The sequence below is a fragment of the Carassius auratus genome, chromosome 39 (assembly GCF_003368295.1).
Source record: "Carassius auratus strain Wakin chromosome 39, ASM336829v1, whole genome shotgun sequence".
Lineage (NCBI taxonomy): Eukaryota > Metazoa > Chordata > Actinopteri > Cypriniformes > Cyprinidae > Carassius > Carassius auratus.
In genome coordinates this window covers 7,306,956-7,540,766 of record NC_039281.1, presented here as the reverse complement: position 1 = coordinate 7,540,766, position 233,811 = coordinate 7,306,956, and the positions used below count along the sequence as shown (strand labels likewise).

The 233,811-nt window shown below is 39.5% G+C and overlaps 3 protein-coding genes and 1 long non-coding RNA gene across 4 annotated transcripts; 2 read left to right on the top strand and 2 right to left on the bottom strand.

Moving 5' to 3' along the window:
* The first annotated feature begins 21,812 nt into the window (after nt 1-21,812).
* Nucleotides 21,813-25,115, top strand: LOC113057830 (uncharacterized). Its single transcript, XM_026225365.1, has 2 exons — nt 21,813-22,049; nt 22,131-25,115. The coding sequence occupies exon 2, from the start codon at nt 23,156-23,158 to the stop codon at nt 24,278-24,280; it is 1,125 nt and encodes a 374-aa protein (XP_026081150.1). The 5' UTR covers nt 21,813-22,049; nt 22,131-23,155; the 3' UTR covers nt 24,281-25,115.
* LOC113058025 (uncharacterized) lies at nt 24,877-36,296 on the top strand. Its single transcript, XM_026225691.1, has 4 exons — nt 24,877-24,993; nt 25,073-28,458; nt 30,033-30,195; nt 31,834-36,296. The coding sequence occupies exons 1-4, from the start codon at nt 24,877-24,879 to the stop codon at nt 35,218-35,220; spliced, it is 7,053 nt and encodes a 2,350-aa protein (XP_026081476.1). The 3' UTR covers nt 35,221-36,296.
* Nucleotides 36,297-48,797: 12,501 nt separating this feature from the next.
* On the bottom strand, nt 48,798-203,332 carry LOC113057829 (slit homolog 3 protein-like). The gene is made up of 37 exons (XM_026225363.1): nt 203,314-203,332; nt 202,656-202,838; nt 192,360-192,431; nt 189,633-189,704; nt 186,608-186,679; nt 117,441-117,512; nt 110,767-110,838; nt 101,418-101,489; nt 99,332-99,495; nt 98,298-98,442; nt 95,152-95,223; nt 94,007-94,078; nt 93,067-93,138; nt 90,138-90,281; nt 89,678-89,841; nt 85,342-85,492; nt 83,566-83,640; nt 82,892-83,035; nt 80,929-81,072; nt 77,932-78,095; nt 75,825-75,960; nt 74,114-74,182; nt 72,961-73,032; nt 72,734-72,805; nt 71,312-71,383; nt 70,622-70,785; nt 69,485-69,609; nt 67,912-68,009; nt 65,313-65,452; nt 62,757-62,850; nt 62,319-62,456; nt 60,878-61,112; nt 59,388-59,518; nt 52,110-52,264; nt 51,668-51,956; nt 51,382-51,587; nt 48,798-50,205 (listed from the first exon to the last, which is right to left on the bottom strand). The coding sequence occupies exons 2-37, from the start codon at nt 202,823-202,825 to the stop codon at nt 49,970-49,972; spliced, it is 4,545 nt and encodes a 1,514-aa protein (XP_026081148.1). The 5' UTR covers nt 202,826-202,838; nt 203,314-203,332; the 3' UTR covers nt 48,798-49,969.
* A 23,033-nt stretch (nt 203,333-226,365) lies between these two features.
* Nucleotides 226,366-227,200, bottom strand: LOC113058147 (uncharacterized). The gene is made up of 3 exons (XR_003277928.1): nt 227,146-227,200; nt 226,503-226,630; nt 226,366-226,386 (listed from the first exon to the last, which is right to left on the bottom strand). It is a non-coding gene; the product is annotated as an uncharacterized LOC113058147 (long non-coding RNA).
* Between the last annotated feature and the right edge of the window lie 6,611 nt (nt 227,201-233,811).

The following is a 233,811-nucleotide window of genomic DNA, read 5'->3' as shown; positions in this document are numbered from 1 at the left end:
AATGAAATTAAAAATCACATAATTGCTAGAGGCATCAGCAGTAATCAAAAGGTTAACATTTATAAATAAGCAATTTAAAAAAAAAAAAAATTATTTAATCAACTTATTAATACATGTTTATTTACTTAACATATTAATAGATGTTAATTTACAACTTATTTTGTGTACACTTTCAGCAAAAAATACACTAGCATTTTCTTTTTAAATTGAATAACAAAAACAAAACAACAGGCCTAGTTGCAAGGGCACATTCATTCACAACATCGACAATATTCCATGTTGAAGATATTTTATTTCTTACGTGACAACAAATTTATGAGGTCTTCTACATTTGTAAGGTTTAAAAGACATAAGTCAGCAATTCTGAAACATTTTTGTAGATGCACATTTTTATTTGAATATTGCACTTTAGAAACATGCAAAGGAATTTCAGTCAATAAGCAACACTGTCTAAGCTGTTTGCATGTACTGATCTATGCTATTTACATTATATATATATTATAATATAATTTTGCATTTGAATTTGTGTTTTTTTTTAAATGTATTTGTCACTTTGACAAATAAAACTAGCTGTTGTTGTCTGCACTGGCACCTAACAGTGTTTGGCTCTGTAAATGATACCCCTGAGAAGACTAGTTTCCTCCTCGTTCATGGATGATTGCAGTGTATGAAGCAAATCATCTGAGTATCTGTGTCTGCGGACAAGAGCCTCATCCCAGCTGTCATCAGCCATGCCTCAGTCCATTTCATGTCTGTCTGTGGCCCATCCAAAGGTCCAGGTGAACTGAAAAGCATGAAAATCAAATGTGAAGTTGCCCTTCATTCTGCCTGACTAGATATAAAAGACACTTAATGGTAACAGACAATGCCAATGCCCCTCTTTAACCCAAATCAGCTAGCACTGTGAAGGGAATTAACCAAAAACACAGACTGCTATACTGTATATCTATTTTTCATTGTTAATGTCATAATGCTGAGACTGTCCACTGACAGTTTAGGCAGTTTAGGCATCAAAGGAAAATAAATATTGCATATTTTAACTATTGCATATTTCACTATTGTGAAGAGAAAAATACAAACAAAAAAAATTTGTAGTTGTAAATGAAGATTATCAAGTATGTTGTAGAAGGAAACACTGCATTTAAAATGTCAAATCAATTTGCTATTTGTTGCTTCTTTGATTAATTGTGGAATCTATCGAGTTAAAAATATTCTACAATTTCATCACATAAACGATGAAGATGATCCACTAATGTTTGCCAACCACAAAGTTTCACAATACATTTTATCTTTATTTTATATTTATCTTTATCAATCAAACCCTAAAAAATCTTTCTGGAATGCTTTGCTTAAAGAGTCTATTTTTGATTTAAAATACAACCTGCTTTATATTTTAGCAATGACACTCAGTTTTAAGCGTGCTCACCAATTCAACATTTTAATTGGTGAATGCCTCTGTATGTAGAAGACAGAAGACTCAGCAAAAAGCAGGTTAGATAAACAAGGAGGCAGCATGCACATGGTGTAATAAATCTAAAATAAACACCCAATTCGAAAGATGGCTTTAATTAATCAAATCTGCTGCTTTAAGCCACCTGTTGGCAACAATGCGAAACACGCTTCATTGATCACTGCGTCACCTTCCTCCAGGTCTGTGGAAGGACCCGAATGACCCTCCACAATATGTAACTCATTCCAGTCAAGCGTATAGGAGCAATTACTCTCAGTATGTCTATAAGACCCGTCTAACCCAAAAAGCCATTTTTGACATACAGTCCTTCCTCCATCATATTTGTTTGGAAAAGTGATCAGAGGATTAAGATAGATTGCTTATATTAATCCCAGTTTATAATAAATAGAATATTATCTCAGACGTATAATTATTTAGGAAAAGGGGATGCATAGATCTCTGGTTCTGGTTTATTGTGAGTGTTCTGAAAGGGTTGTAGACGGCAGGAAAAAATGCAATTGCTAAATGCACAAAAACATGAACATACTAATGTTTGCATGACAGCAAAGTTAACAGCCTTAACAACTGTTCATCGCTTCCCATATCAATCACTGGCATCAAGGGCTGAGCGTCCAATCAAACTCTACAGTATTTTGGCACATATTCATCTGTCACTGAATAGAAGCCAGCCAAATTAGGCAGACTTGACAAGGTGCGTGATATGCTCTCGTCCAGGAAATCCGTTTACAAAAGGTGAAAGAATATCGACACCAAATATGATTCACTTGCAACAAGCATAAATTACGTGAGTTCTTTGTAAATTTAATTATTGGCTGTCGGAAGCATTAAAAGAACCTGAATTCAAGAGACATTTAAGACATGATCACACAGGTAGGTTTGGTTTGTTTAAAACGATCGCTCTGTTAGTGTGGTTCATTTGAATAAGCGTGAATGCTGCCATCTGAATGGGCCTCGGTCCACTTCCAAATGAACCCTGGTGGGGTTCGACTGAAATAAGAATGCAGTGTGGGCCAGAGATTTCTAATGAAACATAAACAGGATGTGATGACACAAATGGACAGAATGTCTTAGAAGCTACAATATGTTGTCTACTACAGTCGGCACTGGTGTCTCTTTAAAGCAGATCTCTCTCTGCAATGGAGGAATTTGATAAGGGCTTTGTCAGTTATCAGCTGGTAAAAATACCACCATATGCAATTCCATTTAAGCCCAGCATACAGCAGTTTTGGATGTTCGGTAAGTTTGCAAAATATACATAATAAAAGCTGTCCAACAAGGTTGCAAATGCATTCTTATGCCTTTAGTTTTGTATCGTTAGATTTGATGTTAAAAATGAGAGTGTGAACACTAAGCAAACAGGACTACATGTATCACTTTCTTTTTTGATCCGGACCAAAAGAACCAAGAGAGTTATATATACATATATATATATATATTTTTCATATTAACCTATAAATGCATTTACATTTCTGTGTTGTGCATTTTACTTTTTGTTCTGTGTTGGGCCATCACTCGATGTATAACCAAACTTCTGCTTAAAGGAAAGCACGTAACATGACATCGCAAAAATCTGCACGTCAACAAGCATCAAAGCGGCTCCTTGTTTCTTGATCAGGCATGTCTGTGCAAACCTCTGCTGCAGAAGGGTGGTGTTTGTAATTGCACGTAATGATTTTAGGTCAGGTTAGCCTCTGGCCTGCAGGCTCCCGGATTCTTCACGTTTACATGCTCCATGAGAGAACATGCTGGATAATTGCTGTGTAGAATTCGACTATACAGTACTATTATGCTAAATGTCCTGGAAGAATCATAGGAATTTCTGCTTAAATAACATGCAAAGGGAAGCCTACGTATAATGCACGAGAATACCTAAACAGGAAACACAGATATATTTCACTTGCAGCGTCACAAATAATTGAAAGCCATAACAGTATATTTTAGAGAGAATTATTTACACTTTTGTTTATTGTCCCCACACTGACATGCAGTATAAACAAAAACAGCTTCAGTACATACAAGAATCCCGTAGAGTCACTGGCACAAGCTGAGAGGACGGACACATCCAGTCCAGTTTCTGTATACCTCTATCAATATCTGTATTTTTCTCACAGAGCCTCGTTATGGCTGGGTTTGAGAAAGTAAATAAATGTGATGAAAACACTAATCGCTAATAATGTTATATAACACCGTCTTTGGAGCTGCTGTGCTATTCATCACACATCTGTGGTGGATTTGACATCTTCTTATTATTCAGGACAGGTTTGTTGTTGTGCTTATGTAAGGTTCTTCATTATAGACCAAATCTAAAAATGGATCTGCATGATGATTAGAGACAGGATAAACAGTGTTTGAGATCCCTTTAATGTCATTTGTTGTTCATAAAGCCAACCTTTTATAAATTTTCTAAATTCCAATAGTCATTTGACAATAACACACAATATATTATAATACAAGCGTGTACATTTTCATTAATAATGCAATATTTCTTGATGCCACACACTAGTCAAGTCATATTTATTTATAAGGATTATTTACGTGTACCGCACATTGAAATAAATCAACTCAAAATATACAATTGTAATTGCACTACACATATAATCTCAAACAATTACAAAAAAGAAAAAACAATTTACACTGACTCGAAATTCTATATAGGAAGTAAGGATTTTAATATATAATATTACAGAAGTATCAAATGTTATTGCCTTTGGGAAGCAACAAAAAAAATCATAATCACCAAGTAATTGCTTTGAAGATTTATGACAACCAGGGAGTAGTGAAGGAAAAGGTTGTAAATAAAGTGCCACCGAAACTTTTAGAGCTTCAAAGCAATAAATAAATAAATTCTATAATGAACTGATATTAGTAAATATAGGCCAGTTTTTGGGAAATAGTTTTCCTGTTATTGGCGTCAGAAATGAGTCTAGCGACTGCATGTTGTTTTTTCTGCCTCCGAAATTGAGTTGCATGACAGATTCTTATCTACTGTACAGACATTATCAAATGAAAGGTTTTAATTTAACATTAGCCCTGAGGTAGAAATTGATTTCACAACAACATTTATTAGTTACATTTTAAAACCTAGAGAGCACAAATACAGTTTGTCTTCCTCTCATTTAGCTGTAGAAAGTTTTTAGCCATGCAATGTTTAATTGTAAAAAATAAATCTTTTTTTAAACAATTTAGGCATTCAAAATAAATAAAAAAAATGAATAAATACTATATAAATTAACATATTTACAAAAATAAAAAAGTGTCCAATGCAGAACCTTGGGGAACCCCAAAGGTGAAACACTTAGATACCAAAGCACTTTTTTTTTTTTAGTCCTAACAGAAAATGTCGATGTTTAAAGGGGAAGTATTACAAAGATTAAACATATTTTAACTTTTAATCAGTGCTTGCTTGAGGTGACTGAAAATGTAACTTAAATATTTGAAATGTTACAACAGTACTTTTGGAGTCAAGATAAAATCACTGGCCAGCTTGGGTCGATTTTATGATGTTCTTTGACTGGCAGTCAAAATTATTTTCTACAAAATTTGTTTTCTTTCTTTTTCATTAATGGACCTCTCCAACACCATAATCCATTAGACAGAGCACATAACAGGCGGATGGTGTAACGTAGAGAGAAATGTGTTTTGTCCAAATCTGGCTCAAAAGTGAAGCCAACTGCTCTCCTCAATACCTTCTGATGTTTTTCCATGTGTGATTGCTATGCTGGAGCTAGGAGGGTAACTTGACTGGGTGCGATTGATGTAATACACCAGCACCCTGTGATAAACTCATGCCTTTAAAAACCTTCCGTCCAAACATCACATGCCATACTCCTCAAACCTGCCAAAGCAGAGAACATCTCTGAAGGCTCTGGCCAGAAGCAGGAGTACCAGTGCAAGGCTGGTGTTTAATCCAGATTGCATGTGTCATACACTTAGTATAGTTCCTGGGAAAATAACATCTGGCTGATTTTAGCTGTCAGAGTGTGGTCCAGAACTTCATCCAACTACAGTGTCAATAAACAGCAGTTAAATAACCTGATTAATCCCACAAGGCCTAGCACTCCCTTTCTCTCTCTCTCTCTCTCTCTCTCTCTCAAACACACACACACACACAAACACACACACACGCACGCACGCACACACACACACTAAATGGGAACATTGGATGTATCCAGGGGCGGATCCCCAGTTGGCAGCAAAGAAGTAAAGGTTATGGTCAATTTGAAAATTTACTAGCGCGAATCTTTCGTGATTCGTGATCCCGCTCGGAACTCTCGAACTGATTCAAATGATTTGCGATCACCAAACTGACTCAAATGATTCAGCGAACCCGCTTTAACTCCCGAATTGACTCAAATAATTCGCGAACCTGCTACGAACTCCCGAACTGATTCAAATGTTTTGCGATCCCAAAACTGACTCAAATGATTCGCGAACCCGCTTTGAATTCCCGAACTGACTCAAATGATTCGCGAGCCCGCTACGAACTCCCGAATTGATTCAAATGATCCGCGAAGCCGCTCCGAACTCCCGAACTGATTCAAATGATTTGCGATCCCCAAACTGACTCGCGAACCCGCTCCTAACTCCCGAACCGACTCAAATGATTCGCGATCCCGCTCCAAACTCCCAAACTGACTCAAATGATTCGCGATCCCGCTACGAACTCCCGAAGATTGAAATTATTTGCGATCCCCAAACTGACTCAAATGATTCACGATCCCGCTCCTAACTCCCGAACTGACTCAATCTGCCTAGGGCACCAACTCCCGCAATTTTCGCTATTTTAACATCTTTTTTCTTTCTCTCTACTCGTCTCTTCTCCTGTATGTTTACATTCCTGAGGCTAGCACCAGGGCCGCCACGCCCCAGAATGCAACTCGGCGCCCAAGCCCTATGCTCCAAAAAAAAAAAAACTTCCTCAATTCTCCCATCCGCGCTCGCGACCGCTCGCACCTCATGTTTGCGGCTGAATGTTCATAATTGATGGATGAATCCAATCCAGCGAAGAGAAAAGAAAACTAAAAGTTAATAAAACAAACAAACAAAAAAAAAATACAGACATAAAGTTGGCTTGAGGTTGGACGTTGGACGAATATCAAATTTAGGGACCGTCTCTAAAGTTACATGCGATATTGGTATACACTTTTCTAACGTCAGTAGCATTTGAGGAGAATGACTTATATTCATAAAAACAACTGTAATTGTTCATGTAGGTGTCAGCTATAATGCACAATTGAATTAAATGTTTGATATTTATTAAAATAATCTGTAAATCATATGTAAATTATGCTACTCTTTCACATTCATCTATAATTTCATGGCACATTTCATTTAGTTTTTTATTTGATTAAAGTTCTTTTTTCACCCCTATAGTAGGTGTTTTTTTTTATCATCATATTTGCTTATGGGCTTCCTTAAGGTGTTGTTATACACGTCTCTGGGAATATGTGCTCTACTACACACACACACACACACACACACACTGAAGCACGCGTGGTGTTTTCAGCTCTTCACTATATTGATGCATGATGTAGTCTACACATGTGCACTCCAGCGCGCTATTTCACCATTTCATTTAATAAAACTATCCTCATTTATTCGTTTCGTATACACAGACAGAAACGGCAACGTCTATACGACAACCTGTCAAAATAAAATTTTGGTATAAATTTGAAGAAATTCAAAAAGAAATATATACTATTGCACAGTAGAGTATGCTATACTTCAAGTAGGCCTATTAGCTAATAATAATAGTTAATTAAAAAACACAGAAACTCTGGTTACAACCCACCAAAATAAAAGTTTGGTCTAACTCAAAGAAATTATGTAAGAAATTGCTTAGTAAAATATACTTAAAAGAAATACTAAAACATTATTTTAAAGGAATATCACACAAGGTTTCATAGATGTTTTAATTTAAGCTTGCCAAAACAATAGCACCATATTTTTCAAAAACAATTTCTAAAAGTACATTTGTATTTGTACCTATAATGCTTATTTATTTATTATTATTGTCAGCTAATAAAACCTATGCTTCAGGGATCATATTCATATAACATCTAAGGCTAAATGTAGCTCTTGACTGGTTGAGTTAGATGGTGATTTACACTAAACAGTAGAAAATCAGTTGAGTCTCCCCAGCTGGAAATGTCATTGGCTGTTAAAATCTTGTGTTTCTTTTGATAAATTGACATATTGATAACACTGAACCTTTTATAATGCTCTTAATTACATGTTGATGCACACTGTATGCATTAGTGAGTGTGGTGGTGCTTATGGGGTATGATCACTTATTCCTTATATGAACTGTTTCAAATGCAAGACATTGATTGCATGAGATTAAGTTTGTAAATGATAGCCTGTGTCATTTTGTAGTGTGCACATATATTTATCATCAAACTGTGATAACTGTGACTAAATTCAGTATATATACGTCTGCCATATGTTGCCACCCCTCAAAAATTCCTGACGAGAGCAGCAGCAGCAACGACTCGCTCCGAGCGAGGCTCGAACCCGGGTCTCCGGCATGGGAGGGGACGCACTAACAAGAAGGCAGAGATATTTGAAGCAGTTTTACTCACCGCCTGCGGTTCCAACACACGATCGTGACCCTTAAAATAAACTCCATCCACTGGTCCCTTAATGCTGTTTCTCTTTTGGTAATCTGTGCAGGGTTGTCTTGCCCTGGCAACCAAAAACGCACTTCTGTGACATTTCGTGACGCTCTCGCTCTGATCAGTGAAGTCTGTTGTGCTCTCAGTGCTCTGCTATACGGGAGCGCGCGCTCTTCCGGCAGAAGTGCCTCAGGACCCATATAAGGAAATTCAGCTCCATCTAACGTCACACAGAGTCATACTCGAAAAAAACTTTCCGAAACTTGTGACAAACCGGAAGGAGTATTTTTGGAACAGAAATACTCCTTCAAACGTACAACTTAATTTTTGAAACTTTGTCCATGTTTAGCATGAGAATCCAACTCTTTAACAGTGTAAAAAACTCAGTATGCATGAAATAGCATTTCACCCCCCCTTTAAATTAAAATAGTTATTAGTTGTTTTATTAACTATAAGTTTTTTTTAATTTGTAGTTAATAAAGATTTTTTTTTATTCAAGCTGTAGTGTGTGGGATCCTTTTTCTTATTTTTTCTACTAAATTAAAATAGTTGTAAATTAAATAATGCATATGTAATTAACACCAACTATGGGGGTTTTCATATCATTTTAAAATTACGGAAACACACACACACACACACACACACACATATACATATACATACATCGCGAAAATATCTGCATGTCGTGACCTCAGTATCTGTGTTTTCCAGACAAATATACACACACTTACACACATATTCACATTAATGTTTGGAAAACAAAGAAACTGTACAAGCTGTAAGCTGTAAATAGAATATGGGTCACTCTGACATTTAGTTTTAAAGCCAGTATAAGACAACAAAAGAGTAACGTGACTAAAGTGCTAAATAGTTAAAATGTCATGTAAATGGATATCTAACACAGTCTGAAGATCACCTATGTAAGGTATACAACCCAAAGAGAATGTGCTGCCATCCAAATAAATTGCTTTTGGCTGTGCACCAATTCATTTCTATGAGGTATCGACGTGTACGGTAAATATTTAAAATCTTCCACTCGTCTCGGTCCTCGCTCAAGAAGTTTCTGAGAACACAGTGCTCTGTTCAGAAAGACAATAATATTTATTGGTTTTCCAATGTGTCTCAATGTGTTTAATCTGTTCTGTAGATGAGCACTCCATAGTCATAGTCATAGGACAGAAAAAGAAAAAAATCTCCAAGTATGAGGACCCAGAGGAGTGCATTTTGCTCGGGCAGAAGAAGCAGGCACCTTCCTTTAAGCTCAGGGCTCAACCTTGGCTGGAAGTTGAACTGGTAATAGACAGCCAACCCAGCATCTTAGCAACTGCCATTGACCTGCTGCGGAAACTATTTGTGAATGAGGCACAAGTCCTGAGACAGGTTTGCACCCTGGGTATAGGGCCATTTTTTCATGGGCCATAATAGTGGCTTTGTGAACACATTATCTGGAGGCTTGGAGGACCCTACTTGGGATGAGAAGCACGAGAGACAAAGCAGATGCCCGCTGGTGTAATTGGCATACCGTGGTGCACCAGAACTGTTGTGTAATGGAGGAAGAGAGCCATATTCCTCTGCATAAAAACAAAGCAAAACAAAAGGACAGTTTAAAAAGTTAACCCTACTTTGCACTGGTTATGAATGGCACCCATCATGGACATCTGACTGACAAATTGACCCCTTTCTTGGTGCGATTATGAGTGAAAAGTTGATAAAAGCAAGACAATGGTCTTATTGTTGTGTTGGGGAAGGAGGCGGAGGCATACTGTGAGTCACAATAACAGTGGCACATGACATGCTTACAATATGAATAATAATAACACATTTGAAAAGTGACGTTGGAGACTCAAACTCCTGAAAGAGCTCACTGTGGCAAGCATTTATTATTTATTTTTCAACAAATTATGAGTTCTGCTAAATACAGCATGCTCCAAAAGCTGTCAAATAAGCAGCTAATTATTGAAACCTAAAAAAAATCGTCTTAGTGATTTCATCAGGACCCGTGTGCTGAGAATTATGGGAAATGTGCAGAGGTTGTTATGCTTTGGATCAAGAATGACAAATAAGCAAATAGGACTCAACACAGCTGGGAGACTGAAATGCAAAACTGTGAGGGGGAGAGATCACAGACAAGCCGCACAATAGATAGACTGTAGAGATTTCTTCTGGTTTGGAAGATCTGGTGCTAATCTCTATGTCTCCAGGGAGAACAATGTGAAACAGAGATATTTCATGAGTCACTTTAAACTTTATTGTTCTACAGAGAAATGCGTCATCGCCGGAAACATTTAACCACGCCAACCCACATATTTTATATATACTGATTGCAATTTGAATGCAAAAATATTCTTTATTCTGTCATGAGTCACTGAAAGTCTACTGATTTCGGTTTCAAGTAAAGTAGTTAAGAAAAAGTCCAAAGAAAGAGCATAAATTAGGCAAAAGTGAAAAATGCTACTGAATGTGCACTTGTAGTGAACATTAAACCTTAAAAGTGTATGTAAAAATTGTATGTGCATATATTAATAAACTATAAAAAGACTTCCATTAATGTTAATGCACATAAGTCCACTTTAAAAGCATATTTTAAATCATGTTTTAAATCAAATCCTGTTTTAAAGCATTTATGATGCTTTAAAGAATTACTCCTATTTTGATGCGTTGATTATCAAATTAAAACACATGTAAAGTACTTGATTAACTGTAGCAATTGACATTTTAAATGTACTAAATTTCACAAATATATTTAAATACACGACTCAAATTTCAACAGAAATGCTGTTTCTGAACACTGGAGTATGTTTTAGTTTTAATCATATTTCAAAGACAGCAAACATTCAACTAACTGCATTTTTAAAACTATTGTAAATTTTAATTCAGTTGCAATTACTATGCAATTAAGTGTCTGACAACATTGCATTCAGTTCACACTTATGTGTATTATTGTAAATCATAATATATTGTTTTTACATGAGTACTCTCTTTGAAAGTTTGCTAAAGTGTGCATTCATACTAAAAATGCTAAAACCCCACCACACCTGTAATGCACAGGAAAGGCTCATTCAAAGCCACACAAATAATGCTTTCTTTCCAAAACAAGCCACGTTTCCACACACCATCAAAATGCAAACGGCAGACCACATCTCTCCCTCATGGAGATTATATTACAGTAGCAGGGAAGGGCATTGTTCCCTGTTTCTTTGGCAAATAACGCAAACATTTCCATCAGCAGGTACGAAAAGAACAGGTGGAAGAGTCACAGATGACAAGGCAAGTTTTTAAACGCTAAAAGCTTCCCCATCCCTCTGCCAGAGAGAGGCCTTGTGCATCGGTGTCCTTTTACTGATGAATCATACATGATAATGCTCAAAAGAGACTCCCAGGACAATAAGTGTCGTCAGGAATCCTCTGGAATGTTATGTAACCGAGCCCTTTGGATTAGCAACGCTATTACACGCTGGAACAATGTAACGCTTTTGCCTCTCGAAACAGGATGTTTTGTTTCCTCTTCAATGGAATTACTACTGTAAATGCAGGGTAATGTGGTCCCATGGTGCAGTTTATTTATCTGACCACGTGTGTCGGGTGAGGGTGTCTATACCCTCTCGCACACAGCAGGAGGGTCCCGCTCAAATCTGCCAAACTCAGCAGGAAGCTAATTACTGTCTCTTTGCCCTGCGTGGCAGGGGGTGTGAAAACATGGGGCGAGACCCCAAAGACGCTGTGCAAAGTTAAGGGGACATGCATTGGTCTCGCTTCAATCTGGAGGTCCTGTGGAGGTCTGTTGTTCACAACCACACGCAGCCTCTTACACCTCTTCATATCACTCCTCTCACTGCACCCTTGTGCAACATCTCAGCTGGTGGTAGCTTTTCCTCTGTATTCTGGATGCGGTCTGCTAGCCTGGAATTTTAAAGCAAGTATGATACGTCAAATCAGTGCAATAATCACTTGGGTCTTCTGACATTCTTCTAAACCTTTTTTTCCCACCAGTGTTGAAATTTTTTTTTTTACCATGCACCGCCAGCACTTTTTGATTGTCATTATATTTTCTTGGCTCCCATTATATTTTGTTGTATGAATATTTAAACATGCAATATGTCAAAAGAAAGAACAGAGCCTCTGCCTTTAAAGAAACAAACAAAAACCTCTTTACTCTTTTTATTTTCTTAACACTTGAATGTGGCTAAGTTTCAAAGAAGCAAATAATTAATAATAATAATAATAATATATATATATATATATATATATATATATATATATATTATTACTATTAAGTCTATGTTCGGATGGAAATTAGATCAAAATCCATCAAAATCCCCAAAGCTTCATGGTCCTAAACTACTTCTTAACTTAATCTCTTATTAGTCAGTTTTGATTTATTTGTTGTTTAATTTTTGACGATCACATTATAGTACAGGCACAATCACTTGTTTCCGCTTCTTCCTCACCATTTTTTGGATTCAGGAGTTCAGTACTCTTTTGTTCAGTACTATCCCATCCTCGTCGCTCCTTGCTGTTAGCTGTGGTTGTTAATCTGCTCTGCTTATTTGGTGCACTTTCCTGGGGCAGCTGTGGCCTAATGGTTAGAGGCTTGGACTAGTTACCCGAAAGTCGCCGGTTCGAGTCTTGGTGCTGGAGGGAGGGAGTGAATGAACAGCACTCTCTTCCACCCTCAATGCCCATTTTTGAGGTGCCCTTGAGCAAGGCACTGAACCCCCAGTTGCTCCCCGGGTGCTGGATCTATAGCTGCTCCGGATGTGTGTTCACTTCTCACTGCTGTGTGTGTGTGCACTTGGATGGGTTAAATGCAGAGCAACAATTCTGAGTATGAGGATAGCATACTTGGTAAATGTCATGACTTTCACTTTCTACCATTTAACAGTGAAAACAGAGAAAGACAGAAATCTCTGTCAATGGTAGTAGAAGAGCTAAAGTGAGCATCTCTTATTCTGTACAGTAGGTGAACATGAACAGGTGAGTAAATCTGTATACAGTCAGGTTTTCATAACACACCTGAAATATGATTCATAGTAAGTTGCAGCGCACATAGGGTTTTCTTGATGGTTGTTACATCATTGCTTGCTATGTGGTTGCTAGGTAGATGCTTTTCTAGCCAATATACATGTGAAAAAAAAACTTTTTTGTCTTCAGTTAAGGACAGTTCTCTCCAAAATCCAGTCAAAGTTTTCCCAATGCAAATTGTTCAAGTTGAACAGTTGAATTCATCGTGCTGGCCAACAGAAAGCCGTTCGGTTCTGTAAGAGCCGCGCTTCATCGCTACACTATAATACACTATATATGCACTATAATACACAATAAATCATTTTGACCATCAAATTTGTGACCGCACCATAAAGATTCATTAAGCGATTTCTGAGACATGCTGCTGATATCTGAAATCATCAAAACAAACATGCCCTTAACCAAAAGGATCACACCACTATCTTGATATCCCAGCCCCCAAATGAACATGCTATGCAACCCAGGCCACTCCCCCTCTCATGTGTGGACACGCCCCTTACTGGTGATTGGCTACAAGTGTGTTTTGTTGTTCGGTTCAATCCACTTTCAACATTCTCTCTCAGAACTCTCTGCACCTTTAATGGATAAACATTTATGCAAATGAGTTTACCATAGTGTTTACTTTCAAGATTAAAGTACTAACTTTCTATAAGTGCATGAAAAATACCTGAATATGAGACCTATGTCTCAATGTTTGGCTATTTATTGAAAGTCAGGTGAAGTCCAATCACTTAGAAAACGAATACAGCCCACTCTCTTCAACATCATTCATGTCTGTATCTCATAGGTCGAGCCACATATAACAAAAAGTTGGTGTCACTGCTGTTGCCATGTGATTTGAAAGTGTTGTGCAGTGAAATGGACATTGCACAATATATCGTGCAAAAGAGACTGAGTCAGAATGGTGTTCCAGAGAGTGTTTGCGCCAGCTGTCAATGAGAACGGTGTTCTGTGAATGGTGTTTTTAATGCTGTATGATAAAAACTGGTTAGGGCTGTTGTGTACCCTGAGACAACGCCCCCACCAACTGTAGCTCATCAACACAGCATCCAGCGAGTCACTCCACGTCTGCTTTCAGCGGCTGTAAATGCAGGTATTCGTTAACAGGAGACAATATTTAGCAACCACTATAACTATTGCTCAGGGTTAGCAATCTGAACAAACCTCTAATCCTAGGTTTAAACTTAGAAACTCGTCCCACACCATTTGCTCTGTAGACATAAATGATAGCTCAACCCATGCAGCTCATTCAGGAGAGGCGTGCTATTACTGTTGCTATAAGCATTTAGACTAATGACGTTTAAATGGCAAATGAGCTAAAAAAAAAATTGCACTCAAAACAGGACCTTACTCATAACTAGGGACCAGATTTTGGATTGGGCTCAGTGTCACTTACAGTCAGGTAACCACATAGCAATTTCCTAACAACTGCCCAAAACATGTAAGCAACTGCATAACAACACTGTAATACAGTGTCAGCAGCTTCTGACTGGAAGCAATAACAAATAACGTTTTGAAAATGTACTAAAATAGATAAAAATATTTCAAAATGTTATTGTTGCATTTTTAATCAAATAAATGCAGCCTTGGTGAGCATAAATAGCCATTCACACAGCACATTCTTCCATTCCAATGCTCTTATTTTCCATTGGTTTTCTATATAAATATGCACTAGATGGACATGAGCATGGTTAGTTTAAGTTGTTGTGTCAAGTTGTGTCAAAAATTACATCTTTTACATGCAGTGAGTGGACCAATCAGAAGATCACGGAGGCGGGGCAAACTATGTGAGCTTTTGTTTACAGTAGCAAGTTGACGGAGTGCTGGACCCCTAAAAGACACTTTTTTGAATATAAATAAAAACATATCACATCTTGATCACTTTAAAGGTAAATAGTGATACATTTCAATAATATGCAAGGTCAACTATATGTGGTGGGTGGAGTTAGAGAAAAAAAAATTGCCAGGAAGTTGGTTATTTTCCAATTATTGTCAAAAGACACTGCCCTGATTTTCTCTTTATAAAATGCAAATCTGCCTTTTATTACTTTTGGTGACATAATATGTGTTTGAACCTAAATGATCTGCATGAGCATCACTACACAGCATGTTAGAGCATGTGCACTAACCAACAGGTCACGTCTCCAACATGTCAACCATTCCATCTAAATGTGTCATTTAACTCCATTTCTCTCTTAATTAAACCCTTGATATGTTATTGTTTACTGTAGGAGTATAGCGAAGCCTCACATTAGAGAGGAAATCCTACAAATGCAATGGTGTAGGTTAAAATAATACCTCAGGATTATAAAACCGCTTGAGTGTGACTGGATAATTACTGCTTTGCTCTCATAACCTCTGCTTGCGTCTCTCGGGTGGGTGTAATGAGAAAACGGTTAGCATGTCTGCCCTACCCATGAACTGAGATTTGTTCCGCATTATTAGCGTCGGAGGCCAGTCTCTCACAGGAAAGAGTGACATTTACTGCAGCACCTTGTCATGGCTGCAATACTCCCTCAACATACAGTACGTGTGGGTTAGGGATTGTCCATTTAAATGGATCAAGGACAAGGTTTCAAGCATCCATACAAACCGGCTTCATTGAAAAGTGTAGGCAAGCATGAGAGTGCTATCTGATGAAAGCTTGGATGGGAGTGGAACGTTCCGCAGGTGATCTACTGACTGAAAAAGAAGCAGCTAAACTGTTTCCATAATGACCAACACAATCACAGCCAAAATGGGTTAGGACTTGCTTTTTGGGTGTTAAATAAACACACAAATACCAGACGAGCCTGAGTGAATCAGGTTGTGCCACTGATGATTTATTTAAATACTCTCCTCACATAAATAAAGCATTTTAGAAGGGGAACCCCTACAAATGCATATGCAATAAGGTCAGCCACAAAAATAATTGTGTCCATGCCTTTTCATGCATGCTTTACACTCTTAAAAATAGGTTGTTCATTGGTTCAATGAAGAACCTTTAAGAACCTTTCAATTGCACAAAAGCAGGTAGTGCAGTGGAAAAAGGTTCTTCAGATTTTTTTTAATGTTTTTCACATATAAAAAAGGTATTGGTTAATTTAAGAACTGTTCATTGAAAGGTTTTTCTTTTCTGAGGGAAACCCCCAACCACCCCCCCAAAAAAAGCATTGGCTTCGCTGCAAAAAAACCATTTTGGAAGATTAAATTTAAGACTTTAGAATAACCATTTTTGCAAAAGAGACTTTGATGATGTAAGCTGTTAGTAAACTAGATTTTAACGGAAGTAGCAACAGATATTTTCATCCATATTGTGATGTTCATCTGAAGGTATCAGATTATTGAAAACTGAATCAAAATGTAGGGTGGACTTGGTTCTTTGTCACTCTTCCTGGAGGCAGACCAGCAGCACACATTTCGCATCTCTCCCTCATCTGACCCATCCATTTTAGGCCTTGGAGTTTCTACTAACAAGCTGATGAGTGAAATCAGGTGTGTTTGATTGGGAAACGTTAGATAAATATGCAGTGCTGGTGTGCCTCAAGGAACAGGGTTGGGAAACATGCATCAGCTGCTGATTTGATTTTGAGATGTGGGTGTTTTCCTCAGAAGTGGAGACTGATGTACTTGAGATTGCAGAGGCGGGTTTAAGAGGACCAAACAAGTGGACAAATCCAGAGAAGTCTGAATTTACACCAGAAGGTCATGTTATGACATTATGATTAAAGATTAAAGAAAACAAAAAAACAAGCATGGATGAATTGTTCGCAATAAGATGCATTTACAGAACAGACAGGGTGAACTTGTGAGAAACATCTCTGCATGCAAGCATCGGTCATTCTTCAGGTTTCTGGTGTACTCTTAAATATTTCTCACTTGAAAACATGCAGTGCCTTATTTTAGCAATGTAAAACATTGATACTGAAGCGCATAGGAGAGCATGAATGTGGCAGTGCATTCCAAGACAAACATGTCAGCCATTAAAGAGTTATCATGTCTTATTTTATCTGGAATATCCAGTATCAAAGACCACCCAGAAGCAAACACAGCCTAATGTTGGCTACATTTCCCAGGAATGTTTTGATCCCGTCTCCCATCTCCTCTCCTTCATGTGTTCTCCTCAGACTGCACACGGCTGTCACTGCAGATTCACCCGGGACTATGATCCGCATCCGCTTCTCCTCGAGGCTGTTGTGGAGAAATGCTTTGGTGCTGTATGTTAATGAAATTAGCAGTAATCTGTCACACCACCTGACTATTTTCAGTGCTTTAGCATCAAATGTCTGGCAGGTTCGCTGGACAAGGATTATACAAAATAACATGATTTGTAGTCTTAAAAAATAAATAATAAAAGATCTGGGGGAATGTAGGGCAAACGAGGAGATCAGAGAGTTATGCAATCTGACTCTGTGATGATAAAAGCATGGAAAATATCCAAACCAGCTGTTATACTCGCCCAAAGTGTCCTCAAGCCCAGCAGCACAAACATAACTGACAGCTTCATGGTGATAAAAATGACCAGGGAATCTGAACCACGATCATTTGCAAGTAAATTAGTACTTGTGTAAGGTCACAATTCACATTCAATATACAATAAAAATACTGCCTAGAGCATACGGAGCAGAGAAATGCTTTTAAGCAGTTCACATTCTTGTGCTGGGCTTTTGTTGGCTGCATTAACTTCACCTTTCACTCTTATTCATTTAACTCATTTACTTCAAAATAATGCAGTGTTTTTCTAAAGAATTTCATGATGACAATTTATATTCCTTTCAGACATTTACGCATTAGCATTTAGTTCAAATTAAAAAAGAAAATCATGCAAATTTCCCACAGTACAAAGTATTACAGTCTCTAAGAGATGTATCAAAAGTTAGTGTTTTTTTTCTTAAAACAAGAAATAAATATCCGAAAATGGAGGAAAAATTGACAGCATCATATTATCTTTTGCATATTTTGCTTCTCAAACACAGGCATGTATTGCTGGAAAACAACACAATGGTGATTTATTTCTCCAATGTAAATGGAATGCACTTTACATTTTCTGTCGAGCTAGACGTTGCTCAGATGTTGAAGTTACATGAAACCCAGCTTCTTTTATTTCCTGAATTTGTCATTTGTTGCATGCATGTCATTTTGATTTCATGTTGCTCACAGGTTATTTTTGCCTTCTTTGAATCAGTTTAGATTTCAAAGAGTAAGTATGGACAGCTGATGTTAATCTTAAAAAGCCACTTTTATCAGCGATCCCTCATAAGATGAATCTCCAAACCACACCATAACTTTCCAGAGGATAGAAAGAGACCACAAGAGCCACGGTGTCAATAAAGATACAAGTGACCCGTGTTGGAAAAAAAATGGGAATGTGCACAGAATAATTTTGAGTTTATAGGCGAAAATGATTTTAGTCAATTTTGAGGTTTTCACAAGAAATAGTTCATTAAGCCCTCGTCTAGTGATCCCAATACTCCAAATAATAATTGTAGATATTTAATGACCTTTATTTGTACATTTTCTGAGAGGAGTACCTTTTCTCCGTTCGCTTCTCATGCTGACTGTCATCCGAAGATCCCGATAAATATTAAGTATTTATGGATTCACGCAAACATAATCTGGAAATCACTTGCTGCTCTTGATTGAACTGCTTTTGTAGTTTTAATAAGCAATTTATTTGTAAAGACTAAAGGGATTTTTACATTTGATTATTTGTTTTTCTTACATGAATGCTTTTGTATAAGTGTAAAATTAATAAGGTTATGCACTATTTGTTCTGTTGTTTTTTTCCTCTAACATCTGTTCTTATTTATAATGACAAAGATAAAATAAAAAATAGCAATATTGTGATGAATAATTTAGTAATTATTATTAAGAAATGCAATGTTGCAGGTGATTTTGCTTCGCAACCTTCAGAAAACTTTAACTAGATTTTTCTCAAAACTGACTTTGCTGACTCAATCAAACGTCATTTTTTCTTCAGATTTCAACAAATCATACATCATTCTGAGGTATTTTATTGGAACATGTGAGTGTAGAGATAACATTTGCACATTGTGAACTCATTTTGCCAGCACAGGTCACATGAAATAATGTGTCGCAAGACCAAAGCATGGCTCTCTTTTGTAAGGATAAGGCAACTCATCAATGCCTGAAGCGAAGGACATGGAAAACTCATTAATACATTTACCCCCTAAATAAATGCCATCTGCTGGGAGAGAAAGAGGTCAGGGTAAAGAACGGATGGAGGGAAAAAGATAGTTTTGTACTCCTTGAGTTTCAATGGAGTAAACAAGGATGATTCTGATGGAAATCCATGCAGATATGACAATAAAGAAGAAGACAGATGGCATCTATCATCACAGACAGCACTCAGAATACGTCTGGACCTGTATGCTGATGTGAAAACGTATATACGTCAAAACTAACAAACCCCTGCCTGCTATAGCCTCCACATGCTCTGCCTTCCTCCATTCCAGCAGCATTGTCTCTACCACCAATGGAAGTTCATTCACATTCATCTGCTCTCGTTTAGAGTTCTTGCTTGGCTAATTATCCCACAGTATAGGGTTTATTAGGTGCTTTGTGCTTCCCTGGTTTCAGTGGCAGGGCCAGATGGCTATGCCTAGAAGGCAATGTGGGATCACGGTGCCCCTCCAAATCCAGCAAACACATGCACATAACCTCGTTCCTTTCAACACCTGTTGTGAAACCAGGACTCTCTTTCTTTCAAGCCTATCATTGTGAGGATTTTAATGAATGCTTGGAACGCTGCTGCAGATTTATTGGCATGTGATACGCGTGAGAGCATCGGAGGACATTGAGCATGTCTGGAAATGTTTCATATCAAAACAGATGCAAAAAGAGTGGAGAAAGACCCGAAAAATGGACCGGTGGTCTGTAAAAACAACACTTTTATACATCCATATTCAAAATATGAATACAATAAAAATAATACAAATATATTTACAATTAAAGACAAATGTATTGTTGATGCACTGTCCGATAATGATAATGAAACAGAAAGTGAATGGTTGGTGTGTATTTATATGTTACTCTGTTCAGGTGTGAACTTGGTGCCAAGTTAAATACATGCTTTTACATCTTATAATTAACATTTGTGGTTGCTTAGTTGTTATTAGACCAAATCTACTTGGCATAAATAATTAAATTCCTTGAACCAACAATGATACTCCACCCATACGCCTACAAACATCAAGAAAATTATTCATGAGGAAAAACACTCAGGTGTGAATAGAGGTCATAAACAACTTGCCAGAAATCCAGTGAACATAACGAGAAATTAAAGGAGAGTTCACTCAGACATAAATCCATCATTTACTGTACTCTCTATCATGTTACACGTTGTTTGACTCTCGCTGTATGGATATAAATAATTAAAGAAATTCTTCAAAATATGTTCTACAGAAGAAAGAAAGTCATACCGAGTAAATGATGAATATGCATTTTTGTTTGAACTATCCCTTTAAAGGACTTTAAAGGTGGGGCAGTAAATCACATTTCATGTTTGCATCATGTAAAGGTTACATAAATCAGGGTGGGATTTTCCATTGACACCTCCAAAAGAAACAATCTCGGAAAGCTGGTTTGATGCAGGGATCCTGAGGGCAGAACGACAAGCCTTGTTTTGTCAGTTATATATGTCAGATCTGCTTTAGAAGTCTTTTGAGGTTTTGAGGTTAACATGTTTCATATATAACTTTTCCACACAAGTGCATGACATTTAAAACTGTATTGTAGCTCTGACTGGAAACCAGGCCACCATCCTGTTAGACATGACAGCTTAGTCCTTATAATGTGAGGTTATATGTCATTTAGGAGACACTATTCACTATGACTTATACTGTAATCCAACGGCCGTGTGTCAGGGCCATTAGAAGTAAATGCATGTAAAACAATATCACTTGTTTGTTCACCTGCTCGAATCTGAACAGGTACAGAGTGCAAATTATGTTCCTGTTAATCTATTCTTTATACTTCATAATTTTAATGGAGTTTTAAAACAGGTATCCTCTCTGTGCCAAGTCCCTGGGAGAAAAAGTCATTCATAACTAGCACGAAATGCACAGTGAAGAACATGACTGTACATGTAGCAGTGTTTGAATAATATCCTCTACATTTATCCAATTGCAAATAAACAATATTATCATTGAAATAGATATTTTTAATTCTTGATTTAATCTTTATTGAATATTTGGGGTGTACTAGAATAGTTTTTCATGCTTGATAGATCCAAAAGCTCATTATTTTTCACATGTTTTACATTATTGAAGCACCTCTCTTCCCAGTCTGTTTGTTTCCTAATAGCATCGTTAGCTAACTAAGGTCATTAATTCCACTGGACTCTATTGTTAATGGTGTAAACGCATGCCTGATTTGTTGTGCTCTGATTGGTTAGCTTTCCCAGTGCATTGTGATTGGCTAACTGCTTAGAGCATGTTCCGGAAATGACACGCCCCTTAACGCCAGTTTCATCTGCTCATATTAATGATGGCGTCAATTTTGCCATACCAAATTTAGCCTGATTATGACCCTGAGAATATTTAAGAACAACAGCATCGTGCTGCTGCAAGCACAGATTTTATAGTTTCAGAGTGGAGAAGAAAAAAAGGTGATAAAGCATAATGTCTGTGCCCCTTTAATGAATGTAGCAGGGTGAAGTGTTACCGGTGTTGATTATTGGCTAGTGTCATGTGAAAACGTTGAGCCTATCAGCAGTCTGCTGTCCCGATATAAAAAGAGGACGTTTTTGTCACTTGGGATGCGTTGTCACCCGTACCGCCCCTTTACGGAAGTTGGCACTTATGAATGGGAGAGTATCTGGAGTGCCGCCTCTGCGTTCTGCTGCTGTGTAGGCTGCCCCTGGCTTTGAGCTCGTCAATGAACAAACTACTGCATGTTATCGTTAGCGACTGTGCATAGTACCGTGTTATGAACATCTTCCGGTATGTATGAGGGCTATTTGTATGGTTTGCCTCTTTCTTTTTGTTGTTTTATTAGTAATTGTTCTGTTTCATGTTCGACAGATTGAGTGACAGGATCAAGGGTTTCACCTTTATATTATGAGACAAGATGCGCGTCTATTGATGTAACGCACTGCTGCCTTGCCTGGGCTGATTCCGGTCGTCTTTTTGTTGGAGTGAACTTTTTTTCTTTTTTTGGCGAGCCTGGACGATTCCTCGCCAAAGAGTGAAAGTAAAAGCGTGGCTGTTTCTCGTTTGCCCTGTGAGTGTGCGGGCGATCGTGGCCTCACTTATTTTTGTGAACTGACTGTGTACTTTTTTTGTTCTCTTTTTATTTTACTTTTTTTTTATTTCTGTCCTAAGGAAGGTGTATAGAGGAGGGGTTAGCCGCTGTTTAACGGGGTTCACGTTGAGTGTTGTGCTTATTGTGTGACCTTACTTCACCAGAGTGTGTGTGTGGGTATTAAGCGTGTTGTGTGTGTGTGTGTGTGAATTGAGGGTCACAGCAGGCCATCTCCCTCCCTTAAGCTTTCTTGTGTATTTGTATTATGTTGTATCCATTTTTTTTATTTATTGAAGTGTTGTAAAGTGTTTATTTTTTTCTTTTGTTGACACGTGAATATTTAGCCCTTGATGGTAATGTATTGATGATTTTAAATTTTGTATTGAATAAAGCTGCTTCCTTTTTTTGTACTCCCAGGCCTATGTCTCTCTGCTCACCCATTTTTCGGTAACGAACCTGTGCGCCCCCCCCCTGTCTTGGGGCTGGCAGTTCCCGGTATATATACCGGGTGGCGTAGTTGAATGTTATATAATTGTTGTTGCTTTATACAGTTCCTTCCAGTACCTGACGCCACTGGCCACATTTGGCGTAGTCGGCAGGGTCTCCATATTTTGGGTGAGCTTGTATTTTGAGAAGTGAGTCTGGGAGTGCTTTTGAGGCAGTATATTTTTTGTTGGTATTGTATGGTTGAAAAATATACATGTACATTTCTCCCCCCCCTTTTTTTCTTTTCTCTTTCTTTCCTAAAGGCAAGGCAGCGGTGTGTTATTTGTGTAAAATCTCCTCGGTGTTGTGGTGAGTAGTGATGGAAGGGGAGTTACAAGAATTAAGGGAATTGGTAGCACAGCTAAAGGCTGATAATGAGAAATTGCGCCAAGAACGTGTATGTGCTCCAATGTTGTCAAATAATGGTGTTTCTAGTGTTGCAGAGGCTCCCGCCACCGTGTCCCAACCCGTGAGTGCTGGTGCCACCTCAGCTGAGAGGTTTGTGTTTGTACCTCGTGATCGGCGATGTCCAAAATTTAACGGCCGGGCTGGCATCAGCATTGACGAATGGGTTGAGGAAGTTCAGGCGTGTATGCAGGTGCGCCATCTTTCTATTGCTGATCGAGCGTTTTTTGTATTTGACCATTTGGAGGGGGAAGCACGGGAGGAGATTAGGCATCGACCTAGTGTTGAACGAGGGGATTGCGATAAAATTATTTCCGCATTGAGGGAATTGTATGGCTGTTCTCAGTCATATGTGGCTCTGCAGGAGGCATTTTTTTCTCGTAAACAACGTGAGGGGGAGACCCTATTAGAGTTTTCTTTAGCTTTGATGGGCCTTTGGAAGTCTGTTGAAGAAAAGTCCCCTTATGCTATGCCAAATTCAGAAACCCTTGTGCGTGACCAATTTGTAGAACATGTGATAGATAGCGCCTTACGTCGTGAGTTGAAACAATTGGTACGTCGCTTACCCTCCTCCAGTTTGTTAGAGGTCCGTAGTGAGGCTCTTAGGTGGGAGAGAGAGGGGTTGCCGGGGGGTGATCGCCGTCGAAGCCAGTCGGTTCCTTTGGTTCCCGTTATGCAGTATGGGGTACAGGGGGGATCATCGTTAGATGCCCGTGGTGCCTCAATGGTTGAGCTAAGTGAGTTAAGGGATCTGTTGAAATCACAGCAAGCCCAATTAAATCAGCTCTCTAAAAGTGTGACTCGGCTCCAGATGGTGGCTGAGTGTAGTCAAGCCCCTCGTGCACGTAGTCAATCTCCACACCCACGGAATCACTCTTCTCGTGGCAATACCATAATTTGTCGACGGTGTCAGCGACCTGGCCATTTTGCCAGGGAGTGTGACGGGGAACGTGTTCCTCCTCACCCTCCATCTTCTCGTATGGTCCCTCCTGTGGCTGGAGGTGGGCAGCCTTTTGCACAGCAGTTGTCGGAAAACTAGCACCCGCCGGGCTGCAGAGTCACAGCTCGGTTGGGGTAGATGGTGGCTCAAAGATTCTTCAGGGTTCTCGTTCAGTATCATCTTTAATGTCGTCATGTCCCCATTTGGTAGTTTGCATTGGTGGGGTTCAGGTGCCCTGCCTTATAGACACTGGCTCCATGGTTTCTACAATAACGGAGAGTTGTTTCTTACAAAATTTTGAACCGTGGGGTCAGGATCGTCTTCGGTCATGCCAGTGGTTGCAACTTCGTGCTGCCAACGGGTTGGACATCCCCTACATTGGTTATATGGAGTTGGATGTCGAACTCTGTGGCAGGTTAGTGCCAGGATGCGGGGTGCTGGTTGTCCGAGATCCTCCTGGGGGCTTGTGTTCCCAGGCACCGGGAGTTCTGGGAATGAATGTTCTCAGCCGATGTTACCAGGAGCTCTTTGGGCAGCATGGCTCTTCTCTTTTTGAATCTCCCTCATTGGTTAAGGTACCCAGTATTGTAACAGAGGCATTTCAATATTGTCATAAGGTATGCTCCCAGTCTTATTCTACTCGTGCGGGGTCAGTTAGGGTACGCGGTCGTAGGGTACAACGCATCCCAGGTGGCATGTTACAACTAGTTACGGCAACTTGTTCAGAGCAGTTCTTGCATGACACTGTGCTTTTTGAGCCCCCTGAATCTGGCCTGCCAGCTGGATTGTTGGCCTCACCATCGTTGGTGCAGGTAAATCGAGGTATTGTTTCGGTGCCAGTGGTGAATGTGGGAACCACTGACATTGTGCTTTACCCACGCACTCATTTAGGAACTTTGTGTTTATGTTGTCAGTTTACCATCAGGGGTTACGGAGGTTAAAACTATCTCTGCTACCGTTAACGTGCAGGTCTCTCATGAGTTGCCTACGGTTGAAGAGCAGATAAAGGCTACTGATTTGTCTGTGTTGTCACTGGAGGATCAAGAACGTGTTCAGGCTCTGCTCTGGCAGTACCAGTCGGTGTTTTCTGTACATGAGGGGGATTTGGGGTGTACTACCCTGTTGTCGCATGAGATCCCACTGATGGATGATACCCCAGTTCGGCAGCGGTACCGTCGAATACCCCCATCGGAGTATGAGGTGGTAAAGGCCCATATCAATATGTTGTTGGAGGCTAAGGTGATACGCGAGAGTTGTAGCCCTTACGCATCCCCTATAGTTCTTGTCAAGAAAAAGGACGGTAGTCTGCGGATGTGCGTAGACTACCGTCAGTTGAATGCGAGAACTAGAAAGGATGCGTTTCCTCTTCCTCGTATTGAGGAGTCATTAGATTCACTGACAGGGGCCCGTTGGTTTTCCACCATGGATTTAGCTAGCGGATACAATCAGGTCCCTGTCAGTGAACAAGATCGGCTTAAGACTGCATTTTGTACGCCATTCGGCTTATTTGAATGGAATCGCATGCCTTTTGGCCTTTGCAACGCACCTAGTACGTTTCAGCGTTTAATGCAGCGTTTATTCGGTGATCAACAGTGTCAGTCATTGTTACTGTATCTGGATGATATTGTAATTTTTTCATCTTCAGTCAAACAACATCTGGAACGACTGGAGCTTGTTTTGAGTAGGTTGCAGTGCGAAGGTCTTAAGGCAAAGTTAGAGAAATGCGCTTTCTTTCGTTCGGAAGTCACATATTTGGGTCATGTGATTTCAGCCGATGGTGTTTCCACCGACCCCAAGAAGATTGAGGCTGTGGCCCAGTGGCCACAACCTACTAGTGTGTCAGAACTTCGCTCCTTCTTGGGCTTTGCGAGTTATTACCGCCGTTTTGTGGAGGGGTTTGCTAAATTGGCAGCCCCTCTACATCGGCTGGTTGCAGAGTTTGGTGGCACAAAGTCTCGGAAGAGAGCAGAGCCAGGTTTTGCAAGTGGCTGGACTACCCACTGTCAGAGAAGTTTTGAGAGTTTGAAGGGTAAGCTCATTTCTGCTCCGGTGCTCTGTTATGCAGATTTTTCCCTCCCTTTTATTTTGGAGGTGGACGCTAGCCTGGGTGGGTTAGGTGCAGTCCTTTCCCAGGAGCAGGGTGGCAAAGTAAGACCTGTGGCATATGCAAGCCGTGGCCTAAGACCCACAGAACGTAATATGTCAAACTATAGTTCTATGAAACTAGAGTTTCTGGCATTAAAGTGGGCCATGGCTGAGAAATTTAGAGAATATCTATTAGGCCATAAATGTGTGGTGTATACTGATAACAATCCTCTCAGCCATCTGACCTCAGCTAAATTGGGGGCTACAGAGCAGCGCTGGGCATCACAGCTTGCTTGTTTTGATTTTGAAGTTAAGTATCGGCCTGGGAGGTGTAATAAGAATGCAGACGCCTTGTCTCGTCAGAATCCACCCGTACTGGAAGTGGCAGGTAGCCTGTTCCCAGGTACAGGGGTTCCCGCTTCGGTACGTCAGGCTGTCGCTGTACCATTGGCTCCTGTTGCTTGTCAGGCCATGGTGACTGCCTTACCGGGTCATTCACTTGATCATATCGGGGGCTTACAAGAGGCTGACCCAGTAATCGGTGAGATTCTGGGGTTTTGGAGAAAGCAAGAGTTCCCTGGGCCTCTTGAGCGGCGGCAGCTTTCACAGGCTGCTCTAATTCTTCTTCGGCAGTGGGACCGCCTGGTGGAAAAGCAGGGAGTGATTTATCGTCGAATTTTTCGTCCTGATGGTGGGGATGAGATTTTGCAAGTAGTTCTACCTTCTGTACTGCAGCGTGACGTGTTGCAAGGGTTGCATCAAGAACACGGGCACCAGGGCATTGAACGCACTACTGAGTTAGTGCGTCAGCGGTGTTATTGGCCTGGTATGACAGCCAAGGTGGCACGATGGGTTCAGGAGTGTGAACGATGTCAAGTGGCCAAAGACACTGAACCGGCTGCCCGTAGTTTTATGGGACATTTGCTAGCGTCCCGGCCAAATGAAATCTTGGCCATCGATTTCACGTTGCTTGAAGCCTCTCGTTCAGGCTTGGAGAATGTTCTTGTAATGACGGATGTGTTTACGAAGTTCACTCTTGCTGTCCCTACTAGGGATCAACGGGCCGAGACTGTAGCACAAGTGCTGGTGTGTGAATGGTTCTATAAGTTTGGGGTACCTGTACGAATTCATTCTGACCAGGGCCGAAACTTTGAGTCCCTTCTGATCCAGCAATTGTGTAAGCTTTATGGGGTTGAGAAGTCTCGCACTACACCATACCACCCAGCTGGTAATGGTCAGTGTGAGCGCTTCAATAGAACATTGCATAACTTATTGCGCACCTTACCAGTTTCAAGGAAAAGAGACTGGGTGTCATGCCTCCCTCAGGTGCTCTTTTCATATAATACCACTCCACACCAGGCCACAGGTGAGTCCCCACACTTCCTTATGTTTGGTCAGGAGCCGCGGCTCCCCATCGATTTCCTGTTGGGCAGAGTGTCTGAGCCAGTGGCAGGTGAGGTGCATGAGTGGATTATGGAGCACCAGACACGGTTACAAGTAGCCTTTGATGGGGCAAGAGATCGTTTAAAGGTAGCCGCTGATCGTCGGAAAACATCTTTTGATCTGCGGGTCCATGACGCACCACTTGAGCAAGGGCAGCTGGTTTATCTCCGGGAATGTGGAAGGCAGGGCCGACACAAGATTCAGGACTTGTGGAGCTCTGTGGTGTATAGGGTGATAGAAGCGCCTAGGGTAGGTGGCTCGGTTTATACTATTGCACCGGTGGATGACGGGGGTAAGATCAAGCGGGTTCACCGGTCATTGTTAAAAGTTCAGGTTCAAGGGAGCCCTGTTCAAATACCCCGTGTCGCTCATGTGGTTGAACCAGAACAGAGTTTACAGGATAGTTTGGATGAGGTGGACTTGTGGGTAGCCTTGCCAGAGTCATCTCAGGCAACTTGCGTTCCTGTCCCTTTTGAAGGGTCAGTTGTGTGTGAGGGAGCTGTGGCTATAAATGGGCCAGGTCCTCCTTGCGAGGTGGAAATAAGTCAAGGTTCATCACTAGACTTGTCAGTTCTGAGTCAGCCGCGAGAGGCTGAGGTTTTGCCTCGTAAGTCAAGGAGGCCAACAGCTGGCCAACATTCAAATGTTCATCATTTGCCCAGAGCAGTTGGAGAAGCTGCAGAATGCATTAGGGTGCCCTCTGGTGCAATGTCTAGTGCAGTTTTAGCTGTTTTTAGGCCATGGGATTGACTCCAGGTTTGGGATTTATCGTCGGGGCGACGATTTATAATGTGGGGGTGGAATGTAGCAGGGTGAAGTGTTACCGGTGTTGATTATTGGCTAGTGTCATGTGAAAACGTTGAGCCTATCAGCAGTCTGCTGTCCCGATATAAAAAGAGGACGTTTTTGTCACTTGGGATGCGTTGTCACCCGTACCGCCCCTTTACGGAAGTTGGCACTTATGAATGGGAGAGTATCTGGAGTGCCGCCTCTGCGTTCTGCTGCTGTGTAGGCTGCCCCTGGCTTTGAGCTCGTCAATGAACAAACTACTGCATGTTATCGTTAGCGACTGTGCATAGTACCGTGTTATGAACATCTTCCGGTATGTATGAGGGCTATTTGTATGGTTTGCCTCTTTCTTTTTGTTGTTTTATTAGTAATTGTTCTGTTTCATGTTCGACAGATTGAGTGACAGGATCAAGGGTTTCACCTTTATATTATGAGACAAGATGCGCGTCTATTGATGTAACGCACTGCTGCCTTGCCTGGGCTGATTCCGGTCGTCTTTTTGTTGGAGTGAACTTTTTTTCTTTTTTTGGCGAGCCTGGACGATTCCTCGCCAAAGAGTGAAAGTAAAAGCGTGGCTGTTTCTCGTTTGCCCTGTGAGTGTGCGGGCGATCGTGGCCTCACTTATTTTTGTGAACTGACTGTGTACTTTTTTTGTTCTCTTTTTATTTTACTTTTTTTTTATTTCTGTCCTAAGGAAGGTGTATAGAGGAGGGGTTAGCCGCTGTTTAACGGGGTTCACGTTGAGTGTTGTGCTTATTGTGTGACCTTACTTCACCAGAGTGTGTGTGTGGGTATTAAGCGTGTTGTGTGTGTGTGTGTGTGAATTGAGGGTCACAGCAGGCCATCTCCCTCCCTTAAGCTTTCTTGTGTATTTGTATTATGTTGTATCCATTTTTTTTATTTATTGAAGTGTTGTAAAGTGTTTATTTTTTTCTTTTGTTGACACGTGAATATTTAGCCCTTGATGGTAATGTATTGATGATTTTAAATTTTGTATTGAATAAAGCTGCTTCCTTTTTTTGTACTCCCAGGCCTATGTCTCTCTGCTCACCCATTTTTCGGTAACGAACCTGTGCGCCCCCCCCCTGTCTTGGGGCTGGCAGTTCCCGGTATATATACCGGGTGGCGTAGTTGAATGTTATATAATTGTTGTTGCTTTATACAGTTCCTTCCAGTACCTGACGCCACTGGCCACATTTGGCGTAGTCGGCAGGGTCTCCATATTTTGGGTGAGCTTGTATTTTGAGAAGTGAGTCTGGGAGTGCTTTTGAGGCAGTATATTTTTTGTTGGTATTGTATGGTTGAAAAATATACATGTACATTTCTCCCCCCCTTTTTTTCTTTTCTCTTTCTTTCCTAAAGGCAAGGCAGCGGTGTGTTATTTGTGTAAAATCTCCTCGGTGTTGTGGTGAGTAGTGATGGAAGGGGAGTTACAAGAATTAAGGGAATTGGTAGCACAGCTAAAGGCTGATAATGAGAAATTGCGCCAAGAACGTGTATGTGCTCCAATGTTGTCAAATAATGGTGTTTCTAGTGTTGCAGAGGCTCCCGCCACCGTGTCCCAACCCGTGAGTGCTGGTGCCACCTCAGCTGAGAGGTTTGTGTTTGTACCTCGTGATCGGCGATGTCCAAAATTTAACGGCCGGGCTGGCATCAGCATTGACGAATGGGTTGAGGAAGTTCAGGCGTGTATGCAGGTGCGCCATCTTTCTATTGCTGATCGAGCGTTTTTTGTATTTGACCATTTGGAGGGGGAAGCACGGGAGGAGATTAGGCATCGACCTAGTGTTGAACGAGGGGATTGCGATAAAATTATTTCCGCATTGAGGGAATTGTATGGCTGTTCTCAGTCATATGTGGCTCTGCAGGAGGCATTTTTTTCTCGTAAACAACGTGAGGGGGAGACCCTATTAGAGTTTTCTTTAGCTTTGATGGGCCTTTGGAAGTCTGTTGAAGAAAAGTCCCCTTATGCTATGCCAAATTCAGAAACCCTTGTGCGTGACCAATTTGTAGAACATGTGATAGATAGCGCCTTACGTCGTGAGTTGAAACAATTGGTACGTCGCTTACCCTCCTCCAGTTTGTTAGAGGTCCGTAGTGAGGCTCTTAGGTGGGAGAGAGAGGGGTTGCCGGGGGGTGATCGCCGTCGAAGCCAGTCGGTTCCTTTGGTTCCCGTTATGCAGTATGGGGTACAGGGGGGATCATCGTTAGATGCCCGTGGTGCCTCAATGGTTGAGCTAAGTGAGTTAAGGGATCTGTTGAAATCACAGCAAGCCCAATTAAATCAGCTCTCTAAAAGTGTGACTCGGCTCCAGATGGTGGCTGAGTGTAGTCAAGCCCCTCGTGCACGTAGTCAATCTCCACACCCACGGAATCACTCTTCTCGTGGCAATACCATAATTTGTCGACGGTGTCAGCGACCTGGCCATTTTGCCAGGGAGTGTGACGGGGAACGTGTTCCTCCTCACCCTCCATCTTCTCGTATGGTCCCTCCTGTGGCTGGAGGTGGGCAGCCTTTTGCACAGCAGTTGTCGGAAAACTAGCACCCGCCGGGCTGCAGAGTCACAGCTCGGTTGGGGTAGATGGTGGCTCAAAGATTCTTCAGGGTTCTCGTTCAGTATCATCTTTAATGTCGTCATGTCCCCATTTGGTAGTTTGCATTGGTGGGGTTCAGGTGCCCTGCCTTATAGACACTGGCTCCATGGTTTCTACAATAACGGAGAGTTGTTTCTTACAAAATTTTGAACCGTGGGGTCAGGATCGTCTTCGGTCATGCCAGTGGTTGCAACTTCGTGCTGCCAACGGGTTGGACATCCCCTACATTGGTTATATGGAGTTGGATGTCGAACTCTGTGGCAGGTTAGTGCCAGGATGCGGGGTGCTGGTTGTCCGAGATCCTCCTGGGGGCTTGTGTTCCCAGGCACCGGGAGTTCTGGGAATGAATGTTCTCAGCCGATGTTACCAGGAGCTCTTTGGGCAGCATGGCTCTTCTCTTTTTGAATCTCCCTCATTGGTTAAGGTACCCAGTATTGTAACAGAGGCATTTCAATATTGTCATAAGGTATGCTCCCAGTCTTATTCTACTCGTGCGGGGTCAGTTAGGGTACGCGGTCGTAGGGTACAACGCATCCCAGGTGGCATGTTACAACTAGTTACGGCAACTTGTTCAGAGCAGTTCTTGCATGACACTGTGCTTTTTGAGCCCCCTGAATCTGGCCTGCCAGCTGGATTGTTGGCCTCACCATCGTTGGTGCAGGTAAATCGAGGTATTGTTTCGGTGCCAGTGGTGAATGTGGGAACCACTGACATTGTGCTTTACCCACGCACTCATTTAGGAACTTTGTGTTTATGTTGTCAGTTTACCATCAGGGGTTACGGAGGTTAAAACTATCTCTGCTACCGTTAACGTGCAGGTCTCTCATGAGTTGCCTACGGTTGAAGAGCAGATAAAGGCTACTGATTTGTCTGTGTTGTCACTGGAGGATCAAGAACGTGTTCAGGCTCTGCTCTGGCAGTACCAGTCGGTGTTTTCTGTACATGAGGGGGATTTGGGGTGTACTACCCTGTTGTCGCATGAGATCCCACTGATGGATGATACCCCAGTTCGGCAGCGGTACCGTCGAATACCCCCATCGGAGTATGAGGTGGTAAAGGCCCATATCAATATGTTGTTGGAGGCTAAGGTGATACGCGAGAGTTGTAGCCCTTACGCATCCCCTATAGTTCTTGTCAAGAAAAAGGACGGTAGTCTGCGGATGTGCGTAGACTACCGTCAGTTGAATGCGAGAACTAGAAAGGATGCGTTTCCTCTTCCTCGTATTGAGGAGTCATTAGATTCACTGACAGGGGCCCGTTGGTTTTCCACCATGGATTTAGCTAGCGGATACAATCAGGTCCCTGTCAGTGAACAAGATCGGCTTAAGACTGCATTTTGTACGCCATTCGGCTTATTTGAATGGAATCGCATGCCTTTTGGCCTTTGCAACGCACCTAGTACGTTTCAGCGTTTAATGCAGCGTTTATTCGGTGATCAACAGTGTCAGTCATTGTTACTGTATCTGGATGATATTGTAATTTTTTCATCTTCAGTCAAACAACATCTGGAACGACTGGAGCTTGTTTTGAGTAGGTTGCAGTGCGAAGGTCTTAAGGCAAAGTTAGAGAAATGCGCTTTCTTTCGTTCGGAAGTCACATATTTGGGTCATGTGATTTCAGCCGATGGTGTTTCCACCGACCCCAAGAAGATTGAGGCTGTGGCCCAGTGGCCACAACCTACTAGTGTGTCAGAACTTCGCTCCTTCTTGGGCTTTGCGAGTTATTACCGCCGTTTTGTGGAGGGGTTTGCTAAATTGGCAGCCCCTCTACATCGGCTGGTTGCAGAGTTTGGTGGCACAAAGTCTCGGAAGAGAGCAGAGCCAGGTTTTGCAAGTGGCTGGACTACCCACTGTCAGAGAAGTTTTGAGAGTTTGAAGGGTAAGCTCATTTCTGCTCCGGTGCTCTGTTATGCAGATTTTTCCCTCCCTTTTATTTTGGAGGTGGACGCTAGCCTGGGTGGGTTAGGTGCAGTCCTTTCCCAGGAGCAGGGTGGCAAAGTAAGACCTGTGGCATATGCAAGCCGTGGCCTAAGACCCACAGAACGTAATATGTCAAACTATAGTTCTATGAAACTAGAGTTTCTGGCATTAAAGTGGGCCATGGCTGAGAAATTTAGAGAATATCTATTAGGCCATAAATGTGTGGTGTATACTGATAACAATCCTCTCAGCCATCTGACCTCAGCTAAATTGGGGGCTACAGAGCAGCGCTGGGCATCACAGCTTGCTTGTTTTGATTTTGAAGTTAAGTATCGGCCTGGGAGGTGTAATAAGAATGCAGACGCCTTGTCTCGTCAGAATCCACCCGTACTGGAAGTGGCAGGTAGCCTGTTCCCAGGTACAGGGGTTCCCGCTTCGGTACGTCAGGCTGTCGCTGTACCATTGGCTCCTGTTGCTTGTCAGGCCATGGTGACTGCCTTACCGGGTCATTCACTTGATCATATCGGGGGCTTACAAGAGGCTGACCCAGTAATCGGTGAGATTCTGGGGTTTTGGAGAAAGCAAGAGTTCCCTGGGCCTCTTGAGCGGCGGCAGCTTTCACAGGCTGCTCTAATTCTTCTTCGGCAGTGGGACCGCCTGGTGGAAAAGCAGGGAGTGATTTATCGTCGAATTTTTCGTCCTGATGGTGGGGATGAGATTTTGCAAGTAGTTCTACCTTCTGTACTGCAGCGTGACGTGTTGCAAGGGTTGCATCAAGAACACGGGCACCAGGGCATTGAACGCACTACTGAGTTAGTGCGTCAGCGGTGTTATTGGCCTGGTATGACAGCCAAGGTGGCACGATGGGTTCAGGAGTGTGAACGATGTCAAGTGGCCAAAGACACTGAACCGGCTGCCCGTAGTTTTATGGGACATTTGCTAGCGTCCCGGCCAAATGAAATCTTGGCCATCGATTTCACGTTGCTTGAAGCCTCTCGTTCAGGCTTGGAGAATGTTCTTGTAATGACGGATGTGTTTACGAAGTTCACTCTTGCTGTCCCTACTAGGGATCAACGGGCCGAGACTGTAGCACAAGTGCTGGTGTGTGAATGGTTCTATAAGTTTGGGGTACCTGTACGAATTCATTCTGACCAGGGCCGAAACTTTGAGTCCCTTCTGATCCAGCAATTGTGTAAGCTTTATGGGGTTGAGAAGTCTCGCACTACACCATACCACCCAGCTGGTAATGGTCAGTGTGAGCGCTTCAATAGAACATTGCATAACTTATTGCGCACCTTACCAGTTTCAAGGAAAAGAGACTGGGTGTCATGCCTCCCTCAGGTGCTCTTTTCATATAATACCACTCCACACCAGGCCACAGGTGAGTCCCCACACTTCCTTATGTTTGGTCAGGAGCCGCGGCTCCCCATCGATTTCCTGTTGGGCAGAGTGTCTGAGCCAGTGGCAGGTGAGGTGCATGAGTGGATTATGGAGCACCAGACACGGTTACAAGTAGCCTTTGATGGGGCAAGAGATCGTTTAAAGGTAGCCGCTGATCGTCGGAAAACATCTTTTGATCTGCGGGTCCATGACGCACCACTTGAGCAAGGGCAGCTGGTTTATCTCCGGGAATGTGGAAGGCAGGGCCGACACAAGATTCAGGACTTGTGGAGCTCTGTGGTGTATAGGGTGATAGAAGCGCCTAGGGTAGGTGGCTCGGTTTATACTATTGCACCGGTGGATGACGGGGGTAAGATCAAGCGGGTTCACCGGTCATTGTTAAAAGTTCAGGTTCAAGGGAGCCCTGTTCAAATACCCCGTGTCGCTCATGTGGTTGAACCAGAACAGAGTTTACAGGATAGTTTGGATGAGGTGGACTTGTGGGTAGCCTTGCCAGAGTCATCTCAGGCAACTTGCGTTCCTGTCCCTTTTGAAGGGTCAGTTGTGTGTGAGGGAGCTGTGGCTATAAATGGGCCAGGTCCTCCTTGCGAGGTGGAAATAAGTCAAGGTTCATCACTAGACTTGTCAGTTCTGAGTCAGCCGCGAGAGGCTGAGGTTTTGCCTCGTAAGTCAAGGAGGCCAACAGCTGGCCAACATTCAAATGTTCATCATTTGCCCAGAGCAGTTGGAGAAGCTGCAGAATGCATTAGGGTGCCCTCTGGTGCAATGTCTAGTGCAGTTTTAGCTGTTTTTAGGCCATGGGATTGACTCCAGGTTTGGGATTTATCGTCGGGGCGACGATTTATAATGTGGGGGTGGAATGTAGCAGGGTGAAGTGTTACCGGTGTTGATTATTGGCTAGTGTCATGTGAAAACGTTGAGCCTATCAGCAGTCTGCTGTCACGATATAAAAAGAGGACGTTTTTGTCACTTGGGATGCGTTGTCACCCGTACCGCCCCTTTACGGAAGTTGGCACTTATGAATGGGAGAGTATCTGGAGTGCCGCCTCTGCGTTCTGCTGCTGTGTAGGCTGCCCCTGGCTTTGAGCTCGTCAATGAACAAACTACTGCATGTTATCGTTAGCGACTGTGCATAGTACCGTGTTATGAACATCTTCCGGTATGTATGAGGGCTATTTGTATGGTTTGCCTCTTTCTTTTTGTTGTTTTATTAGTAATTGTTCTGTTTCATGTTCGACAGATTGAGTGACAGGATCAAGGGTTTCACCTTTATATTATGAGACAAGATGCGCGTCTATTGATGTAACGCACTGCTGCCTTGCCTGGGCTGATTCCGGTCGTCTTTTTGTTGGAGTGAACTTTTTTTCTTTTTTTGGCGAGCCTGGACGATTCCTCGCCAAAGAGTGAAAGTAAAAGCGTGGCTGTTTCTCGTTTGCCCTGTGAGTGTGCGGGCGATCGTGGCCTCACTTATTTTTGTGAACTGACTGTGTACTTTTTTTGTTCTCTTTTTATTTTACTTTTTTTTTATTTCTGTCCTAAGGAAGGTGTATAGAGGAGGGGTTAGCCGCTGTTTAACGGGGTTCACGTTGAGTGTTGTGCTTATTGTGTGACCTTACTTCACCAGAGTGTGTGTGTGGGTATTAAGCGTGTTGTGTGTGTGTGTGTGTGTGTGTGAATTGAGGGTCACAGCAGGCCATCTCCCTCCCTTAAGCTTTCTTGTGTATTTGTATTATGTTGTATCCATTTTTTTTATTTATTGAAGTGTTGTAAAGTGTTTATTTTTTTCTTTTGTTGACACGTGAATATTTAGCCCTTGATGGTAATGTATTGATGATTTTAAATTTTGTATTGAATAAAGCTGCTTCCTTTTTTTGTACTCCCAGGCCTATGTCTCTCTGCTCACCCATTTTTCGGTAACGAACCTGTGCGCCCCCCCCTGTCTTGGGGCTGGCAGTTCCCGGTATATATACCGGGTGGCGTAGTTGAATGTTATATAATTGTTGTTGCTTTATACAGTTCCTTCCAGTACCTGACGCCACTGGCCACATTTATAAATACAAAAATTTCTCCACCAAGAAAAATGTCTTTTATTTCCCAACAATGAGCCGTGAAAGCCTCTTTCCTCGCCCTGTGAGAGCAGCTGGACGGAAGGCAGACGGCCAGCTGAAGGATTAGAGGATCAATCATCGAGATGAACAGGTGATCAGTGAAGGGGCATGTACCTAGAGGTCATGCACAAGGAGAGGGCATTGTGTCCTTGAGGAAGGGTCGTACCTGTTGCCCGACTCTCACACAAAGCATCTGACAGCTAGCACCCCTCAGCTCAGTTGATGAATATGTCAGTAAAAGGTCACAAAGGGTTGAAGAACTTTCCTTAGAGGAAACGAGACAAAAAAAAAAGGGTTCTCACAATGTTCTGCACAACATGTCCAAGACTAAAGACCGAGGCGAAATCCTTTAGACGAGCCAGTTGGAAAAAACAATGCGTGATGAATGAAAAGAGACAGAGAAGAGGGTGATGACAGAGAGAGGTATGACGGGGAGGGACCGTGGGAGAAATATTAGAACTTCAATTAAAGTCAAAATGCTCTAGAATCGCCTGCTGATGCCCATGAGTGGTGAACTGTGGAGTTATTGATGGGAATGGGACGGATCTCCACCGTGCAGTTGTCATTAAGACATATAATCGAGAACCTGAACTCCTGTAATTACGCCTGCACGCTTTATGTCATAAGTCATGTGACACCACGTCACCACGTCTCCATGGTGTTAAAATCATCACCTGTGTGGCATATAAAGAATATTAATATTTACAATTAAAGGTGCAGTATATGATATTGACCGCTAGTGGCTGAAATGGGTACTGCAGTCCAAATTCAAAATATTGGAAAGAGTTGTTTCTCCCGCCCCTTCTCCTCCAGACTCACACGGGTTGCCAGATTAAGGACAGAATGAGCGCAATTAAAAGGAAAGCGATGAAGCTGATGACATGGTTTACTGGTATTTTAATATTCAGCAGGTCATACAGCTTTTTATATGGATTCGGTAGAAGAACTGAACTGTGGCATTGTTTTTCAGAGAAACAAATATTAGCTTCCTAAATATCTGCAAACCTATGGTTTGGTACAGTCAAAAAAGTACAGCCCTTTTAAGCATGTAATTTCTGCCTGTCTTTTTACTCAGAACTAGACAATTAATAGATCTAATGAAAGACAAGGGAGACGTTTTTCTATCCGCAAGGTGTAGTATGAGGATCTGATGTTGATAGATGGGTTTGCTTGGCATTGTTTGAATGAGTTTCTACATTTGGACATAGATTTTAAAGTCTCACAGGTACACGCTGCCTTGAAATATGTCTGTTTTGAGTTTGTAAGGCAAGCTGTAGGTCAAGCGACAAACAAATTAGAAAAAGGAGTACAAGGTGGCAGCTCTTGCTTTGGAAAGTAATCTCTAACTCTGAGCTTAACCCTATAGCACCACATTATTTAATAATTTCATGTTACGTCTGGTAGTCAATAAATAGCTGATTAATTAATTAATCATATTTTGCATAAATAAATTCAATATAAAACATTAGAAACTAAAATCAGACATTTTAAATGCTACACTGTGTGCTGTGTATTTAGGGAAAACATTATAATGTACAGTATTAATATTCATATTAAATGATTACAATATTGTTATTAAAGTATCAATGTTTTAAATAAGGTCATTTAAATATAAAATGTAAAAAAATATTTATTCGTGCACAATAAAATATCATTAAAAATTGGCATTTTATCGTGCATCAATGTGAATTTCTAAATGCATTTGATTTGATTTCAGTTTGACTAAATAATGTAACAGTCGAATCTCATAAAATGTCATTAAGTTTATGTGTCCCTTGAGTAAAAAACACATAAAATAAAATTCACAAAAATATGAATAACTCATGACATTTCCGTTTAAAGGCATGCTTTGGGCTAATTTATTAGATTAAGTATGTTTCAGAAGTGATTTTTTTAAAGGGCTTTGTATATGCAAAAACTTCTAGCAGCTAGAAAAGCATTGCACAAACAGAGTCAGTTTTCTTAGGCTTAGTTTTTTGCAAAACTAAAGGATCGCTAGGATTTTACCTCATAACAGTTTATCTACTGAGCTTTAGAATAGAAATACATAGGCAAGTGATAAAGACTGTTATTTGTAACTGCATTATGCACTAAACAGGTTTAAATCTAAACAGTGACTAATTTCATCATCCCAGTATATATATATAGTATATATATAATCAGTTAATTAAATCATGAGCAACACACATTGTTAACAATTGAAAACGTTTCCTGAGAATAATGCATCCATCTGTGAATGATCAAGCTCTTTGGACAAAAATATAAACAACAACAACAACAACAACGAAATTGCCCAGACAGTTCATTACAGGTTGTGAGAAGGATTGGCTGTTAGCAGTAGCATAAAAAAAGACCCCATAGACCACATGCTCAAATTATATCACTGTGGGATTTCCTCCTTTAACAAAGCATTCTCCCCATGACCTCTCAGTGCCTTTGAACACCAACTCAAGTGTTTCATCTCTGACAGGGAGCTGTGAATGAATGATGAATTGAACTAGTGACAAAGTGCTGTCGTCCAGTACAATCAGACTGTTGAAAGTACTTTCTGCCGACATTTTTACTTTACAGTCAAGGACGTTGCCTCTTCCCAGACCCAAATCTGCAGATAAATGAAGCTTGCATGGCACGAGATGCCCAGGCGTTGTGTGCTGGACTGTGAGATGGACGGGCAGCAGGTGGGTGGGTGACTGAAGAGCAGAAATGGGCAGATGGTGGTCTGCTGGGACGTGATTAGGTGGCTTCACAGAAAACTGTCTGCAGGCAGGTGAGGTTAACCCCGCTGGGAAGACTCAGTCTCACTCGGCTGTTACAATTAGAAAACTTTGAGGCCACTTTATATCCATGTTCATCAGAGCCACTCCGTCACTTCAGTGCAAAACTCCTAAAGCCGTTTTAAGGTTGTCTATAACAGAGGTCTTCAAACTTTTTGAGGCAAAGGACCCCCTTGATGGATAGAAAGAGCAATAAATAAAAAATTATATATATGTATATATGTATATGTGTCCTGATATACACACACACACACACACACACACATACAAACATATTGACTTTATAATGGGAGTAATATAGTTAAGGCATTAAGTGCATATATGTTCTTCCAACATTTTGGATTATTTTCAGAAAGCATTTAATGCTTCAAGAATATTTTATTGCATGAATATCTAAACATGCAATGTCTCAAAAGAAAGAGCCTCTGCTTAAAAAATATATATGTTATAGCTTCATGCATTCTTTTTTTTTTTTATAAACACTTATGTAAGTAAGCTTCACACACACTCACACACACACGTTTGTTTTTGTGAAAAGTGGGTGTAATGGTTTTTATACTGTACAAACTGTATATTCTATCGCCCTACACCAACCCTACACCTAACCCTAACCCTCACAGGAAACTTTGTGCATTTTTACTTTCTCAAAAAAAAAAAAAAAACCTGTATGATTTATAAGTGTTTTGAAAAATGTAATACTGGTGTCATACCCATGTCATTATACAGAGTTGTGTCCTGATATGTCACAAAAACTCGCCCCCCCCCCCCCCCCCCCAACACACACGCATTCGAATAAAAAGCTGAGAAAATCAAGTTTTTGTCAAAGTCTACATCTGTATCAGTTTCAAAATGATGATCAAAACAAAGATGGAATAGATCGAGTCCAAACCCCAAAGCTTCACAGTCCCAAACTACTTCCTGATTCAACATTTCGTTCATTAACTTTATGCAGTTTTGATCTGATTTGAGTACACTGTTTTACAATGCTTCTGCTTATCTGCGATCACTCTTTTGTTCTTCTTCTTGGCCTGTGTTTGATCTGGACATTCAGTTCTCTTGCAGAATATGTATAATAGCGCCTCCTACCATGAAAACATGGGAAGTCGGAAAATTCCTTCAATTTTAGGGAAGCGTTGTCTCATAAATAATTGACTCGTTTTTCTCTGTGATAGTCCAACTAAACTTGCAGACAGCATGTTTTAGATGCTGATGGGGAAAGAGGGTAGCTCGGCCCACATTAGCCACTCAAATACCTACCAAACATCTCAGATGACCACTGAAAAACCAGATGTGTCTGATCCAAAGAGTCTTCTGTCCTGGTTTTGTTGTTCTGCATTAACCAGTTCAGCATTTTCCAACATCCTCAAAATATTTTCCATTTTATTTTTCAGGTCAAAAAGACCCAGTAAAGTGTGTTTATCAAAACAGATTACACTTGTTCTGAGGCTTTGCGGCTTGCTTTATAGTTTGCTCATTAACCCAGTAATGTCCTTAGCGGTGGTCTTAAATAAAACCACAAACAACCTGAAAAAATGCAAGTCATGCAGTCAAGCCGTTGCAGGACCTTGAGGTGTGGACATTTTTTCCACAACAACATTCTTCTTAGAAACAGACATTCGTAAACACTACATTTGCTGTTCAATTGATTAAACTGATTTTAAATGAGGTCTTCAACAACATGTTTTACCAAAAGAAACAAATAGTAAAAGAGAAACCAGATTTAGACTTTTTCTAAAGAAATAATATGAGTGCGTACCTGGAAAACTCTGGATCTGGGCTGCATTTCCTCGAGACCGTAGTGAGTCAAAACATCCTCCTTAACAAAAATCCCCGACCCTAAATTTGTGCAATAGTAGTAACACAATTCTGTGTCAACTAAACCAAATTTCAGAAACTTCAAATTTCATAAATGTTCTATATTTTTTTGTAAAGAAACATAAACATGTGTATTGTTGAAAGGCAAAATATTAGTGGCCAAGGCCAAAAATAAAATGCAATAAATAACAATTCCTTGTATATTATTAGAAATAGAAAGGCAAAAATTATAATATATTCTCGTTTACCATCAGCATTCAAAACATACGCATTTATACCATTTAAACTAAATTTTGAACGTCCAATAAACATTTAATTTCACTTACTCAGTCGAATTCAGCTGTGAGATTCTGTGAAGAGTGCATTTGTATCCTGCATTATCACGTGTACTCTGTGTGACGGTTACAGTCTTAACTTCCTTTTGATTTATTTTTTTATCTTTATTTGTGAAAATTACTGTAACAGGATTACATAATCAAGTTATCATCTAAAGTATAAGCATACGGCTATTTTACACATTTATTTTCTTATTCATTTTCAAATTATTTCACATTTCTTAAATATTATAAAACATATATATATATATATATATATATATATATATATATATATATATATATATATATATATATATATATATATATATATATATATATATATATATATATATATATATTCATGCATTTTACTAACAGACTGACCAATCCTTGCGCAAAAATAACAATGATTCAGCATCTTTCTGAAGTCATTTTCCCTCCCTGAAATTTTCCTCTGAATCTCAGGTGAAAATTGTCATTTTGATCCCCCTCTACAAAATAGTGGATTATTCAGTATACACAGTACATCAATGACATTTAATATTTGGCTTTCTTCTTAATTTAGGTATTTTCTTTCACTAGAAGAAGCTATTATAACAAAATATAAATTTTGAGCCAGGGACCTCTGCTTGAGTTGACACGGAAGGATCCAATATTCATGTACAAGAATGACATATTCAAGATGCACAAAGTTCCTGTCAAAATAAAGCAATAGAAACAAAACTAATTGTGTCCCAAATATGTTCTTTTTGACATGTTACACAAGGTTCTGGTGAGTGCCATCTGTTTGCTATCTCAGTCTGATTATAACCAGCTGTGTGGTGGGAACTTTCTCTCATACCAGTGTCACGCTTTCCGTTCAAATCACATCCAATACTGTCAAGATACCATCTCCTTATGAATCATAATCCTCATGAATGACATCTCGGAAAACTGCTGGAGACGTCATTGATTTGAAATGTATCTCAAATATCCAACTTGTGAATGGAGTACATAAAATAAAAAAATATAAATAACAAAAACTCTCACTCTCATGCCACTGTAAACCTTTATGGCCCACTTTATCCAGTGGAAAATACAAAAGGAGAAAGTAATGAATATACCGATCACTCTTAAGATTTTAAAAGGTCAAAAAAACATATCACTGCAAAAAAAAAAAAAAAAAAAAAAAAAAAAAAAATTGTATTGTTTTCTAGTACAAATATCTAAACATTCCCAAATCAAGATACATTTACTTTAGTGGAAAAAATATTGTACTTAAGTTTTTTAAAAAAAACAAGAGATATATAAAAAATGCTTAGTTTTTGTTAAAAAAAAAAGAAGAATATTTGCCGATGTATCAAGAAAAATTATCTTAATTCAAAGGGAAAAAAATGAAGATATTTTTGTATTTTAAGAAAAGAAATACCCTCTTACTTTTGACATATTATTTCCTCTTCATTCATTCATTTTTCTTCTCAAGTAAATATGTCTTGATTTAAGACTGTTTAGATGTTTATAATGCAAAACAAGTCAAAAATCCTGAGTAAGAAAAACATTTTTTTTTTTTTTTTTTTTTGCAGTGCAGAAGTATCAGAAATGTAGTCCATTTGATTGTGCACTATATTTCAAGGCTATACAACAGTTTTATGTGAAACACAAACCCAAATGTAATCATTTTTTGACATCATTCCTAGCTATATTATGCAAGGTCATAGAGTTAAACAATAAACTGCTATCTGATTCATGAGTGACTCATTCATGCAAGTGGGATCTTTTCAATGAATGTATACCACAGAAAAGAGAAAGTCATACAGGTTTGAAAAGATATGAGAGTGAATAAATGATGACAGGATTGTCATTTTTGGCTGAACTATTCCTTTAACTATTTCAATTAATTTCCAGCATCTGTTTTTGAACTGTGGTAATTTCCTCCCATCTTCTTCCTTTCTCTCAAGACGATGTGTGGCTAATACTGAGGAATCGCAAGTATTACTGCCTCAGTAACTTGACATGCCCCAGCAGTTTTACCTCTCCATCTTCTCTTGTAGGAGGAAGAGACACATGTTAGGGAACCGTGGTTAAGAGGCAAGCTACTGAACATCAGTGGTGGACAGTAACGGAGTAGTTTTACTTTGTTACTGTACTTAAGTACATTTTTCAAGTATCTGTACTTTACTGGAGTAGTTTTATTTTGAGTAACTTTTACTTTTACTTCACTACATTCCAAAGCATAAGATCGTACTTTTAACTTCACTACATTTCATAAAACATATCGTTACTCCCTATAACATATATCACGTGCTCCGACACGCAGAAGTGGTGTCTTATTCATGAACGAACTGAGTCTTTTCAAAATAAACTTTTAAATCGGATCGCGAATCGCAATGATCCGATTGCAGCTGTTCTGGAGTCGACCACTCACTGATTCAAATGAACCGTTTAGTGTGAGTCTACAGAAGTAAGAACCGGGAGATCTTATGAGTGCGTGCGTCTGATGTTGCTAAAAGTAAGTTATTAATGTCGGAATTTAGGATTAATTATTGTACTAACTGAAAATCATATTTTTTATTATTTATTTTATATATTTTATTTTGATAATTTAGAATTATAACTCAAATACAACCTTTTTTGTTTCAAACAGTTCATTGAACAATAATAAATGAAGTACCTGAAGCTGACAATCAAGTAAATGTATAATAATTAGCAAAGATGAATAATTTTAGCTCTGTAAACGCGCGTGTGAGGGGCGGAGACGCGCCACGAAGCATCAGATGCGCCTGAGGACCAAACACAGCAGAGCGGTAGGAAACTTCACTCCTCTTATTATTTCTCTTTTACTATAGCGATTTATTTTTTAGATACGTGATCTGAGTCTTTCATAGAGTTGTAGAGTTAGAGTTATTAGAGAAATAGAATTATTTTTTACATTCTTTGGTCGAAGTTTTCAGATCGACAATTCGGAGCCTGTTCGCGACTCCGTTGATTCAGATCGGGACTTCGGAGCATGTTCGCGACTCGGTTGATTCAGATCGGGACTTCGGAGCCTGTTCGCGACTCGGTTGATTCAGATCGGGACTTCGGATCATGTTCGCGACTCGGTTGATTCAGATCGGGACTTCGGAGCCTGTTCACGACTCGGTTGACTCAGATCGGGACTTCAGAGCCTGTTCGCGACTCGGTTGATTCAGATCGGGACTTCTGGACTTCGGAGCATGTTCGCGACTCCGTTGATTCAGATCGGCACTTCGGAGCATGTTCGCGACTCGGTTGATTCAGATCGGGACTTCGGAGCCTGTTCGCGACTCGGTTGACTCAGATCGGGACTTCAGAGCCTGTTCGCGACTCGGTTGATTCAGATCGGGACTTCTGGACTTCGGAGCATGTTCGCGACTCGGTTGATACCGATCGGCACTTCGGAGCCTGTTCGCGACTCGGTTGATTAAGATTGGGACTACGGAGCATGTTTGAGATTTTTTTAAAATTCAGATCTCGAAGCAGGAAGTGTTTGTCAAACAGTTAATTGGTGATAAATGAATATTTGGACTTGAGGCTTTTTTTTTTTAGATGAGTAACGTTAGACAGACATGAATGTTTATTCAGAATGGCACTGAAAATAAGTAAATATTGTAGCTGATGCTAAACTTGAGGTAATTTTTATAAATAATGTCCAAATATTTTTATTCAACCACCTATATATATATATATATATATATATATATATAGATTACATCTGGGGAGAAAAGAAAGGATGTGATGTTCAGAACATGGTAACTACAGTAATTATCAAAGAATTATCGTTTGGCCAGGGGTGTTTTTACACCACAGACAAGGTTTGAGAAGGAAAAAAATCATTAAGAATATATAATTATATTTTCCTTAAGATGTTCTTCCTAACTTCAGGCCTTATTATCTTGTCATATATAACTGTGGTGTTCTGTAAAACCACAGACTTTAAAACACTTTGTTCTTACTGGTGAAGATCAGATGGTCATCTCTGTTTTGTCTCAGGTACATCACAGTGTAAGCTTCACAGTGAACATTACTCTCATCAGCGTAGTCCATATCAACAACAAAAATATAACTTTACTCCATATAGTGGTTATTTTGGAAAAAATCCCAGGTATTTTGAGCAGTATGATTATAAAAAAAATGTGTTAATATAAAATTAAATTAGCCTATATAAAATTGCAAACATCTATGTTTCAGTACTTTTTTACTTAAGTACATACAAAATTTAGTACTTTTGTACTTTCACTTGAGTAAAATTGAAAAAGGAGTACTTTTACTTTTACTGGAGTAATATTTTATTATTCGTATCTGTACTTTTACTCAAGTACTTGATTTGTGTACTTCGTCCACCACTGCTGAACATAATGACTGAGCACTTGAGAGGATTTGAATGGGATGAAAGAGGCACAGATCCGTCCTTTTGTAAACAGATTCTCACGGGGACTAGACTTATGGAGAGATTAGCCCCTTCAATAAACAAGTGGATGTATCACGCTGCAAACCCGGTGCAGCTGGGCATTACTGCACCATTGTCCCGAGTAATCTGGGATGCTTGCCATTTAATCTGAATGCTATTAAAATCTCTCTTTTCCTTTGGATTACTAAAAGAGATAAGAGAGTTAGCAGGTCGTCCTGACCTTCACATTAACTGTGAATCCCTGTGAAGTCACTTCCTTCAGAGGCTAGGCGAGACTCCTCTTTAGCATTCGGAGAACACGTAAATGGAACAGGCTAGCAAGTGCACGTAATTGCGTCATTACGTCAGTGAAAAGGTCCGTTAGAATAACGCTGTGAATTGTATCGTTAAATTACTTTGGACAACTTAACTAGTTATTTATAAAATAAATGCAGATGATGCAACCAAGTTAACAATTGTAAAATGACAGGTCCGGTTCAGTTAACCAATCGTATTTGTATAATTTACAATATCACGTAGTAGTAATATGTACTGGAATTTAAACGTTAGACTTTACTTATATTTACTACAGTTATAACAAATGTTTGTCAACATATATACATAAAAAATAGTCAACGCTCCGACTCTCCGACTGAATTTTTGAACAAGATAGCAAAGCTGCGCGCATAGCATTGTGGGTAATTTGAGAGCGCGAAGAGCGCGAAGGATACATGCATTCTTCCTGTGTATGGCATATTTTTTCCGAACGAAGGATTAAGTCCTTGGTTGAAATTCCGAGGATCCTCGACATTGGAACAGTCCTTCGACGGATGTCGATGAAGTAGCATCCTCGAAATACTGGCTTCCGAGGATCCTTCCTTGACATTGAGAAACACCTCGAGTGTCTTCAAGTCTTCACACTTTCAGAAGTCTGCGCAAGTCCGGAAAGCGCCGGAAGTGATCTCTCGCGCGTGTACATCACTCATTGTTTACTCTGTGTGGTTTTATTAACAAAGTTCGGGAGGAGCACGATCAGATAATCATCCAATTTGGCACAGGTGCATCTCATTTAGCTAATCATCTTAACTAGCACACAAGCGTATATATATCCAGTCTTCCTACCTCCTCTCCCACGGGGGTGTTTTTCGGCATCCCTCCTAATCTATTCTAATCTATTTATCCCAAACTAGGGATAGGGGGAGTTATTTGGGTTCGGGCTATGCTCCGGGCCCGGACCCCTCCCCCAGGACAACACGCCAAAATATGCCTACTATTCGCCTTCAGATTAGATGTAAGGGTGAACTCGTGAATTACCACACGATACACCACCAATCTGCACTGTCTGAAATATAATGCAGTAATTGTAATTAATTAATTGGTTTATAATGCACCCTATAATCGTTGCGATAATAATAAAAATACAACATGTTACTCACTCTATTGACAGCATGGCATTGGGTCCCTCTGGCATTGGACGTCGCCTCCAGTTTATACGTGGCAAAGTAAACACAACAGGCAAAGCGCTGCGGCTCAGCAGCGGAGAAAACTCAGGATCTTGAGTCAGGCAGGTGTGTGATGTGATACTATCAATGTCCTCGTAGTCCTGTAGCTAGTTGTGGCATTACCATTCGTGACAACATATGCTCTTCACTTCTGTTGGCATCTCACAACACTTGCTACAAGAACACCACCAATTTTGAAGAGATCTCCGTCAGCGGATGCTTCGTCCATCGCTCTGAATACTTGATCTGTGTATTCTGTTTATTTAAAATAAATATGTTTAGATCTCTACAGTGAAAGGTAACACTTCCGAAATCTGTGTAAACAATGAGTGACGTACATGCGCGAGAGATCACTTCTGGCGCTTGCGCCCTCAGATCAGTTGGATGTGGTTGTGTACAAGACATAAAAAAACTATATAAATACCGCTCGTTTCGTGTCTTAGACCATTAAAGTTTACTAAAGACGGGGAACTGGACTTCTCTGTGCATGCTCTTTGAGGTGGTGACCATAGACCTGCATTATTTGAGTCACAGACAAGAACGGTTTGAGCTAAAAATATCAAAATGGAAACTACTGTGGAAACAAAGACACCTACATCTTGGATGCCCTTGAGGTAAGCTAAAACATACCAAAATTTAATTTCAAAGTGAACTATCCCTTTAATTGCAGAAATAATCGTATTATGGCTGCTCAGACCAGATACAAGAAATGGTAGGCTACTAACGGTTGCATAATAACGGAGTATGGGATCTGAAACCTAATGTATCCATATAATCATTATAATATAAAGTGCAAGACCACTGGGAAAAAGAAGAGTGAGCATAAACAAAAACCTACTGAGTGCACCCTTGAGGGAAAAGGGATCAGCATCCAGTTATTCAAAGACAACAGGTCACACGGGTTTTGTGATCAACACACTATGGGAAAAACATATCCAAAAATAAAACTAAAAAATAAATCAGAGTTCACTACGGAACAAGATGCCTATTGTGGGTGAAGAACAAGCCTGTAGTAAGAGTTTTCCTCAGTGTCCTAATTAGGGAAGGAGAAATCAACCAAAATGATCAACTCTATCCAGACACTGGCTCTCTCCATGCCAGACATTCAGACTGGTGTTTACCTCCATCTAGTGGACAAAACCACCTTAATACACCTCTTCACACTGGATATAGGAACAAATATACAGTATACACATAATTATTGTTCATAATTAGTGATCTGAAATATATAATTGAATGACATATTTTGAAAGAGCCACAGCATTACATTACATTATAATGCAATACATTACATACATCATAAATAAGCATTACGTCTGATACAGAACAGGAAAAAAGTCATTTTAACAGAAAAAAGATTGAGTTGCATATTATATGTTTGGCAAATTTACAAAAACCAAATGGCCTTATAAAATAAGCTTACACACACACACACACACACATAAACACACACACACAAAAGAATCACACAAAAATCCAACTGTTTTTCATTACAAGTTTAATTCACCATTCACTGTAAGTTAATCATCACTCTCTAATTCATATTTAACAAAACATTAGAAAATGCACCGTATAACAGCCAGTCTTCTGAATAAAGGTGCACACATGACACTTCCTGCACATGCTCAGTTACATCGCTCACTGACGATTCCTACATCCGCAACAGTCTGTGATGAACAGGGGAGAGACAGAACCAGGAGGAATGTTCATTAACACTGATTAGCTTTTCCTTGGGGATATCTATAGTCCTCGTGATTTCTTTGAGTAAGACACTGTGTGTTACAGCTGAAAAATGAAACAATAAGGGTACACATGAAACAATACAGTAGTAATGGGTGTAATATATTTGCATTTAATATTTTAGTAAAGGACGGTTATGACGGAATACTACGTCAGTATGAAGTGCTTTGCTCCTGTATCGCCTGCGACGATTGCATTTGGATTTCAACAGCACAAGGTAAAACAGGTAGAGAGCATTTAACTATCATAGTTACTACAACAGCTTTACCTCCTGACCACAGCATGTTACAAGTTCACATTAACTCTTCCATGCAGTCATGCAAAAAATTCACTCCGATGAGTTGCAGCTTGTAAACCAGAGCCTCTCTGAAAAAAACAAAAAAACAACTACATCCAGAGTACAAAACACCAGCCCATCCCTCTCGAAGCTCTGCAGGTGAGCTCTCTGAGGTCCGTTAGGAAGCAGTTCACCAGAGCACAGGAAGTTGGCTCACCACTTCCTGTGTTAGAGAGTCTAGAGAGTCCTTGCCTGATCGGCTTCACTGGCACATTTCAGCTCCTCCGTTAAAATGTCTCTCCGCTCTCACTCTTCACAACAGCCATGCAATGCACAGACCAAATTAATTTGTATGTTAGGTTGCACACTTATATAGATTTAAACATAATTCATATATTTTTAGGAATGTTAATCTGCGTGTGTGTTTTTGTTCGACGATAAAAAATTACTTTTCATATGACACATATAAGCAACATCATAAAAACAGTCTCTTTCTTTAAAAAACAACAACAACAACAACAACATCCCTTAATAAAAATAAGTTCTATTTGTGTTTTGTTTATTTTACAATATATTTTCTTTTCCGCTCCATCATCTTTCTCCAGGTTTGGGACGAGGGGGGAAGGTTGGCTAATATTACAAAGGGCACTTTGTGCAGCCGCACTCCACGGCGGTCTCCATCTCCTCGGAAAAGGAGGATCCGTCGGAGCACTTGAAGCTGAGCTTCCGTCTCCGGCTCTTGGTGGCGGCGCAGCACAGACCCGAGCGGCAGGCGCTTGGACACCGAGCGATTTTACTGGTGGAGGTGCATGTTTTATGACCCATATTACGCTTGAGCAGCTCACGGACCATCTCTCCTTGACACGTCAGCTCTGTGTGGAGGAAGAGACCGAGGACAGGCAATCAGATATAGCACTTATATAACAGAGTAATAAATAGATATGTACGGCAAGTTATAGACTACATGAAGCAGCATATGTAATGCATTTAACTGCTGTAATGCAACATATTTTTGAGTGGAACCAGAAAATGCTGTATGAGGAGATTTTATTCCATCATCAAATAACGTTAAGCAGTCCCATTCGTTTTCGACATGAAGAAATTGATTTTTATTAATAGATCTGCTATGAGCTCTGAGGTTATTAAGCAAAGGTATACAACTGACAAAATTATGTTTTACAAAGAAGTCTCTTATGCTTACAGAGATTGAATTTATTTGATCAGAATACAGTAAATATTCATAATATAGTGATAATGTTTTTTTAGATAACTGTTTTGTTTTAATATATTTTAAAATGTAATTTATTCCTGTGATCAAAGCTGTATTTTCAGCATCATTATTCTGTCTTCAGTGTCACATGATCCTTCAGAAATCATTTTTATATTCTAATATGCAATATATTTTCTGCTCTAGAAACTTTTCTTCTTGTTGTCATTAACTGTGTTTTTTTTGTGAAACTTTTAAGGATTGTTTAATGAATATAACTTTTTTAAATAATAAAAATGCATGCTAATGCATTCTTGCTGAATAAAAGTATTAATTTATTTTTTACAAATAAATACATTATGAATAGTATTGTACATGCAATGCGTATTTATTTATTTTGGAATAAAATACACGACAGTGTTTGTATTTTTTGAAATCTTAGATCTTATGGCGAAAATTAAAGACAGCTGAAAAAGTGACTGGTAATAATTGTTGCACACTTTTGAAACGAGATATTATTGTTAGTATCAAAATATTATGGCGATACTATTAAAATATTGTTTTTCCCCACCCACTAAAGTCTGGTTACATAAGCAGAAGAAAAAAGTCATTTAAAAAGCAAATTAATTATATTTTGATTAAAGATTATTAAACAACAATAAAATATTTGAATGCGGATCATCCTTTAATTCAGCAAGGGGTAAAAGCAACCTCGCTAGCAAATATCAGTTTTTTTTATATAGGTTTAATTACATATAGAACATAAAAACCAGATCTATGTTATGCTATATGTAATGAAACACCATGAATAATGCATGTCTTCTGCAGGGCTGAGTCGCACCTGTTTCACAGGACGGCCCGCTGTATCCAGACACGCAGTGACAAAACGGCTCTCCGCTCTCCGTCACCCTGCAGTCTCCGTGCATGCAGTGCAGCCGCTTGCAGACGGAGGACTCTTCCCGTCTGTCACAGAACGGTCCAGAGTATCCATCTGCACACGAGCAGCTGTACGAGGAGCCCTTCGGCACGCACACACCGTGCCCACACCTGCACAGGAAGAGAGGGAGGAGATTACCACCGGATTCAAGCTCAACTGTGAGTGTCTGAGTACGTGCAGGTTTATGTACCTGTTGTTCTGACAGGGGTTCTGGGAGGTGGTCTCTTCACACAGTGGGCCGCTGTGGCCGGTGGGACACTCGCAGGTCACGCCTGCCTCTCCTCTCTGTCTGCAGGACCCGTGAGCACAAACGCCGCAGGAGTGACAGCCCTGTAGGATGCCCTCGACCCCTGACACTCCACCGCCGAGGTCCTGGAGCTCCCCGTTGAGCCGTACGTCATGGATGCAGCCGTTAAAGGACTGGAATGGACGGTCGGGACCCGGTCGCAGGCCTGCTGTGTCAATCAGAGAGGGCACACCTGAAATACGAACAACAGGCAAATATTAGCACACGTTGACTCCTAAGGCTAAGGCTAAGGCACTTTGAAAGCATGTCAAAACCAGCCATATTTAATACTTTGAAACCTTTGAAATATGGCTGTGGTGAACAATTAGGTGTTTTTGACTCTTACCGCCAACGTAGAGCTGTGTGTTGTGGTCCACAGCAGGAGGACGGGGGAGTTTGCCCAGGCTTTTCGGTGCACCCTTATCTACGACCAAACTTAGGGTCTGATTCTGGATCAGGACCTCCACCGTGTGGAAAAGACCATCATTCACTGACTCCACACTGAAAGAAAGCAGAAGAAGATAGCTAAATATATACATTTGCTTTTTTTTTTTTTAAATATTATTATCTGAACTGAGTTTGAAATAAATCATTTCAGTATGTATTATGTGAAATTTATTTATTTATTTATTTTCCCCAATGGAGGCTTGTGTCAGTCAAGAGCACACTTGAGATTAAATATGAGACGAATGAATGAATGAAAGAATGCATAAATAAAATAAAAAAGACAAATCAAGCTTGGGGAGAAGTGCCTTTAATGAAAAAAGTCTCTTGTGCTCATTTATCTGATCTAAATACAGTATATTTACTTAAATATTATTACAATTTAAAATAACAGTTTTCTGTTTGAATAGATTTTAAAGTGTAATTTATTCCTGTGAAGCAAAGCTGAATTTTCAGTGTCACGAAAAACCCTTTAACAAACATTTCTTATAATGTTTCTTACAATAACTTACTGACTCTAAACTTTGAATGGTAGTGTAAATATGACTTGTGAACTAAATGCTCTTTTTTTTTTTGTCATTTCCAATCAAGCTTTTATTTAGTCAAATTTCGCAGTGTGAAAATATTATTTAAATGTGTGTATTTTGGAGACACAAAATGCTTGCTATGAAATGGCCTAAACTGTTTTAGGTTTAATGACAGTCATATCATGACCACTGAATGATCAATCACCACTGAAGTAATTTAACTTTTGAAAGTAACATTTTAAGTCCAGATGAAAAGCCTGAATGTGCAATTCAGAATATCTCCCCACTGTCTGAAAATGCCATGATTTCCTCGTTAGGCTCCGTCAGGTGTATTTCCAGTGAATTTGGCACTGACACGGCGAGAGCTTATGTTGTGGGAAAAGGAGAGCTTGTGTTGGCCATGAGTTCACTCTTTCTTCGAGTTAGCACGCTCGAATCACATCCTGCTGAGTTTGGCACTGTGACTGCGTGAACTCCTGAGAGTGATTTTGTTTCACACGGTCATTTTTTAACCATTGAAGAGTGCCGTTTGTTCCCCGGTTCCACTAAACCTACATGAATCTTCACATAGACTATGAGAGTGTGCTCTGACCAGCACAGCTGGATTTTCACCTGTTTCCTCCTTAGTTTCTTACAATGCAGTGCATGTAGCAAGCTGTTTGGCCCAGATTCTGCTGACTTCTAGGACTGTATAATTTGTTTAAAGGTGAGATTTAGGGTTATGAACTTATCAGTAGCCTCTGAACCATGAAAAAAAGCAGTCTGCTCAGGCTACAGAAACCTAAGTTTTGCATTGTAGTAGTTATTGCTGGATGGAGCACAAGCAGTTACAGACAGCTAGAGACAGTGGTTTGGCAAAGAAGCCCGGAGACCAACAGAGAGAGGAGAAGGGGTGCGAGAAATGATCAGTTAAAAACAAGGTTTTCCTATTTTTGTGTGTTTGGCAAAAAAACAAAAACAAAAAAATTATATATATATATATATATATATATATATATATTTTTATACATATATATTAAAAATATTAATCACATGTACTGAAAAATAAAAACAACAACAACAAAAGAGCATTATCAGCAAATACATGTTGTTGCAAACAAACAGGCTCGCACCGCAATGAACTCGTTTTTGCGGGCAGGCTGCTAGTATTTGTGCTGGCTTGCAATGCTATTTTCCATTGCTGAAATGCTGAGGCCATAGGTGTGGATAGAGATCAGTGTCCCCAGATATAGGGGGGTACGGTTCACGGAGGTCTTGGCTGAACAAAGACCCAACACAGGCGCACGTGTGGTTTGCATTACAGGCCCATAATTCAATTCCTGTTTCAAAATAGGCTTTTGCAACAAACACAACAGTCCGCGGGCTGAGACCCCCCAAACATCTCAAGCCCTTCCATTTGATACATCAGTACCACCATAGATTAACTTTATTATAACATAAGGACATTTTCTTCCACTGTCTCTGGTTTTGACAGCCGTCTTTCATTAAGTCGGTCTGAGGGCCTACATGCCGGCTGGGAAGGAAATGGGAAGAGTATTTAGTGGAAAAGGTGGTGAGAGTGGGAATGTGATGGAACAAAGAGGAAGATTCTATTATGAGAACGAAAACATACTTAATCAGAACATAAATCTCACCATGGGGGACAGAAAACATCATTTGGGACTGACAATTATGTTCTTGAACGTATGCAGAGAAGGTCTACCACCACTAGGGGGCACCAGAGATCAACTCCTCAAGATGTAGCCTAGCGCTTGCAACTATTGGCCTTTTGTTCATATTCTGACAGACAGAAAATATCCTGAGGCTGTAATATTTTTAGAACGGGGGGTTGAGAAGGTGGAGTGTCTTTGATGTGCGGCTAGCCTGCATATTAGCTTCAAGCAGCCCATTATGAAGCTCAATAAAAACAAACAGAAACCCGTGGAAGATTTCAGCAACCTCATGTCACCCCTCGCGCACGAGGGGAAGTCAATTTCCTGTCAGCTGAAAATAAAATACTCTGTTTTTCCTCAAGCGAAACCGCATTATAAATGACACATACACAAAGTTAGGAACTATTACCGGCGCCTTCATCTTGGAGAGTTATCTAGATCAGCAAACCTGTAGACATATTTACATTTTCCAGATTCAATTACGCGGCACTATCATTTCCTTGCACTGGCTAAGAGTAACGGACCGCAGCTGTGAAGTCAATTATGCCCTTCTGGAACATGAATTGCTAAAGAGGTTCGAGATATCATGGTGTGTAACCAAGTAGCTGTGCTCCACAGATGGACTAGAGTTAACAGCTAGCATCAAAACACTTGTAAGTAGCAAAGGACAAGGTCTCATCCTTGGGATGTGAATATGTTGCCTTCCTGAAGCGCAAACATTAAAGCACAGTCGTAGCAAAGTTAAGGTTATGGGTTTGATTCTTGAGGAAAGCAAGTACATGATTTGGGTAAAAGTGTAAATGTCAAATGTGTAAATGTAAATAATGGTGTATGCTAATGCTATAGCTAACAGGTAAATATAAGAAGAACACAAAATCTTTGTTAGTGGACAGTTAGCATTAGCACCCCTTAGCCCTGACCATTCTTTCTGCTGTTGTAGCATTAGCGCCGTCCCACTTATCCAAGCCGTTCTTAGAACACCACAACCATTCGGTCGTCTCCAACCCAAGGAACTTCAGGTCCAGTCACGGTTCAGACTGAATTACCACTACTTTCCCCCATTCAGATATTTTGCTTAGTCTCAAACTTAGTGCTAATCTCGGGCGAAATGAAAACAGGCCGTAAAAACCTGACCCTTCCTTGTTCACCCCAGCGCTGCTCAGTGTTAAACCCAGTTGACATGCCGAACATTAGCTGCATTTGGAGAGCTGTGGTTAGGCGTGGTGCAGGATGGCGAGCCCACGCTGAGCAGCTGGGGGCAGGGAACACTGTAATTCTAACATTCTCATTCAATTTCCTGCAATGGTTTCCACAAACCGCCGCTTCTGCTGACGAACTGGCCACACCGCTGCTTAAACTAATACTCAGATTAGCGTGACATTTAGTAAAGGGCAGCGCATTAGCACGCTGCATGGGCCCAAGCATTCATCTCATGGTAATGAGGCATAGTTAACAGCCTTCGTCGCTCTCGTCCCTAGTGCATATATCAGTCTCTCTATCCCTCGCCCACACCTTCTGTCAAGGCAGGATCACATTACAGAGATAAGTGTCCTTCACTCTTCGTCGGGTTCATCTCTCTGGGGTCCGATCTGTCTTCTTTCCCAGCCTCCCATTTCCTCTCACCATTTCAATTTTCTTCATCATCATTCCTTGTTTTTCCTGTTAGGGATCTCGTCTCTTGCTGAAGTTCAGCAGGGACGAGGTGTAAGAAGAGCTGAAGGGAATCTGTAGATGGTGTGGGAATCTTGCAAGTATCCTCCTCTGATCTTCGCCCCACAGAGTCTTTATGACCCAGTTCCACATTTGAAGTCAAGCACCCGCAGAGAGCCACTGAACCAGACTCGGCTCAGGAATGCTCCAACCACAGCCTCAAACCTCTTGCTTCCATGGTGGGAAAACCAAAGCAAGGGAGCTGCCCGAACGCTGCACCCATGTCCAAGCATTGCGGCGTAGGATGGGTTGGAAATTGAGCAGCTGGATCTCTTGGCTCTGGTTACACATTGTTAGGACTATGACATGAAGAACTTGAGAGCACGTTCGCCAGACAGGGGTGTGTTCCATGCAGTACCATGTCAAAAATAAGCTAAATTGAGACGGAAGGAACTTGCAGTTCCTCTCTTCACATGTGATCCTCATTCTTTACCTCATGACAATGGGGTGCAGATATGCCAAAGCCAAACGGCACATTGTCGATTGGGAAAAAACAAGATAATTAGAGCCTGAGCATGGATCTATGATTAATTGTGGGAGCCATGATGCATCTTGGACTTGGCAGTAGGGACCTGCCAACAAATTTACTTCAACACCACTGCATATTAATTTAACTGTTCAAGTACACAACCAATTCCTCTCTCTCTCTCTCTCTCTCTCTATATATATATGCATGTTCTGCATCACAGTAAGCTCTTAGCAGGGTTTAGCTAAATTAATGATACCATTGGAGATTTTAGTCTTTCCCCATTTATGTAGATAGAAGCAGTACTTATATCTCTTTCCCTACTTAAAAAGACCCTGCCTGGGATATTTTAAGGCCCTGTCCACACGGAGACGGAGCATACCCCAATCCGATCTTTTTTTTCTCGTCTCAAGAAATATCCGCGTCTACACGAAACCGCAAAATGATGTAGTATACATGCCAGACCAGTATGTGGCGCTGTAATTCTGCCACAGACATACACTAAAAACGGAGAAGAAGACTTGGACTATGCTCATAAACCTTGCGCGTGGTACACAAACGAACATGGAACAATACATTTTTTAATCAGTGTTAATGTTAGTTAATAAAAAGACAATCGTTCAGTGTTTGTTCATGTTTTTGTTACTGTTACGGGATGTAGAGGTGTCTGACTAGGGGGGAGACGTGGGCTGATGACTTCATCGTTTCAGAAAATAAACGGATTAGCCGTCCAGACGAAACCCGTTTTCAAATTTATCCACTCTGGGACCCGGTTTCAAAAAATAGCGGTTTCACCTTACGAAAACGCCGGATCCGTGTGGACGAAACGCCTATTAGATAAAAAAATTGTGCGTATTCACAGAAACGCGTCTCCGTGTGGACGGGGCCTAAGATGACTGCCAAGTAAACCATCTTTCCTTGAAACAACAGTCTATTCCTTCTCTTATCTTCTCCTTGCACGCTCTTAATGCATGTTTGCAACTAATACTAGAAGCACCTGAATTAAGTGCATGTATTCTCTGACCGCAAAGACAAGGGATCTGGTTGAAATGTTATTTTTCATGCTGAGGCTCAATCGATTCAGCCCTTGCTGTGGGCGGAAGGGAAGAGTAGCCCTCTGCAGCAGCAAAGGGAGGCACTGGATCAATACAAAGTCATCAAGCAGGCAGGCAAGGCCTGAGCACCCAGATCACTACGGTTCACGTCTACTGCCTGCTAAAACAGCTGCCGGTCACAAACGTTCATGCCCTACTCCTGCAGACGTAGATGAAAAAGATTCCAGCGACACTGATTGACGCCGCATACCCATTCTTAACAGACACAGCCAGACAAGGACACAGATTTCTATCTCGAAATGCTTTGAAACTATACGCTTGTCATTAGGTTTGTGTGCAGACTGGATTTAAAAGCTTGAATCTTGGCTCTTGGAAAGCATTACAGAGCCTGTGCTAGCTTAATGACATCCACAATGACCCACCAGACCGGAGTCAGGCACCATCTGCGCCAGACTCAACAAGTCTGTTGTCTGCTGAAAGGGCAGGAGGTGAGGGCTGAGAGCTCTGTGTTTACGGGGGTTCAAGTGAGCATAGAAACCATGGCGCTGTAGCACAGAAGCTTTCACATGGGAACCGAGCGAGAGGAGCAAGCTCTCGCCTGAGGCAGATTCAAACAGGTCATGTAAATCCGGGCTCCTATATGGTTTTATGATGTGCCACAAGCTTATAGGGATTGAAACTCCCTGAGAACGGAGAGAATTTGTACCCGCAAACATGCCTTTTTCACCCCAAACTATTCTGGATGAGAGCAGGGGGCCTCCTTTGAAACACAGTCCCTTTTTTATGGAAGATGATGAATGAGTGTTTTAAATAATTTAGGGCGGTATATGTCTATTTATATTATGGTGCAGCAGAAACGTCTGGCTGTATGGGTTTGTTTACTGTGTAGAACAGAAGTGTGATTGTGTTTGTGGGTCTGGTACAAAACCTAGTGAGCTGAAGAGGCAGCTGGCTTCTAAGAGCATCATGACTAAAATTGAACCTCTTAAGTGACTAATTTGTAGGGTTCTACATAAGCAGCAACAAATAACATTCCTCATGTGAGATGCACTGGAGACCTGTGGCTGATTCTGGTGTTAACATGTTACTAAGATAACAATGCAATCCTCTATTAAACATAAATATCCATAGCATGCACAAATAAAAGTTAAATGCCAATTTTAAAAGTATGCTAAACTATTTTTATCCATACATTTCAGCATTTTATTAAAGCCAATTTTAATCAACTTCCCCCCCAAGGCATCCACCATCTTGGAGTTTGGAATAGTGCATTCTGGGACATACATACAGTGCTGCTATGAAGTACCTTGCCTTTGTATTTTTACTGTTTTGGTATATATAAATTAACAATGTGTACTCTTAATCCATGTTACCTGCATTGAGATATACTGTTTACATTTATTTGTAAACAAAAAGCCATTGGCTGGCGGTAAATATGAAATCTGACAGCTCCAGAGTTTCTGTGAAAACAGATTCAACAGCTTCATTTTTTAATTCTCACTAATGGACAGTCAGATCGAGCCAAGTGCATTATGGGCATTTCCCTACCTTTTTGGCAAAAGGGAACACCACAGCCCCTTTTCGCTGACATTATAGAGTATGTATGAGTACATGCAAAAAAAAGCCCAAAAAGCATTCACTGTGTGTATTGGAATGCAGTTAAAATGCCTCTATAATTCATGTTATGAAAGCAAAAAATATCCCAGTATGGGTTTTGTTCCCTTAAAATACAACATGCAGAGTATGTGTGTGTATGCTGTCTATCCTCACCTGTACACTGTGGTCGGGGGGTACTTGGCAACATCGTAGATCAAACGTATGTGTCCCTGGTACAGCTCTAGGGCGAGTGGGTCATGGTCCTCCTTATACAACAGGATGCCATTGTCTTTATCTGTGGCTACCTACAAAGATAGAGAGGGGGGTAATGGGAAAGAAACAGAAAAAGATCAGTGAAGGAGGATGAAATACAACATGCACACCGAGACCATAGGACTGACGCTTAACTCCATGTTTAGTCGAGGGCATCAAACTGAACGCCTGCGAGCAAGCTGTGATGGAAAACAGCTCACGTTTATATATAAGCACTAGGACGAGAGAAAAGAAACTGCTTACATTCATATCCTGGAGGCATGTGAGCCGTTAATGTGTCCCTGTATTCAGTTTATGTCAGTGGATGTGTCACAGGAGGACCAAGTCATTAACGCTGTTTAGCACAGTTTTACTAACACTGGAAATAAAAAAAGCAACCTATTTTAATTGCTTTTCTATATTTGCAGTTCCCAAGCGTGTTGCCTTTTAGGGCCAGCAAAAAAAGTTAAATATTCAGAAATACTAGTGCAAGGATGAAATGTCATTCTCTAAAATTTGACTCAATGTTAAAAGTAAATATCTAAAATATTTAACAATTACATTTTACTGGACAAAAACGGATATCTGTACTAATTTAACATTTTTACAATTATTTTTAATGCTAAAAAGAGTAGACTTTTTTGGATTTTGGTATTTGGATTCCTTCACACATTTTGCATCCTTAATGTAAATGTATTTATTTATTCATTTTTAAACATTCCTGAAATTTAACATCACTTATCTTAAAGGCCTGTGGATTTTAGACATCTAATGAATGAAAAAAAAAAAAATCCAGTTTTTGAATAAACAAACATGCAACATTGCAGTTTTAAACTTCACTGATCATGCACGGTTTAAAAACCTAAATGTCCATGTTTTCTTCTTGCCAAAAATTCTGACTTGGATTAGTAAGCACCATTACTTAACTCACAAAGCCCTCTCGATCTGCAGATGTGCTAACAGAACCTGAAACGTAGAGATGCTGACGTCTGCAAGGAGATAAACTGCTACGGAGCTCTTTTTAATTTCTCCTACTTTAATTAACATCAGTGTGCCCTCTCAACGGTGAGAAGATAGGATCATTTGTAGCAGATCTAGCAAGGTCCCTGATTGCAACGGATAACAGCCGGCTCAACCTCTATTACCATAATATATGTCCTCAGGAGAAGAATTATTCACGCAGGTGGACAAGAGGTGACATTATCATAATGTCAGAGAGGCTAAAACTGGCTTAGACCATGCACTACAGATGAAAAACACCTAGACAGAGAGACAGATGGCTTCTCATGGCTGCAGATGTGAGTTCAGCTGATACGCAGACTGTCCTGAGGCCAGTGATATGTGAAGTCTATATTACAGAAACTGATCTGGGACTCTCTGTTAAGCATTACAGGAAGTGGTTAGAGGCATACCTGGAGGGATATGTGCATGGGTGGTCGGATCTTGGCGCCTGAGAGCTCCAGATAGGTATCTTTGCCGAGGAAGTGCACTGTGACCAGCTTATGACACTTGGAGCCAGGTGGACACCGGCACACAGGCTCTCCCTCCACGATCAGACACTGCGCTCCATTCTGACAGTAAGATTGATCACATGGACTCGTCTTCTGGAGTAATATCATTGGTGGAGGAGTCTCACAGAACAGCCCACTAAGGAAAGAGAGAATAAGGCATTTACACTACCGGTCAAAAGTTTGGAAGAATTAGGATTTTATTTTTTTATGTTTTGAAAGATGTATTTTATGCACACTCTGGCTGCATTTATTTGATCAATAACACTGTAAAATAATATTGTGAAATATTATAATTGTCTATTTGAATACATTTTTAAATGTAATTTATTCCTGTGATCAAAGCTGAATTTTCAGCATCGTTACTCCAGTCTTCAGTGTCACATGATCCTTCAGAAATCATTCTTGAATATTAAGCATTTTATAGACATGTACAGTATACAGTAATATGATATATCACAATAATTAACATGCATGATATTATTATCGTGGGAACTTCAAACACTGTAAATAATCATTAATTATTCCGATTTTTTGAATGCATTTTAAGAATACTAAGAAAGTTCAGTTTTTCTGTAACATTCTGTAACATTAACAGATAACCTCTGTAACAAATGTAGCTGTTTCTTATTATTAATGCTAGTCAATGCATTAGACCATATAGTAAACCTATTGTACTTTATAATTTTTTTGCACTTTGAAATATTTGTTTACTTTGAAAATGTCTATACAATAAAGCAATGCACAACAATTAAACTTATTTTTATTAAAAGAAAAAAAGTTATTATACCTGTAATAGTATTTTTGCAACTTATTTCAATACCGTGAAAATATACCACGATAAAAGCTTCAGCAATTATCACAACATGCACATTTTAAACCATCACATGCCTAGTATATTATTTCAAGCACTTTTAACTTTCTTTCTTAAATCTAATTCACACAAGAGATGAAGACAGTGTTTGAATATTGATAGAGTGTCAGGATGGGTGGTAAGCCAGATTAATGCAGGGCTCAAGACACCATCAGGTTCTTAATTAGCAGCCGTAGTGGAGTGAGGGATGCTGAGGAGAGAGCTATTGTTCTTCTGTACAATGCCACACACGCACACACACACCCTAATGTTATAATTAGCCATATGGATATTCATCGTCTGTGCATGTCAGATTGAACTAGACACTATCATATAACAAAGGTGTGTAAGCGTGTATATGTTTGCATCATAATCATAATGAACACAGGTGTGCAAGTATCCCAGTTTTAAGAAAAGTATGTGCATGCTTTTTGAGTGATTTCTAACCTCCCTTTACTCTTGCAGACATAATCGTGGAGGTAAAAGTCTCACCTGAACCCCTCCTTGCACACACACGTGTATCCGTTGATGGCGTCATTACACTCAGCTCCGTGCTGGCATTTGTTCTCCAGACAGTCGTTGTAATCCTGCTCACAGTGCTGGCCAACATAACCCGGCAAACATTCACACCTGAAAACACAACGGTTAAGATGCTAAAAAATGACTAGCAAAATGGGATCTTTACAAATTCTGCTATTAAACAATTCATTTAAAAGTAAGTTGAATTAATGCAAACAGTTGGGTTGAAGTAAATCATACATCCTCAGAGCTCACATCAGATCTGTCTTGACTGTTTTATCAGCTTTTGTTAAAAATCACTTTACTTATTGAGAAAATGAATGTTTTGACTTTTTACTTCTGGAAGGCTATAACAGGCAGGTCACGCAGTCTTTCCTGTGAAGTTCTGGGCTGAGATGCTCACACACTCACCTGTAGCCCTTACTGAGGGGAACACACTTGGAGTCGTGTTGGCAGAGGTCAAACCCGGGCAGACAGGGGTCAATCACCTCCTCACACAGATCACCTTAGAGACACACAAAGAGAAGGAACAGATGACTCTAACAGTTGCATTCAGAGTTTTATCACATGCTGAAACACTCAGGACCTCTGCTGTCTACGGGTGAAGCTCACAGTTATGTGGCTAAAGGAACTCTTTGACTGAACATACGGCATGTGTGTCTCGACCCTCCTCGAGGTGTTTTCACCCCTCACACCATCTGCCAGCATTTAGACTATGTGAGGCCTTTCTCCTCCAGGCTCAACTGAAAACATCTTTGTGTGATGGCAAAGTCTGTCTAGAGCACACAGCTCAGCAGGGTCCACTCGGAGGCACTAAATCACTGCCAAACAGGACCTTCAATACATTCTCTGTTCCCGTCCACCTGCTGTAGGATGTCCGGCCCTGCAACAGGCCGTAGTGGGTCTAATCCGACCTCCACATCCCTGCACTCATTCACCCAGATTCCTAGCACTTCCTGTCCAGCACACTTGCGCTGGTGTTGCTAGTTGCATGGCACAGCAGCAGCCCAGAAACAGATGTACCCTCTCCATGCTCAGGCCCTTGAGACGGGTTTAGGTGGTCTGCTGCCAGGCCAATTTCCTCTAGACCCTTTCTGCAGCAACTGTGTGTGTTCTTGAGGGAATCAGTGCAGTCGGTGTCTACAGATGATGTTTCCTGCATGCACCTCACAGGCTGGAGTAGGCTCAGAGAGATCAAGATGGGGGTTTTAAATCAAATCTGGATGTTGGTGATAAGATTTGTACTGACTGATGTTAATACAGAACAATCCTCAGTTGTTAAAATACAAACTGAGATACAGAAATATAATGACAATGGAGAAGGAATGAATCTTATTAAGAGTTGACCTTTGGCAAAGTGTTATTCACAAGGATTCAACGTTAAACAAGGAGTGAAACACATTGCCTTCCTTGTTTGGGGCATAATGGCATTCTGGCATCTCTATCGATATGCTAACTAGCACTACCAAGTTTGGGGTTTTATATAATTTTTTAAATGCTTTCAAATGAAGACTGCATGTATTTGTAAATATGTAAATAATGCAGTAAAACGGCAAAATATGGATATTTGGATGTATATTAAAATGTCATTTATTTCTGTGATGGCAAAGCTGAAATTTTCAGCAGCCATGTCTTCAGTTTTCAGTGTCAAATGATCCTTCAGAAATCTTTCTAATATGCTGAAAAGGAACAGTATTTATTGGAAACATAAATGTTTTGTAACATAAAAAATTTCCTCAGTCACTTTTTATCAATTTCCTGCGGAATAAAAGTATCAATTTCTATTACAAAAAAAAAAAAAAAATATATATATATATATATATATATATATACTGTATATATAAAATAAAAAAATAACAAATAATAAACTTTTGAATGGTAGTGTATTAATTTATTTCAAAAAGAAAAAGAAAAAAGAAGGAAAAACTTATCAACCCCAAATTTTTGAATGGTAGTATAAGTCCCACTGTAAATGTAAAATATAAAAAGTCCCACAGTGACCATGGGCACAATGTTAAAACAGGAGAGAAAACATCATCAGTATATTACATCTTCAACCATCCTTCTCTCCCCTTTCATTTCACCCGCATAATTACATACTTTTATTTGAACTAATGAAAAAATATATTCTCTGTAGAGAGTCTGATCTTTAGCCAGTCTGGTACAGATGACAGTGAAATGGAGAGAATAAGATCCTGTATGCAAGACAAATCACAAACAAGATATTTGTGAAATATCAGAGCAAACAGAGACTCTATCTTTGAAAGACTTCAGTCAGAAAGCATCTCCCCTAACTCCTATTCCTATTTTAATTCCTCGTTTAGGGGAAACCCCTGAGCCAAAGTTGATACTTTCATGAAACCTAATAGAGAAATCTATTAACCTCCCAGCAACAACATTTCTCTCTTGCTTGGTTTAAAACTCAGTTTTTAAGACTGCGCTCTTTAACCTGGCAGCTGTGTGAGCCCTACGAGCTTAAGGATGTGGCCAGGCTTATACCGCAGCATGTACACACTCTCTGCACCAGCTGCACCCGCTCCAAGGGAGGTGGCAAAGAGGAACGCCGTTATAATGACAGGGCCCGCTAGGAGCAGCTGCACTTCCTATTTTGAGAAGAAGAAGAGAGAACAAGGGCATTGGTGCCACTGGACGGCATTTGGCAGATCTGAAGTGGAAATGAACAGACACCACTTGAACTTTTAAATCTGCTTAGTCAGGACTTCTGTCAAAAGCTGGTTTGTTTAGTAAAAGTGCCCACTACCAGTCTTAACATGTATATTATTTTGGTTTCTTCATGTTTTCTTAGCCACCTCAGTTGTGGCTGGAGGATATAAATGCGATTGGCACTGTCTTGCGAGTGAAATGGCCTCATTGTGGTAAGACTGAGACAGACAGATAGGACAATATGACTAAGACAATGGTAACAGAGAGTCTGAAATGGCTGGTTTAATGAGGTTTAACTGGTACCTCTGTAGTTCGGAGGGCAGACGCAGGTGTAGTTGTTGATGCCGTCCACACAGGTGGAGTTATTCTCACAGTCGTTGTCTTCACAGTCATCAGGATTCAGCTCACACTGCTGGCCCTCGTACCCAGGCGGACACACACAGCTAGAGGAATGGGAAGGTAAAGGACAATGATCGATACTTCAAATGTTACAACAAAAGGAAATGCATGGGTTTCAGTGATTTAGCTCTGTTGGGTGACACCCTGATACTGCCAGACTGATCTGTTTCAGGTCTGGAGCCAGAACTGTGTCGTTTGTTGCCATTCATGTCTCATTGTTTGGTCTTTAAATGTCAACCCAACATCCTTCATTAGTGCACTGCTCACAGCCAACAGGAACACTGAGTTCTGGATTTAACATGTACTCAACACATTACAGGGATAGTTCAGCCACAAATGATAATGGTGGAATGACACAAAACAAGATATTTATTTATAACATTATAAGTCCTTGTTTATTAAGAATATCAAGATTTTGGAAGATCTTCAATGAGTAAATAAACTCACTTTTCCACTTTTCCAAATTTACTTTCTTTTTGAGGAAAATAACTGACTGAACATTATGTTAAACATCTAATTTTGCTCCACCAAAAACAAGCAATATGATTGTGAGTAGATGATGAGAGTCAAAAAATTCCCAATGAGTCAATGACTGTCTTGGTTCTTTAGTCAAAGCCCATATTGTCAAGGTCTTGGTCCCCGAGTATGAGTCTAAGATCATATTTTGATAGTCCAAAAAAAAAAAATTAATTAGCATTGGTCCTCGACTCTGAGTTCAAAACCATATTTTCACTGCAATGGTCTTCTCTTTTCGGGAGCATGAAGACTCTGTCTTGACTCAGATTCAACCCTTTTCTGGTCTCGATCTTAAATTTTCTCAACCCTCTTCTGGTCTCTGTTTTGATTCAGACTCGACTCTCTTCTTATCTCAGGTCTTACTTGAACTTTTGTTCTTGACTCAGACTCTTCTGTTTACTTCTCGTCTCACTCTTGACTCAGACTTGACTCTTTTCTTGTCGCTGAATTAAATCAGACTCTTCTAAGTCTTACCTTGAACTTCTAGTCTCAGTCTTGACTCAGACTCTATGTCTTCTGGTCTTGGTCTTGACTCAGACTTGTCTTTCTTCCTATCTCAGTCTTGACTTGAACCTCTTCTGGTCTCAGTCTTGACTCAGACTTGGCCGTCTTCTGGTTTTGCTCTCTGGCTCAGACTCAACCCTTTTTTATCTCTGTTTTGATTCAGACTCAACTCTGTTCTGGTCTCATTATTGACTCAGACTCGACTTTTTTCTGGTCGCTGAATTAAATCAGACTCTTTTAAGTCTTAACTTGAACTTCTAGTCTCAGTCTTGACTCAGACTCTATATCTTCTGGTCTTGACTCAGACTTTTCTTTTTTCCTATCTCAGTCTTGACTTGAACCTCTTCTGGTCTCGGACTTGACTCAGACTCAACTCTCTTTTGATCTCAGTCTTGACTCAAACTTGAACCTCTTCTGGTCTCAGTCTTGACCCAGACTTGGCCCTCTTCTTGTTTCGCTCTCTAACTCAGACTCAACCCTCTTTTGACCTATGTCTTGCCCCTTTTCTGGTCTTGGTTTTAAATCAGACTCGAACCTTTTTTCTGATCTCAGTCTTGACTCAAACTCAATGTCTTCTGGTCTTGGTCTTGATTTAGACTCATTATCTTCTGGTTTCTCTCTTGACCCAAACTCGACTCTGTTCTGGTCTCAGTTTTCACTGGGACTCAAACAAGCAGGTCTCAATTGTATCACTGCAAATTACTTGCTGAAATTCCAAGCAGACCCCAATATCTGTGGGTTTTTTTTCTGTTGTTTTGCCTTTCTGGCTTTTTTGTTGCTATCTGTAAGTCTTGTAGGTCAGATCCATCAGTGACTGAGGCTCAGTGTTTGATAAACCTCCATGTCCATGGTGACTTGTTGAGCAATAGCAGTAAAACTTATCTGACTGTTTAGCAGAGCCCACACCCATCTGTACCCTTCCACCCAGTCCCTGCCCTCTGGCTGCCAGCTCTCAGGAGCTATGCAAGCAACCAATATATTCCACCCTCAGACACATAAAAACACACACATCTCTGGGCTCATTTGCTGGTTTTTGTAAAGTCATTGTGCAACTCTGTTCCTGCTGGATGTGAAGCGGCTGCCCTGCAAAAATTGAATAGAGGCCTAACGTGACATTACCAAAGTTGTTGGGAGATTTATACGACACAGGAGATTTATTGTGCCATTACAACAATCTGCCTGTCTTATGTTAGTTTTAAATGTCCAGGGGTGTTACAAACTTTACATTTTTAATACACAGATTTTGTCCAGATGTGCATTGTAACACAGGACATTCAAATTAATGTTATTTATTGATATCCTTTGTGACACGTTTATTGATAGCGATAGTGGAAACACGGTGCAGGCTACATTCAGATTTATGTTGCTAGCATTAGTGCAAAAAAATAAATAAAAATAAATTCCACATTTCAAGACATAGGTGCAACAATTTCACAGCTATTTGATGGCTGACAGAATATCATTTGTACAGGTCTAGATGTACCTGTAGTGCCCGTCCAGTCCAGGTGTGAGGTGGCATGTGCCTCCATTAACACACGGCAGGCTGATGCAGGCGTTAATGGGGATCTCGCAGTTACGACCCTGAGGAAAGAAAAAGCCTGTGAGCATGGATGAAGAAACAAAGAGCTTAGGTTTTAACATGTCTGACCCTACATCCTGGGACAAAGGTCACAATCAGATGGATACTTTCAAAGATGAAGAGGTTAAAGGAATAAAAAGCCATCATCTACAGTATCACATAATGAGTTCTGAGTAAAATGTCAAGTTAAATGTTAACCACAATTTACCTTTCAAACTGGGTTAAGGATTGGACGTTAAAGCCAATGATTAGCAGTGCTTTTATGGTTATTATTGTTGCTCATACTTATAATTAGGAATCCATTTTAATCCCTTAACTTTTAACTACCATCCAGAACATTGTAGCAACCACATAGCAACATAATAAAAACACAAAGAAAACATACAATCCTGCAAAATTGTGTTGGCTAGTTTTGGCACAGACAAGCATCACTTACAGTACATGTTCTTCAGCAAAGATTCATAAAAATCTTGTTTGTTTGTTTACTATTTCTATATCCAGGCCCAAAGCCGAGTTTAGTTTAATATCATGGTTTATGGATGATGTATGTCTTGTCCTGATCCTTTTACTCCGGGGCTGTAACTCCGTGACTAACACTCTCCGTTTCAATTTCAGACAAAGCTCTCCTCAAAGGGGCCCATATGCCTGCTTTCTTTCTCTCCGTCTCTCTGTTTTTTCTCTTTCTCTCTTTCCATGTTTGACTTAATTCAGTACTCTAGAACATTCTAATTAATCTTCACTTATTTCGATGATGGGAGAGCACCTGCAACTGACCTTGAGAGCTGTGGTTTTAATTAAAAGACAGCTCGCTGGTTCTGTCTTGTAGAGGGCGAAGGGTTAAGCTCTTATCTGTTCTTCAACCGAACAACACTGACAGGAATCCCATAACCAGACAAAAGGGTAATGATTGCACGCTGCATCCAGGACATGCACACACATTCGCAAACCACTCTTTGCGTGAAACCAAGTCTGTTTGATGTCAAACTCTGTTTTTGTTTTTCAAGTGTTTTTCAATGTGCATCAGCAATCTGCAACCCAGTCTGCATGGAATGATGGTCTAACGTTTGGTTTATGTTTATAAAAGCAATCTGTTCGAACTCACTGAAGTGAATTTACATTTTTTTACGGTCCCACCCGGTCACACTTTTCATTTCTCATAGCTGCTTGTCTTTGAATAAATTGCCTTTGAAGAGCAGCTCACATTCTTCACATCCCTTGCAATACATTTGCCACCAGCCCAAGACCTCACTGCCAAGGTCGCACCACTGAGTATGTATCCACTACACAAACAACGCCTGCCTGAGTACAATAGGAAATAATCAAGAAACTTCAGATCCAGCGAGTTCAGCTCGGGAAGACGGATGATGAGGTTCTCGTGCATGTAATGATGCACATAACTCATTGGAGTATTCTGTGCAGACTACACGTGTGCAGGAGGACAGGGAAGATGTATGAGGGGCGGTGGATGTTCACTCACCTTGTAGCCAGAAGGGCAGGTGCAGTGGTAGGAGCCTGTGACATCACTCACACATGTGCCGTTGTTCTGACAGGGACTCGCCAGACACGGGGCACACTTGGACATCAGACTCAAATCTACTGGACCTGAAAGACACACACAATGATGAGCTAAAATGTTGGCATTAAGGTCAAACCTTAAACAAACCTGATCATATTTACTTGCAAAATTTTATCTGTGCATGTTATTACTAGAAAAATAAATAAATGCATAAAATATAGAAAAAGCAGAAATGCATTTTACCAAAACATAATAACTTGTCTCCGGCTGTGAAAGTGTTATTTTTTTTTATAATTTATGTTCTATTAAGTGTGTATTATTTAGCATTAGCTTTTATTTTCCAGCTCTCAAGTTATTTTTAGTTTAAGTTGTTATGTGCTTCTGTCATTTTATTAGATTTTCTTAAATATTTCTATTTATTTCAGTTTTAGGTATTTAGTACGTTTTTAAGATAGTTGAGAAGGCAGCATTTCATCTGATATTTATATTTGATTTAATTCAGCTTTATTTCAGATACTGAAAACAATTTTTTTTATTTATTTTTAGTTAACATTTTTCAACTCTTATCCATCAACTGGACTCCATTCTGGTATGTAATATCCACTTAAATCAAAATACCCTACAGTTTTTTTTTTCTCTCCTCAAATATCTTATTTCATTCTGATACAATGCCACTGCAAACTCAAACATTCTCATAAAAAAGCTAGAAAACTGGGGTGGTATCCTTTCAAAAGGTACAAATGCATGCATTTTATGTACTAGTATGTACCATTTATTGGCAAAGAAGGTACAAAGATGTAGCTTTTTAGCTTTGGTACCTTAGGCTACTGCCCCCCCCCCCCCCACACCTTTTTTAGAGTCATTTCTCTCGTGATTAGATTTTGGAAGCTTCCTTTTGGAGACTTATTACTGAGAGAAACAACAGAAGTATGACAGGTATAATTATGACATTATTTAGGGAGAAAAAGAGAGAAGAAATTGAATCAGGACATGGCGCATACCAGATTTAAATCTGCATTTGCCATACGAGCACCATGGCTCAATGTGTCTGAAGCAGATGTGTTAATTATGAAGAGAGAAGACAGAAAATAGCCTCACCCTTGCACTGGAATTGACTGAGAGGGGTGGTCAGCAGCAGGCGGTCTGCCATGTCGGGTGGTCCTGAGCAGCGGGCGATGCCAGGCTCTTTAAACCCAGCCTTCACCCACTGAGACAACCAGCGCAGCTCGCAGTCACAGTACAGGGGGTTCGCACCCAGAGCCCTGGATCACAGGAAACGGGTGTTAAACTTAGTTTGAAACGATAAATGCATTATAATATCAGTATGATCCATTTTCCTTGTGAACACAACTCTTCCTTACAAAGCAAACTTCTTTGGTTACTACAAACATCCCAATTGCACTTCCATCAGTTCAACAGGCCCTTAATTCCTCAATGGGGACTTTTCTCTGATAGTTCTTTTCAATGAGGAAACAAGGAGCTACAGTAACCCCGCTCCAAACCGGCATAGGAACTACAGCCGGAGAGGAAAAACACAACACCACCATAAACCTCCATAAAAGATGCCTTTTAGCTGTAATAAAATGTAGAAAGATTTCCTGTGGGGCTCGGTCTCCGAGCGCGGAGCACAAGGCTGCTCTCTCTCTCTCTAGGTTGCACCAGGTAATGAGGTAAAACTAACACTGAGTCTAAAGACCTGAGCTGGTCTCTAAGCTTGAGACTGGGAGTCCATCATTAATAGAGGCAGAGAGAGCACGCTTTTACACACACACACACACACACACTTACAGATGAGACAGAGATGTCAAGTGGCTGAAGGCTCCCTCCGGAATAGTTGAAAGGTCATTTCCGTGGAGGGTTCTGAAAGAGAAGAATAGAAAGGAAATGAAAAAAGCATGGAGCTCTGGGAGTGGGTTCCATTGTTTTCCACACTATAAACGGAGATAGAGAAAGAAAGGGTCGGACATTCACAGCATTTAGTGTGGATTATAGAAAACCTCTGCGTTCTGTGAGACACCGGTGGGTTTGCATTGGGATGTCATTGTAAGCTGTCGGTTCTGCTTAATAATTTCTCCTGTTGTATTACGGGTCGCTCGGCCCAAACATATAAACTCAGACCGCAACCTGAGAACATGATTGGACAGCTACGGGACCTTGAGGCCACGTTAGAGCTGGCCCTGGGGCATTCTGGGAAATTAAAAAGTGACAATGATGACTGCCTGGCAGACTAAGCTTAAAGAGGCCGGAATAAGGTGGGCGTCCTTTGGTCTGTTTAAGGTATCTTTGCACACCGGGTGATGATAACCTATCCATTATTAATCCATTATTAAACCAACCTATTAATTCTCTGTTCTTAGAAACACACTTTCCAAAAAAAAAAAAAAAAAAATCCCAAACTTTTGAACGGTACTGAACGGTAATAATAATAAATAGTCACATGATGTATGTATATTTTACACTTTGTTTTAGAGTATTATGCTTTTAAATTCTCATATCAAAATTTATATTTTAATGGATTTTCATAAAATGAAAAAATAGGTGTAGGAACAATTACAAAGTAAAAGCAAATAATGAATTAAAATTTTGAAGCAGGAAAACTGAAATAGCACTTTTCCAATAATTTCCAACAGTTACAATAATCTTGGTTATAATTTAAAACTTTAAAAAATATTTTTTTGCAGTTTTGAGACTGAGTCTATGGAAGCAGATATACACCACTGAATAAAAAAAAAAGTTTTATCTCACAATTCGGACTACTTTTCACAGAATGTGTGAGGTTTAAAGTCTATGAAAAAGCCACAATTTCTGAAAAAAAAGGGTTTATTTTTTAATTCAGTGGCGGAAACAGGCTTCCATATGAGTCTGTAAGTAGTCTGGCAAGAAAAATAAATGATGAAGGCCTGGTCAAAAGTTTCCAAGACCATTTGAATGTGACTTTCATAAAACCAAAAGAAAAAGTCCACCCACAGGACTTTAAGTGCTCTTAAAATCTATTGCTTTGTTTCTTCAGAACCTGCTTATGCTGTGAATGTGCTGTTCTAAAGCAGCTTTGTTCAGGCACTAATCTCCTGAAGTTAAGTTCATGAGGCAGGTGTTGTGGTGCAAGGGGAGCCTGTGTGTGTGTGTGTGTGAGAGAGAGAGAGAGAGAGATTGATGTGATTATGCACCAGATCGCTGGTTCATCAGGTAAAAAACAAAAGGGAGTCTTACAGCAGGCGGAGAGAACGCAAGCCATCAAACGCATGAACCGGGACACAGCGGATTTGATTATAGCTCAGGATACTGCAGAGAAAGAATATGAGTGAGACACAGAGACAACGACAACGACGTCATTTAATGTCAACATTTCTGCCCAAAGTTTTGACAAAAGTGATCAAGTTCACAACAGCCGTTGACACAGAAACTGTGTCTGATCGTTAGATGATGGTGTAACTTACAGGGTGGCGAGCTGCGTCATGTTGCTGAAGGTAAGAGGGGCAAGAAGACTGATGCTGTTATTACTGAGGTCTCTGCAGAGGAAACACACGGCAGATTCAATTACACACCCTCAGAAGAATGTTTACCACGTGCCTTCACAATCCACAGCCAGGTTTACACTTAGAAAAGAGATTTCATCGCAGTTACTTTCATACTGGTTAAATAAAGGTTATTAACTAATGACTTCAAACATGGATAAACACTTACACAGCAACACCGTACACAGCAAAAAAAATAAAAAAAATAAGCAGTTGTGGTTGCCAGAAACTCACTCAGTTATAATGTTTGAGGGATTATGGGATTGCATGTTGGCATATTTTACAATTTATCATATATAGCACCGAAATCTGCTTTGTATAACTTAAAAAATGTACTGATAATTAACATCTAAGTACACATGTCAATACAAAGTCACAAGATGAGTTCATTATAAGTGGCCTGTCCACAAAATATGGCAGATTTTCATATATTAATGGTACATATGATCTCTCTCTCTCTCTCTCTCTCACACACACACACACACACACACAAACCCAGCATAAGGGTAATGCACATGAAAGTGACTAAGACTAAGAAAACACTGAACAAAACACTCATAGGTACATTATCGATAACAAAAATGAGAAGAAATCGAATTATTCAATAAAACACAACTGGTATGTGATGCGTCACACCAAGACTTCTGGGAATGTTATTTTTCATTTTTTCACCGTAAATTATACAATAATTCACTCTTTCTACAGTAATTTGACTGCTTCATTTTATAGTATTTCAGTTGTTTTAAGTTAAACTGAACAATATTTTTACTGTAAAATTCCATAACATGCTATTTTAAACCATTTGCTATTCTTCACAGTATATGCTAATGTACCTTACACATAAACAGTTTACAGGTTTTTACTGTTTACTGTTTAATTTCAAACTTATTATTATTATTATTATTATTATTTATTTTTACAATGTGAGTTTTGTGTTGTATAGAGGTACATTACCTCATATTTCCTGCAGCTTTGGAAATATAAATAATTATGTGTACTTAAAATAAACGAAGGCATTAAATGCATAGTAGGTCTTTTTAGATAATAGTGTGTGACAAGTGAATAAATTACATACAGCAGTGTCAGGTGTTTCAGATTAGCAAGCTCTTTGGTCACGGAGGTGAGGAGGTTTCCTTCCAGGTATCTGAAACGGTGAGAAAAATCCTGTTAACAGTCAAGTTTACAATCCTCACACAAGCTACAAAGTAAAACCAGATTCATTTAACATTTTATTTCATGCTTAAAAATCTATTTTACATTGGAAGATACAGACTTATTTCCACAAAGCCACAAAAAAAGCCAAAGACTGGTCCTGAAGCGTAGCTGCTGCGATCGTTTATCTACAAAATCTACTCTTGGGTGAGTTTCATCCTAGTTTTGCCATTTTGTGACTTGCTAAAAGCCCTCTCTCCTGGACACTGCGAGATGACTGGACACAGATAGATGGGGCTCTGACAGGGAACTGACGGTCTGCTATCAAAACGATTTGATAATGGGGTCGGTCACCGAGCGAGAGTATTGCCTTCAAAACTACGACACAGGAGAAGAGATCAATCCTGCTAGAGTTTCCCTGTACAACCCAAAAACAATTACTGTCCTTCTGCTGAAAAACCCACAGTGTCAAGACAGGATATTTCTGTTCACCTCACTCGCTAATAAACCCGCTTGTTACCTCAGTCTCTCCCTGTGATTTATTTTCTTCTCTTAGTCACTGACGTCTTGTTCTATTGCTTCTCTGTTCTCTCCGTCTATCCCTTTTCTCTAAGTATGAATATGAGCCAGTCTTATAGTTTAAACGTCTTGTGTGTGGCACTTGTGCTCACTCTTCATCTGATTGGTCCAGAAGATAATGACTGACACCTTAACTGTGCAACAACTCACTGACCCTCACACAATCAGAGTGACCCGTCTAAAAACCAATACAGAAAAAAGGTATAAAGCCCCACTAGGGCAGTACCCTAAGACACAAGAGCTAAAAGGTACATCTTTGTACCTTATTTACCCCTATATGGTGCATATTAGTATCTTAAAGATACATACAGTATTAGTAACTTTTAAAAGGGTACTGCCCCAGGAGGAGTTTTGTACCATTTTTAGTGTGTAATGAGGATCATTGTCATCATGTGACATAGGCATTGTTATTCTCTGAATATTTCAGAAACTGTATTTCTTATGGCATGCTGGTTTACATTATAACTCTTGAGTGATGAATATCAATCCCTGAGCCTGTCCTCCAACAAAAAACAACCATATAGGTTATTTGTGCAAGCAACTATTTACGACCTATGTTTACGTTTTAAAGTAAAGCGCCCTCTAGCGGGCGTAAAAATAATGACAGTATCACGTTGCGTTTGTCGTCATGAAATGACGTATAATGTCATTACCAATCAAAATGCACGTTTATTTAAATGCAATAGTTGGGCTTTTTACACCGATCTCACAGTATTTCTTACATATTTTACTACTGTAGGTGGTTTATTCATTCGAATGACCACACCTAACCCCACCCCTAAACCTAACCCTCACAAAAATCATACTAAATTATGATTTATTGAGCATATACATTCCCAATCAATCAATCAGTCTGTCCGACACTGGATCAAATCTACATCTGCATCCTGAAGGTCACGTGGATCTTTTAAATAAACTAAACTGACCAAGTAAAGAAAACTGGACGTACCATTGCACAAACCGTTGCAGAAACAAAATAAAAAATTTTGGTGAAAATAAATCATCTGTCCTAAACTGAAAAATATGACAGGAAGGAGACGGAAGAAGAAACTCACAGTTCAGTTGTATCTTTAGGGATCCCCTTAGGAAGGGAACGCAGCCCGCGGTTACTACAGCGCACCACTGTGTCCGAGCATGAACAGGAATCGGGACAGCGAGGAACCGACGGCAGACAGATGTTCTCTTCCATACCTGAAAGAGAAAGACATGCATATTTAATGCCCCTTTACATCATGCAAGAGAAAAATGCTAACAGATCCAATATAGAAACTCATCAATTCTTCAAAAGGAAGTAATGGAGGATGGAGAAAATAGCCCTTCCTCCAGTATGTGGGTCTCCAAACATGAGTATCATTATTACAGTGCACACTTGCTCATAATAAGTGATACAGTACACAGGAGTTTAAAATCAGCAGCTAAATATTGCTTTTGGCCTCGCTTGCTCCACATTTCCTGCAAGCGATACTTGTAGCCTCCTCCCGAGCTGCTTTCATCCGAGCTCTGTAAGATGCTATCTGTAAAAGGCTGAATTGCCCTGCAGATTAAAAAGAAACAGCGAATTAAGCCATTAATGGGAGGTAATGGAGACTCCAACAATAACACGCAGACCGAGCAACACAGAAGAGCCAAAGCGGCTGTGGGCTAGCTTTACAATGACTGGACTCCTTCAAACAACCAAAAATATCTTCCCGTAAATCAATTTAGCTTGACTTTGTTACTCTAACTGTGATTGCAGAGCACTGAAACAGCTGGATGTTGTGGTAGGGTGAGTTTTTTTGGAGCTGAATTGATGGCGCCCCGCTCAAAGAGGAAGAAACGAACGGAATAACAACACATGAGCCCTGACAGACAGCTTCTTCTAACTAATGGACCTCGAGCCAAGGCGATTTCTCTCACTTTGAACCTCTTTGTTTCAAAGTGCTACGCCCGTCTACAGCCGAGCAGGCTCTCTTAACACGATATTCCCCCGAAGCAGCAAAATAACAGTTTCTACCCTAGCTTTGACAGGGAGGCCTTCTGAAACACAGGACCCCGGGCCAGACAGAAGCCAAACCGCAGTTTCTTTTTCTCTGTTAAACTTCATGTCAGTCTCCAGAGGTTCTGCTTTCCCCCTCTTTATGGACACAAGTTCTTCTCTATAAAAACCAGAGTTGGAGAAGATCATGTTTAGGCCTCCACGCTCAGTGTTTAATTTGTCCTCATGCTGCCCTCTCGGTACGGCCTTGTGGGGAGCCGGACGGGTGTGTGATTTACCCTGACGCTGGGAAGCAGGGAGAGGGGGATGAAGGTGTGGGAAATCTCGAAAAGAGAGCCTTGGTCTGGAAGGAGGCGATGCAGCGGCCTGATCTAAGCAGAGTTATTTCATGGGAACTGGAGATGGATGTGGTGTGGATGTTACAGAGCAAATACTAGCAGAGGTCTGCAAACCCTTGTTCAGCGTCCTGACAGTGCGCCTCTGGTTCATGAGGAGCTGCTTAAAAGGATGTATATGAACAGGCCAGTGTGCATATAAAGGAGTAGAAGAGTATGAAAGAGAATCAACATTGTATAAATAGAGACATGGAGTATAGATTGCATGAACCACATTCAAAGCTGTTTCCGAAACAGGTGATGAACCTGTTTATACTGTTTGTAAAATATAACAGTTACATGGTAACTAACTCCATATATGCATATTGGTCTTGCATAAAAAATACTTTTTATTATTATTTATAGATATAAATCCTTTTTCTAAAAATACATTAATATTTTTTTATTTTTTATTTTATATAATTAATAAATAAAATATCTTATTTATATAATTTAATTAATTTTTATTGATATTGTTATTTTACATGAATATACAGTTGAATGCACAGTAAGCAATATTCATGATAATTATACCATAAATCATAAAATTGTATTATATATAAATCATATTATTGTAATAGGAGTATATCATATAAACTATGAATGATAATAAATCTTTTGCAATAGGCAGTTTATTTTGGACCCTACTTACAGTGATTGCACCAAAGTTAAGGAGCTCAGGCTATGCTTGTTACATTACTCATGTAAAATCAATGTGATGCACGGCTTTTAATGCTCAATATATATTCTTTGAAGTTACTTATCCATCAACAGGACATGCAACAGAGGAAGTGGCCCAAAATAGAGGTATACCATCGCAGGAGAAATCAGGCATGGCTACGTCCTGAATGGGGATCTCCTTCAGGAAGGCAGGTTTCTGGCAGCGTGGGTTGCCACTAACCACCCTGGTCTTCTTAAGCCACAGTCCCAGCCAGGCTAAGTGACAGTCACACACGTAGGGATTCGACAGCAGGTTACTGTAAAGAAAACACAAACCCCATTACTATATAATCACAACAGAAAGCAATCAGCAGGGTTAAATTACCACATAACCGATTAAACTCCAGCCCATTTGACCCAGCAGGAGAACTGAATTTGCATTTAAATGGCGATGCAATTACATATCATGACTGTGGTGTTGTCTGCAATGCTGCAACTTTTGCTATGTTATTACATTGTTATAAAACTGTTATAACAGCTACTTCAAGTAAACTGCTTTTAGCACCAATACGAGGGCTTGTGAATAAGACACAGACACATTTTCATCAAGTTTGGGTACAGAACGATCCATCAACCAATGGCTACAGGGACCAATGGACTACAGGCTTCAGAATCAACTTATTGGCCCATTTTTCATGCGTCCTCACTGAGTTCTGAAAGTTCAGGTGGTGGCACAAAGATCTAAATCATAAAATTGTAGCCTTGAGTTGAAAGCGTCACTAGCAATGACTCTAGAAGGCCCACCAGGGAGCCGGCTGACGGCCCACTCAGACGCCCGTCTAACTGATGCATTGCCGAAATACACGGGCAGGCGCTAGTACAGGCACAGAGGAACTCTTTCATACAGTGGGAACTAAAGAAGCTGTTATACACTACAGCCTGCGGGATAAATTAATCGAGTGTGCTGACCTTCCGCTGCTTTGCCAATAGATGCTTCGCAGCTTAAGGGGATGGGCTCATGTTAACACATCCTATATATTTGTTTGCCTTTAATCATTTTTACATCACTTTCTGTACTCGCTTCAAAGGAACACAAGACAGCTGAGAGAGAACAAGTGAGGCAGACGTTTGCTTTGGGAATGATATCGCAAACTAGACATGAGAGAATGTTTATGCAGCTAAATTTAATTAATGGAACATAGCCGACAAAAAAAAAGAAAAACATGGTTATTTTTACTGTGATAATCACAAGTGTGAGCACTCATAAGTAACCTCTGTCCTGACTGCTCACTCCAAACCTTCCTACCGGAAACACACTCCCGCTCTGCTCTAATTTCGGCCGAGGTGGAGGGATGAATGATGGAGTGAGAGAGAAACAGGAGGGAAGTGTGCCCAAAACGCCTGCTACATTACTGTGGGAAGAGAATAGCTAAGGAGGCCTTGCACTCTCTCTCTCTCTCTGGATATTTTTAGCTGCCCTGTGCTGAAATGGACATGACTGTGTCAGCCGCTGGGTAATTAGAGAGCTGGCAAAAAAAGAAAAGAAAAAGAAAAAGCACAACAGATTGATTGGAAAAGTTGGCTTATGGCATAAGGAAGAAAGATTCAACATTTTTTGCAGTTTCCATACATAATACATGTAATACATGTGTAATAATGTTCATTTAGTTGAAAAGAAGTATACGCTGCATTCTACATGGAGGTCTCTTTCTCTAAAAATAAAAAAAAAATAAAAAAAAAAGAATTCGTTCAATCCATGACTCGGTGGCAAGCTAAATAAATAGCTTTTATTTATGCACAAATTAAATATAATATTTAGAATAAAAAGAATATAATATTTAAAAATAATTACATATTTGTTAATAAAAATTGAATTAATTATTTGTATTAATTAAATCATATAATATAGAAGATAATATTTAAGAACATTATATTCTATTTTAAAATACAATATTAAAAAAACATAAAACATAAAAAAAGCTCAGCAAAGCAAGATATAAAACAAAACAAAGTAAAAACAACAACAAAAAACATGACAACATAAAAAAACAAAAACAAAAACAAAAGCAAAGCAAAGCAAAATATAAAACAAAACAAAAAACAACACAAAACAAAACATAAACCATGCTAAAGTGCTAAGCTAGAAAAAGGTTTAAGCTTTGATAAAAAGAATATGTTACTGATTAGATGACTTCATTGTGTAAATTCTTCCCGTTGTTTATGTACACTAAACTTGATTAAATAATCAGAAAGGATTGAACGACACATCTGATCTGCTTACACATTTGGGTTAGTAGAGAGGGTTCACAATGAAAAAGAGAAGCATGTGTATTGCTGCACATTGTGATGTGTGCCAGGAATACAGCCTGAAATGATAATTCAAATAGTTACGGATGCTCTCTGTGTTGGCAGTCATCATTTCCATTTTTTTTTTTTTCTAAATTATGATTCCACCAGAAGTTATTTTGAATGCTTAGCAGCATCTGTTTATCGACGAACATCTGTGAGATCTCTTTCAGCTTTCACTGTTGATCTTTCTCTTTCTTGTCTTTCCCTCAGGGCTGTGACACACTAGAGTTCATTTTTTTTTAATTTACCTCCCCCACAGAAAAGCTACGCAGATATTAATCTGTATTAAAAAAATGCACCACTCTCCTTTCTCTCCAGCTGTTCCCAATTTCTTTACATCATACAATCAAAAACAAAAATGGCTTAAAAAGAATGTATTCAGTACATTTGCCTTTGTATGGCCATCATCATCATCATCGCACAAAACTTTTTGTCCATTTTTAGACAGCAGAGCATTTTTCCTTTTTCGCCATTTTTGAATAATTCACCCTGCCCCACAGGGCAAGCAAAAATGTTCTCATCTGAGCTTCAAAAACAACCGAGACAAGAAAACATAACCTCATAATTTTGAAAACCATCTGCAAACAATAAGAATTCTTTGCTCGAACCACATCCTCATGCGCTTTGCATATGAAGATATAATAGGCGCTTGATTGGTGGTGGTGCGTGACCTGATAGACTGTGTTTGACTTCCTGCATCTTTGTGAATTTTTGGAACCCAATGGCACAGAGGGGAATGTGTGTGTGTGTGTGTGTGTGTGTGTGTGTGTGTGTGTGTGTGTGTGAGGGTGGAGCACTCACATGGTGGAGAGGGAATGCAGGGTGTTGAAAGCTCCCGGGGCGATAGTGGAGATCCTGTTATCGTAGAGGGAAAGCAGGCGAACGGAGCTCAGGCCGGTGAAAGTGGTGTTATCCACGCAGCTGATCTGATTGCTCCTCAGCATCCTGACGGGAACACAGAGGCAGAAGGATCACATTGAGTCTGACAGACAGCACACAGCTCAAGGGGATGGAGGAACGGAGAGCTGCTGTAATGTGTTCTGCTAACACATCACTTCAGAAACATTATTTTGTGAAAATGTGGCATGCACGCAGTGAGTGGGTAAACACACACACACACACACACACACACACACACAGGTATAAGGGAGGAAAGTAGGTGCATATGAGACAGAAGTCTAGTACAAGTCTGCATGATGGACTGCATGATGGAAATTACAGGAAAGAAATCTGACGGGGTTTCAGCAGACGGCACGAACTGTGCATCACATCATTCAAATGAATCACTGCTAAACTGGCAGTGTTATTAACCCTAATTTGAACTATAAACAAGACAGTTTAATTTATATTTCGTTTTGCATAGTGTGTGTTTGGGTCAAGTGTTGTCTACACTGTCTAGAAAAGAACAGGAAATAGTGCCCCACTAATGTAGCTCCATTCACTATAACAACATATGGAATGGATCAATAATTAATTTTTTCAATGCAGACTCAATAAATGCTGAGTGAAAATGAGCTATCAATCTATAGCCCTCTTCAGAAACCTTTTTGAAAAGCATCACATATATTGTAAGCAATTTTATTTTATGTATCATATTTTTCGGACTATAAGTCGCACCTGAGTATAAGTCGCACCAGTCAAAAAATACGTCAAGATGAGAAAAAAAAAAACACATGTAAGTCACATTTATTTAGAACAAAGAACCAAGAGAAAACATTACCGTCTAAAGCCGCGAGAGGGCGGCTGTAGACGGTAATGTTTTCTCTCGGTTCATGTCAAATTAATTTTTATAAATAAGTCGCACCTGACTATAAGTCGCAGGACCAGCCAAATTATGAAAAAAAAATTGACTTATAGTCCGGAAAATACGGTATTTATATATATATATAATCTTATTTATTTATTTATTCTGAAAATTTGAATAATTTTTTGTTTTTGGTGTCGAGTTTGGCTTATTGCGTGCTAATTATAACAAGCTTTATTTAAACAACAGCAGTCTCTGTTTCAGTCTCTGGCTTGTCGGTCTTTGAGATTGCTAGGTAAACGATGATCTTGGATCGCGGCCTGTTCTGTAACCATGTGCGTATGCTCTCTGAGATCCTGTCTGTGCAGCAGACGCGGGCCGCTTGACACGGGACAAGATGGGTTTGTGTGCCTGTGGTTGGGGAGGGCTGAGCTGCCCAAAACAATCAGGTTCTCCCAAAGGCCCTCAGCAGCACAAACGGGCTAAATGCAAACCAGAGTCTGCCGTGATGAAAACCTGAAAGCAGCAAATTCGGCATTAAACTCTGACAAACAGGGATCTGAGACGAGCAAACTCAATTTGGACAAATACTCCTGGGATTTGAAAGCCACTAAATCCAATATCGCAGGACCATGATTCCATTCATTTGCTCCTATGCACTCCTCTCTCTCTCCAATTAAGCCAATTAGAGTGACAGCAGACCTTTTTGTAACCACCAGGCTTCATATGCATTGTATTAGCATCTCTGTTTCCGACAGCACTTCGTCATAGAGGACGTCTAACTTTCTTAGAACAGCTTCTTGCGGTCAACATCTTAATTTCTCACAGTCTGCTGAGAACGGCCTGTAAAGACATCCTATATGAGCAGTGTGCCGTAACTCTAGTGTTTGAGCATTTGTATTCAGAACCGTGTGAATATATGAATGTTAACGTGGCTCAGAGGCATGTCTTCAGTGTAACGAGCAGGATCACTGTAGAATACTGAACAATGAGCTTAAACGTGAATCTGGCAATACTTACAGCGTTTTGAGGCCGCTCAAACCCTTGAACATCCGTCCGCTGACTGACTGCAGCTTGTTTCCGGTCAACAGCAGCTCCAAAACACCTCCGGCCCCATCAAACGCCCCCTCACGGATGTCCCGGAGTTTATTATTACTTAAGTTTCTGCAAACAGGATTGAGGAAAACATTAACTCCCGTTGCGCTCTGATGCAAGATTTTCTTTTAATGTGTCTCAGTGGTGCTATTTATTACTCTGACAAACGGCAGAAAGCACTGTTTGTCACGGTACACTGCAAATGTCTTTGTTTCATCATACGAATAGGTTGTGGTTGTATCCTAAACACACGTTTAAGAAGATTCACAGCTTAATTTTAAAGCGTGCTTCAGTTCGGGCTTTTAGATCTGCCCAATTTATAACTGTGCTAGATAGTAAGCAATTTCATGCATGATAAATAAATCACCAGTCCTCTTTCTGAGCGAACACCGCTCTTTCCAATTTTGGAGTTGCTTGCAAATATTGCCTGACAGTACATAACTGCATGCGTTTTCCCATTAGGTTAGAATATTCCAGAAGCTTTTCTTGCCCTGTTGTCTATAGCATTGATGGCATACAAAAATTAATTATACAGATATGACAAAGTCGCTCAGCAGTCGAACCCTTCAAATGCAAAGGAGAAATAAACCAGTTCGTACATCTTGCGCAGGTTTGGCAGCTTCTGGAAAGCCCCTGTAGCCTCTAGAATGGAGATTTCATTGTCGTTCAGCCGTCTGGTGGAGAGAGACAGAGGTTTACAGTTTAACAGTAAGTAGAGTACTCACAAGCTATATTAATAAGATAAAGTCTTACACCAAAAAGCACTAGGAAACCTCACTGGAGCATGAGTAAGATGGAGATGAGAGCTAAGGGTGATGGGAAGTGATTATCATTCAGGCACTGTCTCTGTTTCAGTCTTCAAGTCTCTTATGTGGTACACGCTGTATGTATAATCAGGACTGTGATGTCATTGTAATGAAAAATCAGTATAGCTCTCATACACATTCACCCCCTCCCTCAACATCAGTGATGACAACATGAAGGAGAGATGGTGTAGAGACTACTTTATGCCAGGGGTTTCAAAACGGGGCTGCAAGGAGGTAGCAAAAAAATAAAATAAAAAAAATTGGAAATTATAATTTAAATTAAAATAAATAAAGAAATATATTACACTATGCACAAGTTTATAAAATAAAATAAACGTTCATTCTGCTTTTGCACTGGTTGAAAATCCTGAGATTTATCACACATTGAAAAAAATATTTTAATTCAGTCATTTCAGTAAAAAGTTACGCAATTTTGCATGAAATTGAAAGTGCTTCATATTTTGTTACACTACCGAAAAAAACACATTCAAAGACAATGAATTTACTGATATGACTGCATCTCAAAGGAAAAAAATATAATGTAATATTTTGCACATATGTAAAATATGTGGTAGTCTGTTATCACATTTTTGTATTTTTGAATAAAAAATGTCTTTAATCTGCTATGCTAGAAAATCTGACAAATTTACAAAGAAAACAGCAAGTATAGCATTGTTACATTAATTAAATGTTACATTTTGAAGTGGAAATAATATAATAGTAATACTGATTTTTTTTTCTTCTATTAAATATCCTCCAGTAACCTGTTTTATTTAAAACTTTATTTTTCACTTCGCATCTTGCCCCAATCATATTGATCCGAACGCACCTGAAATCATTAATTACGACTTCCCAACTTGCAAAAATACGACATTCCCAGGAGGACTTGAATGCATCAAAAATGTGTCAATTATAACCAGGTAATAACAAGAAACTATAACCAGGAAATGATATGTACACACTGCACAGCAGTTAGCAGTACGCTAGCATTCCACTGAAAACACAAAGTGATCCAGGCTGGTGCAGAGAAGGTCTAGACAAGGTTCAGAGAGACTTTCCAAACATTAGTAAAAGTAGAGTCTAGTAAATAAACCATGGCTGTCTTTCTGCTTCCTCCAGGAGCTGCTTTCCCCAGCGGGGCCTGCCATGGGAAAGCACATCAGACATAAAGTGCTGGTTCCTGGTTGCTAGCATTCCCGCAAGAGCGCTATAAATAAGCAGCTGTGCCAGCGGGTGCAAGCTGTAGTCACTGAGCCGCAGAAAGACAGAGAAAGAGAAAGAGAAAGAGGGAGTGACAGATGACTGGACTGCTGAGGGAAAACCCTGATGTGTCCTCTACACATCAACACAAGGGCAAACGCATTGTCACCCTGTCTAGCGCTGGCCAGGGAAAACACGGCTGAGTGGCTAATGGACATTCATTCACCACAACTCAGCTGGGGACGAGACCCCGTGAACAGAGGACGGGAGAGAGGAACGAGGCCTCGGAGACAGAGGGACACTGAAAGAATTAGTGAGGTGAGATTGTAAATGATGGTGTGAATGACTGCTCAAATGTGTGGCTCTTACAGGTCAGTGGTGTGCTCCGGCAGGTGAGGGGGGATTTTGGTGAGTTTGAGGTTGGAGCAGTCCACCACTGTCCCCTCACACCGACAGCGCTCGGGACAAACCAGATCCTGGAAACATTCGCCGCTGAGACGACTTCGGTAGTCCTCCGCACCTAACACACACAACAGACACAAACAGAGAGAGACAGACATTCAACTCAGCATGTGCATGGTTAAATTTCACAAAATCTGGCAAGCATACTGTATGTCCAGGTCATACAATAAAGAAAGAGATATATTTAATGCATCATAATAGCCTATACTATATAAATGCATGTATTAATATATTATAAGAAATATATTTGCATTAAAATTAAGCTTTTTATTATTTTTAGGACAGTTCTGGACCATCTGGACCGGCTGCTCCACTGAATCACAACCTGTAAGTATGATAAATAATAGATGTTTATATATTTCTATAGAGTGTTCAAAATACATAACTATGGCAATAGGCATATCATTTCTGACACGCGCTGTACGTGGTCGACCAATCAGAACAGACTGAGCCATCTGACCAATCAGAGCAGAGTAGGCTCAGGGAAGGAGGGGCTTAGAGAGACTGAACCTTATGAATGAATCTTGTGAGAATCGTTGGAAAATGAGGAGACATTAAATGCATATTTAGAGAAAACGAAAGCATGTTTTGACCTTGCATGCATACAGTATAAACCATAATAGCGGCTCTTTAATGACTTTATAATCGTTATAAAAATATGTCAAATATATGAACACAACTTATTTTTCTATATAAAATGTAAATTTGTACTTGTTATGCAAATGTTGTAATATATACTGTATATAAAAAGAGCTGTAATGCAGTTCAAATTTAAAATAATGGGAATTAAGGAAATAAATCTCAAAGTAAAATGCCTAAAATGTATCACAGTAATGAGAAATTGGGGGAAGTGTGCTTAACTGTCTTAATGGCTTTGCAATCTTTATTTAAAAAAATACTGTATGTAAAATATATGAACACAATTTGACTTATTGTTCTATATAAGATCTGTAAATTTGTACATATCATGCAAATTTAAATTCTTATATTTTCTTTTGATTGTAGGGGAAAACATGACCTGGACATATTTTTCAGATTCATCCACATAATACATTTTTTTTAAACAGTTTATTTTACACCTTTGTTCTTTATACCAACAAACGCGTCCACGAACAGACACAGGCACTTGTTTTACGCACACAACCTCATCGTCTGCTTTCTTTTTTAAAGATAGCAGCGTCACTGAGCGAGGGGTCATGTATCGGAGGTCTGGCACTACGAAGTGTTTTGACAGGAAAACACAGGCAGTTTCTGTGTAACACGAGGCTCTGGCCGCCTGCGATAAGTCTGTTTCCCATCAGCCATCACTCGCCTGCCACTGTTTATCTTATTCCCACCATCTCCGTTCGGCTGCCCTGATGCTTCCAGCCAAACGGCCCGATGTCTACGAGAGCGACCTTAAAAAAAACACGCCCTTTGAAATGCAGACGGAGGACACAGCTAGAGCTCCTCACAAGCGATCCGCTCTTCCCAGGTTAAAGAACGGCACCTTCACTCCTCACGGTGGCAAAGACAGCTGCCACTGCACATATCCCAGAATGCCATGCGGTGTGCGAGTGTGTCCAGCGGTCCCTGGTGCTTGACGGAACCATGTGAGGCTTGTGTAGGCGGCGGCACATGGTTAGATCAAGCACAAGAGACAGCTGCACCAGAGGCCAGAGTGGAGGAGCGCAGCGGGACGGAGAGGCGGGGAGGAGGAGGAGGAGGAGGAGGAAGGACACAGCAGCCAGGAAGCCGCCCAGAACTGGGCCACCATGCACACAGCCGGGCCGGCCGCTTTCCCTCATCTCAGCATGGACATTACAAGGCCCGAAAGGACAGACAGACAGACAGACAGACAGACAGACAGACAGACAGACAGACAGACAAGGACTAGAAAGACACACACATAAAGACATCACAGAGGAGAAAGGAGCGGAGCAAAGCCCTCTGCCACCACACATACACACAGACATAAAACACAGATTTTCATGTGCAAACACTGTGGAAACACACGCTAGGGGCCAGTAGTGGGTTTGTGTGCTCTGGCGTTGCACTTGTTGTCGTGCTAATATACTGACAGAAGTTTAATGAGAAAAACCTGTGGCTTAATATCAAAGCAAACAGTGGCTGCACTTCTCCTACCAAATCAGTTCCCTCAGGGGCCCGTGCTTTTGGCTGCGGGTGGGGGACCATTTCCGACTCGTGAAAACATCCTCTAAAAATGCATCGTCATTCTGCTTCAGAACAGCCAGCATTGTCCTATTAGCGCTCTGAAACCTGGCAGTGTGTGAGAAGAACTGCTCCAGGCCAGAGTATGCCACACACACAAACACACACACACACACACACACACACACACTCATAGGAAAAGGAGAGGGACGTCACTGAATGTGAGGAGCCTCAGTGTGAAGAAACATGTGAGCAGCAATTGCTGGGCCAGAACTTCAAGCCATCCACTGTGCAAGACACTGTGCACATCCTATAGAGGACTCATTGTGGGTGGGACAGGTGGAACCATGTAAACTATAATAAAAAGTAGCCCTGGGTCTTTCATAAGGTGTAAATCCCTTTGTTAAGTTGGACCAAAAATCCATAATTTAGTTGTACACTACCATTTTCCATTTAAAGAGGATTTTTTTGGCTACTGGTTTGCTCGTATTATACTATTTTCATTCAGCAAGGATTGCATTAAATTAAATTGCATGCATTAAATTGATCAAAAGTGACAGTAAAGGCTTTTACAATGTAAAAAAAAAAAAAAAAAAAGCTTTTCTGTATAGCTGTCAACTCTTCAAAGAATCCTAAAAAAGTACAATGGTTTTCATAAAAATATTAAGCAGCACAAATGTTTTCACATGTTTCTTGAGCATCAAATCGGCATATCAGAATGATTTCTGAAGGATCATGCCACGCTGAAGAGTAATGATGCTGAAATATTCAACTTAAAATTGAAACTATATTAAAATAGAAAACTATTTATTTAAAATTATAATAATATTTCACATTATTACTGTTGTTAATGTATTTTTGATCAAATACTTGCAGCCTTGGAGCTCATAAGAGACTTTTTTCAATACTAATGCTTTGATGCATTTTGATAGTCCACTTCAGACATTGTAATAACCGTAAGTAACTTTGTAAATATGTCAACTAGCAGTCATTAGAGTTTTAGTAGACTGTCTGCTTAACGTCTAATAACACTTTATTTTGATGGTCCATCCAAAGATATTCAAAGTAACTTTGCAAGTGCATGCCAACTTACTCTACTGACCCTAACTCAACAGTCTACTAATGCTTTAATGAGAGTTGTTTCATGCAGTTGCAAATTAATGAGAGATAGCCAACATCTATGTAGTTTCTTATAGTACAAAAAAAAATGCAAGCCTTTTAAAAACAAACACATATAAAATATCTTAAGAACCCCAAACGTTTAAATGGTAGTGTATTTTGACAACTTTTTCACGAAGCTGCTGAATACTCAATGTGAAGTGAGTGATCATGTTACAATGTCATAACATTTTGATTTCTAAATGACCCATTTCACTCAAAGTTAGGGTGACCACCCGTCCCGCGTAGCGCGTGCGTGCACAGAGTTTGAAGCCCAATTCATGCGTCCCACAAATTGAGATTGTGTCACGCATAATTCAATGCTTGCTCAAAAAAAGTTGGTCGCCCATCTATATCGCGGTCGACAAGTCGATCTTGGAAGCATTTTAAGTCGATCGCGAAGATTTTTTACACGGTTCGCTGAAAAAAAAAAACCCCAAACCGTTTCTGTTGATGCATGCGCATTCTGGCTTCCCAAACATTACGAAAACATGAGAAAAAAAAAAAAAACCCTGGACAAATCATTCACTCTTGTTCAACGCGAATGCTGTATATGAGCAGTAATTTATTCTTAAAGTGAATAAATTGTAATGAAAAATAAATAAAATTAAATAGCTAAAGTAAATCGTAAGTGGAAGTGCATTTGTCGATTCTGCCATAAGCATACAGTACATCAGCAATTACAGATGTTTAGGCGAATAGGGCATTATTAATATCCCATGTAAGGTGGTATGTGCTAGAAATGGGTTAACCACTATCAGTGAGTCAGCCCATGGGGTGGGGGCACCACCGCGCAAGGCAGTGTCCCACATTGTCCCTCAGAAACATACCCCTTGTCCCCCCTTGGGCTTATTAGCAGGTGGTCACCCTACTCAAAGTACCGAGTAATGACCTGTTTTACATAAAACACAGGTGTGCATGTGTGTAGCTCTACCTGTGCAGCGGAACTTCTTGCCCTTGACCTGACTGATGCGTTTGTTTGCGAGACGGCGCGGATGACTGCATCGAGCTCCGCTGGTCTCAATTGGATTGTCGAACAGGTAGTCGGCCAGCCACTTCAGATGACAGTCACACATGAAGGGATTCTGAGCGAGGTGTCTACGGAGGGCAGACATAATGATAAATCAAAACACTTGATTAGAGTCAAGGGAGTTTGTATAATCAAACAGTAATATCCTGTGATAACAAAATGGTTCACTCACTGTTTTTATTTGTTTAGTCCACATTTATCTCACTGCTGTTAATGTTGTTGTTTTGCTGTCTACTTGGAGCTAATTAATTGCGAGGTGAAGGCAGTCCCGCTCAACAGTTGCTTAGAGACTGGAGTCTCCTGGACTGAGCGTGGGTGTGAAGGATAGGGTGTGTGTGTGTGTGTGTGTGTGTGTGTAACTCACAGTGTTTTGATGGCACGCAGAGGGGTGAACAGGCCTTTGCTGATGGTCTGAAGCTTGTTGTCATAGAGGGACAGCAGGTTGAGGTTCTGCAGGTCTTTGAAAGTGTTCACTCGGAGACAGTTGATCTTGTTGGCGTTCAACAGTCTGAAAGAGGAAACAAGGTTCATTTGATGCTTTTTTTTCTCATCAGTGCAAATACATAATAAAAAAGCCAAAAAAGCCAAAAAAAATGCTTTAAGCTCTGCTATAATATTTGTGTTTAATTTAAACTTATAATAATTGCTTTCTTACCAGTTGAATTGTGATACAGAGCACATAACATAAGTTGCATATCCCCCCCCCAAAAAAAACTGTGAAATGAATACAGAAATTTTCAAAATTATGTATTCCAAAAAAAAGAGAAAAAAAAAAATAATAATCAAAGCCAATAAGAAAACAAATAAAAAGCTAAAAAAACAAACTAACAAGCAAAACAAAGTGAACCAAAACAAAACAAGCAAATTAAATCAAAGAAAAGTGAAACAAAACTAAACTGGCAAATGAATGCAAAGCAAAAAAAAGAAAAAAAGAAAGAAAATAAAACAAGCACAGTAAAGTAAAGCAAAGCAAACCAAAAAGCAAAGTACATAAAAGCAAAACAAATCAAGCAAAGTTAACCAAAACAAAGCAAGCAAAGCAAACCAAAGCGAGAAAAAAACTAATAGAGAAATGTGAACTAAACCAAACAAACCAAAAAGCAAAACCAAATGTAAATAGTTTAATAGCTGTAATTTTTGCCATAGTGTCATATATGCTGTTCTTGATGACTGATGATTATTTACTGTTCAACAGCAGGCTATAATGTATAATAGTCTCCCAATAAAAGCCTCTTTCAGTGCAGTCCCTGAGGAGCTGCCCATTGTCCAAGTGCCTGGTTCCCAAGGGTACTTTGTGGAAGACTTAAGAGACAATAAGGCCTTTTATTTTCAATTTGCCTGACTGAGCGGAAAGTGCTGCTCTCTCTGAATGATTTTATGTTTTGCTTTAAAACCTCTAGTGGAGAACATGATGGTTGCAGTAAATTTGGAAATCCGCCCTGTATTAGTAAGGATGAGCAGTGTGCAGATTTCAATGGTGATGAACTTCACAGTGTGGAACCCACAAGGTGCTCAAAGCTGTACGACTTGATGTAAGTATCAGAAACATATTCAGATGTAATTTACTCGGTTCACACATCACAAATTTAAATAAACCCGGAGTGAATGTGTTGTCGATGAACTGCTGGAGTTGCACCCATCCCTCCTGTCATGACACACACTCCTCCCTGACTCCTTCACGTCTCTCCCGTTAAGACGGCCTGACAATTGACTAACGCAGTCATGTGCTTAATTACTGAAAGCCATTGTAATGAGTTTTTTTCTTGCAGAAAATGCATGCATCGTTAGTCTACTCACAGGGTGAACTAATTAGGTTTGAGTATCTCAAAAAAGAAGAAAACATTTTATAAAAACAAAAGTGAAGAAAAGCATACACTAAAGAAAGAAACACAAAAAACACTAAACTAGCTTTGCAAAATTGGTGGAATGCCCTGAGGTGTACCTTTGAAAGGGTCTTATTAAGAAAATCCATTAAGGATGAAGAACTTAATTGCTGAAAACACAGATAATTTGAGTCATTATGGCAGTTCACAGTGAAAACATGGGCCGGGCCGCTCCAGTAAATCTTGAAGCATATTAACAGGTGATGTGAGCTTATTTTTGTGCCTGAGGCAGCAGTGTGTGTGCGTTAAGAAAAGCGGAAGCCATCAGAATTTCCTCAAATCATTAGAATAAGCTGAAACAGGTTGATTAGAGCCGACAGATTCACCTTAATTTGGACCATTACATGCAGAAATGATGTCTGAGCAACGTTTCCATGTCTACACAAACATAAGTGGGTGTGAGGGACATGTTTAGCAATAAAATCCAATTTGCATGCTAATGATGTCGACTGTGTTCCCCCAGAGGAAACGAGAATAAAACCTGATGCTCCTTTCAGTCTAAACACTACATGCTCTCCTCAGTTCTTTAAGTGCGTTTCTTCCTTACATGAGGGAAAAGGGAGAGATGTTTTACCTCCAATAATCCAACAAAAGTCTTTTTTTTCACTAAACACATTTTTTCTCGTTGTGAACTGTGAAGCAATACATATAAACACTGGGGTTCTGTTACAAATAAAATAAAATAAAATAAAATAAAATAAAATGTTTTCAGGTAACAAAATTAAAAAAAAAATTCTAGGTGACTAATCAAAAAAATTCTGTAAATCTTGCACAATCAGGCTTTGCAAAAAAAATTTGTGATCAAGTGCTACATATATTAAAGCAAATTATTAATTTAATTATTAATTAAATATCAAGTAAATAAATAGAGGAATTCAGAACATTTCATTTTTTTTAATTGTTAAGATACTAAGATAAAATATTATAAAATAATCTTACATTTATTATAATGTTTTTCTTTTTCTCTCATGCTGACCAAGGCTGCATTTATATGATCAATAATACAATAAAAACAGTAATGTTATGACATTATTACAATTTCAATTAATGCATTTTCTATTTTAATTTAATTTAATTTTAAAATTTAATTTCTGTGTCACATGATCCTTAAGATATCATTCTAATATGCTGATTTGATGCTCAAGAAACATTTCAAATTAGTTTTGAAAACGCAAATATATGCAATTATATTTTTGCAATATAAATCCTTTGTAACATTATAAATGTCTTTACTGTCACTTTTGATCGATTAAATGCATCCTTGCTAATTTCATTAAGTGGAAGTGTAAAAAAAGTTAAAATGAAAACAATCACTAATGGTGAAAGTTGGACTCCACTGCATATTCACACACACAGCAGTCATTATCTTCTTGACATTGAAGGTTATTGAATCATAAATGCAGCACTCACAGCAGCTGCAGGGAGACCAGGCCATCAAACAGTCCCTTTGGGATCTCAGCGATTTTATTTCCATACAGGACCCTGGAGATACACACAGATACAGTGTAAATTAAGAACAATGTCTCAGTCTAACCCATGTGCAACACATCAAGCGAGTATGCATCTTTCTTAAAAGGGCTTACATGTTTATCAAAAAAGCAGCCAAAATCATGACAGTGGCACATAAAACTAATCCTCTGAAGTCATATGATACGATCTAGCTGTTGATAATCATGTTAGGTGTGTTAAATGCAGGGTAGGCGATTTAGGGCAGAGTTTCCAGTGAATAATGATTTATGTTTCAGTCACAAAGCTATCATATGGCTTCAGAACAATGCATGACTATTTTTATGAAAATGTTTTGTGTCCTTTCTGAAGTTCTCCATTCATAGCAATTGTGTACTGTGTCCACGGAAGAAAGAATGAGTTCATACTGAGCTCTAAACAATGCTCACTTCTGGCTGAACTATTCCTGCAACACACAAACGTGTGGCCGTGTGTTTGTCATCTTGTGCATCCTCTCTGCTTTATTCCTATTCCCTGAGAGACGGCAGCCCATCTTCCACCCCTCAGCGTCTCTTTAATCACACGGCGTGTGTAAATGAGCTCTGTCTCGTGTACAGCTGTGTGGGCCGGACGCAGAGAGAGAGAGATCTGACCAAATTAATATGAGTCTTCTGGCTCGCTCTGACTTGTTGAGGCGATTTAAATGAAAGTTCTCCCTTGTGTTCACGCTGCTGCAGATGTCAGCAAACACACACACACACACACACACACACTCAGCTCCATTCTCTCAGCCTCCTGTCAGCTGATTTATCCGACACCTGTCCTTTCACCTGACTGCTGAATGAATATTCATATGTTTGTGTCATTCACATTATGTTTGCATGTGTATGAGAAAAACACTTACAGTGAAGTGAGCGAGCGCAGGCCACTAAACGCATCTTCTGCAATCTCAGATATCTGATTCTTGCTCAGGTCTCTGTAATGACATAAATAGAGATAATACAGCCGAATGTTAGACCAACAGAGGGATGCTTTGCACATTGATACTCCATAAATACCCAACAAAGTCGATACTGAGGAGAAAGAACATAAGAAACTGCCTTGTGACCATCATCAGCATAATCTTTAAAGAGGAAGTTCACCTAAAACTGAAAAGGATTTACTTTTTCTCACATCATACGTCTTAGATTACAGCGAATTAGCTGTGTGGACCAGTTTTAATATTGCAATGTCACGAGAGAGAATAAAGAATGACTAGCTCCTTAAAAGTCTTCCGTCATGTAAATAGATGTTCTCCGTTTTGGGTTGGAAATAAACTCTAAAACGATTTTGTGAGAAGTTGTAATGAAAAATGAACACATATTCATTTTTTTTCCTTTTCTTAGATTGTCTGTTTGAGCATATTGTTTAAAATACAGAGCTCTTCACGTCAAGGTGTCACTGCCAAAGCAGAGGTGAGAAGATCTGAATTTGTGTCTAAAATATTGATTTTCTTGTGCAGGGTGAATCTGCTGTGCGTGTTATGAACCCTTCTACTATTTTTTTTTCAATGTGGTTGACAGGAGATCACTTGCAGCAAGTACAGAGTTCATACATATGCTGAAAAAGTATAAAAAGAAAGTGTGTATATTTCTAGATGTGTCAAAACAGAGGAGTGTTTTTTGGATGTACTCTATTGTTCAAAAGTTTAAGGTCAGAAAGACTTTTGAAAGAAGTCTCTTATGCTCAACCAAAGCTGCACTTATAAAAAAAAAAAACATTAATATTATTAAATGTTATTGCAATTTAAAATAACTTATCTATTTAAATGTATTGTATTTATTCCTGTGATCAAAGCTGAATTTTGAGCATCATTAATCCAGTCCTCAGTGCCACATGATCCTTCAGAAATCATTCTTATATGCTGATTTGCAGTTTTAGAAATTTCCTATTGATTCATATTTTTGCATACACCATGATAATTTTTTTTCATGGAAAAAAAAAAATCAGATCGGATTAGTCTAAATGGTAAAATCATCCGTTTGTGTTGTTGTGTGAGGAGCTTCTTACATTCTCTTCAGTTTCTTGTATGTGGAGAATGCTTCTGCTGGGATGCTCTTGATCATGTTCTGCTCCAGACGGCTATATGGGAACAGATGGATATCTTTTGTTACACAACGCTGACTTTTCCATTACACTAGTAATTGCATATAATAAAATTACAAAACAAATATGGCACAGCAGAGAAAAGAAAACGATGTAATATTCCTGTAGGTGTTTCGCAAATGCACACGCACCATATCACATTTATTCCCCTCACAACACAGATCGGCTGCTGATTTCATTTCTCAGTGTCTGAAAGCATGTGGACTTGTGCTTTACAGGCCCACTCTTAAAAAATAAATGTTTCGATTAAAACCGAAAGGCCAGATTTTCAATGCCAAATATATTTTTTTATGTAATATACTCTTTATGTAACCAACCTGTGCTTTAAAAAAAAAAAAAAACATTCTTTTGATCTGAATAATGTAATCCACTTTTTAAAAAATGCATTTAGAATTATTTCATTTTTATTTATTATCGGAAACAGAACTATAGAGCAAGAGTGAATAAAATGTTCTTTGCTTTCTCAAATCTAAAGAGCTCAAAAAGCGCTTTCGTTGAAGAACGTTGTGTTTTTGAGAGTCTGGCTGGTATTTAAGGCTCCTTCAGGAGGTCTACAGAGAAAGCCATCTAATGCTTCACCGCAGCCTGTACATTGAGTGTTCAATTTGTGTTTTGGCTCACTGGGATAGGAGGGCACAGAAAACAAGCCCCTGAGAAACAAGCACAGCTCTCTGCATGCTCCAGGTTATACATCATTTCATTAGCCCAATTTGTTTTTGGCTATGGGCTCGTTTGAGCTAATGTGTCCTAGCCTGCATATTCATTCATTATGCAAAGGTCATACACTATTGACATAACAACAACGGCGAGGGACAGCACATATCAGGGCAATTACCTACCTGTCCTTTAGTGCAAACAAGGATCTCTGAATCAATAGGGATACCAAATACCCTGACCAAGATGAAATGGACGTTCTCCAAAGCACGAGAACATTCAATCAGCCTGAGGCAAGACGGCCAAAACACATTGGAGAACTCAAGTGTTTTCTTTGTAACAATATGCATGTGTGTGAGTGCACTGGTGCTCTGCTTTATGATCATTAAACACGATGCACACAATGGAAACGTTGGCCTTGCAAATTTCCTATGTGCAACCCGAAACGTCCTTGTTTATTGGAGGATATCCCACAAAACCTCTTTTGGACGTTATCTTGTATTTGAAGGACACCGAATACAGAAGTGGCTGGAACAACAACAAGGTCATATGTTTTAAACGGCGATGCTGTATGAATTACAATAATTTGATTGCTTTTTAATAGGGATCTGCTAACATTAGCATTACGCAAGCTAACATACCCAGCACAATGAAGCAAAGGTCATATAAAAACGTTAATAGGCAGAAACATTGACAATAACATTAATCTAAAGGCGGTCGCACACCGGGCGAGACGCGCCGCGTCGCGTCGCGCCACATGTAGGACAACTCGAGGTATCGCACACTGGACGCGCACATTCTATATGCGTGAGCTCAATTTCGCAGCAAGATGGGAGAGTTTTAACTTCATCTATTATTTTAATTTTAAATATATGATTCTAATTGATAAAAGCTGAGTTTTTAACGTTAATTAATGAAAAGAATCTGTGTTATTATAATAAGTCTGTTATTGTTTTGTTGCATCTGTTGTCTAGGCAACTGTGCTGCTGAAAACGTAACCAAACACTTTGTAATGTTTTATTTAAATGAAACAAGTGTGCTGTACTTTAATTTCAGTTTCAGTTTATAACATCTGGGTTTTTTAATATAAAACTATGCGGATGGCGCTCTGTGGCGCGGCAGAAATTTGAACAGCGTTCTGAGTCGTAGCTGGGCGCCGCGGACAGACGCCGAATGGCGCCGCCGGTGTGTGTACACCCATAGAGAATAATGTGTTCGAATTTTAAAGACGTGGCGCGACGCGACGCGGCGCTGCGCTTCTCGTCCGGTGTGCGACCCCCTTAACAGTTGCATTAAAAAAAATGGGGCTTTCTCATAAAAAAATATCGACAACTAAGAGATCAGAGGATAGGTTTTAGTGGATATCCTCCAAAATGAGTTTAAAATGGACTTTTACAAATGTAACGTTTCCACGTTTGGGATTTCAAAAGTTTTGGTACTAAAATAAAAGAACGGAAATGATAACTTGTCTTCTACTGCTGAGAACAGGCTCAGTTCAGGGTCTTGGTTAAATATGCGTCTTTGTGAAGTGTTAATATAAATGTAATGTAAGACAGTGGGTTATTTCTGAAGTCAATGAGTATTACAGGGTGTAAATGCAACCTAATACATCTGCTCCTGCTTATTATGTTGTTAATGTTAATAAAAAACACTATTAAGTAGTGCTGTCAATCGACTAATTTATCACACATTAGAAAAAACATAAAGTGGTATATTTTAGATATGTGTATAATGGCATCTTTTTACTAAGTAGTCTATTATTAATGAAGGCCAGTATCACATAGCTTGCTGCTACAGATGTCTCTATTAAAGAGGACATCCAGTATGATGCTGCAAAAAATAACTTTATTTTGTGTATTTGGTGTAATGAAACGTGTTTATGCGGTTTAAGGTTAAAAAAACACATTACTTTTCCATGTTACCAAATACATCCGTATTTTGGTATTTGGTAACATACTTCTACCAACATAAAAAATATATATAATAATATTTGTATGAGAACACTCTGGTTCACCCAAAAAGGGACGGTACTCCACATAATGAGACTTGTCTTCAGTGACTGCAACCGTAACACTGTGGTTGAATGTGATCGAAAATTTGGGTTTCCTGGATATAAGATTGGGTTTAGTATAACCCAGCTCAATTTGATCCTTGACTGGTGGTCTTATAACCTAAACCATGCAGAGGGGATGGTAGACCTCTGGTAGCACTGAGCAACATCTATTGTGCTACGGCGCTAATGAGGCTGCTACACACCACTGCTAATGGCCTCTGGTACATGACAAGCTGAAGAAGGCAGATCACCGGATGAGACAATATCAGTGGGAAGTAATTATCACACAGGCAGATTTGACACCAAAAGTGAAGGGAATGATCTTGAGGAGAGAAATCCATACATTTCTACAATTCCTTCAGGCAGGTTATCAGGAATCTCAGTCAGGCCTTTTTTACGGCAGTCTACGATGTTGCTGTTGCAGGTGCAGGCGGCAGGGCAGATGGACACCTGGGGAACACATGACCTTGGCTCCGTCTGAGCCGGACCTGGGGAGGAGGAAAAGATGGAGAAATAACAGATCAGGAGGAAAACTGACTAAAGACAACATAGCTTAATGACACGAGAGCAAATGTAGAACACAGGAAACATTAAAACCATTCTGAGTCAAATATGAATAGAATTACATTCTGATAGTAAGTATAACTGTCATAGCTTCTGTTCAGGAGTGTGAAAATTAATATTAGTTCCAACAACAGCACAAATGAAGACGGGTGAAAATAGCTTTTAATACAGCACATAATCAGCATAAATAGACTCCCTGTTGTTTTATTGTCTAGCTTTGCAGCTTAATTAAGAAACACTGTTCTTGCAGTGTGTTTTGTGTTGGAGTATATTCATCAGTTGATTAATCAGAGGGGGAGGAAAAGGGGGCTTAATTAACGAGAGCTGAACGTGAACTTTTTCACCAATGAAACCCTAAGGTCCATTAGGAAATAGGATGAATGAAGTGGCTCTATAAAACAACACAATTAAAAAGCTCTCAGTGCTTACTTGCGATAGCCAACATTTGCTTATTAATTAATTACAAATTTGAGAAAAGACAGACAGGGCATAGATGGGTAAAGAAGAAGAAGAATATATATAAACAAACATTTTTTATAAAGAAAATGATGTACAGACATATGATGTAAGATTTTTCAACTGTGAAATTGTTCTAATTTCAAATATATTTAAACACTCCTCCTATTATTTTCAATTCCATAAAGTGAATGAATGAATGAATGAATGGATGAATGAAAAAATGTGTAAACAAATAAATAAGGTTCTAAAAGCAAGCTTAATTTTCTTGCAAAATATGCTAAACGTACTTTTTAATAAATTTTTTAGTTAATAGGCAGAAGGACATTCTGACGGAGAAAGTAAGCACTGTTATACCTGTACAGACAAATTCTCTCTTTTGAACATCAGGAACATTGAGACCTCTCATATGGGCGGGGGCCATGCACTGTGTGAAAGGGGCCAGCCCTCTCCTCTGCCGCAGCCAATCAGAGAGCCAGGACAGGTGGCAGTCGCAGTGCAGGTTGTTGGAGTGCAGGCGACTGGAGAGAGAGAGAGAGAGAGAGAGAGAGAGAGAGAGAGAGAGAGAATAATGAGGGACAGATAGTGAGACAGTATCGTATAAAGGTCAGAGGAGGTTTGTATGTTTAGCATGAATGCTGGCGTGGAAACAGAGCTCTCTGAAGACAGAATCAGGAGAGCGATGCTAACCACATACTCAATGTCATATTCCATCTGTGATATGGCATTTAAATGCAAAGGAGGAAGGAAATTGCAGCCAAGATCAAGTAAATATTCATAGGGAGAATCTCTATAAAGCTTCAGTAATACAGATTTGGAATAACACATCTGAATTAGTGACAACACGGGTGTGACTGGGTCATTCTTTTGTACGGATGATAGTAACATCTCCTCCGAGACCACAGTAAACCGCTCGCAAATCCCCGGAGCATGCACACTCATTTCATCAAGGTCTTCAACAAACGACACAATTCCCAATAACACCTTTCACATCTTAACATAAATCTCTCAAGGGCCATTACACGAAGGGTACGAGAGACACCGTTCAAAGAAAAAGTGATGACAGCGAATCAAAAGACGCACCGCTGTCTGTAAATGAAAAAAACAAAACAAAAAAAAACAAGCCAAATCCAGTAAGGTGGACAAAAACCCACCACTGATAATTTCAGCAGGGGTGACGGTTTTAATAGAGCTTTTCCCATTACAAATCCAGTATCTGGCCCCCTGTGTTTGCGGATTAATTACAGATGAGTGGGATTACAGAGATGGATGACATGGGGAGAAGAAGGTGAGCATGGGATGAGCCGAGGACGCGCACAATGGGGCAGCTCCACGTGCACACACACCCTATCGACCGTAGTACATGGAAAATGACTACTTGTCTATTGGTGGGAGTGCTTTTCATTTGTCTGAGTTATTGAATGGCAAGCATCATGGGGAGATATCATTTGATCTAATTGAATGCACAAAGATAGTACGTCTGTAGAAGGGCAGGAGAGGCGGGGGAAAGGTGAGGGGAACTGGACTATTTCATCAGAAACCTGGAGCCAAACCACTATCCTACTAAATGGATTACCAGCATCTCTAAACATCTGATTTAATACGTTCTTTTTATGAGCAACAAATTCAATACAGACATATCAGGGATATTAGAGACAGAAAATTCAATCCAAAGGAACTGGGTAGCAACCAAAGCCTCGCTGTTGGTAATTCAATACTGCCCAGGGAGCAACGCGCACGGCCATCCGAGCATCAGCAAATTCAATCCCGCATGAGGGGGCTGGCCTGTCTGATGGGCTGACTGATGAGAGGATGGCCAGACCGCTCGGCTGTGGAGATCGAGCTATGTATGACTCTGAGCACAGGCTCCAGGGAGAACGCCATGATGGAAAGAGGAGGAGAGATATATGGAAAAAGAAATGACGGATTGAAGGAGGAAGCTCTGAACATGTGCACAATAACCCTTAAGCCTCGCGTTTCATACAGAGATTCAAATTCCCAGAAGCCTCAAAATCAAACTAGCGTTTGCTCCTGACATATTTCTTTATTTATACCTCTATTAGAGCCAAAGCTCTGAGAAGAACGACCGCACTTGAATAATAACAAAATCATCTCTGAGTCCTGTTAATATCGCAGGTCAGCCGCAGACTGGAACGATTCGGGCAAGGTTTGGGGACTGTGCTATTATTTATATCAATTGTGGTTTGGGTCTGACGGTGCAAACGCAGAGGAGCGACACAGGCATCTGTGTAAGAAAACCATCTCAACATCTTCGGCTAAGACAATGTCTGCTGCACAAACAGACCACAGCTCTGAAAACTGGCACGGCGTCACCACAGAGCCTCAAATCCTCTCAAAAAGAGTGAATTTAGCATTAACGTCTCTAAATGTACAATAGATATATGAATGTCTGACAAGAAGCAAGAAGCTCATCGGTACTTACAGTGTCCGCAGCTTGGGCATGTGGTTGAAGCTTGACAGCGGGATGAGGGTGATGTTGTTGTTGTTGAGAGTGCTAGAAGGAAAAGAAAAGAGAACAAATATTAGAAAAAGGCATTTACTTAGTTAACAGACTCCAGATAACATTTGACAATAGAGACCAGACCATGCACAACAGTGTTTTGCTGAATTCATTGAACCATACATGTGTGCACGCCTGTTTCCTTAGAGTAAAAAAATAAAAACGTAATTGTTAGATAAGTTTTTAAATAAGAAAAAGTCACTGGGAGTGGTGTGTGTTCACCTAAGCGTATAATGTTCTGAATGATGTCATCGATGATGTGCACACTTATAATTATGGATGGCGGAGCCCTCTGCTTCCTGTCATACCAGCCACAGTTCTGATTAGTGCTACTTAGCTGACCTAATCTTGTAATCAATCCATCCAACCACATAGCTCCCTAACCTATCGCACACATGCAGAACACACAGCCTCCTGTACCTCCACCTCTTGGAAAAAAGGTCTGGAATTTCTCAATTTAGGATTTTAATGGTTCCTGCTTGGTGAGGAAAAACTGCTGAATCTCTTAGCCTATGCCAATTCAGTTTACAGCTTTGGTTTGGGGTCTGAGTGTTCCTTCTAATTAATTCTCCAATAGACCCTCTTGTGTACAGCACATCCATGATTTACATTTACATGCATGCATTCGGAAGAAGCATTTTATCCAAAGTGAACTAGATTGCTTTCAAGTTATACTTTTTTTAAAAATATCATTCCTCGGGAACCCATAACCTTGCTCTACTGTTTGAGCTACAGGAAGACAAAAAGTCTTATAGATTTTGGAATTAATATCTGAGCCTACGTATTGATCAGGCCAGCTGCTTGTCTTGCTTTTTATTTAAGGCTGGTTAGTTGAGTCTCAACACAAACAAGCTATTTACACTATTTACCATTGGAGTGATAAGATTTACAATTATGACCAATTTCCCAGCCCAAGTCTATTTCTTGGTACTATAAAATTACACAAATCAGAGGAAAACTAATCTCTCTAAATATAACATTCTTGTGGAACTTTAAATGATATCTGAATATTGATTTTGGCTCGGATTTGTGGTGGAACACTTTAATATGAGTGAGGGAAAAAAGACAACTAACTAAATGGAATGGAAAATTATTGTTATTCTACACATAGACACAGACAATTCCACACAAATTCCACACAGGGTGAAAGAATCACCCTTGCTCGAGTTGACCAAATCCGCACCAGAAAGTGATCCTCTTGTCAAGGCCGCTGTGGCTCAGAGGTTTCATTGCTGTTCTCTGCTGCTTTATAGAGATGTAAATAGAAGAAGCTTTTGGCAAGCCGAAGGGAGGAACGCCCTGGTAAAAGCCTTTAATACCAAACCAACACCGAGGGAAAATGCAGTTTGAAAGTACTGTAAAGGACTAAACCTTGGGAGCATCCTCCAAAGTTAGGTGATGTAAGCAAAGAACATACAGAACAGAAATGAATACAAGTCTGGGAACTGAAGAAGGAGTGTTAAAGAGAGAACAGGATCAGAGAGAGCGGCGAACAGCTTGTGCTTGCTGTGGTTGTGCTCTCTCGCTCATTCATATTTCAGCCATCCGGTTTCCAGGATTAGAAGCTCTGAGTAAAAATAAATCTCATATAGATTTCTTTTATGCAATCATAATTGGAAAAAGCTGGAGCTGGACGGGGCATCACAGTTAAGTCGGCTTAAACCTGACATGCTCATGTCAAGAGCGATGACCTTTGGTGTCTCAGCAGATCGACTGCACCTGTTATTACAGACTTCTCTGGCGTGAGTTAAAGGGTTAGTTCACCCAATAATCAAAATTATGTCATTAATGACTCACCCTCATGTTGTTCCAAACCCGTGAGACTTCCGTTTATTTTCAGAACACAGTTTAAGATATTTTAGATTTAGTCTGAGAGCTCTCAGTCCCTCTGTTGAAGCTGTGTGTACGGTCTACTGTCCATATCCAGAAAGGTAAGAAAAACATCATCAAAGTAGTCCATGTGACATCAGAGGGTCCGTTAGAATTTTTTGAAGAATTTAAAATATATTTTGGTCCAAAGATAGCAAAAACTATGACTTTATTCATTATTGTCTTCTCTTCCATGTCTGTTGTGAGAGAGAGTTCAAAACACAACAGTTTAGTGATATCCGGTTCGCGAATGATTCATTCGATGTAACCGGATCTTCTTGAACCAGTTCACCGAATCGAACTGAATCAGACCGAATCGAACTTACTCCGGGATATTGGTTTGTTTGAACTCAGAGGGAGTGTCAGCCACTTTAAAAAAGTTAACAGCTAAAGTCATTTGTGGATTAATGCTTATTGGAGACATGAACCGTTTTAAATGATTCAGTTTGATTTGGTGAACTGGTTCAAGAAGATCCGGTTACATCGAATGATTCGTTCGCGAACCGGATATCAGAAACTGCTTTGTTTTGAACTCTCTCTCACAACAGACACGGAAGAGAAGACAATGCTGAATAAAGTCATAGTTTTTGCTATTTTCGGACCAAAATGTATTTTCGATGCTTCAACAAATTCTAACGGACCCTCTGATGTCACATGGACTACTTTGATCATGTTTTTCTTACCTTTCTGGACATGGACAGTATACCGTACACACAGCTTCAATGGAGGGACTGAGAGCTCTCAGACTAAATCTAAAATATCTTAAACTGTGTTCAGAAGATAAACGGAGGTCTCACAGGTTTGGAACGACATGAGGGTGAGTTATTAATGACATAATTTTGATTATTGGGTGAACTAACCCTTTAAGCTTTAAGAATTTAGGGGAATTATTGGCCTAATGGTTAGAGAGTTTGACTCCTAACCCTAAGGTTGTGGGTTTGAGTCTCGGGTCAACAATACCACTGCTGAGGTGCCCTTGAGCAAGACACCGAACCCCCAACTGCTCCCCGACCTGCAGCATAAATGGCTGCGCACTGCTCCGAGTGTGTGTTCACGGTGTGTGTGTGTGTTCACTGCTGTGTGTGTGCACTATGGATGGGTTAAATGCATAGCACAAATTCTGAGTATGGGTAACCAAACTTGGTTGTATGTCACTTCACTTTCACTTTGCTACATGAAACACTGACCACTGGACCAGGGGTCTTACAGAAGACCCCACCGGAGAGATGCTGTCTTCTGCAAGACTGTCAGTCTTCCCTTTATCCAGCCCTCCGCACTGCAGAGGGCCACCCACTGCTGCAGCGTGGGATCTGAGCAAATAAAATCGCAGCATGAGCAGCTCTTGCTAAAGCCACTTGTGATAATTGAAGATCACCTTGAGTCTTAAAATTCCTTTCTCTTCATCACCGGAAATATTAAGTCATTCCACCTGTGTCGTCTTGTAGTTGACCATAAATCAAAAATGTGTTAAGCAAAATCAACTGCTGCAGGGGGAAGGACCGCATCCACAGTGTCTTCTGAGAAAGTGCATCCAAGCTGAAACGATGAAATCAATGCTGGATCCTGACAAATACTGCACCGTACAGCTTTACTGTGTAACTTTATGATTTAATTTAAAGCTCTATTGATGCATGCATCAATAAAACCGAGCATCTATTAATTGCTCACAACGCTTAGTCTTCAGACCATCTCATAGGAGCACGTTTTCTTGTTACTTCCCTTTTCATTTTTTGGCTGTGTCAAAAAAGCTTTCCCACAGTTGCAAAAAGCTCGACAGTGGGGTCTTGAGTGCTGTGAGGCTTTCTTCAGGCCCTCATTAGAGAGCGTCTCTGGATACTTCACTCTGATGTTTTCAGAGCCAGGACGTTTCGAAATAAGAGTGAGGTGGATGCAGGGGGCTGAAAAGAAACAACTGAAGTGCTCCCGGCATCTGACTTAGTGCCATTCACTTGCACAACTGAGAAATCAGAAGGCAAAGACAAGTGTTATTTGACATGGCAGACCTGAGGAAAATCAATACTCTTTCTGTGAGTGTGTAACTGGCCATTTTTATAAATCAATCTGGTTAGAAATCTTGCAATAGTATACATAAATGTAAAGGATGATGGTATTCAGCTCAACTTTTTGTCTCCTTCATTTGGTGTACAGTCGAGTAGGCAAAGTTTATAGAGTAGGGAATATGGACAACCTTCACTTACTCTCTTGGAAACTTGAGTGAGCCAAAATCTGTGATGTTGTCATGGCTCTATCGGAAACTATTATCGCTACTACAGCACAATAGTGAGTTTGCAATACAAGCTTCGATCCGAGCAACCATTTACATGCCATCCCTATGATGGGCCCTCGAGTCAAAACAAATGAATAAAGTGCCTCCAGATGGAAAGCAATTTCATACTTAGCGCTCAAACTCCACTTGTTGCAGTGTGATGGAATTCATGTGAGCAGGATGGATATCTTTGCCATTATTTTGCTTAGCATCACAAGTTCAGCTACAGCACAAAGCCGCAATCAGATGTTATTCCGCTAATTCAAATAAACCGAGTGAGGATAAACACAGAAATAACATGATCCGCCATGCATAATCTCATCCATGTGGTTTGCGTCCAAGTGTAGGCTTATAAAAAAAAAAGAAACACTAGTGATTAGCATTTGTAACTTAAAAATTGGAAGCTTTTTGGCTGCATAAACCTACCCTTTGCCTCCTCTGAAAAGAGAAAAAGAGCTCTCTATCCCTCGATGGTGCAGAGGATGGGAGGAGAGGTGAAAAGAACATGTACTAAACCGAAAAGAGACATGCTTCCACCGCCACTGACGAGGCCATTATTGCGCAAATGAGGAAAGATTGAATCTAGGCTCTTCCGTTGGCCTCCCTCCTTTCTCTGGCCATCCATGAGCGAATGATTAATTGAGCACAAGGGTCCGACTGCTGAAACACACAATTTCCCCATCTCCCAGAGCTTTGGCGTGGACCGCACGGAGATAACGCAATGGGGCCATGTCTGGTGGCAAGGCAATTTCCTGAGGTTGAAAGTGCTGTTTGTGAGCTAATGACAGCTCTCTACCCCTCCACTCCCCTAATCCATCCTCTCATTTAGCCATCAGCTTGCCCTTTCTCCCTCCGCCTGCCTGTTGTCTGTCACATAAAAACTCATTTATTGACTAAAGATTTGTCCAGTGGGAGGCCAGCCCATGTTAGAAATTAAAGATGCATGGAATATCTGATTCAAGGGAATCTGTGCTCTTGAGTTCCCAAAGCGCGACCGCCAACACCTAGCTATCAGTCTAGAGGACAATTGTTAAATCTAAAAAGAGCTAATGTTTTTATGGGAGCTCAGGGTATAGAAATGATTAGGATAAGAGGCAACAGGGGCCGAGAAGGAGCAAAGCTCAGTGGTATCATTGCCAAGAGGAACATTCAAAAGGTTTTGCTTTGAGGAAATTACATTATGATGGTAGAAAACTGCCAAACCATAAGCCAGAGAAGAAGAAAATTATATTTCTCGAACCTTCCATATGGAATACACAATATTTCATTTTGTAATATATTTCGGTTTTGATCAAACGTCCCCCAAAACAATCCCTGGACATCACCTTAACCACAGAAATGTAATGTTTTCTTAAGTCTTAAATTCCTGAGTCTGACGGCATGGCATTTTGTATCCAGGATTATTAATCCACCTCCTCATGCTCCCATACACAGTCGCGTTTAATCCGACTGCAAATACTCAGAAGGTTTAACCTGTTTGGTATTTCGTAGCATGCTATTGTGCTTTAAGTGAGTCTCTTTAAAAAAAAATGTGAAAACCTCATTAAGCGAGTACATCTGAGGATTCAAACGTAGAAGATGCCTTTGGTGAGGCAGTAGAGTACATTAACAAGGCTTGTTGAACCACAAAGATGTCCCTTTGGGGCTCGTTGCCCATGCCATCATGCTAAACTCACTATAGTTCGACCAGCGAGGTCTGTGCCAAGCTGTCAAGAAAAATGTACCGTGCACACATTGACAAATGATAGCATTTGGCAGGAGGAGAGGACGGTGGTAATGTGAAAATTTGGGCCTTCTTATCAATGCATGGTGGGAGAGAAAGTCACCTTCAGGAGATGGCACGGAAATGTCTTGGCACTTTCCCGCTCATAAAAAATGACACGGCGGGGCAAAAAATTTCACATGATTTGACATTTGATTCAGAGCCAGAATTTTCTGTACAAAAGTGGTTATAAAATATGCAGAGGCTCCAGCGCTTGCGAGAGTGCTGTGTATAGACAAAGCTGAGTGGGGTATATGGGGAATTTCCCAATACTATAAATTCCCTTCTCATATTTAATCAACCTTTTATAAAATAGCCCGGAAGGACTATTATAACATATTGTGAGCGATTCCACAAAAGAGCAAAAGTGTTTAAAGACAGCAACAAACATAAAGTATGTATATATTGTGCTAAGCATAATTTGAAACAGATTACATGAGACTTTCTCATCGCCTCTTCATTGTATTCTTAACACAATAAGAACATATATCAGAAAAAAATATGCTTAATATAAACCTGCCGAAAAATAAATCTGCTTGAATACTCGACCAGTTGGACATTCTTCATGCATTGTGTAGTTTATTAATGTTTTCAATGAATAACTGGCCAAACTCATGCAGAATGTATATATGTATATATATATATATATTATATATATATATATTTTTTTTGAAGTACAGTTTTAGTTTTTATTTTTGTTCTCCTTATTATAAGAAAGGTTTAATGTTATAATTGTTTTAACGCTCAGACAATGCCTTTCAAACCTAAACTTTATTTATTATTTTTAAACAGCAATTTTTCATTGTACCTTAATTACATAGCTTATTATGTTATTAACATCACTTAAAAAAAAAAAAAAATGTTTTGTACATTTGACCATGGTGCATGCATGAAAACTGAGTTTGAGACATATACCCATGACAAATATTCAGTTATTCTTACACCACATGAAATCTCATTTATATTATATTTGAAATTTGATTTGATTTGTCTTTGGAAATTAGAAATGAGATGCGCTACCCACGTTTACAGTTATTAAAAACACCAACTTGAATTTCATGAATATAATAAAGATAAAGTGGACTGCTTATAATGCACAGTTACACATTGTCCATCTACATTTGAGTAGAATGAGCGAAAATGGAAAGATAAACGTGCCTGATTAGGTGTATATTTAAAAGAGTGATCAGAATTAAAAATGAAAGCAAGTGCAGGCAGTACCTAAGTATTCAATAAAAAATAATCAAGGGAGTGCTCCTTATTAGACAGGTTTAGGTGCTCTGCAGATGGGGAACACATCGATGTGCTGCTTACTCATTGGGATGCAAGTCACGTCCTATGTGAGAAAATGTCCGAGATAGCTTTGAAGTCATTAGTTCAGTCATTAGCGCAGTTATGTTAAATATAAATTACAATTCATCAGCAGAAAGGGCCGATCATTAATTCTGTGTAGTTTGGCAGGCGTTAAATCACTAGCAGTCATTTAGTTGTGGAGGAGGGTTAGCCACGAACCGCTCGGTCTAATCTTCACTCTGATCGCCATCTCTAAACCTTATGGAAGTGTTTAAATAGCTCCTCTCTTCTGTATTTCTGTTAGTCGTTGTTTATGGTGGTGACCAAAATTTTGCAGTGATCACAAAACCCAACAGTGCATGATGGGAAAGGGTGGTCATATCTCTCAATTATGTCGCAGTGCACCCTCTATTTTAACAGGCCTTTAATGATCGCTGAAATGAAAAGATTAAATTGGCCTCTGGAGTTATGCTTCACACACCGCGCTCAAACAATGCATTTAATATGACCCTTAAATTACATCTCAAGTGTGCTCTGAATTGCAAAAACACACTTTAACATCACATTTTTACAATGTTTATAATTCATTCTTTCAAATTAAACTGATCTGCACACGCTAGCCCTGAATTCCTACAATCCAACGCTGTTTTAGACGTGAAAACTAATGTGGTTGAATGTGTAAATGACTACTGTAAATTTCTAAAAGCAAAAACAAACTCTTAAAACTCTGAATAAACAAGATGCTTTACCAGTAAAATCCCTTTCACCATTATGACAAGACACAGAGACATCATACTCTTTGGCGATACAAGTGATGGATCTCCATTCAGAAAGATCAGTTTTAAAACAAAGGTTAGTCTGGGCTATAATATAACTCATGTTGGAAATCATTATCCTCAAAGCAGTAACACCTGCGGCGAAATTGCTACACCTAAACTTTAATTTTGCCATCAATTACCTAGAGGTGTCATATTCTCACAAGCTAGCTCTATAGCACAGCCATAATGTTCAGCCATATGTTGAATCTGCTGTATACTGAAGATTTAAGGTTGGCTATTGCGCATTGGGTTATTTAGCTATGATACAGTGTCATTTGCAAACCTATGTATTACAGCCTCTCCAGAGGGGTGGAGAGATGGCTCAATCAGCAGGAAAATGATGTGTATTCATGTACTGCTGCTCTCCTTGGTTCGCCTGGGGTCACTAAGGTCTTTGGTAGAATCTAGGGAGGTTCTGTATTATTAATGAAAATTGATTCACGACTTACTCACACTTTCTTGCTCCCAAGCTCCTGTTTTATAAGGTCGTTTATGGTCTGGTCTGGACGGAGAACAGGAAAATGAAATATATCCTATTTTTCCTTCTTTGATTCTACCTTCACCTCTAGCTAACACTGCTGGAGAACCTGCCTAACAATGATGTAACACCGTGCTGCTGTGTCCAATGGAGCCAGGAATTAATAGAAGGAGTGGCTTGGCTCTGGGTCCCCAGTGAGCGCCGCTCTTTTGGAGGATGAGTTTGGCACTAAGTGCCCTGCCAATTGGCTTGATGGAGATGTGGCTGTTAGCCCGCCCTCCGTATAACCTGCTTCCAGCCTCTCATCCTCTCCGGGGCAATCCAGGGGATACCCAAGCGAAAGAAAAATAAACTCACCTACAAACACATCAAATCTCTTCTCTGCTATCAAAGGATATACTATGAACTCAGACTAAATGTGTGACTACACCAAAAAAGAAGACTTCCCAGCAGGCAACAGAACTGAGTCTAAAGCTAAACCGCTTTAAATAAGAAGCGTGATTCTTCAGATAACAGTAAGGTGCACCTGGAAAAGTCAGGACACTTTTTCAAGCAGCAGAGGATGACAAACGAGTAACTTTAGCTGTTGCACGGACAATCGCATGCTAAACGACACGGTGTCGGACCGGACAGGGTGACACCGGGCTATGCGCCACAGGTCCATAACGCCATACAGTTTGTCCTTCGAGAGCAATCGAGAAGCACACAGACAGAGTTAGAGGAAGGGACAGCAGAGGTGAAGAGAGAGGAGAGAACCCCGCAGAGGAGGCGGGAGGGGGACTCACAGTATCTCCAAATCGCGCAGGGCTCGGAAGGCTCCATCTTCGATGCAGCTGATGTGGTTGCTGTCCAGTTGCCTGCAGATGAGAGACAGAAGTCAGCGGCAGGTCTGCAGACGAGCGGGTGGGGGATGAGGGGAGAGAGGGAGGAGGAGGAGGAGGAGAGGTGGGGGCTGCGGGAGGGAGGTAGACAAACTAACACACACACACACACACACACACACACACACACTCATATCTACTCTCCTCTCCTCACCGCAGTCGGGATAAAGGACCAGCTGGCTAAAAGTGGCCTTTCTGGCTATAACCTCCTCCTATCTCGTCCTTTCTCTCTTTCTAGCCACACTGCTGAGTGTTGGGATAAAGAGAGGTAAAAGAGAGAGAGAGAGAGAGAGAACAGGAGGCTGGCTATAGTGCACAGCCCACCCCGTCTGTCAGTTCCCTGTAAATATTAATTGCATTTTCTCCCCCCAGTCCACTCATCCACCTCTTCTTCTTCTTCTTTTTTTTTTTGAAGTCAGAAAGGGAGTAATTTCATTACATTAGAGCAGCCAATCCATTACAAGCTTTTACCGGCTCTGTCACAGAAACAATTTCATTAAAAGAAAGGGGTTCGTAAATCAGCTGGGGTCACGATGCTGGACGAGCAGACGTGAGGGGCACTTCTTCCTTTTTGCTTCTTTTTCTTTTTACTTTAATTTGCAGACTTTGCCATCCACCATTCCTTCTCTCTATTTACCCCTCCCTCTTTGAGTTCTTAAAAGAGATGGATCTGAAAGAGGCTTGGATAAAGAAGAAGGAATCAAAGTCATTTGTTCGGCAAACAGAGCTGCAGTGACATCTGACCCGTGACAGACACTGAACATCTCTGGCATTTCTTTCACTCCATCCCTCCTTTCTAAAAGTCATGCATCTGTCTCTGTAATTGCTGATGGGGCAGACAGTATGGCAGCCACCCACCGCAGATGCATTAACCATCACTGTGAAAATTAAATAACCTTTATTAGCAAAAGTAAAATGTTTGTCTTTTACGTCTCTTTTTCTATCCAAAATTGATTAAGACTGGCTTCTGTTAAAAATAAAACAATAACATAAGCCAGCGCTTTGACTCCTGAATTGCAGTGAAATCTCTTTTATAAAATAGAAACAACAGCTTAGTTTATAAATTGGCAGTCAACAATTATAAACTGTAAATGATATGTACAAATTAATTTGTTACAAAAACAAAAAGTCTGTTGCTTCATTTTGATGTATGGTCATCACTGAAAATTACAGTTCAGCAAGAGTCAGACGTTGATTCATTAAACACTTTAATCAATTAAAATCAGTAAAGGATTTCTCAAACTGAATAAAAAGAGTTACTAGTCCTTATGAACAATTAAATTAATAGTATTGACTCATTTTTTCAAGATTAAGTCTAGACTAAAAAGAACTTGTTCATAATACATATAATAATTCATGGTATGCAGTCTTTTTATTTCAAATATTTGTGTATAAATGCTTTAAAATAATGTTTTTTAGCATTCATATCACAAGAAGCATTGTGTTCCTGTAGCTCAATTGGTAGAGCATTGCGCTATAAAGCGCTAGGTTGGGGGTTTGATTCCCCGGGATCACATGATAGGTAAAAATGGATAGCCTGAATGCACTTTAAGTCGCTTTGGATTAAAGCGTCTGCTAAATGCATAAGAAGCACCTCGGTCTATAATTTTACATTTACATTTAAGCATTTGTCAGATGCATTTATCCAAAGCAACTAACACTGCATTCAACCAATTCATGCATTCCTTGGGAACCGAACCCATTACCTTGGTTTTGCTCGTACCATGCTACAGGAACAGACATTTCTATACTCAAAGGTGATTGAAACCTTTTAGACTTTTAACAATGACAAAACCGAGCATAGTCAAGGGGTGAATACTGTAGCTGTCTTGAATGTACATATGTGAGTGTGCGGTGTGTGGGAATATCTGCGTGTTTGGTGATGGTTTGGAGAGATGGGACATGGTAGTGGTGGGTAATGAAAGTCCCAGTTTTAATTTTCCTGCTCTAATTACATTGGCCTTTAATCATCTGAGTCATGAGCCGTATTGGCACTTTAGAGCTCCCGTCCTGCCAGTGTCCCATCTGGAGTGAACGAGAGATAGAAACAGATATGGGTCTTCCTTCCCTTCACTAGACTATTAATCTGTCAGAGTCGGTGATGCTAACCAGCAGCCGCATGGCCGTATTTCATTCACGCTCGATAGCTAACACAGCAAATGACTCAGAACTGACCGTCAGTGGAGCCAGGATGATGCTTGATCAGAGCTGCTATATATGAATCTTATAGTCAGTCTATAATCCTAACAGATATACAGATTGTGACCTTTAATGGCAGTCAAATGAAGTGTGGTTTGAGGATTTTGAGGATCACACCACTGATGGCTCACATCATCTCGTCTCTTCTGTGTTTCGTTACACTCTGATTCTTCTCATCTCATTCAGTCTTGTCTCCTTTCCTCACTTCTCTTTCTTACAGTCTCAAATCACTTAATGTCTTGTCTCACTTCTGCTCATCTCATTTTATCTCTGGTAGTCTTTGTCATCTCTTCTTTCATCTCACCTTGTATCTTCCCTAGTATTGACTCCATCTAATTTTTGTCTCTTCTCACCTCTGCTCATTTTATCACTCCGTCTCGTCTCGAGTCATCTCTTCTAGTTTTATCTCTTATCTCTTTCTCCACATCTCATATAATTTAGTCTCTTCTCTTCCTCTCTTCATTTTTTTTTACTTTTCCTCACCTCATCTTATTTGAAGAAGTGAGACAAGGTGAGATGAATTGAGAACATTATTCTTTTCACAATTCATCTCACCTTGTCTCACTTCTTTTCATGTATCATGTTCTCTTCTTTTCATCTTGTCTTATTGTCACTTCTTTTCTTTTATGTATTTTCATCTGATCTTGTCGTTTTTCTTCCTCTCTTCTAGGTGCTATTGTCTGTTCGTTTCCAGTCTTGTCTTATTGCCTCAATTAATCTGGTCTCATATTGTCTCATTACATCTGGTCTCGTATAATTTTGAGTCGTATTTTTTTTTTCTGGCATTATATTGATTTATTTCTTCTTGTCTCATATTTGTCTCAATTAATCTGGCCTCCTTCATTTAGCCCAGATTCAAATTGTCTATCAAAATGCATCTGGCCTCATTATCTCACTTTGTCTTGTCTTGTCTCATTTAATCCAGTCTCATTTTTTATCTAATTTATGCTTCTCGAGGTTAACATGGCCGGCGTAGCATGTCTGGTGAACAGTAAGAGGACATGGCTAAAGCCATAAACACAGAGGGAGATATTGTGTCTGGTTTATTAGGGTGCAACATAGACTCTTGTTAGCTGGAGGAACCATCTTGAACATTTTATCCAGATGGCATCTCTATAAAGGGTGCAGGATGCTGGCGGATGCTGACTCCAGCATGCTGTAGACTGTAAAACTGTGGAGATGTGAGGACAATATAAGAGACAGAGATTCAACCAGCCCTCAAAGCGTGCACAGCCATTTTTAAACAGAGGACATTAAGGTAGAAAAGCATATGAGAAAATCAATTCATTCCTGGAACGCTGCCTGTCCATTTTTTTCTACTCATTCCCGTAAAAAAAAAAAAAAAAAAAAATGGATGATTTCAGCAATTAAATCGAGAGTCACCTTGCCACGCATTGCAGAGGCAGGTCAGTGGGAGAGAAACAGGCAGCACTGCTGACGTACAAATCCATCCTTCTCCCTCAATCCTCATTAGCCCTTTTTTTTCTCTAAAAATCCCTACCTGAAGAAATGAGTGTTGCCTACCTGTACCTATCATTCATCCATCAGAGTGTGACGGTGCACATGACAGTGATGTGATGAGCACTCAAACACTGTTTAACATCACAGACATCACTGGAAGAACGTCAGGGGAAAACATGCTGCACAAAAATGCTGTATGCGTGTAAAGGAAGTGAAAGCTCATAACTGTACGGAATGTTACATTTTAAAGTAATGAATTACAATATTGTCTGTAAAATACAACTAATAACACTGCTACTAAATCATTTTTATTTTTTTTTGACATTTAATGAGTGCTGTTTTCTGATGCATTCTGATTTATTTTTAAGTAAACTACAAATAAAATACAATTCTAAAAAAAAAAAAAAAAGGTAAAGTTTTTGGAAAAAGCAAGTATTAAATAAAACAAATCAACCTGTCCTCCAAACAATACGCTTGTATAGGTCGTTTGTCCAAATCCCTGAAATACGACCTATCACAGTGTATACGACAATTGCGCCCCTATCGGTAAAAGGTCGTTTTCATATTAATGTTTTGTACTCTTTTATTTGCACTCTGATTTGCGTTTCGTGTTTCCAGTTAGTAGATTATTGCGTTATACCTTGATATGTAATCATGCTATCATGGGTTTGATCCCAGGGAACAGACATGCACAAAAATGTATATGCTCAATAAATCATAATTTAGCATGATTTCTGTGAGGGTTAGGTTTAGGGGTGGGGTTAGGTGTGGTCATTCGAACGAATAAACCACCTAGTAAAATATGTAGGAAATACTGTGAGATCGGTGTAAAATGCCCACACATTGCATTTAAATAAACGTGCGTTTTGATTGGTAATGACGTTATACGTCAATTCATGACGACAGACGCAACGCGAAACTGTCATTATTTTTAATTAAGTTAATTAACTTAACTTTAAAACGTAAATATAGGTTGTAATATATGCTTGCACAAACGACCTATATGGTCGTTTTTTGTTGGAGGACAGGCTCAAACAAATACATGATACTACATAAATATTACAGTGTAAATCTTACAAGCAAAGTATTACCATCAAGTCACTGTTTGTACATGTCTGTTACGTGTTTGTAGAAATCCATTGACCTGTGTAGATGATTGGCAGCGCTCCTGCAGCCTGGGGGTCATTTGACAGGGGTCAGTGAGGTCAGATTTAGTATTGACACTCAGTTAACTCAATCTGAGCAGGGCGGGTGGTAGTCAACATTCGAGTGTCACTCTGAAATACAGTGAACTAAAAAGACCACCCTGATCACACTGAAAATGATACTGAAGAGGTGTGGCACAGAGGTTGAATATATATGGAGCACAAAACCAGTCTCAAGTCGCTGGGGTATATTTGTAGCAATAGCCAAAAATACACTGTATCAATCAAAATTATATACTTTTTCTTTTATGCCAAAAATCATTAGGATATTAAGTTAAGATCACATTCCATAAGGATATTTTATAAATTTCCTACTGTAAATATATCAAAACTTAATTTTTGATTAGTGATATGCATTGCTATGAACTTCATTTGGACAACTTTAAAGGCGATTTATAGACTATGTATACATCTAAATTTAGAAAAATTTACCCTTATGACTGGTCTTGTGGTCCAGTTTCATACACACACACACACACACACACACACACACACACACACGCACACACACACACACACACACGCACACACACACACGCACACACACACACACACACACACACACACACACACACACACACACACACACACATACATATATATACAGCAGGCTAATGGCTGAGGGTTCAATCTTCATTGTGCTGTTAAATCCTGTTGTAAATCTTCTTTAAGCTGCTTTGGATTTAAATGTCTGTTAAATGACTACTCACTTAGCGCTCACTACGGCTATATATAGCTGGGCTTCTCAAAGTCTCCCAACTCTTCACACTTTTCTCTTTCTTCTTCTTTCTCTAAAGCTGAAAAGCATGTCTATGTCTTCAAACGAAAGCCAACTATATTTCCATACCTCTCAGAGATATCTAGCATGAAGTGACCCGCGGTTTTCAGCCCACGGTGGGAAAGACTTCATCTGAAAACAGTCTTTGTAACAAAGCCTTCATCAGATACTGCGACGAAACTTGCTAGAACTTCACACACACTCGAGCCTGTGAATGCACATGAATGCCACAGCCACATACCACAACCGATCTCTGTCTACAAACAAAGCGCTCCATTAATGATGACCTCAACTTTGCGTCCTTCATTCATTAGAGGGCAGACTTAATTGCTGAAATCTTCCAGCGCTCTTTGAATGCCGTGTTTATTGTTGCAGGCGTGTAAGCTCCCTGCACTGGTTCTGTTCTTAAAGGAAACCAGGAAGCTGGGTGATTCTTTAGATATTAACAGTATTAACAAGCCCTTCTACAGTAGTCCACAGTAGCGAGATCGGCTTCTGAAACTGTTACAGAGATTTATCAGAAACCATTACTGTAATTGCATATGGCTGTGGAACATTACTCACTTGCAATATCCTGAAGATATCCATCTTATTGAACCATACTGATTAATTGAATTTTCATCAGCGCTAAGCTTATTAACTGTTATGACAAATGATTCGAGGGGCATACATGTACAATAGGCCACCTAGCACATTGCTTTTGAATATATTCAATGTTCAATGACATGAATATCTTTCATTCCAGTTTTCTGTCTTTGAATCGCAAGACTCTGTAAATGCAGTGGACGACAGTCTTGTTTGCAGTATGACGGAGTAACACACCATGTCTCGCTACTTCTGGGGAAAGTACAGTTTCCGAAGGCTTGTTTGGCCTCATAAAATCATGCAAACGAATGCCTGGCGGATGCCAGTGGAAATGAGTAAGGAACACTTACAGGTTCTTGACGGCGGTGATCCCTCGGAAAGCCTTACGAGGAACAGCCTGAATCTGATTCTCGCTCAGGTCCCTGGAGAGAGAGAGAGAGAGAGATGAGAAAGACAAAGAGAGAGATATTAGGATTTGTTTGAAGCCACTTCACATTTCGGTCGAAAGCGTTTTGAGGAAGATGGACGATGCGCCTCAGCTTTGAAGTCTGAGACCAAACTGTTCTACTGACCATAAATGTCACATCCTCTTTTATTTGTCTGGCCTTTTATCACTCGGTCTGTGTGTGCGTCTAATGAAAAACATTTCTTAAGTTTTGTAATGGAAGGTCTCATAGCTGTACGTCCCACAATCCTGCAGAAAATTAAGCAATCATATGCACTTTGAGTAACCCCAGAAAAAAAATGGACAAAAGTGACTCTACATCAAAATTAATGCATGCCATTTTTAATGCTTGCTTATGAGCCAAATGGTTTTTGACATGTCAAAATGGTTGTGCTTAACTTTATTAAGCTTGTTTGTTTGTAGACTCATGCTGGCAAAACATAATTTGAAATCCAATTACTGGCCAAGAAGGAAACAAATGAGATGTGGAATATCAGCCCAGCTAATCAAAGCGTCTGCTTTGGAGTCATGCCTGCTACACATAACACGAACAGACCACCACGTGGGTTCACCCACCTGACCTTGCTACAACCAATTTCACTGATAAACAATCAGATGTGGATCCAAACGCGGCGAGGAATTCTGCCAGAACTCATACTTGGGACATAATGATGTATCAAGTACAGGACTGCCAGCAAAAAAACAGTTATTGAGCTCACCCCTCCTTCAGCGCCCCGCCAGAACTGGATATGTGTGGCTTTTTTTTTTCATCAAACCAATCAAGTTTTATTATGGCAGAAATCTTAATAACTATGTTATGCTTTGCTATAAGAGGCTATTTCATCGAAATGTTCCTGATGGTTTTTGACATGTTCCACAATACTGAATTTCTTTTTTCTTCTCTTTACAGCACTCTTGGCTGGCTTGATGTGAACATCATGTTCCTTTGTGTATCCTTCAAGTCGAACTATGCAGTGCATGCACAGAGGAGGGCAAACATTTGCAGAGTAAAATCTCATAACATCCCATGTTCGTATGCCACAGAGTGGGAAAATATGAGCGCTGTTTATACCAGCATCACGCTGGGGATGAGCGAATGTATATCAGCACTACCTCCCCGTCGCCTTTGATGATCTAAATGTGAAACAGATAAAGTGCAGAGATGGTGAGGAGCACAGAGTCGACTTCTCTTTGCTTTGGCTTTTTAATTCTTCATGAATGGGGAAGCACCGGCCTCGTGCATCCTTGGCGAGCCGCGAGCGCAGCATAGTACTTTACAGCACTTCCACTGCTAATAAATGTTTTATTGCTTTGTTTACTCAGTCGAACCTTTTTCATTATTTCTACAAAAAGGCAAATTGTCCCAGCCGAATAACGGCACTTATGAAACACAATCTGTCTCAGCAAACTCCATGTCAGAGGAAGAAAAAAAAATTGACCTGGAGGCTTTGAGTTAAATGAGATGATTTCTAATGAAGAATTACATGAAACTATTAAGAAACAATAGAAGTTTATGAGATATGAGAATTATACTGGCAGGAGAATATAGCAATGTATGTATTTATATATATATATATTATGTGTATTTAAAAATTATTTTTAGAAAAGTTTGTCTCTTTTTGAAAAATGGGTATTTAAACATATATACTTAATAAGCACATATGCTGTGTAAATTAATTTTGTTTTGTCATTTGAAGAATAAACTGAATTTTACAGCAAAAATAAACTGAGCTCAATCCTTATTTACACTGCTATCATTTGTGTCAAATTGGGCGTCTTAACAGATGCTGGAACAAATGCTTTAGGATAAACATACAAATTCAAAGCAGACATACACCAAATAGTGTTTGTTAAAAAACAGAGCTGCATCGGTCCCCCTCCTCTAGCAATCTGCTTGCAAATTTCATTAATTTCATTTGGCTTTGGCCCTGTTCTCTCTGACTGTCAGGATGCATGCCATAAATCTCCCTTTGATTCCATTACGGCTCCCATGTCCAGACAACCTGGCAACGCCAAAACATATTACAGATAAACGCTCAGCAACACGCAAGGATACAAGAGCCGAGATGCAAGGAGGATCTATCCTCTCTCTCTCTCACACACACACACACACACACACTCATACATACACAAAGGTCAGACAAAGCGGAACGCTACATACTTCATTAACGCTGTTGTTATGCCACTCAACAAATCTTGTTTTCAGTCAAATGCACACGTTAAATGGTTAAACATATGCAAGGAATAGAAGACCACTAATAATTCAATACATACACCGGTCACATTTCAAAATCTCAATATTTTGTCAATGGGAGATTCTCAGACTTTAATCTTTAACAAATGCATAGTAAATTTTTTTCAAAGTGGTTTTGACTGAATTAATTGCAGACGTTTTCTTCTTAGGGGTTAGTGCTTTAGAATAAATCTTAAGCAGAGTCTGTGCATTAATTTTCCAAATAGCGTAAGTAAGTTTCTAGAGCAGAATATCAATACACCGCTACCTTGAAAACAGTAAAAAGCATTGAAGGGATGTCGCTCAATTCTCTTTCTTATCGCACTTTATGAATGTCACTCTTATCTCTCCACTGAAAAATGGATTGCTGCGTGTTTACAAGAAGGTTATTTGCTTCACTTTTGTTGTTTTCTCACTCTATTTAAATCACAAAGCAAAAGACTTATTGTTGTAGGAAGTAGCAGAAACTTGAACATCGCTTTACAGTAACTCAGATATGCTTACTAAGACTATATGTTTGTTCATAAATACAATCAAAACAGTTATATGAAAACCCTTCAGAAATCATTATAATATGCTAATTTAAAGGAACCATTTCCTATTTCTTAATATTATCAATGTTGAAAACTGCTTTTTGTGCTGCTTGATACATTTTTTTTCTCTGATGAATAGAAAGTTCACAAGGACATCAATCATTTGAAATACAAATATTTAGTGACATTCAACAACAACAACAAAATCTTATTAACCCCCAACATTTGAACAGGATTGCATGCAAAAAAAAACAAAAAAATAAAAATAAAAAGTACATAAATAAGTAAAAAATAATAATAAAATAATTTGTGAATTCTGCATGAAAGAATTTGCACACAGATTTTGTGCACAAATGTAAGTGTACACTCTCACACATGAGGACTGGTTTTCTCTGAGGACGTCAAGTAATTTTGTGTTTCACAGTACTTTGTGTTGTTAATCTCTTCTAAAATCAAACATGGCAATTTTCCCCCCTAATAAAGCCTCTGTGTAAATTACAGAGTAAACTACTTACTATGTTTGGGCTAACTCAGCCCTATGAGAAAACAAATCCCGTCTGGATTGGACTGCTTGTTAATACAGTATATCACACAAGTCTAATTTCAATGGCTCTCGTGATGCATGGATCCGGAGCACATGGGCTTTTCTTTCCTTCTTTCTTTCTTTCTTTCTTTCTTATATTTAAAACCAAAGTCAAAACAGACATCTGTCTCCTTCCATCTAGCTCATCGAGCACAAACCGCAGCCCAGCTGGGTGACTGGACCGTCGATACGTCTCCCGCCATGCCCATGCCTCTCTCAGTATCTATCAAGCACTGTCTCTGCTTTGCTCTGGCAGGGCTGTTATCTGCATGCCAAATTGAATCTAGAGTCCGAAATTCTCGCAGAGGCCCTGATGCCTGTCAGTGGGTTCCAGTACGCTTCTGTTAAGTCCTGCCAGCGCCGACAGATCGACCCGTACTCGCTGGCGGATCACACACAGATGGGTCGAACATGTCTAAGCATACACACATGACCAGGTGAAAGGCTATTAGATCCCTCCACATACTCTCGCCAGATTAATTTAGTAAGATCTGATATCTGGGGCATTGTTTTCATATCACATCTGACCCGACTGCTTCGGGGATGACCAGTTTAAATGTGTGTGTTAGGGGCCAAATGGCTGTTAAGCATGGCAGGCGACTGTTCTGAAGTAAAACCAGCCCTATAAACAAAAAGAGGGTATTACAACATACCCTTTGGCTTGAGGATTCAGTGTCTAGAGGAATATTTGTTTTTCAACTGGGTGTCATGTGGAATCGGGAGGTTAAGACAGCAAGCCGGCCGGGTCGGATGCCGTTCGCATTGGTTATGAGATGCACATTTTTGATTTCTTTTATTAAAGACACAGCAAGAACAAGAAGAAAGCAGCCGACCCCCTGGGGCGCTCCATAAGCATTTTGTTTTATGAAACCCGAGACATCTTCAAGTCCGTATCCATTCAAGCGGCGGTTTCACATGACGAGCTGCATCTACTGTAAAGCATGCACTCTTCCCCCTTCCTCCGCTTTTTCCCACCGGAACAGCAATTCATGTAACACTTATTCGATAAAGATATATAGAAATGTGCATAATAAATAGCGACCCCGTTGCAGCCTCGTATTTCACTCTTTTACAGCCCCAGTTATGGTCGTGATGGGCGGCCCTCTCTATCTCTCTCTCGCTGATGGCTGGAGTCTCCGCTCTGCTTTATGGCCACTTTTAAAAATGGAGGCAGATTAAAACACTATGGATTTCTGGCCCTGAAAGACTGTATAGTGTAATTGGCCTTAAGGATGACAGTAGCTCTTAATTACACTGAGTATAGGAGCTTTTTCATTGGACCCAGGCCGCTCGCTCTATCTCTCTCCCGTCTCATTCTGTGTGAATCACCAGCCTGTAGATCCCCTGCTTCCCTTTGGTTATTAAAAGTTATGATTGTGGTTTCTCCACTGAAATCTATCTCTTAAATGGAGAAAAGTGGATGTAAATATTATGTTCTGGCTGGTGGCAGGGAACCAGCAACAAATCACACTCTGGCTTCAAATGTGAAGCGTAACTGTACTGATGGAGGTTTCACCTGCAGTACTGCTTTTAGGATGATAACGGCAAACTATTTTAAAGGTTAATACACGTCTGCCAGTTAAATCAAATAATGCATTCTTCTCTGAAACAGGACATCATAATGCATCTGAAAAATAATAATTATGATTAAAGCTTTTTACTGTTAGCAAACCACAAAATATGCTGATCATAGGTCTGCTCCTGCTTTTTTAATTATTATTATTATTATTATTATTATTATTATTATTATTAATATTGTTATTTTGACAGTGGTTTTCTTAATGCAAAAAAATTAAAAATAAATGTTAAAAATTCTGTCTTAGAAATCTACAATATGATATCATGAATTACTAAGCTCACCCTTCATCTTTACTTAAAAACCATCAAAATATCATTGATGTAGATTTAAGATATAAATATAGTTGTTAATCCGCTGATTTGCTGCTCTTATTATCAATGTTGAAAATTATTGTGCCGCTTGATATTTTTGTTATTTTCAGGATTCTTTGATGCATAGAAAGTTCATTTATTTGAAACAGAAATCTTATAAATGTCATCAATTTAACTTTTTAAAATTCAATCTCATGCATCCTTGATGAATAAAATAATTAGTAAGCAATGCAATAAGTAAGCAATGCAATAAAAACATAATTAAAATAATATGGGATCATCATAATAATTATTTTAATGTATATTGCATTAGATGGAATAAATAGCAGCTGCAATGTTAAGGTAAATAACTAAACTATTATTAATTTTTTTTTTTTTTTTTACTAAACTAAATGTTCAGCTCTACCAACACGTGTCCAACAAGATGATTAAACACAGAGTAAGACTGACTGATCTGAAACCCATCACCATATTTTTAATCTCTTTTGTGACAGCAATAAGTCAGACTTGTTGGAAGTAAGTGTGTATGGAAATGAAACGAAAGGGAAAGACAGAAGGACGTACAGGTCCTTGTTCACTGATCAGCGTCTGTCAGCATCAGCTTGGTATTTCTCTGCAGTCATTTAACTGCCCTTGCTAGTGTCTTACATGTAGTCCAAAGACTCCTTGATTTAATTAACTAATAAAAATATTCCACTATTGATCATCCCAAGAGCTGACACAGGCTAAACCGGTTCAGCGCTCGCTTCATTACGCCGACCTTACTTGCTTTTTTTTTTTTTGATGGCAAGAGAGGAGGTGAGAGTCAAAGTCACTATGAAGGGAGGTGAAGGCAGCTTCTAAATCAAAGTAAATGAGCTCAAACGCTCCCTTGGGTGTCTAAAGCTTTCTGCTAAGGCTTCTACATTCCTCTGCTTCCTCCAAGAAAGAGTCTGTGCATAGATATTACAAATAGAGAAGCCCCCCACCACCCTGCGTTAGTATCTATTATGTTTTGTCAATGCTTTAATTAAATTAGATAGCTTAATGTGATTTATCCTGATCCATACACTTTATGGCTCTAAAAGCCTTTTTGGCCCCCGGCCCAAAAGATGTCGAACTAATTTAGATGAGTTAGTGAAGAAAAAAGGAGAGAGGCTGGGCGCAGAGGGTGATTTGTTATTAGTTAATTCACTTTTATTCTTCTTGTGCCATTTGGTATAATTTTCTTTCTTCTGCACAGTCTCTGAAATGGGATTGAGACGTACAACAAGCTTTTAGGATCATTTATAGTCGCAGTAAAACATCAGTTATAAGAGATGAGAAGAGTGCATGTGTGATTTCAAGACGGGACCGTTTTTGGACGGAGAATGACACCGCAATGCCCTTTTCCCAGTCCTCACAGACTTGAGAGCAAAGCCGTCTGAAACAAGGGGTGATGTTGGAGAAAGGATGAGGCTGCTAATCAGACAATAGGATTTAAGAGCTTTTAAAGTGAGTGGGTTGGAGGCAACAGCTGAGTCGTGCTCGGTCCACGGCGAGGGGCCTCCTGGCACTCATAAATAAAACTAGGAGATTAGGAGATTGGCTTGGGGTGGGTGAGATTCTGGGGGCTTGGTGGCAGAAGTTTCCATCTATCTTGTGGCAGGTCACAGTTGCCACAGAGACCAGGAGCCATGCTGTCCAATTAACTTCAGAGCCAGCGGTGCAGGTGGTTTGGAGGTGGTGGTAAGGGGCATCGAGAGCAAGGCTTTGTGTGTTTGTGTCTTCATGAACACAGGAGAGCACAGAACCACACACTTCACACTCAAGCAGCACCTTTAGTGGAGAAATGTAAGTCACTCTGGGGGTGGAAGGATGAAGAGAGACAGTCTAATTACCAAACAGCAATACACCACTGTCTACATTTTCATCCATCCATCTTGCCATCTATCGATCCATTTGTTTATCCTTTAATTCATCATCCATCCATCTATTTATTCACTTGTCTATTTCTCCATCTACTGTATTTCTCTATGCATCATCCATCCATCCTGCTAACTATCTGTCTTTTTTTAATTCTGTTTATCTGTCTATTCTCTTCATCTAAGTATTCATCCATCTCCATGTTTCCATTCATTTATCCATCCATGTATCTACCTGTCTACCTCTTTATCCATCCATCCACCCATCCAACTATACGTCTATCTCTTCGTCTATCTGTTCATCCATCTATCTATCTACCTGTTCATCCATCTCTCTATCCATTCATCCATTCATCCTGCCAACTATTTGTCGATTTCTCTATTCTGTTCATCTTGGTATTCACCCATCTCCATGTTTTCATCCATCCATCCATCCATCCATCCAACTATACATCTATCTCTTCATCTATCTGTTCATCCATCTATCTATCTACCTGTTCATCCATCTCTCTATCCATTCATCCATTCATCCTGCCAACTATTTGTCTATTTCTCTATTCTGTTCATCTTGGTATTCACCCATCTCCATGTTTTCATCCATCCATCCATTCATTTGTCCATATTTGTCCTGAACCACACAGCACAACAAACAAAAATCCAAACCCTAACCCAAAGCCCAAACCCCGCTCATGCAAACTCAAAACAAAGGAATCAGATTTGCTTGTCAGGTTTGGAGAATGCGTTTGGTAGGAAGCTGAACAGATAGCAGGGCTGGCTGCTGTCTTTCGGCAAGCTAATAAGCCTAAACTCTTTAAAATGAGAGTAATCCAGTTAGAGTGGGTAAAGGGCTAATGTCCAGCTAACTGAATTGGAGGCAAACTGGTTTAGTCGGCCATATCTGGCCAAGCTCAACCTGCCATCCTCCACATTTTCTGCAAATATGATGAACACAGGAGCTCGTTGCGGCGTAATTCCTACAGCCGTGACCACACACCTGTGACATACTGAGGGCTGAGTCCGTGTATACAGAGGGATGACATTCAGCAGTATTCAATTCGAGAAATGCACAGGATACGCATACGCAGTAACACGACATCAAAATCATATGCCCTGCCAACTGTAGCTGCACTACACTGGACTGAATGATTATGTGGTATAAATGGGGGCTGTTAAGTCTATTAGGCCCAGGAGAATTTATTCTAAATCTAATAATGGGAAACGTGAAAGTGGAAAAGGGTGGAATATTTCTGAGAGGTTACGAGGGCAAGCATGAGACCGTGGGCGCCATGCAAAAACCTCCATGTTTCACAGAAATCTGGACACAGATATTTGAGGGAATAAAGCGGAGAGCCACTGTCAAAATAGGTTTTCATGCTCTGTAATTACTCAACATACGAGTTTGAGAAGGTCAACATAGCACACTAATTAACATGTAACCCAACCTGAGAAAAGTGTAATTGCATCCATAGAGAGGAAGGGAGGTAGAGAGAACAACTTGGAGGTTAGTACATGAGGCCGGGCCCCACGGGGCCCCAATCAGCACGTGTTTCTTTTAACATGTTAAAAAATACGGTGCGGCTTTCAACAATGGCCACCCAGCAGATACGGATAAACATTGAATAATCACCAAAGCGGGAGAAAAGAGACAGACCATGACTTAATTAGTGCTTAATTAACATGCTACATGCTAAATGTTACAGAAGAAATTCATTTCCAGTTTTCTTTTTTCTCAAAGGATTGGTTTTATACGAGCACATCAGAATTACATATGTCATGATCTCTGAGTATCTCTGAACGTATGTATCTGTCTAATATTTCTCTCTGGCTCATTTATGGTAACACGAAAATGTGTGTAAGAACAATTAAAAATGGAGGAGGTCTAATGAGATAGAGAGAGAGAGAGAGAGAGAGAGAAAGAGAGAGAAAACAAAAGATGCAGATGCATCCCTGACCACAAGATGGAGCTCCCAGGCTTCTCTCCACCATTGAACAAGCCAATCAATAAATTAATCTCTGATGGAGAGATGTTGGAGGGCCATACAGGCTTGGTGTCTTGGAAGCCTCCACCTTTACCCACAAGCTTAGACGTGACCACATTAACACACTGGAGGTTCAGCCAGACAGTGGCAATTGGTATCTGCAGGGAGAGACTCTGGGACTGTTTTCTTAACCACAGAAGCTGGGAAAAAGCTGGATATGAAGCACTGGCTGCTGCAGACACACACACACACACAAACACACAAAAAAAAAACTAGTATAAAAATTCTCTCTCAATAGGTTTCATGTTACGGTCAATAACCTATAATTAACTAAAGTAACACTTTAGTTTAGGGACCAATTCCAAATTATATCTAGATGCTCATTAGCATGCATATTTATAGCATATTGGCTGTTTATAAGAACTTATAAAGCACATAGTAATGCCTCATTCTGCATGACCATATTTTAGATCCTTAGTCCTACACTTTTATTACAACTATTATTAAGCACCAAATTAGGACTTTACTGAGGCAAAAGTCATAGTTAATACTATATACTCTATTGCACAATACTGTATACTCTATTGCATTTAACAGTGTTATTAAAATTATTAGTCTTTGTAAATACTGACTTAAAGTGAGAAGAGGATGGCAAAGGTCAACGGAGGAAATAAGCATGAATGATTAAATAGCCAATAATGATCAACACCAATGAATAAGTAAAAAAAGAAAAATGATAAAAATAAAATATGCTGTATGTCAATAACCAATATTGTAGTGGCATATTATGCATCCCTAGCAAAATGTGTTAACATTGAACAAACAAAGAAAAACTTTATAAACAGAAATATCCACATGCGAAATGACCAAACTGACATGAAATCAACTAAAGAGACGGATGAGCATGTAGATGCTGCAGTTCACAGGGAGCTGTAGTTTTATACAGTATTTACATTCTGTTGCTCAACTGTCTGTGCTTCATTTGCCCTGGCAGTGGAGGATGAGTATAAAGCCTTCCCTGTCATTTTCCCACCAATTTGCCGATAAACAAAGTCCCAGCGCTCTGTTCACTATCTGGCCACTAAAAACAAGAAACCAGCAGGGGTGAGCAGATTGCTGCCCACCTACACAGTGGTGTCTTTAGTACGGGCTGCCCATGTGAGACGCCACGAGCCATTATAAGACACAGGCATTTCATAAAAGAACCAACCCGAGATGGCCGTGCGCCGTTGGAGGAACTCTCATTTGATTCACAGCAGGACAGAAATGCACATTGGGGGAATGGGTAACAGAAATGGGTTTTGTCAATAGCGTTTCCATAATGGAGACAGTGAGCTGCCTCAGACGCCAGCCACTGTGTGTAAACTGCTTCCTGAGATTAGTTTGGAAACTCTTGTTTATCTGACTTCCTAATCAAATCAGACACGCTGCCACATGCCGGCCGGCCTTTTCATAGCTGGCCACCATGTGACAGCAAACATGTCTACCACGACCCGATGCCACCTCGCTCACCTCCATGTAAAACAATCAAATCCAATTCACCTTTAGCCATGGTTTTATCTGGCTATTCAATCTCTTCTATTTAGGTTTCAAATATGACTCTATTGTGCCCATATACAAAAGGTATATATGCCCCCCCCCCCAAAAGAAAAGTGTATATGTGTGTGAATGTGTATACACTATATATTACCATATTACACACAAAAAAAAATAAAATCAAAGAGATTAATAAAAATAAGACATAAATAATAACAACTAAACTTAAATATAAATGTGCACTAAAATATGGATAAAACCAAATTTATGGAGAATAGTGCATGGTTTCATTGTTTTTTTTTCTTTTCTCCAAAGCCTGGTTTTTAACCTATTGGTATATTCTAGTCAAAAATAACCACAAACAGCAGTTTGATTAAAGGGGGGGGGGGGGTGAAATGCTCGTTTTCACTCAATATCCTGTTAATCTTGAGTACCTATAGAGTAGTACTGCATCCTTCATAACTCCAAAAAGTCTTTAGTTTTATTATATTCATAAGAGAAAGATAGTCTGTACCGATTTTTCCCGGAAAAACACGAGCGTCTGGAGGCGTGATGTGTGGGCGGAGCTAAAGAATCACGAGCGCGAGTAAGCTTTTGCGTTGAGAGCGTTTGGAAGCTGTGACATTACCGTGAGGACAAAACCAACCAAAACAAACCATGGCTAACAGTCAGATTCAGTGTATATTTATGATCCAGAATCAGATCCAGAGGCTGAAATTGAACAAGAGCAGCATCAGCAACAGCGTCTCTATTTGGTATGTACTGAAACTGTATATATTTGCTTAGCGGTTTTGGAAAATGACTAAGTTCCACTTTGTCGTCTTTTTTTTTTTTTTTTTTTTTTTTAAGCTGTACATGTGGAAAGTGCAGTTTGATGTCAACATCGCATGTTGTTTACTTGATGTGCTTACGCGCCGATAGCTAAGTTAACAACACAGAGATATTTGAAGCAGTTTTACTCACCGCCTGCGGTTCCAACTCACGATCGTGACCCTTTTTCGTTGGGATTGCATCATCCTTAAGAAATAAACGATACACAAATCCTGCATCAAACTGGGCCTTGTTTGTAAAACAAGCATCTTCGAAATGCAGGGAACAAACACAAACACTTGCACAACTCCGTTGATGCTCTGTAAAAATAAACTCCATCCACTGGTCCCTTAATGCTGTTTCTCTTTTGGTAATCTGTGCAGGGTTGTCTTGCCCTGGCAACCAAAAACACACTTTTTTTGTGACATTTCGCGACGCTCTCGCTCTGATCAGTGAAGTCTGTTGTGCTCTCAGTGCTCTGCTATACGGGAGCGCGCGCTCTTCCGGCAGAAGTGCCTTACGACCCATATAAGGAAATTCCGCTCCATCTAACGTCACACAGAGCCATACTCGAAAAAAACTTTCAGAAACTTGTGACAAACTGGAAGGAGTATTTTTGGAACAGAAATACTCCTTCAAACGTACAACTTAATTTTTCGAAACTTTGTCCATGTTTAGCATGGGAATCCAACTCTTTTAACAGTGTAAAAAACTCAGTATGCATGAAATAGCATTTCACCACCCCTTTAACATATGAAACAAAGGTAAAACAGAGCCCTTGCTGGGTCTTTACTCTCATAGGGAAAATTTGCTACCTCTAAATGGTGCATATTAGTACCTACCATGTACTAAAATACACCTTTTAAGGTAGGTAACATACAAAAGTATATCTTTGGTACTATATTAGAAACAATTACTGTGCTGCCCATATTTCATGTGCTGTAACTGCTATCCTGAAGAGTCTGCTGTATAACTACCCCCTAATTTAACTAAAACACCTTCTGCATAAACACAGTATTTCCTGTGCTGCCAGCCTGGCTTCCTCTTTTACCGGCTGTTAGCCCTTGTCTTTCCAGTTTTGGAGATACGCTATCCTCCGTCGCTCATTGGTAATTGTTTGTTTTCCAAGCGCCACTCAAGGGCCAACACTATCGCTTTTCAATGCTACACATTCCAACAATAACCGGTCGGCTTTGGTTTCTGTCTCTCTGCGAGCCAAGAATGTGAAGTCTAAAAGGATGGTTAGATCCTACCCATGAGCCTTCCAGCTGCTAAATGTATAAAACATAAGAAATTACACATGAAACCTTGGGCCCTTTAGCGTTGATCAAATATAAGGCTGTGCGATGATTATTTCCCTTGTGAATCTTGAGCTTCAGCCAGAGCCCCAGACGTTGAGGCCCAGTTCCTCTCGTCCTCCTTCCATTACAGTCCTGATGAGCAAGAAATTGAGCTCTAATTATTCAGAGAAAAATAAATGGTCATTTAGAGTTGAAAAACAACAGATGAAAACTCTTTGTTTCATGCTTTGGAAAGTGGAAATCGACTATAAACTAATCACGAAGTTAAGAATGCTTTGTTATGCCAACTGGGAATACGTTGGCACAATGAGGTCATGTGCAGCCAAAAATGGCCTTGCCACACAGCGTGTGCCCTTCCATCCACAACGGCTGGTTAGTATGACATCTGACTGCGGTGGTTTATTTTCCCCATTATCCGGTTTGATCAGTGTGTGTGGCTGTGTGTGTTGCTCCCAAGGGCCGTAAGTCAAGCCCCCCTGTGCTTCGGCCTGTGGAATATTCCATAGATGGTGAATTTCACCTCTATAGAGGATGATCTCACTGATTATGACATCATGAAGGCAGGTTGATTTATTAAGGCGCACTGATGAGGCCGTATTTAAATAAACATCAGCATCCTTTCCAGAGTCAAAGATATGGTTCCCATGAGGTCCTACACATGGGTTTGCTGGGGGGGTGGGTGGTTTAGGGTTAAGAAGGAAGTCGAGTCAACTCGTCTGAGCGTGGAATGAGTCAATGACTTTAACCATTTGCCCCCATTCGAACTTACGCGCCCCTTGACAATCTCGACCAGGTGCGTGGGGATACTCTGAAATGGCCTATGCAGATCACTGTAAGAACAACAGCCTGTGGTGGTGTTAAACCTCTGCTAAATAGCTTGTCTACCCTTGTTAACACCCGAGCCCGGGCTGAAATTGAGTTCAGCTGTGGCGTGGCATTGCTGAGCATTTTATGTGCCGGATCATAAATCAGGGCCCCGCACGCCGGCTGCAGCCCCTTAGGCCACATTTCCACCTTCCTTAGACCCCATTAGCTCCTACATATTGTGCTTTCCGGAACGGGCCTTAGGAACGCTACAACAAGTGTACCTAATGCTGACAGCATTCACGAAAGCGCGCCCACCTCGGTATAGCGACTGCATTTTATAGTACTTCCATTTTTCTGAAGGACATCTGGTCACGCTGTGGGTGCTTCTCGTTGATGGGGGCTGCCGTGCTTTGACCGGTTAGAGCGTGAGCTTTTATATAAGCTTTCTCACGGTGAGCGAATATAGGAATTAAGTTAATCATAGCTACGGGGCCAGACATATACAAAAGGGTGGGAGCAAGGTCCAGTGATTACACCACTCGGGGAATTGAGCTGCAAACGCTGAGGGAATGGGCTTGCTCACCTGCAATCGAGCTGCAGAAGGCCGCTATTGTGTTTGAATAATGAACCTGAGGGGAATATGGCATGTTTGTGAAGGTGTGTGTGTGGATAAATAATGACAGAGGAGGGAGGAGTGTTTGTGTGTGTGTGTGTGTGTGTGTGTGTGTGCATAATGAAAGGGCAGAGGGAATATGTGAGCATGTGTGTGTGTGTGCATTAGGGTGAATGGCACATGCTTGTGTTTTTATTAAGGTGAGACACAAGCTCGAGATCAAAGACCACGATTACTGAGAATTGTTTGTGCAACACCTGTTAAATTTAAAAGGGAAAAACTATTTTATATAAAATGAAAAAAAAAGTTTTTATTTGTTTTTTATTTTATATATATATATTACATATATTCATATTTTATTAATTTTTCCCCCTGACAATGCTGGGTCATATTAAATTAATATCCAAGCCTGACTTTGAAGTATTGGTATATTCTTACTAAAACAAACAAAAAAGACTAACCCTAACTTTGATCACATCATATGAAAAGAAATAATAAGCAACAAATAGGGAAAACTACAAAAAATAAAAATGAAACCAAAATGTGTAATTTTCAAAATATAAAAACATAATGATATTTTTCAATATAAACAAAATAATGTTCAAATTGATATATATATATATATTCCCAGCTATTGATATTGATGGAACAGACAAAGCTAAACCCAACAGGTTCAGTTTTGAGCACTTTGGTCAGACCTCTCACTTGAAATATGTAGCAGCTGGAAAAATTAGACTTGCTCTCAACACTCTTGGGGGCTAAAGTCAAAAGTCAAGGTTATCGATGCTCATAACACCAGCATCCACCCTCCTGCTGATTCCACAGGACACAGGCTTTATCTTCCAGCTGAAGACCTCCAGGGCCCCACCTGGCCATCCATGAACTTCCCTGCTACACCAGACCAGTAACCCATATTGACTGGTGGTATGCATGGTTTATTTCACCTCATCTAACGTTAGTGTACAGATTTATAACAGGATATCAATTAGAGGCTAACTAAACATCAAAACATCAACAGACCCGGGTTCGAACCCCACTCGGAGCATCAAATAGGACCCGGGAGAGAGGGGTTACATTGGTGCCGTGACCCGGATGGGAGTGAGGTTTAGGGGGGTGAATGTAACGGAGGCCATCGAGTATTGCTGTGTAGGTAAACCTCACTCCCCGATCTCGAGAGACTAACTAGCGACAGATGCTAGTGGCTGTAGCCATTTAGCCTCCTTGTTAGTGCGTCCGCCTCACATGCCGAAGACCCGGGTTCGAGTGCGAGGAGCGTCAGAGAGGACCCGGGAGAGAGGGGTTACACAAACATGAATGCTTATACAGTAGTCTGAAATTTTTTGACTATATTTTAGTCTTGTCTTTTTTCATCAACAAAATTGCATGTTGATATACTCTCAGTTATCATTTAATGACATTATTATCATCTCATCATCGTCTCGTATTTATCAGGGGAAAAACCTTGTCGACATACATTTTTCGTTAAATAAATTAACACTACTTCCCTGACACAACTACTATAACCATTCATTTCAACATGCATCTGAATTTAAATGTACCAATTGTATGTGTCACCAGATTATATGGCTCACATGCTCCGACACACTAAAGTGTTCATGCAGGCAATGTGAGGTCGCATTCTCATCATTTCTCATCATCGCTTCCTGTCTTTTCTCTACTACTACAGTAAATGAAAATAATGAAGGAGCCAAAAAAGTTTGGCTGACGTGAAAACAAATATGCTCTCTCTCCAACATTTACAAGGCATTAATTTACATATAGTACAGTATGTGCCAGGTTGAGTATGATCATAAGCCAGTTCCTGAGACTTTACAAGTTTTCTGTAGCGCACGAGTACAGAGATTTTAGTGTGTCTAGACATTTCTCTAAATCTCCATTGAGGCTGTGGGACAAGCCTACTCAATACTGCTTCCAGGGCCCAGTGCCCTTTGCCAGATGGCTTTGCAGAGTTTTGCTAACAAAGTCATTAAAACGCCTCATTTAATTTAAATTTCATCCAAGACAAATCTCCCAGCAGTCCAAACCTCACACACATACAACTACCCACATACCCCCATTCAATTTGAGACAACTACTCGTTGAAGAGAAGACCCTTGCAGAGTCCCTGGAATCAGTATTGCTGTCTTGGTCCTTTTTGGAAGCCAAACAGGGATCTGTTTGCACTTAGAGAGATGACAGACATGCATAAACCAGAGCGTACCCATGTCTGATGATCGAAGTGATAAAAATGGGCTTTCTCCGTTCGTCCCCACTTAACCACATCCCTGCAAGCTCATGTCAAGCCAAAAGGATTTCTCGCTGCTTGACCAATTTCCCCAAACCCTGCCGCTCAATCGCTACTGTGCTTGTGCAAATTAAGATGAGGACCGATTTACTTGTGACGAAACATGACCATCCCATCCCTTGATCTGATTGATGAATATAATTAAACCGATCCACTGTACTTAAATTGCAAGCCTAAAAAACAACACTATATTCTCACACTTTCATCAAGACCACCAAATAAACAATAAATTGTTAATGTTGGGCAATTTATTTTATCATACTGACACATCATTGAAGTTATGCAATTAAAAACAAGCATTTGTATGAAACCCCATTGTCTGGTTTGCACTTACACAACTCTTTGCTAAGAGTTTTATTAAAAAAAAGATATATTTTTTGTTTATTAGTGTTATTATTTAATACATAGTTAAGGCCAATTATTGGATTGTATTTATGCCACCTCTGAAAAGACAAATGTACGTCATCATTTGGCATGGAAAATGAATTTCTTTTACCAAAAATGTTTTCCTTAAAATTGCTAAAAGATTCATTAAGGAACCAGAATCATTAAGAGGAATAGTCTCTTTATTAAATTTTAAAATCTTAAGTGCATTCTTTATGATTCCTATCCCTATATATTTCAGACTATTCTGTAAACAACAGTATTATTTAGCAGAAAAATATGCCCAGCAAAGTGATAATGCAAAGCAAGGTGTACCAATGTCCAATTCAAGAACAACATCTCTGGATGTGACACTCTCAAAACCAGAAACATAATCAGGACCTTTGCTTTAGTCAGGCAATAGCGTTGGATTTGTCTTTGCAGTGCTCTCACACCACAAAATTTGTTAAGAACACTTTCCAGCAAGTTAACTGTGGCAGATTCAAAACAGACACAGAAACCTTGAGATCCTCTTTTCGATTGTCTCCTTAAAGATCCCAGTGCTCCACCCAGAGAAATATGAGTCTGTTTTTAATTTCAAATACTCATGTGTCAAGCCATTCAATTTAGGAAATGTTAGACAGCTGATGCTTATAAATAAAAAATAAAAAAACTTGGAGATAGATAACATTTTTATTAGGGATACACAATATTGGATTTTTGCCGATTTCCAATATGCCGATATTTTTCAACTCATTTTGGCCGATACTGATACCAATATATTTTCTTTTGTTTGGAAACAACACCAAGTCTCTCCTGTGCAGAAATCATAATTAAAATATTTTAATATTGTTTAGTTTTTAACAGGAACTTATTTGTTAGAATTAAATAAACAATAATGAAGTCAGTACATTGAATCTTTGAAAATAACTATAAATAAACTATATGTCAGTCGCTGCATTTTTTTCAAGATTTAACATTTGTATATTGTCTAAAGCAAAAGAGTTGTAAAAATTCTGAAAATATTTTAAAGCTTATCATCTGTTTTAAAAATAAACCCACTCCTTAATGAATAAATCAGTATATATACAATTACTTAATTTACAAGAGTTTTTAAATGTTCATGATTTTTTAAATGTAAGCTATAGCTTCTGACCTTTAAATCAAAATATACTCATTATTTTATGGCATCAATTACTGCTTTATTTAATCAGAAACACAGTCTAAATGCTATTTGTGCAGGTTTATTTTAATTTAATTAGAAGTAGGCCAACAGTGCCCCCTACAGATTAAAACTTCTAACCGAATAGGCGTTAGGACCCGGGGGTGGCTGCCACTTTTATCGTTACACGTGATTACTGTTTACTCAATCATACACCGAACGCATCATTCAATACGTGCTTTCACATTTACATTTACATTTAAAACCATAATCGGCCAATTCCGATATCAGTACGATAATAACGTGCATCCCAAATTATTATAGAGCATCTTAATATAGAGTCCTTTTCGGTCCTCATTTTTAATTAACATGCATTAATACATATATATTTGCTTTTATGACTGTGCTAACCGTTAGCTAGAGGCTCTGATTCAGCAGCAGTAATTGAACTGATGATATAAATAAACTCCAGGTCTGCTCTCTGCCCTCCCGGTGGGTGCCTTATTGCTGCCGAGCCAAGCAGCGCATGAGTGCATGTGGGATTTTGTTTGGCAGCCAATAATTACAATATCAGCTGCTTAACTCTGAGGTAATTGAGGTCGCTGGATCATTTAACTCCACTCCCACTTGGCGGCAGGATTTGGCTGTAGGCGTAATTTTTCAAACACCTTTGAAATGATAATGAAAACGCGCAAGATGCATGGAAGGATTATGTGCTGCGGTGGTTTATTGATGTGGTCAATGAGAGAGATCATTTTCTTGATGCTGGAGACAAACAGTAATGCATAAGCCTGCCGAAACATCAATGCTAACCATTAGGACTTACAAGAATCATTATTGTCCAAAATGACTCTTGTTTTTCCCTCAGAAGACTGGACATATTTATAGGAAATTACAGGCTAGCTGGCTAATAAATCTGTGAGGTAAGTATAGGAAAAGACACATTCTCTTGTTTGAGCAAAAGCTGCATGGCTGGTATAACGACGCATGATCCATGTTGTGCCATGTTGCCTCTATGCCATGTGTTCCTCATCACAAAAGGATAAAACTCTTATGGGAACAATAGATGCTATTTAAACTGCAATCTATTGGACTACTAACCCTCAGTTTCGCTAGCTCTTTTATCCCAGTCTGATGTACAAGGGCATACATGATAACAGAGACCGGGGGCACACATAAAAGTGCAGATCGCTGCAAGATGTGGAGACTCCATGGGAGCGGTGAAATCTCCCTGGCTCAAATGTTTTTGACACCCTTAATCGGTTAAAGATAGCTCCGTAAGGGAATCGCACCCATAATGGCCCCCCAAACCAAAGCTCTGCCCAATGCACTTAGCCTCCAACTTTTTTATCACAACAGCACAGGATCCTTTAATCCAGCCGTGCTCCGTGTTAACCACGGTCGGAGATGCTTTAAGAGTAATATAATGGTTTCCACCACCTTACTTTCCATCAGAAGTGTACTGTCACGTTGAAGACCTGATCACAGTGCTCTTTATCATGTTGGATCTCCTTGAGGCACCCATTATGCCAGCTCAACCCTCTAACACTTATAATAACGCTACTTTGAAATGACCCTTCATGCTTCCCCTTGTCTCTCATCCTCATCACATGGTTGTACTTTTCCAAGATATGGATTTCGGGCATCTGCTTAGTGTTAAGGAACTCCCTCCCTTATGCAAACCCAGCAGGGTGCACCTCTTCCGGCCTTCTGATGAGCTCCATATCCTAACAATATCCATAAACCCTCAACTTATTTTAAGTAATATCTTATGGCCATCTTGGATATCCGAGAGGATAAAACTGGGAATTCTTCTCCAATCTCAGGATGAAGGCAAATCTCAAACGTCCTCACAAGATTTAAGGAACCGGAATGAAACATTTTCTACATACAGTATGTTTAGGGTTAGGGTTAGGGTTAGGTTTAGATGAGCTGCCTACATGTCTTTTCTTTTGACAAGTGTCATAACTCTTCAGCATGATAAGCTTTCATCAGCTGTTGTAATAGGGATGTTGTGATTATTTAATTGGTTTTCCATCAAGGGGTGCTGATATCTAAAGTAAGTCTACGTAAGTGTGTGTAAGTGTTACAGTGGGGCAAAAGACTGAGAACACATGAACTTAAAGTTTTAGGACAATAAAACCTTTTGAAATTCATGTACATTTTTACAGTTTCCACTTACATTGCTATAGAAATGTTATATAGAAATGTTATAATATGATATGTAATTCCAATTTAGCATTAAAAAAATACAAAAAAGGAGCATTTTCATAAGTAAACCCATTGTACATGATCATGCAAAGGTCTGAGCGAGTCTGTTTGGATCAGTGGGGTTAATGCACTGAGAGTGGACTAAGAGACTCTGTCTGCACTGTAAATAATATCCACCTTTAAATCATAATGTGATGAAACTAGATGGAGGAGACTTTCTCATAGCTCACAGCCATCTGACAGACAGATGTACAAAACGGCTTCTCAAAACTACCTCCACTATCACTGCTCTTTTTCTTCTGTTCTGTGAAAACCATGAAGCAGTTTGGTTCTGGTCAGATGCATAAAGATAAAAATAAAAGTTATAACAATTCCACATTAGCCAAGAGTTGGTCTGAAACCCAAGAACCAACCAAGAAGAAAAAAGAAAAGAAAAGAAAGTGGTTGTACCCAGGCTGAAGGGTGATACCATAGTATTTCAAGCAACTGACTGATTACCAAATTCATATACAATGGTATTTATCATGTTGCAACCCTCATAACCATAGTGCTACCATTGTATATGCATTAAGACGACATTAGGGCTGCCAATTTACTTTTTTAAAAGTGAGAATGAGTATTAGTGGATGTGAATCATGACTCTTGATCAGTTCACAGAACTACGCTCCGGCTAGAAGGCGGGAGATGATGTGTAATGACTCCTAGCGGTGCCACAGAGACTACAGATTTAGCCAGACCAAAGGATTAACACTGCTAATTCCTCAAAAGAGTGAATCGCCTCCCAAGAAGCTTCTGTCTTGGCTGGAGCCATCACAGTCATTTTCATTCATGCCGCATCTCAGATGCCTCCACACGATCGTTCTGGATGTGAATTTGCAGAATTTGACTACGATTAGCACATAATGCTAAATGAATCTATACTTATTTAAACAGGATCATTCAATATCAGTGCACGTAATGCATGGGTATTTATTATGTGTCATTCTTATGGAGGTCTGATTGGGCATTGTATAACATGACCTATAGCAAGTGGTGGCATAAAGCAAAGCTTTCCTTTTGTGGCTAACGCGCAACAGTCCTGCAGAAACTCAGCAGCATGAGGTTGAAGTTTATTAAACAACCTCCAGACCATTAAATCAACTTGTGCTCCTTGCAAACCTTTTCCCAAACACATGATGATGCATTTTCAAATGTTTAGAAGTCACTAGCACTGGGCTTAAAATTGAAATCTGAAATATAAAAACATTATTAGACACCACTACCCAAATCTGCGCTCCTTCCGTTAGGAAGCACCATCCGGATGTTTGACAGCTTGTTTAGGCCAGTTATGATGAAAATACTTCCCTCTGCCCTTATGTTTCTCTGTAGCCACAGACTGCACTAATAAGGCCATGTCTAAATACGGCTGAAGTGGACAATGTGCTGATTATAGCCGCCTTATGTTGACGGCCGTATCAATTATGAAAGTGTGTCTGTTTTTTGTTGGGGACATTATATTGAAGGAGAAATGAAGCATGACAGGATGTGATCAAAATACCAGCATGCTAACAGGCTCGCTGTTAGGCTGTCCCTGGAAGGCAGCGCGACTCTTTCACATTACTGTCCTCTCTCTCTCTCTCTCTCTCTCTCTCTTCTCCTTCAGAGCAGACATAATGAGACCCTGTGCCAAGGAAACACTCGGCTCATTTTCGAAAGCTTTCCAGGCCATTGGAAAATTGAGCCATTCTACGATGTCTCATTAGGAATGAGATTAGAGTCAGTGGGTCTCCAATGATTGGGATGATTTGTGCTCTAAGGTGCCTTCTGTTTGACACATTCGTGTGTGTGTGTGTGTGTGTGTGTGTGTGCATGCAGAGTATCCAGCATTTCTGGTGAACTCTTTGACGCACTACAATTTCTACTGTTTGTACAACAATTTCCCTACCGATAGACATGCTTTTGCACCCAAACTGATTTAACCTCCTGGTTGCGAGGTCACCTCTGCCCTTGAGCTACACATTAGTCAAATTACAGACCCTGACAGTGGACCGATTATTTTATGGAGCAGAACAAGCTTAGAAAAATATGGGTTAGCTGTGGGCGTGGGGGGTCAGCAGCCGCCCGTGGCTCTGCCATTATCCTGTTGTGCAGACTGCCGAGTCTCTCAACACCTCCCGGCCACAGATGAAACCTCAAGCTTACCACTGCCTGCATTGTCCAGTTCTCTCCACCCCATCAATCATACCCCCATCAGTCTGTCCACACTCTTCTCCTAGAATAGACATCCACAGGTCGGTTCCTTCTCCAGATGATGAGTAATCAGGCCTGGACACAAACCTGAGAGATGGGCTTGCCAACCAAAACATCACAAAAGGCTTTTACTGGAAATCAAAATAAATAAATCTGTGCCCCGTTAGATGAACTCCAGCACTGCAGCTGTGCACGGCTGCCTCGTGGCACTGGGCAACGGGTTTCCAGCGGTGGGTGGTGCAGTTTGGTGGAGTGTGCAGGTGCCTGTGTCTGTGTAGGGGTTTTCCATTACTGGAACGGGACTTTTAGCATCTTCTAAAAGCAGCATATGAGATTCTGATCATGTGCAGTGATAATCTCAACTATAGTATACTGACAAAAAAATTTTTTTTTTTACAACAATAATGAAGACAAACAAAATGTGCATCATGAAGTCAGTTAATTGATTTTAATTGTCACATACTGTTGATGAAAATATAATTTGTAAAAAATACTTTTAATGTTTTCTGGAAATAATATTATTGTTTAAAAAAAATTGTATAACTTGAATTTAACAATAACAAGGGAACACTTTAACCAAATTTGGTTGCAAATTAATAAGTCATGGTCATAAATTCTTAATTTTTGTATTTTTTCCTTCTATGTCATGTGTAGTATTCTGTAGGTACGTTTAAATTAATATCTAAATTATTTAAATAACAGTGCAAAAAAAGGGTTCTTTTGCAATTCTGTGGTGCTTATTATTATTATTATCACGTAGCATCAATATTTTGGTAAACATTAATGTCAGGTTAATTTGATAACTTCTATCATTAATTATTTAAAAACAATGACTTAGTACAGATAAGGTTTATGTACTAATCTTGCGTGATTTTTAAGAAGACATTTTGCGTTTGCAAGGATGGGAACATTCTAGAAGTTTCTGAAACATTCTGGAATGTTCTCGTACTTTCTGGAACATTCCGGAACATTGTGTAAATAGTCATGAAAGACAAAAACCATCTAACATACAATGTGGTTTTGGACGACCCAGATTTGGTACACAAAAAATATACACAAAAAAGTAATGTGATTTTCGTATTCAGTTTTCAAACTTCATAAAGAAAACTGACTTTTACAAAAATAAAAATAAAAATTATAGCGTAATTGATTCTCATTAAAAAAAATGAAAAAAGGTACTTTTTTTAACCAATTTGAAGTAATTTTTTTATCGAAAGACGAAAACTTTGCCTGAAGCAAAAAGCTGGATAAAGAACTCCAGACTGTGGAGTCTGGCAGCTGTGTGTACCGGTGACCTCAGCCAGGTCAACACTACAGCGCAGGACCTCTTGAATGGAAAAGCAGGAGGTTTTTGTGGTTGCGGCACCATTGGCCAGAGGAAAGCACCACTGCTAGGAGCTCTGGACAAACTTGCTCTGGCGTGTTTGAGTAAAACACAGACCTCAAGTGAACATGTTAACTGGTGCCCTCTCTCAAGTACTGGAATGTGGCGACACTTCCACTTAACCTGTTCATCAAAAGTCTTTCAGTCCTCTGCGAAGTGCTTCTTAAGCCATTAAAGCCCCCCATTCCAAGGGCTTCCCCATGAGCACTGAGACCTGAAGCCCCAGTCAGAGCCTCTGCTCCTGTCATTTAGCCTTCCCAGCAGTCCCAGAGTAATGTGTAGAGCAATAAGCCAAAGCTGCCAATCGTTTGATGGATGGCACCGGTAAGAATAGCACAGCATTCCACGAGGCAGTATCCCTGGTGAATATGACTTTGGTAAATGATGGCGATTGTACATAAAGGCCCGGTCATCAGTCTTTCTCTGGTTGAGGAAAGAGAAGTGGCAGAATGAGAGGGTTCACCCGCAACATTTTCAAGATATGCAAAGGGTTGAGACAAGGAAGGCGGTATTCAAGCTGGAACGGCTCCAAATGATGCTATCAGTGCCTGGGACTGAAACAAAACACCTGACACAACAAAATCAGTGGCTGCATTTCGAAGACAAAGGGACACTTCAGCAAAATCCAGTCAAGGTGCTTACATTCCAGACAGCTGGAAGCTTCTTCTGTGGTTGCATCTGTTGGAGATGGTGGCGCCCTGGTGTCCTGCCTATAGGCATGTAGTCTGGAGCCCACTGCAGTCCCAAATATTATCCTAACTTCTTCAGTCTCTTTAAACGGACAGTAAAAGCTGGTTCAACTTAACAGTGGTGGAAGGTGGGGTTATTGTGGCATGAAGCTATCTGTAATCCTGACCCGCAGGGACTGCAGGCATCCGGGAATCAATAGCTGGGGTTAGTGAGCCGTGTGAGGGTGTGAAATCAGGGTAACCTCCGGCCCCTGACAACTCAAGAGCTGATCGAGACCTGTAGTTATTTGCTAACCCAGGCCCTGGGTCTAGACGAGGGGGCACTGACATAATGAAACAGATTAACGGCGCACAGACACATTCAATGATTACGAGCCTCTCAGGACAATGGCAAAAAGACAGAGCACTCTGCTTAATTCCTTGATTCACTGAACAAAAGCAGCTTACAATGAGCAACAAGCTTCCCTCGGGCAGTAAGACACCCACAAAGAAGCGCGTGAGAGCTCTGAGCCTATTGTTACGCACGGAGTCAGATCCGGGCAGAGGGGCCGCTTCTCCATAGATCAGACCCTGCAGGTAAGGATGCCATGACACAACTGTAATGGAATCCAGAGATCTTGATTTATCTGCTGCATCAAACGGCTAGAATACTTAGGAACTGTGTCTGGAACAAAACTTTATTAAATCCAATCTTAAATCCTTTGAAAATGTAATATAAAAAAGATATTGTGAGGGAACGAGCCAATCACATAGTTCCACATTGTGAAAGCAAAATTAACAATATACACACACACTGGTACACCATTCCAGTCTAAATAGCAGAGGTTCTCTATCCAAATGAGCTGCTGTGTCTCCTTTATTTCCATAGGTGATATTTGTGTAAAGCACAGCTGCTCGGTGTAACACACATAAACACATCCTTTGACTATTTTCCTACGTTCTTGTTTGAAGTGTACAGGAAAGCTCCCAGCCACTATGTTTAGACTGACGCACAAGACAGACTCTGAACTCTGTTATCCTTCATCGACCTTTACACACAACAAGCATTAACATTTTTTAATTATAAATTATAATATTATATATACTGTAACACTTTATAATAAGGTTCCATTTGTTCATGTATTAACTAGCATGATTGAACAATGAGCAAAATATTTAATACAGTATTTATTAATCTTTGGTAATGTTAATTAATGAAATACCGTTGTTCATTGTTAATTCACAGTGTATTTACTAATTTTTACAAGCACAAGATTTGATTTTTAATAATGCATTAGTAATCTTTATATATATACACAGCCGCTGTGATTTTGTTCCTGGAACAACATCTTCTGATGATGGTCCAAAAATAGACTTAACCCAATCCCTACCCCTAAACCCAACCCTGCCCATAATTTATTCTTTATATCAGTGGGCAATGATAGCTGATTAACAAGGGTGTAGAAGCACCTAGCCCTGATTGTAATCCTAAAACAGATATTTCCTGAAAAGTTATATCTCAATTCTGATTGGTTGATTGGAATGTTGTTCCAGGATCAAGAAGGATATTGATCCAGGAACATGTCATACTTGTTGAAATCACTCTCACTGTATACACACACACACACACACACATACACAAAGGATCAAAACCACAAATAAATAAATCACTGCCTTCTAACTCTAAGTCATTTGCCTAATTAGTAATTAAAGTATATATTTACTGTATTTACTGAAACATTACATATAAGAATAAATTTTAACTAAAGTTAGATTAGATGGTTTAATACTAATCAGAACTAAAAAGATGTCCACACTATTTACACACAGGAGAAATTTATTTGATGACCATGTACTGTAACAAACTCAGCAGCTGTTGTAACATATGACTTCAAATACACATTATACAGTGTCTGTCAGTAAGATTCAGTGTTCATGGGTATTAAACCTAATTACTACCTAACACCTGATTGAAATCCAGCCGAACGTCCTATGCATCTATGTTCAACATGACACTGTGTGTGATGGCACAGCTGAGAAAGCTACCACTGCTGAATGTGGCTCAGAGCAGATGATAATAATGATTGACAGGATGCCATAGTCTGAGCTCAGAGGGGCTCCAAAGGGCAGAAAAGGCTCAGACGCCTAAAATGGTGATACATTTGTTTACACAGATGTGATTTGAGACTGTGTGTTCAGCTCAGGCTGGCTGGAAAGAGCTTTTTCGAACACTTCTGGCAACGCTGCATCTAAACTCACACTCTCAGACTTGATGCTCAGATTGAGGACATGCAACAGGAATGAACACAACTGATAATGGAGGCGACAAGCACCGTAAGTTGATTTATTTGCATTTTAATATTCATCTGTTCACAGAACTTTTTAGGCCACGTAGAATATGCAATCTCTGACTCAGTTCGTTTGCTGGCTTCCATGGCTCTAATACACTTTCCACCATCTGGCAACCCAGGGTGTCAAAATACTATTGGATAAACTGGCAGTGGGCAGAAACACACAGACCAAAACCAAAACAGACATTCTGACACTGAACGCACATTTCAAAGTAAAATAACTTATTTGTTTTTGAGAAACAAGTACGTATGTGAAAGTAGCATGCTTCCTAAATATCTGCTAATTTATTATTGCATTTTTATGTTATGTTTTAAGTACAGTAAAAAAATTTAATAAAAAACTACACAGAGTACCATTTTGGTGAAAAAAATGCCATTTTGAGTCATAAATAGGAAAATAAAGCCACAATTGTGAGACAAATCCACAAGTGCCATGTCAAGAAAAAATAGTTGCTATTATATGCTATTATGGTAACTAACTTTGCGAAATATATATTAGACTTACATGAGCTTCCATATTCTAATATGGTTTCTCAAACAAAATAATGAAAAACCAACACAACACAAAACTAAATCTAAAATGTTTGATCTGGTTTTGGCATTACAGTTTGGTTTTTTGTCTCTGTAGAAACTGATAGTGTGCAAACAGTATTCTTAGAGCAATTTATTCAGATTAACCACTCTTAAATGTGCATCTGCAACAAAATATGAAATTCATGAGAGACAGTTTTCAATGTCAAGCGGGACGTAATTTGTCATGCATTTTGAAAAAAGTGGCTTAAAAAAGTGGACAGAGGGAGGGGGGAAAAGGAATGAGAAGGAGAAAGAAGACAGCTTGAGAGCCACAAATATGTTGCAAAGATGTATTCAACAATTACCAAACCAAATAAGCCCTTTCTAAAACATGCTTTGTGAGGCACGCTGGGTCTGTATAACATTAAAATGTAGCTTCAGCAGGCCTTTGGCTGCATTGCACAAGCACATTTGCTTAATTAACTGCAGAGGTATTAGTCTACAGCATTATTTTCCATCTTTACTGCTGTTCTACGGGTCCATATTACCCAGATTTAGAGGCACATTCATTTTTTTGGCTCCAGAAAGAGAAAGCAAAAACAATGTGAGCTTCCATGCAGTTATTTCAGTATTACTTCATGCCAAGAGATCTGTAACAACTGCATATGGCAAGAATCCCTGCACCCCATATGATTAACTCAGAATTAGACATTGAGCAGACATTAAAGTTACATGCAGCTCACGTGAAATGAGATCTGTTGACAATAGGGATATCCTGAAAAGCACATTCACTTAAGATGTAGGACAAGACATCTCATTTCTTAATGCAGAAGCAAGACACATTTCAAATGCCCCGTCCTGCTCTAGTTTATTTCCCAGATGTGCACCTTGCACCCTGTGTGTGAGTGCCCCGGTGGCCTTGACATGCAGGATGAAAATGTTTGCCTGAAGCCACATGGTTCTCATCAGCACTGGTGTCCCAACAGAGCTTCTCATCTTGACCTATCCAACACCTTCCCACAGGACCCCGTCCCGCACGTAGAGACGAAGAAAGACCAGCGTGAAGAAATGAGGTCAACCGACATGAATTAATGAATAACATGAAAGCTCCGCACATCCTCCCTTTGAACATATACATAGTTTACCTTTAATTAAATTCATGGATCAATGATGCAACCTAATATTTATTTATTTGCTTGTTTGTTTAAGTCCGTATCTATACATACTTTAAAAAATAATTTAAAATCCAATTTATATGCTATAATTTATATGTTTTTCCTAATTTTAGATTTTTTTTTATTTCAGAAATAAATTTAAATTTTTAGATTTTTTTTTATTCTGTTTTTATATTTTATAGTAAAAAATAATACAACTAATAAAGAATCAGTACATACACGTATATACACGAATAATATCTTAATAATTAATAATAATTAATTAATAATATCTCTTATCCATCAAATCAAAGACAAAATGCCAAAAAATAGACACTTTTTTTATTGGACCTTGTAACAACAGAAACAAATGTTACAATATTACATGTGCATACCTATTTCCAAGTCACTCACTGCCGTACACTGAGATGGTTTGTGGGGAAACGTTTAACAAATGTCTTTCACTTTTCAAACATTGTGTTCTTTTGTTTAGCTATCGTTTATAAAATTCCACTTTAGCTCGACTAAGTGGCTGGGGGTTATGTTCAGCTTTCTGTCCGAAATAACATTTCATCAACAAGTATCCTCACTAACTTGTCACTGCCAAATTAGGACCAAAGATAAGTGATTACAATAAGATGGAGGGTTTGCAGTTGTGCACGCTATGTATATCCCATGTAATGGGATGCTTTAGTATTTGCCAATTAGACACCAGGGCTAGGGCTGACTTCCATTACTGCTCTTTATGAAAGGAAACAAGTCTTGCCACACTAGATCAGCAGTTTGCCAATCATCTCCATTTTTTCAGACTCTTCTCAACCCCCAGACTACAAAACTCACAAGTAATTCCACACTGATAAACTAACAAAATGTACTAACATAACAATACAGTTTGTCCATTTTTCCAGATCATATTGCTCCATTATATTTGGGAGAACCCCATTATATGCAATTGAGCTTTGCCGGAGACACACTCATTTGTAGACTGCTGCGCAAAAGCTGAACAAAAGACCAATCTGAGAGCAGGATGACTGGAAAATCTGAAAAACTTGATATGAGAATAGCAGTAGGCTACTACAGCTGCCCTGGCTTCTTCCTTGAATTAGAGACTGACAAGCTTCAAAAATGGTAAAGAAATGCAGATATAGTTCTGCTAATTCGCTTTGACTTTCTACAAGTACAACCCCCTTGATATCCGGACGGGACCACTGTAATTGGCCAGATTTCTCTGATGTTTAGCATAAGGACTTCTCTAAAGCTCTGGACCATGACCAGTGGTCTTTTCTAACATGCTCTCTGAGGAGCTCCTACTGCTTTTCATACGTGTGTGATCTTAAAAAAATTGGCTGAGACAAGTGAAGCTTCTTCCTCCTTATGGGAAATAAACACCTGATGGATTATTGGAAAACCTGGAGGATGATGGGAAAGCCATGCCAAAAAGTAAAATATGTTTTATTACAGCCTCTTTTTTTTTTTTTTTGGACATGGTAGCTTTGAACTGGACAGGGTGCAAGGTGAAATAAATCATCGCACTATGGCTCATCCTTTGTAATTTGGCACCAGAGCATATTAAAAAGCATCCCAAACGGAGGACTCATACGCTGGACTCATCAAAATGTCCTGCATGAGTTATAGCTCCCAAACACTAAGAAACACAGGAAAGCTTTTCTGCTTTTACTCAAGACTGCATGTTTCAGTCAAGTTTGTTTTCAATAACATCAACAACATGGCTGCTTTGTGGCACTGACAACACCACCTCCATGGCCTCTGATGTGTCAGAGCTGACTTTTGGCTTGCCAGAACATCAAAAGCCTTGAAACAGGATCATGCCAGAATAATTACGTCTTTTTATAGCCTTGAAATGAGTCCCTGCTCCACTGCTGATCGTCAATAGGGGCTTGGACTGGCAAAGTATATCTTCATATAATTCAAGCTCTTCACCATATGTTTGTTCTCCTTTCAAGGAAGGGACAGTCTTTGGTGTCAACTGGGGCTCATGCAACATCTGTGAACAATTACAATTGCCCAATCCAGCAGGCAGGTTAATTAAGATGCGACAGGTAATCAAGCTGCCGGAAACCAATTAAAGTTGCCTGATCTGGGCAGCTGTCTATGCTCACACTACTAGGCCTCCATCTTTCAAAGAGATCAATTGTTTGATCAAGATCAGTCAATCAGCCATGTGTGCACATCAGCAGATTGGCTTCCCACCAAATGTAAAGGGTGATATTATGGGATGAAATGTTGCAAGTGCTAAGATGGCAGAACAGTGGCAGGGTGAAAAGCATGCATGCATCTGCAAGTCATCCCCCGAGGCCATTGGCTCATTCACAATCAAAAGTCTGAATAGATATCCAATGGGATGTCTGCCCATGCTCCCGTAAGAGTTATGCTGACAGCACATTTGAATATGCAGTGACCCACAGGCATGCATGTGACTGAAAGCGGACCGATTAGCAGGTGAAGAGGGGGTGAATGGGAAGTAGGAAGATAATGTTGATATTACATGCAGGAATTCTCAATGCCTTTCAAAACTCTGTGGGTAAATATGAAACAGGAGAAAGAGTAGACCATTAAATTACAGGAGCATCTATTTGACCCCCACCATAAGAATTTATGAATACTATTCTCCAGCACAGATATTTGGTGCCAAGACAGTAACAGATCTGAAACCAAAAGGATATTTACCTTTTTCTTAGTATTAATAATTGATAATTCATACAGTAGCAAAAAAAAAAAAAATGGTACTTTTATAATAGTCAATAATAAAGCAATAGCAGTAAATGTCTTTTTTTAGTACTAGTAGTATCTATAATATAATATAATATAATAAAGAAGACTTAATATTGTTAATTTTATGTATTATATTTTATATTAACTCTTTCCCCACCATTGACAGAATTTTCTGTCGTTTACGAGACAACGCTTCTCCATCATTGATGGAATTTTCCAGCTTTCCATGTGTTCACTGTTATGGTAGGATGTGCTAATACACATCTTCTGAAAAAGTACTGAACGTCTGGATAAAAACATGGCAAAGAAGCAGAAACAAGCACGTATCACGTATGTAAGCAGATGCATCATCAAACATTAAACAGCATATAAATCAAAACTAAACCTAAACCTAAAGTTAGTGAATGAAATGTCAACCCAGAAAGTAGTTTAGGACTGTAAAGCTTTAGGGGTGTTAAGTTATCGACTCTATTTTCATTTTGATCATCGATCTGAATCTGATCCAGACATAGTATTTTACAAAAACACGATTTTCTCACCTTTTTGTTAAACATTTTTAATTTTGAATGAATCTTGCAAACATTCATGTGTTGATTAAATCTGAATTCATGAAGCTAGAATAAAACGGCTTTCGTGTTTAAAAGCAGATATATGTTATATATGCTCAACAAAAAATCTGTACTGTACTGAATATTGTGAAAAATCACTGGTATTGGTACTGGCTACTGAAACACTAGTTCAAACACATGCTATAACCACCAAGTCACAGCTTTAATAATATATATCAATCAAATCAATCAATCCATAAAGAATTATTTTACAGAAGAGGGAGCGGATTGGGAAAATAGCTTAAATTGGGAGATTGCGGAATGTTGTCCTTAAGCGCTTTGATCCAAAAGAATTGGATGAGGCTATAGGGATTTGTGTAAGAGTACAGGATTACAAGAAGCTATCTGCAGGAGTCCTTGACATGATAGTGGGTGCCCAACAGAGCAACAGCCTGCGGTGTAGTATGTACCTTGCCATCTTGTCCTGGTCTCCAACTAAAGGCACAGAGGTCCTGGATTAGATCTACTCAAGTAATCTTTATAAATTTGACCGAAGTGAAGAGATTAAGCCAGCCTACCCCAACCCCTGTTTATAAGAAAGGCTCAGTTGCCCAGTCTCAATCTCTTCTCTCCGAGGAATACCTGGCGGAGGTCTGGCACCGTTCCTTGGCTCGTGGCAGTCACCCCAGGGGGCAGAAAACTGAGTAGCAAAACAAGCTGTCCAATCCAAGCGAAGTGCTCTATAAGCATGCTAGTCAAGGTTCATTAAAGGAATACATTAGTCCTTTTAGAGCAGAACATTGCAAGGCAAAGCCTGTCAATCTGAAGGAGTCTGATTATAAAACAAGCTTGGGTCTGAGTTCAGTGTGAGAGAGTGCAGAAGTGTTTCTTAGAAAATTGGAGTCTGGAGAGGCAGGCAGACACGGAGGTCTAATGCATGAATCACATCATTTGATTACTTCTCCTTTCTGGATATTTTCCTACGCACGTACGTTTGGTGGAACCTCCAATGCCATGCTTTTTTAATGCCGGAAGGATGTGATGAGCTGGCAGGAAAGGCCTGCCCCTTTGGCATACAGCACAGAGAGCGGTCTGGCAATAAAGACTGCACACTGAGACCACTAACTCAAAGAACAAGGTGGTTAGGATCAGTAACCACATTGAGGATATTGTATTTACATGCTCGCAGATGCATCACACTCATTAAGCTTGCAAGGAGCAAGATGCACGCAACTGTGAACTAACCAATATGGTGACTACAACCATCTGCCAGGAAAACAAGTGTGTGAAACGTGATAATTTAAAATCTCCACTCCAAACAAGCAAAGTGGCAAGACTTTATCAAGATACTAACATCAAAGAGCCACATTTGGTGCACAACCTGATGCACATAGTGCAGTTTTAATGACCTGTAAATTATGCAAACATAGTAGCAAACAAACGGAGAGCCTCATTAGCACAGCTAATTGTTCCAAATGGAAATTCCCATGACTGTACTCCATAGAAGTCTTAATTGTCTTTGAGTAAGGGGTAGTTTTTTCTTTAAAAAATCATTCTTTTGATGGCACAACTGGGGATTTTTCTGAAGATGCACAATTGATGTAAAAGTTTTAGTAAAATCTGAGTGGTGGAGTGTGCAAATCAGCTTCGTAGCTTGCTCAAGTTTCCTGCTCCACACGCTAAACTGACCTCCTGTTGAGACTTTCACTGAACTCCCTTCAGGAAAGTGTGGCTGCTTTCCCTACCTTCCATGCTGTTTGAATTAGAACTTACGTCAGCACATCTCTGGGCTCTCCTCATGCTCATTAGGCCAGTGCTAAAGGTAAATACATCCATTTATATGAGAAAGGTGCCTTCAGTTCATCAGCTAAAGTCCAAATACACCCTACGATTATGTAGAGCCAACACCTCAAGTCGTGCCACCCAATTAAACAAAAAGTATTCAGCAACTACCCAAACAAGCACAATTATGCTGCCTCAATGATAATTAATGAGCACAAGCTCATGGAATCATTATTTATCATCCTGACCTCGTGTTTTTTTTTTTTTTTTTTTTTGATTAAAGCTCTTGCATCGGGGTTTAGCGCCTGCTTTGCTCTGAAGTTTAGGAATGTTCTACCACTGGGGAACTCATCAGAAGTAGCAAATCACTGATCGGCTGTCTGGTTGTCTTACAGACCAGAACGGGAGGTTTTCATAAAGCTGGAAGTGACAGAGAAAGAATTGGAAAAGCCCCTGTGACAGCTGACGGAAACATTGCTAGAGGATGGAGACTGGTTTTGATGAGTGGCCCTCTGGGCTTCAAAACCACAGCTAGGCATTGGGCGAACAGGAAGCGACAGGCAAATTCAAGAGATCGCCATGTGAATGACACGATCTAGTGCTTTAATCAATGTAATCGGTGAACATTTCCTTTTGTTGACATTTTTGCATGATGTGAATATTATTGCTTGTTGCGCAACCAGTAGAAATGCTCACATTCAATGCATGTGTACCACTCAAAGGCAGTTGTAAACATAGCAGAATATGGGCAATTTCATCAGGACGGTAAATCAGTCCTGACAGATTTTTGCAGTGGCAATCGAGTGAATCATTCAAGAAGAAGCTGAAATGCAACAAGAGGGTGAGGGGCTTATAATAACAGGGCTTGAATAAACATAGTCCATTATTAATTTAAAGCTGTTTACACAGAACCACTAAATGTTTAAGGCCTATCTAGCAATTGATAAATCCGATTCAGGGCTTTCAGAAGGGAGGGGTGGGCAGTAGAGAGGTTGGCAGAGAGTAGTTAGTTCACTGATGAAATGTAATGAGCCCCAGCTTTTAAAGTCCACCGGTAATCACCTCTCAGAAAAACTCCTAAACCCCAAGCCTGTTAGTTGCCATGTTTCTGTTTCCCGTCTGCCTAAGCAGTCTAGCGTTATCAAGACTTTGCTTTGTAGTCTTGCAAAGTTAAACTCACCCAGATTCTAATCAAGACTACGTGAACTAGTTGTATGTTAAATAGCAGGCCCTGTTATTCTGATACACTCATGCCCTTGTCATGTCTTTGGCTCCATTCAGCTTGTAAGACTGCTTTGATATAGATTATCCAGTAAAGAAAGTGTGCATTGTGCAAACATAGGGGTCTCCAGACCATAAATCACTTTAACAGGCTTCCATCATGTACTCAGAGCTACAGTGTTGGGATCTCTGTTTTGTCAAGCTGGTCCCCGACACCTGCTACCAATCACCATCAAAAGAATAACTCAGACGTGGCGACGTGTTAATATTTAGTATTACAGCACGCCGTCTCACAGCAGACGTATTGCTAGGGTTGGAAAATAGGGTATTTGATGGATGTTGGGGAATTCATTAGTTACACTTTACCAAATGATATCAGATTACCAGTCTCACTCTTAAACCTTCATCTTTGATCCTTCTTACAGTGAGATGAACAAGCCAATCAGGAATGCCTCTGAATGAGAATGCCAGTGGCGTGATTCAAAATGAATAACAACAAGGAAAGAAATTAAGATTGGTGAATGGTGAGGTTTGCATCAAAACCATCAAAAGAATTCCAAGAAGGGATAAAGTAAGCATTTGGGGGAATATGCAAATCTATAAACCCACCGGTAAGTGCAGCACTTTGAACTATAGCGACCCTAAACTGAAAGAAATGCAATAAGAGTTTTTCCTCCTTCGGATTTCTAGCAAAAATCTATGGATGTAGCCGGATGTAGCCGGTCAGACGGCCAGAGCAGGATTTAATTCTTTACAACACATTGAAAAGCTCCATTAAAATGCGAGAGGGCACTGCAAAATAACAAATCCTCCAAAAGGAAACAGATCTGGGCCTCCACCCTATCATATCAAAGTCTTTTAGCACTTTTCCACTGAGAGGTACATAATGAGCGGCGTCATTGTTTCTAAACTGCTCAATGTTTCCACAAGACCTCAGCATGTCCAAAATCTGTTATCTTTTTTTAATTCCATGCATCACATGCCATTGGGTAATCATGATGATGTTCAAGAGGCAAAACAGAGATTAAACAAAAGGGTGGTGGTCTTGGCGGGAGGGAAGGAGGGCTCGTGGAGGATTAGTATCGGCGGTGTTTGAATGTGCTTCAACCTAACCCACAGATGTTCTGTATTGTACAAGAAATGAGAACCACCTGCTCAATCAAAATGCATGAGTGCTTTGCTTTTCAATCCCCCCTTGAAATATTTGGATAATTTCTTTTATGTCTGAAATAAAGCAGCGAGAACTTTCTGATGGTTTTTGAAGTATGTCTCTTTTAGTCAAGAAATGGATTGCTGTTCAACCTGGTCTGCATTAGTTCCAGTCATTTTGAAACGATTGCAATGCATTATCCACGCCAGGATACCTCTGATGACCACTGCAGAATAAGAAAGGGAGGATCTGGGTAGGACGCGACAGTCAACATGCCAGAGCAGTCCTATTCAACGAGACCTGTTTACCTACAATGTAATTTGGCGCAAATCAGCGTGAAGGTGGATAAATTGGGGCTTGATTACTTTTCAAGTGCGACAAACAGAGATAGAATTAATTTGCTCTGAATCAAGGTACCATAGGAAAGGTTAAAGGGGTACGGAGAGATGCACGATGCTGCCCTCCATCAAAAGCAGGACTGATGTGACCTGTCATATGCATTTATCTAGGGAACATCTGGACCCCAGCTGTCGAAGACCATATATTGGTCCTATTGAGTGTGCCTACACCAAAGAACACCCCCTGAGGTGGAGAAAGAGAGATGGGCAGGGCTGCAGAGTTTGGGATTGGCCAGCTTGAGTTATCAGAAGTGACAGGGCCAGAAAACCACCACAAACTTTCTCAATTAAGCACAAGGCGGGATCAGAGCTCTCAGTTTCTCACTCTGGGCACTGGATCAGGGAGATAAGAGTGTACAGTAGCCAGTGTAGCAGACTACGGAAAAGAGACAGAGACAGTTTGTTCAGAATCAACTGAACAACAGACATTTTCCGCATCAATTAACTTGGAAGTCTTGGGTATAAACTAATTACATTTTGTCAAGTGAAGTGAACATCAACAGCTATTGCCTGTTGAGTGAGTTGGGCCCCTGTGAATTGGAGCACAGCATCTTAAAACCCTCTTCCTGAGAGTTAGGATGACAAATGATAAAGTTAGTGGAGGGCACTGTAACTGCTCATAGAAATGAGAGTACTACAGGGTGAAAAGGAACAAATGTGTGAAAGAAGGCGTTAGTTTACAACAGTTCATAACAGTTACTTTAATGTGACCCTTGGGGCAACGCATAGTTTGGGAACATGTTGTTTTAGGCAGAGTTCCCAAACACATGTTACTCTCCATACATGTTAAGCATCTTAAAGTTTTCTATTAAGGGGTAACAAAGAACTTTTTGTGCTCTAAAGCTATCCACACTCATAATATACTCATGACAATCCATGGGCTCATGGGAAACACAACATCTGAGTGTTCAAGATGAGGAAAGAACAACTGACACATAGGGTCTGATGAATGTTTAAGTATAATACCTAAGGGAGTGAAGATCCTGTAGGTCAAATATTTCAACTGCAATTCACTTCAAATATACATCTAGTAGAATTTCACCACCAAATAAATAGTGTATGGCTCTTTCAGCACAAACTGTACAATGCAGCTGTTTCCAATCAAATCAACACCTAAGCGTTTGGTTTAGCATCGAGACTTTTCCTTTGGATTAACTTTTTCAGTGATGGGATTCAGAAACTCAAAATGAATTAAATTAGAAAAAACAACAGACAATATTGAATCTGAGTTGGCTTCTTTATCGGTAATCAAGTTACTTGGAATAATAGCTCTTTTATTGCAATTCCAAACTCGTAAAATTAAAGTAATACTCATTCTTCTGATATCCGCCTTACAGATGCAGACTGTAAACACCACCATATGCATCAACTGCAAAAAAAAGGGCCATTAACATCACTCATACATACATATATTTTTGCGCCTTCTTTGATATGTCGTCAACCAGACTCAGTGGCAACATTGAAACAAGCGCTTGTAAAAAGCAAATAAGATTCAAAGAGACCAAAGCTCCCCAGTGTCCCTTCCCTTCCTACTGTTGTGTGTAAAAGTGAGGAGCCTGGACAGGGCCCTGCTTTTAACACAACACATTAAGATCAAAGGCCTCAGAAGAGCAGTTGTGAGTTTCCTTAACCCTGAGCTCTCAGGCCTGACCCATCTACACTGACAGGGGACTCATCTATCAGATCTGGGAATGAGACGCCTCCTGGAAGAGCATCTAAAACCTCCACCCTCGAGGTCAATGGTCAAAGGCACTTTCAAGCAATCAATGCCAGTCTCCGTTTGCGGGAGTTTCACTTTGGCATGTTCAATCAAGCCTGTCTGGATCGAATTATGTGGCATGGGATTGCAGGAAACACGGTGGGGTTTGTGTCCGGATTGATTAAACCGGGGTCAAAGGAGGTGTTTGACAAAATAAAGTGGCTCCGATCTGTACACTACTTAATCTGGCAAGCGCATGTACCTTCATTCAGGTGGGGAGCTACCTCTGGGTGGTCCTCTACTTCACCTAAATTCCATCGCTGTTGCCTCAGGTGCTATAGTGAGTTATTTTAGTAAGAAATGCCAGATATTAGCACCCAGCTCCCATTATTTTGTAAATTATTACCCCATAAAAGTAGGTACCCAGTCACAGCTGAAAGCGAACATTTGTTTTCGACTACATTTTAGGGGCCATATGTTTCTCATTCGTTGATACACACTCAAGAGCATTTCAACATTAAAAAAGGGAAAAAAAATCCCAACACAAATATTTCATCACGAACCTGGCATGTTTTGCAACAGACCTGGAACAGTGACTAATGTCAGCATACCAGAGAAAACCTCACACAACACACAGAGCCCAAAGGAGTGAAAAAAAAATGAAAGAAAGAAAAATGGAACCATCCGCTGAAAATTTTGAATTACATATCCATTTTACAGATAGTGGTCCCACTAGGCTTACTGGAGGGCCATTCAGGCAAGCGCCATTTCTGGCCAGTCTTGCTTTGAGAATGGGGCTCTGTATCGCTCGCGGAAATAGACTGTCTCTGTCTTTACTCTCACACCTAACAAATCAGCCGCTCTTGGAGGTTTATCCTGGGTCTCTTCTGACCGCTGTTCAGATGTGGCGTCGTGAGCAGGATTAAGGGAGGTCAGACACTCAGCCACAGCGCGGTGTGAACAAGCGGCAGCTGCTGCGACGTGAGTGATGCTGGGAGCTTCTGGACAAGGTGTTTAGGACTCAACGTCACCTGCTCTCACACACAACGTCTGTGAAAAAAAACATTAAGCTACGTGCTTGCTGTGCTGAAAGGGGATTTCAGGACTGTGAGTAAGGCACACCGTCTCCATCTGATACATACAACACAGATAAACTTCACAGCCTGACGTACAAAAATGTTCAATCTGGTTTGTGAGTAAGATCCAACTGACCCCCCCCCCCATGTTTACAGGAATGAAAATAAACACCACATTATTGAGCAACCATAGTTTATGTGTCAAAATAGGTCACAGATTTTGTTCATTTTACAGTATCATTTCCATGCTATGAAAGAGAAAGTGGAAAAGAAATTTGGACCGTTCTTGCTTTTTCATATGACCTCTTGAAAGATCAATATGTTTAATTACTGCTTGCTTTTTTTCTTATGCAAAAACCTGGCAATTAAATTTGCTAGTATCTTTTCTTAAATTACTCTCGGGATTCGTCTAAGTCTCATTAAGCCTGGCCGGGGTAAAAAGCGGGTACTGATCTATTAACAACCCACTCACCATGCAGAATAAAATTGGCAATTGACACAGCCAAGTAATTATCACAACAATAAAAATCTGCTTAATACTCCACACAGTGAAAGGAGACGAATCAATTTCCATGTCTTATCTCCTTATTAAGAGATAAAAGATGCAGGAAGCATTAGCCATGTACAGGCTGGGCCGGAGTGATTAGCAGGGATTTAATAGGAGCCGGGGAGGGTAAGGGAACCACATACTTCCAAGAACAACTGATTAAGGTTATTAAAATTCTAATTAAGAGGGGGATGCTCTCCTAAGCCACACAGGACGATTCCGGTTGATTCTCTTCAGACTGTGTTTTGATGGGTTCACCAAGCTTCCTGTTCCCTTGCATCTGGAAAGCGAATTATTTAAACCAAGCTGTCATTAAAAGCGTGTTTGCTTGTCCAAAACAGGTGATCAGCAGGTCTCTGAGGTGCACTGACACACAGACACAGACGGCACCTCTACTACTGTAATCCAGTTGGCTCATAAAACATCTAAGAGGTAGTCACCTGGAGAAGCAAGCAGAAGAAACAGGGGACATGGGAAAAAATTGCTGTTCCAGAGGCAAAATAGTAAACATGGTCGCTGATAGGATGTGGCTGTTGACTGTCAGCCAGTCGGCAGCTGCTATGTGGAGGAATCCACACACTATCTAAGCTGTGTGTGTCACCGCAGTGTCAAACAACTTCAACACATCTCACAATCGGTCTGACTGCACATGAGCCGCAGCGGCAGATGACAGAGCGTGCTCCCTTTATCAGCCTGTAATGCTGTACAGCATATAAGCAGTTCACTACAGAGCTCCAGATAATATTTATTTAAGCTGTGTCTGTCACACTGAACAAGCTATAGCAAGAATAGACCTCTTTCACTGATCTATTATGTAGTTTAGAGGCCACAATACAAAATATTTGAACAATCAGAACAAATATTCTAGAGAAGCACCAAGAACAGACCATTAGCAGCGTCCAGCTATGCTTGTTCTCATGGGTGCAAATACCAGAGGGGGTCACTAGTAACAGGTCGCCCGGTGATGCTCAGCTATGCCTGCGTTTGGGCTGAAAGGTCAAAGGTCACCCAAAGGTCAGTCAAGTGTCCACTACAAACGTTCTCATTAAGCCAAAAGGCTGATTTACTCATGGTATAAAAACAATGAAACCTGCTGGAGAAGCAAAAGCAAACTCCAAAATAAATGTCAGATCATCATCATAGTGAACTGATTCAAGTCTTATAATAAAAATGTGTCTGGATAAAATAAAATAAAATAAAATAAAATAAAATAAAATAAAACAAACATAGTATTTTATATTTGAATAATAATAACAATAATAATAACAACAACAACAGTAATTTAAAATAAAGTTATATTTTTGTTTGTGTAAAGGAGGGCAAAATGTGATTATCATAAAACCAAATATCATAAAACATAAAAATCATAATGGTATTAAAATATTGGAAACGAAATGGGAAAATGGCTGCACATTTCCTTTTGTTTTAGAAATATAAGAATACAATTTCCAATTTCTCTCTTTTATGTGAGACTGATCCACTTACAGTTTGCATAATTAGTTCAATGAAATGCATACTCAGTTCTCATATACTGTCTACTGTATTATATCTTTAGACTGTGTTACAGGAACCTAAGCTTTTTAATGCATTAAATGTATTCAGCTTCAACTATTTGCAGGAGGCATTCAGTATATTAAAAGTGGTCGTCATTCCAGATCCTGCATCAAGGCCAACACATGCATCTGTCAATGTAATGCGTTTGAGACAGAAATCATCGGGCAGGTGTCAGTGAGAAAGTATCTAGCGTATGCATGCTGGCACCTAAACAAAGCTCAATCCCGCCAATCCTCCACACACACACACACACACACACACAAAGCCTCCAGAGATCACAGCAAAACTTGATTACCAGATTACACAAAACCATGCAGCATGAGCCTGGAAGAAATAATACCATCAAAAAGCTTCACTAAATGTTTAAAGACATGTATTGTCTGGAAAACACAGCCTGTTGTCAAACAACACAACCTCTGGCATTTTATTTTAAGTGAATGAGCTGTCTTTTACTGGTAATAAAGCAAGCTACGAGAAAAGTCCCTTCATCAGCCAAGTTTTACACTCAAGGCTTTTACAGCATCCCTATGAGAAATGTTGATCTCATCTCTAAGATATCAGTCGATTCATACAGATCTGTGGAACATCTGCACTCTATTGTGAAGTTCAAAAGACTGACACTCACATACATGCTTTATGTCCTTAATAAAGCTGAAGATATTACAGCTGGCTAATGATTGACTGCCATCCCTGGTCAACAGAAGAATAACAAGAGGAAGTTCTTTACTATTTGTCTGGTTGCTTTGGCTGCCTTTAAAGGTTATCCCGGACAAATCAAACATTTATCACATGCATTTATCACTTCTTTATTCCAGATGGAGATATAAGCACATCTCTCTGATTTAGAGCGCTCATGTAATTAAGTGATGTATTTGTAGCGTGTCTCTCCAAGACTAAAGTGCCGTGGAAACACGCCGAGCCGGTGAAAAAGACAATCTGTTGAGACAACGCGAAAGAGACCTTGAAACTCAGTTCAGTTTCCTGAAATAGGGAAAGGCATTTGGAATAGATGTTTATGCCAGGGTTCAGATGCGACTCACTCTGGCTCTCTGCAGATTGGGAGTAAATATGACCACTTGACTAAGGCCCATCTAGTCCATACTTCTGTGAAGGAGCTCTATCTGTGCATCTAGTCCAACAAGAGAGTAGAAAACATTTCCTGCACAGACACTCGACTGCTATCTCACCACAGAAGAAAATAAATGTGCTGAATCTGAGAATAGCCAGGAAAATAAATATAATAGTCACTGCTAGACAATGAGACTCAATAATAACAAATGCTGACCATATTCTGGCATACGTAGTGCCACCTGATGTTTGCTGAAAGTTAAAGGGACAGTTCAAACAGAAATAAAAAAAGATGTTATTATTTATTCACTCATTCTAAACCCTTGTGCTGTTAAAGTCTGTATATAATCTGAGCATAAACAGGATTTTAACGGAGGGAAAGATTATCACTAATTTACAATATGCATTTTAGCTTGTTCCCCGTACAAATCGTTTGCATAACTTCAAAAGACTTGGAATACAGTGCACAAGTTAAAGGACAATAATAATAATAATAATAATAATAATAATAATAATTGAGCAAGGTGAAATCCCAGTTTTAAAAAAATGCATTAATTCGTTCTTTCATTATATTTTTAGACACAGGAAACTGACAAAAGGTTACAGGTTCAAACGTAAAGGTCCTCATTTGTGCATTGAGGATGAAATTTAAATGCAAAAAATAAAATAAAATAAATGTACTTACTGTTATTATTATTATTATTATTATTATTAGAGGAAAAACCAGGCAAGAGGCTACAGGTTTAAAACTGCATCACTACTGTGACCTTGAGCAGGATTAAATCCCTGTGTATGAGTGAATGAGTGGATTTATTATTATTTATTATTATTATTAATATTATTATAGGAAACCCCTGGACATACATGTTAAAAACATTTGACTATTATACCCTTGCAAGGTCCCAGTGACACCAATGTCATATAAATGTAATATAAATAAGGAATAAGGGGTGGTGTTGGCGCAATGGATAAGACACATGCCTTTGGTGTGAGTAAATGTAATGAATAAAAAGCAAAAAAAAAAAAAAAAATCCAAATAGATACACAATTCTACAACACATTTATGGGTTTCTGTTGCTTATCGGCAAAAAAAAAAGCTCACGCAGTGATATGTTCAAGCCAGAGTCTCATGCTCGTCCTCCTGCCCCAGATGTAATGAAAGTCCCTCGTAGTGTTTTTGTTCCAATCCCTTCGACTGCCAGCGCTCTTTACTCACGACCATTCACCATAGCAACACCATACACTGTTTGTTTTCTCACAGGAAAATAAACCATCGGCGAAAATATTTGTGTCTTTGCAGAGCCGCCCATCTCCGCAGTCTACAGGGGGCCTATCTCTGCACGATCCTGTTTGTTTTTGCCCAGAGCTAATATTTAAATGAATTCCTTTTAGAGAAATAAGCATGGATGTACATCATGCGCTTATCATGTTATCAAATACATCCTCACAGTTAAATGCTTAGATTTGCACCAAAACATGACGATTTGACGATGAGTGGCTGTCAGCCGCCCTCGCTGGAGGAAAAAAATGTTTTTTACACAGTCCGACTGTCAGATTTAAGATGCCACATCTGCTTTGAGAGACAGAGTGAGGTTTATTTATTATTTATTGATCGTCTTCATGATCGCGAAAGTGTTTCACAAATATGTGATGGTTTATTCATTAACTTAATGAATGTGTGGCTGTTTTCGTTCCTTTCAACTACTACATCACTGCTTTTTCCACAACAATGGGGAATTGAGGCAGAAAGGCTGTAAAGCGCGGCATAACCCACATTGCCGGCATTCCTTTGCTCTCATTTTTGTTGTTCGAAGTGAGGTGTTTTTGCTGTCACAGCAGGTAATCGAACTGCTTGGGGCTAATTTTAACAAGCCTTCCTTCAATACATCAGCGCTTAAGTACAAAACAAAGAGATGTGGGACAGTGCAGTACAGCTATTCACAATCAAAACTGTCAAGCACAGACGTGACCTGCATTCTGAAAGCATGAACCAGTCATTAGTAGCACGTTGGTTTGATAGAAGAAAATGAAAGTAAATTATGTGGTTTTACGATGTCATCACTCATGGACAAGCAAAACCCTGGGCTGAAGACCTCTGACCTCTGAGAGAACTGGGCAGAGGAAGTGAATAATGGCTGTGGGAGATTAGGTCACAGGCTAATCCAATGCCAGAGCTATTGTGGCAGTTAATCTAATATGTCTCAAATAGTTGAAGAAAAGTGAATGTTCTTGAGGGAAAATGTTCTCTTTGGACACATTGCAGTCTATAATTCACAAAAGGACACCTGGATAGACCAATACATAAATCAAGCAATCAACTGGGTCCCTTCTTGACCTGTTGACCTTATTATTATCAGAGGTCAGATTCCCCAAACATTCTTTAAATTAAAAACTTCTTTACTACAATTTTTCCCACTTATTTTCAAAGTTAAATGTAAAAATATCTATTCAAGAATGTATTATATATATATATATATATATATATATATATATATATATATATATATATATATATATATATATATATATATATATATATATATATATATAAAAGATAAATTAGCTAAATAGTTCCCTAAAAAAGTAAAATTCAGTCATCAGTTACTCAATCTCAAGTTGTTCCAAACCTGTATGATTTTTTTTTTTTAGAGATATTTATAAGAATGTGGGTAACAGTTGCTGGTTCCCATCTACTTACACAGTATCCTCTTCTGGTTCAGCAGCAGAAAAAAAACTCGGGATTGGAACAAATTGGGGGTGAGTAAATGATGACAGATTTGTCATTGCTGGTGAACTATCCATGTAAGTGTTTTTTTTTTTTTTTTTTTTAAAGGTGACCTAACACACAGTTTCACCCAATCTCATGTTAATCTTGAGTATCTATAAAGCAGTATTGCATCCTTCATATCTCTAAAAAGTCTTTAGTTTTATCATATTTATTAAAGAAAGATACAGCTATACGATTTTCTCGGAAAACAGCCATGCGTTTATAGATGCTGTAGGCGGAGCTATAGAGTGACGAGCACTTGAGCGCTTATTGCCGAAAACAGACATTTGATGACATTTCACTTACCATCTGCAGTTCTGAATCATGACTGGGATCTTTTATAGCTGGGACTACTCCATCAAACGATGTGTAAATCCAGTGTCGAACTGGGCCTTGTTTATAAAATGTTCATCAACAAACACGCTTGTGAAACTCAGTTTCTGCCCCAGAAAACAAACGGTTTCCGCTGTTTACGTAACACTGGAGTCTTCCCAAGCGAGTCCCGTGCATCACTGCTGACTGAAGCACGTTGATGGTGCACTCTTGCTCTCGTTCTGGACGATGTGTGAAATCCGGCAGAAATGCCCATATAAGGAGTTCCATCCTTTCATTACGTAATGAAGAGCCATGATCGAAAAAATAAAATAAAAACCTTTCCGATACTTGTAAGAAACCCGGAAGTGTGTTTTTGGCACAAAAGTACTCCGTTACATTTTTTGGAAACTTTGGTTATGCTTAGCATGAGAATCCAACTTTTTAACAGAGCAAATAACTCTGAATGCATGAAACAGCATTAGACTTCAGATGCTTTGCAAGACCTGAGGTTTCTTCTCCACTTAAATATAATAATTTTCTCTTGCACTGTAACTTCCGTCTCTGACAAAAACAGCAAACTATTTGGACAGAACACCTAAAGAAAGCCACACTCATTCAGGTGACAACTGACACCTGTTTCCACTTGATCTGTTTTGGACACATTTGGAAACGCATCTTCCTGCAAGCAATCCAATAATCTACAGTCAGTCATGGCGAGCTGGGGGCTTTGTCGAGCTCCGCCAACACAGATGAGCCCCTTTGTCTCCTCCCAAACTGAGGAATGCAGGGCTGATGGGAATCTCTCAGCGTGAGGCCACATTCCAGTCAACTCGTCCCCGGCACACCTGCAGGGCACCTGGGGTCAGCTGCCTTCACCATGCATCACTGGACACAGGAACTGGAAATGACACGAGCTTTACCTCAAAACCCTTCTTAGATCCCAGAGTCTAATGCCATGAAAAGCCTTTCGACTGACTTTGGAACTTCTTGGTGACTTGACTGCAGATACATTCATTTAATAATATTATATTTAAACATCCATAATCGAATCAATTCACAAAGGCCATTCACGTTTTAATTCTTAGATATGGATTTAAAATTCAACTACCGTTTGTCATGTAGAAATGCTGGTCAGATGAATATTTAACTGCATTTCGCAAACCCTTTTACGTGACCACTGTTAGCCTTTGTAGGGTGGAGTGCACCAGCTAGTTAACCTGTCTCATTACTCATGACCCCGTTAATATTTTTCAGTCATTTTCCACAGCGGTGCATCTGCTCAATATGATCTAATGTGCTTCAGGACAGAGAAACCACACTGTCAGGTTTTCTCATCACATCCTAGTGTTTGAACATTTACTATACTTACTCGTAACTTTATCCAGGGGTCAGCAACCTTTTTGATATGAAGTGTCATTTTTAATTTGGGAAATGTCTGTACCATACTATATAAAAATATCATGCTATCCTTTACAAAGTGCTGTTTTGATAGCAAAAAGCAGACTGAAGTGCGTCACCGCTCCAGCAATGCCGTGAGTGTGAGCGAGACTGTGCTTCCCAACCGAACCACTCAGTGCAACCATCAGGATCCATCTGAAACATGCATACATAACCGTTCAAAAGTTTGCAGATATTTTAATGTTTTTTAAAGAAGTCTCACCAAGGCTGCACATAAATGATCAACAATACAGTAAAAACAGTAACATTGTGAAATATTAGGTAACATTTTAATTTAGGTACCAATTCTCAATATTAATTAGCATATTGGCTTTTTTTAAACTTATAAAGCACATATTAATGCCTCATTCTGCATGACCATATTTTAGATCCCTTAATCCTTTCCTACACATACCTAAACTTAACAACTAATTTACTATTATTAGTAAGCAGCAAATTAGTTTTACTGAGGCTGAAGTTGTAGTTAATAGTTAATTAATAGTGATAATCGGTCCTTAAATGGGATCAGCCAAATAGGATACAGTTTAAAATAACTGTTTTATATTGTAATATATTTAAAAATGTGAATTTTTTGTATCATTATTAAAGTCTGTCACATGATTCTTCAGAAACCATTCTAATGGATCATGCTCATTTGCTGATCAAGACACATTTACTATCATCAATAAAATAAAATAAAAATTATGAAAGTTCAACACCATTAATATGAGAAATTATTTGCTAAATTAAATGCTATAAATTAATTTGTAAAATTATAAATATCTTTGCTGTTTACTGTTTAACACATTAATCTAATGCATCTTTGCTAATAAAAGCATTAGTAATATTTTTATTTATTTTGTGAAAAAAAAAAAAAAAAATATATATATATATATATATATATATATATATATATATATATATATATATATATATATATATATATATATATATATATAAAATAATTGCACTAACCCCAAACTTTTGAAAAGCAGCACTGTATATACAAAATGCATCATATAACTTTGTGTAAGCAATGTGCATTTTTACTTTTGCATTTGCTGCTTGGCAAGTGCTAATTTTGATACTAATATTGATACTAAATTCTAATCTTGTCTAAAGCTACCAGGCTCTGCTTTCAACGGATGATGTGAAGACCCTTGTATACCTTGATAAAGACCTCCATGGGATATGATTGCCTAAGTGAAAGTAAATGACTACTGAAACATGAAGATGGCTGCCCTTATTTTCCTTCCCACATTAGGACGTATTAAAATGAGGGTGTTGTGCACAGAAATGCATGACACGCTGAACAGATCATGTGTCAGATGAGCACTTTGCGCCGTTGTCTCTCACCCAAACTGCTCCTTTTTTCTGATCTAAATGCACCAAGCAATGCGCTTTTGTGGGAAGCAAAACGGTACTAGCACAGATCAACAGGCTCTTACCGCAAAGGCTTATGGCACAATGAATGCACCTGGGCTGTCTTGGTCCAAAACAATCAGTATTTATGAGCCCAGGGACAGCCACTGTTGAAACATGCCCACCCAAATGAAGCTTAACAGTTCGGTGGGCCGGCAAACAAGGGTGTGCTCTCTCTCTGTCTCTCTTTCCAGCCCCTGGAAAACCATTTTCTGGAGGAAGTTTGCTCTCATATTGAAAACCGGCTGCCATTGAGAGCTCCGTGCTTTCAGAGCAAACAGGAACAATGGAGATGTTTGCAGGGGTTGAGCAACAAGGTGAACAGATCTCCCTCCTCTACACAGAAACAGCCTCCTTTCCTGCTGATTAGAGTTGGGAAAACTCAAACAGCGACCTGCCAAGGCCTCCACAGCCCCAGAGCCCAAAAACAAACAAGCAGCTAGAAAAGAACAAGAAAAAATGCAAAAAAGCCACTCAGTCAGACAAGTAGTTTGTTTTCCCTCTGTAAAAGAGACAGACGTCCCAATCAGCTCTTATTGCGGACACAGCTGCAAAGATGTGCGGGCCGTCCTCTCGTGTGTGGATTTGTTCTCTAGCTGTGTAACTAGCACCCTACCGTCATGGGAGGGGTTCAGACAAAAGGGCTTTAAGGGCAAAGTTAAATTGAACGCCTTTGTAAGGATCCAATAACTCTGCTTCTCAGCATGAAAGGTGGTGTTATTGGCCGCTCACATGCTGATCTCTCATGCTCTGCTCTTTAGCACTGCACACGATCTGCAGGACGCAGGTAAAACCCAAACGGGTATTAACATTCCTGGGTCTGGTAATAAGAACCGCTGGTTTTTATAACCCTCATCACCTCCCAAGACAAAACCATCTCACTTTCCATTCTCTGGAGCTGAGTTTTCATTTCAGATTTTTTTTTTTTTTTTTTTTGATGTAGGATGAGTGCATCTATTTAAATCACACGATCATGCGGCATCTAAAACATCGGATGACCACTCACTTAATAGTTTCCACTGATTAGGACCAGGTGGAGATGCAGTCATACTGACCGATTTAAAACCCAGCTGGTGAATCACAAGAAGACCTGTCCAAGTTAGCATGGCAGCTCACGGCGCACACGTGTCAGTCCGACAGTGCCGCTTCGCCTCGTCCAAATGCACACATAAAAAGAGACGGAATTAGATCGCTGGTGCTTAAGTAAAATCAAGAGACCTCGTTCTCCACAGAAATGCATTCTGACACACTACACTATTCAGTTAATGTGCATTAGCGATCATTTAGCGTAATGCACTGTAATGCACTCATTTATACCAATTTCTGCCCTCACAAAGTGCCTTTATATAAACTCTCTGCAGTGTTTTCTGGTAATCATTAATGTCTGGAAGGATCGATTGCAAGTTAAGACCCACTCAGCAATCACCCGGTGACTCTGTTTTTCCTCTTGTTGTCTGTTTTCTCTCTCTGTCAGAGATAGTATACCAAAGGAAAGATACAGAATGGCAGCACAAGAACACACACAGGCCCAAACCCTTCACTAGCAACTATCCTGAGCAGAGATGTCAAAAGTAGCAGATGAGGGAAAATAAGTATAAAGGGACATACACATATTTGCATGTACAAAATGTGGGGTCAGCAACATTTTTTAAAAGAAGCTTGTACTTGTACTATATATATATATATATATATATAAACACACACACACAATCAAGATGACTACCACAGGAACTGACTTTTGTCATACGGTACAGTATGTATGAATATTATACATGTGCGTGTTTATTCATCTAAATGAGCTGTGTGTGTGTGTGTGTCCGGTTGACACTGTCTCTCTGCCAGGGCTCGTGTTTGTGTTTAGATGCATATGGAGCTTGCAGGACTAAGTGAGCATTACGAGGCCAGCCGAGGAGTCCAGCGATGGACCACAGGCTTGCGTGCCCTCTCCAAACCCTTCCATTTAGCCCTGCACAGAGCTGTGATTACTGCAAGAGAGGGGGAGCAGAAATGAGCCAAAGGAGGATGTGCTGGCAAACACAGACAGTTGTTTAAAGCCTGAGAGGGAAGCCCAGACTGCAGCGGGTTAACTAACCCTCTCTATGTGGGCCAGTGGAGCAGCCGGCACATGTACACACACTCGCATGCATGTTCTCTGAGATTAAATGAATGAAGGCCATGTCGTTTTTGTAATACAGTACCAAAACCTACTCCAGTTCTGGCAATGAATTGCAATTCAATCCATTTCACATGCAAAAGTTCACACAAGCAGAGCCAAACAAGGACAGACAGTGGTGTCTCAGTGGTAAACATGCAGGGTTTTCGTCTGGAGCTTCCAGACAGAGGACTTTGTCTCTCTTCAAAGCCACAAGGCTCCATATATCAGCGGCTAGAGCTTGCTGGGCTGTCAGCCACCCTGAAGCCCACATGCTGATTGTGAAATGGGGAGGAGAGAGGCAGGCCTCCTACCAAGCCTTGTTTAGCGCCTCAGGTCTTTGTCCTTCTCTGGACCGCCGCCACCTCATGCCCTCGGAGGCCAAAAAACAAAACAAGACTCTGTTCTTCTTGCTTAATAACAAAACAAAGACACAATCAATATAGGATTCGGCTCTTTAAAAGGCAGACTGGCTATTCTGGCGGACATGCATTTGTGAAAACAAGTTGCGGCACTTAAAGTGAGCAATGAAGTCAGCTTTTGGCGACAATGGAGCATCAGATTAATCGTTGTACTTCACAAGGAAATCTGCCAGGAGGAATCAAATAGGTTTGCTTTTCATTTGGCTAAACGTCTTTTCATACAAAGTCACACACTTGGCCCACAAGTTCTGTTTTTGGAAAACATTGAGATATCATTTTATACAAGTTGTTTAATATGTCAAAGTGGCATCAGGTAAGAGGAATTTCCAAATCTGTCTACATGAATCCTCTGAGATTGCGTTTGTGATTTGAAAGGTGTAATTGGAGGACAATAATGTCACTTGTTAAAGAAAGGTACAAAGCTGGCGAGAGGACCAGAGGAATGCCCTTCAACGGCAATAACTCACGGCTTAGAGTCGAGTAAATCGGTTACCAGACGCTGGTGTTGGGTACGGTTCAGCTTTAAGCCACTGCCTCAGAGCGAGGGGAGTACGGCTCAAAGGTTAACTCTATTATTGCAGGTTTCTGAACTGGAAAAAAATGGGAATTGGAGTTTTGATTGGAAACAAATGTCAAGGGAGATGGGCTTGGCGAGGAATAGGTTGGGTTCTCTTGCAACCAGAGACTGAAAGAAATGTGATCGTGTCTTTGTTAGACACACCTCTGTGAGGTGTTTTTTGGGAAATTAACTTATTAAATCAATAAGCATATACAATATTAACACTCATCCTCTGAAATGCACTGAGCCTTAGAATACAGCAGTGGTTCCTTGCACAAACACCCACAGGTAGCCTCTATTTCTACTTAACGCTTACAGACAAATGTCTCCACAGGTCACATCAGGCAGAAAGCTTGATGGGCTCCTATTTTACTTCCTGTCAAATCCCCCTCTGCCCATGCTTGACCTTGCTCCTAAAGCAGCACTCAAGCCTTTCCGCATGGCTGACCCGCAGGACCCTCACTCTTCTAAAAATCCACCTCCTCGGACTGTTCAAAAACTCTTGTTGTTACTAATAAAAGATCTTTGAGAGGTAAAGGAGACTCAGAGCTTGTCACTTGGTTCTCAATTTCCCGGGACCCCCTTGGCTTTCAGCGCTGCCAGCTTGTCGGCCAGTGTGGTGGAACGGTCACGCTTCCAGCAAGAGAGGAAGAGATGTTTTGTCATCCCTGTGTTGAGTAACATACCCAGAGCAGGGTTCAGTATCTCTCCGGCGCTTAACACACTACATACTGTACATTATTGTGTGGTGTGTATTCTCTGAGGCAGAACCACTGTGATTCGCAGTGTCTAACCGAGTAGTCTAATTCATTAGTGGATGACTTAAGGTGCTGTACCATTTACTCTTGTTTGCCAAATTTTCGTAGACGAAATCCTATTTTTAAGTTGGAATCAATGCGATTGGGATTTTGCACAAGCAAAGATTTCCTAACGCAGATTTTGCAAAGTTAGCTATGTGGATTTGCTGTGCTGACCAATAGAAATCTGCACGGTTTGAAATTGATCTTTGTGTGAGCTGTGCTTCACACATTTCTGCACTATTGAGAATTGACAATAACCTTTTTTTGCCTACAAAAACTCATAATTTGACTATACCTTTATGGAATGAGCTGTATCTTTTTAGTGAAGTTAGAAGCCAGTGTGATGTGATTACTGAATATGTTTTTTTATTGAATAAATATAAGCATTATAACAATTTCTGATTTGCTTACCAACAACTGATCTCAACATTTGGCAACAGACTGCTGAAGGATTTGTCATTGCTTTTACCAAATATTTCTTCCTAAAGTACTAAAAGAATTGTTAATGGAATAATTAAAGAGCTGAAATGGATTCTGAATCAGAATCATTCAATTATTTATGATTTCCATGCCTTTAGAAATCCAGAAACATACGCAGCTCCTATCAGGATGTGTGCTGTAGTAGTAATTGAATTTTGAGGTGCAAGGTGCTAACAGTGATGTGATCATAGCTAATCGTTATTCACACGTAGTGCTCCAGAGCAGCTTAAGAGTGAGGGACTCATATTGCTAAAGTCTGGAGCGAGTTTCCTTCCTGGCAGTCTCTTTGGAGTGTGTATTATTACTCTCACATTTGTGTGACATTAAACACTGCTGGTCTGCTGAGAATAAACCACAGTACCTGCCAAGCGGCACGAGGACACACTAAGAGTGCATTGATCTTTGCGGTAAAATTCTCACATTAGAGAGTTTTGGTGTAAAAAGGCGTTCACGAATCAAGCATGGCATGAAGAACGAGCTGTCAGTAAGTTTCAAAACAGATCAGTGTATTTCGCGTCTCTCATTAAATGAATAAATAATAAATAAACAAAATTAGCATTGCAGCAGCTGGGGCCGCACGATGCTTATAGTCTGTAGCAACTGTCTCGACAACAAACTGCAAGTTGTGATTTGGATAATTAGGTTTCCAGGGTAATCGGCCTTTCTGATTATAGGATTTATTTATAACCAAATGCAATTCCTTCCTTTACAACCTCACTCTGCTAGTGTGGAGTGTATTTTTTGCTCTCCAAAGTCTCATTTGCATTTTTTTTTCATTTAAAAAAATGCTTATGATATATATATAACCATATATGTACATTTAATGCATAATGTATAACCCTTTGTGATAATGATTATGCTTATTATGATCTTGCTTATTACACAGAAAAAAAGAAGGAAAAAAAAAATATATATATATATATATAAACTGTGGAACAACTTAGGCTGGATTGCTTGTTTTAGCTGTTTTTCCAGTCTAAGGCTGGTTCTACAGTGGTCTTGTACATTTTTCAGCTGTTTTTTTAGCCAAACCAGCTAAACACCAACTTTCCCAGACTGGGAGACCATCTTAAAACAGCGGAGTCTGGATTAAGAAGGTCTTTTTAGCCAGGAAAATAGACTGTGGAGGGATAATGGGGACACTAAACCAGAATGACTATTTACAATAGGAACAACAGTACATTGGTTAATTATAATTTAGCAGGCGTTATGAAAAATACTTGACCAGAGAATGTTGTGATTGACCAGTTAAAATCAAGTTTTCCGGAGAGACGTTTAACAGTTAAGCAGATCACTGAAAATATAATTTTAAGCCATTTTTCAGTGTAACAAAAGAAGCAGATGTACTTTTTCTAGTCTGTCTGGAAGACAGGAATTGGATTACCCTTTCATGAATGTATGTGCGCTGTGGGGAAGGGTGGAAGTGTTGTCAGGGCTCCAGTTCAGTGACCTTGGGCCAGGAGCGAGTGTAACCAGGTGAGGGCCTGGCGGGGCCCAGCCAGGCGGCTCAGTTTTCACTCAGCAAATTTCATTAATACGGGCTCCCCAAAGAGCCTTTCATCTCCACAGTCAAAAGCTCTTCCGGACTGAGTGGACTCATTTATTGAGAAACGGGGCTGTGCTACTTAAGGATGTTTTCGGTTATTACTGGAACCCAGGGCATTTTTCGGGTGATTAATGTGTGTGTGTTAATGTGGGAGCGAGTGACTACATCAGAGAGTATAATTCTCGGAAATAAGTACTTATAACTGCAGTCGGTCTATCTAAGCTAATGCTCTCTGAAAGGGAGAAATTGTTCCCGCTCTGATGGGATTGTGTTTAAGTGCTATGATGTGCAATGTGTCTTGTGCAAGGGGACAATGTGGGTCAGGACACTCTCAAGGCTAATTGAAGGCAATGAGGCCTTGTGGCCTGAAACGAGGGCTGCCAATTTAAAAACACTACGTTACAGAGCTAACGCTAACATGCAGAAAGCATGCACGCCAATCAAACAGCCAAGCACTTAATCTCATTATCAGGAGACCTTCTGGGACAAATATGTAAAGTAGTCCCTTCAAAGCTGTGAAAATATTGAATGTAACAATAACATGGCCTGAGTATTAAATAATTCAAACAAATGTCAGAATAACAGATAAATAAATAAATATTTGGTCTAGATGTCAAAGTCACTTAAATATAAAAACGTACTGTAACAAACCTGTATGACTTTTTTCTTCCATCGAATAATTTTTGAGGAATATCTTTGATTTTTAATAAAAATTGTGTATGATGATTCGGACTGTCAAGAAGTTACAAGTAGTGCACATAACTTGCTTACACTTCAGGTTTATTGTAAGATACCAGAAGCTAGATTTGGTTGAGAAATAGACCAAATTATAGTAATTATTTTGAGACAAACCTTTGGTTCGCAACGGACTCAACAGTCCAGTCGTAGCAGTTTTAGTCTGTTCTTCACATAAATGTTATCAGAAGGATTCAGAAGATTTGTATGAACCACACTGAAGACCCTTTTATAGTGTCTTGTCCTTTTTGAAGCATGAAAGCTTCAGTCCCTATTCATTGTAATTTAATCAACAAGACTGACCAATAAGATTTTTCTAAATTTCCCCTTTTGTATTCCACTTAGGATTTAAAGTCATATAAGGTTAAAAACATCATTTTGGGTGAAATAATCCTCTAAAGCAGAGCTTGTTCCCAAGTTATTTTATAGATGTTAAAGATGGTAAAGAATGCCACTCAATGAACCTTCTTGGAGTCGCCAATGGAATGTTACAGAAAATCAACACACACGTGAATCGTCATAAAACAAGGCGACAGTTTTGCCACCAGAGCCAATGTCAAGCATTCTGCAATGTTTTCTTAGCAACCGTGTTTGGGCATCCTAGAGCCAAGGGAGGTTCTTAAGGGACAGAGTTTGGTGTGACTGATTTATAGTGATGAAATATCCTCTTGAGATTTATGAAACTGTTTTTGTTTTTGTTCTAGCCGATGGTTTTGTCAGAGTGCACTGGGGGTAATTACACGAGGGTTGTTAAAGAACATAATGTCTGTGCAAATTAACACAATTTACCAGAAATAGACTTGGGAACTAAAAATGATTGATTTGAATATCTGTTCCAAATTATCTGAATGAAAAATCTAAACCCTGTCTCTAAATGTCATTTAATCACCAAAGACACTGACAGAGTAATGATTCTGTATGAACCACAATAGTCTTCCAAGACCGGGCTCCCCATTCCAGACCTGCCCACAGAATTAAAGCAGCTTTGGGGGGTTGGCGTGTTAGGATTAAAGTCCTCATTCCAGGAATTTTGGTGTTAATGAATTTCACAATTAAAATCAGAGAGCCTTTGCTCAGTGAGGGTCACAGTCCCAGGCTTTGCACCATGTAATTTGACTTGTTTATCCCGAGGACGCCTGGCAGCTGCCCATAGTGGCTTCCACTGCAGTGAGTCAACGGAGAGGGATGCCTTCTTCCTTTGTGACATCACAACGCCACATTCCACTCTCCCCCTCCTCATTTTGGCCTCTTTTATTCCCGTATGCAGCTCCACAGTGGAGGTGGCCGGCAATGGGATATATACAAGTGTGGCTTTGGCAACCCTAAACCAGTCCTGTATGTGACGTCCCCTAAAGAATCCAGGCCAAAAGTAAACAGGAATTAAATAATCCAGCATCTGCCATAACTCTCTCCCATCACATGAAAAAGTGGGTCGGTCTGGAAGCGAATCAGACGCACGTGCATTAGCGGCCTCTCAGGCGCCTTGATTAGGCTTCGTTTAAAGAGCGTTATAGGTGGAACTTGGGGGAATCTTGGGGGTTAATTGTCGGGGGTCAAAAGAAATGGCGAAGACTTTACCAGCCATGCATCACGATAGAAGTCTCGGAGTACAGTACATCCCCAAATGGCTCACGGCGTGCACTAATCACCCGCAATTATGAAGCCTTACAGAAACAAATGCATGAAGCCTAATGAGACATTGAGATTTGTTTCTGTACAGATAGAAGAGGTCGGCTCAACCACATGAAGAAAAACACTTTGCCGGTCAGGGTCAGTGGTGATTAGTGAGCCTGCGGCCTAGACATGCACCCTCTCCATGGACCATTAAAGCCACATGGACTGTGCTCTCCAGACTCCTTACATTTCTGAGAGGTCTTCACACATGCACACACACGTTCACCAACATGATAGTGCCCAGACACCTTTCATAAAACAGTATGACCATATGAGGGAGTGACGCGTTAGCACCTTGTGCACGGCAGCTTTCAGGCCTACAAAATGACCTTTAATCAATCTCACATGTTTTTAAATGTGAAGCGCTGATGCATCGCTTGGAAAAAATGGGAGAAATGCTAAATATGCTATCTGAGGTAATCATGTATGCATCAGATGACTGCAAATCCCTCACGTCAAGTCCATCCCTGGCTAATGCTCTTGGATAGAGAAGTCATGACACAAATGATAGGAAGGACAACCTTTCAACAGAGCAGGCCATGTAAACTTCACCAATGTCTTCTCAGCCAACAGCTAATTAACATGAGGACACACCTAATAAAAGCCTGACAGATGTACTCCTAAGGGAGGGGAGGGAGATAAGATCGCCGTGGCTGTAATCTGTGACATATACTACATATACACTCTTGTTTTGATTGCCCACATTCTTCCATTTGCATTTAATGAGAAATTCAATTATATTATTAAAATTGATGACAGATATAGAGTATAATTAAAAAAATTGGAGTCAGTAAATTTGTTTAAAAAAAAATATTTTATGATAAACAAGGCTGCAATTATTTGATCCAAAATTCAGTAAAACATTAATACTGTGAAATTTTAAAAAGCAATTTATTCCTGTGATCAAAACTGTATTTTCAGCATCATTACTCCAGTCTTCAGTGTCACGTGATCCTTCAGAAATCATTCTAATATGCTGATTTCCTGCTCAAGAAACAGCTCTTATTATTATCATTTATTTTTTATCAATGTTGAAAACAGTTGTTCTGCTTAATATTTTTTAGGAAAACCGTGTTAAAAAAATTTCAGTGTTATTTGTGAATATAAAAGTCAAAAGAACAGCACTTATTTTAAATAGAAATCTTATGTTAAAATGTTAAAGTCTTTACATTTTTTTTACCAATTTAATCCATAATTTAAAAAGTATTAAAAATACCTTAATGACCTTAAAAGTGAATTCCTGATTTATTTCAGATCTTTTAAGAATTTGCTGCTGAATTTCTCATTACCATTTCAACATTTCAAGCTTAAAATTTGGACTATAAAATATATAATAAAAAAAAATAATAATAATAAAAATGGGTGGGTGGGCGAGGGAGGGAAACAGAATTTTCAATTCTTAAATATTTTTTTTTATACAATGCATAAATTATTTAAATATTAAATCCCTCTCTCAGTTGACCTTCAGTGTAAGTCACATGATGACAGCTCATCTAATCACCCAGACTCCTCAAAACACACACACACACACACACACACACACACACACAAGTGTGAAATCTGTGGCAGAGTGCTCACAGCCAGATTCTTTTCTGTGGCTTACAGCAGAACGAAAAATACTTCTTTGGTTTATAACATTGAAACACTGTCATTAAGATTCTGGGAATTAGGGATCTCAGTTTTGACTTCGCATTACTCCTTCTTACCCCTCCAAGATTAATAGGTGCAAGTAAACATTTTTATTTATGAATTTTTTTCTGAAATTGAGAAAACAGATAGAGGGGAATTAATATGGTGGTGTGTGACCAAGTCAGACAAGACATATGTTGTTCTAGAATCATATATGAAACCTATATGCAGTGTATATGCACATATATGCTTCATATATGCACATATATGATAATAAATATATGCTGCATATATGTGCATACATGCCACATATAGGTAAAGTTGAGGTGCATATATGTGCATATACAGGAAATATAGGTCTCCTGTATTGCTTCTTCATATCCACATAAGCCCTATACATACAAGCTATGTCTTCTATATAGCTAATGGCAGGTGTGTGTGTGTGTGTGTGTGTGTACATATATGTGTACATACATATGTCTGCATGTATGTACATATAATATAGGAAAACAGCCAATTTTATATACGTCACATATATTAAAAACCTATATCAAAAGCTATATTGAAACATATAGGTTTATATAGGTTTTTTCCATGTTTTTCCCATTTAAGATGAAGCCAGTTTTTGCTCTTTGTAAATAAGACATATAGTTTATTGGACGTGGCGCTGGCGCTGATCACATTGTGTCATGTTTCACATTTATCTCTTCCTCCAGCTCCTTGAGGAAACCACTGTCATGTTTTCACAATGCTGCACACTTTCACAAATGTCTTTGTAAGAAACACAATCCTTTTTTCCCTTTCAAGCGTCTGCAGTGGGAAAAGGCTACTTCAGCACAGCCTCTATTTATTTTCATTTAGTTTGTGTGTTTCTTGTTCAGGTTGTTTGTATATCACTCCAAGCCACTGTTGATAAAGATTCCCAAAGCTAATAGTGACCCAGGCTTTTCCGACTCTGTTATTTTCATCGCCGTTTCTGTGACACATGGCATAATGATCTACGTCTGATTACAGACCCTCTTGGGGCACGTGGCTGTCACCCCATAATGCGTCTTGCATTGTTTGCGCGCCAAAGTGTGTAGGAAGGCAGTGAATCACATTCAACCCTCCAGAGTCTTGATCATAGGAAGAAAAACACTTGTTTTGTTTTTGTAGGCAACATCTGCAGTGTGCTGAAGGTCCCTAGAGAAGGCTGGGCGGACCGCTCATTCTCCCACGTGCCTTTGGTGTTACTTCATAGTAATAATTTGATTATTGAAATGATATAGTTGTGGAAAAAGTGCTATCCACCACCAGAGTTTTTGTCTTTTGACAAAAGCATCCTTTAAATTTAGACATTTCATCACAATATATTTGATTTTACTTTGACTAAGATGGCAATAAAACTTTAGACAACATTTTATTTGAAAATGAAATCAAATATTCAGTCATTCTATATATTTCTTGTAAGCATACAAAGACCAAAAAGCGCTTAATCATAAATGGTTAATGGGAAAAACGTAAATACACAAGAGAAAGGGACAGTGCACCCAAAAATACTGTTGACAGTAGCCATTAACTTCAATAGTATGGAAAAAACTGTCAACTGTTTTGTTCTCTAAACATTCTCCATAAAATACAATATTTTGTGTTCAAAAGCAGAAAGAAACGTATGTAGGTTTGGGACAACATGGTGAGTATATAATGACAATGTTCATCTTTAAAGAAGAGGTTCAGGTGATTTCTTTTTAAGAAATCACCCTTCCCCACCCTTATCGTCATAAATCATGTTTTTGTTTAGGATCAGAAATTAAAAAAACACTCTCCTAATGAACATTTTTGTGAGTAAACATGTCGTCAGATCTTTAGGATTTGCGGGACAGATGTTCCCACAAAAATTGTGCAACTGGTTTAGTTGGACTTGCCAATTTACAACAATTTCTTGGTTTAATAGTGAATGAATTTCCACATTTTATCAATGGTTAGTTAGTAGGGTATGTTTTAATTTTCCACCCTCCTCACTTTATAATCTATTCTCAGGATACAGTCTAAGATCATAAGTGGTGACACGATTCAACACAGATGCACCCTGGACTTCCCCTCTATGCTGCTTTTTTTTCATAAACAAGTACCTGTCCAGCAAAGAGTAAACATTACAACTCATCTCATACGCACACATTGAATAGCATCATCCGAACCCATTCCAGAAACAAGATAATGCAAACTGCACTTACAAACACATACACACGCCAATCTAAGATAAACTCTATCTGGGGCCCAGTTAATGTTGGCGTGCCAAGTTAAACGGAGCCAACAGAGAAAAAGAACGGGGAACGAAATTACAGTGTAACAATTTATCTGAGCATATTTCCCAGATTTGATGTCCAAAGACTGTATTGCAGAGTTCCCATGCATGTTGTATAGATAGCAATGAGGCATGCATACTCAGCTAGCGGCTTGTCTAAGTGTGCGTTTTTTTGGTGTGTAATGACCAAGCGCCCTGTGTTTGAGTTCAGCCAAACACCTCCTTGCAATGCAGTGGCCAGAATGACTAACGGAGGTTTGAATATCTGAACTCGCTTTGTGGAGTCGCACAGGAAGATAAAAGAGAAAAACAACAACGAGGAAACTAAGGGGAAGCGTCTGTTTTCACTTAGGTCCTCCGCGTGCCACAAACCTTCCCATTGTTGCCTGAAGGAGGCTGGCTGCGAGCATGGCCTCGGATCATAAAAAGAAACCATAATTAGCTAAGTGACAATTGAGTCCATAGTAAATAAAGGGCAGCCTGGAAGTGAACCCGAGCTGTTAGCTTTCTTTCGCTCTCATAAACTGACCAGAGCTTTTTGTTTAGTGTGCCGTTCTCACTGTAAACTGGCCCTGGAGCATGTGTGTGTGTGCGCACGTGTGTTTGTGGGCTGGCAAGCCAGACTATCATTTCTGGATGGCCGGGTCAATGACTAACTTGCCCTAAATTGCCTGTTCTCCCATCTCAGTTGCTACTGGCACATGCTGACTCTGCCGCTTTGTGCCATCTCAGGCATGTCAAAAAAAGCCTGACATTTGACCAGAGCTTTTTCGTTGGGATTTCAAACATCTTGACATCAACAAGACAAGTGCTTCTATGCGAGAGCCAAGCACAGAAGCTAGACTTGACTTGCTGTTGATTCAGATGTTGTAAACACAGCAGCGCGGCACAAAAGTGCTGGCCTGTCAGAATGCTTTCCTGGTCTTTTGTGAAGGGCAAACAGCACTGCTGCCAGTGGGAGGAATCCAGGCAGGATGAGCTCCGCTGCTCTAATGGGGCTTTGTTTGTTGTTTTACTCACCCTGGTTTTTCCAAGATGCACGCTTCTGTACGAAAACATTCCTCGGATTCGTTTTGTACTTTGTTCGCACTTGCAAAAACAAACGGCACGGTTAATACTTCCAGTAACAAGGGTATCAAGATGGGTTCAACAGTTTAACAACCCAGAGGAAACTCTAAACCTAAATAAAACCGTGAAATCTAATGTATACAATTACTCTAATGCCTCGAAATGCACTGAGATGCACAATATCTAGCTGAAAAATGAGTGATTTCAAAGTTAGGTTTAATCCCATTCAATCTTGTCTTTACTCAAGAACACGATCACCATGATACAAAATGAATATGCAACTTTTATCTTTTATCAGCAAGGATGCATTAAAGTGGTCCACAGTGATATTTAAATTAATTTGCATTGTTACAACATAATTCTATTTCAAATAAATGCTTCTCTTTGAACTTTTATTCATCAAAGCATCCTGAAACAAATGGATCTGTTTACACAAAAGCATGAAGCAGAACAACTGTGCTCAACATTAATAATAATCAGAAACCAACTGCTCCCCGGACACAAACCCGATTCAAATATATATATATATTGTTTGTTTACTTTGTTCAATTTTTTTTTTTTTTTTTTACAAGTATACACACATGCTGACCCAATCACACAAATCATGTTGCTCTTTGACCCTGGGCTTTTAACATTAGTGATCTTTACCAAACAGATATAATCTACACAGTGAAAATGTGCTGGTTTGTGTCTGGGAATGGGACTCTAGTGATGATAGGGCGGCAGCTCTCTAATTTTTCAAACTCAGGAAGAGGTTGAAGGTTCATTTGGAGGCTGTGCTGCTAAAGAAGGAAACTCAGAGTGCGTGGTCACTGCAGTGCATTCGTTCTTGCTCTTTCAAACATGTGCAAGCAGTTCTGCCCATTTAAATCCAATTACCGTCTCACCCGGTCGTCATGGGAACCACCTGTGATAAACACCCCAGTGCATAATGGCCCCAAACTATTTCCCAAATTATAGGCGCCCTCAATCAACGCAACGAATTAGGCCTTTTCCCCTCTCTCTGCTTCTGTAATGAAGGATAGAGTCCAGAGTCCAGATCATTGTAAAGACTTGAATGACGTACCAATGCACGTTTTGCTAAATTGTTAGCAATGTTAGCAATTACAGGTGATGTAAACTAAAATGCAGTTCGAGTATTTGAACAGAATTTCTTCCTTTGCCATAAAAAACCTTTAAAGCAGCATGCAATAGAACTATGGCTGGCAACTATTAGCTTTTAAAGTCGTCATGATAAAATTTAAATTAAACAAGATGAGATGGCTTAACCTATGAAACATTAAAAGATCAGGAACAGGAAAATGTATTAAAAACTAAACAGTGATTTCATGTTGACTTTAATTAATCTCTAAGCATTTCAGATGTTAGCGCTTTAAATCAATCATCACACAAATTTCCCTGCTGGTTTCAACAGCCTTGTAAGACATTTTATGAACATCATTTCCACAGGAAATCATGTCATCAATAACGAAATAATAATAATTAATCCTGCCTCTAGCTAAGCTGATTAATAGACTCGTGATGATTCCAAGTCAGATGAACTTAGATTAGCAAATGCGAAGAAGTCAGAAAATCTTTAAACATTAATGCAGTGCAAAACCACTTTCTCTGACGCCGAATAGATTTATCTTATCATGCTTAATATTGAAAACATCTGGTACTGCTATTACGACACAGCACAGACTGTTAGGTTCATTTTTAACAATCAGGCTTTACTAAAACAAAATAAATCAATAGTTTACTCTTCATTACAGATTGACCCAAGATTCTCTCTGGTGGGTCCGTGGATGCGTGCATGAGAGACATCATAGCAGAATCATCGCAGTCCAACAGTCACAGCAGTGCAGCTTTAGGAACACTGGGTGGCTCTGTGGGCCCCACAGCATGCAGGAGATTTATTAACGCTACAGACCTACCCCATCTCCCCATAAATACAGCAAACAGTGTTCCCACAAGGCCACCATTTCTCAGAGTCAACCTGTCATCCAGATCCACCTGATCTGTGTCTGAATGAGGCACAAACAGTGTCCAGGGAGTGGATATGATTCCACAACATGCTGTGAAAAAGGAAAATGCATAACGAGGCAATAAGTCAACAGCCTTCAGTGAAAATCCAATGAATTTTTCACCTCTCGGATTCAGAAACCTGACCATACGGTAAACCATGAATGCACAACTGCAGACATACTGCACTGCACCATCACAGGTTTGACTTTTACAAACTGCAGAGGAAACTAAACAAAATGATTTCAGCATAACCTCATGCCAATGATGTGAAAAGCAGGCCTTAAGCGTATCTAAATTTACTAACTTAACGTTCCACCTATCGTGCATATTTTCCTTTATTTGGGTGCTAAATTGCTTACATGTGTAATGGGATATTTCGGTCCACACAACATACATAAAAACCTCTTGTCCAGTAAAATATATAGCCAGCATTTAGATTTTGCCTACAGCTGCAAACTACACATTGTGGTGTAGGAGAGAATTTGGCTGCTGACTGAACTGGAACATCTGCATGCAGAAGAAATTCATTCTCACATATTTCAATAGTTCAAAAAACGTTTACTCACTGGTAGCAATTTATACGCAGGTATGTATGTGATCTAAAATTGTGTGCTTTCATTGAACAGTTGCATGTCAGCAAAGGGGAAGAAAATTTTGAGCTGAACTTAAATGCAAACATATTTACAACAATCCTGATGAAAATAAACAACTTAAACCAGCCTAAACTAGTTGCCTGGTCTGGGAGACCTGCTTAATTCTCTCTCTCTCTCTCTCTTGCGCTCTCTCTCTCTGAATTGTATATTCAAAGATCTTTACTGACCCTCTAACTGTTTATTTCACACTTTCCATACTTGGCATTCTCTCTGCTCTGTAGCAGCTTGACAAAACAGTGCTACTGTATGCAGCTCTTTCAATTCCTTTACCAAAACGGTATAAACAGGTTTATTTATTCATTCCTTCGGTCAGCAGAAACAGAAAGTGCTGTGTGGGCAGTGACTCGGGCAAATGTCCGCTTTGGTTCCTGTCTGACCCACATGTACTTGGTTTCCTCGAGTCTGACAAGGTTACGAAGCTACCGGCAAATGCCAATGCCTCCATCTAAGAACAGCACAGCAGGTCATTAACATTTCTCTGGTAGGAGAATATTAGCTTCCTCTGACTGATCTGTCTTTGGGGGTAAAAGCGCACCCATTTCCCACTACCAGATCCAAAACTGTGAATTTCAAAGTCCCTTAGTGTAAATCAGTCAGCTCACAACCCTGCGAAGCCAGTATACAATTCAAGAAAAAAATATATATTACGTCGTTGAGCTGTATATAGTTGGCTTTCTGTCAGGACTCCAACATCTTTGTAGCTTGTATTTATCTAAATATGCCTTTGGAGTAAATCACAAAGCTGTCTAAGCTTTTTGAAACCGGCTGAGCGCAGCCCTATTTTGGAAGACATTTGGCTGGATTCAAAGAGGGTTCATTTCTCTGAAAACAATCAGTAGGCCACTTGAGCCAGAGCTCTATGGTTTATGTGCTTGGGGCATGTTGAATTATTAGCCAGTTATTGTGGGTAGACAAACACTGCATCACTTTACACAGCCATATAATGAGAGAGTAACAAGTATTATCCCTTATGACTTGATAATCACCATTTATACGGCAACAGAGCAACAACTGCTTGTTTTTATTATAGCTTTACAGGACCCAAATATTTCAAGGAGTAGTTCACCCAAAAATGAAAATTCTGTCAGCATTTACACACCCTCATGTCAGTCCCAGACAGTGATTATAATGAAAGAAAATTAGGACTGGGACTGTCAAGTTCCAAAATAATAAAAAAAGCACTGTAAAACTCTTCATATGAATCATGCACTATATTCCCAGTCTTCTGAAGACATACAACAGTTATGTGAAGGAATAGACTAGAAATCCACCCTAGCTCTCTACGAGAGAGGTAATGATTTGCGAACATTTAATGAAGATCTTTTCAAAGAATCAGTTCCAGTTCACAAACCCGAATCATTTGGTCAGTGAGTTTGAATTGAATTTGTCAACAGGTTAGTTCTGGGTCTCAGCAATTAACAACCCACTGGATTGAAAGACTTTTTAGTGAATATCCATTTAACTTTCAATTGTTTTTTTCATACAAAGCTGACTTTAGCAGAGTTTAAACAATTGGGACTTTTATGTTATGAATGCTCTTGCCCACCTTCTTTATTAAAGCACGACCAGCATATTCTTCTTAATTATTCCTTTTGTGATCAACAAAACAAAGAAAATTGCACAGGTTTGGAATGACATTCCAAGGAGAAGCTGGGTTAATAAGCCATTAACCAATCTCTTAACTGCGGCATATGAAGTTATTACAAGACTTTAAATGCAAAGTACACTCGGTAAAAACAGCAATCGATTTGAAACACGCTATGGAGAGCACATTAAGGGAACCAATGAGCTAAATGTCTTCAGAGAGTCTGCAGATTACTGGAGTCATGTTTGAGATCAGGCTGGAGCTGAGAGATGGTTTGTGTTTGCAAGGTTGTGAGGGCCAGACCCCCCTCCCATCTGTTGAGCTGAACTCCACCGCTTCGGGCCAACAGGAGCGGGGCAGAGCATGAGGGGAGGAAACTTAATGTGTGGGAGAGCGATTTGTTTCTGTTAAATAAAAGAAAACAACCATTTAGAAGGAAAATAAACTTGTCATGGAAAGAACGAGAGAAACAAAAGACGTCCTTTTTGTGACGCAAAAACTATGGCAAACAAACACGTGCACCCAGAGGGAAGGAAAAACTCCAACCTCCGCACCCAAATCAGGCAAACTCGAGATTCAATCAATCGCCGCTGTTTGGTGGTCATTTCATGCCGACTAACTGCTCGCCTCTGCTGGAATAATTGCACCCGGAAGATTAAAGAGGGAAAGTTTCAAATTGGCTGAGGGGAAGGGGACATGAGACAGGATGATGCGTTCTGCTTTCCTATTCCCTTTAATGCACCAATCACATGCAACCTGAGCTTGGGGTAATGGCAGGGAGTGGCTGGGTCTCATGAGTATCACTGACCGAAATATCCTACATTACCAGTGCAGGGGCCCATCTCCGAACAGGAACTGAATTTAATATAGGGGCTCATTTAGCTGCACCGTTAATAAATAGGAGCAGGCATGTTCAAGACTGCTTTCCAATTCGACATTCGCTTTTCATTATTCGGTTTCACCGGCTAGACAGAAATATCTAGACTTCTAAGAACAGGGCAAGGGTGGAAGAACTTCTAGAAGCCTGACCAATCCCTCGGATAAATCTTTCGCATTGAGTATGAGGCGCATTTCTGAGCCCACACAGTGAAATCTGTAACTGTAACCACAGTCTTTCCAGGCTGCAGAGAGTGCTGACCACAAATGGACTCCGGCAGTCGTTACCGCACACGTCTCTGCAGGGCTTTTCCCCTATGACCCACAGACCTGTCTTTCTCAGTCTCCATCGCCCAAAGGCCACGATCCTTTCTCTTTCCTTCATTATTCATCTGCTCGCATTTTATCCTCGGTCTTACTTAGCATTAAAACATGCTCTTTACCTTTCCCTGACCCCTGTCAGCATTTCCAGTTCTGCTGGCCATGGACGGCCCCAGCCTAACTCCGCCTAACCCTTTGCTTTCCCCAGCTGGCCGGGCTTGAGGTTTTTAATGGGAAGGTTACGGGTGAGGCAGTTCATATCGCACTAACGTCAACGAGCGTTACAAACCCTGACAAGGCAAGGTTACAAACCCTGCCATAAACTGCTCCCACCCTGGACAGTCTTCATTAGGCGTACACCAGTTCACATTTAAAAAATGTTCAAATGAAATGGAACAAATAAACTCTACTTTAAATTTGCTGTTGGAAAATATATAAATATCAGTGTTTTTGTGAAATGGAGTATAAGTGCAAATAGCCCACCTTGTAAGCAGAAGCTCTTTACACTATCTCCACCCTCCAATGTCTGGTTGGCATAGACAACATTACAAAAGACAACAATTGTACAAAAGGCTCAATAGCATATCTTTTGACGCGATCAACCCAAGTTCGAATCCGCCTTTTGCTAAACTCATTCTTCACTCTTGTCCCAATATAAAGTAGCATCCATTTAAAATATGATACATACAATTATGAGGTGCAAATATCAGCCATTTTTTGCAGTAAATATAAACAGCATCTACTATTTACACTAACTGCAAAACAATGCTGCTATATTTACATATAAGAGTAAATAGAATCTATCACTATTTGCACTATTTTTTCTATTGATAATTAAATATGCTATTTTCAGTTAGTGTAAATAGCATCTAAAGTGGGTAGTGCCTTCATGAAATTAGGGATGCAAAATCACAGTCTACATTATAACAGCCAGTTATTGACCAGTTTCACTTTTAGCGTTTGTTAATTAGAGTTTTTAGCATTAATTTTTTTTGTTTTTTTTTTATACAATTTGTTATTTTAGTATCATAATACTAAAACAGGGCCAGCTGTGGCCTAATGGTTAGAGAGTAGTTACCAAAATGTTGCCGGTTCGAGTTTTGGTGCTGTGTTCACTTCTCACTGCTGTGTGTGTGCACTTGGATGAGTTAAATGCAGAGCACCAATTCCGAGTATGGGTTACCAAATGTCATGACTTTCACTTTTATTATCAAACTATTTTAGAAAATAATGATCACGAATAATGTAGAACTAGATAACTAGAATAATGTCAATTCTAGTCCATATAATGCCATTAATATAAAGCTAAAAATACATGTTCTATGACTTTCTGGCTGTAAAATCTATTTGCAGTCCTGTGTCATACTGTACTGTACATTAGTGAAAAGCAATAGTGGTAACTTGTGAATGATGTGCAAAGACACTCTAGACATGTCTACTTATCTTTCAAACCAGGAAAAATCTTATATACAAATCTTCAATTGCCAGTATCTGGGCTAGTCAATTTAATCTCTGTTGCTTCGTGGAAACATTTCAAAAACACTTAATGGTGAACTTAATGGTGCTCTAGGGTGACTCCTGTTTCACAATCGGCTTCAAATAAACACTTGTAAAGCTTAACCTTTGCTCTGGCACAGGCCTGACCTGATCACGCTAGTTATACTGACTATTGTAAATCCATAAATGAAGTATCCCGCAACTGCTAAGCCCAAAAATGTCCCTGATTCAAAGCAGAGTAGGAAAATATTCAGAATAAGAATGTCGTTTATCCAAGGAAAATATTCCCTCCAGCACACCTTCTCCTCTCCATCAAGAGAGGTCATGTCACATTAAGTTTGTACCGGATTCCCAGTCCTTCTAAAAGAATCACATCTGGATAGGCTAAAGGAATAACACAGAGAACATCTCTGCATTGACAACATACTTTAAACAGCCTTTGGGAAAGTCAAATATTTTAGCAAGATCCTTTCCAGTACAATGATCAAAATTAAAACAATGTGATTTTTGTGCCGCAAGCTTTTCCAGGCACCGATTTCAAAGGGAAGCGATGACTTACAGGCGGCCCAACTTGGGTGTGGATTGGAACAGCAGCTCTGGCAGGACCTGCAGCCGGTTCCGGTTCAGGCGGCTGTGAGGAAGAGAGGACAAGAAAAGGGCAAGAGTTAGTGTGGTCCAGACATCTAGAGTCAGGAGTGAAGAAACACAATATATGCAGAGTATAGATCAGTGGGTATGCAATTGGGTAGTTAGAATATCCGAGGCAGAAAGAGTGAGTGAAAACAAGGGAAACAAAGATGGAAAGGTTGTTTGGCTTGCACGGCGACATGCAAGCATCTGAATACCTAGATAGAAGAGTCAAGAAGTCAAACACAAATGACATATGGACAGACAAATCCATCTTTCTGATTAAAAAAACAACTCGAGTCAATGTTGTTATCAGGATCAGCAGGAGCATGACTGGCCAATAGCTACATCCTGAGGTCAGGAGTCACAGATGTGCAGGGGATGATGGGAAATAAATGTACTTCCTCTGAAGATGGCCTAGGTTATCTCCAGCAGTGCTCTTTAAAGGCTATTATCACTCACATGAGCCTGGCCAGACTGACTGTGAGCTTTGGTAGGATGACCCTTATCACGGGAGTATGGGTTTTTGATGCAGGGTCACAGAGCAAACCAAAGGTATGTGGAGGAGGAACATCACTAGCGTTTTGTTTTGAGGATCTACAATAGATGCTTTTCCACTGTCGGGCCAGTGTGAGCCAGGGCTTCAAACAGGCCGGGCAGGGCTAATAGCCTCGGACCTGTAGCACCAAGGCCAAAATAGCGCCGATGACAGATAAAATATGTTACTAAATGAATACACGATTGTGATAGAAAATAAGAAGCTGACGTCCGATTTATTCAAGCGGTCACATTTACCTTGTTTACTATAGTAATGTTAATGCCTTGCGTGCAGTCTTTTGCATCGCTTATAAATATTTCTGCCCTGTATGGTGATTATAATCCACATCGGATCAAGTTATTTCAAACACTCGCCGCTGACTGAAAGTGAGTTTTGAGCTCGACTTAATTTAAAAAGTTTTTAATGCTGGTGTTATAGCTGTTAGCTTTCTGAAATCCGCGGCGCCAATGCTCTCCAGACGTGAAGAAACTCCGCCTTTTTGCATAACCACTCCTCTAGCCCCAGCTGGCCTGCTTTGACCCAAGGTTTTCGTTGGGACCAAAAAAAAAAAAGGGCCATTGGCCCCGAGGCAAGCCCCAGAAGTGAAAGTGGAAACGCGAGTAGCCCTGCATGCACTAGCATGCCCGCTTTTGGCCCGACAGTGGACTCAGTGGACTTTTTGTAACTCTTGAAGTAAAGAGTTGCTTTTCTCTTGCTACAGCCTCAACTTCATACCTGAGCCTGCTTAGCAACTTCTTGTAATATCAATAACAACATAAATGAATCCTGTATAAGACCTTAGTCAGACAGTGCCATATTTAATTTTTGACAAGAATTAAAACAAAGCTAAAGTGTGAGGGATATAAATGACGTGCGTTCAATGGAATGTACTTCTGTTTAATAACATACAGGCTGCTCAACGGATGAATCTTCCTTCTGAAAAAGACCTTTAGTAGACAAAAACTGCATGAAACTGGTGAATTAAAATTACATGATCTATCCCTCATGGCCTTGTAAATTTAAATCATCCTATTTAAATTGAACGACATCTAACCAGGTCTACTGTGCTATATGAATATGTGGGTCAGTGCCTAGAATTGTATAAATTATTTTAAAATACATTAGAACCACCCGAAAAAAAATTATAAACAGAAGGACTTTAACACCAGTTCTAAAAGGTTTTTCTTTTTCTTTGTTTACACTGAAAACTGTGATGGCTGCTGAAAGCACATCTATCATGTATGCTGTAAAAATAATTTTATGTAATTTAAGAAAATGTAAATTAATATTTATATATATATATATATATATATATATATATATATATATATATATATATATATATATATATATATATATATATATATTCAATGTATATATAGTTCTAAAAAACTCAACACATGTTTTAAATTTGATTTTTTAAATATTTATTTCTTTATCGTAGACACCCTTATTTGTCACTGACCTTGGGTTCAGATGCTTTGATGTCAGGGTTTAAAGGATCAAGAGAAGGACTTGCCTCAAATTTGACTCTTGTAGAACCTCTTGTTTATAATCTATTTTTAACCACCATGTAAATCACAATGTGTAGCATGAAAACATTTCTGTTCTTTCTGTTTCCATATCATTAATTCCAGAGCACTTGCTGTCATAATGGGGTCAAGCTATTTATATGTCTGCTGGGTTACAACAACAACAAAAAGTCACACTTGGGTGTCAGATGGAGGGAATGCAAGTAGTCATCTCTCTGTCGAGAACAGGTCATTGCATTAAATGCTGTGAAATACGAGTGATACAAACAGGAATGTAGATCTTCCGATCCAGATAAACCAGAAACACAAAACCACCACAGAGATGGATTCTTTAGAGGAGGTAAACAAACTGACAAACTTCGGTTCTCTGCACAATGTCTGCTGATTTTGATGCACGTCCGTCACTAACATGTGGCGGCAGCTGGCAACAGTTTCAGTTAAACACCGACAGAAGAACCGTGCAAACATTTACAAGGAATGAAACGCACTGAGACATTCACACATAAACAAACCCAAGGATGCTAACACAGGCAAACCACAGTCCAGACATTCTTAAACCTTGCCCAATGGCTAATAGCTAGCATGTTTGGTCTGACCCTATGGTCAATTTCACTGGGAAGTGTTAAGATTCTCACCAGAAAAGAGCAAATGGCAGCGCTCCAGATGTCAGGGGGCAAACGAGCACGTAAACCCGCTGGATTTGAAACTGAAGTTCAGTTAAAGTTACTTGAAATTTTTGTGAAGATGTTTTAGATTAAAACTGACAAGGTCAATGTGTTGCTCATAAACAGCTACACATTCTTTTTTCCAAAGCACACATAGAGAAACATGTGAAATATGTATCTCAATAGCATGCAAGTTCAATCATTTCTAAATTTGATACTTACATTCTTTCAAGCTGTTTGAGATCTTGAAATGCTCCTCTTTCGATCACGCTTATTTGATTGTTCTCCAGATGTCTGTGGGGGGAAATAAGAACTTCATTATCCAATCAACTCCAGCGATTCAACTTCAACTGACATTGATTAGATCTCTTGAATGATTGAAATGACAGTTGAAAGAGAACTAGAGGACTTTTTGACTTCGCTTTGTCAAAACAGCAAATGATAAGCTTGCAGCCTTTCCTCATGAAAGCCAGAGCAGATTTCTCTCTGATTTTACGAAGTGTGCGGTTGCCTCAGCAGTCCCTCGTTCGTGTCCAGCATGCTTGTGACGATCTACCGGAGGGTATTTTCAGAGCTCTCCTCTATTCTGAAGACTTTGTCATATTTCAGGGCGCTTAAAATTTTCAAGATGCATTACAAAGACAGCACATCTCCATGCCTATATCTTGTTTATATTGCAGTGTCTTTGAATCAAGGCAAATGCACAGAGACACGCATAGGTCCCACTAAATTACATTCAGCACTGGATAATACAAGCAATCCTCCAAAAAGAGAGACTGTCCTGAAGCAAAGTGCCTCTAAAGTGGACTTCCGCTTTCTGGGGCTATGAATTATGTTTTTAAAGCAAATGTTTAGACATGCAACTGTTTTTACAGTCATAATCCATGCTTTGTCATATCATTCTTTCAGGAAGAGAGGAGACACTTGGCTAAGCCAAAGGATTTTTACGAATGCCTCAACTTTAAGGCACAATCCAGCATGGCGAGGTTAAAAACACAAGCGACCCCACAGGACAAGCCTAAATTGATTTGTTTGTAATAATTGCATTCTTCTCTGATAAAAAAACATATCATATAGTCTGCATCTATCATGTGCCTGATAAACTATCTGGCTCATTCTTACGAATGGGGGATCAACCCCTCCGTGGTTTATGTATTCGCATTAAACATAATCCCTTTCGATCCCGACCAGATGGGTTTTGGTGTGTGCTGTCTGAAGAATAATAATCAGCATCTCTCTCTCGTTCTGTTCTTTGTCTTTCACATCTTAATAGAAATGTTTTGATGTTTTGCATAGAAACATATGGGACACAGGCAAACACCTATGCTTTCACAGGAGCTGACAAGAAGAGCAGAAGACCTCTCAACTGAAAGGGTGAGGCAACACACATGGTATTGCTGGAACAGTCTTTGTTATTCTTGCCTTAAGCGTTAACCAAGTGCTGGTTTATAGGAAAGTCCCAGGTCAGTGCAGACGGTGCGTCCCTGAGGACTTTTAAATGGGAAATATCTATGTCCTAAAGTAAAGTCAATCTTTAAATAAGAAATTTAATTATTGTTTATTTATTAGGAAACAAAAAGCAAAAGTTATCAGTGCTTACGAACGTTTAAAAAAACATTTGTTGATCAAAAGTCACATGGTGCAACCAAAATTCAGACACATGCAGGAGAAAAAATAAATAGCAGACCCTCATAACTGTGCTTCAAAGTCATTAATTAAGGCCATGTTATGAAAAGGCAAGGTTAGTTCCAGTTGTAAACTGATTAAAAAAAGTTTTTTTTATATATTTATGATTTAATCATTCTGATTTGTTTATTTATTTATTTATTTTATGGAATAAATTACATTGCAGATGGCACTTCTCTGAGGACGTTTGGATAAAAAGGTCTTTGTACCAACATTATCCCAAAATGTTTGTCCCAGTTAATGTATTATTATTCACGAATTATTATTAATCATAATTAATTTATTTACTAGCAAACATACAGGTATTTCCATAAAATAGCAATAATAATATTTGTTTAAAAAAAATTGTCTGCCAGTCGAAGTCGTGTGTTGCAACAAACATGCAGAAAAGAAATAAAACAGGACGTGACTTCATAGAGAGAACTGTATCTTAAAGTCATTACAAGTTCAGGTTAAAATCTTTTTTTAAACAAATAAATTACAGTGCAGCTTACACTTCTTTTTAGCGTGGGAAAAGTCTATGTCTCGGAGTGTAGTGCATGCGAGGGAGAATGTATAGGTGTGATTGGATGCTTGTCCTGAGCTATCAGTCGGAGGAGATCCTGGCACAAGACTTCCAGAGAGATAAGGGATGCCGAAGCTGTTTGCAGGGCCAAGTGAGAGGCTGCTTTTGGTGCACGCCATGACCTTTAATCATAAACCACCTTAAACTGCCTCGGTGCAGCCGCCAGCCACTGCCTCTGCTTACGACTGCTCTCTTGGGCGTTTATTTTACTCCTCTTTTCACTTGTTTATTTTTATCCACTCTCTTTACTGGTTCTTATTCAGGAAGAAAACAGCACGGATAAATACATGATTACAGTCATTAAGCTGAAAGAACACTTTCTCCAGAGGAGATCACCACTGCCCTGCACCTCTCCGAGCAATCGTCTGTCATTTACAGTATTTATTCTAAAGGTTCCAGTTTCTGGAATGGAATATATTGTTACATATAATTCAAACTTAAGAACAAGTTTGAAGATTGACTGCATCTTAGGCAATGACTTCATTAGATGTTCAGTCACAGGGTCATGTTAAATGTGTCGGATTTACTCAGTTTAAATGTCAGTTTGTTTTATTATGACTTGTGCCGTAATCCTCCCGGCTTTCAGCCTCGAAGCCTTTGATGGCTTTGACTGTAAAGACAACATGGTAAAGGAGGGGAACTTGGGAGTTAAAGGAAAGATTAACTGTAAGAGCGAGAGATACAGAGTGACATCTTACAGCACGCGCAGGTTCTTGAGGCCAGAGAAGTCCACTTTGGTGATCCGCGTGATGTTATTCCGGTCCAGATCCCTGGAGAGAAAAAGAAGGGAGAGGGATTGAGAAAAAAGTTAAAAGCTTTTCCTTTCACTTATGCTTTCAAACATGATTTTTCAAGTCTCAGTTCAGAGCAGAGTCAGTAAACAGAGAAATTTAAATTCAGAGGCTCCCTGGCAGTGCCGCGACGGCCCCGACTCGCACCAGATGCCCGCGGGGCAATGCTTTTCAAAGCTGGCGTCTGCCAGGGAGCATTAGTGCCATGCTGTGGAATACTGAGTCTGAGAGGCCGACTTTGTCTGGCATTCACTTTCAGCGTGCTGCTATTGAGTTGCCTCGACTCTAAACGTTCCCATACACACTCTCATGCACAGCTCAGGATCACGTCAGCGTACACCTGCCCTTTTCTGTTCTACATGTACAATGACTCTATACAATGCTATTCTTTTCTTAATATGTTTAACTGGGTGAAAGTTCCTTTCAAGTAAAATGTGTTTACTCAACGGCCATAACTTGCAATGCCTCCGGGCAGTTATTCCATGCATGCAACTCCAAGTCTGATCCACTTGAATGGGGAAATCCTGAAATCCCCAAAACTGCTTGCCATACTCACATTTAAATGCCATGTTTCAAATCAGCATCACAATTTGATGTGATTTACGCCATACATTTTGACTACTATGTTAAAATAGTGTTTTTAAAAAAGCTGATATTTCAGGCTGGTCTAGCCAATGCGTATGTGCAGTCCTAAGCTCGCATCTCAGGACACTAACTGTTTCTATCATGGGCTGTAAATAAAGATGGACGACGCGTCTCCACTTTCCTCCAGTTTAGAAAAGTGAAGTCTGCATGGTAGAGATTCGTTTGGAGTCAGAGTCTGTGCAGTACTGATTCATTTGCAGCCCAAGTCTGCGCAGTAGTGATTAATTTGGACCCCGAGTATGTGCAGTGGTGATTAATTTGGAGCTTGAGTCTGCGCAGTAGTGATTCATTTGGAGCCTGAGTCTGCACAGCAGTGATTCATTTGCAGCCCGAGTCTGCACAGTAGTGATTCATTTGGAGCTAGAATCTGCCCAGTAGTGATTCATTTGGAGCCTGAGTCTGCACAGTAGTGATTCATTTGGAGCCCGAGTCTGCGCAGCAGTGATTCATTTGCAGCCCGAGTCTGCACAGTAGTGATTCATTTGGAGCTCGATTCTGCGCAGTAGTGATCATGAGCTGGAGCCACAGTATAAAAGTCCCACGCAAACTCCCTCAGACCCAATCACAAGCTCACAACCATGATCCCACACCCCATTTTTATAGCATCAAATAACTAACTAAAAACTAACTTTATAGAAAACATTAACACTTGAACATACATCAGAGCAATAAGAGCTACCTAAAATGAAAGAGACCACCTTTGGGAAAAAATTTATTTGAAGTGTACTTTTTTTTATTTTGGCTTACGTCCCATGTGTTTAAATGAAGAGGGCAGGGTTTATGACCTATACTGAAGCCAGCCACCAGATGGCGATCTAAATGTTTTGGCTTCGCTTTTCATGAAGTGTACGACACACTTGGTTCGACTGTAAAAAATGATTGCAGCTATTGGTTATCACAACTTAAAATAACAAAATAAGTAATAATGTGTTTCTTTAATGCTTGACTTAAATTATAAGTTTAGTTAACTTGAGTGTAGTTAAGTTGGATACATAGGTCATCTCAACACATTATATGTTGTTATAACTAACTGCAGCAACATTTTTTACACAGTGCAGTCAGAACTAAAATGACACCATTGCTTTTAGACTATTCTGCCTTAAGTCTAATGTCTGGCTCTGTTTTTCCGTTGTTTTTTTTGTTGTTTTTTTTTTGTACAAAAATAAGCCAGCTAAAGGCTCAAAAAATGTCTGGGAATTGATAGTTTGTTCTGCAGGCAAGCAAAGCGAATAAGGAGATGGGAATAAACTGCTTGAGAAAGACAGACTACATGGAAACATTTTTGTTTGGAAAACATCTCCTCTTGCATCTAAATGAATTATATATTACCAAACTAAGTATTTTTCCACTCTAGTCAACATGCTTTATCAGTTGTTTCAAGCATGTCTCAAATTGTATACATTCACCGAAATGAGTATACATGCCAATCGACTTCCTCTATGGGTGCTGTTTACTTGGACCCCGCCACACTGAAAAGATTAACGTGGAGAAATATACAGTGACATATAATGACACACACATACATACACATACGCACTAACATCGGGCCGTCTCAGTGTGTTTCTCATAATATACATAAACATTTATAAATCTGATTTAAAGGCATATTGGATTTCAAAAGACTTCCCCAGAACCACAAAACGCACATCAAGCAGACTAATATGAGCCATATATGAAACATATTACAGGGGACAGGCGATTTACAGACTCTGCATTCCATTACATGATGCTCTCCCAGACGTCGAGTGTAGCATTACTATGTAAAAAGATGACGCTGTTTTTGTAAGTAGCACTCTTAGTTTTGAGAAACAGCCATTATCTGCTATGAAAGCCAATAATGACCGCATCTTTCACACCCACTTTTTGACATACAGCTGAAGAAAAATGTGAATTAACTGAATTGACAAAAATGTTAAAAAATATTCCCAAAAATGTTGTCCCAACTGGCTTAGGTTTGTCTGAACAACTGTTGATTAAGCAGGATAAGAGCTTGAGAGCTCCCACCATGCATTGCAGAATGAATAAATTAAGTATCTTATTATTGTTAATTACTGTTATTATTGCTTTACTTTTTGCTGACTTCTTTATGGTGTTGTTTTTGTTTTTATCGTCACTTATTGGTTGTGTGGTAACATAAAGACTAGGGATGGGCGTTTTCCGCAAATATCACATTCGAATATTTGTCAAAAAAGGAATATTCGAATATTTGTTTATTTAAATTAAGTTTAATGAGACAGACGTTATTTTTCAGCAACATTTATTGTTTCCGTCATTTTTGAACAAGCTTACACACAATAAGCTTGAACATTACACATCTTGTTTTGTAGCTGAAAACCTTTAACAATGCGTGCAAACAAACAAAAGTACAGATTATAGCAAAAAAGCATATAGCCTGCAGCAATTAGGCTATTGTACAGAATTTTTATTCGTTGCTTGAGAGATGCCGCAACAATTTTCTTGAATTCGGTCACTTTCTGTGATTCTCCACGGCGTATTTGAAGTACTGTAGAAGATCGCTGTTCTTATTCATTCATTAATTATTTTTTGCTTGCATACATCTTCAAATATGCCGTGGAGAATCACGGAAAGTGACCGAATTATGTTTTATTGCGGACTTTTTTTCTTTCTTTTTTTTTATGGCAAGCAAAAATATAGCGAAATTCGAATATCATTTTTATTTATCGAATAATTAGAGCAGAACGAATAATCGAATGTTCGACTATTCGTGCACACCCCTAATAAAGACCTTATTTCGCTTATAAGTGTTTGCTGATTGTCTGTGTTATTGAGGAACACTATTGTTCAAAAGGTCTTTTTTTATTAGCAAGGATGCATTAAATTGATAAAAAGTCAAACACAATTTTAATATAATTAAAATATTTGTATTTTAAATAGAAGCTGTTCGTTTGAACTTTTTTTTATTTTTTATCCTGGTGTATGTGTAAGGTGTATGGGTTCCACAAAAAAAATATTAAGTAGCACAACTGTTTTCATCATTGATAGTAATAAAAATAGTGTCTCGAGCAGCAAATCGGCATATTAGAAACATTTCTGAAGGATTATGTGGCACTGAAGTCTGCAGTAAGGATGCTGAAAACTCAGCTTTGATCACAGGAATAATTCGATTTTAAAATATAATATTGCAGAAATTAGTTATTTTTAATATAATAATAATAATTTTAAAATATTACAGTTTTTACTGTATTTTGATTAAATAAATGCAGCATTGGTGAGCATAAGAGACTTCAGCAGTGTGCTTTAAGTGTTAAAATATTTTGCAAATATGGCTTTTGTATAAAATGACTGCATCTTTTATTTATAAATAGTAGTTAGGACTGATCAGTTCTGATGAGGTCTCACTGACTCACTGGTCTAGTTAAAGCAGTCAACAGCCTTGATGAAGCTTGAAAGTTTCAGTTCCAATTACTTGCAACTGCATTAAAAGAAAACAACCAGTACATAGTTTCTCCTGCATTGGACTGAAAAATCTTAATGCAGCATCATGTTCCCCTTGATCTTTTAACTTCTCCACAATTCTACATAAACACAGTGCTCCCACAAATACTCCCACTCTGTCTCTCCACGTCACTCTCTTTCCGTTTTCAACATGTCCTAATCTCCCAGTAGTTCTCTCTTCTGTAGTTTTCTAATCTTGTATCCTCTCACCTGCTTGCAATGTAATCCCACTAATAACACTGCACATTTCCTCTCTCTCTCTCTCTATCCGTCACTTCAATCCTCACCGTGTCAGTTTTTTACAGGATGTGTTAACAGCCCGGGGAGCTTACTAAGTCCTGCTTCCTCTAGAAACTCAATCAAACCTCCGGTCACACTGACAAGGTGGAGTTCACAGATATGGCAGCCCCCTACTGGCTATTGTTTGTTTTAATTTGTTGAGGGGATAAGGTGCCCATTCAAACGGCAGGTGTTCCATACTAACAATGCACCCCCTCTGGGGCCCACCACACCGTTAGACCACTCAACCCGACTCATCCAGGTCATAAGCAAGCAGAATACTCTAGTAAAATGTGTTTCTCAGGACGGCACCGGACAAAGAGAAGAATCTTTGCGATTTTGGCTGGAGGATATTTTGACTGCGTCGTGCCACAATTGCAACACGACAGGCGACCGAGGTGCCCTAAGACCTCAAAGTGGTGCGAGAAAAATGTGCATGAAAACAAGAGTTGCTTTTTCTGTTCCCATACGAAACCTCTCAATGTGTTTCCTGTCGTAATCTTCTGTTATTATCCTCAAAGCCACGCTAGTATAGTCCTCAAAAGCTGATAGGTATGCTCCATTTCCTCTTGAAAGCTTCTCATCGCTGTTTGGAATCTTAAATGAGTTCTTCCTTTGGTTTGGACGCTTTAGATGGCTGTTTTTTATTACTTGTGTCCAACCCATTAATATTCTCCTCATAAGATGCACAAGATATTATCAGGACATATAGACACATCAATAAGAATACATTTTGTTCTCATATCTATTGATTAATTACACCTTTGATATAAGCACATATAAAGCACAACATGAGTTTATGCTTGTCTTGTGTATTTAAATTAACAGGTTCACTGTCATAACTGTCAATGTGATTTCTGCCTCCTATTATTTCTTCATTAAATGACTGTATTAATTATCCTTTCTCCTTCACTGAGGTAATTCACTGAGGCATCCGTATGCCGCTGAAAATCATAAGGCAGATGCTAAATGCAAGACACAGATAGGGATATTTTAATAACTTTAATGCGAACAGGGTGCAATTATTTTGTGCATTACAAATGGGTAGATGCCTCATTGCATCCTCCTCACTCTCCCATAACAGAGCTCTTTCCTTTCCCCAGTTTACTGGAAGTTCGTCACCGAAACGGTTGTTCGCTTGCACTTGTGCGAGATCAGATTTGGGAGGGGGGTGGGGGGGTTATTACCACTCTTTCATCTCCCGTGAGCCATGCAGCCAGCAGCCATGTGGTTACCACACATCTCTGGACACCGAGGTGTACCTCCCAACATATTACTACCACTTCAAAAACTCTTAACAATCCCATATTCCCTGAAATCGTCACAAGGCTCCATACACATTCATTTCTACCGCCAAAACTCTGCACGTTAGTAGCCAAAACCACAAAAATGCAATCTTTTATTTTTTATTACCTGGCATGACTGGTGATGACTGTTTATTATCTTTGGTAAATGCTTTTTTGTGATTAAAACAGAATATCATCTGGTTTAACTGTTAGAAGAGATTTGAGTTGGATAAGGATTGGCTCTGCATGAGGATAAAGGCAAACTCATCACAGGAGTTTCGGGATGAAGGCAGTGAAAATGAAGCAGCCAGTGCGTCGCTGAGTTCCTCTTCATTGTTTATCAGCAATGTTGGCAGTTTCCATCTCAGGGAGAATTTCATTTAGTAAATATTTTCATAACGACACGTCTGGATGCGAAGGACGCTCACTTCACACTAAGCAGAGCGCACAAAAATGAATTATTTTTTATTTCTTTTACCCCCCGGATGGTTTATTTTCAAACCCTGACAGCTAATAGAGCAGACGGCCTGGTGTTCTTGCACACTATGTGACTTCTTAAATTACTAGAGTAACGCATGGCTGCGAGGTGACAAGGGCATCTTCAACACGTCTGTGTGAAAGTCAATATGACAGCCAGGCTACAAAAGACTCATCAATAACACAAGTCCCATCTTGGACTCCGGGGTAAACAACGATACCCTCCCACCAACTTTCAATAGATGTCATTCCCGAGAAGAACAGTCAAAAAAATGAGTGTCCCGGCTGACCATATCGATCACCAGCCTCTGTACCAGGCCACCATGGGTTTATTTATTTGGCTTTGTGACGCTCTGTTTCCACTGAGTTTCCTGTATAAAAAAAAAAAGATTGTTTTTTTTCTTGTATTGTAACTCACGTTTGACAGGGGAGTCTTTACTTTGAAGTCATTACTTCCTAGGCTAAAATTTTAGCCATTAATTAAATGGGGGTAAAAAGTTGTGTAAGGACTCAAATGAATCAGCGAATCATTTTTAAACATTTACAAGAACCATCTGAACAAAATAATTCACTAAATGAATCAAACACCCCAAAACATAAAACATGTTCGCATTACTGCAAAATAAAGTGTAACAAAAACACAGATGAACATCACTATTTGACTGACTTCTGAAAAAATTTACTTCATAGCATGACTACTTTAACTACCCGAAACATCATTAGAGTCTTCTTTCTTTCTGCCTACCGAAAACCTAGCAAAACCCTCATCAAATCATTCAGAAACTCTGCTTTGAATCTTTTGTTTACTGGTTGTTAGCTGCAACCAAGTGTTTGAGATTTTTACATCAAAGTAACAAAATCATAAAACCACACATGGTTTTATTCATATTTGTTAGCTTAGGATAAACACGGTCACTTCTAGCCACTACTAACAAGATGTACAGATGAGAATAACGAAGCCCTTGATGTGTTGCGTTGGTGACAAAGCCTGCAAAACAAGAGCCCTCGTAAATGTGAAACGGCCTGGAGGCGTGCACATTATCGAATCCTGCCTTCCATTAAAGTATGACACAAGCTTGGAAGATTCACAGACTTCTGGGTCCCTGACATTCGGAGTGACCTCTTCGAGACTTTTGTGACGAGAGGTCTGCTGGCTCCCAGACTCACCAAAGACAGCGCTAGGCTTTGATGTGCTGCCTGAAATGATGCATATTAAATGTTTTCCGTACATGAAAACTATATTTTTTTCTAAAGTTGGGTGGCGAATATTTCCCTGAAATCTTTGCCCACAAGCAGTGCCAGCAGCTGTCTGGCAGACTGCAGTGTGTGAACGCTCACCGAGCGAGAGACTTCACATATGCTCCTCATATGCCCACTGAGGTCAGCAGGGCACCGGAGACCACAAACCCACCTCCTGATTCGCTCCAACACCAACACAACAAACACACACACTATCCCGCTGACTGACTCTTTGCAATAATAAAAAAACTGACATGCAGCATTTGCAAACGCTGACAAACAGATATGCAGCTGAGGGCGGAGCTTCCAGATGGGAAAGCAGGAGTTGGTAGTTTCACACCGAAACTTCATTAAGACACCCAGAGTGTAATGAGAGGAAGGGAATGCTGCCTTTCTCTCCTGATCCAGCAGACCAAACACACTACGCCAGCCACAAAGTGCCACATTGTTCCTGAAGTGTTAACTGCGAAAGGGCCTAAGACTCCACTGGAGACAATTTGCTATTAAATGCTACAAAATGTGTGCATAACTGGTGCAAATTAGAGCGAGAGAGATGAAAGAGTGAGAGAGAGCGTGTGTGAGTGACTGAAAGGGGATATTACAGTTGCGACAGGAGCTACTAATGAGCACAAAATCATACGAGCTGTCAAAGAAAGAAAAGCCTTTCAAATAAATCCACATTTATTAGAGGGAAATGTGCCTGAACTATGGAATTGTGGGTAACTAGGCCTTGCTTAGGGCAGAGGTGCAGTCATTACAGTTAAATCAACACTCCAGGGTGCTCTGGGAAACCTGGTGGCGTGTTAATCGTACCCAGGAGACGTGGAGACGGGACTTCTGGACTTTGAGCAGTCTTGAAAACAGCTAATTTACAGATGCGGTAGCTTGATGCAAAACATTGGATGAATTGCTTGGTTTTCAATGAATAAAATCGGTTATAAGAATATGCAAAGTTAACCAAATGCTTTGCACACCATGAAAGTCTTGCATCTGTCTCTATTTTAAGCTAGACTAAACCTAACATGGTATATTTTAAAACTTATCCAATACACTGAGTGTCTTGACACGTATTTATTTTTCTCTCCACATGAAAAATTCCACTGAAAAGCCCTTCAGGGGTTAAAGGTTGGAAGGTTTAACCAGACCTCTGGCAACTGAACAGACTGCAAGCCTTTCCTATCAGACCCGAAAATGATATTATACCAGATGGTTGAGATACTTAATGAACTGTCATGGCTTTTCACGACAGAAGCGCCGCAGGTGGAAACAAGGAAATTCAGGATATTTTTACAGTGAAATTCACCAGTGGTTAGAAGTAATCTAAACACGTAAGAGAGTTGGTCTTCAGCTGCAGTGCGCCCCTTAACGGACTTGTGGTTCCCCAGATAATACAGCCAAGGTACATACACACACGCACACCATGCGTCCATTAATCAAGTTAATGTTTGTGTAAACTCATTATACTGGATGAAAAAATCAGATGCAATGCTGTTCAACATTCAGATGTGGACACAATATCTCAAGCCTCATTTAGAACATTCTGCATATAATCAAAGAAATGTGATGTTTCTCGACTCCAAACTCTTCAAACTTTCAATACAAAACTCTGAACAAAAACTCTTCATGCATTAGACAGTTTATAACATACATGGAAATCTGTGTAAGTTTAAAGAAAACTTAAAATGTGAAGTACTTAAATTGATTTATATCCACTACAGAATAACATGACACTGAGCATATCCCATACTGGTTTTAAAATAAATGTTTTTATTTAATTTATTTATTCATTTTTTATTGAACCTCTGCTTTGAATCTATATTTCACTCTAAGAACTAAACTGACCGGCTTTAAAAACTCCAGAAATAAGAGGAAACTTGATCAACTGAGCAAAGGTAACAAAAGGTATCATGCAATTTTGTTCTATCAACTTAACACATCTTATTAAGAAAAATAATGGTAATGGTTTACAATAGTGCACATATTACACAAAATACTATTATTCAATCAAAACCCATTTAATCCCACTGGTAACATTTGTGACCTGCATTCACTTTATGATCTGTTGAGTTACTGATGTGAAGTGAGTTGTGCAACTATAAATGGGATTCAGACTTGATTTCATGTGAACATTTTTTACATAGCTGGTGTAAAATGCCACATGATCGAGGCTTATAAAATTCTAGATTTCAAAGTATAATTGCAAGTAAAATAAATGCATTGCTTTTCAGCAGAGCTGCTTCGATAGATAAATAATCCTTTATATATATATACATATATATATATATACATATATATATATATATATATATACACACACACACACACACACACACACACACACACACACACACACATATATATATATATATATATATATATATATATATATATATATATACACACACACACACACACACACATATATATATATATATATATATATATATATATATATATATATATATATAATATATATATATATATATACATATATATATATAGTTACTTCTTTTATATTTATATTATTTTTATTAAAAGTCATCCAGCTTGACTGGTATCCAAGAAGGAAAATAGGTGTACTTATAATTTTATTTTTTATTTTTAAATAAATTAATACTGCAGTGTATAACAGTACCATTCAATACGTGTAACATGGACACTATGTTACAAGTCAACAGCAGCTATAAAAAATAAATAAACAAAATAAATAAATAAATAATTCTTCCACTTCCTCTCCTGCTCACACAGGTTTAATCGCTGCGCTGTCACTGTGTGTCTTATATTATTGGTGTACAAATAACGCGATATTATGCGTACTCACAGTCTCTCGGCATTCCTCGGGATTCCCCTGGGCACCGTCCTGAAGCCTTGACCCTGACAATCCACATGAGAGCCCGAACAACTGCACTTATGTGGGCATCCATTCACAGCACAGCACAGCAGCCCGCACAGCACAGCCACTGTCCCGCAATACTTCACCCACCGCATCATAAATCCTCTGAGGCTGACAGCAGCCCAATAACAATAGAAACAAATATTCAAAAACAACAAAAACTAATTTGAAGACTATATATATATATATATATATAAAAAATATCCGCGTCGTTACATCCAACCAATTAAATCCCGCACGCGCAAAAACAAAAAAACTACAGGTAGAACGAGGGGGGAAACTTAACGATGAGCTACAACACCATCTTAAAATAGTTCCAACTTTGAAAACTTGTCCGAATGCATCAGGAAAAAGCTTTGCTCATTCAAACGCGCAGTTGCATCTGTCTCTCCACATCACTGAAACATACAGATGCGCATTAAAAGTTAGAAACGCACGCCGCCAACTAGAGAAAAAACGCCCTCTGCAAAATCATTAAAAACGTCCAAAACGATTCCTTCTCATTCTTCACCAATTCCGCTTTTTTTAAGGTCCAGCATGCAAATCCTCATTGATAGTGTTTGAGAAACTTCAGCGGAGCTCGTACCTATTGGATTTCCAGCCCCCAAACTCTGCGCTCCACACTCCTACTGGCCAATCTGCGTGATGTCATTCTGGGACATTTGGGGTCTCGACTCGAGAAGTTGTTGGGACAGCTTCAAATAACTCAGCACGCACCAAATGCTCGTTAACGTTGAGGGACAAACACAAAGTTATGAATTAGAAACCGCAGCGCGAAACGAAGACACGTGCCATCTAGGTTTTTTGAAAAGCCAAATTAGAATTAGTAATTAAACAAGATTTTATATTGTGAAAGCCTATATTCACCACCAAGAAAGGCTTGTGGGGAGCACGGTGATGTATAAAAAAACTTTTTTTTAAATAAATACATAATTAATAAATAGCTGTTTTAACTGAGAAAGCATAATTCTTACTAAAGTTTAGTCATGTCATCCACTATTAATAGTTAAATCAACAAAGGCATCACCCAACTATTGCAAAATATAGTGATTCATGAATGCAATAGGTTTAATAATCAGATACTGCAGAAATATCTTAAGAAATGTATCTATTTTTGCAGATACTTTGAGTCATGTCTTTCTTGAAATAGTTTCACAGGATTGTTTTTCTTTTTTCATGATTTTTGTGTCCAGATTTTGCTGTCTTAGTGCCCCCGTCTGGTGAGAAACTTGATCTGACTAAATCCAAATTCCTTCCTCGCTATGAGAAACCACTGGTTTTCCTTAGGTAATAAGTTTAGAATGGTTATGGAAGTTTAATTATTTTATGCTATGGGTTTGTCATTAAGTCCAGATACGTTTCTTTGCATATTCACATGAAATATTCAGCTTGTAGTCCTTATATGCAAGATAATAATAATAATAATAAAAGCACTGGAAGTCAAGATAAAGGCATTAAATACTCTGACAGAGCAAGTTAATGTACTTTTAACAACAGATTAAAGAGTAGTGCTACACAGAAACTATATGCACTACAGTCAGTAAAACATAACAGATGTCTAGATAGGTTAAAGCTTCACTCAATAATTAGAACATTTAAATGCTGAGTCCAGATCCTTAAAGAGCAGCATTGAATCCTTGTTTAACACACTGAATCAACTCCCATATGCCAGGTTCATTTACTTACATTATAACTCCTGAAAGCAAAGCGAGGCGCATTACACGTCTGCTGAAGGCTGCAGGTACATGCGTGAAGTTAAGCTTCAAAACATGTGCTTTACACTTCCTTTAGTGCACACACACATGGCCATGAGGCCATAAATCTGTGATTCGTGTCAATAAGGGTGATGTGCCAGATTTACAGACTGCTTTATTCTATTCACTTGTTCACATCAGGAGTGAGGAATGTCCGGAGAGCTTCCACCTGTGGAGAATGAGCGTGATGGGGGAGCAATACTCAACATGTGTCTGAGCTGTCTATCAGCTTCTCTAAGGTCAGACTTTTATGTTAAAAACTCTTACACATGGAGGGACCCTCAAACAGCCATGTTGTACACTTAAGCACGATCAGACTATACGGCAGCAGAAGTGTTTCTGTCTTACGCACTCAAATGTATGTCTTTATTAAGGAAGAGTGTCATTTTCTTTATAATTCTCTGCGGTCGTTAGCAAGGAACTGGAGTGAAGGCAGGATGCTTGTGTGCTTTCAGAGGTTGAGAAAAATAACAGCTGCCCTTGTTTTCAAAAAAACATACAGTCATAATTTGTTTAAAAGGAGAGTATGCAACATTACAAATAAGACAAATTGAACTAGAAAATAAATTGCGACTTATCTTTTAATCATAACTTGGCTGTTCTGGAAAAAAAAAGCTGAAATAAGTTTAAAGGGTAATCATCAAATTGCACTATGAATGTCAAAACAAAGAAACTTATTTCTAAAATGATACAAGTTTTGTGAGTTAAGGCTGGACAGATGACATTAAACTGACCTTTCCATTTTATGTATTGCACCCAATGGAAAAGTGAGTGGCCAGATTATGGAAAATATTGGCATGGATGGTGTAGACCAGCACTTCTGGCTGGGAAGGGAAAGGGCTATCCAAAGACCTGTCTAAGGAAAAAAGCCATTAGCATACGATGAGACATGAGACTGCTTTGAAATGGAACACTTGAACATAAAAAGAAATCCAAACTTTTCAGCAATTACGTAAATCTCTCAGCCTATCCGTTTGCCGTTAGGGGGAAGGTATGCCATATATAGATTTTCCCTCACTCCATATATTCCCTTGTCGTTCTGCTCTGTAGCTTTGTAACTGAGAAGAGCAGGGAAGGATTTCTCATCTTCCTGGGTGGAAATTTCCTTCCTTTAGCTAACACAGAACTGAGAAAAAAGTCAAACATTTAATTACACAGCGAAATTTACTTTATGGCTCATAGATTTCCACTTTTGTCCTGTTTGTATCCCAGCCAACCGCTGTTAAACCACATTATGGATCTTCATTCTTTCCCACAAGCAAACGGAACATGAATGGGAAGTTGATTATTTCTCTCAGGCATCAGTTTGCATTGTTGTCTGGCACCTCTGTGAACTGCTGCTAGGTGATAATTGGAAAGACAGCCTCCCTCTGTAGCATCCTGCTGTCTGCACAGTGGCCACTTCAACCAGAGGCCCAGGCTTCCTGTGTGCGAGTCTCCAGAGCCAACTCCGCGTGTGCCCATGAGGCAGCAAGACCTCAGCTGCCACTGCCACACAGAACTGCTAATTACATGCACATTGTCCTAGCTTGTGCGAACAGGGGCGGGCAGGAGGCGGAGAGGGGGGAGTATCGGGAGGTGGAAAGTAGTGACAGGAACAACAGCCTGGGGTCCCTCGGACACACACGCTGTCAGGGCTTGGGTAGGGTGACCAAATGAGCCATTTTCCTAGGACGCGTCCTTGCCAGTATTTAGATATCGCCTAGTAGTTTGACCAATAACATGCAGTAATGTACATAATCAACCAATCATGGCGTGTGAGAAGGTGAGATCTACAGAGAACGATCAAAGCCATGCAAATACACGTACATGTTAGGTGTTTGTTCGTTCATTCAACTTGACACCAAAGTACAAAGAGAGTGATTTTAATGCATAGGGAGCCATCTGCTCTGCTCACTATAGCTCTTATGAATGTCATACAATGATCCATCTGCACAGCACAAACAGCCAAAATCTGGATATTTTAGGCAATATAAAAATCCTGGCAAGGATGTCTCCTGGGAAAATGGCTCATATGGTCACCCTAGTCTTGGGCCATGTGAGTTCCAGACAGCCAGAAATGCTCAGCTCAAGTTGTTTGCTAATCCACTGAGCGGTAAAAGAGCTTTAGCAGTGTATACACTCTTTTTGATTCTTGTCCTTCAGTTTTAGCAAACAAACACATGGGGTAAAACTATGGCCAAATGTTGCCACAGTCTTGCAGAATGATTTGTTTGTAATTCTACAAGCTCACATTCCATGGGAACTGCTAAAGCCCTGCAGACATCATTGCTTATGCCAAATCCGTGTTTTTTTTTTTTTTCACTGAGTTGATCTTTGACCTGGCTATGATGTCAGAATTTGCAACATTTCATGTTAAACCCTGGGACGCAAGCATTCCTACAAAATTTCTCACTCACTCTTTTTCAATTACTCACGGCTGGCAGGCAAAATAATGTTTAAAATGATGTGCGTCCTACGTAATGCTGCTCAGTGTGGACAGGAACAATGGGAATGAAACTGAATGGAGAAACTCCAACAAAAACAACAACATCCAAGCCTTTTCTTTCCAGTTGTAGGAAGTGCACAATTAGATTGTCTCAGTGCTACAATCAGAAAGGTTTTGTAATGTGGAAGTGGTTAATATGGTTGATCTTTTTTTAGAGAATGTGATGAGGACTGGATGGGTGGGAGGTGGGATCTATCTGGTGCCCTTCCGCTCCTCGTGCCTCTATCAGGATTAGCCTATAAACAGTTCCATATGTGGGGCTAACCCTGACGCTAAAATGTAAGACTTTTTCCACCGGTATGACTGGAAGATTGATGATCCAATTTACTAGGGAGTTATCATGGACCCAAATACTCAAAAGAACTAAGAAGAGCAGCCAGCTGTTGGCTCTTCTGCCTCAATTTTTCCTTCGACCGGAATTTCATCTGCATACAGGGAGATGGAGAAGTAATGTTTGTGTGGTCAGATGCGAGTCTCTCAGTGCAGATGATAAACTTTACACTCCTCCCGTGACTGTTCCCAGAGATTCACTCAGGGGCTAGACCAATATCCATCCAAGGGAATAAGGGTTTTGTGATGGGATGATTATAGGTTACTTGCGTAGAGGTCTTAGCAAGAGTCTAATGTTCTCGCTCATCTCAGCATCCTTTAATCTAATCAAACGAGAAACCAAAACAACACCCCACAAAAACACAAATCAAATTTGCGCATTGACATCTCCAACTGTGACCTCATAGGCAGTCTCAAACATACAGCAAAGCAGTCACTCATTATTAAGATTCTCCCTAACCAAATGGTCCTGCCCGGACTACATTTGTGGTTCAGTAATAAACTGTAATTAACACCAACCTCTGAGATCAGCATCCTGACTGAGTCCAGCATATGCAGGCCACATGCACTTACCTCTGCCTCTTTCAGTCTGCTGTTCAAGAGCTGTTTACATAGTGACGTTCTACTAGCATTCATCAGACTCTCTGTAGGGAGGATTTAAGAAATTTTGGACTGAACTTGTACTTTTTAGCCAGGAGCAACCGTTAGTGATTGGCCATTGGAGAGCTATTTGTAGACATCACAGCCAGGTCCGTAGACACTGCAGCCTTCGGTCTTCATGGGACTGCGGTTGACAGAGTTGACCTTATGCTGGCCAGCATCCATCTCTCACAGCACAGTGATTGCCTAGCGGTCTGTTTTTTATTCTCTTCTGAAATTCTGTCTGACCAGAAATTGTTATTAATTATAAAATCTTTGCAAAGTCTATCACTTTACTGCTTGGCTGACCACATGGTTTACCCCCATTGGATTTTGTTTTGTTTTTCAGGGAACCGAAATAAAGCCAAATGCAACACAAGTAGACCTTTTGAGGGTTTCACGGATTTAAATCTAAGAAACAATGTTTTAGGGAGCGGAATGGGGGTGTGTAGGACAAGCTATTGAAAAACAGCAAGGCATTTTAATTAACCTGACTTGAAAAAGTTAATTTTGTCCATAAGAGAGTTGTAACAGGGGTCTCTGTTGGTAACATCGAGAGGTTGGTTAAGAAAGCCTCGCGGTTCAAAGAGGCTGAAGTCACACAAAGACTCGACAAAGCTAAACAATGACCTTTTCTTACTCAGACTTTTGTCAACATGAGAAAATTAGAAATGCTACATATTATTAGGTGAACATTGGAAGGTGGAGGTTGAAAGCTAACCCCTTTTTCAATGACAAAAGAGTTTAGCAGCGGTGTTGCTGTTTATTTTGAATGGGCTGGAAATGCCTTGAGTGGCCTGGGTTCAAAGAAAACAATGTTCAGTGCTGAACTAGAAGTGGGAACTCAATTGATCAGCTAACGTAGTCTGACATGGGCACCGGGGCTCTGGTTATATCAGCCTGATATTATGTTTACAGCGGCTCCACTGTAAAAAGGAGGAGAAAAGACATGAGAGAAAAAGGCTGAGCTGAGCAAACGTAATACTGTGTGGTGACTAAAATGACTAGGGAAGGACTCCAGTCCATAAAACCGCAATTGTGTGCCATTAAAGTAATAGTCTTAAGGCTGATTGAACCAGATCAGTTGGCCTACTTCGAGACAGAGTGTAGGGATCACAGTCCTTTTGCAACTTTCTTTAGAATCTTTGCAGCGATTACCACCAAATGCAGCGCTTTAACAATAGCACTAGTGTTCAAGGCATATGTGGAAACAGGAATTTGACAGGATTCCATAGGAAGTTAAATGTGCCAGTTCACGGTGGGTGCTTTAAGTGTGGCTTATAAAAGGAGCCCCATTGGTCTGAATGAGCTATATGCTTTTGATTATTGTTGGTGTGATCTACAGGACTGATTTCATTAATTTATTCCACCTGACTAAATATATGCATATGTGCTGGTGAGGTGAAGGAAGTGATTATTAATGGCCGACTCAACTTGTCAGAATGTGTTATAGCTGGATTTAAACTATATCACCACTTTGGATCATCACTTTGAGAGGGGGCGCACTCCCTGCCTTGCATGCCCATCCAAGGCTTCAACTAATCTGAAGAGAGTATAAATAACTGCTGTCAACCAAAAGGATGAGTCATAGTAAAAATAAGTAATCTTAAAATTCTTGGACTGGTTTTGTTTAACTTGGATTGGCAAGTGGTGCTAGGAAAAAGACTCTGGTTTGAAGGGCTAATCTTAAACATGACAACTATGAACTGCATGTCCTACACTGGGTCCATCTATCTAGCTTTATGCCATTTCTATTTAGTATAGAGTAAAGTGATGACAAGGAATGCTAGGGAAAGAGGAGAAATGGGATCAGCAAAAGTTGCAGGCCAGTTCTGAACATGAACAATAGGCACCACACTTCAATTTGTCAGAGCATGGGCACTAACTTCCAGCTCCTAACGATCTTTGATCCCTTTTTCAATGTAGAGAGGAAAATAGTCACAGTAAAAACAGAGGCCTTGCAAACACATTTCCACATATCACTTTGTCTAAGTCAAAAGAGAGGCCAGCACAAAATTTCTCTTTCCTTGTTTGAACTGCCAGTTCCACTCAGGTTCACTGTAGACTGATGGCAGAACCACAGAGGAATATGGAGCGTCCAGAGATGAGAGTCCCTTGTGTAAAACCCAGCTGTCATTTACTAGTTCTTGAAATAGGAATATCCTAATAACTGTGATATCTCCAAATGCATTGCTTTGAGTGATGGATGTGACTGGCTGGAAGAAGAAATCCTTTCAATCCCATGTAAACTCATGAGAACAGTCATGCACAAAAACAATTATAAACATTTATCAGAACTTACATAAAAGCTCCAACAACAACGAAAAAAACGGTGAAAACCATGACAGACCAGAGGTGATGCAGTTCATTGTCCCGGTCAAAGTGTTGACTGGACGAGTACAGTGTATCAAGTCCATGGTCATTTAATTCTATAGACTCACAGCTGTATTTTGACCCTAAGTGCAGGATGGAAAACAATTCCAGGAGTTTCTATTGCGTGGCTCCATGTCATCAAGCACTCTCCTCTAAAACTGAAATGCTAGCCAGTGTAGTGGGGCAATGATGAAGTGTAGGACTATCGCTATAACACATACCAAGGAGTGAAAATAGCCCACCTACTCTCAAATCAACTAATTGGTGAAAAACCACAGCAATTAGCCTCCTACACTTACCAGGGAGGTCACGGAAACCAACTGGTCAGGTGACAAGAAGGAGGTAGTAGTGGTGATTAACAGAACTTGGGTCCTTGTCTAAGTCAAATTTGGATGGTTTATTAGTAATTGACGAGATAACCATGCTGAAAAGTCAATTATAGCTGGTGACATATTTTGAGTTTGAATACTGATGACCTTGCCAGGCTTCTTAAGCAAAACTGGCTAATCAAATCTGCTGAACTTTACTGCTGTACTGGTACTCCAGCGAGCCTAGCATAACAATCCCAAACCAGCATGGAAATGGAATTCAATTATGCAATGTCTTATATCAAGTTAATAGTAATCTGATGTCTAGTGGTCGAATGTCTAGCAATACAATCATGTGACACATAGTTGTTCATCATATCTAGCAGTACAACATACACATATGAAAGCGGTCTTTTAATGTCCTCCATTCATCCATTCTTTTAATTGCCTTTCTTTCACATGGCTGCAACATGCTTTATCACCCTCCACCATCCTCAGCTCCACCTATTTTCAGCAACTCTTAGCTTCTAGCTCTGTTCCCTGTGGTTAACTCGTACTCAGTGATCGCAAGTCTGGACATCTGTTTAATCTATTTTTTTTTTTTTCAATACTGCACCTTGTTCATTGTTTTTCAACACAATAAATTCTTAAAGTATACTGGACGTAGTCTGTTACCTTTAGAGTTTTGATTCACTGCACTCTGCGTGAATGATTGGCAGGATGTTTGCTCAGAAGATAATTTTAAGACTAACATTAGCATAATTGCTTCAGTTAATAAAGAGATGTTTATTTCAAAACAGTGGTCTGACTGAATTCATGCAAAAGCCTCCAGTAACATGTACAGTCAAACTTGATATACCTCAGGGAATCGTCAAACATATTTAAGTGGAATTTGCACTTTACGTTGTATTCCACTGAATAATAACCAAAATCCACAATTCAAATGTTAGTGATATGTGACTCAACCTAAACTGTACAAAAACAAATATTTCAGGAATTACAAGAATGGTATATCAAGCAATCATATTTTACAACTTATAAACATATACTAAATTAAGTATTATAAGAGTATTTTAAAGTTTAATTATTCATTTTTAACCATTCTCTGTTTTTCAAACATAATGGTAAGATGACTTTCAGTTAACAGGATTTTAACTTCAGCATTACTTTCTCTAAAATTATGACTCTTTAACAGCTCAGGAGCTATTGGCCATCACAGCTCAAATTTTTAATAGATACTGGATCTCCCACATGATGACATCAGTGATTTAAAGTTGCAGTCTGGTCAAGGTTACAGTCATGTTAATTGCACTTGGCCCAACCACTGCAAGTGTGGCCTATAAATGGGATACCATCCATAAAATCTTAAAACAGAATCAGAGGCATTGATGGTTTCTGGGGTCCACAATCACTCCAAATCCTGTAAATAATAAATCCGAAGACAACTGCACAGCATGACGGTGTGCTTACAAATTTGAAAGAACCCCACCAAGAGGCTGGAGTTCTGTCTTCCAGAACAGTAGCATGCTTGACTCAAGTAATAAATGTAAATACCTGTATAGATGTCACACCACTTACAATACAGAAACCTTTGTTAATTTTAATGAAATTGTTGCATCATATATGTATGCTGTGTTACACAGGGCAACCTACTCCCAAACAAACAGCTTTAAAAGGGAAGTCGTGAGGGAAGTCGTGGCCTACTGGTTAGAGGGTAGGACTCCAAATCGAAGGGTTGTGAGTTCTAGTCTCGGGCCAGACGGAATTGTGGGTGGGGGGAATGCATGTACAATTCTCTCTCCACCTTCAATCCCACGACTTAGGTGCCCTTGAGCAAGGCATCGAACCCCCAACTGCTCCCCGGGCGCCGCAGCATAAATGGCTGCCCACTGCTCCGGGTGTGTGCTCACAGTGTGTGTGTGTGTGTGTGTTCACTGCTCTGTGTGTGCATTTCGGATGGGTTAAATGCAGAGCACAAATTCTGAGTATGGGTCACCATACTTGGCTGAATGTCACTTCAATTTCACTTTCACTAAAATGTAATTTTGGATGATTAGAAATACTATTATTAGCAGTATCAAAATTCAAAACATCCAGCATAATTAGGAAAAAGAAAAAAAGCAGAGATGTGAATTTTACAACTCAGTACATCAGAGCAGTGGTTTCCAAACCTGATCCTGGAGTACACATTTTGGATGTTTCTCTCACACAACCATTTCAGTTCTTGAAGTCCCTACTAATCAAAGCTGATAAGTTGAATCATTCATGTTTTATACAAATTGTCATACAAATGGTACAGAACTGGATGTATTCCAGGACTGTGAACCACTGCATCAGAGTGACAAATAATGATTATAAAGTTAGCCCCAACACAGGACATGCACAAAATCATTCTCTTTATTTTTCACATGTACTCATTATATTCCTCTAGAATGTCAAATAATAACTGGAAGTCCATTTAGTCTTCATATGTAAATCCCCAACCCCATCATTTTAGGTGTGTATTGACATTTTGAATTGAGGCCAGGAATGTCTATGACGTTTATCCTCATTAATGATATTCAATTATTATCCACCTCTTAAAACTTGTCTGAAGAAATAATATGCCAGGATTGCGAGGCTGAGTTGGTTTTGATTAGTATGGCAGATCTAAAGACTGAATGGATGGAGGTAAGTGGCTAATAGCAAACAACTCTCTATGGGGGCTGAGCAGGGGGTTGACAAGAGGGGCTCGGTGGGTGTCTGAACAAAGCTAATCTAATGTAAGGAAAGAGCTTTGTGCAAGGTCTTTTCCTGACCTCCACTGAGCCTCTGCCGAGCCAATACATCTTCCTGGTCTTCCTGCTTTCACTGTGCATCTCCTGAGCTTCTTGATCACCACCAAAGCTAATTTAAAGCTCCTGCTTCTATGCATTTCCTCTCCTTTATCCAAATCTGTAATTCTTACTAAAGACTTCCCTGGCTGGCTGGCACAGGTGATTCTCATTATGTGGCTTTGAAGTGGGAGTGGCACAGGAGGGGAGATTGTGGATCAATGATAAGCCTCCGTTCTCCTGCCATGGACCAATTCCGAATGATCCCCATTACTGCTGTGGCCCAGTGGTGAGTGGGGTGGATAACAGCCCAGCATGGGCCTGCTTCTTAGCATTAAGACCTCTCCATGCTGATGGATATAACTTTGTATCCAGGAAAATAAAAAAATGGTCTGCACAGAATGAAAACGTATTTGTTGAATAATGACAAATTGGATCCTTATCAATTCTGAATAGAGCAGCAGTCATGGAGACTATGTGAAAGATCTCCAAAACTGCTCTAGATCCTGGTCTGGTCCTGTAAAGCATGCTAACATTAACGGTTTCTTTGCCAGTCATTTAGTTGTAAGGTACTCCCTTGTCTTCTCATTTACATCCGGGGTTTGGAAACAGCACAGGGTCAATCTAGGGAGCGGAGACAAAGACACGAGAAAACAGAGTCAGTGAAGCTGAAACGGCCCTATTCAAGGGTATTACAGGCATTTAGCGATGCCAGGGAAAGTATTTGTTTGAAGCTTTTACGTTTTGGTTAGCTGCTCTTTATATCCGGCACGATTTATCGCTGTTTTGATTGCCCTTTCTGTTATCGCACCGGCAGTGTTTTCACTGGCCATGAGGAATGTGAGCAGGAATGTGTTGATGTTACTGTAAAGACCGCATGCATCTCATACTCAGCACCTCCATCTGAGACCGATAAGAGCCTCTATCAGATTGGAAAGAACGTAACTGGCACGACCTGCAAGATGGCTCGCTGTAGTCCCACTACCTGGAGTAATGGGCCCCTAAAACACACATTCAAGGAGCTGATTCAAACATTGGAGACAAACTTTTTAAGTGATACAGAAACCCAAGTAAATCAATCCATCCAATGGGTCATTGTACCAAATTCTAGGGCTGTAGAGAATAATTGGAAATACATGTGGACTGTTCAGCTAACTCTAATGCACCATGTCAAGTGGGCATTAAGATGACTGATATTGAACATGTGATGTTGGGTGGGATTGAGTATAGTGCACCTGCAATAGGCTTGGCTTTAACACCCTTGCAAATCCACACATGCATGCACACAGGTTCCTTGTTAATGAAGCTCAGAACACGAGTCGAATAGGTCAACATTACAGCAATGGTGTCCGACAGACCTCGTCACTGCAGTCCTACATCTGAGAGCATAGCATCTTATTTCGAATGCATCCAAATTTGAGGAGAGAAATGACATTCCAATTCTTCCGCAGGTTATTTGTCATGCTGCCACCACTGCCTGCTAGAATCATAAATCAAGGCCTGCCTTTAGAGGACCTCCATTCAGGTCGTTTTAATCTCCAACCCCTTTTATCAAATTAAACCATCCCTTTACGCGACAGTGAAGAGTCCCAGCACTGGGGTACTGCATCTCGCCACCTGCTTCAAGTTACAGCAGACGTCTGGCGACTGAGTGAACTTCTTACTTGCCGACGGGGGAAACAGAGGCTAGTGTCAGGTGTCTCAGCTCCAGGTGTGACGTTTTCTTAATGGGGCTTCCTTCTTTTCTTTTCTCTCAAATGTTTTCTCCCTCCCTCTCTCTAAAGAGGGTGTGTCTCTGGAGTGGTGTTCGTCTTGAGGTCACAGTACAAGCTGTTGTCTCCAAATGATGCTGTAAAAGACATGATGTAAAACATTCATCCTGCGTATCGCTCTGTCTCTACTTCTGCCAAGGCTGGGTGAGCTGTACCAAAAAACAACAATGATGATGTCTGACTAATAGCCGCATAAGGCCATGGAGGAAACACACACACGATCACAGCCGTGTGTCTATCTGTGTGTTACCTGAAAACACATCCGACAATCATACACATGCCATCTTAAAGAGCCACACAGATGGCAAATTAAAAATTACCTGTATTACAGTTTATGATGTAGCTGTCCAACAGTGTAAACAATGTGCAAAGTAAGTAAACCAAAAAGTACACGATTTATAAAGTTATTGGCTTCTAAATTAGGGAGTCGACTCTGAATCGCTGAAACGAGTCATTATAGATTTCAAATCTTTTGCCCATCTCTATGTACGTCACTAGGAACACTTTGCATAATAATCTCCGCCTACCGTGTTGGGAGAAACGGAACTCTGAACTGCCCCCCCCCCTCCCCCCCCCGAAGCTCTGGATGGTGCGATAGCATCATGTCGAAGAGACAGTGTGTTTTTAATTGTAAAGGCAAGTTTGTTTTATTTTCACTGCCAAAGAATGAAGATCAGAAGAACCAATGGCTAAAATTCATTTTCACCACAATACCAGAGCAGTACAACAAATCCCTTTTGTTGTGTTCACAACATTTCACTGATGACTGCTTTTCTAATCTCGGTGAGTACAAGGCGGGATTTTCAAAGCGTTTGGCCATAAAAGAGGGTTCATTACCAACTTTATTTGGACCAACAAGCATCTCCAAAACACAACCTGTAAGTATATGATTATGAAGTTATGTGTTTGTTTTCTCCCGAGCATCTTATCAGTATGTGTGCTGTCTGCAGCCTGTCTGCGCTGATCTTTATTTACAAACACGTCATTAAAATGAACTGCAACTCTGTGAATACTCAACGAAGAGACATGAGAGAGATATCTATAGAAAGCTTGACATGTCTACTTTAAAACTATACAAGTGCTGCCAAAAATATCACAGATATTCTGTGATAAAGTAATCCATATCAAAACAACGCAATGTCCGTTTTTCACGGCTCCGTGACCACGCCCCCGCGCTGAACGCGCTATTCAGATTCAAAATGAAGCACACGGCTTGAATACACACACACAGAAGAAAAAGCAGAGAGACTGTTCAAGTTTTTTATTTTACTGTTGGCTTCGCAATGAAAGGAATAAGACATAATTCAACCCAAAAAGATGCTAACGCATTGTTTACCGTGAAGTTGTGTGCGGAACAACCAATCAAAACTGACTATGTCAGTTGACCAATCAGAACACAGTATGCTACCGAAAGGTGGGGTTTAAGGAAACTAAATCTTTTGAACAGCTTCGCGCGAACCGTTTCGGGATCTCTGAGAATTGAGGTAATTTTAAAATGATATTTTGACAAAATGACAATGTTTTTTAACCTTGGATGGATTTAAACCTGTTGTACAGGACTTCTAAACAGTGATAGGAAGCTTATAATTTTCATCTTACTGGCTCTTTAAAGGGTTGATAAAGTATGCTGCATTTGAAAAGCAGGAAACTTTGACCAAGTTTATAAGATTACACTGAAGTTACATTAGGAAATTGTTACTTAAGAAACTGTTACAGTTAGCAGAATTTGTGTGACATGGATAGAGAAAATGCATTTATCTTGATTTTACAAAGAGAGAGTAGTCATTTTGAATATATATCGATGTAATTATCCAGTTGCTTGGGTAGAATTTAAACTAAATTGCTGCTTGTAATACAATGCTTGATATGAGCTGATAACTGGGAAGGATAAGCTTCAAGCTTTCCTGTTGTGGTTCTTAATACTAGATGTTTTCCTGAATTTCATTTTAAGATTTTAATTAAGTTGCTTTGCACAGTAATTTCAGGTCAGTTTATTGAATCATAATCCTAGTGGTATGCCTTCAGGTTTAACACATGGGGATGTTAAAAACCCATTTATACCTTCTTAATGTTTTAGTTTTCATGACCTGTCATAGATTTCCTTTCCCAGGATAATAATAATGAGGAAATTGCACAAGCTTGTAAAAAAGATATGCGGTGGGATAACCATATCAGCCCCGTGTTTAATCCTGCTTTGACTAACTCCGCTGGGAATTCCATCAAAAGGCCAGCGATTGTTTAATTTCCATCCCTGTTTTTCCCAACACTTTACCTCCCTCCTTTCTGCCGGTGAGGGGGTCCTACTGGAATCCGGCAGCTCCCACACACAGACCTGGAATTGGTTTCAGATGTGAATATCAGGTTCAGGAAGGAGGGATGCCAGTGGTTTAAGACTGGGCTAGTGCTTTTCGGTGCATCTGGGTTAAAGAGCAATGCCAGGGACTAGAGAAAGTGGACATAATGGTCCTGCGGAGAAGACCCTTGCATTCATCCCCATGTCCCGCTGCTCCATCAGTCTGATCAAAGAGGCAATGAAAATGTATCTAAGACGTACGGATTTGATTTGAGCTTTTCTTCAAAGAGCAGGCTTTATCAGGAGTCCCAAAGCCATCAGACTGAACCACTCGCAGCACTTTACCTCATTCATCTGGTCTGCATTAAAGATAAAGCCAATTTTAGGGCCATTCTACCCACTTTATTATTGATGGATCTATTGGGGGGGGTGGGAAGCTGGATAACATCTTGTTTGTTGATGCTTGTAAACAGCCTTTCAGTGGAAATACATCTGACGTGCATAGGATTCTGAAACACTAGGACATCAAACTACAGCAAGCTCACTGCATGCCCATAGAGGCATGATGAGATAATTATCTTGCTCTACCCTCTTCCAGATTTCAAAGTGAGGAAACTACATTGATTGTGGATAAAATGCTTCTACCATGTTGCCATAGGTTGGGTGTTACTGCACAATCTTATCCAAAGATTGGCAACAGGGAGATCATCAACAGCTGGTGCATCGGGGAGGGTTAATCACGGTTAGACAGATAAATCCCCCCCGTCCCCTCTTTTCTTTTTTCACTTTTGATCAAGATTATTACACTCACAAATGGGTAACACTACATACTGGCAAAAACAAAAAATGTAAACTAAGATCCAGTCATCTGTAATTAAAATCATGTTAAATGCCTTCATACAGTACCATCTGTTGAGGACAACTGCAGAAAGTAAATGTAAAATATGGAAAGTAAAGGAGTACTAACAGCATGCTGAAACAGCTATAGTGGTGCATGGTATTCTTGTTATCCACAAAACTGGGGTGTCAGATCATAATCAGCACCACACCTGCTGAGTTTTCCCAGAAGCCCCTCTGCATGGGGCCAGCATTAAATCCATCTAACAACAAATTTTCAAGTGAGACTGGATGCAATTTCAGCTTCTGATAAATCCAAGTGTTCCTATTGGATGCATTTTTGGCTTCTTATTTAACAAGCATGCATTTAGTAACAGGCTTTTAATCTGCCTTACTCTTTGAAGAAATTGTTCACAATTAAAGAGAGCTAAGAATAGAAGCTGCTTCGGGTGCTGGTTTATTTGTTTACTGTTGTTTAGCAGGACTTCAATCTGTCAATAATCTCTTCTCTACAACTCCTGCCTATAGCACAAAAGCCCAACGATGATTCTTTTACACATTATACTGCCAAACAGTGTTGCAGCAACACAGTTTGCCAAAACACATTTGGCAGGGCAAAATACACACTCTTAAATGAAAATATATTTTTTTTAAAGATTCTCCTGAGGACCATTTTAGACTTCCTTTCCTCTAGTATCCAAAGGGCAATAACCAGCCCCACAATAAAGATTCTTGGCAACAGATATGGACTGGTTTGAGTTAGTGAAAAAGTAGCATGATAAACAAAAAACGCATGCTGCTTCCTCACGCAATTAAACAGTAGAGGATGCCACAATGCTTATGGCCTGTAAGGCAGAATAGAGCAATGGTTCTCTTCCTCCATGGCCTTGGCTAATGTTGATTTTAAATGAATGCACTGAGTTCCTCTAGTCAGCAAATAGATGCATGCATCAAGCAAAATTTTACACCGAGATTTTCTACAATTTGGTAGATTTTATAAATAAGACGAAACAAGATAATTCAACACAATTAGCCAACTCCAACAAAGTACAAACCTATAGGCTACTAAGGATTGTTATTTTTTTGTTGTTGTTGGTGTTGTTGTTTTTTTGCTTCTTTGACTTTAGATTTGGTTTACAAATTACAAAATCTCTTGAAATAAAAAAAAGTTTTTTTGTGTCTCCTTTTCTAATTTTCATTTTAACTGTATTTATGTAAATTCATAAACACAATTTTGCTAATATATATATATATATATATATATATATATATATATATATATATATATATATATATATATATATATATATATAACATGCAATGCAAAACATACCGACACGTCATGAAAATGATCACAAGCCATGCCTGCAAAACCTCACCAACATTAACCACGTATTTTTCCATGGAAACAAATCTGCACAACTGGCAACAAAAACACAGAAAACATAACAGAAAAATAAACGCTTAAGTTGCGAGCTATAATGGAAATAATGGACGAATGAATGTAAATTATTAACCACTGGCCCAAAAGGGCAAGTGTCAGTTCAACCAGCTTTGAGAGTAAAAAAATAACTTAATAAATAATAATAATAATAATAATAATACAATTATGTTTATTTGTTTGTTTGACTGTAGTGTGTTGCGCGTGGGTACCTGACATGAAACTGTCCGTCTCTGCACTACAAGCATGCAAAGTGTTGCAACAAAACCACTTCGCTTCGATTCAGGAAGAAAGGATTGGAATGCCATAGACAGTAAAAGAAATGGACACAGCGACCCCATTGGAACTCAATTGAGACAAATGAAGCCCAGTTTTAGCGTTTTTTAGCACTTCCGTTTCTGACGCGCAAACGAAGCTTGACGACGTCAGCAACCTGTCTGACAGATGTACATGTTCTAGTAGCTGTGCGTGCAAACTGCCATCGTTAATCTTGCAGAGACGGCGAGCTTGAGCGGGGAGTTCTTTGTCGTGAGTGAGTATTCTGATTAATTATTTTGTATAGTATTTTAAAATGTAACGACAGTACGCCATATTAAGTTAATTGCCTGCGAGCTTCTCCTCCTGTCTGTACGGTAGTGCGACAGCGAGCCGAGTGGTTATGATGCAATCGTTAGCCTATTTTTTACAAAAACTGTTTATACATACATAATGTAACATAGAAGGTAATGGAGCCCTTTATACATTGTCGTGTATCTTTAGAAATAAATAATGGACAAACAGAGTCTTTAAACGCCTCAGATGTAAAGTTATTCGCTGTCAAAGTGACGCCAAAATGAATGGCGGTCAATGGGAATGCTAACGCAAGTGAAGTTCTGCTAAAAGATGGCAGCCCCCACCCGACTTCAACTTCCGGTCGAGTTCCTTGCCCCTTGTGGAAAGCGCGCCTAACATAAACGACGGTGGCTCTTAAGGGACGCGCGTGCTCTAAAACAGTCCCAGAACCGCAATCACACTAATTAATTAAGGTAATTCATTCATGATTTAAATGTATTTCACGTAAAACAATAATCTTAGAACTTTAAATATGCACATTACTGAAGCTACAAAATTCTGCATTTATTTATTTTTTATTTTTATTTTTTTCATTTTTGTAATCATTATTTATTAATGATGAGGTAGGAATAAATTAAAGCTTAAATGACGATAGTGTTTGGTTTCTCATCTCCTCTTACTAGCTGAAAGTTTTGAGAATTATCCCATTCTGGTACAGACTGAGACAGCTGTTGTCTCTTTAAAATAACAGGTCAGATAACAAAACTGAGTGATGGATCGCACAACTGACTTTGGAGGGAAGAAATACAGGTAAGCAGTGAAAATTAGAAGAAAGATTTCACCCTTTTCTCTCTATTCAAACAGTTGTGAATATATATATATTCTCTAATATAGAACACACAGTGCTCCTGCATTGCTACTTTTCTTTCAACGTGGTGTAGAAACCTTTAGACATATAAATGATCAATGGAGACCTGCTGACCTGGTCAACCGATATCAGACATTTTATTAGGCAGAGAAAGAGTGAATCTTACTCTATCACTTCTAAAAGCAACATCTGGACCTTGTCAAATATCAACCCATTCTCACTCCAAAGGCGTCAAAAACCGAAGCATGGTCAAGCGCCCCTAGCGTCACTTCTATGACGCCAAATGTGCCTCTCGGCGTCGACTATCGAAGCACTACGACCTTCATTGCTTTCAGTGGGAAACTTTTGGCGTCAGAATTCGACACGAGGACATGAGATGTTTATCGCTATGAAATCACGTTCAAGAAGTCTCATTCAGCACACATCGCGCGATACTTGCTATCAGTTCCACAGTTTGGGTGAGTAGTCGTATATACGCTCTTTTAATGCCTTTTATCAAATGTATTCTGTCTTCTTTATTAATCAGATTAGTGCCATATGTTTAATCGCTGTATTATATCGGTCATCCGCGGCTGTCTTTGAGTTTCATTGCGTTTAAATAAATGAACACAGCTGCTAATTAGTGTGATTAAACTCTATCTGTCACGTGACGTGCCATAGACCTTCGATCCGTTTTATATTATTATTAATTTCAGGATCAATGATGTAAGTTGTATTTGTAGTAAAATCATGGTAATCACGACACAATAGTAATAAATGAAATGTGAAGTTAAAACACAGTAAATGGGACATTAGTAACTGTAACTGTAGTTTTACTATGATATATTAATAATCAATACAACAATACAATAATCACCAAACCAGCTATGTTTGTATCACTGTAATGTTAGTGTTTTTATGTGCTTTTATATGACAGAAATCACAGTAATCATGTGTTCTGTACCATGCTTTTAATACCTTTTAATGTGAACCCAAAAAAAAAAAAAAACATCAAATTAAAAATAAATAATAAAACATGTATTTTTCCATCTTGCAGTTCATTCATATCAGTTTATATATATATATATATATATATATATATATATATATATATATATATATATATATATATATATATATTTATTTATATATATATATATATATAAATATATATATATATATATATATATAAATATTTTGCTCACAGATCATTATTAACATTCTGTATATAATTCAATTTTATTTTCTCTCCCCTTTTTTATTTTTATTTTTAGCTGAAAAGACGTAAAGGCAGTCAGCCCAGTGGTGTTTCTGGAGAGGGATTCCTTCAGAAATGGAGAAGACAGAAAGCTGCGGAGGCAGATATTTGCAGCAGTTAGTCTGTGATAGTTTGTCTCTTTTATCAAAAATTCCTGCTGTTATAATTTGTACAGCATTTGTTGTTTCTTAAACTGTTGCACTGTCCAAATACCCACACTTGCCATCTTTTCACTTGACCACTTGATTACTTATTTGAAGTCTTTCCTGTATTTGGCCTAGTGTTCGAGTGAGCATGATGACCACGAGTGTGTGTCGAACTTTTCATGACCTGATGACTGTGTTTCCCAATCCTGATCCTGGAGAACCCCAGCACTGCACGGTTTTGGCGTCTCTCTTATCTGCCTTGGAGTCTTCACTGATGAGCTGATGAGTTGAATCAGGTGTGTTTGATCAGGGAGACATCTCAAATGTGCAGTGTTGGGCTTCTCCAGGACCAGGATTGGGAGCCACTGCCTTATGGGACACTTATGTGTTTAAAGAGATTTTTAATATCTAATTATCAATATTTCACATACTGTACTAAACACATCACAGTCTTAATAATCCAGTTTAACACTTGTATGATATTGTACAAGCCCCAGGACGGTCTCATCTGACACTATCAAAAGAATTCATATGACTATAGCTTGTTATTAATTACTTGCTTTCAATAATGGATTCATTTAACATTTAATTTTACAGCATCTTTACAGAGGCTGCTTTTATGGTCTAAACAAAACACAGTGTAATGTATAAGTTGAATGTAATGTAATATTTCTGTTTTACAGGATTGTTTGAGGATAACACTGCAGTTCTCCATCATGCACAAGGACTCACCTCGTTAACTCTTTATCCCCCACACACACAGATATGGTCCCTGGATCAGTGATTAGACTTTGCAGTGGTTTGATTTTTGCAGAAGATGTAACTTTGTTTTATTTATAAGCTCATAATGAATACATTACAGAACCAGTGATGAAAACAATAGTTAAAAATAGTATTTTTCGTATTGATAAAGCATTTTGTTCTCTTTTTCAAGCTTCATACAGTGAACTTTTTAGACTTTAATTAAGAGTTTTAGTAAAGGAGATATTCATACACAGTCATCCCCTAGCTCCAGTCATGAAGTGAATTCATGATGTTATGTCAAAGCTAGCAGGTGTTTGTTTTCCTGAACACTTTCTCTGTCTTCCATTGTTCAGACAATCAGTGTTTATTTGATGCTGTGCTGATTGAGTTTTATAGATGATATTGCACACTTGACATGCATGTCTTCATGGTGTTTTTTTGTGAGTTTGAAACATTTACATTGTGTTGTATAACATTTTGGTCAATTTAATTTTTTTAATAAAATTGATCTTTTTCCATTGTTCTCTGAAAGACATACTGTATTTACTGTTTTGTTTTTTAATAAAAGCATTTTCATTTGCATACTGAAAATAGTTAATGTTTACAACATAACTGCCTTTTTATTCTTTATGGTGGCAAAAACGAGCTTGGTGACAGAGGATGCAGTGTAGTAATTTGGGCATGTTGTCTTTAAATGAGTTTGACATATCAATAAATAATGGAAGATCCTTACAAAAATATGCATGTTTATTATGCTTTATGTATTTATTTGTTCATTCATTCATTCATTCATTTATAATTTCTGTTTTTATTCCTAGGGTTCAAATGGTAGAGAATGGTAAATCACAGAAACACAAATGTGAACAATTTTAACTTTAAAACACAATGTAATATACAATGTAAATTTTAGAAGCACGTCATTTGATTAGTAAATATATTTGTCTTTGGTCAAAAAAAAATATACAAATCTTAAAAATGTGTCTTATATTTAATGAGAGGAATCTATCTGTTGGATACAACTGCGACTGCTGGGCATGTGCACATCAATATTGCCCAGTTTTTGTCAAGCTGAACAACGGAGGAAGGTGAAGACGTTAATAAAACAGTATCTTATAAGTAGCAAGCTTAATCTATTGTTAACCGAATCTATCCCTTCAGCCGAAAAACGAAAGACATCTGTCATACATGGATAAGGAAATGTGACGCTGCTGCTCAGCTTAGATGTCATTGGCTATGACTTTTCAGGACAGTCTGTGGTTGGACTATCTTTTAACCCATATTAAACAGCGCATCATGTTAAAAAGTATGTTTTGCTCCTATCATCACATTAGTAATATATTAAGTCAACAATGAAGTGTTGCTATCTTGACAAAAATGACATCTTTAGCGAGATCCTAATCCTAACCCTAAGCATAACTTCAATGAACTACAAAAAACAGCCCCCTAGTGTTGCCTTTCTATAGATAGAACGACGGAGGCTTGTGGGTAATGTAGTTTAAAACTTTTTATTAACGAAACTAAATAAATTATTTATTTTAAGGTAAACTGGATATCTAAATATGTTTATTGTGCAAACATCTGTGATATATTTGAGAGGCAGGCTGAAATGTGGTATTTTACAGTGAGCAATATTTAAAATGCTTTTATGCCAGCTTTCCACTTATTTCTGAAAACTGAGCTCAACATTATTTTATCAGCATAGCATAAGTAATAATCCTGCCCATTTTCTCTTTGATATGTTAATTGGACTCTGATTTACAGCCATTTGAAATGTACAGTTTTGGGCTCTTCCGGGGGGTGCTACTGGGCCCCTGGGGGTAGCAGGGCAGTAAAACCTACATATATGTATTCTCCTCATCATGAACAACAAACTGAGCTGAGTCACATTTATATCTGACAGTTTTCACAGTCCTCTGTTTTCTATTCTATTCATCATGGCTATTATACCTTTTGACAGGACATTGTGAGGCCATCTGATGAAACATGGAAAAATTATAAAGAAATGATTTAATAATGAAAATAATAGATTATTTCTTTGATTTTTGAAGTAAATGGCAAGAAATATAATGGATGAACCTGCAACAACTTGCCATTATCTATTCCCCACTGTAAAGCAGTAATCAAGGACAATGTATACACATTGTGATACTTCACTATTACACAAGGACAAATTCATGCAGTGCTAAGAATATTAATTTATATATATATATATATATATATATATATATATATATTAGCATTATATATAACTAATTAGCCGAAATCAGTGTAAAAATGTCCTCCTCACCCCCGTATCTTGCTCCTCAGGTGCTGGACATCAGTAATGTGCGTGCTCTTGGTTTTAATGCAGTACAAGATCCACGTTGATCATTCCTGCTACATTCTCAGTTATCTGTCAAGTGCTTGTAACAATAAAGCCCATGGCACCATCTTGTAATGCAGAATAATTAATCTTGTAACTCCCTGTATTTCACAAAAAATTTGCATATTTGTTACTAAAATATAAAAAAATACTTTCTGGTGTACTGATGTCCCAGATGTTATTAATCCGATCAAAAATGTTTATGTCTTAAATAAAAAAATAATCCCAATAATTAATATGTCGTTTTTCCAAGTCTAAAATAAACACATATGAGCCTACCTAGTAAAAGGATGTATTTACCAAGAATCTTCAGAACACAATATTCACCATTTTCATTTTATTGAAGCATAGACTATAAAGTTGATAAAGTAGCATCAAGACAAATAAGATTCAATGAAAATAATTATCATCAAAGATACATTAACCTCATATATAAATCAGTTCACACAGATGAGTGATGAAATGTCCTTAAAAGTCACACAGTCCCATCCAGTCAACTGTGATACAGATCATGTGATACATATAAGACATGTGATACTGTTCCAGAAAATAATGATTCCCATCATCACATCTAAACTGGTTTCATCTCCCCATCGTGATCTTCTTCTCTCGTGTCTGGAAACAGTTTGTGGTTGATGTCCAGCACTGATGTGGTGTAGCTTGTTCTCAGCCAGAGGATCTCTCAGTCCTAACATCCCAGACCTGAAGTGAAACACACAATCCAGATCAAGTTGTTTAATGGACAGAGAGCGCAGCTTATGTTCTGTGTGATTTTAGCAGGGTGACCAACTATGACCCTTGTAGTACTGTACACTTACCATTCTTCAAGCTGTTTTAAGACCTTTTGAGAAGCTTTTTCTCTGAAGACAATTTACCACATCCTCTTCTTTCACTCCTTTCAAGAGCATCACTTGGTCAAAACCCCTCGTTTGGCTGAAGAGATCATCTGTACCAATAAAAATACTGCAATAATAATGTCATTCTGCAAGAATTAAGAAAAAGTTACAGAGGCAAAGATCTTGCTCATTAGACTGCATTAGCATGTGTAGTTCTCAGAGACTCTAGAATTCATCTATTGTTGCAGTAAATGTGTTTTTTTTTCCTCTAGAATCTTTCTCCAAAGTTCCTGACTTCTCTCACAAATGTGTTTTAGTCGGTGCAGTGTAAGGCCTGGCTTCAAACCAATCAACTATCAATTCACAATTTATAACATAACATTTACAAAACAATGAAATAATGTCAATTGGTGTTTATATCAACTAAACCAATTTCGTGATACTTGTCTACTTTTAAAACAGGTGGTGTGTTTTTAAAAACATAATATTAAAAATGTCCAGTCACACTTTGCTAACATGCTGTAATTGTAATAGTATAAAACGAAATCAAGGCTGACATGACCAATTCTGTGAGAGATCATCATAAAATGTTGTATAACACATCATTGCTTCAACACACACATACCAGAGGACTTCTGTTTGTTTGAGCACAAGATGGCCGTCTTCATTTCTCATCCTGAGCAAATCATTTCCTTGGTCTTCCTTCTCTTCTGTCAAACAAAAAAATCTCTACTTACTCTGTGTGCAATTAATGTTGCTCATTAAACATAATTAAGTTAATTTAAAGTAAGATTCAGACCAGAGCATTTGATGAGTAAATGTTGATTAAAAAAATATTCTAAACAAATGTACCTGGGAAGAGCTGATCATGGCAAGATTCGCTGAGACTCAGTAATAGCTCTTTTAGTTTTTAGGAAGGTTTGTGAGGGTTGGCTCTTAAAATAGCTGTTGAGCTCGATATTTTAGACCTGAAAAAGAAGAACAGCATTATCTGGAAAAAATCCTGTAAGACAGAAGGAAGGAAATATTATTAATTACGTGCAACTTGTACATTACACCTCTGTAAAGATGCTGTATAATTAAATGTTAAATGCATCCATTATTGAAAGCAAGTAATTAATAACAAGCTATAGTCATATGAATTCTTTTGATAGTGTCAGATGAGACCGTCCTGGGGCTTGTATAATATCATACAAGTGTTAAACTGGATTATTAAGACTGTGATGTGCGACCGTGTTTAGGGATCATTTTTAAGACTTTGACCCTGTCCAGATACCCACACTTGCAGTCTTGGCCACTTGAGAGTGTGTGTACGTGACAGTGTGTGAACGAGACTGTCCCCGGTCTTAATAATGCCAAAGCACAGCGTCCTTAACACACACTAAACCTCTCCAATACTGCTCCGGAGCGCTATACAAAGCTTAGTGTATCCCATCATGCATCATGTTTTGGAATAAATCGTCAGACTTTTTGCCGAGGTCTCACAAAAGGTCATGGAAAGCTGTCCAATGTACAGTATGTGAAATATTGATAATTAGATATTAAAAATCTCTTTAAACACATAAGTGTCCCATAAGGCAGTGGCTCCCAATCCTGGTCCTGGAGAAGCCCAACACTGCACATTTGAGATGTCTCCCTGATCAAACACACCTGATTCAACTCATCAGCTCATCAGTGAAGACTCCAAGGCAGATAAGAGAGACGCCAAAACCGTGCAGTGCTGGGGTTCTCCAGGATCAGGATTGGGAAACACAGTCATCAGGTCATGAAAAGTTCGACACACACTCGTGGTCATCATGCTCACTCGAACACTAGGCCAAATACAGGAAAGACTTCAAATAAGTAATCAAGTGGTCAAGTGAAAAGATGGCAAGTGTGGGTATTTGGACAGTGCAACAGTTTAAGAAACAACAAATGCTGTACAAATTATAACAGCAGGAATTTTTGATAAAAGAGACAAACTATCACAGACTAACTGCTGCAAATATCTGCCTCCGCAGCTTTCTGTCTTCTCCATTTCTGAAGGAATCCCTCTCCAGAAACACCACTGGGCTGACTGCCTTTACGTCTTTTCAGCTAAAAATAAAAATAATAAAAAAGGGGAGAGAAAATAAAATTGAATTATATACAGAATGTTAATAATGATCTGTGAGCAAAATATTTAGATATAAAATATATATATATATATATATATATATATATATATATATATATATATATATATATATATATATATATATATATATAAACTGATATGAATGAACTGCAAGATGGAAAAATACATGTTTTATTATTTATTTTTAATTTGATTTTTTTTTTTTTTTTGGGTTCACATTAAAAGGTATTAAAAGCATGGTACAGAACACATGATTACTGTGATTTCTGTCATATAAAAGCACATAAAAACACTAACATTACAGTGATACAAACATAGCTGGTTTGGTGATTATTGTATTGTTGTATTGATTATTAATATATCATAGTAAAACTACAGTTACAGTTACTAATGTCCCATTTACTGTGTTTTAACTTCACATTTCATTTATTACTATTGTGTCGTGATTACCATGATTTTACTACAAATACAACTTACATCATTGATCCTGAAATTAATAATAATATAAAACGGATCGAAGGTCTATGGCACGTCACGTGACAGATAGAGTTTAATCACACTAATTAGCAGCTGTGTTCATTTATTTAAACGCAATGAAACTCAAAGACAGCCGCGGATGACCGATATAATACAGCGATTAAACATATGGCACTAATCTGATTAATAAAGAAGACAGAATACATTTTATAAAAGGCATTAAAAGAGCGTATATACGACTACTCACCCAAACTGTGGAAATGATAGCAAGTATCGCGCGATGTGTGCTGAATGAGACTTCTTGAACGTGATTTCATAGCGATAAACATCTCATGTCCTCGTGTCGAATTCTGACGCCAAAAGTTTCCCACTGAAAGCAATGAAGGTCGTAGTGCTTCGATAGTCGACGCCGAGAGGCACATTTGGCGTCATAGAAGTGACGCTAGGGGCGCTTGACCATGCTTCGGTTTTTGACGCCTTTGGAGTGAGAATGGGTTGCAAATATGAGATATTAGTGTTGGGGGGAAAAAATTAGGAGAATAAAAGTAGCCAGAGAGAGAGAAAAAAAGGTTTCAATAGATAATATGAAAAACATGTCATTCAGGTTTACCCTAAGGCTATTGTTTTGTACAGCTTTGCCAAGATCCTCATCCCAAAATCAGGAGGTGCTGAACTGGCCATAGTGGAGATGAATGGATAAAGAAATGTGGCTTATGTTAAGGACACAATTTCATTGTTCAGACTTTTCTCCCCTGAACTGCGGCCTCTCCTGTTGCTCATCTCAGGGAAACAGCAGGTCTAGAGCTGCAGATTCTGAGAAAATTAGGCTTTTGTTTAAACAAAATGGGATTGGCGCAGTTGTTTGGAGGCATAAATGTAACCACAAACCACATAATGACTTGCAATGAAAGCCATCGCTATAAATTCACTTAAAGAGTAGCTGACATGATTTTGTCATTTTTGGATCCTCCAAATATCTCTGGATCGAATTGCAATTTTGTAAACAGCGTTTATTTGTCTTAGTGTGTGATCCTCTGGCCGTGATTTGTTTGCCCATGTTCGTGATTCGAGGCTTGAATTTCAGAAGAATGCTTAGACTGTAGAAATCCAATCTAACTCTGTGATTAAAGCATACTTGAACTCCCCTATACTACTTGTAATTGTGTTCATCCCAGTCTGGTAATATGGACATAATATGTAAATGGATTTTGTTGTAAACAAAAGTCATGTTGTTGGGAGATTTATTTCAAAGGCAAATCTATCTATCTATCTATCTATCTATCTATCTATCTATCTATCTATCTATCTATCTATCTATCTATCTATCTATATGTGTCCATCCGTCCATACATCCAAATATATGGTCACCTTTTCTAGCAATTTTTTTTATTATTATTACATTTGAATCAGTGCTTTAAGTGGCTCAAAAGAGGTGCCGGTACTCTATTATAGGCCAAAAAAAAAATATTTTTTTTTTTTTTTTTTTTTTTTTTTTTGATGATGATTCCCTTCATCCCCTGAGGTAACAGCTGTATTGAAGGGGTTTTACATACAGAAGCCAACAGGCGACCTTAATAATAATTCCTTTTATTAGTTTGTGGATTTGCTTGAGCTAGAAAGAACTACTGAACATAAATAAAATGTGCAAACTCCAATGATTCGTGATCACCAAACTTATTCAAATGATTCGCATACCCGCTACGAACTCTCGAATTGATTCAAATGATCCGCAAAGCCGCTCCGAACTCCCGAACTGATTCAAATGATTTGCGATCCCCAAACTGACTCAAATGATTCGTGAACCCACTACGAACTCCCGAACTGATTCAAATGATTCGTGATCACCAAACTGACTCAAATGATTCGCGAACCCGCTTTGAACTCCCGAACTGATTCAAATGATTCGCAATCCCGCTCCTAACTCCCGAACTGACTCAAATGATTCGCGAACCCGCTCCGGACTCTCGAACTGACTCAAATGATTTGCTATCCCCAAACTGACAAATGATTCACGATCCCGCTCCGAACTCCCAAACTGACTCAAATGATTCGCGGACCCGCTCCGAAATCTCGAATTGATTCAAATGATCCGTGAAGCCGCTCCGAACTCCCGAACTGATTCAAATGATTTGCGATCCCCAAACTGACAAATGATTCACGATCCCGCTCCGAACTCCCAAACTGACTCAAATGATTCGCGGACCCGCTCCGAAATCTCGAATTGATTCAAATGATCCGTGAAGCCGCTCCGAACTCCCGAACTGATTCAAATGATTTGCGATCCCCAAACTGACAAATGATTCGCGATCCCGCTCCGAACTCCCAAACTGACTCAAATGATTCGAAAACCCGCTCCCAACTCTCGAATTGATTCAAATGATTTGCGATCCCCAAACTGACTCAAATGATTCGCGATCTGAACTCCCAAACTGGTTCAAATGATTCACGCTCCATACTCCGAACTAGGAAGAATTAGGAAGCGTGCATTGTGAAGGGCGCTCTGAAAAGCGGCAGCGCAGGCAAAGGATTAAAACCTCAATTAAAACAGATGTCCAAATGAACGTACAGGTACGCTAAAAGCACATTCTGGACGCACGGAGAGGTGGCGGTACGCTCAAGAGCTGTATTTGGAAGTGGCGGTACTGAGTAGCCTACCGGTGCTTACCGGCCCACTTAAAGCACTGATCTGAATTTAAATCCTGTTTGCTACCTTAATTCAAATTCAGGAACTGATTTAGAATTTAAAATGAATGGTCAAAACAGTACCAAAACTCTTCAGTGCTCTGTTGGGTGATTTTCCTTTTTAAATGCAATTATAAAGGGAATTATTAAGGCTTTTTCTTTTTACATTACACCATTTGAGCCAAAGCATGACAAAAAAAAAACAAAAAAAAAATCCCCATGTGGTGCCTATTTTTGAGCATACTGCCCCCTTGTGGATTCTAATAATGATCTTCAACTCCTAGGTCATGGCATCAAATTTGGCAACCAAGCAGATCTTTTTGAGGCATGCAGACAGACGTTAACATTGTTTGCTCAGGGATAAATCACGACCTCATGGGGCGCCAGAGTCTAGAACGCATTCGCTGTCATGCCCAGACACTTGCTGTTTACCACATAGTTGTTTTCTTAAGGCGGCTCAGTTCTGCTGAAAGTGCTTTCCTTAAATCACAATGGGCAGAAGTGAAATGAAGATAAAGACCGTGGAAACAGTAATCTAGACCGCAGGAGGGACACATGAGGACCAGGATGTCACCTCTCCCGTCCCCCTACTCTTCCTCACACCATGGAAAAAAAGTGACATGTCAGCCCTTTTATAGGCCATGGACTCTTGGAGTTTGCCATTAGGCCACAATCTGTTTCCTCAGCACCTTCCCAGCAGCCCAATAATTCTGAGCATTTCTGAAGATCCCCCACCATAGACCCCCCCCCATGCGAAGCTTGGTCATCAATCTCTCACACCACTCTGGAGTGGAGCCTCGGTTTGTTAAGGAGCTCGACAAAGCTATTTTGGTTTTGCGTAATTCCACCACTCATGTATAAATTTCGGTTGTGATTTATTGCACGTGTTATTGCTTGTCACACACATATATAAATCAATCGGAATTAATTAAGCAATAAAGCTCATCAGGAATTCCCGTAAGAGCATGGTTTGAGAGATTTTTGTTGGATCTTTATAAAAGAGAATTACATTCTATGATATCATTACGTCTGTCAGATTAAATGAGGACACAGACTGAATATAATTAACCACTTGAAACATAAAGCATAATTAATTGGCGTAGCTCAAAGAATGCAAGCTATTTCGCTGGCTGCAGTAGTCTTGGCTATTAAGGAATTGCTTATTACCAGAAACATTTCTCAGCTAGAAAACCCGGAAAGCTGTTATGGCTATAATCGTTTCTCAATGGTTTTTCAAAGAACTTTTATGGAATGCGGCCTCTCTAAACATTTAGTCTTTTCCTGAGATTGATCAAATTAAAATATAACATGTTTCTGAAGTTTATATGACGTGAAACATTTCTTCCTGTGTGGCTACATTTCTCAGAGATTCCGATTCCAGGGCTGGAATAACTACCGAGATTCCTGAGTGGGAAAAATAATTGGTGTATTATTTCTGCGGATGCCAGAGAGAAATGTACATATGGCACGTCATCAAACATGAAACTCAAACCAATTTTTATCTCTCTGCAAAAGCTGATTACTGAATATTTTAGGAATTTAAAAGTGGAACATTACGCGCTTGTCATAATATTTGCAAACTGTGTCGACTGCAAAGGAAACCAGGTTGAGAAATTACACTTATATGGACTGTTGATTAAGGAGGCTTAGAACAAGATTATACTCTGCCAGTGGTTATATAGGCTAAATAAGATAGATTAAAAAAATCATTCTGATAATCATTTTAAAGGGCCAAATCAGGTAACAAAAAAAAAAAACTTCTTGAAGTAATAACTTTACATAGTGACTTATCATATTTGTGCTATTGAAACTGGAAATATCTTAAATGAACGTTATAATTGGCAGAGGTGATGGTATGTAACATCAAAAGCAGATATACAGTAGATTCTGTTTTACACTCATTATTTTATTTTAATTTTTTAAATTTTGCACAGGTTCGATTTGTGGGAATGTCCTCTTATTTACCAGAAACACTGTATACAGACACATGAAAAAAATTCATTTATTGGGGTGTCT

Coding starts and splice junctions, on each gene's coding strand:
- LOC113057830 (XM_026225365.1), top strand. CDS start 23,156: ATGGAAGGGGAGTTACAAGAATTAAGGGAATTGGTAGCACAGCTAAAG.
- LOC113057829 (XM_026225363.1), bottom strand. CDS start 202,825: ATGATGCGGTGGGTGAAGTATTGCGGGACAGTGGCTGTGCTGTGCGGG. Junction 83,036..83,565: donor CTGCCAAACCTGCGCAAGAT/GTACGAACTGGT, acceptor TCCTGTTTGCAG/AAACTTAAGTAATAATAAAC. Junction 61,113..62,318: donor GTGTGCAAGGAGGGGTTCAG/GTGAGACTTTTA, acceptor CTCTTTCCTTAG/TGGGCTGTTCTGTGAGACTC.
- LOC113058025 (XM_026225691.1), top strand. CDS start 24,877: ATGTTACAACTAGTTACGGCAACTTGTTCAGAGCAGTTCTTGCATGAC. Junction 24,994..25,072: donor CCTCACCATCGTTGGTGCAG/GTAAATCGAGGT, acceptor GCACTCATTTAG/GAACTTTGTGTTTATGTTGT. Junction 30,196..31,833: donor AAGTTCAGGCGTGTATGCAG/GTGCGCCATCTT, acceptor GCACTCATTTAG/GAACTTTGTGTTTATGTTGT.